This window comes from Marmota flaviventris, chromosome 3, assembly GCF_047511675.1.
Source record: "Marmota flaviventris isolate mMarFla1 chromosome 3, mMarFla1.hap1, whole genome shotgun sequence".
NCBI classification, from domain to species: domain Eukaryota; kingdom Metazoa; phylum Chordata; class Mammalia; order Rodentia; family Sciuridae; genus Marmota; species Marmota flaviventris.
In genome coordinates this window covers 47,165,065-47,453,422 of record NC_092500.1, presented here as the reverse complement: position 1 = coordinate 47,453,422, position 288,358 = coordinate 47,165,065, and the positions used below count along the sequence as shown (strand labels likewise).

At 35.1% G+C, this 288,358-nt stretch overlaps 2 protein-coding genes and 2 pseudogenes across 6 annotated transcripts; all 4 read left to right on the top strand.

Annotated features, from left to right (window-relative positions):
* The first annotated feature begins 107,036 nt into the window (after positions 1 to 107,036).
* On the top strand, positions 107,037 to 207,873 carry Cnot2 (CCR4-NOT transcription complex subunit 2). Of its 5 annotated transcripts, XM_027923461.3 has the most exons (17): positions 107,044 to 107,115; positions 141,429 to 141,571; positions 155,098 to 155,155; positions 164,590 to 164,712; positions 175,327 to 175,393; positions 185,496 to 185,643; positions 186,378 to 186,560; positions 188,847 to 188,926; positions 191,477 to 191,602; positions 193,348 to 193,472; positions 194,390 to 194,510; positions 194,598 to 194,754; positions 197,875 to 197,936; positions 198,026 to 198,075; positions 199,872 to 199,972; positions 201,329 to 201,473; positions 206,731 to 207,873. In XM_027923461.3, the coding sequence occupies exons 3-17, from the start codon at positions 155,135 to 155,137 to the stop codon at positions 206,815 to 206,817; spliced, it is 1,596 nt and encodes a 531-aa protein (XP_027779262.1). In that variant the 5' UTR covers positions 107,044 to 107,115; positions 141,429 to 141,571; positions 155,098 to 155,134; the 3' UTR covers positions 206,818 to 207,873. The 5 variants fall into 5 exon arrangements, with proteins under 5 accessions (XP_071465782.1, XP_071465785.1, XP_027779262.1 ...); XM_071609681.1 differs by lacking the exon at positions 155,098 to 155,155 and having other exon boundaries at positions 107,037 to 107,115; positions 141,499 to 141,571; XM_027923430.3 differs by lacking the exon at positions 155,098 to 155,155.
* Positions 134,903 to 135,866, top strand: LOC114086042 (large ribosomal subunit protein uL10 pseudogene; annotated as a pseudogene).
* An 11,952-nt stretch (positions 207,874 to 219,825) lies between the features above and the next one.
* On the top strand, positions 219,826 to 279,747 carry Kcnmb4 (potassium calcium-activated channel subfamily M regulatory beta subunit 4). The gene is made up of 3 exons (XM_027923326.2): positions 219,826 to 220,223; positions 248,928 to 249,055; positions 279,215 to 279,747. The coding sequence occupies exons 1-3, from the start codon at positions 219,888 to 219,890 to the stop codon at positions 279,381 to 279,383; spliced, it is 633 nt and encodes a 210-aa protein (XP_027779127.1). The 5' UTR covers positions 219,826 to 219,887; the 3' UTR covers positions 279,384 to 279,747.
* On the top strand, positions 248,394 to 248,677 carry LOC114088341 (reactive oxygen species modulator 1 pseudogene; annotated as a pseudogene).
* Positions 279,748 to 288,358: the final 8,611 nt, after the last annotated feature.

Genomic DNA, 288,358 nt, shown 5'->3' with positions numbered 1-288,358 from the left:
GTACTTTATCGTGCATTACATTTAAATGTCATCTCTTGTTAGACTCCTTCCTTGACTATCTCCTTTGCCCCAGATATTCTCTATCAGAGTTCTCTGTTTCTTTTCCATAACTTTCACAACTCACAATTATTTATTTATCTTATCTGTCTTGCTCATGGGACTGGAAGCTCCAGGAAGCAAGAGTAATGTATACCTTACTCTGTTATACCATTATATATCCAGAACCTAGTGCTTGGTAGACATTTAGTAAATATTTGACAATAAACAAATCTAAGCCCCATATAGGACAAAATAGTCTACATAAAAGAAGAGGACCTCTCATAGAAAATGTGGAAACCACCATTTTTTTCCTTCAGCTTTTACCACTCAAGGAATTGACAAGATTTATTTGCATAAGTGCTGTTAATTTTCCTTGTGCTATGTACAATAGGTATATTTTAATGATGCTTCTAAATACTGTGTAATTACTAAATATTATGTAGAACTGTTCTTATTGTATCACACAACTAAAATAAGTGAAACTGATTTTATATAACTTGTGAGCATTCTTAAATAGAAGATATTTAATATATAAAATATTCTCTCTTTTTTTTTTATACTGGAGATTGAACTCAAGGGCACTTAACCACTGAGCCACATCCCCAGCCCTTTTTGTATTTTATTTAGAGACAAAGTCTCACTGACCTGCTTAGGACCTTGCTAAATTGCTGAGGCTGGCTTTGAACTCGCAATCCTCTTACCTCAGCCTCCCTAGTGGTTGGGATTACAGGTGTGCACCACAGGACCTGGAAATATATAAGATATTCTTAAATATAATATAAATTCAAATATGGCCACTTATAAATTTTATAATATATGTTACAAATTTAAATATATCTTATAAATTTAAAATATCTTATCAATTTAAGAATTCTTTTTTTTAGAGAGAGAGAATTTTTTAATATATATATATATCTTTTTAGTTTTCAGTGGACACAACATCTTTATTTTATTTTTATGTGGTGCCGAGGATCGAACCCAGTGCCCCGCGCATGCCAGGCAAGTGCGCTACCATTTGAGCCACATCCCCAGCCCAAGAATTCTTAATGTAATATAAATATAAATATGACCACTTCTTAGTAATTTATTATGATTTTCTTCCAAAGGAATGACATATTAGATTCCTAGATATTTAAATTGTAAGTGTCCATAATCTCTATTTTTCACTCAGAATTTAGATGTCCTTCTCTGCATTTCATTTAACAAAACCCAAGCCTTCAGCAACTCAAAAAAAGCATATCAATATAGAAAGTCTGTATGTGCTCATTTGAAATACTCACTATGGTTAATGTACTGGGTGTGGTGCTGAAAGAGCTTAGTTTTGCAAGACATATACTTAGTCAAATGACATCCACAGAATTACTTCATAAATCCACAAATCTGATAACATCTGCTCTTTTCTCTATTCTTATTAAATCTTCTGGGAATTCCAGTTCATTTTATCAGAATTAAAACTAAATAGACAATCTCTTCTCATCATTTCTCTCCTAATGAGAATGTTCTTTTTTTGTTTCTGCATCTTAATTGTGTTAAGTAGCCAAACCCAGGGGCTCAAAATCAAATGTAAGGTCAAATCAATGGAAAAGAAAAGCAGAGTCTCAAGGTAAAGAGTCTTATCTGCATTGCCCCAAGTTCTGTTTTCATGATGGAAAACTCAGAATGAACTCTTCAAAGGTAAGCACATTTGAGAGCAAATCATAGGGATTCAAACAGATACAAACCTAAATGCATCTGGTTTGTCTGTTTATTTCCTAAAGTACTTGTACTACTAAAACTACATGAAGGAACGGTTTCACACTGTTGTTTCATTTAGTTACTTTTTGTGTTTGTCCTGCTAGTTTTCCATTTTAAAAGTTAAAACAAAAAGAGAAAAAGCACTCCAATGTAAAATCATTTCAGTGATAATTCCTGCCTTAAAAGTTACACATAAGTTACAAGAACACATAAGGCAGATGATGCAGAAAAAGCTTTTTTATGTGAAGATTTTCAGGCTTGGGCTGGGGATGTGGCTCAAGCGGTAGCGCGCTCGCCTGGCATGCATGAGGCCCGGGTTCGATCCTCACCACCACATACAAAGATGTTGTGTCCTCCGAAAACTGAAAAATAAATATTAAAAATTCTCTCTCTCTCTCTCTCTCTTAAAAAAATATTTAAAAAAAAAGATTTTCAGGCTTAGGGATATGATTTGAATGAATCTCCAGTGATTCTGTTGATAAAGTATTAGAAATATACAAAGCCTTAAAAATAAACATTAGTCACTATGTGATCCAGGCCTAAAAGAATTGAATCTTAAGAAAATCATGTAGCAGATATAAAATCAATACCCTTAAAGTCCATTCAAAATCATTTTGCTTCGTCAGATTAATCTGCATTATGAAACAAAGAGGATCCAGTATAAATTGAAAGCTCTGGATAGAGAAAATCAAAGAGATTTGAATTTTAGGCCATAGTCTATTATTGCCAAGAAACTGTAACCTTCTTACTCCGGGTTTCAATTTTTTTCTGTAATTTGAAGGCATTAAATTAGCTCATACTAAGTATCCTACTAGCTGTAATGATCTGGACAGCAGTTTTCTCAGTGAACATCATAATGTTCAGAGGATGCTACTCACCTTAATTACAAAAATGCCTTAATGGGTATTCTCCTTCTCATCAAATGCTACTTTCAAAATGAGCTCCTATTTGTTAGGAATTGAGGGCACAATACACTGATTTTTGTCTTCTTCACAGTTTTATTTAGGCATGGCCACTAACTCTTCTTTCCCTTTATATGTTGCAATACATATTGGCTTTGGGATCAGGAAAACATAGCTGAAATGTTGCTTTACCAGTATCTAGTTTATGACCACCTTGAGCAAGTCCACACTGCCCAGGCCTAATTTGACCCTTTTCCTACTGTGTCCCAATGGGCATGTTTGATGTATTAAAATAATCTTAGAGTTTTAGTTTATGAGGCAGCAACTTTGATGCTGCAGACTCAGAGGAGGGCTAATAATTCAATTATTTTCAGCAAAACAGACAAAAAAAAAGACAAAAATACAAAATAGCCATTAAATCTCTCTGAGATTCAGTTTCCTCATCAGTGAGATAAACAGATTAATAGTATCTATTTCATAGAGTTTTGTGACGATGACATATAAAAAGGCTTTGGTATGGTGCCTGCCACCTAGTAAATGTTCAGGTATTATTATTGACGATCTCTTCCTGTCTTGATGTATGCTATGGATTTATGTGGTTAGAAGAACTTTGGACCTCTATTTGAAGGTAAGCAGAGGCTGGGTAGTAAAGTGAATTCAAGGGAATAAGTGCCAAATTTGAGTTTCTAAAAGAAAATCTGCAGACAATAATTTTGTCATGCTTCTGTTTGGCAAATTGATGACCAAATGTGCTTTCACAATTAGGAATTTCTGAGTGAAGTTAAAGAAATCCCAAATTTGGATTATTTCATTAAAAATCATCTTCTGAAAATTAATATAAATACATCAAAATGTTTATAGTGACTATCTCTGGGTGGCAAGAGTATAAGTCAAATATATTTGCTCCTTTATATACAGTCAGCTCTCCATATTCAGGAGTTCCTTATCCATGCATTCAAGCATTTATAGTTCAAAAATATTTTTAAAAATTGTATCTTTATTGAACATGTAAACTTGGTTATTCTTGTCATTATTCCTTACACAATATAGTATAACAAGTATATGTACTGTGCATAGCATTTGTATTTATTAGGTATTATAAGTAATTTAGAAATGCTATAAAAATGAATGGGAGAATGTGTATAGGTTATATACAAATACTATGCAATTTTATATAAGGAACTTGAACATCTTCAGATTTGGGTATCCCTGAGGATTCTTGGAACCCTGCAGATACTGCAAGATGGCTGTATCATTCATGTATTTCCAAAAAGTGTTAACTTTATAATCAGAAAATGTCATAAATTATAACTGTTCCGAGGAAAGAACACATATATATTTTTGGATCTATTTTGGAATTTCTTAAGTTCTTCAGTAGCTGATTAGTATTTGCATTTTTATTATTTTTTTGCTGTTAGTAATATAATTATTTATTAATAATTAATAATATAATTATTTAGCCCACTTCTAAGTTTGCAGAAGTTGCTGTCTCAAAGACTGAAATTCTATCATTTCAATATACCAAACATGCCCACTGGGACAGAGCAGAAAGATTCAAGTTAGGGGTGAGGAGTGAGAGGAGTCAAAGGAAACAAGATTATTTTTTTTTTAAATTATACATTTACTTTCTTATATAGACACATACATATATAAATAAACTCACATACACATACATATACACACTGTCCCCATCTCATTTCCTGTTGCTTTTTATACTGCATAAGGTTTGATTATTGCTAATGACACGCAGCTGTGCCAATTCCTTGGGCTCTTTACCCATGTTTGCCTTTCTCAGATCTAATTTCTCTTGCCATTTAGTCTTTCAAAATGAGACCATTCCAACAGACCTTGATCTAGCATATGGTTGGCAAATATCCAAAGAGTACAGACTGCATAGCCAGATTATTCAGATACCACAGATGTGGCCTCTGCTTAAATGACCTTAAATGGACCCCTGAGTCCAGAGGTTGAAGGCATGCTAAGAGACCAAATTATAAGTCAGAGTTAATGGGAAAGTACATTAGCCTCCAATTTATTCCTCTGGGAATAGTCATATGTTCAGAATTATTAGAGACTTCTAAGAAACGCTAGCCTTATGAATGTCTTTTTAGAGACAGAAGAGAATTTCAAAACTGTATAGTTGAACCACATTATTTTTCACATGTGAAAAAAATAGAGCCAGAGACACTAAGTATTTCACAGGAACCATTACATCTTTGGATATCTTAAATCTGAGGTGAGCCTGGTTGTAAGCAACAGGAGTTGTCCTGGCTAATCTAAGAAAAAAAAATGTGCTGGAAAACTAGTGGGTGCTCACAGAGTTCAGTTATCAGAAGGGATGAAAACAAAGCAGGTTCTGTAGCCTCAGGAATAGGAACTGTTCAACATTTTGACAGCCATCCTGGAAAAAAAGGAGCCAACTTTCATTTTACCCTTATTCCGGCATCTTTACCTTTAAGAATCAAAGAACCAGGAAGAAAGAGAAAGGTTAACTGACCTTGGGTCATCTGTCCACTCCTAGACCAGTAGGGTGCATTTATTTAAATGTATCATATTTAATTCACTCTGTGTTTGGCTTCTTTTAGTGGGGGAAGGTAGCATGCCTATTTTGTCTCCTTATATCACCGATGTCTAGTATGAAAACTGGCATATAGTAAGAGCTCAATAAATACTGGTTGAATGGATGTGTTTGGTGTTATCATTCAAATATTCATTATCTCGCGTATTTTTAAACTTTTATATTTCTTTCTAAAGTACAGTTTTCATTTTTAGTCTGTTTGCTAATTCCTTTAGTTTTTTACACAAAGGAAGGTACACAATCAAATAATTTCAGGGTGCCATTTTAAAAGTCATTTTGTTGTAGTTGTTTGCTACTATGCTGATGCTGCTAGGTGGGGGAACCTACTTTGAGAACCACTCTTATGGTGGATGCTGTTGGTGACTCGCCCAGATCCTCTTTATGGGGATCAGAGGTTCACAGCTGCCTTTGTTACAGAGAATTGCCTCCTCCCCTTACAGTTTGCCTCTCACCACGCCTTCCAGGGCACCCAGAACAAATAACTGACTAGCATAGAGAATCAAGTCAGCCCCTTGGCTCAATGTAAGATTAGTTCACTGGCAAAACTTGTGGGTAAGAATTTCCTAGTGGAATCAGGTACTGAGTCTGAAGCTAAGACCACATCATTGCTTAGCTTTTCCCTCTACCCTACATGTTCTCTATCCCACTGTCATTCTTTTTCCCCTGAAACAACTTTCTCAATAAAGGACTTGAACAAGAATCCCCTTCTCACAGCCAGGTGTGGTGGTGCATGTCTGTAATCCCAGCAGCTCGGAAGGCTGAGGCAGGAGAATAGTGAGTTCAAAGCCAGCCTCAGCAACTTAAAGAGGCCCTAACCAACTTAGGTAAGACCCTGTCTCAAAAAAATAAAAAGGACTGGGAATGTGGCTCAATAGTTAAGCACCTCTGGGTTCAATCTCTGATACCAAAAAAAAAAAGAATCCCCCTCTCAGGCTCAGGCTCTGCTTTTAGGGAATCCAATATAAGGTATATAAGAGTATAGGAAGACACAGAATAATGTGCATTAATATTTCTAATATCAATGTTTGATAAAAAGTGATCAGAGTCTGAGCCAGAAAATAACATTCTTTTTATAAACTTTTATCCTTATTTTCAATACACTATCTACTTCTCCAGAATAACTTTTCAACATAAAGCATAATTACAGGAATAATTCTGAAGCATGGTTTTTAGAGTCTTTGGAGACTGAGCTGAGTTTGAACCCCATGTTTAACATTTACTAGCTGTGTATTCATTGATGATGAGCTATGTCCTCATTGAAAAAATAGAATGATAAAACCTTCCTTGCTGGAATTTTTGAGCATTACATTTATTCTAGGCAAAATATGCAGACCCAAAGTATATTGATCATCAATGGTGTGCTGGAGCCAGCTCCTGGCAGTTCCCAAAAGCTCTTTCCAACTCCATGCCCAGTGATACTGTGCTGATTTCTTGAAATTGGCTACAGACAAAGTATTTCCATTATAAAAATGTATCAAATACTACAAATCAGGACTCCCTAAATAGCCCAGACCATTTACTACCACACCACTGTCTCAGTCTATAATTCTAGACCAGATGTTTCTTTTTGCTTTATATTCACATTGCCTTGTAAAGTTCTTCTGAATCTCATAAAAATTTAAAAATCAGTGTGTCCCCAACTAAACTAATTGCCTCCACCTCTATGTCTTCAATTCTGTTGGTGAAATAGCATCCTCTCCCATATGCAAATTAAAAGCCTAGGATTGGGCTGGGGATGTGGCTCAAACGGTAGCGCATTTGCCTGGCATGCGTGCGGCCCAGGTTCGATCCTCAGCACCACATACAAAGATGTTGTGTCCACCGAAGACTAAAAAATAAATATTAAAAATTCTCTCTCAAAAAAAAAAAAAAAAGCCTAGGGTTATTCCTTTACTATAACAAACCAATCTAAAACTAAAGCTAAAACCCTGGGAAGTTTACGTTGTGATAGTTTTTCCATCTAGATTCAAACTCAAATCCTTTTTTCAAGTATATTCTAGAATGCATCTGATTATTCCCCTTGAAATTCATCCCCCACATCATCTCCAGGTTTAGCTTTATGAAAAGTGAATCTGACTTTGCTATTCCTCTGCCTAAAAGTCTCTGAGATTCTACATTTGTCTACAGGATAAAATCCATAACCTTGTCATCCCAGATCCATTGTCATCTTGCTTTAGACTGTCTTTTCATCTTTATGACTTATCAGTTCCAGGTAACATTTTAGTCATTGACTACACACACTATTGTCTAATGCTTTGGGAATTATTTTTCTTCAGTATGTAGTAATAACCACATGTAGTAAGCAAATAAAATAAACTATGAATACTCATTCTATTTTTAAATAAAGTATATTAAAATAATTAAATATATAACAAAATATATCAAAGCTATTAATTATACTCAATTCTGAAATGCATTTTATTGTATATAGAAACTAAAATGCATTTCAGAATTGAGTATAATTCCAATAAGTGTCACTATTACAAATCTGAGTACATTACAAAAGTAGAAACAAATTCTTACTAGCCTTACATGCACATTTTTTTTTTTTTGCAATGTGATTTTAAAGCTCCTCCCAGTAAGTGGTGGTATTTGTTTCCCTACCCCTTGAAGTTAGGGTTGGTACACCTCACTTTGGCCAATGAGACAGTAAGTAGCAAGCAAGAATCAAGCAAAGGCTGGAAAATGCTGATGCATTTAGGACATCCTCTCTGGCTGATCTTAGGAACTCTGTAACCACCAATATGTGAACTAGCCTAGATTAATGCTGGATAATGAAAGTCATGTGGTCAAGTTCAGCCTTGCTGCCCCACCTGACATCTAGCCAACCACCAGACATGCTGTGGGGCTTTTCTACACCTTTCAGCCCGATCCAAACCACCTACTGACCCTAGCGGTCAACTGAGCCAGCCTACATCAGAAGAAATCCTAGCAACCCACAAAGTCATAAGAAATAATAAATATTATTTTAAGTCACTAAATTCCAGAAGATTTGTTATGGAGCTAAAGCTGATTTCTGAATACTGCTATCTTTTCCCTATAAAAGCCATCTTTATGTCTCATCAAAACATAAAGTGGCAGATGGGAATAGTACCAGAAATTTACTAATGTAATCCATTTTAAATAATAAAAATAAATTACTCCATGTGTAAAATAATGTAAAATCCACTGATAAATGAAAAAGGAATTACATATACATGGATTTCTAATCAATAAACACCAACAGTCACAAATACTGTATTATCTGTCATTTATCAAATATTTAAGTGGTTTTTTCCATAACAAGCACAAAGTTAGGTCCTTTTACATACAAATATAAATATATTACTTAATATAAAGATCTATTTCCTAGATGAAATATGCATCTAAACAGATAAATGATTCTTAAAATAATTACTAATTATGTTTCATTATAAAATAAAAAACAATGATTTTAGAAAAATTTAAATAAAATAGGAAATTTATCATCCAGAGGTCAGTAAATTAATCATACATATATTAATTCTTTTAGTCCTTTTTTTATGCATTTATACATTTTAATGAGATTATTCATGTATACTATTTTATAATCTCCTACTGTCAATATCTCCTCATGTCAGTAAGTATTAGTCTAAAAAATCATTTTCAAGAATACATAGTACCCCATTATATAAGTGTATACAATTTTATTTATATAATAAATTGTTTATTATTGGATGCTAATTTTTTCCAGTTTTTCTTTCTTATTATGGTTGCTACAACAAGCCTATGCAACTAAAGTCATGTGCCCATACATGGTTATTTGCCTGGGACAGATTTGTAAGGTGAATTTGGTGAGTGAAAGCAGTAAATTTATTTTTAAATGGGGTCTTGCTATGTTGCCCAGACTGGCCTTGAACTCTGGGACTTAAGAGATCCTCCTGCCTCAGCCTCCCAAGTGGCTGGTATTACAGACATGCATCACTGTACCCAGCTCTATCTGTGAGTACTTTTAAAACTTTTGATAACTATTGCCAAATTATGAGTATGTCCATTTCACCAAACCTTGGCCAATAATGACTGCAATTAAAGTATATATACATATATAATATAATATATATATATAATACATGTTATATGTATAAATATCATATATGTTATATGTATATATAAAAAATTTTAAAACATTTTAAATCAATTTGATAAAAAATGGTATCACAGCAAAGTTGCATTTCTATGCTTACCAGAACTTTCAACAGTTCATATACTGATTATGCATATTTTTTGTATGAAATGTCTGCTCATGTATTTTACCCATTTTTATATGGAGTTTTTCTTTACTGTTGATTTTGCTACAGATCTTTGAAAATGAAGGACATGAATTCTATGTCATATACATTACAAATATTTTTGCAAATTTTTAAATCTTTAATAGGTAATTTATAATATAATTTTATTTTTAAATAGAAATAATGATATTAGAGAACACAAAATATAAGATAAATTATTTCCATCAACAATATTTCCATAAAATAACTATGATATGACAGATTGGCAAAGTCAACGTAACTGAGGCTCCACAATCAGTCATGAAAATAGCCAGAATAAACTATGCTATATTAACCATGCTCTGGTTCCCTGTCTGTTCCCATAGCACAGCCATGGCTTATAGGCAGGTCTATGTTTATATCACTTAATTGTCATGACATACAATAGTAAACAGAAAATAATGTAATGCTAAAATAACAACACTGGAACCTAAACAGGACACATTTCTGAAAATCATCCTAGTGCTGTACAAATTTTTTGCTGTTTTAAAAATGGAATGAACACCCTCAAATCACAGTATTTCTCATTCTCAAATTGCTATTTGATAATTGTCATAACATCAAAGACCATAGCTAAGGATCAAAAAGTAAGAACTGCAACCATCTTAGTGTTACCGCTGTTGACTGGTGACCAGTCCTTACTTCCCCAATGTTGAAGTATAACACCAGAGAAGCACGCCGAGGCAAGTGGAAAATAGAAGTTTATTAAAGGACAGCAGAAAAGACTTCTTCCAGAGGAAGAAGGGGACCCAAGAGATGGAATCCGTGGAAGTGCGGTTGTTTCCCCTTTTTATAGTTCTTTCGGTGATGGAATGTAGGTGGGAAGGCCCGAAAGGTTGGGACACAGGTGAGCCAAAGAAGTAATCTGGGCACTTCCGAGTCAGCATCTTCAAGTTTGCTGTTCATTAACACTTCTTTGGGATGGACTTTGGCCTTGGGCTTTTTCCTGGACTTCATTAACGTTCCAGGAGAGTTGCTCGACTTTTCCGGGAATTCATTCTCAACATGGCCTCCATTTAGATTTCACTCGATATTAGACCCGATTTACCTAACTACACTGACTACCTAACTTTAAATCTGGCTTCATTAGCTTACACATAAATTCAAGCTCATCCCAATTTTCATTAATCTTCCATCTCTCTTATATATCATATTAAAGAAGCCACAGTGATAAATGTCTTAGGCATCTAGTTATGAAACTCTGAGGAAAAGCCAAGGTTTCTTTGTGGACTTCATTTATTTTGTAAAAATGATTGTGTTAGTTGTAGACATTATTATTCTCCTTTATATAAAGTTCTGTAAGAAATAAAAGAACAATCCAAAAAAAAAAAAGGAAAAATTCAAGAATTAAAAGGGTCACTGTTTGCTCAAAGAGACCTTAAGTCTCACCCTTGGGCTTTTCTGGCAATAGTTCACTCTTGCTTCTGCCATCACAAAGAGTTATACCATACATAATAGTCCAGCCAGTCTGATCAGCTCTTCTCTAAAGATTCCAGGTTTGCACATGCAGTTCCTCTCTTACCACAGTTTTTGCTCTTCGGCACAAATAACTACTTTGCAAAGTTCCTGTTGCTGCTCTTTTTATAATACCTTTGTAGAAGACCTCTACTTCTGCACTTACCATGTCATAATAATTTGTTAAATTTTTTTTTGTCCCAGGCTAAGGACATTTATCTTTATAATCTTAATATCTAGTAAAATGTCTGGTACAATGTAAGTGCTGACTAAATATTTTTCTGTTTTTTTATGCCTTATCTCCTTGCAAAAAGAATTGAATATGTCTTACAGCAATATACACAGTGTGATGGGATTTAAAAAAAGAAAAAAGCAAAGGGGAAAATGTTTAATTTAAAATTTAAATTGAACAAGACACCGTGGCATGAATCTGTAATCCCAGTAACTTAAGAGGCTGAAGCAGGAGGATCACAAGTTCAAGGCCAGGTTGAGAAACTTAGTGAGATCCTGTCTCATATTCAAAAATAAAAATAGGTCTGAGGACATAGTTCAATAGTAAAGCACCCTGTGTTCAATCCTCAAAACTGCAAAAGAAAAAAATAATTAATAGGCTGAGTAACAACAGATCTGAAAAAAATAATTAATGTTAAAAAATTGGGGGATTTCATACTATTCTAATTTGAAAAAAAAAATTAAGGAAAAAATTAAGAATTCCAAAAATATTTTAAGCCTGTATGACTTATGTGAAATATAAAAAGTTTGTTTAAACATCAAATGAAGTAAATTCTTTGATTATTGTAAATGTTTGTTCTGTGTTTGAGCCACTGGTATCCATTTTTGCTATTTACACTTAAGCTTCAGCATTTTAATTAAGTGGTTATATTGTTGAATTATATGTCTATAATACCAAAAAACTATTTTCTATACCCATGAACAAAGGTCAGCATAAAGGTAGCCCTCGCCAGAAGTAGGGAAGTAGACACATTTTGTCCTGATATTCCCTCTTTCATATCATGGACTCTCCCAGGCCATCAGTAAATGAGCACAAATAATTTTCTAAGAGACAACTTAAAACAAAAGAAATTAAAAGCAAATACCAAAGAAAAAAACAGATAATTATATGAGAAAAACTGATAGGTAGCAGACAGATATGAGTGGTGGAATAATTCTATGAATTGGACTACTGTGCTGACCCCCAACATGCTTTCTTTTAGAAATCAATTTACCTGAGGTCACTCTGGCCCTGTACTGGTTTGAGTCAATAGGATATGCTACATTCCTCAACAAATTACCTATTATTTGCAGGAGAAATGCAGGCCCAAAGACTCCTCTTTGCATAGAAAAAGAACATGTTACCCTGGAGTGGGGACTTTTGTGACCTTTATACAGACCAGATTCCAGGACTTAAGAAGACAACAAATAATTAGAAGCAAAACCCCCTAAACCATAAAATCTGTCAGAAAAAGTTCCAATTAGAACTGGTCAGCATGGGCCAGAATGACCCAGAGTTGCCTTTAGATATTTGGCATGTCATTATAATAGTAAAATATCCCCTTCATGGGGTAATACCATGCATAGCAGGGACTTGAAAGTCAATGCAATCCTGCTGTCAGTCAAAAGTTGTAAGGTGGACTTGAGAAGGGTTCTCTTGAAACTTGCCTGGGCTCTCCAATGAAACTGGAGGGCAGGAGGGGCACACTGTCCTCTCCTCTCTGAGAGGACCCACTCTCTACTTTTCTACCCTGGGAGTGTCCCTCTTACCCTTTCTTTTGTCTTCTAATAAACTCTTGCTTACAACTATGTGCAGCTCACTTGAAATTCTTCAGGGAAGACTGAAGTGGTCTGAGAACCCCACGATTGCTTCAGCTCCATAGGCAGATCTTGATATGTAACAAGCATCAGAGAGGCTACCACAATTGAAGGTAAAACTAAGTACTGACTGTCCTGGTTCATGACAAAAAAAGAAAGGCAGATTGGGGCATATTAACCCTATAAGATAATTAAAGAAAATATAAGGCCATAAAAATAAACACTTCAGAGCTCTGAGAATTTACCTCTTCGTAAAATTGGTGATATTTTCCTTAGGGAAAAGAAAAGCTTCAGAGATGCTTTCCTTTGTCTATTTCTTATGTCAGTTTAATTTCCCCTGTCAGATTCACACACTTTCCATATTTTTTTATAGCTGTTTGTACTTCATCTTTGCCTGGATTACTCCTTACTGACCCTAAGGTATTAATTGCTTGCAGTAAACCTTTCTTCACCTATTTTCCTCCCTGGTTGTTCACCAAAGTGCTAGGGTGTACCTCCATACTGTTCTAACATTTACAGATACTAAAAGGAGAAGTAGTTTATGAACCAACAGGGGAAATTTGACTATTCAAATCACAGCAATAATCTTATCTACAGATAAAATAATATTTTATAAAATGCAAACATAATACTTTGCCCAATCTTCTATTTTAACTCAGAAAAAGAAAGAAGATGGAATTCTATCTAGTGTAAGGACATGGCATGTGGATCTTAAAGGAAACCACCTGAGTACATCTGGGTTCACAGTGACCTTTGGGATGAGGAATTAGTCATCTGATCAGTGGGAAACTAACTTTCATGGACCATATTTTCTATAGACAGAGAAGTCTTGTTAAAGGCCAGTGTTCATGCATAGCATGCCATCATGGCCTTACTTCTACTTCCCATATCCATATTTTCTGATAAGAAAGGTAAAGCTTGGTCCTTTGCCCACATGTGGAAGGAGGTTTGTCCTTTGTTTTCTTTTCAACTGCAATAGCACGATGTATTAAAAGCTTTCTTGTATTCAAGATAAAATTTTGTTTCTTTATTTTCTAAATTAAGGTAGTTGTTTATGGATGAAGTAACATTTTAAAAACCATAAATATTAAATATGCTAATATATTTTGCTTTATCATTTAATTATAAGGTTGTCTTTTATTATGAGAACGCATTGTTCACTATTGCTTTATTTTATTTTTTTAAATAACCAGATTTTCTTTCTTTTCTTTTTTTTTTTTAGAGAGAGAGAGAGAGAGAGAATTTTTAAAATATTTATTGATTTATTTTTTAGTTTTTAGCGGACTCAACATCTTTGTTTGTATGTGGTGCTGAGGATCGAACCCGGGCCACACGCATGCCAGGCGAGCGCACTACTGCTTGAGCCACATCCCCAGCCCCTCACTATTGCTTTAAAAGTCTACGAGTTCTCATGGTAAAAGACTGAATTAAGGGGAAAAGGAGACTTATACACTTTTTCCAGAACCTTAATGTTATCTCTTGTGCTGTAAAAATTGGATACTAAACTCCCACAAAAGTAAAATCTTCCTTCACTTGTAAACAAATATTTGTTGTATTTTTGAAAAATAAAGAATGCAGTTAACCAAAAATAATATTATTGCAGCTTCTTACTTTGATTACTACAAAAAATACAAAAGTGATTTATATTTTTTAGCTTATGTCACTTCCTCCCTAAGAGTCTTTTGAAACCAGAAATTGTATCTTTCTCATTTCTATCTCTAGTGCCAATCCCTGCATATTAAGTGTTTTCTGGATGAGTGGGTGGATAGATGGATGGATGGATGGATGAATAGGATAGATAGAATAGATGGACAGGATAGATAGATAGATGAAGAGAATAAATGGGATATTTGAATAGGTGTATGGTTTAAGGAAGAAATGGAAAATGAGTGGAGTAGACAGATGGATATCTAGAATGATTAGTTAGAATGGATAAATAAATTGCTGGAATTAATGGGTAGCTGAAGAATTCAGAAGCTTGATTCAGGTGAGTCAAGGTATGGTATATAGATACTACAATGTGTTAATGTGTTAGTTAACATATATTTACTACTCACCTCTAGATGCTGAAAATGTAATGGGTGGTGAAGTTCACAGTGGTACAGGGAATACAGATAAAAAAGATAAAAGTAATAATACAATGTAATAAGTACTAGGATGGAGGTTTCAAGTCTCATGGCATCATAGAAGAATAGAAAGGACATTTTTTTTTTAATGTAGTAATCAATCTGGGTCTTGGCAAAGGTAATATTTAACAGTGTGACTTGAAATGTTACATGAGGAAATCATATGTAGAACTGTATGGGTTCATTAGAAAGAGCTTAGTTAGGTTGGCAAAAGTAGAAGAGAAAAGGTAATTCCAGGAAAATGTGCCAAAGTACAGATATAAAATTGCATATTATGGTCAAGAAATGGCAAATTATTTGGTTGGCTTGAACTTACAGCAAAAGAACCCACAGAGTCATTTATTTTGACATTTCAGTTTTATTTAACTCTTAGAGTTTATCACAATGTATTTCCAATTCCTGCCACACAGCTTGCCTTTTTACTTATCCTATATTCCTTAGCTCTATATTGACTTCTTAATGAGTGGATGTTATCAATAGCCACTATAAGCAAGATATGGTTAGCGATACCAATGTTCATATCTGGTTTATAGTTAAAGGTAAAAGGTCTTGATGAAAGACTTGGAACCATTTAAATTCTGAGTAGAATACTAGAAGTAGATACTGCTATAGAATCAATCTTGAAGTATTTCCCTAAGATTTTATATATATAAAAATATATATATATATATTAAACTTTCTTTCTTTATTTATTTATTATGTGGTGCTGAGGATCAAACCCAAAGCCTTGCAGGTACGAGGCAAGCGTTCTCCTGCTGAGCCATAACCCCAGCCCCAAGATTATATATTTTATCAAATCTACTCAAGTTAAAATATTTAGCATAGGGGCTGTAGCTTAGTAGTAGAGCTCTTGCCTCGCATGTGTGAGGCACTGGGTTCCATCCTCAGCATCACATAAAAATAAACAAATAAAATAAACATATTTTTAAAAATTAAAAAAAATATTTAGTATGAAAATAAGGTATCAAATCATGCCTAGGAAAATAAGAAGAAACTATAAGAAATAAGGATTGACTGCCAAAATATATCTCATTTAATCTTTATAACTTTAAAAGATAGATACTCTTACCTTTATAATGAAAAACTAAACTTTAGAGAGATTCAACAGTTTTCACACATTTGCTGATCTAATCATTGGTAGAAATGGGACTCAAATCCAGTCTATCTGCTTTCAAACCTCTTAATGAAAATGCTCTAATACTACTTAAATTCAGAAGCTCAGATAATTATGTGAAAAGATTTACTTGAGAGGGATGGGGTAAAAGAACTTGATTTGGACTAGCAAATCTAAAAAAAAAAAAAGATCACCATATTAGGAACAATTTATATTTTAATTTTGCAAAGAAGTATATAAAATTGCACTATAGAATATATAGTTTAGTAATATAAAACTGTTAGGAATTTTATACAGCTATTCTGCTTTTTTTTATGTCAATAGTGTTAATGATGAAAAGCAGGCCCAAGGAGAGTGGAAAGAAATATATTGATATTCAGGAAAAAATGTTCTGTGTTTTTAAAAACATCTTTTTTTTAAAAAGTAAACAGTACTATAGCAAAAATCCTGTACTTATATGAATAGATGCTTTGTTCTTATTGTTGCTAATACAGGATGAATATCCCTTTACCCAAAATGCTTAGACCCAGAAGCTTTTAGAACTACAGTTTTTTTGGTTTTTTTTTTTCAGATTTTGGAATGTTTGATTATATAATAATAAGACATCAGGAGAATGGAACCCAAGCTTACATGTGAAATTCACTTACATTTCATATACACCTTACACACATACACTGAAGGTAATTTTATACAGTATTTTTAGTGTGTCTTAACTATAATCCGTATCACATGAAGTCAGGTATGGAATGTTCCGTTGCAGCATCACATTGGTGTTCAAAAAGTTTCTGATTTTGGAACGTTTCATGTTTTGTATTTTTGGATTAGGGATGCTCAATTTACATTTTCTTTAGTATCCATTAGTATTTTTTCAACTATAGCTATTTTTGAGACAAAATATTAAAGGTAGAAAAAAAAGTGTATTCCAAAGGATCACTGTGTAGCGGGGTTTAGTGGAAATTAGATCGAGAGATCCTAAAAGGAAAGTAAAACGTGGTTAAAAATAGAGTTAGGCTGGGAGCAGTGGCACATACCTGTAATCCCAGCAATTTGGGAAGGAGGCTGAGGTAGGAGTGAAAGAATAAAAGAAATTGAAGTTAAAATGTAAAGGACCAGGTTTTGTAAAGTGTCCAAGCTGCACTCAGAGCCTGAAATTCCTGTGGCAGTTAAAACAATTCCCGGAACTGCCTGTTAGATGTGTGTTGAAATCTTCCCCTGACCACCTAGTTACTAAATAACCCCTTCCCAGAAATCGTGCAGCTCAGCACGTATACATCTCAGGGCTTCAACCAATCAGTTTAAATATATACCTATCTTAGTACTGACCAATCACCCCCGCCCGACCTGTTGCCACCAGTGAATGTGCTAATTGTGTTTTAGAGTTGTTATTTGATTTTCCCGCGGTGTGTGATGATTTGCTAAAGGAGGCTATGATGTATGTAAGGCCCCTGCCCTCTCTAAAGAATGTATATAAACTCTGCTCAAGTTGTTCTCGGGGCTCTTGGTTCTCTGCTCTTCTGAAGTGAGCTCTGAGCCCCAGCATGCTGGACCCCCAATAAACCCTTTGCTGTTGCATGAGACGGTCTCTTGGTGGTCTTTTCCTCCGACCCTCGCCCGACCTTTTCAGGAGGACTGAAAGTTTGTGGCCAGCTTGGGCAATTTAGTGTGGTCCTCTGTCAAAATAAAAAATAAAAAGGGCTAGGGATATAGCTCAATGGTAGAGCACCCCTGGGTTCAATCCCCAGTACTGCAAATTTTAAAAAATAATAATAAAACAGAGTCAGGGGGGAAAAAAAACACCCCAAAACTAAAACTTTGTATTTAGTCTCTGGGGAAAAGGGAGAGAAAAGAGCAACCAAATTATGTCTCCTGTTAATAAAAGGGGTTCAAAAGGAAGAGAATGTGGAGGGACAAAAATTTGCCTTGTCACTAACCAAGATGAATAGCTTTCTTACACATTACTGATAATATTTTCTTACACATTACTGATAACATGTTGTTACAAATGATTTCTAATTTGGTCTTGAGGTCTCTTCCTGCAAAGTGTCTTTAATTCTAGCCCTGCTCTGTGAGGGCCCCAGGAGAGCTGATTGAGGGTGTTTACAGTGTACTTTTCAGGGGATTCTTCTTAATCCTGGTGGATGACCTAATGCCTAAGTATCTACATATGAATAGGTGTCTCTCTCACAGGAAACTTATTCATACAAACATGATATATGTGTGGCTCTTGTCTGATCTAATCTATTTTATTCCTACCAAGATAGTCACTCTCTAGGACAACTCCTAGGAAAGAAGTCGGGTTCCAATGTGTTGGTCAGGTGAGACACACAGGAGGCAGTACAACAAAACACAGGAAATAACAGAAAAGGTTTTATTACCTACAAATCTTAGAAGTCAGCATGCTTTGCAGGGCCTATAGGGAGTCATCTAGGATCTGCACACTGTACCAGTGGGTGGAAAATGAGAGAGACAAAGGAACTTGTGGGACTAGAAATTTATTGGAGTCCAGAATGTCACTCAAGCAAGTTCCATAGGGAATTCTAATGATAGATTAAAAGCAAGAAGACATGAGTTCTGCGGGGTCACACTGACTGTGGAGCAGCCACTGTGACATATCTATACAGTCCATACAAGGTGTCGGGATCAGTGAGCTGAGTCAAGTAGCTTGTATCTAGCTGTCTTATAGGGAGGTGTCCATCAGGACACCATTGTTATAATTAATCTGGATTAACCTTAGCAAGAAACTGGGAGAGGGCCTGGGGTTATAGCTCAGCAGTAGAGCGCTTGCCTCAAACATGTGAGGCACTGGGTTCAATCCTCAGCACCACATAAAAATAAATTAAGTAAGGATATTGTGTCCATCTTTTAAAAAGAAAGAAAGAAATTGGGAGAATATACAACTTTGCAGTTGGAGTTGGTCTGTCAGAGCATGATCCCTGCTCTATGTATGCCTTGTCCAGTCACCTGCCAACTGCCACCTTGGACCTCTGGATGGCTATACTACTAAATACCCTTAACTGTCCATACTCCGCCTGATCAAGAACAAGAACTTTGGGTCGCTTCCCCCCAGCTTCACCTACTCTTAGCAGGAAGCAGCTTGGAGATGTTATCATCTATTTTTCCATAAAAATGGGATGTAGAAATTGACAGTGGGGAATGTATCAGTGGTCCACTTTAGGCTTTGAATACAGCCCTTGCTGCTCTGTCACTGTGACTTATTTTTAAAATGGGCACATTTCTTTCTCTTTCTCTCTGCCTCCCCCTCCATAATCTTTGCTTCCATAATCTTGGGAAACAGGATTACCTTTCTTCCCCATCCTAGGCAGAGTTACCTGTTCTTGAGCACACACCCACCAAAGGTGCAAAGTAATTCAGACTTGGATGGCACCAAAAGATCTGACTATCTCCTGAATTAATAAGTGAATTACAGACAACAGGTGGAATGTAGCCTTTGAATCCCCTCTTTAAAAAACTCCTAATAAGCAGAATCACAGTCTCTGGGACAAGAGTCCCCTATGTTAGGAAAGGAAAGGAAAGGAAAGAGGGAGGGAGGGAGGGAGGAAGGAAGGAAGGAAGGAAGGAAGAAAAGGAGGGAGGGAGGAAGGAAGGAAGAAAGGAAGGAAGGAAGAAAAAAGAGAAAAAGAACTGGGAAAAAGTAGAGAACCAGAAATTGTGTTCAGCCTGGCTAAGTTGTGCGTCTAGTATGAGAAAGTCCAACTTATATTCAGAATGCATGCTGAGGAAACACAAAAAATAAAGTAATTAAATTACATATGTTAAATTAAAGTAATTCATTACATATGTTTAAAATTAGTATAAATAAATATCACATTTACAGTAGCAATAAGAACCATAAAATTTTGAAGTTAAATAAATAAGAGCAAAACTTAACATAAAAAATTAGAGCTTCACATATACGAAAATTACCCAACAAATTGAGACATATCATATTCCTAGATACACAGACTCAATATTTTTAATAGTATTTTTTAGTTGTAGTTGGACACAATATCTTTAATTAATTAATTAATTAATTTTTATGTCGTGCTGAGGATCAAACCCAGGGCCTCGCCCATTCTAGGTGAGCACTCTACTGCTGAGCCACAACCCCAGCCCCCACACAGACTCAATATTATAAAGCAAAGCAATTCTGATTCAAATCCCCTTTTTGTTTGGCAGGGGAGAGGTGTTTTGCTTTGCTTTTGTGGTCCTCAGAATAGAACTTGTGCCCTTACATATGCTAGACAAGTGCTCCATTACTGGACTATATCCTAGCTCCAGAGCTTTTTAAAAATAGATCTTGGGCTGGGGATGTGGCTCAAGCGGTAGCGTGCTCGCCTGGCATGCGTGCGGCCCGGGTTCGATCCTCAGCACCACATACAAAGATGTTGTGTCCGCCGAAAGCTAAAAAAAATAAATATTAAAAAATAAAATAAAATGTAAAAAAAAATAGATCTTGATCAGCTTATTCTAAAAATTACATAGAATAAAAAATTATATTTATTCTACTAGAAATCAAAGCATATTGTACAACTGGAATAAACAGTATGATATTAATTAGCCTAGAACTAAACAAATAGATGAAGGAAAAGAATAAAGTATAGGGAAACAATTCTAAAGAACATTTCTACAATTCTACAGAATTCCTCAGAAGTTCCCCAGTAGACTGAGCCTCAGTCATCTTCAGCAGCAACCCATTTATTAACACACCCTTTATTGGCTTTCCTCCCTTTTCCATTTCACTTTGTCTACTCTTCTTCTATTTCCTAGGATTATCTCCCAATTAGAATACCTATATGCAAGTTGTTTTCTCAGTCTTCTTTTGGGAGAACCCAAAATAAAACAATTAATTTAATGCTCTAAATGCTTCTGTATAATAGTAAAGATTCATAGTGATAATATATGTATACATATGTATATAGTACTTGTGTCATTCAAATAATATATTTAAAATTATTAGTTTGACCAAATCAAACCTGTGAATTTGGAATATCATTTTATGGTATGTTTATTTTACTAAGGGAAGTCTTTGTAAATAGTATTCAGTGTCTTCATACTTTTTCAAATTTCTCAAAATTTAGACTATAGAGTTCTACAAACTCTAAGACTTATTAACTCATTTTATGATTACACTTTTGCATTTGTGGAGTTTTTTTTTTTCCTTGCTAATAATTTAGTGGTTATTTTCTTTTTACAACACACAAACTTCAAATCACTGCTGATCATCTGGCACTCATATATTTTATCTCTTATTTTATTTAAATTAACATAATAATTGTATATACTTATGGGATAAAGTGATATATATACACACACACACACACACACACACACATACATATATACACACACAATGCAGGCTGACCAAATCAGGATAATTAGCATTTCTGTCTCTTTATCATTTCTTTATGTGTGGAGACTTTGAGCTCCTCTAGTTCTTCAGAAAATATATGATAGGTTCACAGTAATCTTTGCTAACAAATAGTCAAAGTTTGACTGGCTACCTACTGTTCTGCAGAATACCAGAACTTCCTCCTATCTAACTGTATATCAACCACCTTCTATCTCCCTCTCACTCCCCTTTCTAGCCTCTAGTAATCACTATTCTATTCTTTTCTACTTTAACTGTTTAGCTTCCACATAGGAAAGAGAATATGTTGTATTTGCCCTGTCTGGCTTATATTGCTTAACATAATGTCCTCCAGTTCCATCCATTTCACCACAAATGATAGGATTTCATTATTTTTTAATGTCTGAATAATATTCATTGTGTATATTTGCCACATTTTCTTTATCCATTCATTTATCAATGTACATCTAGAGTGATTCCATAGCTTGGCTACTGTGAATAGAGCTGCAATAAACATGGGGATTCAAAATTTTGAATTCATTTTCTTTAGATACATATACCTAGAAGTGGGAACCCTTTAACATATAGAAATTAATACTATGGAATCATACAAAAAGATTCTTGAAATAAAATTTTAGATTTAAAAATCTACCATTTATAAATCTGCACTTAATGGAATTTATCTGTCCCACATATAAAAATACTTGAAGGTTTATGTACTATGATACTATAACTAAAGGATGTTTAGAAACATTATCTCTGAAGAACATGTGAGTGTGTTAGTCACCAAAAATAATATAGGGAAGTGTACAGATCTGGAAATGTGATCTAGGGAATGACAGAAGAATGGCATCAACAATTGAAGTCAGGAAATCCCATTTATTTTTACTCTAAACTGAAACCTGTTCTTCAAACAGGAAACAGGAAGTTTAGTGCCTAGGCTAAAAGGAAACACAACCTTAGAAGCAGAAAGAGGGTGGTCTAAGAGAGATGTGACACCGTGTAGAAAAGCTGTAATTAAAAATCAAACAATAAAGATATTGCCTAGACAATAGAGAAAATCATTTGAGAGACTACTGTAATTCACATATAAGTGCCATTACTCAGATAAACCACACAAATCTCCAGTGGGTCAGCAAATGGGTAGTTTTTACTACATATGATGATGGTGGGAGAATGGGAAACGTATATCAATTAAATGATACACAGCATAACTGTAGAGTGGTGGGATTATGAGTAAGATGAAGGGAGACTTGTCAGAAACTGATTTCTCATGAAACCCCATATATCCTTATAAAATTACCATAGTGACCCTTCCAAAGAGAGAACTTACCTAAAATGAGCTATTATTGTAGGCATCCTCTGTAAATGAAGAGGAATTATGCAGCCTGAATCTGTTCAGTAGGAAAAAGAAATAAATCTTTCCAGGGCAACGGAAAATCATAAATACATCATAATCAAATTATAAATATGTAAATGAAAAATCGTAAACCAATGTCTTCATAGCCTTCTAAGTCTTTGTGGGAAGGAAAAAAAATTAAGACCAGAGCTACATGGTAGATAGAATTATATATGATCCCTTCATTAATATGTTCCATTGTTCTCAATTATATCTTCATAATGTTCCAAAACAACATTGTCATTTTGATTACTATAAGCAGGTATTTAAACACCAGGAATTGATTAGGTGAATAATAGTCAAGGTTCTGGTACTCAAGACACCAGATACCCATACTGGGTGAGTAGCACACAATTTAGATCATGTGCTAAAAAAAAGGCAAATGCTTCAAAATAGTGAGAAAGGACTCTGAATCCATCTGCTCCCACTTAGCAATATCATATGCCTGTTAGGTCAGAACAATAAATGGAGAATTCTCTATCAGAGAGTAGAACCAGTCTTTTAATTCTGCTGATATATATTATCAGTGACATAATTTGTAAATGAGTGTAAATGTAGTAAGTATATTCTAGCACTTTTCAGGAGACCTCTTAAAGAATCATTTAGTTAGCAATTTCAAGAACAGAGCAAGAGTTCATAAAGCCCAAAAGGAAGACAAAAAGACTCAAAAGTCTGAAGGTTGGTGCTGGCTTTAGCTGGGCCTCTATTTCCATGTAGTCTGTCATCCTCAAGGAGACTAACTGGGACTTATTCACATGGTGATGGCAGCATTCCAAGAGGACAAAAGCAAAAACTTCAAAGGCTTCCTAATGCCTGGGTTTAGAAGTCCCACAATGTTGTTTCCACTTTATGAAGTAACAAGAAGTAACAAGGTTAGCTCACATTTAAAGATGTGGAGAAAGAATTTCATCACTTGATGAGAGAAGTTGCAAAGAAACACTTGTACACGAATGGGAGAAATATCATAACTGTCACTGTAAACAGTCTACCATAGCTAGAGAAATGCCTTTCTCTAGGAGCTTGGACTGACACTAGAAAGGCCATAGGAGGCCTCCACACAAGAAGCCACCCATTTTATTTACAGTGGGATCTTAGAATTGAGCTTCACCACTGAGTGCTTGAATACTAAAGGAGTTAAGGGAAACATTTACCAAGACAAATTGAAACTCTTTTCTTTCACCAAAATATGACCAATTCTGAAACAATCTAGGACTAGAAAATAGGACAACTGGAGGATATGGACAATAGCCCCAGGGAGGGAACTTCCCTTACTGTTCCCCCACTTGCCCTCTTGCCCTGCCCCAAATTAACCCCACTACCAAAACTCCTCTGGTAACCTGCCCAAAGGCCTGCCCAAAGGCCTGCCCAAAGTGGCTTACTCCTCCCATGACCTGGCTCTGCTATAACCCTATAAAACCCAGACCCTCGTGGTGGCCCACCACCAATTTCCTGCAAAGGTGTGCCCCTCTGGTGCTGAATAAAGCATTGCTGGTCCATGAGGTCTGCCTCCATTTTCTTTTTCGTTTTGTATTCTCTTTCATGTGCTTTCAACAACCATTTTAACAATCAAATCATTTCCCAAATGTTCACTTTGTCCAAAATGCTTCTCTGCCTGATCTTCAAAGAGCTGACTTTGTGTGTGTGTGTGTGTGTGTGTGTGTGTGTGTCACTGGTATTGAACCCAGGGTCTCACACATGCTAAGTAAGTAATCTACCACTAAGCTATATCTCCAGCCCTATTTCAAATAGCTGTCTTCTTCATAGTACTTGAGGATAAGCTCAAATTTTGCTTCCTTGGAGGAAACCTCTGACCACCCAAATTAAAGTTAATCTCCCTCATTTCACATCACATTTTTCTTTGTAACACTATTATTACCTGAAATTACTTTTTGTCTACTTGTTTGTGACCTATTTCCATCACTAGCACACAAGCTCCATGAGATTTGATATTCTACTCATTTGTTTAGTATAATAATATCAGCTAATGATTAGTGCTTGAAAAAGTAGCAAGGCAAGGACAAGATTTTGTTAATTACTTTTCTACTAATATTCCAGGTTTGGCTTCAGTCTTAACCTCTATCATAAAGCCCCAAGCAGATGACAGCAACTCTTTCCTGGGCTTGGAGCTTACCATGCATTTCCTGTACAAACATGTCAGCTTGGAACTTCACATTATGTTACAGATTAAAGTGTTTGGAATGCATCTAATTTACCTCAACCTCCTTCGCTTGCAAAACAGAAAGTATTCACCTCACTTACTATGTGAATTAAAGAAGATTCTGTGTGTAAAATTCCTACTAAAGTACCTAGTATCGGACAGGTACTAAATACATGGTAGATTCTGTGATTATTGTCCACAATTCAGTTGTAAATAATTGGGCTTACACATATCTCAAGCCCAATAAATATTCCATTAATTTTGCTTTAAGTTACCAACTCACTTCTTTTTCTCTAAATGATTTTCTAAATCCTTATATTATCCTAGAAAATATCAGATCATTGCTAATTACAATTTTCCAAACTTCAAACCAGAAGTTTCAAACAACCCTACTGGCATTCAGCATCAGGATATCACAGGGAACTTTTATCTTTCACTGTTTTATCTTTCACTGTTGGTGTTCTTATTTGCTGAGCAGCCTGTCAATTTTCTTAAACTTCTGACATTCTAGCTACTCCCTCTCCCTTCTCCACAAAATGACAGGCCCTCCTTCACTTATCTTGCTCATCCAGGTGGTGATCTCCTGACTTTCTTTATTACAATTCCACATTATAGCAATGGGTAGAGCTGCTCTTAGTAATGACACTTTTTAGACTATCGTGCTTCAGCTATTCTAGCATATTCCTTTTATTAATGTTATTGTAATGATTTCTAGTCACATTTTATAGTCACAGCATGAAATCCTTTTCATTAAGCTAAATTTACATTAATGTAACAGCTGAAGCATTCTGAATCTGAAAAGCCTGCTGTGTTTGTCCTAGGAGGGTGTTTTCCCTAGATACCGGAACATTAGTTTGCTCAAATCTTAGGCTCCTTCTCAACCTCCTGTTCAAATACTTCCTGTTTATCCTTGTTGATATGTTAGATGCCATCTCACAGGTGAGGAAAGAATGTGACATGTACTTACCATTCTTACCGTCAATTGGCCCCATCCAGATCCCTAGAGCACCATCTTGGACTTATTGGTCACTTCACTGCATTTCTATCTTTTCTTTTTCTTTTTACACTTCTAAACTATTTTCCAATAATTTATTTATTTATTTTACTTTATCCCCATGAGGAGGCAAATAAACCATTAGGTTCAATGATGTCATAATTAGCATAACTCGCTGACATAAACTGCTAATGGCAGGTTTGATATAACAAGCCAAGATATCTTGATTCCCTCCATGGGGCTCAACAAATTCCTTCAGGGAAAGATATAAGACCTTATTGTCTATGTCACAGGAAAACACATTAACTTAAGAAAAATGGGATGTTACCAAAACATTTTTTTTTCTCTTGGGAAAGAAGATTACTAAATCCAATATAGGGATTTTTAAGAATATGTGAGATAATATATTGTGACAGTTAATAAGAGATCCTTATCAATCATCAAAATCTAAATTAACATCTTAATGAAAAATATGTTCTGCCTTGAAATTTTGGGGTATTTTTATAGATTATACAAAAGGCATTTCAAACCTTTTGGATATTTTCATAGATGGCTACACAAAAGGGTTTAAAAACTCAAGAGTAAAAAACCATATTATTGGTCCCCATGAGACAGAATTCATTCATTTTAGTAAAATACAGAGATGAGAAGTAGTGTCTAAATTTTTTTTTCTCTTTATTATTTATTTTATTTTTTGTAGTGCTGGGGATTGAACCCAGGTACTAGAGATGAACCTAGCTCACACATGCTAGACAAGTATTCTACCACTGAGCTACTCCCCAGCCTTTTTTAATTTTATTTTTAAATTTTGAGACAAGGTCTAACTAAGTTGCCAACACTGGCCTTGGATTTGCAACTCTCCTGCCTCAGCTCCCTTAGTAGCTGGAATTATAGGTATGTACCACAGCACTCAGGCTAAGTTTTCTTCTAGCTTAGATAGTAGTATTTTGTCTAATGTCCATATTTTTTATAAGAAAAAATATTTTTTAATGATATTCTCTGCGGGGGGAAAAGAAGGCCAATTGTCCTGTTGAGCACTTTATTGGGTTTAGATAGGCCAAGATGTGGCTTAGGCTGAATTTGGCAGTTGGGGACATAGAATGCTAAATTACTTAGTCACTAAAGAGTGGGAAGAATTAAAGTTTTGTCCCTTAGAGGACAAAAAGTGAGAAGAATAAAAAAAAGTAAAGGAATCCAGTTGAGTTATTTTGTGTTACTGTGATATGATATGAATCCCTTTATATTACCAATCTTCAGCAAAGTTCTCTCTACAAAGATAGGGCTCTATGAATATTTGTTTGTTTGTTTGTTTTTGTGGTGCTGGGGATTGAACCCAGGGCCTTGTGTATGGGAGGTAAGCACTCTACCAATTGAGCTATATCCCCAGCCCCTGTGAATATTTTTAATAGCCATTAGGGGAAAAAAGTAAAATGCACAATTGGTTTAACATGATATAAAACATGGGCAATGTGAACAGGATGGTGCATGGTCTTTATAAGTTAGACTACATAAATGGAAGCAGGAATCCAGCATCAGAACTATGTGATCACAACCCTCAGGGAACTCACATAAATCTTAAGAAAGAGTTTGAATATCAGTATTACATAGGATCATTGTGGGTTAAATCAACCTCATACACGTTTTAGGTGGCCTCAGAGAACAAAAGTAATATCTCATTTACACAAGTTATGTTTGAGCAGTTTTACTAAAGAAAAAAAATAATGAATATTATAATCTAAAACTTAAATTGAGTTTGAAAATAATCAGATCAGACACATAAGAAATTGTCAATATAGCTTTCACCCATCTTCTTTGTCTTTTGTTAATCACTGAAGATAAATAACTTGGAAAAAATTTTAAAATATGCCCAAGAAAATTAAAAAATACTAAGCAATTGGGCACATTAATGGATAATTTTATAAGTTGAATCTGAATCTTCAATGTTCCCTTCCCATCCTTTTAATTGTCCTGGGTATATTTCTATTTCCAGTTCTTACAACTGTTTTCAAATCTTTACTGTCTTCAAATTCCCTTCTTTGCTTCCCCACTACCTACTCTAACTTTCTGCAGATGACTTAGTTTCTTCTTGAAACTAGAAACTTAAATTCAATAGACATTATTTCCCTAAACTTCTTGCCCACCATTAAAAATATACCTTCATCTATCATCTACAAAAATCTAATTTAATCTCAGGATGAGATTTCTAACCCTTCTATCTGTGTCATTGACCCCAAACCTTCTCACCTCTTTAAGACCTTCTTAGTGTCTCTCTTGTACCATGTGAAACTTTCCTTTTCTATTAGTAGCATGTTTTTAGACTATAATTTCTCTCATTTAAAAAATAAACTTTAACCCACATTCCTCATAACACTGCCCATTACTTTACTTCCTCTTACAGAGTTCTTTTAAGCACAGTTTACAATTTTTTTTTGTTTTTAGTTTCTCACATCACACTTATTCTCAATTCAATTAAACAAACATTTCTTTAGCAACTGCTGTGCATCACTATGAAATGTGCAATCATTGCAAAATTCTTCCGCCCAGGCCTTTCCATTGAAATTGTACTAGGAGATTACTGCAGATTTTATAATTTTCAAATATAAGAGATATATTTTGATCCTTATGATTCTTTAACTCTCTGAAGCATCTGATGATTTTGTTCACTCTTGCCTTCTTGAAATTCTCTATTCTATTGTAATATGAAACAGTTCATTCCCTTCTTTTACTCTTTTGAAGTTCCTTCTTTATATTTTCTTATTGGAAAAGTCTTCAGAGAAGACAGTAATGAAAATTACTATAGTTGAAATTATTATGCCAAACTTTCCCTAGGCAAAAAGTGATAGGACCCCAATATTTATAGTCTATCGGGGACAGAAGCTTAAATTCCAGCCAATATTTCTCTATTTTGAAAGTTTTTTGAGAGCAAATTCTTCAGTGTCTTCACTACATTATTCCTAGAACTGAGAAGAATTTTGAGCACAGAATGGGTAGTCAATAAATATTTTTATAACAGCTTTATTGAGAAATAATTCACATTCATTTATTTTATTCTTTTAAAATATACAAATCATTCTTAGTATTCACAGAATTGTGCAACCATCACCATTATATAATTTTCTAACATTTTTATTACCTTAAAAAGAAACTCTTCACCCATTAGCAATCACATTCTGTTCTCTCCCTCTCCCAAGCCCCTGGAAACCACTAAATTATTTTCTATCTCTATGAGGTTACCTGTTCTGGATATTTTATATAAATAAAATCATATAATATGTGTCTCTTTGTTGTCTGGCTTCTTTTAACTAGCATAATATTTTCAAGGTTCATCCATGTTGTAATATGTATCAGTTCTTCAGTCTTTATGGCTGAATAATATTTCATTAAATGAATTAGTGAATATTTGAGTTGTTTCTACTTTAGGGTTATTATGAAAATGCTAATGTGGACAATCATCTTTTTCATTGCTGTGACCAAATGCCTGATAAGAACAATTTAGAGGAGGAAAAGTTTATTTTGGCTCATGGTTTCGGAGGTTTAGTCCACAGTAAGCTGACTCTATGGCTCTGACCCTGAGGTGAGGCAGAACATCATGGCAGAAGGACATGGAAGAGGGAAGCAACTCACGATATGGCAACCGTGAAGCAGAGAGAGAGAGAGTTCTGCTCACCAGGGAAAAAATATAAACCCCAAAGGCACACTTCCAGTGACTTACTTTCTCTAGCCACACTTTACCTGCCTACAGAAAGTACTCAATTAATTCATATCAGTGGATTAAGTCACTGATCAGGGGATAATTCACATAACCTAGTAATTTCATCTCTGAAAATCCTTTCATTGTCTCACACAAGATTTTGTGTGACACCTCCTGTTTAAAGCGTAACTTTTCACTTCTAGCCCTGCAAAGCTCATTCCCATCTCACAATGCAAAATATATTTAACATATTTATAAGAGTGTCTATATTCTTAACATTTCCAGCATTACCCAAAAGTCCAAGTCCAACATCTCATCTAAAATTCAAGGCAAACTCTTAGCTGAGAGTAAGATCAAAAGCATATTATGAATATCCCACATATAATAGTACAGAGTAAATATTTCCTTTCCAAAATATTAGGTATCCCAAAAGCTCACGTGTGAGACAATGCAAGAAATTTTAGAGGTGAAATTATTGGGTTACAAGAGCCTTGACCTAATCAGTGCATTAATCCCCTTATAGGGATTAACTGGGTGGTAACTATAGGTAGGTAGGGTGAGGCTGGAGGAAGTAGGTCCCTGGGGCCATGCTTTTGGAGTGTATATTTTGTCCTTGTTGAGTGGAGCACTCTCTCTGCTTCCTGGTACAATGTCCTGAGCTGCTTTCCTCTGCCACACTCTTCCACCATGATGTTCTGCCTCACTTTGAGACATGAAGAATGGAGCTGTCTGTGAACTGAGACCTCTGAAATCATGAGCTCCAAAATAAATTCTTCTAATTGTTCTTGTCAGATCTTTTGGTCATCACAATGAAAAAACTGATAAAAACAGGGGCATAGAAAGAGACTGAAATCAGCTGGGCAAATAAGTCTACAGATCCATGTCCAACATCTGGGGCCTAGGGCATCATGAGTTCTTTATGAAGGGCTGTGTATCCCTGCCCACATGGTATCGCTGATTGTTTTTCTTTTGGCTTGTTTCTGTTTGATTTCTGCATCTTCATCTTCTCATATCTTCATGTATTACCTTACCAGAGGCTGCCTGCAGGAACTACGACCCTGCTACACTTTGCTTGGTTTCCCAAGCCTTCCTTTGACATCTCAGTGGAAGGCTCCATGACTCCATAATCCCAGCATCCTGCATTTCTGCAGAACCAGCACCATGTGGTTGACCCTAAGGTCTGTCGCCATCTTGAGCCAAGCCTCCTGGGACCAAAGCTGCAGTAGCCTCTGAGTAACTGGGTGACTGAGCACACTGAGTCAACGTCCTACAACACCCTGTGCAAGCAGAGTACCCTCATGTTTTTTTCTCAAAGGAATTTTTACTTTTATACCCTTGAGCTTTTGATGTATGTGGTCTTGCCAATTCCTGAGATGCCCTCAAGCCATGTTTCCTATGTCTCTTTGTAAAGGCTTTCGAATCTCTTTAGGGATTGCTAGATAAAAATGGTTTTGTCACCTAGCTGTTCACTCACTCCAATTTGATATACTTTAAGAACAATACTTCTTTAACAATCACAACTTCCTTAGTTCCAGTTTTATTCACAATTTCCTGGGCAAACTGCAAATTTTACAAATCTTTCTGCTGTAAAGGTCGGGCGAACGTCGGAGGAAAAGACCACCAAGAGACTGTCTCATGCAACAGCAAAGGGTTTATTGGGGGTCCAGGATGCTGGGGCTCAGTGCTCACTTCAGAGGAGCAAAGAACAAAGAGCCCCGGGAACAACATAAGCAGAGCTTATATACATTCTTTGGAGGGGGCAGGGACTTTACATACATCATAGCATCCTTTAGCAAATCATCACATACAGCGGGAAAATCAAATAACAACTCTAAAACATGATTAGCACATTCACTGGCGGGAACAGGTCGGGTGGGGGTGATTGGTCAGTACTAAGATGGGTATATATTTAAACTGATTGGTTTAAGCCCTGAGGTGTGTACGTGCGGGACTGCACGGTTTCTGAGGAAAGGGGGTTGTTCTCATTGAGCAACTAGGTGGTCAGGGGAGATTTCGACACACATCTAATGGGCAGTTCTGGGAATTGTTTTATGCTTTCACAATTTTCAGGTCCCAGGAGAACAAAACTTAATCTTACTTCAGAAATGTGTAACTTAACAGAACTAGAAGAAAGACTTTAGGCTCATTCAGCCATAGAACAGGTAATTTCAGGCTGCCATTCGCCTGCGGCTTGCAGACAAATTACTCAGGCTCAGTGCTAAATAACCCGCGGAAACTGCTTCTTGGAGCCTGCTCCTTTCAGAACATACACCAAGCACGGAGCGGCCGAATTCCGGCTCCCGGAACTGCTCTGGCTCAGGGATAAAGAACCCGCGGAAACTGCTTCTCGGTCCGGGTCCTGCTGAATATTGTGGAGGTAAATACCAACCGAGCCTTCATAGGCAGTGGCAACAGGACTGAGACGGGGCTTGTGAGGGCTGGTCAGGACTCACCCGTTGCTTTGGTCACCCAGTAAAGGGAACGAAATGCTGCCATTCACATGGGATACCAACATGGCAGAGATCTGATGTCATCAGAAAGCGGCGGAGGAGAGAATTTCATTGATACCAGCGGCGACAGAAACAGTTGGTCTCCTGGTAAAGAAAGTGAGTCACAAACACCCGAGTCACTCTCACTTTGTCATCAAGCCAGAGGGGCAGAGCAGAGCCACCGCCGCGCCCGGAACAGGCCCAGCGGCCTGCTGGCGTGACCCCAATTGGAGTAGGGGCAGAGCAGAGCCGCCACCCGCGCCCGCAAGGTAGGCAGACCTGCGACAGACCGGCGGATCAGGCCCAGCGGCCTGCCAGTGTGGTACACACGTCACCCCAACTGGAGTAGGGGCAGAGCAGAGCCTTCGCCCGCGCCCGGATCAGGCCCAGCGGCCCGCCGGCGTGGTAGTCACGTAACACCAATTGGAGTAGGGGCAGAGCAGAGCCGCCACCCATGCCCACAAGGTAGGCAGACCTGCGACTGACCGGCAGAACAGGCCCAGAGGTCCGCGGGCGTGGTAGGAGGGGCAGGGCAGAGCCGCCGCCCACACCTGCAAGGTAGGCAGACCTGGGACAGACCGGCGGATCAGGCCCAGCGGCCTGCCGGAGTGGAACACACGTCACCCCAATTGGAGTAGGGGCAGAGCAGAGCCACCACCCGCGCCCGGAACAGGCCTAGCAACCTGCCGGCATGGTAGTCACGACACCCCAATTGGAGTAGGGGCAGAGCAGAGCCGCCACCCGCACTCGAAAGGTAGGCAGACCTGCGACCGACCAGCGGGACAGGCCCAGTGGCCTGCCGGTGCGACAGACACGTCACCCTATTTGGAGTAGGGGCAGAGCAGAGCCGCCGCCCCTGCCCGCAAGGTAGGCAGACCTGCGACCAACCGGTGGAACAGGCCCAGTGGCCGGCCGGGGTGGTAGGCATGTCACCCCAAATGGAGTAGGAGCAGAGCAGAGCCTTTGCCCGCGCCGGGAACAGGCCCAGCGGTCCACAGGCGTGGTAGACAAGTCACACCAATTGGAGGAGGGGCAGAGCAGAGCCGCCGCCCGCGCCTGCAAGGTAGGTAGACCTGCAACTGACAGGCGGATCAGGCCCGGTGGCCTGCCAGCGTGGTACACATGTCACCCCAATTGGAGTAGGGGCAGAGCAGAGCCGCCGCCCGCGCCTGCAAGGTAGGCAGACCTGCGACCGACTGGCAGAACAGGCCCAGGGGTCCGCGGGCGTGGTAGACACATCACACCAATTGGAGGAGGGGCAGAGCAGAGCCGCCGCCCGCGCCTGCAAGGTAGGCAGACCGCCGCCCGACCCTGCAAGGGAGACTTTTCAACTATACAAGAGCAATATAAATATATAGGGGAAAAAAATTTTCAAAAACACAACAGATTCACCAAGCAGAAAGAAATGCAAGCAGTATGAAAAGATAAGGAAAGAAAGGACCACAAGCAATGCAGGTCAACTCAACTTTAGAAGAGGTAACAGCTGCAGCAGATAGAATGTCAGATAAAGAATTCAGGATATACATGCTTCAGATGATCTGGAGTCTCAAGGAAGACATTAGACAGCAAAATCAGACAATGAAAGATCACTTCGACAATGAATTACACAAACAAATCCAGGAAGCAAAAGATCAACTATACAGGGAGATAGAGGTTATAAAAAACAAACAAACAGAAATCCTAGAAATGCAGGAAACAATAAACCAACTTAAAAACTCAATTGAGAATACTACCAGCAGAGTAGAACACTTAGAAGATAGAACATCAGACAATGAAGACAAAGTATTTCAACTGGAAAAGAACATAGACAGCTCAGCAAGACTGTTAAGAAACCATGAGCAGAACATCCAAGAAATATGGGATAACATCAAGAGACCAAACTTAAGAGTCATTGGGATATAGGAAGGTATAGAGCTCCAAACCAAAGGAATGAGCAATCTATTCAATGAAATAATATGAGAAAACTTCCCAGACTTGAAGAATGAGACAGAATCCCAAATCCTAGAAGCCTACAGGACGCCGAATGTGCAAAATCATAAGAGATCCACACCTAGACACATTATAATGAAGATGCCCAACATACAGAATAAGGAGAGAATTTTAAAAGCTACAAGAGAAAGGAAGCAGATTACATTTAGGGGTAAGCCAATCAGGATAACAGCTGATCTTTCAACACAGACTCTGAAAGCTAGAAGATCCTGGAATAACATATTTCAAACACTGAAAGAAAATGGGTTCCAAACAAGAATTGTGTATCCAGCAAAATTAAGCTTCAGGATGGAAGATGAAATTAAAACCTTCCACGATAAACAGAAGTTAAAAGAATTTGCAGCTAGAAAACCATCTCTTCAAAACATCCTTGGCAAAACATTACAGGAAGAGGAAATGGAAAATAACAATGAAAACCAACAGTGGGAGGTAGGACAGTAAAGGGGGGGGAAATAATCAAAGAGGAAAACAAACCATGTTTAGTAACATAAATAAACAAATATGGCTGGAAGAACAACGCATATCTCAATAATGACCCTAAATGTTAATGGCTTAAACTCACCAATTAAGAAACACAGGCTAGTAGAATGGATCACAAAACAAGACCCAACAATATGCTGCCTACAGGAGACGCATTTGATAGGAAAAGACATACATAGGCTGAAGGTGAAAGGTTGGGAAAAATCATATCACTCATATGGACTTCGGAAACAAGCAGGAGTGTCCATACTCATATCAAATAAAATAGATTTCAAGCCAAAGTTAATCAAAAGGGATAAAGAGGGACACTACATACTGCTCATGGAACCATACACCAACAAGACATAACAATCATAAATATATATGCCCCAAACAATGGTGCAGCTATGTTCATCAAACAAACTCTTCTCAAGTTCAAGAGTCTAATAGACCACCATACAATAATCATGGGAGACTTCAACACACCTCTATCACCACTGGACAGATCTTCCAAACAAAAGTTGAATAAGGAAACTATAGAACTCAATAACACAATTAATAACCTAGACTTAATTGACATATATAGAATATACCACCCAACATCAAGCAGTTACACTTTTTTCTCAGCAGCACATGGATCCTTCTCAGAAATAGATCATATATTATGTCACAGGGCAACTCTTAGACAATATAAAGGAGTAGAGATAATACCATGCATCTTATCTGATCATAATGGAATGAAACGATAAAAGAAGGAAGGAAAAATCATGCATCACTTGGAGAATGAACAATAGGTTGCTGAATGATCAATGGGTTATAGAAGACATCAAGGAGGAAATTAAAAAATTCTTAGAGATTAATGAAAACACAGACACAACATATCGGAATCTATGGGACACATTGAAAGCAGTTCTAAGAGGAAAATTCATTGCTTGGAGTTCATTCCTTAAAAAAAGAAAAAACCAACAAATAAATGATCTCATACTTCATCTCAAAATCCTAGAAAAAGAAGAGCAAAACAACAGCAAAAGAAGTAGAAGGCAAGAAATAATTAAAATCAGAGCTGAAATTAATGAAATCGAAACAAAAGAAACAATTGAAAAAATTGACAAAACTAAAAGTTGGTTCTTTGAAAAAATAAATAAAATCGACAGACCCTTAGCCATGCTAATGAAGAGAAGAAGAGAGAGAACTCAAATTACTAGCATACGGGATGAAAAAGGCAATATCACAACAGACACTTCAGAAATACAGAAGATAATCAGAAATTATTTTGAATCCTTATACTCCAATAAATTAGAAGATAGTGAAGGCATTGATAAATTTCTTAAGTCATATGATCTGCCCAGATTGAGTCAGGAGGATATAGACAACCTAAACAGACCAATATCAATTGAGGAAATAGAAGAAACCATAAAAAGACTACCAACTAAGAAAAGCCCAGGACCGGATGGGTATACAGCAGAGTTTTACAAAACCTTTAAAGAGGAACTAATACCAATACTTTTCAAGCTACTTCAGGAAATAGAAAAAGAGGGAGAACTTCCAAATTCATTCTACGAGGCCAACATCACCCTGATAACTAAACCAGACAAAGACACTTCAAAGAAAGAAAACTAGAGACCAATATCTCTAATGAACCTAGATGCAAAAATCCTCAATAAAATTCTGGCGAATCGGATACAAAAACATATCAAAAAAAATTGTGCACCATGATCAAGTAGGATTCATCCCTGGGATGCAAGGCTGGTTCAATATACGGAAATCAATAAATGTTATTCACCACATCAATAGACTTAAAAATAAGAACCATATGATCATCTCGATAGATGCGGAAAAAGCATTCGACAAAGTACAGCATCCCTTTATGTTCAAAACTCTAGAAAAACTAGGGATAACAGGAACATACCTCAATATTGTAAAAGCAATCTATGCTAAGCCTCAGGCTAGCATCATTCTGAATGGAGAAAAACTGAAGGCATTCCCTCTAAAATCTGGAACAAGACAGGGATGCCCTCTCTCACCACTTCTGTTCAACATAGTTCTCGAAACACTGGCCAGAGCAATTAGACAGACGAAAGAAATTAAAGGCATAAAAATAGGAAAAGAAGAACTTAAATTATCACTATTTGCAGGTGACATGATTCTATACCTAGCAGACCCAAAGGGGTCTACAAAGAAACTATTAGAGCTAATAAATGAATTCAGCAAAGTGGCAGGATATAAAATCAACACGCATAAATCAAAGGCATTCCTGTATATCAGCGACAAATCCTCTGAAATGGAAATGAGGACAACCACTCCATTCACAATATCCTCAAAAACAATAAAATACTTGGGAATCAACCTAACAAAAGAGGTGAAAGACTTATACAATGAAAACTACAGAACCCTAAAGAGAGAAATAGAAGAAGATCTTAGAAGATGGAAAAATATACCCTGTTCATGGATAGGCAGAACTAACATCATCAAAATGGCGATATTACCAAAAGTTCTCTATAGGTTTAATGCAATGCCAATCAAAATCCCAACGGCATTTCTTGTAGAAATAGAGAAAGCAATCATGAAATTCATATGGAAAAATAAAAGACCCAAAATAGCAAAAACAATGCTAAGCAGGAAGTGTGAATCAGGCGGTATAGCGATACCAGACTTCAAACTATACTACAGAGCAATAGTAACAAAAACAGCATGGTACTGGTACCAAAACAGGCGGGTGGACCAATGGTACAGAATAGAGGACACAGAAACGAATCCACAAAAGTACAACTATCTTATGTTTGATAAAGGGGCTAAAAGCATGCAATGGAAGAAGGATAGTATCTTCAACAAATGGTGCTGGGAAAACTGGAAATCTATATGCAACAAAATGAAACTGAATCCCTTTCTCTCGCCATGCACAAAAGTTAATTCAAAATGGATCAAGGAGCTTGATATCAAATCAGAGACACGCCGTCTGATAGAAGAAAAAGTTGGCTATGATCTACATACTGTGGGGTCGGGCTCCAAATTCATCAATAGGACACCCATAGCACAAAAGTTAATAACTAGAATCAACAAATGGGACTTACTCAAACTAAAACGTTTTTTCTCAGCAAAAGAAACAATAAGAGAGGTAAATAGGGAGCCTACATCCTGGGAACAAATCTTTACTCCTCACACTTCAGATAGAGCCCTAATATCCAGAGTGTACAAAGAACTCAAAAAATTAGACAATAAGATAACAAATAACCCAATCAACAAATGGGCCAAGGACCTGAACAGACACTTCTCAGAGGAGGACATACAATCAATCAACAAGTACATGAAAAAATGCTCACCATCTCTAGCAGTCAGAGAAATGCAAATCAAAACCACCCTAAGATACCATCTCACTCCAGTAAGATTGGCAGCCATTATGAAGTCAAACAACAACAAGTGCTGGCGAGGATGTGGGGAAAAGGGTACACCTGTACATTGCTGGTGGGACTGCAAATTGGTGCAGCCAATTTGGAAAGCAGTATGGAGATTTCTTGGAAAGCTGGGAATGGAACCACCATTTGACCCAGCTATTCCCCCTCTGGGTCTATTCCCTAAAGACCTAAAAAGAGCATGCTACAGGGACACTGCTACATCGATGTTCATAGCAGCACAATTCACAATAGCAAGACTGTGGAACCAACCTAGATGCCCTTCAATAGATGAATGGATAAAAAAAAATGTGGCATTTATACACAATGGAGTATTACTCTGCATTAAAAAATGACAAAATCATAGAATTTGCAGGGCAATGGATGGCATTAGAGCAGATTATGCTAAGTGAAGCTAGCCAATCCCTAAAAAACAAATGCCAAATGTCTTCTTTGATATAAGGAGAGTAACTAAGAACAGAGTAGGGATGAAGAGCATGAGAAGAAGATTAACATTAAACAGGGATGAGAGGTGGGAGGGAAAGGTAGAGAGAAGGGAAATTGCATGGAAATGGAAGGAGACCCTCAGGGTTATACAAAATTACATACAAGAGGAAGTGAGGGGAAAGGGAACAATAATACAAGGGGGAGAAATGAATGACAGTAGAGGGGGTAGAGAGATAAGAGGGGACGGGAGTGGAGGGGAGGGGGGATAGTAGAGGATAGGAAAGGCAGCAGAATACAACAGACACTAGTATGGCAACATGTAAATCAATGGATGTGTAACTGATGTGATTCTGCAATCTGTATACGGGGTAAAAATGGGAGTTCATAACCCACTTGAATCAAAGTATGAAATATGATATATCAAGAACTATGTAATGTTTTGAACAACCAACAATAAAAAATTAAAAAAAAAAAAGAAAGACTTTATAGAATCAAGTTTTATCCTTTACATTTTAGCTTCTTCAACCTTTCACTGCTTCTGATTATCATAATAAACTTGGTGAAAAGCCACTAACTATAGCCATGCCACTGCCTGAATGCTATGCTGGTTTAAAATTTCCTCCACCAGATTGATTATTAGCACTTCAGCTTTAAATTCAGCCTCACAAAAATTCTCAGGATATGAACAAAATGTAGACAAATTCTTTGCCAGAATGTAACAAGAATGGCCTATTGTCCAATTTCCAATAAAGTCCTCCTTCTCTGAAACCTCATGAGCCCAGTCATTACGGTCTACTGTCCTGCTCTTCTAAGCTCCCACCATAATTTCCCAATAAGCTCACTTATGACATTCTGAAGCTTTTTCATCTTGTGTCTCTAAACTTTTCATTTTCCCCCCCTGCAAACAAGCTTCAAAGACATAGTCAGTAAACAAAACAAAACAAAAAAAAACAAACAAACATGTTTTATTGTAGCTGGAAGGTACCAGAAAATTTTAATCTTTTGAAAAGTCTTACATATTTGTTCATCAATAATGTTGTTTATATTGTTTTTTAATTAGCTATACATATTCTTGCTTATGAAACCATTTTGTTTTTGGAAGTTCTTAACCCCTATATAGCTAGTTTAGAAACTTTTTTTTTTTTCTTGAGATCCAGCCCAGGGTTCCACACAGGGAAGAAAAGAGTTTTATCACTGAGACACATGTCCAGCTCAGAACTTTTTTTTTAATCATCTTGCTTTCCTAATTGGTTTGTTGCTTAAAAGAATGAATTGATATATAATACATCAGAGCTATTCCAAGTCTATAGAAAAATTATAATAGAAAAGTTTAGACTGCCTACTATCCACTGCCCCATCTGACAGTAATCTTATTTCCATTTTGAGAATAACTTCTAACTCTATTACAAAAGTCCTGTGAGACTGACATGCCTTTGATGATTATCCCTGTATCCCAAACTAGACACGTTGGAAACTCTTTGCCTGGAATACAATTTTTTAAAAGTGTTTCACCCTTTTTATTGTAAAATAAAACACAGACATAGAAAATCACATAAGACAAATATATGGTTTAGCGAATAATTATAAGGCAAACACCCCTATAACCCTTACCCACATTAAGAAAAAGAATTTTTTCAGCCCTTCAGTAGGCTTCAATTTGCTCATTTCCAAAGACTATTCCCTCCTTACAAAAATAATAATCATACTAAGTAATTTTTTTTTCTAACAAAGACAATATTAACCATAGAGGGCTGGGGTTATGGCTCAGTGGTAGAGTGCTTGCCTAGCATGTGTGAGGCACTGGGTTTGATCCTCAGCACCACATAAAAATAAATAAATAAATAGAATAAAGAATTTTTTTAAAGATTAATTCCTTCAAAATAATAATAACCATAGACTATGTATATTGGTATTTTAGGATTTGGAGGGACAGCTTATATTCTAATTCTGTCATAAATGCTCTTCAGATAGTTTTATTACCTAGTACCCCTGGTACTTTCTTTCTAGAATTTTGGGTATTTGAATCTTGAGTAGACTAATAAAATGTTTTGAAAACAGTTGAAATTTATTCACATCAGTGAAGATTTCCTAACTTAAATTTCACCAATAAAACTTTTTTTTTTTTAGTTGCTCAAAACATTACAATGATCTTGACATATCATACATTTGGTTCAAATGGGGTATGAATTCTTATTTTTCCACGAGTACAGATTGTAGTATAAAACTTTATTATAGCTGGGCACGGTGGCACATACCTGTAATCCCAGCAGCTTGGGAGGCTGAGACAAAAGGATTGTGAGTTCAAAGCCAATCTCAGCAACAGTGAGGTGCTAAGCAACTCAGTGAAACCCTGTCTCTAAATAAAATACAAAATAAGGCTGGGGATGTGGCTTGGTAGTAAAATGCCCCTGAGATCAATCCCCAGTACCAAAAAAAGAAAAAAAAAAAACTTTATTATATTTCTTATTTATTGATATCCAGAGCTGCCTTAGTTCTCAATGACCCTTTGACAAATACTGTTTTTACTTAAGTTAGCCAGAGTTAGTTTCTTTGGTTTTAAAACAAAGAAACAAACTGCAATGGAAATTTAAAGTCAGTAGTGAAATTTATAGTTTCAGTTCCAACTTTGGAAGTTATTGCTAACATTCTTTTAACAAGAACAATTTGGACAAATTTAAAAATCAGTAACTTTTTTTGGACTCAGCAGAGAACTAACACTTTGGAGTAAATCACTACCCTACAATCTGGAAAGATACATATTTCCAAAGAAATAGAGCAACGAATATCTACCTACTTGGAGTAGAAACCACTGGATACATAAAAGAGTAAGAATACTTTAAAATGTAAATTTTGATAAATTGCTAGAGACTCGAGTATGGACTAATGTGAGAGTGAGAAACTTTAGGAGATGAAGTCTTAGGAGGCCCCCATACTTTCATGTGCTTTCTCTCTAGAAGTCCTACCAAGTTCTTATGGTGATCATCCTAGAAAAATTCCCTCTTGGTTCTGGCAGTGAAAGATAAAAAGTAATATTGCAAACCACATCGATACCTTGCTCCATAACAAATTTATTCTCCTGGAAAAGTCTTTGCCAGAGCATAATTCTTATAACATATTCCAGTTAGGAAAAGAAAATTCCTGCTCACTATAGTCTTCTGTCTCATATAAAGGCAGGGAGGGAGGAAAAGTCAATACAAAATAAGAGCTGGAAAATAGATTGAGAATACTGCAGCCAAAAAGAGTAGGGAAGATGGGATAAAGGCTATATCAGTGAAGAAAAGGCAGAAACCTGTGAAGGCCATAGACCTAAGATATGATCTATAAAATCCTGAGACTCAATCAGAAGATTATATGCTTCTCCTCCTCTACACCCTATATCCATCTAAACCAGAAATGTTCTAGTATAATAGCAGTGGTTTATAGCTGTTACAAGACAGACTCTTTTGGACATTCTCTTGTCCTCAAAAGTGGAGGTAAAAGAAAAAAAGTAAAACAAAACAAAACAAGAACACTAGAGAAATTTAAAGCCACTGATAGCTATTTAAAAAAATCTTTACAAAGCATGCCTACTAGCAAGATTAACATTCATTCTCTCACTAAAGGCCCATTGCTTAATACAATATGTTAGTTTTTAACATGAAATTACCAGGCATACTAAAAAAGCAGGAAAACACACAATCTTGAAAGATAAAGTAATCTTCAGAAATAGATTCAGATATGTCACAGATGTTGAAATTATAAGATAGGGGGTTTAAATATATGTTAAGAGTTCGAGTATACCAAGAAACAAATGCAAGATTTTCTGGAATATAAGCAGAAAGATGGAAAATTGCAGAAATAATTGAAAGGAAATGCTAGAAATAAAATTAGAGAAATAGGAATAAAGAATGCCTTCAGTGGATTCCACTGGCTTAGATTTAATATGGCTAAGGAAAGATTAGGCGAATTGGTAGATAACTCTATAGAAGCTTTTCAATTTGAAATGCAAAGAGGCAAAGAGTAAAAAGAAAGAAAAAAGAGCTTCCAAGAATTGAGGAACAAAAGCAAAAGGTTTAGCTATGTACAGATGTAATACAAAAGGAGGAAAAAGAAAACAGACCAGGAAAAATATATGAAGTAATAACAGCCAATAATTTTCCTCAATTAATGACAGACACTAACCCAGAGATCCAGGAAACTCCAAGAATACCAACAGTATAAATAAAATAACAAAAGGTACCTACAACTAGGCACATATTCAAATTTTATAAAACTTAAGATGAGAAAATCTTGAAAGAAGCCAGGGAAAAAACACACCACCTCATTTATGCTGTAAAATGGATAAAAATTATAGCAAACTTCTCAATAGAAAGCACACAAGTAGTGAGTAGGGATGTAACTCAGTTATAGAGCACTTGCCTAGTAAGCCCTTGGGTTCGATATCTGACAGAGAGAAAGAAAGGAGGGGAGAGGGAGGAAGAAAGAAGGAGGAGGAGAGAAGGAGGAAGAGGAAGAGGAGGAGGAGGAGGAGGAAGGAAGGAGAAAGGAAAGAAAACATGCAAGCGAGAAAAGAATCATGTAACATAAGTGTTGGAAGACAATAGCCAAATTATGGAATCGACCCAGAAGGTTATCAACAGATAATTGGATCAATAAAATGTGGTCTATATACACAATGAAGCTCTACTTGGCCATGAAGAAGAATGAAATAATGGAATTTGCTGGTAAATGGATAGAAATGGAGAAAATCATACTAAGTGAAATAAGCCAGACTCAGAAAATCAAGGGTTGAATATTTTCTCTCATGTGTGGAATCTAGATCAAAATGAGGAAAAGAGGGGATCAGATATCACAAAAATATAGGGAAAATCAATGGAGTATAAGAAGGAGAATAAGGAGGAGGAAGGAAGGGAAAGGGAAAGAAATACGGTATGAATTTAACAACATAATGTTATTTAAAGGTATCAAAGGGAATTTCACTTTATGTATATGTAGAAAGTACCAATCAAAAATAAATAAATAAAGGAGAAAGGAAGATCAGCAGAGTATAGGAAGGAGAAGAGAAAAGGGTGGGGAGAAGAAGTGGGCAAGAACAGGGATTGAAATCAAATTCCTTACATTTATGATTCTGTCAAAATGAACACAAATATTATGCACAATTATAATTCTCTAATTTTATTTTTTCATTTTTTAAAAATACTTTTTAGTTGTAGAAGGACACAATACCTTTATTTATTTATTTTATGTAGTGCTGAGGATCAAACCCAGTGCCTCAAACATGCTAGTAGGAAAGTGCTCTACCACTGAGCCATATCTCCAGCCCTTAATTTTTTTTCTAATTTTTTAAAAAAATCAACTTAGAATTCTATATTCACTGAAATTATCCTCCAAAAGTCAAAAAGGAATGAACATATCAGTAGTATGGGAAATATGGTAGACAGATCCTAAAGCTTTCCCTCCAAAGCCTCCTATAATTTCAGGCAAAAGGTGAACTAGTAAAAAATAAATTAGACTCTGTTGATAACAAAATAGATGTTCTGCCTCAGTATTGGCTCTGGATAGATGTTAAAAAAAAAATCTCCTAGCCCAAAATTATGACAACCATCTGAACTTTAGAAGAATTTGGAGCCTAAATCTACATTAACAGAATATTGAAATTTAAATGGAATTGCATGTGTTGTATTTCTGGGCCCTTGGAAGAAGACAATACAAACTCTCCCTAGAAGAACAAACTCTTATGCTAGACACAAGGAATTCCTACAGTTAATTTCCAAGTATTATTTAATAATAATTCTAAACTCACAAACACAAAAGAAAATAAATTATCAAATGCAAGAGTAAACCAACAGAACAGATGTTGACACACTTCAGATACTGGATATATAGATAAAAGTCTTTTTAAAACTATGTTTAATATGTTTTCAGAAATATACATTGTGAGCAATGAGAAAATATAATATTGTGAGCAATAAGAAAAAGACAACCAAAACTAATCAGGAAAATTTTAAAATTAATCATACTGAACTTTTAAAAGTGAAAATGTAATAAATACAATTTAAAACTCAACCAAGTGTTAAAATTATATATAGCTGATTATAATTAATAAATGGATTATGAAACTGAAAAAGTATTCAGATTTTAGCTTAAAGTAAGTGTGAAACACTAAAGATAAATTTAGAGACATAAATAAGAAGGACTAATTAAGAGTTCCAAGAAGAGGTAATTTAAATAAGGACAAACAATATTTGGGGGAAAAAAATCAAGGCTAAGAATGTTCTAAAGCTTATGAAAGACATCTTTTGTTACATTTAAGAAGCCCAATAAATCCCAAATAGTAAAAATAAAACAAATCCTCACCTAGACATGTAAAGCAGAACAATAAAGACAAGAAGAAAATCTTAAAAGCAAATAGAAAGAAAAGTTATATTGCCCACAGGGGAGACACAAACATATAGCTAATTTCTTGGTAACAGAAATGGGAGTCAGATGGTAGTGCAATAATACACAATTGAGAGATCTTCTGAGATGGAAAACATAATAAAGATATTAGAAGAAGGAGAGGGAGAAGGAAGGAGAGTAAGAGGGGGGGAAAGGGAAGGAAGGAAAATAAAATCCTAAATAGAGAGAATTTATCACCCAAGACCTTCATAGAGGGAACACAAAAAGAATGTTTCAAGAGTAAGTCAAGTGATTCTAGTTGGATGTGCTGAGATGCACTTCTCAAGAAGGAATATTGGAACTTTACTGAAACAGACACTAATGGTGACACATGCTTAGAACCCCAATGACTTGGAAGGCTAAGGCAGAAGGATCACAAGTTTGAGGTCAGCCTCAGCAACTCAAGAAGTTCTAGCTAAATTAGCAAGATCCTGTCTCAAAATAAAAAAAATGGCTAGGGATATGGGAATGTAAGTAAAGCACCCTGGTACCCAGTACCATGCACCCCTCCCCACAAAACAAAACAAAACAGGAAACTAATGATTCTCTGGACTGTATATAATGAAAACTGTATTTATTTCTTTCAAACATAGTTTTAGATTTACATATATTTGATTTTCCCATCAGGTTTAAAAGCTTCTGTCAATAAGAATTTGATAGACATGTACAAATTAAAATTTAAAGTTAAGAATATCACTAACTAGGTGAATATAGTAGAAGAATATTGTATATTTCTGTCATCCAAGAGACTTGCTTTTGGCTAACGAGTACATTTCTAGGACAGCTTGCTCTATGTGAATCAGAAAGCAGAGCAAAGAAGCAGTCAGATCAGCAGGAAGAACAAATGTTGCAAATGAAAGAAAACATAGACAGATGGTTGAATCTGTGGTAATCACACTGAACCATTGTGAAGGATGTTAGTTTGGAGCATATACGTAGGGAAATGAGGGGAAATTATTAAATATTTGCAATTGTATTTCCTGATAGTCTCTGCAAAAAGACTATTAATTTACCTACATGATGTTACCTTGGAGAAAATGAAAATTTGACATTTCTGTCAAAACACATCTTAGTTTCATACTTCCAGAGAAAGGGTCTTCACAGAACTATTCATCCTCACTTCTTTTTTTTATAAAAAGGATTTTACATTGGTTTAAAGGTGGTAAATATTTTAAAAAATTTGCTTACTATAAAGTCTGGTTGCACGTCCTCATTATTTTAATTGATACTAGATGTACTTCAACAATTACTATAACAAATGTGACAACTTTGCTGGTCAGTGGCCATATTGTGAAGAACTCAATAGTTTTTCCCCATCATACCCTACATTTAAAAATAACTTATCTTTTTTCAACATCTTCCCCAGGAATATTTGACCTCCAGAGCAAAATTATTGTTCTTAGCTACATTTATTTCATTTGTATATCAAGAAAACGCAATATAATCTAATTTACACTATAGTATTTTTCATTGGTATCCCTTCAAGGGTTGCATTTTAAAAAGAGTTTCTTTCTAACCAAAATGAAACATTAATTGTTAGAATATCCATCCAAGTTGGCTAATTTCTAAACATCTATTATATCAAGGTCGCATATCAACTCATTTAGGAAAAAGAAGTATTTTGGGGATAAATGGCTATTCATTTGGGGAGAGGAATGAAATGAAACCCCAACCTCAGATCATTGACATAATAATAAAAGACTTGAGATTAATTGTCATAAAGTTAAAAATAAAGGCATAAAAATTTCAAAAAATATAGTAGGAAATATTTTTATTATTCATCATCCTAAGCCTTTCTTAGTATGAAACAAAACTAAGTAAAATGAAGAAAAATGAACGTTTCATTTTAAACCCCAAAGTTTCATCTGAATAAGAATCACAGTTAACTGTAACCCACCTTTAGAGATTCTGATTCAGTAAGTTGGGGCAGACTCCATGAATGTACATTTCTAACAAGCTCACTGATGATGCCAATGCCACTGTTGTGGAGAGTAGAACTAAAGAGTTAGGAACAACTGAGTAGAAGATACCTGTTGTGGTTTAGATATGAGTTGTTCCCCAATAGCCCATGTGTGAGACAATGCAAGAGGTGAAATTATTAAATTATTAGAGATACAAACTAATCAGTGGACTAATCCATTGATATGGATTAACTGGGTGGTAAATATAGGCAAGGAGGGTATGACTAGAAGAAATAAGTCACTGGATGCATCCCTTTGGGGTTTATATTTTGTCCCTGGTGAATGAAAAACTTTTTTAATGTGTGTCTAAGATAGAAACTCACTTTTAAATTATGTGAAAAAAAATATGAATAAAACAATTTTTAACACAACACTAACCATCTGTATAGATTGCATGGGAGTGAAAAGAACCCAAGAGTTGGAAAACTAGGATCATGTCTAATATGATCCTGTGCTATAAGCCAGCTCTGCAATCTTGGAAAAGTCATCAAATCTGGATTTCAGTTTCCTCATATGTAAAATTTGGATGTTGGGCCAAGTTATTCTCAAATGTTCTTTCTGACTTAACATTTTTATGGGTTAGAGACATAATACATACTATAGAAGTATACAGCAACAAAAATACTCCAAGTGATACGGAGATTATTATTACTATTTAGGAAACTATATTATAAAGACTTTTATTATTTTTTATTATTATTATTATTATTTGGTAGTTCTGGAAATTGAACCCAGGGCCTTGTGTGTGCAAGGCAAGCACTCTACCAACTGAGCTATATCCCCAACCCCAAGACTTTTATTATTTTTAACTAACTTTTTCACATATAACATGCCACTTTTTCCCCATTGCCTATTATTACACTTAGTAAAACAATTAATTCAACCTAGGAAGAAATAAAGATGAAAGAGTTAAGATGGATTTATACTCAATGGCAGAGATTATATCACTACTATTTTGCCAAAACATCATTTGCTAAATTGTATCTAAGAAGATAATCAAAGATCCCACCCTTGAGTTGTTGTGAATTATTTTCCTAATAGTGATGATGAGATGAGCAGTTTTTATCCTTCTACTAGACCCATACCTCTTTGTACAAGAAAAATGCCTTTTTGCAAGATGTCTGCCCTTAGCTAATTTAAGGGGCAGTATGTCATAAGTTCAAGCAAACCAAAGTAATTTTTTAGAGTGGTGGTTAAGCTCCCTAGTGACTCCTCATTACTAAAAGTTTCTACTCTGATTATGCTGGAGGCCTAAAATAATTGTGCTGTCAATTATCAATCATGAATACTAAACAAGGAAAGATTTGAGGAATGAGAATTGATATAAATCCAAGGGACTTTATATTAGATTTCAGAATGCACTGTTTATATAGAACTTTCAATTTGCCTTCATAATGATATTTTCTTTAGAATAATCAGTTTTTATTACTTGAGTCAACAGAGATAATTGGCAACAAAAAACTCAGTTACCCATTATTATAGATGTATTACCAAGAATATGCTATTTTTTAAAAGTAAATATATTCATATACATGTGACTTTGACCTCCTGCCTTTTAAGGAACTTTTTTCCCAGATGGAAATCAGAAGCTATAGTAATCTCGTGTTGAAACAAAAGGTGAATAAGATGAATTCTAAAATGAAATGAGGTCAAAACCCTGTGCAATGACTTTATATATAGTTTAAAAAGGACTGAGAATTCACCGATTGGAAGCATCTTAGAGAAGCAGCCACCTTCTATTCAGGAATAAATAGAATGGAAGCTTTTTGAGTTATTTGCTATTTATTCCTAGGTGGTTGTATTCATGTTTTGTTCTTGTAGAATGGATGTTCTTAGTTAACACTGAGATTAATCTAATTATCTGTGCTAATTGAGAAGCTGTACAAAACAGTTTCTTCTCTTAAACCCTAAATATGCCTCACCTCTCCAGGTAAAATATGAACATGTTATCAGGAGTTAGACTCTTCTTGTCTACACTGCCAGAAACACTGAGAAATTCAGGGAAGGTAAACAAGAAGATCAACATCAAGGAGAAAAATCACTGGTGGGCTAGTGGAATCTTGCAACTACCCTGCAATTACAGTATCTATGCATAAGGGCTGGAAAATACATTTTAAGAGAATTGTTTGTAAATGGGAGGTATCAGCTCTGTGTTCTTACAGAAAAAAACTCTATCATTCAAAATCATGTAAAAGATATTTGTAATAGAAGAGGTAACCTGTGCAATGAGGAAAAACAATACTAATTCATATTTGTACAGTGTTCACAATGCTTTAAAAATGATTTTATTCATCATATAATCCTATGAGGGAGATAAAGTAAGTAAAAGCCCAATTTTATACAAAGTAAAAAAGATTTAAATGGAGTACCAGAAATGGTATAGCTAGTACATGGTGGGAAGAAAGGGAGTTTCTTGCATTCAAGAAACTATAATAATAACTACCACTTAATGAATATTCACTATGTTGCAGTCATTATGTCATACATTTTTAAGGATATTACTGCATCTATTAAAATAATATTATTTCTTAAAGACCACAGATGAATGTGTACTAACATGAGGGAGATAAAGAATAGGATAATTTCTTACAAAAATAATTTAATTCAGCAAAATAATTTAAGTTAGAAAATGATAACCATTATTTGTTGAAAGCAACTATTTACTGGACACTGTAATAAGCATTTAATCTAGATTTTTATCTTATTCTCACAACCATCTTGTTATGGGAATTATTTACTTCATTTTACATATGAAAATATGAGGCAAGGAGGGGTTAAGTGACTTATCCAAGATCACACAGCTGGTAAGTGATCAGACATTCTGCTATATGTCATGTGATAACAAATATCTGGCTACATTTGAGTTTTTCTCATAATTATTCTTTATCTGGCATGTAAATTCACCTGTCATAGACTTAACTACATAAGTCATATTTTAACTAATTTATTTGTATTCCCCATGATTTTTTCCATGATTTTTAATATGGACATCCCTTTCCCTACCCTTGGATTAAAACTTAGGGAGGCAGGCCCCACATTTTTTCTGGCCACCCTTTCATAAAGTCCTATATTCACATTTGGCCACAAATACAGTCTGAACACAGTAATGATAAGTGTCCAATAGTAGACAATAATAAAAATTCCAAAATTGTTTTAATGTTAAAATCTTCCTCTCACAACAAGGGCCTGCTGAAGTCTAGACATAATCAAGTTGGGAATGAGTACAGTCCTTCCTTTCCCTGCTCTTCTTCCCTTAGTATATTAACTATGGTTCCTGATTTTTCTGTTTCCACCAGAGTAAAAGTTCGGATTGAAGGAGAGAAGAGGTAAAAAGAATGAGAAAGTTCTTGCATGACTCTCTTTGTTGAAAGATGGCTTACAACAACCTGCTGAAACAGATTGCTTCTAAAGCTAGCTATAATATTCTCCCCTCATCCCATTGCTCTTTTGTAATGTGACTTTTCTACTCCTTCCATCAAGATTTGGAGTCTATTTTCTTCCTTTTAAAACTGGGATGATCCAATAAAATGCAGCAAAAGTGATGCTGTGTGACTTTCAGGTCTATACCTTAAAAAGATCTTGTAGCTTCTTTTTAGTTGTTGTCTTTTTAAATTTTTGCTCCCCTACCCCGCCACTTTTGGAGTCCAGAGTCTTCATTTAAATAAGTCCAATTACCAACTGGAGAGAGAGACTCAACCAGATCAGGTGTTCTAGCCATTTCACTTGAGGCCCAGATATAAAAATGAAGACATTTTAGATCCTCCTCCAACACAGAGCAGAAACATCCCAGCCAATACAATAGAAATAAGCCAGTCGTGCACCTGCCCAAATTGCAGACTCATGAGCAAATAAATTATTGCTTTGTTTTACCTTATGATTTGGAGTGATGTATGGGCTGTTTGTTTGTTTGTTTTAGCTATAACTGAAACAAAGACTTTGGTTTACAGTAAACACTCATGTGTTTCATATTCCAACATATTCTGGGAGTGTGAATTTCTCTCCTTCACTCAGCTGCTATAGTTATCAATGCATCTTGAAGATTTTTGCAGGGGCTAAGGGTGTAGCTCAGTGGTAAAGTGTGTGCTTAGCATGCATTAGGCCCTGGGTTTCAATCCTCAGCAGTGAAAACAAAAAAAACCCCAGCATTCCAATAAAGTTAAACATGAACTTAACATATTGTCCCAGAAATACCACTCCTACCCTAAAAGAAATGAAAATATATTTACACAAAGACCTGTATGCAAATGCTTAAAACAGCTTTATTCATAACTACCCAAAATTGGAGCAATCTGTCTTGGTCCATTTTCTATTGCTAAAACAGAATTATACAGACTAAGAGTTTGGAAAGTTCAAGATCAAGGAGCCATGTCTGATGAGAGCCTTCTAGCTTCTTGGGATTCTGGTCACACCTTTTATTCTCCTTGCTCCTTCAGCTTTGGGAGTAGCAACAGCTTCCCATTGTTGCTAATCTCTTGAGTGTCTCAGAATCTCGGTTGGTTTCTCCAACATTATCCATATCTCTGTAAGCAATCCACATACTCTTTATTTGAACCACTTGAGTTAAATTTTGTTTCTTTCTTGGATCATGATTGAGAAAACAAGTTTTTTAAAGTCCTTTGAATCTCAATAGAGCTCTTGTGTGCACATGTGCGTTCTCTCTCTCTCTCTCTCATTATATATGGGGAGTCAAGAATCATTTGAATTGTTCCCCTGTATGCAGTGGGTCATTTTCCTAAATCTTCTTTCAATATTTTCTCTTCACCTTTGTTTTTCAACAATCTGACTATTTGACTGGATATTTTTGTTTGTTTGTTTGTTTTGTTTTTCGTTTTTATATTTTGCTTGAGGCTTTCTGAAATTCTTGATGCTGTAACATTTCTTACTTTCTTTCACCAAATTAAGGAAAACTGCCACCATTATTATCTTGCTCTTCCCCTGATTCTAGGATTCCAAGTACACAATAGATCTTTTGATATTGTTCCTCACACCCTTGCAGCTATGGTCATTTTTCTAACATTTTCTCCTATTCTTCAGGTTATATAATTTCTGTTAATCTATCTTTTAATTAATTTGTTATTTATTCTATTTACTCATTCTGTGCTAATCACATTAAATGAATCTTTTTATCTCACATATTTCATTTTTTAGTCCTATAAATTTCATTTTTATAGTTCCCTATTCTTCTGCTGAGATTCCTTGTCTTTTCATTCCTTTTGAGCATATTTTTCTTTATGTCTTTTTAACATATTTGTAATAGCTGATTTAAAGTCCCTGTCTGCTATTTCTAACATTTGGGTTTTCTTGGAGGTCATGCTTCACTAACTGTATTTTCTCTTTAAAACTGTTTTCGTCCTCAAGTTATTATGGATCATACTTTGGACATTGTAAATGGTTAAAGCCATGTAGGAGTGACTCTCAGGCATAAACTATAGTTATAGAGAAATACTTTCACCAGTAGAAAGTTTCACTAGGCATGAAAGAGACAAAGAAGAAAATCTGGTCTCTCTCTCCTACTATCTCCCTCTCCACCATATGCTTCCCACTGGCAGAATTCAACCAAGAAGCCCCTGGCAAGAAAGCACAGGAAATAGAGGTTATAGGAGAAAACTCCTGAAAGGACACAGGTATAAAAAGGTGAATGGATTTGGCAAACTATAAATAAATAACCAGTCTGCTTATATAAAATAAATTTGCCAGATTTTGCAAACAAAAATATAGGATGCCCTGTTAAATATGAATTTCAGGTTTAAGATTTTCTTTTAGTGTAAGTATGCCAATTATTCATTTTTTACATTAAATTCAATTTTATCTGGCAACTTGGTTTAGATCACTAAGAGAACACTACTTTTTTAAGTATTTATTTTTAGTTAAAACAATATCTTTATTTTAATGTGATGCTGAGGATCGAACCCAGTGCCTCATGCATGGTAGGCGGGCACTCTACCTCTGAGCCACAACCCCAGCCCAAGAACACTACTTTTAATCCAAGTCTATAGCCAACTTTAAGTAGTCTTTGTTTTATTATCCCAGAACTTTTTGTTTCTTTTTTTAAAAATTTTTTTAGTTTTCGGCGGACAAAACATCTTTTGTTTGTATGTGGTGCTGAGGATTGAACCTGGGCTGCACCCATGCCAGGCGAGCGCGCTACCGCTTGAGCCACATCCCCAGCCCCTTGTTTCTATTTTCTTTTTTCACTTTATGTTGCTACAACTGAATGCCACAGACTGGGTAATTTATGGAGAAAGGTAATTTATTCTTACAGTTCTGGAGGCTGGGAAGTTCAAGGTTGAGGGGTAACATCTAGTGAGAGCCTTCTTTCTGGTGGGAGCTCTACAGAATCCCAAGATAGTGAGATAGTGCAGGGCATCACATGGCAAGTCAGCATAAGCTTGCTAGACAAAACTTGCACTTATAACAAAGCTACGCCTACTCTTGCCCATTAACTCATTAATCTGTTAATCCATTAATCCACAGATGGGTAATCTATTCACAAGGACTCTGCTTCCCAAAGGTCCCATCTCTCAAATACCATTACATTTTTGACTCAGGAATTTGGAGAACACATTCAAATCATAACACATAATTACCTTGAACAACCATTTCCCTAACCGAACTTAAGGTTTCTTAAAGAGAAAGAACATATCTTATTCATCTATGTATCTGATTATTTTCCATCTCTTCCAACCCTATATTTTTGCATGATCTTGTACATAGTAAGTGTTCAATACTTTTGTTGAGCATGAGGGAGTCCTTTATGAATATTTCATTGCATCTAATTTTTTGTTACATGTTTCTGTAAGATACAGCTAAAGTCACATAATGATTTAGAGGAAAGTCTAATGTCAGGTCAATTGTTATAGGTATTCAGACTCCGTTTTATGCCTTTACTTTTCTTTTCATCCTTTCCTCTCAGACTTCCATAATGAGCATACAGCATAACTATTATCCAGAAATCTTGCTTCACAGATTTCATGAAGTTTCTGTGAATAAATGACTGAGCATTGGGTCAACACAGCCTACACTGGAAAATCCAAGCTTTTAAAATGTATTTTGATCTTCATTAAATATTTAGGGGGAAAAAAAAAACCCTGCTCCTTGCTCTAGTATAACAGACCAAAAAAGGCTTCCAAATCTGAGAGAGATAAGACCACAGTCCTGAGAAGAACAGTTGACTTTCTTATGGATCTTTTAAAATCCTGCTGTTTTCTCTTTAATTCTGGAGCAAGTTATCAATAGATCTGTTCTTTCTGGATGATTTGCAGGACTCCTGTATTTATTATTAATGAGTTTTCTGTGTGTGGGTATAAACACCAAAGTTAATGCACAATAATTTTCAAGTAGTTAAATCATTGTCACTTATTTTACCTCTTTATGAAACTTTGAACCTTTCTCTAATGAGTTTTGCAATAATGTTAAAAAGCCAAAATCCCTCAAATCTGAAAAATAAGAGATGAAACAACCTGCTGCTTTCACAGCTCCTAGAATTATGTACTTAAACACTTGATTTTTATCTGTATTGTGTAAATATTTTTTAAATGGGACTATTACTTTTTATTACTCAGGTCATCATATGCTAGTTCATCAGTCTCATAAAAATTATTTTGTGGTCTATCTTCCTTAAAATGTGAAGAGATTTGCCTAAATAATATGTGATAATTGAAGCTTCTCAGACCATAATAATCTCTAATCAGTGTCTCTGAGTGAAAGAAAACCTTGGGTTTAGACTCTGATATTTCAAAGGCTTCCACATGACTCTTCTACATGACCTTCTCAGTTATGAAAGTACCTAATATCTTTAAGAGTAAACTATGCTATAAGCACTTTGCATTTGGTATTTAATTCACTTTTTAAACAACCCTAGGAAAGAGGTATGATCATTACCATTTTACAGTTAAGGACACAGAGGTTTAGAGGAGATATGTAACTGGTTTAAGATCACACAGCTATTGAGAGGCAAGAATCAAATCTAGGCCTACTAGAGAGGCCTACACCAAGCAAGTGTTCATAACTTTTACACCTCTAATTCTCTAACTTCTTTGACCTTAAGTTCCAGCAGTTAAAAAAAAAAAAAAAAAAGTTATGGAGCAAATTGTATTCCATGCATGTGTGATTATATCAAAATGACCCCCACTATTATATGCTGCTAGATTGTAAGTATGTACAAATAATAATTGAAAATTTTAAAATGTTGGTATACACGTTCTATTAGACTGACATTATGTAGACTATAGAACACGTAAAATTTGCAATTTTAAGAAGATAAGGAAAAATAAATAAAAAGAGAAGCATCAGTAGTGTCTTCACAAGTCCTATGGGTTTTTTGCATATGCCATTGGTGTTGAATGCTCACTCTAGATAATGTTGCTCTAAATTCGATTGTCCAAAAAAATTGTTCAACTTTTTAATGAAAATACTATTCTCAGCTTTTGCCAAATCTAGATACACTATGTATTATTCAGTGGTCTCCAGAGGAACAGAAACAATAGAATATATATGACAATTCCCAGAACATCATAATGAACATTGCTTTGATCATGAAAACTGAGCGGCAGAAAGCCACCATGATTTCATTAAGATTCCACTTCATTGTAGCCATTCAAGGGTTCCAGGCAAACCTCCTTTCTACAAAGCTGTATTGGGAGTGGGCACATGCACCAGACGTACGGCCTGTGCTTTTTCCAAGGTTACAATTATGAGCTATCTTTTTTATATCTGTAACTCCTGGGAAGTAAACTCTTTGCCAACAAAACCAATCACTTTAATTCTTCAAGTCGATGAGGTATAATCTACTAAAGTTTTGTTGGTATGTGTATATATATAATATTGCATGATTTTATTTTTTATTTCTGGAAGTGTGTTCCTTCAAACTTTTTTTTTTTTTTGGTACCAGAGCTTGAATGCAGGGGTGCTTAACCACTAAGTCACATTACCACCTCTTTTTAAATTTTTTATTTTAAGACAGGGTCTTGCTAAATTGCTTAGGGCCTCACTAAGTCACTGAGACTGACTTTGAACTAGCAATCCTCCTGCCTCAGCCTCCAGAGCCACTAGGATTACAGGCATGTGCCACCGTGCCTGGCTCTTTAGACTTTTTGACATTCTTATAATGGCACTTGCAACACAAACACCGATGCATGTGATTTATAACATCAATTAATTAGATAAATAATTTACTTTATTATTCAGAATAGATGTAATAGATATTTACTCATTTTCATTTACACTCTGACCCCTTCCTCAAAGAATTTAGATGGTAACATAAAAATTTTAGTATCTACAATGTGAAAACTTAGAGCCAACAGTTTTTACATTGTGCTAGGTTCTAAGTAATCTTCGTTAATCATGGTAAATACAAACAGTGGTAGATAATAAGTTAAGCTATGTTTAGCTATATGTGGTTGTATTTTGAAGTTCTATCACTCTACTTTTAAAAAGCAAACTTAGTGTACTAAAGAATTAAATGTTGACAAGCAATTTAATCAACAACATAAATTAAATTGATAAATATATGATGAAGATATGGCTTAGCATTTTTCACTGTGGAAATAGATTTTTAAGTTGAAACACTGTTAGCTACCTTAGTAGCTACCTAATTATACAAGGATGGAATATAATTTGCTCTAACTCAGTTTGCAGTAATAAAAAAAATTTTACATTTGTTCTACATTTAAATTTTTTTTTCATGTCACAACATATATTGATGTACCTGTTCCATACTATGAAGGTATATTATTTAACTCCTGATGGTTATTCCTGTCATCTCTCTCTCTCCCTCAGCCACTCTCTGTTGTTGTTGTTGGCACTGGGAATTGAATATATATGAATATATTCAATATATATGAAGATCTATCTATCTATCTATCTATCTATCTATATCTATATCTATCTATATCTATCTATCTATATATATATATATATATATATATATATATATATATATATATAATTTATCAATGAGGTACATCCCCAGTCCTTTTATTTTATTTGTTCTTTTTAGTTACACATGACAGAGAATATATTTTGACATCACACATACATGGAATATAACTTCCCATTCTTGTGGTTGTACATGATGTGGAGTTATACTGGTCCTGTATTCATATATGAACATAGGAAAGTTATGTCTGATTCATTCTACTCTATTTCCCATTCCCATCACTCCTCCCTTCCCCCCATTTCCCCACGTCCAATTTGGATAATATTCATTCCCTGCCCCCTGCCATCTATTGTGAGTTGGTATCCCCCATCAGAGAGAACATTTGACCTTTGTTTTTGGGGATTGGTTTATTTCACTTAGCATGATAGTCTCCAGTTCCATCCATTTACTGGCAAATGCCATAATTTCATTCTTCTTTATGGCTGAGTAATATTCCATTGTGTATATATATGTACCACATTTTCTTTATCCATTTCTTTATTCATCTGTTGAAGGGCACCTAGGTTGGTTCCATATTTTAGCTATTGTGAATAGAGCTGCTATAAACATTGATGTGGCTGTCACTGTAGTGTGCTGATTTTAAGTCCTTTGGGTACATGCTGAGGAGTGTGATAACTGGGTCAAATTGTGGTGCCATTCCAAGTTTTCTGAGGAATCTCCATACTGCTTTCCAGAGTGGCTGCACCACTTTGCAGACCCACCAGCAATGTATGAGTGTACCTTTTCCCTCACATCTTCACCAACATTTATTGTTACTTGTATTCTTGAGAATTGCCATTTTGACTGAAGTGAGATGAAATCTCAATATAATTTTAATTTGCAATTCTCTAATTGCTAGTGATGTTGAACATCACATATTTGTTGACCATTCCTATTTCTTCATTAGGGGGTTAATTTTAATAGCAGCTGGAAATACTAATTGTGTAAAAGAGCAGTCATGGGGCCAAATAGAGGCTACCTGAAAAATTTAGCTCTCTGTTCCATGCATAAATTTCATCAATTCCCAAATTTCCCAGAGTAACACACAATCTTAGTTTTCCACATTTTCTATGTAAACCTTGTCTTCTTTCAATCAAATTTCTTTCCCAGGCCCTTCATATGTAGAAATTTGGGAGTTACCACTAGCAATTTGCAAGTTGCAAAGAGATTCAAGTATGTCAACCTCAGTCCAAATCTCTATATGTTACTGAACTTGTTTTTAAAGAGTAACTAAAAGAATGAAAGCACTTTGGAGTTAAAGAAAAATGAAAATTCTACTAACTTAGTTGTACTAGGAGTGGATAATATTTATTAAAATGTTTGATATAAACCAAAAAAAAGCCCAAGTGGGGAGAGATATGAACTTAACATAGATCCAAAAATTATCATTGAAATAGGCCTAAAAGCAGTGTTGTCACTGCTTTTTAAATAGGAATATATGTTCATGTTTGAGTTGTCTCAAGTTTTTTTTGGTTTTGGTACAGGGAGGGGATTGAACTCAGGAGCACTTGACCACTAAGCTACATCCCAAGCCCATTTTTGTATTTTATTAGAGATAGGTTCTCACTGAGTTGCTTAGCACCTCACTGTTGCTGAGGCTGGCTTTGAACTCACCATCCTCCTATCTCAGCCTCTGGAGCCACGGGAGTTACAGGAGTGCACCACTGTGTAGGTTTGCCTCAAGGTTTTAATGTTCATGGCCTATATTTCTTTCCATTCTACTCACTTTTGATGGTAGGTGGGGGGTGGCGGTGTTAGTATTGTCATAATTGGAACTATACCTACATACTATTTGCAACCAAGATATGAGCATTTGGAGCCAGACATGGTGGCTCAGTAATTGAGTGCCCAAGTTCAATCTCTGGTACCCAGAAAAAGAAAAAGAAAGAAAAAAAATCTGATCATTTGGGTTTGGGGATTTAGCTTAGTGGCAGAGTACTTGCCTAGGGCACACAAGGCCCTGAGTTTGGTCCTCGGTCCCGGAAAAAAAAAAAAAAGAAAGAAAAAAAAGCAAGGAAGACCTGATTATTTAACAAAAGTTTCACAATTATATCTAATTATATTCTAGAATCTCCACTAGATACTTTAACCATTTCCTCAATCTCGACTTGTCCAAAATTAAACTCATGGTATCTTCCTTAAACCTACCACTCCTCTTCTAATTATTTAATCACTGGCACCACATTTATCTGATCACCCATGTTAGAAGCTTTGAATCTTTTCTCTCTCTTACTTTCTACATTCAATCAACTATCAAGTTCTGTCAATCTAACTTTACTTTTAAAATCCTTAACCGTGAAGGCCCTCATTTTTGCTCACTTGAAACAATGATCTACTAACTGGTCTCTCTACTATCAATTTTGTCACCATACAGTTGTCTCCTACACTATTTCCAGAGACTTTTGAGATGCTACCAGTGTATTCTGAAACTCAAATTGTCCTTGTTAATTATCTGTTTAAAATTCTTAATGGGTTCCCTAGATATTTCTGCACTACTTCCCAAAATGTGCTTCTCTGTTTGAAGATCATAATACACATTCACATATTTAAGTTTCCACAAAATTCCACTGTAAAGAAATCTTGTTAAGATCATGTTTTCTGAACATTGTTTTAAACATTTTCTTCCACTCCTCTGGCCCTCTCTATTCTCCAATACCACTGAAGCTCTGCTTCTCACTTGTTGAACCCCCAAGCTACTTCTTCCTTCTGTCTTCTTCAAGACTTGTTTCAAAAGTCATTTCCTGTTCACAACTTTCCTAACCCCTCCTATGTGCTTCCATAGCAGCCAGTACTTGCTTTGCCACATTGTCACTCAATGTAACTTATCTAATGAATTTCTTTTCCCACTAAACTTCTTGAAGGCAGTGGTTATATTTAATCACCTTTGTATTCCCTACATAAGCACATGCTATAATTTGAATCATTATATTTCCTCAGTATTCCTAAATTGAAATCTAATTTCCAATGCAACAGTTTTAAAACTTGGGCCATTGGGGAGATAATTAGGTCATGAGGGCTCTGCCTTCATGAATGGGATTTAGTGTCCTTATAAAAAGAGGTTTGAGGGCTGGGCTGGTGGTGCATAACTGTAATCCAAGCAATTAGGGAGGCTGAAGTAGGAGAATTTCAAGTTTAAGTTCAGCCTGTGCAATTTAGCAAGACCCTGTCTTTAAAAAAATAAAAAATTAAAAAATAAAAAATAAACGGCTGAGAATGCAGCATCCCTGGGTTCAATTCCCCAGTACAAAAAACAAAAACAAAAAAAGGCTTGCAGGAACATGTTTGCCCCTCTGTCTTAATGAGAAGGCATAGTCTTTGGAAGAGAAAGTGAGCCCTTACCAGATACTAAATTTGCTGGTGACTTGATCTGGGACTTCCTAGCTTCTATAACTGTAAGTAATAAATTTGTGGTATTTATCAATTACCCAATCTATGGTACTTTTGTTATAGTAGCCCAAATGTACTGGGACTGAAACGTATTTAGCTTTCAGTAAGAGCTGAAAAGAAGCAAATAGTGCCTGGCCTATGTATCAGGTACCAATAAATAAACTCCATTAAATATTAGTTGAATCAGAAACAGGTTTTCGTCAACCATACCTATGTATCTGAAGGTCTTTGAATACAGAAATCTACCCTTCTAATGGTGGCTTTGTATCCTTAACCACCTCTGTGCTCTTACAGACACTGGTATTCTGGCAGTGTATCTCACACATGATAATGTTGTTCTATAAATCTGAACAATGTGGCATTTCATTGAGTTTTCTTTTAAGCTAAATCTTTCAAATGTACAGAACTAAGTAAGCAAAGGGAAGAGGCTGTGGTTAAAGATTCTTGGCTTTGTTCGCCAAAGGATATAGTGAAGTAAATTAATGCTGACACAGTGCCCTCTGTCAAAACAGCCTGCTGGTCTAACAAAATGATCACAAGCAGCATATGTGCTGGTTAGGGAAGAGCAGAGCATTCCAGATGGCTATATTTCATTTGATTTTTGAACAGTCAGATTTTTAGAAGAAAGAAGGAAAAAAAAAATCTGTATCCAGGTCATTCCTGACTCTTCTCCTGGGAGATATCTAAAGTTGTTTTTTTAAGCACCCACGAATCCTGACTGATACTGACTACGTCATTGTAAAGCTAAGCATCCCCTTAAAACTAGAGGCTAGGTGGATATCTACTAAAAATTATGCTAAAGTACCTTTCCCCGCTTCTTTCAATTCTGTTTCCTTTTATTACATATCATGTATAATTTCTATTATGCTTTTTCAGAGCAATTCTACCCTTACTTAGCTTTAACTTAATGTGAATCTATATATTTGGATCCTTTAATATTTCTGGGTAAGTCAGTCTTTAAATATCTCTTCCACTCTTTAATACAACAGAAATAGAGATTATCTGCTGAAAAGTATACTTCAATTACTTTATCCAGTTATGCAGGGAGGGGCCGTTTCTTTTTCTATAGTATGTGATTTCTGAATTGTTTATTTCATAGCAATCACACATGCTGAATTTCATCAGGTCATTATTTATACAGTGGAGAACAGACTTCTTTGAAAGAATTTTAACCCTACAAATTCCAAAATTATAAAAATAAAAAAAAGTCAATTAAACAAACAAAAAGAATAGCCCTGGCCCCAGTCCCCTGGCATCAAGAGTATTCATAGTATTATAGATGGAATCTCTACTGACTCCCTAGCTACAGTTAGTAGCTACAGTAAGGCTGCTTTTTTCCAGACCAACAAATTAGTTAGGATTTATTAAGGCAAAAATTCTGTTTCTTTGTTTTTCCAATGAAGCAACAGAGAAAAGCATAATATACAACAGAGGAAAGAAATACCAATTTCCTTCTTTTCCCCCCTCTCTCTCTTTTTTTAGAGAGAGAGAGAGAGAGAGAGAGAGAGAGAGAGAGAGAGAGAATTTTTTTTTTAATATTTATTTTTTAGTTTTTGGCGGACACACATCTTTGTTTGTATGTGGTGCTGAGGCTCCAACCGGGGCTGCACGTATGCCAGGCGAGCGCGCTACCGCTTGAGCCACATCCCTAGCTCCTCCCCTTTCTAATTCCTCCTTTTTTCCCTTTGATTTAAATGGTATTCTAAGGATACTACCTGCACATTCACAATTCTTTTAATACGTAGCCCATCCCTTTACTTGTTACTATGATATTGTCTCAAATACCACACTCAAAATATTTATATTTCCAATATAATAAGAGAAATCTTTCTATTCATGAACTTTGAAATGAAAAATTTTATGTAAATGTATATAAGTACATAGTTGTATCTTGTTTTTTGGGGTAGTCTCCATCCAAAATTATAATCTTGTATCATTGTGCAAACTATACTAACCTCCTTTATGTTTTTCCTCATCATTTTCTATATCTAGAATTTCTGGAACCAATTTCTATTCAAAACTTGCTTTTGAAATGTACTCCTACTGCATTCTTCTTGGCATATATATCTAAACTTGTATTTACTTTCTTTTATTTCTCTGTTTTCAGTCACAATGACAATGCCCCCAATTTAGGTCACCAAAGGACTTCATTATCTTGCTCCTTGCCTTCCCTGAGTCTAGATAAGGAACAAAATGTCCATTTAAGTAAACATGACCTTATTCTGACTCCTATGGCACTCAATCAGGCATCTTAATACAACAGATTCATTCTTATTCTTTATCTATGACTAAAAAGTATTGTTCAAATCAGATGAAGCCAGATTTCAAATGATATATACCATCTTATGTTTTTAAAATCTCATGAGCCAAATACACACACACACACACACACACATACGTGTGTGTGTACATGAGATATATATGAGATATTTATATATCATATTTTTAAAAAAATATTATTTTAGTTTTTTTTAGCCCTATATCCTTTCTTTTGTTCAACAATTTTAAGGGAAAAAATTATTTAGTATAGTTGATATACTAAATAATTTTTAGTACCACTCTCTAGAAAAGAAAACATAGCTTAGAATTCTATTACACCTAAGGTTCACACATTTTTTTCCTTGGTATTTTATGTTAGACTCAAAGGACTCCTACCTCCCTCTCTCCCTTCTTCCCTCCTTCCTTCCCTTCTTTTTCTTTTTGCCTTGGTTTGTTCCATGTTGTACTTAGTACCTCAACTCGATGCCACTTGATTTTGAGGGTAATCCATTAGATTAGCAGTTAAGAAGCTTGGTTCTAATCCTAGTTCTGCTATAACTAGGTATATTTTTTTGTTAAGTCAAATTGTCAAGACTTGACCTCTTTCATCTATACAATGAAAAAGTTAGATTTATTACATTTCTATGTGTTCTATCTTTTTGAGTGTTTTAAAACTTCCTTCCTTTAGACTGGTTCTAAGGGAAGATTGAACATGGGCTACCAAAGCAAATCAATTTAAAAACCTCTAAAGAGTCTATATACCACAAAACATACACATTTCTCTGCTTTCTCCCTTGTTTGAATACAGTTATCTCATACTAGGCAAAGATACCATAATATGCATTGGAGATAGCCTCTTCAACAAATGGTACTGGGAAAATTGAAAATCCATATGTAGCAGAATAAAATTTAATCCCTATCTCTCATTCTGGATCTCAAAGTGGATCAAGGCCCTAGGCATTAGACCAGAGACCCTGTGCCTACTAGAAGAACATGTAGGCCCAACACTCCATCATGTCCACCTAGGAACTTACTTCCTTCAACAAGACTTCTAAAGTGCAAGATTTAAAAATAAAAAATCAATAAATGGGACTGTGTCCATTTAAATTTCATCTCTTAATGTGTTGTTTGCTTGTGTAACAGCTAAGGAAGAAGAGGCATAATCTCTTCCTGAATATGATTTACTCCTTTACTGAGGATTAACTTAAGTGACTCTGAAATTTGAAGGTGTGAAGGACAAAATAATAAATATATCTTGCATAAGTAAAGAACTCTCTAAACTTCATTATCTAAATGAAACTTTTCTACCTAAATGAAGGGACATGCAGAAAAAAAAAATTGGAGTAATTGGCCTGACAAGTGATGCTTAAAGAGTATAGTTTTAATAGCAACTAACTGGGTCCATTGATTCATTCATTCTCATTTGATGTGCTCTTTCTTTTTCTCTCATTTCCATTTGCCTAACAACTCCACAAAGTTCCAAGTACCTTTGACCTACCAATAAACTTTCTGAGATACCCCAACACAAAATTCTCACTAGAATTGCCTTTCTCAAGTCAATTGTAACCCTACTTTTTACCCAAGCTGCAAAAATTTTCATCAGAATTTCCTGACTCTAAATACAGGAACCTATGCTTATGTGTCAATAAATGCTATCTTCCTAGATAAAATAAGGTAGGTTTCATAGAAAGAGAGAGGAAGATCTTTCATTTCTTTTGTTGATTCCCAAGTATTTTATTTGTTTTTTATTTTTTTAGGCTATTGAGAATGGGGTAGTATTCCTCATTTCCCTTTCTGAGGATTTGTCGCTGATATACAGAAATGCCTTTGATTTATGGGTGTTGATTTTATATCCTGCTACTTTACTGAATTCATTTACTAGTTCTAGAAGTTTTCTGGTGGAACTTTTAGGGTCTTCCAGGTGTAGAATCATATCATCAGCAAATAGTGCCAATTTGAGTTCTTCTTTTCCTGTATGTATCTCTTTAATTTCTTTTGTCTAATTGCTCAGGCCAGTGTTTAAATTACAGAACCCTAAAGAAAGAAACCAAAGAAGACCTTAGAAGATAGAAAAAATCTACCTTGCTCTTGGATAGGCAGAATTAATATTATCAAAATGACCATACCTCCAAAAGCACTATACAGAATTTAATGCAATTGCAATCAAAATTCTAATGACATTCCTCACAGAAATAGGAAAAGCAATCATGAAATTCATCTGGAAAAATAAAAGACCCAGAATAGCTAAAGCAATCCTTAGCAGGAAGAATGAAGTAGGCGGCATCACTATCAGACCTTAAAGTATACTACAGAGCAATAGTAACAAAAACAGCATGGTATTGGCACCAAAACAGACTGGTAGACCAATGGTACAGAATAGAGGACACAGAGACTAACCCACAAAACTATAATTATCTTATATTAGACAAAGGTGCCAAGAACATGCATTAGAGAAAAGATAGCCTCTTCAACAAATGGTGCTGGGAAAACTGGAAATCCATATGCAACAAAATGAGATTAAACCCCTTTCTGTCACCATGCACAAAACTCAACTCAAAATGGATCAAGGATTTAGGAATAAAACTAGAGACCCTGCGTCTAATAGAAGAAAAAGTAGGCCCTAATCTCCAACATGTGGGATTAGGCCCCAACTTCCTTAATAAGACTCCTGTGGCACAAGAATTAAAATCAACAATCAATAAATGGTATGGACTAAAAAGTTTCTTCTCAGCAAAAGGAACAATCTGTGAGGTGATTAGAGAGCCTACATGCCTACATCTTGGGAGCAAATCTTTACCCCTCACACATCAGAGTACTAATCACTAGGGTATATAAAGAACTCAAAAAGCTAGACACATACAAAAAACAAATAACCTAATCAATAAATGGGCCAAGGACCTGAACAGACACTTCTCAGAAGATGATGTACAATCAATCAACAAACACATGAAAAAAATGTTCATCATCACTAGCAATTAGAGAAATGCAAATCAAAACCACTCTAAGATTTCATCTCACTCCAGTCAGAATGGCAGCTATTATGCATACAAACATAATAAGTGTTGGCAAGGATGTGGGGGAAAGGACACACTCATACACTGCTGGTGAGACTGCAAATTGGTGCAGTCAATATGGAAAGCAGTATGGAGATTCCTTGGAAAATTGGGAATGGAACCACCATCTGACCCAGCTATCCCTTTCCTCGGTCTATACCCAAAGGACTTAAAAACAGCATGCTACAGGGACACAGTCACATCAATGTTTATAGCAGCAATTCACAATAGCTAAATTGTGGAACCAACCTAGATGCCCTTCAATAGATGAATGGATTAAAAAAATGTGGCATATATACACAATGGAATATTACTCAGCAATAAAAGAGAATAAAATCATGGCATTTGCAGGTAAATGGATGGAGTTAGAGAAGATTATGCTAAATGAAGTTAGCCAATCCCAAAAACCCAAATGCCGAATATTTTCTTTGATATAAGGAGGCTGATTCATAGTGGGATAGGGAGAGGGAGCATGGGAGGAATAAACAAATTCTAGATAGGGCAGAGGGGTGGGAGAGGAAGGGAAGGGACATGGGATTAGAAATGATGGTGGAATGTGATGGACATTATTATCCAAAGTACGTGTTTGAACACATGAATTGGTGTGAGTATACTATGTATACAACCAGAGATATGAAAAATTGAGCTCTATATATGTAATAAGAATTATAATGCATTTTGCTGTTATATATAGATTAAAAGAAAGAAAGAAAGAGGGAGGGAGGAAGAGCTTTAAACAAAATAAGTTGCTTTATAGGAACGTTGAGAACTAAGGCAGCCAATGAGAGATACTTTGAGGCACTTTAGGACCTGTAGCAATCTTTTTTTTTTTTTAATTTACTTATTTATTCTAATTTGTTATACATGACAGCAGAATGCACTTCAATTCATAGTACACATATAGGGCACAATTTTTCATGTCTCTGTACACAAAGTAGAGTCACCATTTGTGTCTTCATACATGTACTTAGGGTAATGATATCCATTTCAGTCCACAATCTTTCCTACCCTAATTCCCCCTCCCTTTTTGCCCTATTTAAAGTTCCTCCATTCCTCCCATGCTCCCCACTCCCACCCCCATTATGGATCAACATCCACATCTCAGAGATAATATTTGGTCTTTGGTGTTTTGGGATTGGCTAACTTCATTTAGCATGATATTCTCTAACTCCATTCATTTACCTGAAAATGCCATGATTTTATTCTCTTTTAATGCTATGTAATATTCTATTGTGAATATATACCACATTTTCTTTATCCATTCCTCTATTGAAGGGCATGTAGGTTGATTCTACAATTTAGCTATTGTGACCTGTATCTATCTTTAAACTACAACAGAAAAGAAAGGAAGAACTGCTAACAGTATAGGCTAACTAATTTGACTAATATGTAAATTCATAGACTTCTTATCAAAATTTGCCTTCTTACATTTTGTTTTCTAAACTTGTCAAACTTGCCAGGCATGAAAGTAGTAGTTCAAGCTACTCAGGAGACTGAGATAGGATTGCTTGAGCCTAAGGGTTCAAGACCAGTCTACACAATATGGTGAGATTCCCATCCCCCCCAAAAAACAAAAAACTTGTAAGGCTGGGGTTGTAGGTCAGTGATAGGGCACTTGACTAGCACCTGTGGGGCACTAGGTTCAATCTTCAGCACCACATAAATATAAATAAATAAAATAAAGGTATTGTGTCCACCTAAAACTAAAAAAAAGAAAAAAATTTAAAAAGAATAAAATTATGGCATTTATAGGTAAATGGATGGAATTAGAGAATATCATGCCAAGCGAAGTAAGCCAATCCCCCCCAACCAAAGGCCAAATGTTTTCTCTGATAAGTGGATGCTGATCTGTAATGGGCAGGGGGCAAAGGAAGAAGGGAAGAACTTTGGATTGAGCAGAGGGGAGGGAGGGGAGGAATGAGAAGGGAGGAGTTTAAGTGGGGGAAGATGGTAGAATGATATGGACATTATTGCCCCGATGTATGGGTATGAATTCATGAGTTGTGCTCCATTTGTGTAAAAAAATAAAATTAAAATTATTGAAATAAAAAAATTTAAAAATTGTCAAACCAAAGACATATATTGGGGTTGGGGATGTGGCTCAAGCAGTAGCGTGCTCGCTTGGCATGCACGCGCACTGGGTTTGATCCTCAGCACCACATACAAATAAAGATGTTGTGTCTGCCGAAAACTAAAAAAAATTTTTTAAAAAAGACATATATTATCATTCATTAAAGTTGGTAAATATATTTATGACAATTATTTATTCTTATCATTATAACTATATTCAAAGATATTGACCAGATATTGACTCCTCTAACCTTAAATTCTTCCTCATTGCATTTTTTCTGATTAGAAAGAACATATGTTTGTATACAACTTTAGAAAATACAAAAAAAAAGTATAAATAAGCAAGAGATAGTAAATTAAGTGAATAATTTAACTAGTTGAAGAAAATCAAAATAATACCTAGAAGTGTTTCTTTTTAGTCCTTTTCCTTAAAATCTATAATAATTATATGTGTGTGCATATGGTTCAGCTAATCAATATCCTAAAAACAAACATGCTTATGCAACCTATGTGTGTAAATGTGGGAGGCCATCCTCTCACGTGATTTGAGTTACCTCCCTGGCTGGGTGAGAGGCGCTTAGACACAGCTGTGTCAGAGCTATTCCCCACCCTTTTCCAGGTGTGAGGGCTTGTCCATGCAGAGGCGTGCCTGGCCACTGCCCTGAAGACCCAATCGTCGCCCCTGACCTTGGGATGTTGCCCCCCTTAACCTTCATTGGATGGGATTTTCCCTTGAATTTTTTGTTCTCCAATAAAAGCCCACTCCCTGGTGAGTTCTCTCTCTCTCACTAGTCTCTTATGTAAACCTCACCACCGCATTAGGTGGCTGAAGGCGGGAGCCAGGAGAAGCCATCCTGGAGCTGGTATTAAAGGTAATAAGAGTCTTTCTTGTCTCTTTAATTTAAAACTCCCTAGCAATGACTCATGAATCGAACCTTCTTTCATGAAGCCAGCACTGGTCTCGTGGCAGATGTAACCTAGATTATGTAGTGATTTTCTTGTTCTAAAACATTTGTATTATTTCACAATTTTAATTATAAGAAACACTGAACAAACCATGATGCTAAAAAGAAGCCTATTCCCATCTCTATGCTGTGAAATCCCTATAAATACAATGATTGGGTAAAAAATTCAAATATTTTATGAGCCTTGGTTGTATATGAACTTATACTTGAATAGTGCAAGTAGTAAATATGTTAGTGATTTATAAAAGATAATCAATATATATTTTTCTTTTCTTTCCTTATTGAAAATAATGACTGTTAAAAATATGATGCTATACTATAGGGACACAGCCACATCAATGTTTATTGCAGCACAATTCACAATAGCAAAACCATGGAATCAACCTAGATGCCCTTCAGCAGATGAATGGATAAACAAAATGTGGTACATATATACAATGGAATATTATTCAGCAATAAAATAGAATAAAATCATTGCATTTGCAGATAAATGGTTGGAGTTGGAAGATATAATGCTAAGTGAAGTTAGCCAATCCCAAAAAACCAACTGCCAAATGTTTGCTCTGATAAAAGGAGACTGATTCATAGTGGGGTTGGGAGGGGGAGCAAAAGAGGATTAGATAAACTCTTGATAGGGCAAAGGGGTGGGAGGGGAAGGGAGGGGACATGGGGGTAGGAAAGACAGTGGAATGAGATGGACATCATTACCCTAAGTACATCTATGAAGACACAAATGGTGTGAATATACTTTGTATAAAACCAGAGATATGAAAAATTGTGCTCTATAAGTATAATATGGACTTTAATACACTCTGCTGTCATATATAACAAATTAGAATAAAAACAGGATGCTATTAATGGATTTATAACAATATAGATTTAATTTATATGACAATAGTACTAAGTACAAGGGGTAAATTAAATTATACTATTGCAAATTTTCTTTATCTGGAGTAATTAAAAATAATCTAAGTATATTGGGATAAACCAAAGATCCATTTTGTAAATCCTAGAGAAAGTAAAAAATAATGAAATGTAGCTAGGAAGTAAATAGAGGCATTAAAATGGAATATTAAAAAAATATTTGATAAACATAAGAGAAGGAAAGAAATAAGGAAAATAAGCAAAAAAACAATGAGACAATAGAAAATAAACAGCAAAATGGCATACCTAAATACAACTATATCAATAATTATATTAAATGGAAATGCACGAAACACTCCAATCAGAAAAAAGAGACTATACAACCAAATAAAAAAGCAGCACCCAACTACATGATGCCTATATGAGATATATTTTAAATACCAACACAAATAGAATGAAAATTTAAAAGATGGAAAAGACACTGAACACAAACAGTAAACACAAGAGATTGCTATATTGATATTAGACAAAATACACCTCAAGGAAAGAAGTATTACTAGAGACAAAGAGGGAGGCTTCACAATGATAAAGGATCAGTATGTATTATGAAGAGATGATTTTAATGAATACATATGTAATCCATGATGAATGGTGGCTCCCCAGTGAAAACTCCATTTTAGGGAAAGAGGAGCATGAATTTTGGGTAGACAGCTAGCCTTTTCTGCCTCAAACAGATTATTCACTCTCCCTCTAAAATAGGGTAATGCTTTACAGGATTGTGCTAAGGATTAAATGAATGCCTGTGGTAGGCACTTAATCATGTAGGTTGATGTTGATATTGTTATTATCATCTTGTTGAAAACTTTACTTATGAGCAAAAGCTTAGTTAAGATAAATTTGCCTCTCTTTACAGGAAGAATTCTTAAAGAAGGGGTAAAGCAAGCAAGTACAATGCCTACCCCAAAATTATTTAAGGATCAGAGACATGGGAGTGGAACTTGACTCCAAGAGAGGAAAAAAATATTATAAATAGTTGTGGAGATGAAGTTTAAAGGGAATTCAGATCTGGGAAGAGATGAGAAAGCACTTGTATCATGAAAAGATTAAAGTTTCTGTGTGGTGTGAAATATTGCTTTCTCCCCCATCTGTATACATATATGTATGACCAGACAATGAAGAAAATTTGATGATACTTCAGCACAGGTCAATGCCCCTTTCAAGACCATCACCCAGGATGATTCATTCTTTTATTCAACAAATATTCACTGTTATTGACTGTGCTCAGCTGGCTGAAATTCTCTCTGTTCCTTTCACCATTGCATACTTAGTCTCTAGCTTAGAGTGATACATGAGCTTAATTGTTACAATGGACCCTTGATACATACATTTGGTATTTCTGATTGGAGTTCAGAATTTAGAATAAAGCTTTAAAAAACTTGAGAAAAATATCTTATTATTAATTGAATCTTTAAGTTAGTAAAATAAATCATTTCCCACAATGCTCCTAACAACCAGTATGTGTTTTATATGAAATAATTGTTCGTTTTCCAGCTTTATTGAAGTATAATTGAAAAATAAAAATTACATATATTTATGGTGCACAACATGACATTTTGATATACATATATGGAATAATTACTAAAATCAAGTTAATAACATATCTAATACCTCACATAGCTACTTTCGTGTATTTGGTAACAACACTCATGATCTTGTTTTCTCAGAATATTATTAATGACAGTCACTGTGCTGTACATTAGATCTCTAGAATTTATTCATCCTGTATAACTGCCACTTTGTGCCCTTTGATCAACATATTCTCATTCACTCCATTCCCTAACTCCTGGCAACTATTATTCTACTCTCTACTCCTGTTGAGTTCAATTTTTTAGATTTTATAAGTGAGATCATACAGCATTTGTCTTTCTCTCTGGCTCATTTCACTTAGTATAATGTCCTTAGTTTCATCTATGTTGTTCCAAATAACAGGATTTACTTTTCTTAGAAGGAATATAATGAATATATATTCTATATCCATTATATATATATATGGATATCCATTCTGTATCCATATATATATATATATATATATATATATATATATATATATATGGATATCTCCATATATATATGTATATGCACATACAATACATCACATTTCCAAATTCATCTATTGATGGACACTTATTACTGACTCCATAATTTGACTTAATATGATTAATGCTACAATGAACATATATAGAAGTGTAGATATATTTTGGATACATTGATTTCATTTTCTTTGGATTTTGCCCAGAAGTAGGATTGATAGATCCTATGATAGTTCTGCTTTTAGTTTTCTGGAACTGCCATAATGTTTTCCATAATGGCTATACCTTGTTACAGTCTCAGCAATAGTTTACATGGGTTTCCCATCCCTACATCTTGGCCAGAAGTTGTCATCTATTATCTATTTTTTGTTGGTGGTTGTTCCTTTTAGATGTACATGATAATAGTGTATTTTGACATATTATACATACATGGAGCACAACTTATTCTAATTAGGATTCCATTCTTGTAGAGTTACACTGGTAGTGTATTCATATGTGATAGAAAAGTTATGTCCAATTCATTGTACTGTTTATCACCTTTTTGATAATAGCCATTGTAACAGGTATGAGAAGATACTTCCTTGTGGTTTTAACTTGCATGTCCCTGAAGATTAATGGTATTGAACATTTTTTTCACACACTTTTTGGGCATTTTTATTGTATGTCTTCTTTTGAGAAATGTGTGTTTAGTTCCTTTGTCTACTTTTTTTTTTCTTCTAGCACTAGGGGTTGAACTCAGGGGCACTTAACCACTGAGCCACATTTCCACCCTTTTTTATTTTTTACTTTGAGACAAGGTTTTACTAGTTGCTTCGGGCATCACTTAGTTGCTGAGGCTGGCCCCAAACTGTGATTCCCTTGCCTCAGCCTCCTGAGTTGCTGGGGTTACAGGTGTGGGATACCACACTGCTGGGAGCCATTAGCCAAGTAGGTATGACAATTTCCTTGCCAGCGTACCCCATGTTGCAGTGACATTGAATGTAGGTGACCTTGTTCAAGGACCAAGGCGGATTAGGGCGTTCCCGGTTTAGGTTCCAGGTTTAAGGTTTAAGATTATTCCTGCTGGGAATAGGGCGTATCCTGCTGCCTGAGTTCCCCTTGAGTTCTCATGGGATTCAGACAGTATATTTTGGAGATAGAAGCCCAGTGGAGGTGGATTTGGGCAGAGAACGTGGATTTGGGCAGAGAACGTGGATTTCCCCAGAACGTGATTGTAGACGGCTGGTGTGAGTTCGGGAATAAAGAGTTGCTGTTTGAATCTACAAGCTGTGTGGTGGCTCGTGATTGTGTGCCCAGCCAGACTGCGGCATTTGTGCCCAGCCAGACTGCGGCATTTGGCGGCTCGTACGGGGAACTTCTGAAGCTTGGAGGTAAGTGAAATTGCTCGCCCCTGAGGAAGAGCGAAAGAATGGGTGACCAACTCAAAAAACAATGTGTTATTGTTTTGATATATCTTGTTTTTGTTTCAAGCTGCCTATCCCTAGAAATTTCTCAGGCAAACTGGAAAAAATGGTTGACTAAAGGTTTGAAGTTTGTCGGCCCTGAGGAAGAGAAAATTGATACAACGATTTTTTATTCCGTTTTTGTTTCATTCAGTTTCGGTTTTGTTTTGTGTTATCTTATTGGGTTGCGTTATCTTTATAGTAGATTAGAAATTAGTAAAAAACAAACCGAAAAGATGTTAAGTAAATTGTTAGAGGTTCAGACCATAGAGAAAGACATTTTAGATCAAGCAAAAGAGAAGGTCTCTCGAGCTAGTCAGATGGAAGAAGAAAATTTAAAGGAAAAGGGGTTGTTAGGAAAAAGGCCACAACAGGAGGCTGTTACTAACTCCGTTTTATCACAAGAGGGCGTAATTCAACCAACAGCCCCACTGATGGAGACAGCTGAGTGGCCCTCAAACACTGTAGTTGATAAATGGGATCCTGAGACAGGACCTCAAAGATTAGCATGCCCTGTACTTGAACAGGCAGGAGGGCAGTGAATTCACCGTGCTTTAGATTTTAAAACAGTGAAGCAGTTAAAGGAGGCTGTAACAACCTATGGCCCCCAAGCTCCCTTCAAGGTAAGCATGGTCGAGTCCATTACTAACTTGGACATGACACCAGCAGATTGGGCTAGCATGTGTAAATCTGTACTAAATGGAGGACAATATTTGTTATGGAAGGTTGCCAATGAGGAATTTTGCACGGAGACAGCTAGGCGAAATGCAGCAGCCGGTTACCCTCAAAGAAATCTAGATATGTTGTTAGGAAAAGGACCTTTTGAGGGTCAACGGCAACAAATTGAATATGATCCTGCTATATATGCACAAATTGCTGCAGACGCAGTTAGGGCATGGAAGACTTTACAAGGACATGGAGATTTACAAGGTCAGCTATCTAAGGTAATACAGAGAGCTAATGAACCTTACGCTGACTTTGTAGATAGGCTAATTCAAACGGCTGCCAAAATTTTTGGGGATACAGAACAAGCAATGCCATTAATAAAACAACTGGCTTATGACCAAGCAAATCGTTGCTGCAGAGAGGTTATTAGACCATGGAGACATGAAGATTTAAACACATATATTAAATTATGTAGAGATATTAATGAACAAGGGCAAGTCTTGGCAGCTGCAGTACAACAGGCTTTAGATGCCAGGCCAAAAACATGCTATGATTGTGAACAAACAGGACATTTTAAAAGGAATTGCCCCATAGGAGGAGGGTTTAACAAAAGTAGGTATCAAAGGAATAGAATACCGGGTATTTGCCCACGATGCCGTAGAGGGAGACATTGGGCTAATGAATGCCGTTCTCAAACCACCATTGAGGGTACTCCTTTATCAAAAAACGGACAAAGACCAGGTATTTATCCACGATATCGTGGAGAAAGGCATCAGGCTCCATTGCCAAAAAACGGACAGGGGGGCCCAATGCTCCGGGGCCCACAACCACAAATATACGGGGCAGTGGAGGATCCCAGCAACACCATCAGGGTAGTGCCCAGGACACATTGTCCATTAAATCCCTCATCAGACAAACCCGAGGGAGCGCAGGGTTGGACATCTGTGCCTCTGCCAGAGCAGTATTAACTCCAGAGATGGGAGTTCAAATCATTCCCACAGGAGTAAAAGGACCTCTTCCCCAAGGAACAGTAGGCTTATTATTGGGACGTAGTTCATCTATATTAAAAGGACTTATGATAAGTCCTGGGGTAATTGATCCCGATTATGTAGGTGAAATAAAAATTATAGCTAGTTCTCCAAGAGGTATATCAGTAATTTCACCTGGAGATAGAATAGCACAGTTGTTAATAATACCCAGCCTACATAATAAATTTCCTAGTCATAGTGTAGAAAGAGGTTCCAGGGGATTAGGCTCCACAGGTGTAGATTGGGCTATGTTGTCTTTAAATTTAGATTTTCGCCCAATGCTAAAACTAAATATTCAAGGTCATGAGTTTAATGGGCTACTGGACACAGGAGCTGACCTTAGCATCATATCTCGTCAAGAATGGCCAAAACATTGGCCATTACAACAAGCCACTCAAACGCTTCGAGGCCTAGGAGTGGCGACTAATCCCCATAGAAGTTCTATGATATTAGATTGGAAGGATCCTGAAGGATGTGAAGGAACTATACAGCCATATGTATTGGATCATCTTCCTATAAATTTATGGGGACGAGATGTCCTAGATCAATTAGGTTTGACGTTAACAAATAACATCAATCCTAATGCGCCCACTACTAGGGCTAGACAAGGCTTTAGGAAAGAAAAAAGATTAGGAAAACAAGGGCAAGGTATAGCAGCACCAGTACAAATAGATCAAGGAACAGACAGACATGGGTTGGATTTTCAGAAAGGGCCACTGAGACAATCAAAATTACTTGGAAATCAGAAAGACCAGTGTGGGTTCCTCAGTGGCCCCTGACTAAAGAAAAGACACAAGTAGCCCATGATCTGGTCAAACAACAATTAGCAGAAGGACATATACAACCTTCCATATCTCCCCATAATACTCCCATTTTTGTCATCAAAAAGAAATCTGGTAAATGGAGATTATTGCAAGATTTAAGAGCCATTAATAATGAGATGGTTATTATGGGACCTGCTCAATCAGGGATTCCTCAATTGTCTGCTTTGCCAAAAACCTGGCATGTTTTAGCTATAGATATTAAAGATTGTTTTTTTTCAATTCCAATTCATCCCGAGGATAGTCCACGTTTTGCATTTACTATCCCTGCATTAAATCATGAAGGTCCTGATCAGAGATATGAATGGAAAGTACTCCCTCAAGGGATGGCTAACAGTCCAACTATGTGTCAAATATATGTTAACAAAGCAATCCAGCCACTTAGAAATCAAAATCCTGAACTACAAATATTTCACTATATGGATGACGTATTATTGGCACATAAAGATAAAAACATATTGCTGGAATGTTATGCCACACTTACAAACTTATTAAAAAATTATAATCTAGAGATAGCAATAGATAAAGTACAATTAAATTTTCCAATTAATTATTTAGGAGTTCTATTATCCTCAACCATGGTCCGTCCACCAAAAATTCAAATACGAGTAGATCAACACAAATCACTTAACGACTTTCAAAAGTTATTGGGAGACATAAATTGGATAAGGCCTTATCTAGGTATACCAACAGGAGAATTGGGACCTTTATTTGATATTCTAAAAGGTCCATCAGATCCAAATTCACCCCGCATGTTAACTCCTAAAGCAAGAAAGGCATTAAAAATTATTGAAACATATATGGAAAATATGCATTTGGATAGAATTGATATAAGTTTGCCTTTATTATTTATTGTACTACCAACAAAAAATATTCCTACAGGAGTATTTTGGCAAGAAGGTCCATTATTGTGGATACATTTATCTTATTCTCCTAACACTATTCTTACTAGGTATCCTGAGGCTGTAGGACAATTAATACTCAAAGGAATAAAAGCAGCGAAGGGAGTGTTTGGAATTTCTCCCAATAAAATTATTACTCCATATACTATGGATCAAATTGATGAGTTAGCTAATGAGTTAAATACTTGGGCAATAATCATGTGTAAATCTAATATTTCATTTGATAATCATTTACCATCTAATCCTTTGTTGTCTTTTTGGTCTAAGCATCCTGTAGTTTTTCCTAAAATGACAAGAAAAACACCTATCATGAATGCTCCAAATATATTCACTGATGGGTCAAATAATGGTACAGCAGCAGTAGTTACCCCTGATCAAACTTTTACATTTTTAGTACCCAAATAATCAGCTCAAAAGGTAGAGCTTAATGCAGTTTTACAAGCTTTTTTGATGTTTAAAGATTCTGTATTTAATTTATTTTCTGATAGTCAGTATGTAGTTAATGCTATAGTATCTCTTGAAGATGCTGGTAGGATTTCCCCTTCTTCTACTGTTTTCTCTTTGTTTTCCACTATACAAAGTCTAATCTGGGACAGAAAAGATCCATTCTTTATAGGACATATTAGGGCACATACAGGATTGCCTGGAGCCCTTAGTTTAGGCAATGATTTAGCAGATAAAACTACACATGACATACATATTTTCTCTACATTTGAAGAAGCTACAAATTTTCATAAAAGGTTTCATGTTAATGCTAATACTTTATAAAGGCGTTTTAAAATAACTAAGGAACAAGCCAGACATATAATAAAACAATGTCAAAATTGTGTGACATTTTTACCACAAGTTAATCTTGGAGTCAATCCTAGAGGACTGATACCTAACCATATTTGGCAGATGGACGTCACACACTTGCCAGAATTTGGAAAATTAAAATATTTACACGTTACAGTCGATACTTCTTCCGGATTTTTGATGGGCTCCCTTCATGCCGGAGAAAAAACTAAAGATGTTATAGCTCATTGCTTACAAAATTTTGCCACTGTGGGTGTTCCTAAACAGTTAAAAACCGATAATGGTCCTGGCTATACCTCTACCTCTTTTAAACAATTTTGCTCATCATTTGGTATTACTCATATAACAGGAATCCCATACAATCCACAGGGACAAGGCATAGTTGAAAGAGCTCATCAAACTATTAAAACATACTTATTAAAGCAAAAAGAGGGAATTGGAAAGGGGTATATATCCCCCAAAGATAAACTTAAAATAACGCTTTTTACTCTAAACTTTTTAAATTTGGATTCATCAGGACTTAGTGCTGCGGAAAGGCACATGTATCCAAAAAATGTACATAAGCCTAAAGTACTTTGGAAAGATATTCTAACGGGACAATGGAAAGGTCCTGACCCAGTGATTGTCTGGAGTCGGGGCTCTGTTTTGTGTTTTTCCACAGGGAGAACAGCAGCCGATTTGGATTCCAGAGAGATTAACTAAAACAATTTCTACAGATCGAAAAGAAGATGATTTGACTCAAATCCATAACAGCTGATATCCAGAACTCCAGCTTGGCCATTCTTACATCTGCGACAGTGATTAACCAGGATGCTTTTTTCAATAGCTATTTTATTATTGCATTTTTCCACATCATAAGGTTCTATTTTTATTTTTTGAGCTCATACAAACCTAGGTTAATGTTTTTCTGATCAGTTTTATTTTTTGACTGTGGAGTTTTTAAACATTGCAATGGAGATTTCACCCAGGTAAAGCTACAAGGCCTTTACTATTTTCTTATGTGTTGTATGTTTGTGTACACTCTTGTGTTTTGTGTTGTATGTCTGTATGTGCATATGTCCATATTTCTTATATGAGGAGCGCTCATGAAAAAATGGATCCGAATTATTATTATTATTTTTTATTCACGTGATTTAAATGGTTTAATTTAAATTAGGTAAACAGCTGTTAAGGATTGTTTTTAAAGGTGGTTAACAGATCTGTTTGTTTACTAGTTTAAATTAGGTAAAAGGCTGTTAAGGATTGTTTTTAAAGTAGGTTAACAGATCTGTTTGTTTACTTTCACCTTTCCTTTTCATTATATTTAATAATTCTTTTCAGGATAATGTCTCTTTAGCATCATTGCCAGAATTCCTATCTCCATCCCAGTGCCGGTGAAGAACTCAACAAGTAATGCTCAATCAAAGAGTCAACTTACTTTGGGAGGAAACGGATTTTGGGAGGAAATGGACATATTGATAGATTCCTCTGCTTTGAACTGCTTGCAGAACTTGCCTGGACTATGTAACTATCGTTTGGTGCAGCGAATTGTGGTAATGCTGGCATATCTTTGCTGATGGTGTCACTAGTGATGCAATTTTTCCTTGCCAGCGCACCCCATGTTAATTGTGGTAGTGCTGACATATCTTTGCTGATGGTGTCACTAGTGATGCAATTTTTATTTCCTTGCCAGCACACCCCATGTTAATTGTGGTAGTGCTGACATATCTTTGCTGATGGTGTCACCAGTGATGCAATTTTTCCGAAGGAGCCGTCAATTGGCTTGGTGTCTTGGCATTTCTGTATCCTCCTCCCTTCTGCTAGTGATGGTCTAAAATTTGGGGGCCAATGGTTTATTCTGGACCGGTAGTCAGTGACGGGTATGATCCAATTGCAGTGGTATCAACCTAAGACAGGAGGCTGACGCCTAAAGGTCAGTTTTCCGATGACGGGTAAGAACCATATGTTGAATTGGACAACCTACCAGGCACGGTCCTTAAGCCACATTAACCTCACTCCCCCACTGGCACCAAGGCCAAATTTGGGGGCCAACAGAGGTGAGGCAAAGAACCTCACCCCCCCACTGGTGCATAGACCTATCCACAAGTATGGCTGTATGCTGGACCGGTAGTCAGTGACGGGTATGATTCAATTGCAGTGGTATCAACCTAAGACAGGAGGCTGACGCCTAAAGGTCAGTTTTCCAATGACGGGTAAGAACCATATGTTGAATTGGACAACCTACCAGGCACGGTCCTTAAGCCACATTGCTTGTTGTTTAATTAATCAGAAGGGGGGAGATGCTGGGAGCCATTAGCCAAGTAGGTATGACAATTTCCTTGCCAGCGTACCCCATGTTGCAGTGACATTGAATGTAGGTGACCTTGTTCAAGGACCAAGGCGGATTAGGGCGTTCCCGGTTTAGGTTCCAGGTTTAAGGTTTAAGATTATTCCTGCTGGGAATAGGGCGTATCCTGCTGCCTGAGTTCCCCTTGAGTTCTCATGGGATTCAGACAGTATATTTTGGAGATAGAAGCCCAGTGGAGGTGGATTTGGGCAGAGAACGTGGATTTGGGCAGAGAACATGGATTTCCCCAGAACGTGATTGTAGACGGCTGGTGTGAGTTCGGGAATAAAGAGTTGCTGTTTGAATCTACAAGCTGTGTGGTGGCTCGTGATTGTGTGCCCAGCCAGACTGTGGCACCACACCTAGTCTTTTGTCTATTTTTAGAGGGATGGGGTACCAGGAATTGAACCCAGGGGCACTCAAACACTGAGCCACATTCCCAGCTCTATTTTGTATTTTATTTAGAGATAAGGTCTCACTGAATTGCTTAGTGCCTTGCTGTTGCTGAGGCGGGCTTTGAACCTGTGATCCTCCCGACTAAGCCTCCCCAGCAGCTGGGATTACAATCATTCACCACTTTGCCCAGCCATTTTGCCTATTTTTAAATTGGACCATTTTCTTACTATTGAGATGTTTGAGTTCCTGATATAGTTTAGATATAAATCCCTTTCCAGATTTATAGTATGTAAACAATACTTTCTTTTCATTTCTCTTAATCTCCCTCTACAGACTTGGGGAAGTTTCCTGTGATTCTTTTTTAAACAAGTTTTTTTTTTTCCCTTTATTTTCCCACTTCCTCTGTGGGAACTCTCAAAATGCAAATGTTGAGTAACATGTTGGTGGTGTTCCATAAGTCCTGTAGGCTTTTTTCATTCCCTTCATTCTTTGTTATTTTCTTTTGCCTTTACCTGAGTAATTTAAAATGACCTGTCTTCAGTGTAACTGGATCTTTCTGCTGCTTGATCAAATCTGCTGTTGTACCCATATATGAAAAATTTTCAGTTCAGGCATTGTCTTATTCAGCTCCAGGATTTTTTTTTTTTTTAATGGCTTCTATCCCATTGTTGAACTTCTCATTTTGTTCATGTATTATTTTTCCTAATACTGTTTAGCTGTCTCTCTGTGTTCTGTTGTATCTCACTTATGTTCCTGGAGATGATTATTTTGAACTTTTCATCAGGTAGTTTATAGATCTAACTTTTTGTAGGGTGGTTGCTGGCACTTATTTGCTCTTTTGGTGGGGTCATGTTTTCCAACTAGCCATGATCCATGTGACTTTGTATTGGTGTCTGCCCATCCGAAGAAGTAGGTCCTTCTTCCAGTCTTTAGATACTGGCTTTGGCAAGAAAACTCCTTCACCAGACAGTCTAGATATTCTGGGTGGGTCTTCTAGTAAGGTCTGTTGGCAATCATGGTACTAAAGTCCTCAAGTAGGTTGGACTGGTATCTGGGTTCACTTAGATTGGCCACGTGCATGGATCTATGGCCAGGCATGTAACTCTGGTCTATAGGGTGGACTTAAATTTGGGTCTGTGGAGGCCAACCTGATGCTAGTCCATTGGGGTGGGCCTGTTTATTGATGCTACATGGTGAGGCCTAGAGCCAAAATCTATAGGGGCCAGTCTAAAAGACTAAGGTCCACCACAGCCAACCTGGCACTGAGAAAGGCTTGTTACCTGGGTGCTAGGTGGTAGGCCTGGAGCCCAAGTCTAAAGGAGAAGGTCTTGGCCTTGGGTACATGGGGTTAAGCCTGAAGCTTAGGTTGGTGGCATAGGCCTGGAATCTGAGTCTGTTTGATCCTAGGGCTACAGGGACTGGCCTGGTGCTAAGGTAGGTCTGTAACCTGTGTCCACAGGGGCTAGTCTAAAGGGGCCAGGCTGGCACTGGGATGGACTTGGAGCCTGTGTCCATGTGGATTAACCTAGTCCCTGAGGCAGTGAAGGATAGGCTGGTCCTGGGCTGGGTCTGGAGCTTAGAGTTGCAGAGACCAACCTAGGGTCTAGAGTCACAGGGTCTTGCCTGGCACTGCGGTTCCTGGGGTGGGTCTGGTGCTTGAGTTCTTGGGAAATTCACATGCTTAATTCACTTTCTTTTCCCATACAGAGTGTATGTCCCTGCAAGTTGTACTACCTAGGCTTATGGGAGGAGTGACACCATGTTTTATCCCATTTTTTTACTATAACAAAATATCCGAGATTGAGTGATTTAATAGTACTGGAGACTGGAAACTCTAAAATCAAAGTATCAGCAGATTTAGTTGTCTGGTTAGTGCTGTTCTCTGCTTCCTAAATGGCACATTGTTGATGGGAAGAAACATTATGTACTCACCTGGAAGAAGACAGAAGGGCAAGCAAGCTGAACACTGCCTGAGGCCTCTTTTTATGAGGGCCTTAATCCCATTCATGAGGGTAGGAGCCCTTATAACCTAATCACTTTTTAAAGTCTTCATCTCTTAATGCCATCACTTTAGATATTTTTAACACCTGAATTTTGGAGGAAACACATTCAAGTATTGTAAAACTGTACTTTCTTTTTCAATGCAACTTTTCTTATTTCTGTGCTACATTCAATTCTGTAATCTCTGACCTAAATTCTTTTGCTCTTATGAAAGTGTTTTGGAATTTGGATACTTGTTCAAATTGATGTTTCTGTGAGGAGACAAATGCTGTAAACTCCTCTTCTACCATCATGTTGATCACCCTTCAAAAATTTAATTGTTTTAATCTCCCAACATAATTTTGATTTTCATTTTCATGTATGACTTACTTTACCAGTAGGTGGCACTCCAAAGTAAAGCTGAGCATAATATTATTACCTTTTCCTCCTCCTACCCAACTCCCCTCAGAAAGTTTTTCATTGATAACAGCTTAATAAGAAAGTGGTAATCAGTAAGAAAAGTATTTCACATTTTTCCTTGTAATAAATTCTTCATACTCTTACTTGGCAATTAGATAGTTCTTGTTACAGAAGAATCCCTAAGTAAATTCATATATGCCACAGAAGAAATTCTAAGGAAGGAGATAAAAGTAAAAATATTATGTCTGGCTTTCCAACAAATTTAGAACTGAGGAGAGGTGAAATGTAAAAACAAGATCAAAGGAAATGGGAAATCAAATTGCTACTATATATTTTCAAATCCACTCATTTAGAGATCTGACAAATTTGAACTGAGTGATTGGCAGCCTAGGTTATTATATTAGAAGTTCTCAAAAACAATTTTCCTAAGGCTTCTTATTGCATCAGAGGTCAGAATATTCAACTTTACACATAGCCATTATTGTACTAGCTGGATTTTTTTAAAATTAGGGATTGAACCCAGGGTACTCTATCACTGTACTACATTCCCCAACTCCCCCCACCTTTTTAAAAAATTTTGAGACAGGTCCCCCTACATTGTAGAGGCTGGCCTCGAATTTATGATCCTCCTGCTTTAGCCTCCTGAGTTACTAGGATTACAGGCATGCACCACTGGGCCTAGCTTGTACTAGATGTTTTATGGAAGATATATATACACACACACACACACACACACACACAGAGAGAGAGAGAGAGAGAGAGAGAGAGAGAGAGAGAGAGAAAGTTAGATTCCACAATTCTACAGATAAGATTATATTAATTAACAAGAAGATTTTTAAAAAGAAGAAAAAAGACTGTATTATGTGGGATATCAGCAAAGGGGCACATTGTAAGCCTATAGGAAGAATAAATGGTTTAGGAGTAGTGTTAGTAGATCTGTTATTTAAGAGTATAGGATCTTGAAGCCAGATTACCTGAATTTGAACCTAGGCTCTGCTACTTACCAGGTGTATGACCCTGTCCAATTTCTGTAGTCTGTAGATGACAAGAAAAAATATTAATATTTACTTTGTGTGTATTTTGCAAAGGAGGAGTTTGTAGTGAGGGAAAAACAACTTAATTTTAGAACTAGTCATTTTAAATATCTGTAGAATATTTACCACTGACATGAAATAACACCAGTGAGATTACTTTCTAGTGAGATTTTATTATAACTAGGTCATTTTCATTATTTAATTGTCTATGTAAAGGTCATATACTTAGAGAAAGCCTTCTTTACCTATAAAAAGTAGTGTATTTATTTCCTAGCACTGCTTTAACAAATTAACACAGACTGGGTGCTTTAAACAATGTAAATTTACTTTCTCACAGTTCTAGAGCCTAAAAACCCCAAACTAAGGTATTGGCAAGGCCATGGTTTCTCCAAAGTCTCTAGGGAAAAATCTTTTCTTTCCTCTTCTAGCTTCTGGTGGTTGTTGGCAATTCTTGGTGTTCCTTGGCTTGTGGATGCTTCACTCCAATCTCTGCCTCCATTTCACATGGTTTTCTCTTCTATGAATCTGTACCTCTATTTCTCTTTTCATAAGGATACCAGTCAATTGATTAGGGGTTACTCTAATCCAATATTACTGTATCTTAATTTATTACATCTACAAAGACCCTGTTTCCAATATAGTTATATTCTGAGATTCTAGATGGATGTGAATCTGGGGGAGACATTTTCAACCCAATACAATAAAGTGTTGCTAATAAGTCTAACATGCCATAACCATTCTTTATCAAAAACAGATGTTTTCTTAATAGCACAAATTTACTTTTTCCCACTTGTCATTTGTCTCTCTCAACTAGATTTTAGGTTTCATGAAGGAAGGAACCAGTACAGTGCCTGGTATTTAGTTGAAGTTGTAAAAACATTTGATGGAATGAATTAATTGATTTTGACTGGGAGAAATGTGGCAAGTTAATTCAGTATAAAATAAAACATGAAAGTTATTGCTTCAGAAACTTTTCTACCACTTTCAAATCTCATTTTTATAGTGACTAGTAAATAAGCAAAATAAATCAGTTGAATTATAAAAAGTAAGTCAATCAACAGTGTTCAGGATACAACACAGCCTTTTAAATAACATTCTGAATCATGGAATTTATAAGTATTCCTTCAGAGGTTAAACAGGGAATTGAAGAGGGAATTGGGTAAGAAATAAACAAAAGCTACATACACCTCCCTATCTCCTACCTATACCCCACTTCAAAAATACTAATTTGTTTTATGTAATTTTTCTTGGGAAAACACAGCTTTTTAAAGTTTGAAAATCCCTGCTCTATAGACAAGAAGAAAACAGGTCATTAGATTATTTTTTCTTTTAAGTATTTTGTCTAAGTGGTATTCACTTAAAGCTGAAACAAATAATTACTGTTTGGCATTGTCATCATGGTAAGGAGAGCTAATTTGAATCTTAACGCTCATTCAATGTTAGTTTTTTTTTTTTTAAGCAATCATTTCAGTTGGTTGACTTTTAAATTTTTAATTTCTAAAAACTACTTTCAGTCAATATTACAGTTCTGTCAATTTGTCTTAATGTTTAGACACCAACCACATAGCAGTATGGTATCATTTTTAAAAGCATGGGTTTGGAGGTCATATAAAATGGGTTTGAAATTATCTTGGTGATTTTGTTTGTAAGTCACTTCTCAGTATCCTTATCTGTAGCGATAATAATATCTATTTCATAGTATTAATATAAAAATTATATGTACAAATTATGTAAAATCACTTCATACATAGTACCAAATAAATGTTGATTTCTTCCCCTCAAATAGTATATTCAATATTTTTCAAGGATATATTATGGCTCTTTTCCTAATCAACTTACTCATGTTGAAAAATATAGTATTTTCTTATTACATAGTGAAGTTTAAAGTTTGCTGATATTAATGCCTAATTAAAAGTTATTTAAAATCAATAAATGACTAAAGGCCTTTCTAAAAATCTAATTCAAAGAGATTAAATAATAGATGACTTATACAACGCTATATTGCCCATCTTTATTTATGCATGACTTTTTGAAACTGGCATAAATCTGAAGAATGGGCATAATGCCCTATAAACAGATGGGTATGAGAGCTCAGGTGCCAGAAGTCCAACATGACCAAAGTTCATGTAGAATGTTAAAATAGTAACAGTTCTTGCAATTGGTTTTCTGTTCCTACTAATAACTATGTTTATCAGAAATAGAAAACAAATCCTGAAATATATGAATGTTTATTCAATATCCAGAAGGAATTTATAAATGTTTTTATATTAAAATATTTTTGGTATCCTTTAAAATCTACCAGTATGCATCAGATGTAGATAATCTGTTCTTTTTATGGTTATAGTAAAAAAATAAAAATTCTGAGTTGTCAATTTACAGTCATAGTTCCACTGCATGTTTCTTCTTTCTAGTTGAACTTCTGTCATTTCTAAACTTAAAAATGTTAATTACTTAGTTAATAACTAAGTAATGTAGTAATTATATTGCAAAAATATAGCAATGCAAATAGTAATTTTAGTGGTACTTATATTAGAGAAAACTGGAAGATGTGTAGATAGTCAATAATAGAAAATTGCTTAAATAAATTGTTCTATATAGAATGGTTAAATTATGCTTCATCCAAACAATGCCATGTAGTCACTAATACTATATTTCAGGAGTATGAGAAATTGTCATGATATATAAATATAGTAGGTAGCAAAATGATATAATTATATATCTATATACACACATGAACAAACACACATGTACATACACATACATACATATACACACACAATAAGAAGGAATGAAAGCTGGGCATGGTGGTGCACACCCATAATCCTAGGTACTTGGGATACTGAGGCAGGAGGATCACAAGTTAGAGGCCAGCCTGGGCAACTTAGCAAGACACTATCTCAAAATAAAATAAAATAAAATAAAAAGAATAAGAAGGACTGGGGATGTAGTTTAGTGCTTGCCTAGCATGTTTGAGGCCTAGGCTCAACACCTAGTAGAAATAAAAAAAAAAAAATTAAAGAACGAGAGTCGGTTTTTTTCACTTATATTTTTCAAAAAAAAGTACCATGAAAATATAGATCACAAATGATTGTAAAATAATATTTCAAACAATGATAAACTAAATAAATTTTGGAGCTCTTTATTCTTTATCCAGAAACTACTTGCTTCTCACCATCTTTGTTATACCTGTGGTCCAAGTCATTATCTCCTTTCACTTGGAATATTGTTATAGCATCTTACCTGGTCTTCCTGCTTCTCTATTTCTTTTTTTTTCTTTTTGAGAGAGAGAGAGAGAGACAGAGAGAATTTTAATATTTATTTTTTAGTTTTTGGCGGACACAACATCCTTGTTGTATGTGGTGCTGAGGATCAAACCTGGGCCGCATGCATGCCAGGCGAGCGCGCTACCGCTTGAGCCACATCCCCAGCCCTGCTTCTGTATTTCTTATCTCACTTGGGTCAGATCCTCTTAGCAAAACAGGTCATGTCACTCCTCTACTCCAAGTCTTCCAATGGCTTATCTCAGAGTTAAAAGTCAGTTACCAAAATAGTCAACATACCTTATATACAATCAGAGATATGATAAATTGTGGATAAAGGTGTATTAAGAATTATAATGCAAAAATAAATAAATAAATAATAGCTTACATTGATTTATGACCAAGATTCTGTACCCTTCTCTGCACTGTCACCTCATCATTTTTCCCACCTTGTCTGCTTAGACAATTTGCTCACTCCTTTCCAGGCCTTGAACACAACAGACCTCGGCATTTGCAGTTCCCTCTGCCTGGAATGCACTCATCAGATATTCAACGCTAATACTCTTTTTTCTCCAGTTCTCTAGTTGCTCATTATTTCAGAGAGGACTTTCCTTTCAGCCTATCTAATATTGCAATCTACCATACCCTCATCTCTACCCAGACTCCCTACTCATTCTCTGCTTTATTTTTTCCTGGCTTTTCCTATTGCCTGCCTCAAAAGGAAGGGATTAGGGTAGGTTTTGCTAACTTAAGTATCTGTCCCATAGATTACATGATGAGGATAGTATGGGATTTCATTCAATAATATTCAGTTTCTCAAAGCTAACAGCAAGTTTCAAAACTCAAGAGAGCAACTTAGGTGACCTGAACTTAAGTTTTGTATCATTTGTTTTACAAAAAAATTGTCACAGTGATAATTATAATTCCTATATATCAATTTCAGCCATTAGTTAATTAGATGGTAAACCTAAAAATTCCTACTCAGAAATTAAAAAGAAATTTTGTGTTAGGTTGGCTTTCTTAACTGTTACAAAGTTTGTAAGGAGGAAAGGCTTATTGATCTGTTATAATAGATTGGATTGAAATGTTCTTGGTCAATTCTGCTTTCTATATTATGAATATATGCAAACTAAACAACTTTAACTAGGCACATTGCAATTTAACTGTTGTACATTTTAGGTTCTAAAGTCATAAGATTGTCTGACAAATGTAAAATGTAGTGCTATTTTCCTAGCTGTCTAATGATTACTTTTTTAATGTAATAATGCTCATTAACAACATTATTTATTTATTTATTTTTGTGGTGCTAAAGATTGAACCCAGGGCCTTGTGCATTCGAGGCAAGCACTCTTATCAACTGAGCTATATCCCCAACCCTGTCTAATGATTACTAATGATCAGGTCAACAGAGTGACTACTTGGATAACACTAGGGTTCCTTTACTAAAGCACAATTTTTTACTAATGAGGCCAAAGAAGGTTTGACTATGACAAATTCAAACTGATGTCATTTACTTATAGAAAATAAAACCTAATGCTGCTTATAAAAATCTCATTCTTTTAACAGAACTTAAAGGGGGGGATTTTTTTCTTCTTAGGAAATCTGAAATTTTTTAGACTAATAAAAAAAATAGGGTTTAACAAATACAAATTTCTGGATTTTTAATATAGTATACATTTTAATTTTGAATATGTAAAAATATGCTAATAATAACTCTTTATAATATCAAATGCTTTCCAAATAAAACTTTAATAAATATAGGTACTCTTAGAGTTCTTACAGGAGACAAAATTAGAAGTTCTGTTAGGCACAGTCATAGGCCTCTAGGATTTTTATTGTTATCTTGCACTTCTTATATTTTGGAGCCTGCTTCATGAGCATGCAACCTGTGTGATCACATAGGGCTCTGTGCTTCATTGTACTGGATTGTCAGATTAATCACTTGATATGCTTTTTAAAGTAGGGATCACTTGATTTTGAAAAGATCATGTTCAGAACAAGTGAATTTCCAGAACAAGGGAATATGTCTAGATAGCAAAAAATTCAGGGAAGCTATAGCTCAGTATGAACTGCTCAAAATTTCTACATTTATAGTTGTGAACTGAAGTTCACATGAAGCTCCAGCTCTGCCCTAAGTCCACAGACAAAGCATAACTTTGAGTTTACAAGTATAGTGGAAAAATTACTTCTTGAAAAAAATTATCATGCTAACTCATAAGGACTGGTTCTTATGGTTACAGTTACCACCCAGAACAGTAGTCCTTTCAAATTACTACAGTGAATAGATTAATACGCTGGTTAGGTTACATCTCTCATAATTTAATCACTTTACTTCCTGCATTTACACAGGGCCTTTTGAGGGACATCTCATAGCTAAACCATAACAAATTTCTTGTTAGTTGAAGTATACGAAGTGTTTAAAAAATATTTATTAGCTTTTTAGTAAAAAATACTAAATCTAAAGTTATAAAAAGTTACCTATTATTGAACACTGACCCAAAAATTAACACAGAAAGCAATTTGAAAAAAGAAAATACAGTTATATCTAAATGGCTAGTTGTGATTAGTTAATTTTTAAAATTATCATACCTTAAAAACATAATGGTTAGAAGATTTTACTTAAGTCTGCAGAATAACAAATATAATATGTGGATTAACAAGAGTTGTCTAGAATAGTCAAAGCAATTTTAAGCCAATAAAGCAATGCTGGAGGCATCACAATACCTGACTTCAAATTATACTGTAGAACTTCAAAACAAAAATTGCATAGTATTGGTGTAAACGGTACAGAATAGAAGACACAAAGACAAACCCACACATCTATAATCATCTGATCCTTCACAAAGGTGTCAAAAATCTACACTGGAAAAAAAGGGAGGCTTTTTAACAAATGGTACTGGGAAAACTGGTTATCCATATGTAGAAGAACAAAACCAGACCCTTATCTCTCTCACCCTGCACAAAAATCAACTCAAAATGGATCAGAAACTATGCAACTCCTAGAAGAAAACATAGGGTCAACATTCAGCTTTTAGGCACAGACAATGATTTTTAAATAGGATCCCTAAAGCTCATGAAATTATGCCAAGTGTTAATAAATGTAATGGCATCAAATTAAAAAGCTTCTGCACAGGGCTGGGGATGTGGCTCAAGCGGTAACGCGCTCACCTGGCATGCGTGGGGCGCTGGGTTTGATCCTCAGCACCATATAAAAATAAAAAATAAAGATGTTGTGTCCACCGAAAACTGAAAAATAAATATTTAAAAAATTCTCTCTCTCTCTTAAAAAAAAAAAAAGGCTTCTGCACAGCAAAGGAAACAATTAGGAATGTGAGGAGAGAACCTACAGAATGGGAGAAAATCTTTGCTAATTATTCTTCTGATGGAGGATTAATATCTAGAACATATAAAGAGCTCAAAAAAAACTTTACACCAAAAAATCAAATAACCTAATTAATACATGGACAAATGAATTAAACAGAAACTTCTCAAATAAGAAATACAAATAACCCACAAATGGGTGAACAGAGTTCAATGTCATTAGCAATTAGGGAAATGCAAATCAAAACTACATTGAGATTTCTTCTCACACCAGTCAGAATGGCAGTCATCAAGAACACAAATAATAATAAATGCTGGAGAAAATGTGGAGACAAGGAACACTTTTACACTGTTGGTGGGACTGTAAATTAGCACAGCCACTATGCAAATCAGAATGGAGATAGCTGTCTTTAAACAAATTTGTAATAAAGTTATCAATGTCTAGAAGACAGAATAAAGCCAAGGCAAGATAAAAATGTCAAAATTATTCTAATTTTATAGAATGAATAGAAGTTCACTTTTCTAACTATTCACACCAATAAAACATCAAGCTTGTTACTCTTGTACTCAATTTATAATATGAAGCAAGTAATCTACCATTTTCTCCAATATTAAATTATTTATTTAGTTTTCTAAACATAACGTTAAAAACATCATTACTTTTTAACAAGAAAGGATATAGTATAGTTGCTATGTGACCTACAAATGCCAGTATGTAAATATACATGTATTTCTAACAATAAGGTTATTTTAAGTGCCTTTTAAAATATTTTTTCATAATATCAGATGATAAAAATTTAAAATCACATACAGCAGCTATTTTCCTAATAAATAAAAAATAATATCCACAACTTCCTGTAGGTAATATACAATTATAATGTATTGTATTTATTTTTATTAGCTAGGAATAATTAGGAAAAAAGTAAAAGTGTATGCATATATATATATATATATATATATATATATATATATATATATATATATATATATACATACACACCCATGTATGTCAATAAGAGCTGTTCCCTCAGAGGAGCACTTGGTATACCTGTAAAGATGTTCAAGTGTTTGTTTGGGTCTCACTGAGGCTTACCCTACTTGCCTATTTACCAGCAAAACTTATCCTTTTCCTAGCCTCCTTTCTTTCTGTTGTACTTTTCAATCCTTACAGTATAAATTACCTTCTAACAGTATATAGTTTATTTATTAGACTATTTAGTATCTGTAATTTCCTGTTGGAATTTGTTGTCTCCACACTGTCAGAGATCTTCATCTATTTAATTTACTGTTATATTGCAAGAGCCTAGAATAAAGCCTGGAATATAGCACTCTAAGATCTGTTAGATTAAAACAGAAAAGATCAGAAGCATCAAATAGTTTTTAGAAGATGTATGTGTGTGCATGTGTGTATCAACATGCACTTGATATAACATCAGTTCCTACAGATGTTTTGCTCAACTGTAACCTCAGAAATGTCTTCACTGACCACTTCATTTAAAAGCCTCTCATCTCCTTGTCACTCTCTTTATCTTGCTTCATTTTCCTTCACACTTCTTTTCATTGCATAATATCATATTCATTCATTCATTCTTTCTTTCTTTATAGTTTATTATCTATCTCCTCCACAAAAGGGACCCCATCTGCCTTTCTTATTGCTCTATTTTCCTATGTGTGGATAAGTACCTGACAAATGGTAAATATTTGTTAGCATGAATACACTGGGAATTTGCATGCATTAATGTTGTTCTTCATATAAAATAATGACTCAATTGTTTGTCTTCAGACCTGAAGTTGGAAAGCAATCACATGTATTGTTCCCTCACCAATTAAACAACAAAAAACAGTTCTTCAGGTTTCACACCATATTAAGTAAGATAGTTTAAAGGGTTAATTAGATATATGCAAGATATTATTGCAACAAATGTTAATAAAACTCAATATTCATCTCAATGATTAAATATTAAGTTTTAGATTTACTCTTTGCTCTTTTATAATTGAAACTATATTACTTTTATTTTATTAGATGTATAAACACTAACTTGAAATGCTGAGATTTTTGTCTGACTTAACTTTAGCAAGGCCAATGCTAAAAGTAAAGTGGCAATTCAGGCTCTTTTGCTTTTTAATCCTACTCTCATGTTTAAAATCCCAGCTGGGTGACAATATCCAAACTGATTGATATTGCTGCCTGTGGGTAACAATATCAGGATTCAGTGATACAGCTTCCTATCTTAGTAATGGGTGGCAAATGCAAAAAGGAGCAGAATTTTTAAGAATATCATTCTGTAAAGAATGTTTCTTACCTGGTTGTTTCATCTGGGCTCCAGAATGTCAGCAAAAGGATCAGTTGTACATGGACTTTTAAAATATTTGCAAAGATGTTTAAATTGCAGAATTTCATAAAGTTTGAAAAATAAATTGATAATGATTGAAAACATACTTTGAAATGAACTATATAACTTAAATGAACTATATAGCATGAATGTTTTAAAGTATTTCTGCCTAGTTTATGAAAACATTTCAGCATGTTGGGAGTTTAAACAAAAAAAGCTTTTTTAATTTTTATTTTTTTCCCTTCCCCTATCCCTAACAATACCAGGTAGAATTTCCCTTTATTCCCTGAGTGGTGGCTCTCTTAATGGTATCTTACATAGAATCTATAATCTTCAGCCAATTTTAAGTCCTTAGAACAGTCACAATTTAAAATTAAAGCATCAGTCTTGTTAAACTTTAAATTTCAGACTAGCTTAATTTGAAGCTCTTCTCACCATCCCCCACCCAGCTACTACCCGCCATGCAGGGAGAGCTCTAGTGACTTTGAACCTGTGTGGGAGAAATCTGTTTTAGACATCTGCTTCTTCTTTCAGTGCTCTTGGTTTGTGGCAGAAGAAAGGGAGAGAGAAAGGGGAAAATGTTTATCCTTAAATGGGTGAGGATGCAATTCTTATTAATCAGATATTGATAATTTTCATAAGACCTTGTCCAAAAGCTACATCTCCAATGAGGTTTCTTTCAAGGAGCCTGCAGAGTTTCTGATTACCAGTTTCCTGATGGTGCCCATCTGGATCAAGCTTACCCCTTTCATTCCTCCTGATGTGATCAGCCCTTAACTGACAAATGGTTCGATCCTCCTATCTTCCCTGTTGTTCTTACCACCCATTGCAATCTTCATTATTCTTGCCACACTAAATAATGTGTGTGGAGTCCACTGTCCTGCTGTCCTGTCTCTTAGTCTATCATCTCTTTCCAATTACTTTTCCTCTACTCAGAGAACTTCAGAAGTTCTCCTGCCAAGTCAGCATCCTACAGAGAAAAGAAATGTCTTCCCTTCTTTCAGTAATCTCAATCTTTAAAATTGATTCTCCCAAATACCCCTATTCCAACTACATATTGGAAGAACCCTTGTCCACAAACACCATTTCCCTAAAAGGCCTCCTTTGTATCTCTCAGGCCTTTTTTGTTTTTAACGAAGGGTGGGTGGATGTGAATGCTGTTGATTGCGACACTACTTTTTTTTTAATACTATGGGGTTATTCAAAGTTATTTTAACTTAGGACGGGGAACCCCACCTCCAGAGTACTTACCAGTAGCTCATGGCACTAACGCACTGAGAAACCGAGAAACCTAATTTGGGTCTCTTTCTTCTTTTGTAGTTTTTGTTTCTACGAGAGAACTCTGCAGATTTCATATAAAGTTCTTCAATTTAATTTAAAAGGTGTAGTAAATATGTATGCTATTTGTTTATTCAAAATAAAGATTTTCTCTTCCATTACTAAAGAGGGTATTTTTGTTTTTTTAATTTGATTCCCCACACTTTTAGCAAGAATAAACTAGGATAAGGCTACCAAACAGGTCTGCCCTACAATTTAGAAGTTCTGTTTTATGATTTCTTCTTGTGCTTTATTATCAAAGTTTCTTCTCAGGGGCATCTGTGAGTTTGTCAGTGATCAATTAACTATCTCTTTGGATTTTGCCATTCAGTGGTTCTACTTACGTATGTGGGTTGTTATGGTTTAAATATGGTTTCAGTGATTCCCCCAGGGGTTCATATGTCAGAAGCTTAATTCTCAGTGTTGTAATGCTGGGAGGTGGTACCTTTAAGAAGCAGAGCATAGTTGGAAGTTGTTAGGTCATTGGGGATGCTGCCTTTGGAAAGGATTAATTAAGTTGTGGGATACCAGTCAGTTTCTGCATGAGTAAGTTGTTACAAAAGAGCAAGACTGGCTCCTCTCTGTTCTTTGGCTATGTAAACTCTTCCACATACATTACCACCATTGAACCCTCACAAGAACTAGGCAGAGGCCTGTGCCATGCTCTTGTTGGACTTCCATCCTTGTGAGCTAAATAAACCTCTTTTCTTCACAAATCATCCAGTCTCCAGATTTTATTATAGCAATAGAAAACGGACTAATACATGGGTTATACTTATGAAGAACTCCTTCTTAATTGTAGGATATTTCATTAAAAAGAATAGAGAAGTTTTGGGTATTATATTCCTCCAGGACCATCTTTATCACTCATAGAAACTAACCTTACTGTTATTAATGAAATACAAATGTTTTATGAATACAGTGCTTACCTCTATTCTAGGCAGTTGTTTTTAAAACCCCTTAATTGATTATGACTATAGGTTTTACTTCATATAGAGTGGGATATTACATTAAAAATGGAATGTTGAGAATTAGGTACAAATATTTGGTAGCTATCTTCTTATAAACAACATCTTTTTAAAAATTGACGTGTCTTTTAAAACCCTGTAAATAATTATGAAGGAAAAACCTTCATGTAAGCTAAGTAAGTTAACATTTATTTTAAAAAATTTAAAGTGTTATTATTATGGCAGCAAAATAAATCAAGATCACTAGGACAACTATAAAATGTAATAATTTTCTACCTTATTTATTTTTTATTTTTGGTATTGGAGATTGAACCCAGGGGTGCTTTACCATAGAGCTAAATCCCTAGCCCTTTTTTATTTTGTGAAAAGGTATAGCCAAGTTCCTGAGGCTGGCCTTGAATTTGCCATCCTCCACTTCAGCCTTCTGATTTTAGAGATTATAGGTGTGCACCACTGTGCCTGGCACTTAATTTATTTTTTTTATCTCAACAGAAAATATATAACTCAGCCAGCACATTTATGTTTCTGTTACTATTTATTTAATGGCCAGTTATGTAGCCTATTTCTTGTATTTCCTATTTTGGATGCCTCATTAGAATTATTATACTTTTTATTTAAAATCCTTAAATTACATGTAGTCTTATATAAAATCGCTGTCATCATCATGATCGTCATAACAATTATTTATTGAATGTTTGGTTCAATCTACACATTTATATATGCTCTCTGACAAAATTTTTACAATTCTAAAAGGTACATTAATATTTCTAATGCACAATTTTCAGATAGAAAAACTGAGATTGGAGAGGTTATTCAGTTTGCTCAAAGGTATGTTTTAGTTGGATAAAAGGGTATGTAGGTTTTAGTTGGATAAAATTCCAGGTCTTAGTTATTAAAAACCCTCAAATTCTTAAGCTTTGCTTCTCAAATCCCTAGTGATCCACTTTAATATTTGTGACTTCTCACAAAAACTTCAGTTTTATACTTTCATTTAAAAACCATCTAACAATGAACATAACTACATTTGGATCATAAAGAAAATGATTATATAAATAATCAATATCACTTGATTTGGATGTCCATATTTTTGTGTTTATGACAGTCAGAGCCAAGCTATACATTTTAAATTGTCTTGGGCCATAGAATAAACAAATGAATAAACAAAGAATAATCAAATGAATGATGTGTACATACTAGATAAAGACCAAATACTGTAATTGCTTGTTACTGGAATAAAGGTTTCAAAAAATTACAATAGAAAACTGGTGGGAAAAATGAGTAATTACATGATGATTTAAGTATCCCAAATTCAAATAAACCTATGCTGTCTTAACTTCTAATAATGATTTAGGCTCAGCAAAACAATATTATTTTTTATATCAAAATTAATTGTTATTAGTTTTAAATATTTTAATTTTATTCCTAATTTTTTGAAAAATATAGTTAAAAATAGTTACCTCTGTCTACCTCATTTTCTATTTGTACATATTAGAGTAACTTTATAATAAATTTAATGTAACACTTTAGGTATCCACAACAATATTTTTTAGTATTTATTTTTTAGGTGTAGTTGGACACAATGCCTTCATTTTATTTATTTATTTTTATGTGGTGCTGAGGATCGAACCCAGGGCCTCACATGTGCTAGGAGAGCATTCTACCCGTGAGCTACATCCCCAGCCCCTCCACAACAATTCTTAAAAGGTGTTCTTATGTTGCTGAACATTGAGAAACAGCAATATATAGTATGTAAAGCTAGTATATAATGAGAACTCAATAGTAAAGTTAAATCAGAATTTTAATCATCTATCTGGGTTCCCCATAGTTATTCATTTGACCGACTTTTAACTCTTTTAAACTTGTTGGACGTATTCTGTGACCAGGCTATTTCAGAATTACTTTTTTCACCATTGTAACTGTACTGAATTTACACTGGAGAGTTTTAATGGTTTCTTTGATATTTTTTTTTCCTTATTAGGGATCCTTTGGAGAATCCTATGAAATCTATGGAGACTCTCTCCAGAAGAATGAAGATATAAAAATATTTCATATATTTCAAAAGAAAATGGACTAGGTTTTGGAATTAGAAGATCTGGATTCCAATCCTATCATTTTTTAATCTATGTAATCTAAAGCAAATTCTCTTAAAGTCTCTGTTTCCTCATCTGTGAAATGAAAATACCACCTATCTGAAATAAATGTTCTACAGATTGTCATACAGTGACATCATGTAATTATGGCACTTGCAAATTAGTAGCTGCCAAACTAAGTGCTATAGCAAACTAGGTGCTAACAATATTAACCTCTTATTTTATCTCTAATTAGTATTGTTACAGTTTGTGTGTGTGTGTGTGTGTGTGCGCGTGCGAGCATGCTTAGTTTGCTACACCACTTCTTAGTTTCCAAAGATCTTACATTCTTTTCATTAACTTATTTATTTGGGTGTTTCTTTCAGGCTACCTATTTTTTACAGATGATAGTACCCATAGAAGCATTGAGGGTAACAGCATCTTTAATGTTCAGTTCAGAATATTAAATGAGTTTTAATATTGATATAATTCCAAAGGTGATGAGTAATAACAGAAATTCGGTATATGTACAAGTACTTGAAAGGGAAAATATGGCTCACAAGTTTAAGCTGGAGAAGATCTGCTTACATACACGTGACTACAAGAAAATGGGGAATTATACTACTGTATCCACATCATATAGTTTTCTTGAGACCTAAATGACAATGTGGAAAGATATCTTATATAAACATGTTTTTCCAAATCCCTTGGAACTTCCTGGGAGATAGGAGAATCTTTTGTTCTAATGAGGTTACTCTTGGTGGTCTTCTGAATATCTTCAGAATGGGGACTGGTTGCTACAGGAAACAGCCAAGTGAGTGGAGGATTGAAACTTTCATCGCCCCCCACTCCACAGCTCTGGGGAATAGAAGGTGCTGAAGGTTGAGTTGATCAATGGCTAATGATCTAATCAATCATGTTTATATTCTGAAGTTCCCATAAAACTTAAAAGGAGTTGTATGAGACACTAACAAATTAATCAAAATGGAGGAGGGGGTCATGGGAATACGGATTTATAGTTCATCAGTCAGAAGGGTAGGTGACAACCTACTACTTGCAACTGATATCTGAAGTAGGGAGTAGTTTTGTGGGACTGAGTTCTCACTTGTGAGATTTGATACTATAGTGTCAGGATTGAATCAGAGGATATCCAACTGGTGTTGGCTGAATAACTGATTTCTTGGTGTGTGGGGAAATAAACCCCAAGTATCTGTTGTCAGAAATGTGTTGAGTGGTGTGAGAATAGGGAAAAGCACACTGTTTTTCCCTTCTCTCAGAGATAAAATTAAATGCCTGGCATATATCTGCAATCACATTTGAATAGTGAATGACAAATAAATACTGAGTAGGAACAGAACTTTATATTTAAGTGTGGAAACATTCTATTATTTTCAAAATTGGCTGTATTAAAAGGGCTGGGATTGTGGCTCAGCAGTAAAGTGCTCGCCTAGCACTTGTGAGGCCCTGGGTTCAATCCTCAGCACCACACAAAAATAAATAAATAAAATGAAGGAATTGTGTCCAACTACAACTTAAAAATAAATATCTTTAAAAAATTGGTTGTATTAAAAACATATTCTTATATTTATATCCAGAATACTATTCAGAAAGGATAGAGAAAATTTACAAAGAGTACAGAAAAAGAACTATGAAAATAATGCAAAGCTTTGAAAACTCATAATTAAAGACAGATCTTTATACAACAAACTCTAAAGAGCCATACAAATTCTTTTTATTTTTTTAAATAATCATTTTGGTATTTCAAGCATCAAACATTGCTTGAAATATGTAAGCAAGAATAATAATGTTTTGTGTTTGACATAAGGTCACTATAGGCATCATAATGAAATTTCACAAAAGGCTAAGTTTTCACAAAAATTTTCAGCAATATATAAAATATATATATAAAATATAAATATAAAAAATATATATATAAAATATAAAATGCTTTTTATAAGTAAACAGTAACCTCAATCTGTACACAAGATTTGGACCCATAAAATGAATGTGTACAATGCAACGTGTCCCCTGTCTGAAATGATGGCATCATTAGAGATGCTGGCCATTTCTTGCCATAAAGTCTCTCATTTTAGAATGGTGAATATGTGTCAAAGTACATTATGACCTAGGTTTTAAAATACATTATTTTAGATCTTATGGTTTCATGATTCTATGCAATTTCTAAAAATGTGCATAGAAACTAAGCCTGTGTTCCAATATAGTTTTATTGAATTTGTCACATATTGGGAAGGCAAGCTAAAGGCTTTCTGTCCTTTATCTTTTGAATGATTTCAGAGTTGAACACTAGTCTCCTTAATCTGTCACTGACTTTTCTTAAACTTTAACAACTGGAGGCATTCTGGTAATTTAGTGAAACATTTGCCTTACTGCACAGACTTGTGATCATAACTGTTTAGTTTGTTTAAATGAAACTGGTATCATCTGTGTCCTCTAAAAGTTTCCAATGCGGGTTTTGAGAACACATTTAACTCCTCATGTCTTAACAGTGGTTTCCTTTTTGAAACAAACTGCTCTTCAATTATTATCCAAGCTTTTGATTTCAAAAGCTGTTTCTGATGTGAACTAAACAAATGTGTGTAATTTTCTGTGCCAGACTTTTAACTTTGTTTTCCAGTCCTGTAATATAAGATACATGGTTAGAGAAAATAATGTGTTAGGGGTTCTATTTAACCCTTTCAGAAGTTAACTTTATCCCTTTTTATTAACTCCTCTTCATGATACATGTTTGCAAACACATCTGGACCAACAGATGTAGGTTATATGCTCATTTTTAGCTTATTTCTTGTACTTTTCAGCATGCTCTATACATTCAGTCCTTAGGGATTTATTTCACTGTGTGCTATAAGGTTGATCTGCAGTAGAAAATTGAGTAAGCTTATATAATAATTTTATAGAAGATATTTGCTCAATTCTATTTCATCCATAAAAAATCTTAAATGTGAACAGTTTCAAAGAATACATAAAAATAAAATGTAAAGCCAAAAAAGTAATGTGAAAGATTAAAAAAAAAAAAGTTATGAAAGGCCAGGCGTGGTGGTGAACACCTATAATCAGAGGCTTGGGAGGTGGAGGCCAGAGGATCGAGGGTTCAAAGCCAGTGTCAGGAACTTAGCGAGGCCCTGAGCAACTTAGTGAGACCCTGTCTCTAAATAAAAAATTAAAAAGGGCCTGGTGATGTGGCTCAGTGGTTAAGCGTCCTTGGGTTCAATCCCTGGTATCAAAAAAAAAAAAAAAAAAAAAGTCACTCAAAGCAAAAATTAATAGAATGAGATTATCTTGAAGTAGAGAATATTTAGGTTGTCTCTTCAAACCCAAGATTTTCTTTGGATTGCATTTACTTCAAAATCATCATTTCATTTGTAATAAATGTAGTTTTGCTTTAAGTTCCTTATTTTAAAAAGTAGGTTAATATTCAGCATTTTAATGACCTTCATTAAGGCCATTAGTATTCAAGAGGAGTAAATAATTCTTTCATTGATCTATGTATATGTAAGTTATCTCATTCCTGTAATTTCAGTATTTAATCCCTTTTAAACAGATTTCAGTTAATTTTTCATTGCTAGCAAAAATGTATTAGTTGGTTATTTGTGAGTTTCAAATTTATTTAGTGTTACGTGCTCTTATTATAATAACTTTTGGGAGGTAATTTTATTTTTTCTTAAAAAATGAAATATATCTTACATAGAATAAATGGTGTTTTGACTGAAAAAACATTTTAGCCAAGTATTTAAACATTCAGCAAAAATGAAATAGTTGAGAAAGGTAAAAAGTATTTCATTGATTCTACTGCATGAGTGGGGGATATATTTTATTGTATGAAATAGGGTTAAAAGGATAAAACTTATGACATTAATTCTGAGATGATTTTTAGATAATTTAATTATCTTGGCAAGATAAGAAGTCGTGTTAGATGATAAAAGTGGATATAATATGTAGTCAGGTAGTACAAACTATTCTAACTTGATCTCCCCCCACCCTTTTGGTGCTAATTAAACATCAGGAATGGTTTGAATAGCAGTAATTTGTTTAAAACCATCCATATTGACTCCTCTGCCTGGCATTTAAAACACTCTAAAATCTTGCCACCCTAGTCAACACAAATTCCACCAGCCCCAAGTTTAGTTTGTGGCTCATAGTCATTTCTGCCTCTCTGTTATAGGCTGAATTGTGCTCCCTGCCTCCCAAATTCATGTTAATGTCCTAATCCTCAGTACTTCAAAATGTGACTGTATTTGTGCTTGTAGAAATAATTAAGGTAAATGGAGTCATATGGGTGAGCCCTAATTCAATAACTGGTATTCTTATGTTCCTTCCTTTTATTTACATCTATTTGAACTACTTGTTATTCAACATGAAAGTCAATTTAGCCACTTGAAGCTATCCCTGTCTTCTCTCCACTTCCTTCTTCTGAACTAGCAGAAAATTTACAGTCTGTAACATAGATCTTAGCATTTACTATTACATAAGTAGACATAAAAATTTAATGAGTAATTATATAGGTAAAAAAGTATAAAAAACAGTGTTAGCTTGCATTGAGCACAAGTGTTTTCTATTTCTGTTGCTACTACTGGTGTTTCCAATTTTTTTCTGACTAAATCATTTTACCTCATGGAAAGGAGTTTGTACTTTTATCCTTTGGGTGATAAGGCATCATTATAAGAATTTTATGCAGTAGATACTCCTAAGACATGAACAGTAGGAATCTAAATCTGATGGTAGTCTGGCAGACTAGAAAGATAAAATTCAATGCATTAAGTCCAGTTTAAAACAACCTCTTTTGAAAGTTCAGATGGAGCCCAGTATGGTGGTGCATGCCTATAATTCCAGCAGATCCAGGCTGAGGCAAGAGAATCGAAAGTTCAAAGCCAGCTTCATCAACTTAGCGAGGGCCTAAGCAACTTAGAACCTGTCTCGACCCCCCCCCCCCAAAAAAAAAAACCAAAACACTAAAAAAGGGGTAGGGATGTAGCTCAGGGGGTTAAGTCCTCCTAGAATCAATCCCCAGTACAAAAAAAAAAAAAAAAAAAAGGTTCAGATGGAGGTTTATGAGTATATAATAAAGAGAATGGTTGTAGGAAAAAAGAAGGAAGGATGGATTTTAGAAGATAAAATATATGGGAATTGGTTTAGTTGGGGGCATATGGAAAAGGTTTTAGGCTTGACAACTGTGTATGTAGTACTAGTCCCAGAAACACATACGTGTTTCTTAAAACAGAAAAGCAGCCTTTTACTTAGTATTATACAAATTTTATTGTATGAAAATTTTAAAACTATGAGAATGGGGAAGATTTCTAAATTACTTGGGCAATGTTGATATAAAATACCTTGTGTATATTGTTAGGCCTTCTTTATGAGACAAAGATTTAAAATTTAAAATATTTTACAACTTTTTCTTTACACTTCACCATTTATTGTATCAGTAAAATTTTCTCCATATTATTTTTAATGGTTGAGAATCATTCATTGTAGGTATGTTTCCTAATCTAGTTAACTAATAAACAATGGAATAAAGCACACTCTTGCAATCAAATTACTACACACATCCTTATTTCCCTCATTTCCCCCCCCTGGTGCTGGGCACTGAACCTAGGGCTTCACACTTGCCAGGTAAACACTCTATACCAAGTCTCATCCCCAGGCTGTCCTTATTTTCTATGATATATTTCTAGAAAAGGAATTACTGGGTCAAACATACACTCAAGACTTTTGACATATCCTGCCAAAATGTACTCTAGAAGTATCCTGCCAGTTTATACTCTCCCAAATATTGCTTCTGTGAACTTTTGTCAGTACTATCAAGATAAAATTACTTCTTAAAATAACAGTTGAAGATTAAATTAGTAACACATTTTTGTCATTCTTAAGTTTGACTTACTATTATTTTTTAGGTACTGGGGATTGAACCCAGGGGTGCTTTACCATTGAGCTACATCCCCAAACCCTTTTATTTTCTATTTTGAGAGTCTCACTAAGTTGCTTAGGCTGTCTTTGAACTTGTAATTCTGTCTTGGCTTCCCAAGACACTGTGATTATAGGCATGTACCACTGCACTGGCACTATTAAACTTTTTTTCACTCAAAGCTGAAGATTCTTATATTTTATATAGACAAAAAAATTCAAGTTTGGTGAAATACAAAATAAATCAGACTATTTAGAGAGACTTTCCACCCTAAATGTATTGCTAGTCTTTTGATTTGCTAGTATGCTTCACCAATTAAGCTTTGTTTTTCCTTTCTTTCTCTAATAACCTTATAGGTTTCCCAGAAAAAGATAATACATCTTCATTATCAAGGGCTGGAAACTAGGGATATCCCATTAGTTTAGCACTGTTTTTTTCTAGCTAGTATTTTACAAATTGTCTAATTATCCCTATAGAAGTTTGTATGATAGAGAATAAATGGGAAGACAGCTACCCTTAGATACATTGGCCGACGAAGGCCTGTCAGAGATGATGTGTGAGTAAAGACCTGAAGGAAAAGAATGAGTCAGCCACAGAGAAGACTGAAAAATTACATATCAGGCAGAAAGACAATAAATAGCAAGCGCAAAGACTCTAAAATGGAGTTATCAGTTTAGTACGAGGCCCCAATTAAGGGCTTTAATGAGATAAAAGGTTACTTTCTTTCCATATCAAAACTTGAAGGTAAGGAATTTAAGGCTAGAATAGTGTTTTTATCCATAAACTCAGAAGGATCCTGATTTCCACCAGTTTAAGGATTTGCCAATCCCTAGGGTAAGAGTACTTGCAAATGGTCTGAATTCAAATTAGAATTTCAGGCCATCTCATTCCAGGGTACAAAATACAGAAAAAGCAGCAAAGGATTGAAGGGTGTACCAGGTGCCATTTAAGAATAATTCTTCAAGGGTGTCACATGATATATCTGCTAATATTACACTGGCCATCACTATTACTACAAGGAAGGCTGGAAAATATAGTCTTTATTCTAGGCAGTCATGTATCCATGTTTATCACTACAAAAAAAATGGAGGAAAGTTTAGAGACAACTAACATATCTCTGCTACAGACTAGAAAAAGCCTGGCACATGACAGAAATAGAGAAGCAATTAGATGGGTGAGAACTAGATAAAGTTGGAGAATAGGCAGTGGCCAGAGTATACCATCTTGAAGGTCATGGTAAGGGATTTGGGTTTTATTATGTGTGCATAGAGAAGCTATTTTAAGTTTTAAGTATGGAAGGAACATAACATAAAAATTTGAAATGATGGTTCTGGCTGGTATTATGTTTGAAGGGGGAAATTTTCTTGAGAAAGCAGGGAAAAATAGGAGTAAATGATGAGTATGCGGCTATGATCCAATAAAAAATGATGGTGTCTTAGTGGCAGCACTGAAGGTGGTAAATGGCTGAATTCAGAATATAATTATAAGGCAAGTTTACGGTACTGGTTGATGAGTTGGATGTAGAATGTGAGAAATCAAACAAATTCTTAATTTTAAGCACAAACAACCTGATGAATGGTTGTACTATTTATTGAAATCAGAGACTAAGAAAGAAGATTTAGGGGATGAGCAAGGGGATTCAGATGTTCTGTATGAGACCCATCAAATTTGGGAAGCCTGATCTTTTTATCCATTGCCATGGCAAAATTGCTATTTATAGCCACATCTTTTTAAAAATGGGAGGCATGCTGTTTTTATATACAAAGTCATTCTTCCCTTAACAAGCTATTTTTTTTTTCTCAATTCAAGTCAGTAATTTTTCTGTTAAATCTTTTCTGTAAAGATTTAACACACATGGGGGCTGGGGCTAGGGCTTAACAGTAGAGCATTTGCTAGCACGTGTGAGGCACTAGGTTTGATCCTCAGCACCACATAAAAATAAATAAATAAAAATGTAAAACAAACATACATACATACATATGCCCAATAGTATGGACTGTTTCTCAAGTAAGAAAATCTATCAACTACTCCCCACTCCCCAAAAAATCCCTCAAACTACCAAATGGGCAAATAAAGGTGGACTTTTTGATGCAATAATTTTAAAAATGCACCATTTATTTTTTACTAAAATATCAGTCATATAAGCCCTTAACAAAGCTAGCTCATTTAATGCTGAGAACATTCTTTGAGGCAGTTATTAAAACTGATTTGGCATATGGCATAGGAGTTAAAAAATTTGTTCAACAAGGCTTTTAGTGGATTCATCCTAAACAAACAGTGCTCTCAAAAAAGCAATAGCGTCAGGGTATTTTTTCCCTAACATTTCCATAAATATTATGAAAGTATCTGTTGTTCTGTCTCTTCCAACAACAATCCACATAATTAAAACTTTCAAATCAGACTTGTCTCCTTTGGAAGTGATTTTTCTAATTTTACCAATGGTCATACTATTTAAAATCTGTGCTTTTAAGTAAATATAGAGATGGTAAGGATAAGGTCCATTTCTTGGACTTAATCAAGTGGGCCTATATATAAATCAAATTAATAGATTAAAATGGTAAATAATGGGGCTTGGGTTGTGGCTCAGCAGCAGAGGACTTGCCTAGCATGTGTGAGGTCCTGGGTTTGATCCTCAGCACCACATATAAATAAAAAAGGTATTGTGTCCATCTACAACTAAAAAAAATTATATATATATATATATATATATATATATATATATATATATATATATATATATATATATATATATAAATAAATAAAAAACCAAAAAGGTAAATAATATTTAATGTTACTATATACATGTAAGTATCCCACTTTTTTTTAAAACATATTTATTTATTTATTTATTATTTTTTTTTAGTTATTGGCAGACACAACATCTTTGTTGGTATGTGGTGCTGAGGATCGAACCCGGGCCGCACGCATGCCAGACGAGCGTGCTACCACTTGAGCCACATCCCCAGCCCCAAGTATCCCACTTTTAATCACTCCATTTCATGGCTTCAAATCACTAGTAATTACATTTTCAAATTATTAATAGCTAGATTAGGTGTTCAATAAAGCATATTCATATGTACGCGTACTCACATATATATATTATGTGTATACAGAGGCAGTCTTTTAATACACAGCCTTAAGAAGAAGAGAAAGCAGAAGCAGCAGTAAGAAGAAAGGGTTGGGGGAGGATTTTTTCCTGAAATAAAAACCACAGTGAAGCAGAAAGTTTAATGAAAGGAACGATAAGAGAACATTTTCTACTGGTTACACCAACACCATTTGGAGTTAAATTTATACATCTGCTGGTATATCAAAAAACCTTGTATTCAAAAACATGATAAGGTTATCTTTGATTTCAGAATATGCTATTTTTCATGCTATTTCCTGATTTTGCCTTCAATGACAAATTTAAATTGGATTATAGTGATATTTTGGGGAGAAAATGATTTTATAAAAGAAACCACCAAGAAAAGCAGAAATTTTGTTTACTTCAAATTAACTGTGCTTTACATTAATAAACTCTATTAAATAGAGAACATTTTTTTACATTATGAAACTACACAATTTCAAAACACATACAGAGGCTTTCTTTCTTTTTTTTTTAGTATTTCATTTATTTATTTTTATGTGGTGCTGAGGCTGGAACCCAGCGCCTTGCAAGTGCTAGGCGAGCGCTCTACCGCTGAGCCACAACCGCAGCCCCTACAGAGGCTTTCTTTTAAACCCAAAATGCACAATAATTCTAAAAACTGAATTTATGGATACAAAGGAATAAAGGGAGACTACTGTATTGCAAAAAAAAAGGTTTAATTTCACTTTCAGAGACAACTACTTTTCTGGAAAGCAGATGTCACTCCCTAAAGTTTCCACTAAAGCCATCATCATTTCAAAAGGTCTTGGTGATGACCCAGATGGTTACCCAGGCTTATAAGGACAATGGGGAGTGGCAGCTAAATAAAGTGCCATAATCCTAATTGGCTTGAGTAAATTCATACACCAGTGCTTTAAAAACCAGCTCTGCATTTTTACTTTATACCACCGGTTTGAAAAAAAAAAGACGGAGGAGTGATTAGACACCAATGGTTTCGGCAGAAGACAACTCACTTCTCAGGAACTGACGGTGACGGGCTGTCGGTATCTGGAGGTGAGTGCACGACCACCGGAGGCTGAGGGGCTAGGGAAGGAAACGGGACGGCCATCAGATTTGCTCCAAGAGGTGCGAGGGCGCCGGTCTCGAAGCGGACGTGGGGTGGGGGCGGGGAACAGCACACAAACACAAACACAAACAAGCTCAGCGTCCCCCAGGTGGGCGGACCGACGCCACCTCACCATTCCCCGCCCCTGGACCCCGCGGCCCCCCTCGGACCCAAGGCCGGAACCCAGTGCGAAGCAACCTGGCTTTAGGAGCAAGGCAGCTGCCGCAGAGGCTCCGCTCACTGTAACGGCCGCGGAGCGACAAGCCTTTCAGTCAGTAGGTAGGAGACACCGTAGAGTCTCGATGTGGGCGGTGGGGGAGTGAAGCATTTCTCCTCTTCCTCTCACAAGCGCGCGGGAAGCAGCTTACCCACCCCCAACCCTGTCGCAGCTCCCACCTTCCGCCGCCGCCGCCTTGAGGGAAGTCGGAGCGACGGGGGTCACGGCGGGGGTCAGAGGGTAAAGGTCTTGCTCCCAGCAGCCTCCGCGGTGGATACGTCGCCATCTTGGATCCGCGGGACAAGAAAATTCATGCGGTGAGTTTTTGGCAAATTTTCGGAAGTCTGGCAGCGGGGCGCGCGGCGGGGGCGGCGGATTCGGGGCCCCCGCAAGGCGGGGGAATGCCTCGGGGCCGGCCCTGTCGCACTCGGGGTCCGCGGGTAGCGTCCCGGCCCGCCGCTTCCCGTTGCTTTTGTCTCGGCTCCAATCGAGAGAGGGAGAGCGGAGCGGGCGGGGAGGGGGGGTGGCGGCGGTGGAGGGAGGGAGGGGGTGTGTATGGGGGGTGGTGGACGGGACGTAAAGCGTCGCTGTACTCGGGCCGCTGCAGCGCCGGCTCCAGATCCTAGGCCCAGTCCTGTCCGCGGGCGGCCGGGCTTTTCCCGGACTCCACTCCCCCGGGCTCCCGCCAGCGCGGAGGAGCGGCTGCCGCCGCGCTGCTTCCTGGGGTGAAAAGAGAAGGTGGCAGCGCCGGCAGCCGAGGAGCCCCGGCCCGCTTTGGTCGGCTTTGCCACCTTCCCAGCAGCTGCTGGTCCCTGGTTCTTCACATTCTCTCAATTCACGCACATCATCCTCCACTTGTGTGTTTTTGTTTGTGTATGTAAGTGTAAGATGGGGGACACTGGTTAACGGGCCTCAGGAGCTTCCAGGCCCTGGGCTACCGAAGGCCGTGCATGGTGGAGGCAGGAGGAGTGCAACTGTGATGCTGCTTCTGCCACCGCACCCGGAGGTTGAAGCTTCCGTGGTGTAGTAGAGACCGAGTCCTGACGGTCCTGGGGAGGCGGAGGAACCCGAGACGCTGTTTTTGTTTGTGAAGTTGCAAGCCCTAATGTTTTTACTTCCGCCGGGGCCTCTCCACTTTTTGCTTTTAGGTCTTAAACTTTAAAGTTTCATGGAAGAAATGAATCGGATTAAGAGAAGCCCTTCCTAATTCTTAGTTGAGGTTCTGTTGTATGTCTAGAAAAAGCTTCTGACTCTTGGTAACTATGGCCCTTAGCGAAAACGAATAAGTTTTCTTTTGTAAAAGCATTTTTAAAATTTGCATTTATTCTGGGCGCTGTGAGTACGCTATCGTCCCCACAAAAGTCTTACATACGGGTACCACTGACTTCGGAAGGCACCTTAACATCAACTTCCTGCTAGTCCTAGTAGGCAGCTTCACTTTTCAACATCCAAAGACCACAAGTGCACCATATTTTCTTTCATTTTCGTAAAACTCTTGGTCAGAGGATCTTACTCCTTTATTTATTGTCTGGACAGTTCTTAATAATTAAGTACTCTGATAACATTTTTGGCATAATAGTTGAAAGTACTGTACTGATCACATGGAAAGCCATACTTGAATTTAAATGTTAAAAGTGGAACACATTTCCTGTCATGCTTGATAGTAAGAATTTTTAGAGCTCAAGAATCATAGGTGCCATTGTCCATTTGCTTGAAATAACATAAGTGGAGATTATTAATAAAGAATGGACTGGGGGGCATAGAAATTTAAAAGTATCTATTTACATACCCAGCTTTACATTGAGTTTGTGAATACTAGGTATATTTGACAGTAGTTCTTTGCCAAATGTCAGTAAGTTGATATCTTACAATTTGGGGAGGTAACTTTATCCCAGGTTTAAAGGGCTTATTAAGAATCTCAGTAGACTGAAATGATTAAATGTACATTCAAATGCATGTCCATCTACATTCAGGTCTTGTTTCATTGAAATGTTTCTTAAATGAACTAGAAGACCGAGATCCTTAGTAAACCCTGTATATTACATTACTCTTTGGTTTGTAGTTGTTTTGTAATATTAAATCTAAAGGAAAAGAAATACAAAATAAACTGAAAAAAGAAAAAAATTCCTCTAAAATTCCTTCTACTCTATCCACTTCTTTTCTTGACTTTGCAAGACCTCACTTAATTTAAAATAGTACTTCCCCCCTTTTATCTAAAGATTTGGATTGTAGGGCTTCCTGCTAATACCTTGAGTGGAAAAATGAGGGCAAAGTGCATGTTTGAATGATTTATACCATCTTCATTTGAGAAGTACCTGATCTTAAATATAAAATAAAGAATTCCAAATGATATACCTCCCTAAAAGAACTAATTTTTTTTTTTTTTTTGGTTTATTATTTTGGATGTTTAATTTACTTTTTGATTTTTCAGAGGTGCTTTATAGTTAAAACGTGAAAGTTCTCTTTATTCAAAAATTAGTAAGTACTTCAGATTTATGAGTAGATTTCGTTGGGAATAGTTCCAACCCAGTACTTTTGGTTTTTGTCTCTTTAGTAGATACTGGTGTTAAAAGTACTTAAACTATGAAAAATACCACTAAAGAATTTTTCACATTCCACGAGAAGTTATAGTTGGCTTTATAAAATTGTCTGATAATGCGGAAGAGTTTTAAAAAGTACTTCATATGTAAATATTGTGAGTAGACATTCATAAGCTAGTAAATGTAATTTTAGTTTACAATTTAATTTTTTGCCCTTTAAAAGAGATGTTCAGTGATAATAATATTTTTTTAACTAAAGTTTTTGTTAAGATCACATATTTAAAAATAAAGTCTGGATCTTATATGCTTCTTTAAATAAACATTTGAGGACAACTTAATGTGAATAGTGATACAGTCTGTGGAAAAGATACTTTCAAATATTTACAGTTTTATTTGTTACCTGGGCCCCTAGTGGACTTACTAAAACAAAGAAGCAGAAGAAGTTACCAGATAGAGCAGTTTTGGGGGCAGAGTTAATCTGAGTTCTACTGTAATGTTTGAATAGAATTACATACAGTATTTATCAAGATATCTAGTACTATGATAGGAGTCATTCTGGTCCTTGAGACAGGTGATTGTTCTTCCTTATCAAGGATGATTTCTACCTATAATATTTAAAGGAATTAAATTATGACATATACTAGATGTGTTGAAAAGAGCTTTGCTAAAATTGATGTTGTAGACAATTTGTCTTTGTAAAAAAAAAAAAAGTAGAAGAAAAATTAACTTTTACCTGAGCTTTATTTATTAAGCCCCTTTTCAATTTAAGTAATATATAATTTTTCTTGGTTTTCTGTTTGTCATGGTTTGATTTCTACTTTAGCTCATCACAAATCATGCTGATAAGGCATATTCATTTATATACTATTAAGACTGACCTGGAAATGAAATTCTTACTATTTTCTGACAGCTTGTTTTCTGAACTTTAGATGCAAATCTCTTGGCATGTCACTTAGGGGATATGCTGCATTATGAAATAAGAAAATGCTAAGAGCTCATAGCTTATACAAGAGGAAATGCACAACAGTGAGTTATGTAGGAAAAATTTTCTTTCCTGGACACTCTTTAATATTTTGTCTGTTCTTAGACTCAGGATCTAAGTTCATTTATATATAGTTAGGTATTTCATTTATATTTGCCATTTACTCTGAAATTTCCTTTTTCTTTTCATTCGTGTGTGTGTGTGTGTGTGTGTGTGTGTGTGTATGTGTGTATGCATTTGTGTTGGGGGTTAACTGTCACTTCTGTTGCTTCATAAACTTATTTAAAATTCTTCTCTGATATCACTTTGTTCATGAAATTTTTCTTGACTCCCAGAATTCTCATGCTATGTTGCATTTTATTCTTCAGACTTCCATTATCATATGTGTCACATTGTTTTGTAATTGGCTGTCTCTCCTTACCTTCCAGTGAAACATCCACTGGACTGTGAGCATCTGAGGGGTAGGGCTCTGTTTTGTTTGTATTTGAATTTCTGGTGCTTTCTATACTGCATAATACTTGGTAGGTTCTCCATAAACATGTCTTAACTGGAACTGTTTTGCCAGATTGTCTTTTGACACTTAATACTGACAGAGTGTTCATTTTCCAAGCCACAAACCAGAAGCAACAAGTTTGAAAAGATGGGGAGAAAGATGTCCTGTATTCCTTTACTGTCTTGAATCCTTTCTTATATTTGCTTATTTATCTATGATAAAATAAGTGGCTAGCTTCTTACAGAAATGTGTAGTCTGTATGGAACTAAGAAAATAATGTTAGGAATTGAGTGATTAAGGTCCTGTTTTGCTTTTGACTGTATTTCTTGCAGTATTTTATATGGCTACAATCATTAGTTGAAGAAGATACTTTGTATTTGTATTTATAAGGTAATACATATTTACCCCTAAATGGGGAGTTCCTGTTAGATTTGGGCTTTCTGAAGTTAAGATTCTGTGCCCCTCCCCCCTTTCCTGCTAATACCTGGTCCAATACTTAGTGCAAAGTAGAAGTTCTCAGTTTGAAAACCATTGTTCTTATGAAATTGGGTGAGAAGGTTTCATGTATACTTATCAGAGATGCAAGATACAAAAAGTTCTGAAAACTGATCTTTTTTTGTTTGTTTTTTAAACATGGTAAATTTCAATTGGAATTATTTCTCTTAACTTAATTAGTATTATATTATCCCTCTTACTGTAGTTTTCAAGCAGCTTAATATAGATATGTTAGTGTGTTTGATTACAGTTGCTGCCTAGACCACTTGGAGGATGTGATGCTATATGTGATATACTTTTTTACTTTTCTTTCTAAAATCTTAAAGATTATAATTTTGAGAAATTTCTGGCCATAAGGGTTTGGATAAGAGATTGTGAGCCACCTTTTGTTTGTTTTAGAGTTGTAGATATCAAAACAGGATAAATGACTTATTTAGTTGAGATGCTAATGTTTGGCTTATAATTTTAGAAATCTTTTCTTATATATTACTTGCCTATATATTTTCCAGGGACTTTTTGAATGACAATGTGTTTTTAAAAAGAGAATTTGATCTGGTACTCAGGCTACTAATCCTTTCTCTGCTTTTTCTGAATGGAAACTAAGTGTCTTATGGGAAACTAAATCTTCATTTAGTAACTAAAATAAGCAAGAGAAAAGTACTGTGGCCTGGCAATTTAGGTAGCAATAAAATGACTTGATTTTTGTCCAAACATATTGATACACCATTTTCCCACTTATATATTCAGAAGTAAAAACAACTCCATTGTGAGTCAGCATCTGGACAAAATGTAATGATTGATTATGTAAGATGGTATATTTGGTAGAGGAACATTTATTGGGTTTTATGACGTATCTGACAGGAATGTACTTTTGTGTTACTTTTACATTGTAAGGTATAGTGCTTATCCTGCTTATAAATTTCATAGTTTTCTGTTTGTAAGAGTCTTTCATATATAAGTAAAATAATAATATTCATTAAGTTTACCATACCAATTCAAAAGATCTGGATTCCTTTGGCCTTACTGTGGTTAGTATTTTAAAAATGCTTTACAGCTTGCAAAGTACTTCCAAATACATTATTTCAATTTTATATGGTTGTGGTTTTGATGTTAACTTTTAAAATAAATTTAACATTAACAATTACAAAGAATAGTCAGGATATTTAGATCAGTATAAAAATTAGAAGTTGGGAATTATGAAGGCCGTTTTCACCTAACTCAAAAGTCGACTTTATTTATTTTAGTACCCTCTATAGAGAAAATGATAAGATTAAGTTAGTGTAAGTGGAAGGTTTGCTTTTTGAAACTTGATCATCTTGCAGATAATTGGTAGAGAAATTTGAAAGAGAAGTAGCAGTAGGAAAGTTGTTTCAAACATGATTCTTAACAATACCCAACAGCTGTTCATTTTTAAAAAAATTCTAAACATTCATTTAGAAACACTCAAAACTTAGAAGAATACTATGAGAATAGGTAATAATACATTATATGATGTCGATGCCACATTTTGCATATTTCCTTATTGCACAGTTATTCTGTGAGGCAATCATGTGCTTAAGTAGATATGCCTTGAGCTTTCCCTTGATTTAGTAGTACACAAAATAGTACTTTTGGGATGTAGTTTTTGTGCTTTCTGCATGAGTGAGCATGTCTGGACAGAAAAATAAGCGTCATAAAACGTTCTAATGTGTGCAGTTTTATGAGAAATTCTAGGTGTATTCTTAGACATGTCAGCCTAAACTTTGAGGTCTACAGCAAAACCAATTAACCAGGCAGTAGAGCTAGCAATCTCAAAGTGTTTTAAAATTTAATCTATAATGCACTTTTGTGTATGTGTGTGAATCACATGTCCCAAAATATATGTATATATTTAAAACAATTGTAATCATATGCTTCTGGGATTTTGTGAAGCACATATTTGTGAATTGCTGGATTCAGTGATCTCTATAAAGTTACTGTCAACCCTAAAATTCTCTGTTTTTTTATATTAATTTTTTAATTTATATATGATAGTGGAGTGCATTACAATTCTTATTACACATAGAGAGCACAAATTTTTCATATCTCCGGTTGTATACAAAGTATATTCACACCAGTTCATGTCTTCATACTTGTACTTTGGATGATACTGTTCATCACATTCCACCATTATTTCTAACCCCATGTCCCTTCCCTTCCCCTCCCACCCCTCTGCCCTATCTAGAGTTAGTCTATTCCTCCCGTGCTCCCACTCCCTATCCCACTATGAACAGCCTCCTTATATCAAAGAAAATAGGCATTTGGGTTTTTGGGATTGGCTAACTTCACTTAGCATTATCTTCTCTAACTCTATTCATTTACCTGCAAATGCCATGATTTTATTCTCTTTTATTGCTGAGTAATATTCCGTTGTGTATATATGCCACATTTTTTTTTAATCCATTCATCTATGAAGGGCATCTAGGTTGGTTCCACAATTTAGCTATTGTGAATTGTGCTGCTATAAACATTGATGCGGCTGTGTCCCTGTAGCATGCTGTTTTTAAGTCCCTGGGTATAGACGGAGGAGAGAGATAGCTGGGTCAAATGGTGGTTTCATTCCCAATTTTCCAAGGAATCTCCATACTGCTTTCCACATTGACGGCACCAATTTGCAGTCCCACCAGCAGTGTATGAGTGTACCTTTTTCCCCCACATCCTTGCCAACACTTATTGTTGTTTGTATTCATAATAGCTGCCGTTCTGACTGGAGTGAGATGAAATCTTAGAGTAGTTTTGAAATTCTGTGTTTTTAAAATATTTATAAGACTTCTTTCTGCAGATGCAAGATTTGTAGAATTTACTTGATGTTGATTTGGATAGAAATTGTTTTAAACTTTAGGTTCTACTGGTTAGATATTAGCACTCTAGATGTTTTCAACTAAATCCTTTAGTGTTTGGGTGTTCTGTGTTAGAAATTATTTTTAGATTCTGTAAATATGATGGTGGTCAATAGAAGTTTTCATCTTCATCAAACTAATATTCTGTTGGGAAGTAAATACTTTTAGGTAGTCATAACCAATGAAGAAAATAAAGGTGGTTAAAGGTAACAGCAGTTGACTGGTTTTGAAGAACAGATTATTTTAAATAGAATGTTGAGAGAAGACTGCTGTGAAGGGGTCATTTGAGCAGAAACCAAAAAAGGAGAAAGCCATGCAAAAATCTTAGAGTGAATGGTTTACCAGGCAGAAGAAGTAGAAGGCTCTGAAGTAGGATCAAGTTTTGTGGTTTTGAAGATACCAAGATATTTTATAAACATTTGCTTAGTGCTTTCTGCATGAATGGGGTAAACACTGAAGTGAGGGAAGAGACAAATAAGATGTAATCCATTTAACTGCTGAAAATTTTGTGGTGGATCCTATAGTTACCCATGTCATTGTCTTTTTTATTTTTTTTTTTTTTGAATACTGGGGATCCAACCCAGAGCTTCAGTTGTTGGAGGCAAGAGCTCTACCATTAGCCTTTAATAAATTTTATCGGGAGCTCAAGGAAGAAGGAATTATTTTTCATTAAGTGAGCTTAAAAGTGTTTTCTAGCTCTGATGGAATTCAGGGTTTGTATACATTAGTGGAAAATGACATAAGAGAACAAATTTAAAATTTTCATCAATTTGTGTTTCCCTAAAATAATGAATGGTTTTAGGAATTTTTAGTTTTACAGTTTTAAATACTTCTTAGAAATCAGTTCATATTGTTTTTTATGTTTAATCAGATTACCTTGTATAGTTCAATAAATGTTAACTACGAGCTGTGCACCATTATACGTGTCCTCCATATTTCTCAAGCTTTTAAGTTTTGGTGGTGCATGCTGTAGAAATGCACTAGACTAGAGCAATCTTATTTTAAGTAATTAATGAATTGGTTCCAGGAGATAGTGCTTGAACTAGATTTCAAGTTTACTACATGGAAGCGGTAGGTCATCAGCAGTGTATTTGTCGGGAGAATATGCTGGATTTAGAAAATGGCAAGGTAATTCTTCATCAATCTTGATGGGGTTCTGGGATCTCATAGTTGAAGGAGTAAAATAGCTGCAGTATGAGAGATCTTTATTTTACGTTGGCTTTTTAGAGTACTACCAGTTTTTTAAATGGCTTTTTTAAAAACAGTAGTGATCAGATTTGTGCTTCAGAGGAAATTTTTATAATTACAAGCTTGATGGTGTATTATATGCCACAAAGTTTTAAAGAATTGTTTTGTCTCCCATTAGACAAATAAATATTTTGTATTCATAGATTTTTTATTCTTGTTTAATTATAACTTCAAAACTCTGTAATGTGTACCATCTGGAAAACTTGTTTGTGATACATATATACTAATGCCAATAGTTGGAAGTTTTGACATTAATAGATGAAATTTGATATGTAAGTTTTGAGGCAGGGGGCCGGGGTTATGGCTCAGTGGTAGAGCGCTCTCGCACATGCAAGGCTCTGGGTTCAATCCTCAGCACCACATATAAGTAAATAAAATGAAGTTATTAAAAAAAAAGTTTTGAGGCAGGCAAAATTTGAATGTTGTTATTTGACATAATTTGTAGGAATGATATTTAACATTACTTGGATAAATCAGAGTAATGCCAACAAAATCTATAGTGAAAAAAAATCACTCATAGAAGCTGATACTCTTATGTTCTTAGACATGCCTTTTTCCCCAATTCTGTGATACATGTGTTTTTAGATAAAAATATTATACCCAACAGTTATGCATTGATGTTAGATTGCCAGCATTGTTTAATTCTGACGTGCAGAAACACCCTAGATGAATGTTCTGGATAAAAAGAATTGATTCCCTATGAATGTAGTTTGAATTATTACTTTGATAGTATGCATTATATACCATTTTATAATGGCAAAAGTTAATGTTTTTACCATGGTGATTTGGAGCTACTCACGTTGTCTACTGGTCTATTTAGTTCATTTTTGGCTGAATAAAATAGAACTGATTATAACTATCTCCTATTAAACACAGTTAAATTGTGCTGAAATTTTACATAATTTTGCCTAAAAGTCTGAACAGCTAGCCAACCTGAATTTAAATCACTGTTTTGCTTTTTATTAGCTGTGTGACTTATCCTCCCTAAACTTCAGCTTTCTTGTTTGAAAAATGTGGATAAATAAAAATATTTACTTCAGAGTTGACATATAAGGACTAAAGGTTCATTTTGTTTTGTTTTTGTTTTTTGGAGTGGGAAATGTTACATTAAAGAAAAGCTTCTGAGGCATTTGAGAACTAGCTACTGTTTGATGCACTGTGCTCTATTATGTATCAAATTTGTAAATGTAAACAAGACTACAGTCTTGCTTTTCCAGTCTAGACATGCTTTTCCTACCAGAAATTTTGTTTAAATGGTGTCTGTGACGTATTATGTGTAGTATTTGGATAATAAATCTTAGCATTGCTCTACCTGTAGCACTTGGCACAGAATAGGGGACATTATAGATTATAGGCATATAATAATTTGTTAAATGATATCTAATTGATCTGCCATTTACAGCCTGAATAATGTGGAGTTATTTGTAGTAATTTTCTTAGTGCCTGTTTTCATTTATTTTTCTTTTGTACTGGAGATTGAATGCAGGGGCACTTTACCAGTGTGTCCCCAGTTCTTTTGATTTTGAGACAGGGTCTTGCTAAGTTGCTAAGGCTAGCCTAGAACTTGCGACTCTCTTGCCTCAGCCTACTGAGTCTCTGGGATTATAGGCATGTGCCACTGCACCTGACTCTCTCTCTATTTTCTTTGCCTTAAAATGAATAAAATATTTTTTCTTGGATGTGTTTAATGTGTTAAATTTTGATTCTGTAAAACTCATAACAGTATGTTTTTAACAGTGTTGGTTCTTACCCTTTTCTTTGATTTGAGCAAATATTTCCAAAATTCTGGAAATTTAGAGGAAATACTTGACATAGTACCTAAAAAAAAGTGTATTTTAAAATATTTTTAATTTTAATTTGTTATATATGACAACAGAATGCATTACAATTCATATTACACATATGGAGCACAATTTTTCCTATCTCTGGTTGTACACAAAGTAGAGTACTTAGGTAATGATGACCATCAAGTTCTACCTTCTTTCCTACCTGTATGTCCCCTACCCTCCCTTCCCTCCCCTTTTCCCTTTGCCCTATCTAGAATTAATTTAATATTCCTCCTGCCCTTGCACGCAGCATATTATGGATCAGCATCCTTAAATCAGAGAAATCATTTGGCATTTGTTTTTTGGGTATTGGCTAAATTTCACTTATTTTTTGAAAGTTGAAAAAGTCTGCCATCTATTACCTTTGAAAGTATGCTGATTTTTAATGGAGAAATAACATTTTGTGAACATTCCACATGGATCCAGAAGATGGAATCTAGTCTGGGCCTTAGAAACTTTTAGTTATGTGCTTAAACAAATCAATTAATATTGAAGAACTTTGTCTTTTAAAAAATAATTTATACCTCCCAGAGTAGCTGATGACAATTAAAGATAATTAAAAGCAAAGTATTTGGCTAACTGTAAAGCATGTTGAAAGGGTTTTAGTAGCTATTTCTGATTACTGGTTGTAACTAGTTAAGATGAATCTAGTTAAATATGTGATATTATCTTGTGATGATGTTACATTCATGAGATTTCTCCTTTATGCAGTTTAGTTTAATGAAATATCTGGCTTATTAGACTTTAGGACAGGGGAATTGAGAGATTATTGGAGTGGGCAAAAAACATTCTATGTTCATCATAGCAGGCCATTTAATATAGTACTTGATAATTTTGCATGCTGAAGTCCTGAGTCTTTCTGTTTGCAATTATATATAGTAGGAAGCCTGCTTCATACAGTTCATTCATAGATAAGGGTGAAGATCATGGATATTTTGGGGGTTATTTTTATTATTTCTTGTAACTATTTGCATTTGCATACTTTATCATGGTTAGTCAATTATATTTTTTGTAAGTAGGCTTGTCTTTTAAAAATTCATTTGTAACTGAACATAGAGAACATCAGTGTAATAGTTTGAAACTCCTGTATATTCTTTGCATATATAATGTTTGAAAAACTTAAGTCTCCCCCTCCCCCCCTTAAATCTGTAAGCTCTCTTATTTGAGGACTGAGCCTTTTTTGAGGGGTGTACTGGGGATTGAACTCGGGCACGCAACCACTGAGCCACATTCCTAGCCCTTTTTAGTATTTTATTTAGAGAGAGGGGCTCACTGAGTTGCTTAGTGACTCACTGTTTTTGAGGCTGGCTTTGAACTCATGATCCTCTTGCCTCACCCTCCTGAGCCACTGGGGTTATAGTTGTGCACCACAGAGTCTGGCTAGTGATGAGTCTTTTGAAGCATTAAAAGTAAATACCATATAAGGAAAGCAGAATAGCACTAAGTAGCTGCAATAGCAAAGTGAGGAAAGTGAATCAGACTAATGAATGTAGAAAATGATGGCTGTGCATTGAAGGAAAAGCACAGCTTATACTGTCATTCTTGTAAAACCTAGTTATTTTAAGTGCTTATTGTGTTTGCTGATTGATTATTTAACCTTGCAGTTATAAAAAGCTACTTTCAAGTAAAATACTTTTTTTGTTCTAATAACATTAAAACTCTATAGTAACTCACTCTGCCACCTCAGAGTAGAGCCTCATTTTTTTTCATAGTAACCAAGGCAGATAATTAAAAATCAAACGATTCATCTAAAATTTATTTATATAAAAACCTACAGGGCTGGGGTTGTAGCTCAGTGGTAGAGCACTCTCCTAGCACATGGGAGGCACTGGGTTCTATCCTCAGCACCACGTAAAAATAAATAAATAAAGGTATTGTCCCATCTATAACTAAAAAAAAAAAATTTAAAAACTACAGATTCTTGACAAAATATGCCTGTTCATAATTAATAATTTAATAAACTTAATGATTTAAATTTAATAATAATTTTATAATTATTGTCAGGCAAAACAGCGTGCTTAGGCATCTTATTCAGTTATGTCCATATGTGTATTATTCTAAGAAAAAGATAAATTAGCACATTTTGGAAATTAGAGTAACTAGAGAGTTTATTCTTCAGAATAGTCTATATCCCAAGGTAAAATATTGATAAGGCCTTTCTTTGTAATTGTATATGCCAGCATTGGACAAATAATATCTGTGCTAAAATATCAAGACATAACAAAGGTATATGTTTGCTTTTCTGTTAGCTTTAACAGTATTTCAGAAATGATTTATCTTTATTTCTGATTTATCAGTTGTCTCAAGAAAAAATGATTTAAGTTTCTTGATTTCTAAAACCTTATTCAAATTGATAATTTGAAAAGTTTTTATACACTGGGGCATCTTCAACCCAGGGAATTCTGAAGTGAAGTTTTTTTTTTTTAAGGGAAGACTCTTGTACAGAAATGACTAGTATTATAACTTAGCTATTTTAGTATTTTGGATTCCTCTCTGTGTGTGTATGTATATATATATATACACATATATTTGCTTATGTAGCAGCATGCTAAAGAAGCACTACTGTTAATATATTGGTTTTAAAATTTTTAATATGATGTAAAAAATGTGAGGGAATTGCTATGGTAAAAAGTAATAGTTATGGCATGCGTTTAATATAAGAAGGGTAGTAAGTAAAAATTAGGAAAAAAAGAAAAATTACTTCCAAGCCTGCAACCTCGAAAACTGTTAGCTAGGACAAACATTATTTGTCACTTTGTGTGTGTGCGCGCACATATCTTGTCTGTTTCTATTTGTAAGTACTACAGCCTCTTTGTTTTGCTTCCTGATTATTAAATAAAACATGGTGTGGAAACTTAGAAAATGAAGGAAAGTATAAAAAAGAGGAGGGAAAAGCTATCTAGAGACATCTATCGTTTACATTTTTGTAATAGAGAAATTGAGATATACTCATTTGTAATATTTACCCAAAACAAAACTCTTAATGGCCAAAGCATAACTGATTTAATGATTTCTTATTGTTGAATATTTCATTTTATTTTTATTTTCAGTTTCATAAATAGCACTCTGATGAACATTTGGCTGAATTTTAGTTTGTATGTTTGAATTTTTTTAAAGAAAGCATTCCTGTAAGTTTAATGTAATTTTGATGTATATGAATTCTGAAGTTAAGTAGCTCCAATGCTTAACAAATTTTTGTGTCCTTAGTCAAATTACTTTTCAAGCTTTAATGCCCTCTCTTATAAGAGTAAACATAATAATGGTACTTACTTCATGGGTTAGAAGGAGTAAATGACAATATTTACAGCATTTAGCATAACCTATGTACTGTAGGACCCATCTCAGAGAAGGCTTTCCCTAACTAACATTAAGTAAATCCTGTTCTCCATAGCATCTAAGGTTGAATATCCTTTATTCAGAATTCTGGGAAGTAGAAGTGTTTGAGATTTTTGGAGTTTTTTTTTTTTTCATTTTGGAATATTTATATAGACTTTACCAATTGAGTATCCCCAACCTGAGCAATATGGAATCTAAAGTGCTTAAATTTGAACTTTTTTGAATGTTATGTTGGCACTCAAAAAAGTTCTGTATATGATTATTTCAGATTTTGGATTTTTATATTAGAGATGATTAACTTGTACTGTAATTAGTCATTTAAAAGTTTGTCTTGCATTCTACCACTGGGTCATGAGTGGGGACTAAAGTAATGTTGTTTACTGATGTGTATTTGAAACCTCACACAGCCTGACAAATGACTATTTATTAAATATGAAAAGCTGTTTTTCAAAGTTTTTAATAGTTTATTAGACCAAAGCTGTGCTGATTTATATCCTTATTCTGTGAATTTTCTGTTTTTCACTCTGTTGTCAGTGATACTTAATATAGTTGTGTACAAACATTGTTCTATATTTTAAAGGTATAAATGATATTTTTAAAAATGTGAGTTTTTTAAATTTTTCTAAAGATTGAACTCTTTGTATTGTGTGATGACTTATATTTTATGTGTCTTCTGTTTATTTTCTTCATTCTCACTGATAAGAATAGAGTTAAAACTAATATGGGTTATATAATTCTGTCTGGTCCCTTGACAGGCATCATCCATACTTCGTGGTGTGGGGGAGGAGTAAATATGAGATGAAATTAATACAAACACAGTTCTTTTTCCACAATTGATCACCAAGTGGTTTAAACAGGATAAACTTAATGTAGGAATTTAAGAGAATTTTCGACTACTTTATTGTATCAACACAAAATGTAGTGAAGATAGGAAGTGTTAAAATTAGATTGTACTTTCATTTAAGCTTATGCTGTTTGGAGGGCTTGAAAATCTGAAAATAGTAATTTGCTCTGTGGGGTAGGCAAAGTGTGTACTGCATTAGATACTTTGTGTTACTAATTTATTTGTTCATTAGACAGATACTTGACTCTTATATGCCAGGCCCTGTTGTAGAGAATACAACAATATATTAAAAAAATAAAATAAAATAAAAACAAACATTGGTATGGCAGAAGGTAGTAAGGATGTGGAGAAAAAGACTAGGAGTATGTATTACATATGGGATGCAGATTTACATAGACTGGTCAGAAAAGTTCTTCCTCGGAAGGTGAATGGGTGAGCAATCCTGTGCATAATAGAAGAAAAGGATTTCAGGAAATGACAACAAAGAGCAAATACCCTGGAGAGGTAGTCTTGGTGTTTTATGATTGAAAAATTGCAAGGAAGTTTGTGTGGCTGCAGTGTAGCAGGAAAGAGAGACAATGGTAGATGGTTACAGAAAAGGTGGGGGACCAGGGCAAATGAGGAAAAAACATTGCTGAACCACCATAAAGACTAACTTTTACTTGGGATAAAATGATCTCATAGATCCTTTTTACATGTTATATAAAATTAGCTGAATTCTTTTCATTTTACAGTTGAATAGAGGTTCTGTTGGGTAACAAGTATGGAAACTTCTCTACTTAGAATGAGTTAAATATCTCAAGTTGAAAGTGCATTTAATACACAACCTACTTTAACAACATGGTTTACCAACACAATATTTTATACATTGCTGTGCTTCCCTGCTGCCACTCAGTACGTTGAAACAATATTGTATCACATGCTCCTAGCTCGGGAAAAGATCAAAATTCAAAGTTTGAATCATATTTTCTACTGAATGTAGATAGCTTTGGTACCATCATGATATAAAAAAAATCTTTCTGTGGAACTAGCTCTTTAAGTTGGGAAGCAAGATATAATGCAGTTAGATTATAACAGTCCATATGTGATGTAAATTCTTTGCAGAGAAATTAGTAAATAAACTTTAGATGGCTGAATTAAATATAAGTACTAAGAGGATCAAGCAATTTGGACCAAGAAAGCTAGTGCTGCTACTGATTTCTGCCAAACGTTATAATTTTTTAAAGTAAGTTAATATGCTACTTAAAAGTTTTAGGAAGACTTTTTTTTTTTAAAGTTGTCGAGGGACCTTTGTTTTATTCTTTATTAATATTGGAGTCTGAGAATCGAACCTAGTGTCTCATATTTATGAGGCAAGCACTCTTCTACTGAGCCATGACCCCAGCCTTAGAAAGACTTCTTTAAATTTAAATGTATCTCTTGTTAATAGAGTTTCTCAGGACAGGGTCCATTATTTTCCATTTTAATGCCCATAGGAACTACTGTCATTTTTATATTTATTATATTTTAATAAATATAAAGATGTTTTTACAGTATTACAAGTCACCTACTTAAGTGTCCTTTTCTGTGAGTTTTGACAAATTTACACACTTGTATGACCATTACTGATTCAGATTCAGAATATTCCCATCACCTCTGAAGTTTCATTGATGATGGTGGTCATCGTGATTGTCCAAGCAACCACTGACTGACTGTTTTTTGTTTTTTTTTTAAGAGAGTCAACCAAATGGAAATGTAGAGAGTGTATTTTGTCTGATTTCTTTTGCTACATAATTTTAAAATTAGTATTGCATGTAACATTCATTCACTTCTTTTGGATAGTGTTTTTTTTTTTTTGTCTAGTATTTTACTAACTGGTACCTGAAATGTTTATGGGATGAATGCGTTGGTACTGTAATATTCTTAGTTTTTATGAGGAAGATGCTACAACTTTTTCTAAGTTTTGTATGCTGCTAGGCTTAAATTTGTGTATAGATTATCTGACGGATATGTTAATAATGAAAAATGTGCAATGTTTAAAAGTGTAATATGTTTGTTCACACTGTCCCTTCCCCTGTTGATTTATCTTGGAACTCTTTGTTTAACATGAATTGAATGTAAATGTGAAGATTTATTTCTGGATTCTCAATTCTGTGTAACTGATGTGTTTATTCTTATGCCAGTATGATTATAGACTGCAAGTTTGAAAATAGAAAACGATAATCCTCCTACGACCTTTTTCTTTTTTCAACATTGTTTGGATTAGTCTGTGTCCCTCTAATTTCCATTTGAGTTTTAGGATTATCTTGTTGATTTCTGCAAAGAGGCCAGGTGAAATTCTGATAGGGATTGTGTTCAATCAGTAGTTTAGTGTTGAGTATACTGCCATCTTAAAGTGTTCTGATCTATGAAACTTGGATAGCTTTGTATTTATATAAAATTTATATATAAATTTATATAGCTCTTTAATTTCTTTCCAGAAATGCTTTGTAGTTTTCAGAGTAGAAATTATATACTTCTTTTGTTAAACTTATGCTTAAGTGTTTAAATCTCTTTGGTGGTTTGGAAATAGAATTGTTTTCTTAATTTAGTTTTTGGATTGTTGCTTGGAGATGCAATTAATTCTAGCATATTGATTTTTTACCCTGTAATCTTCCTGAACTTTTTCATTTACATATTGCAAAATTTGTTGCTATATTGTCATTATAGAATCTAAACTATTATTAAACTGCTGTAAAATCTAGACAATTTAGTGTCTTCCTTAGGATTTTCTACGTATGTGATCACCTCATCTGTAGTTAGATAGTTTTACTTCTTGTTCAGTCTAGATGTTTTCTATTTTATTTTCTTGCCTAATTATTCTAGTTAGAATCTTCAATACAGTGTCGAATAGAAGTGATAAGAGTGAACAGTCTTATCTTTCCTGATCTTAGAAGGAAAGTATCCAACCTTTCACCATTAATTACGATGTTACTTTAAAAAAAAAGCCTTTTTATAAAATATCTTTTATCAGTTTGAAAAAGTTTCCTTCTGTTTTGCTGTTTTTATCATAAAGGCATGTTGGAGTTTTTCAAATACTTTTTCTGCATAATTCAAGATGTGAATTTTGTCTTATGAATGTAGTATATTGCATTTTTGATTTTTGTATATTGAACAACTTTTATATTCCTGGGATAAATCTTATGTAGATAAAATGTGTAATCCCTTTTATGTGTTGCTGAATATGATTAGCATTTTGTTGGGGATTTTTATGTCTAATTCCATAAGAGATTCCATAAGAGATATTGGTCTTTGTGATGTGATTAGATTTGTGATGTCTTTGTTGTTATCTAGTTAAAAATGCTCTCAGAGATTGAATTAGGAAGTATTCCAGGTATTTCGGTGTTTTGGAACAGTTTACAAACTAGTGATAACTAATTTCTTTTTTTAACTGTTTAGTAGAATTCATCAAGGCCTGGCCTGGGCTTTTTTTTTTTTTTTTTTTTTTTGTAATTTGTCTTTTTCAACAGTAAACTTAAAATTTTTTTCTCTTTTGCTATTCTGTTCCCATTTTACCTACTCTTGCTTTCATTTTACCTACTCCTGTTCTCATCTTTATTATCTCCTCATTGCTTTTGGTTTAGTTTGTTCATCTTTTTCTAGTTACTTAAGGTAGAAGTTTAGATAATTAATTCTTTTAATGTAGGCATTTACTACTGTAACTATCCCTCCAAACTTTGCTTTCAATGTATTACATAAGGTTTGGGTATATTTTTTTTCAAGTTCATTCCTAAACTAGAAATTTATTGTGTGTGTGTATGTGTTTTTAACCCTGTGGCTATTTAGAAGGATGATTTTTATTTATCTATGACAACGGAATGCATGACAATTCATATTACACATATAGAGCACAGATTTTTCATATCTCTGGTTGTATACACAGTATATTCACACCAATTTGTATCTTCATACATGTACTTTGGATAATGATGTCCATCACATTTCATCATCATTTCTAACCCATGCCCTCTCCCTTCCCCTCCTACCCACCCTCTGCCCTATCTCCTATTTCTATTTTCATTCCCTTGTCTTTGGGGAACTTGCTGTTATTCTGGAAAATGTTCCATTAGCTGTTGAAGAATGTGTTTTGCTGTTCATTGGCTAGTCTATAAACATCTGTCAGATCTTGTTGTTTCATAGTGCTTTCAATTATCTGTTGGCTTGTTGATCTGTTTAGTTGTTGTACTTCCCCATCTTGTGGGGGGCGGGGGGAGCATTGAGCCTGCCTGGCATGCCAGGCAAGCATTCTACCACAGAGCTGTATCCAACACCTTTTCATTTTATTTTGGTATAGGGTCTTGGTATAGGGTCTTGCCAAGGCTGGCCTTAAACTTGAGATTCTCCAGCCTCAGCTTCCAGAGTTACTAGGATCACAACTTGCAGTATCACCTGGCCACAACTGTTATTGAAATGGATTATTATTAAAATCTCACAACCACATTTTTTTTTTTTTTTTAAAGTACAGGGAATTGAATCCAGGGCACTTTGCCCCTGAGCTACATGCCTAGTTCTTCTTCTTCTTCTTTTTATTTTTTCTTTTTTTGAGACAGTGTCTTGTTAAATTACCCAGGCTGCGTGAGCCTCCCTAGACCTGGGATTATAGGTATGCTATACTGAGCCCCAATCTCCCAACTACTACTGTTGAATTGGCTCTTTTTCTTTTCAGTTCTGTGAGTTGATTTGATGAATGTTTATTTAATCTGGTAATAATAGAGTCCCTCCAGCTTTCTTATGGTTTTTTTTCATGATATACATTTTTCTGTGCTTTTATTTTTCTATTTTCATTTTAAAAGATATATACTTTGGTCAGCATTTTTCTTTTTTCAGTCTGACATTCTCTACAATTCTGTAGAGAATTGTTTACATTTAGGGTTTACATTTAGAGTTGTATAAATTGAATAGATGTCTGTCATTTTGTTGCATTTTTATGTATCTCTTTTTAGGTTCTGAACTTTATTTATTACTTTCTTTTATATCAAGTGGTTTTTATACTGTAACAGTTAAATTCTTTTAGTGATACTCCCATAGTATTATTTTGTATTACTTTCTTACTTGGTGCCCTAGGGTCCATCTTAACCTTATTAGAATCTACTTTGAAATTGTACTAACAACTCCAGTCAGATTAAAAGAAAAAAATCTTTTATAAAACTATTTTTTTTATCCAGTTTGGTTCTACAGTTAGGCAGCTATATATTACAAACCCAACAATGAATTAGTATTGTTATTGCTTTACACAATTTCATGTTATTTAAAGGAATTGAGAAAATAAAGGAGAGCAAATATGTATTTATAGAATTTGTGATATTAACTTTCTTTTCTGGTTCAGATAAACAGTATGTTTGTAAGATCTGCTAGCTATTGATTCTCTGTGTCAATAAACTGTGACTCTACTTGACAAAATTGACTCATTATTAAAATTCCAATGAAGAAAATCATAGAGAAAATTACTGAAGGAGGAAAAAAACAGTTCTTGAAAGATTGTTCTAAAGAAATACAGTAAATAAAATATTTAATAAACTGAGTTTAATTTGTCTTTTGAAAGATAGTTGCACAGGATATAAAATTCTTCCTGGATGATGTTTTTTTTCCTTTGAACACTTTTTAAAAAATCTTTTTTTTTTTTTTAGTTATACATGACAGCAGAATGCAATTCACAGTACACAAATGGAGCACAATTTTTCATTTCTTTGATTGTACACAAACTAGAGTCACACCATTCATGTCGTCATACATATACTTAGGGTAATGCTGTCCATCTCATTCCACCATCTTTCCTATCCCCATGGCCCCTCCCTTCTACTCCCTCCCCTTTGCCCTGTCCAAAGTTCCTCCATTCTTCCCATGCCCCTTCTTTTGAATATTTATAATATATTACCCCACAGTTTTCTGGTCATCATTGACGAGAAATCAGTTGTTAATCTTACTGTGTCCCTTGTGTATGACATGTCATTTTTATTGCTTTCAAGAGTTTTTCTTTGTCATTAGCTTTCAACATATTTTCCTGTGATGTTTCTGGGCATGAATCCTTCTTGGAGTTAGTTTGAGTTATTTGGATATTAAGATCTTCTTAAAGATAATTTGTTATATGAGATATAGTCATTGTATCTTCCTTTATTTTTAAAGCATGGTTTTCTTAAATTAGTAAACATACTTATAATGACTGCTTCAAAGTCTTCATTAAGTCTGACATCTAGGTCTTCATACAGGTAGTTTCTATTGCCTGCTTCTTTTCTCCTTTGTATTACTCTATTTCTTTGTATGTCATAATTTGTGTGTGTCAGGGAACTGAGCATTTTATATAATACATTGAAGCATCTCTGGACACTGATTCCCTCCTGAAGTTTTTTGTTTGCTTGTTTAGAACATTGCTTGTTTAAAATGTTTGAAACAGTTTAATGAAATTTTATATCCCCTGTGGTGTATGAAATACCTGATGTGCCACATCAGAGGGTGCAGCTTTGGACATGGGCATATTTATCTTGGAATGATTTTAGTGATTTTAACAGGGCTCTCTATGTCCTTTCACTTGTATCTCTATTAAGCTCTCTGCTACTGTTGGTATTATCCCTAGGTGTTCCTCTCCAGTAATATTTCTGTTGATTGGTCTATTGTTTTGGGTCATAAATTGTTTCACAATCTGATTGAAATAAATTTTGTGCCCTTTGAGAGTAGATGTGTATATATATATTATATACAAGATATGTAATAAATATTATAATATATTGTGATTATATAATTGTATCACATTAATGTGTTACATATTGCATATATAACATATTAACATTATATCTATTTATATGCCAGTCTTTAATGTTTATTCTGAACCTAAAAGGGTTCTTCTTAGCTTCCTAGCTGTCTCTTAACCTAGTTCTCTTAGTAAACTAGCTGACTTGTGGTTTAGCTTTTTGTTTCCTTTTCCTTTTAGTCATTTATCACCATATTCACATTTTTGAGATTGCTCTTAGGTTTGAACTTCGCTATACTCTGTTCGGATAAAGTCATTTCTTTGAGGAGAGTTTCAGAATCTCTGCTTTTAATGTTCTTCTCTGAAGCAGAATCTCTGAGCCTCTGCCCTGGGTAAGGTAGTAACCTCTGGAGTGTGGGCCTTGCTTTCTTTTGTGTGGAACCTCCATTATATTATGCATCATATGGAGATGGGTTGAAGGCAAATGGGGCATCAGTTATTCTAGGCCTTTCATGTTTAGAGTAGAGCCTGTGTTTAAAGGCTGGTGAAGGAAGGTAGGGGAAGGATATAAGAAATTCTGTTGTTCTTCCTGTCTTGGGGGGTGGGAGAGTACCATAACCCTTAAAAGGGAAGTGAAAAGAAAGTGTCCGCTTTCTCCATCTATCCTGAGTAGAGCTTCCATTATGTTAGCTCGTGGTAGTAGGGAGAAAGCAGTGTGGCTTATGTACCATAGGTTCTTATTATTCTTATTGAGATTCAGTAGATTGTCTTAAATAATTTTTTATTTAGTGTATTTCTAAAGCACAACCTCTTAAGAACTGTTTTTCCCCCTCCTCCAGTAGTTTTCTCTTTGTTTTTTTTTTTCATTGAATTTTTAATAGTGAATCAACTTTGTCTTGCCTTGAACAAATCTTACTTGTTCATAGGACACTTTCGTGAATTTGATAAACAGATATTTTGTTGAAGATATTTGCTTATATGTTCAACAGAAATATCAGTCTTTTAGGGTTTTCATTGTTGTAATGTCTTTGGTTTGGGTGTCAGGCTAATGCTAGCCTTATAAAAGTGAATTAAGAATATTCCCTCATTCTATTTTCTGGAAGACATTGTATCTTCTTTAAATATATTACTTATTAAATATTTGTTAGAATTCCCTGATGAAACTACTTGGGACTAGACGTTTTTCAGCAGGTTCAGTTGTTAAGTAGATATGACAGCCCCCCCCCCCCCTTTTCTGAGTAAGTTTTGGTAGTGTGAAGTTTTTAAGGAATAGGTCCATTTCATCTTATTTGTACAGAGTTTTTCTGGTAATACTTTATTATCCTTTTATTGCCTGTAGTTCTGTAGTCTTATATTTTCTCTGTTATTCTCAATATTGATAGTTTCTGACTTGTCAGTTTGCCTAAGAGATGCATTGATTTTTTTTTTTTTTTTTTTAAGAACTAGATTTTTTTTTTTTTTTCTTCCCGGCCTCCCTCCCCCTTTCTGGTGATAATGATTTTTTGCCCTCTTTGTTATTTTCTTTGCTGTGGTCTGTTTTGCCCTTCTTTTTCAAAGTGTAAGCTTAAATGGTTGACTTAAGATCTTTTCAAAGATGAACACTTAAAATTATAAATTTTTCCTTGGGCATTGCTTTAGCATCATTCCACAATTTTTGTTTTATATTTATTTTTGATTAGTTTAAATATTTTACAATTTGCAGTGATTCCATGGTATATGAATTATTTTAGAGAACATTTTTTATATAAATTTGTTCTTTTATTTAGATTTATTGTTAAAAATGACCTAAGTTGTGATTCACTTTGGCAAATGTTTTATTTTCCCTTTTAAAGAATTTTGAAGCTATTATTATTGTTATGGTGTTCTATGAATGTCAGATCTAGTTTGTTCATGGTCATCTATTTTTCTGTACCTTTGCTGACTTTTATTAACTTGGTCTATTGTGACTTTTAATTTCAAAAGAGTATTGAAATTTTCAAGTGTATTGATGGATTTGTCAGTTTCTCCTTTCTGGTTTACCAGATTTTGATACATTTATTTTGAAGCTCTGTTTTTTAGGCCCATTTTGGAGTATCTTCTTGGTGAATTGTCCTTTTTATCATTATTTAATATTTTCTTCATCTGAGGTGCTTTTTCTTTTATCGTCCTGAAGTGTACTTATTCACCTATTAATGTGACCACACTAGCTTTCCTTTATATTTGTTTTTCAAGGATATGTTTTTCGAAGTCTGTTTATTAGCCTATTATTATATTTAAAGTGTGTTGCATGTAGTTAACATACTGTTTTTTAAAAGCCACTTTGACAGTGTCCTTTTTAATATAATTTAATATAATGATTATATATAATATAATTATGATATTTAATACAATTGTTAATTATATATAATACCATTATTGATAAATTTGGATTTAGGTAAAAAGTGTAATATATAAATTTTCTATTGCCTTTGCTTTTTTTGACTTTGATTCTTTCCTGCCATCATTAGTTGTCATCGGTGTTGGCGGCCTCCTCCTCCACCTCCTCCTTTTTTTACTGGACTATTTTTAGTTTTTCATTAAAATTCATCTATTTGATTTTTAGTATGTTTCTTTGGCTGATTTTTTTTTTTTTTTTTAGAGATTGTTTAAGGAATTACATGCTTAACTTTTCAGAATTGCTTATTGCATTACTTGCTTAGGTCTGCTGTAATAAATTGCCCCAAACTGGATGACTTAAAAATAACAAAAATTGATTCACAGTTTTGAAGCATAGAAACCTGGAATAAAGGTGTCTCCAGGACCATACTTCCTTTAAAGACTTTAGGGAAGAATTTTTCCTTGCCTCTTTCTTGCAGCTTCTAGTGGTTGCCGCCGTCTTTGGCATTCCTTGGCTTAAATTCTGCATCTCTGGTTTTGGACTCCATCTTTACGTAGTCTCCTGTCCCTTTCTGGATTCAAATCTCTCTCCTTTCTTTTATAAAGGCACCGATGGATTTAGGGCTCCAAAATCCAGTATGACCTTGTCTTTGATTGCAAAGTTACCCTGTTGCCAAATAAGGTTGCATTCAGAGGTCCTGGGAGTTAAGTCTTAGATTCTCTTTGGGTATACAGCTCATCCCGCTGTTCTTTTATTAGTTCAAGTGGAATGTGAAAACCTTGTCATCATGCAGTTCCTTTTACTTCTCTTTATGTTCTAATTGTGATCTGCATATTTCAAATACTACTACAAATATTTCAAATACTACTCCAAATACATGGTAGGGTAATTTTTGCTTTAACTATCATGCCTATTCTTAAAAAAGAGGAAAACAGTAGTCTACCACAGGGATTGGCAGGGAAACTCTCTGGAAGCCAAATCCAGCCTGCTTTTATAAATAAAGTTTTATTGGAATGCATCCCATTTATGGTACTTATGTAAGGTCTGTGGTTGCTTTTGCACTACAGCACAGAATTGATTAATTATAACAGAGCCTGGCCTAAAGCCTAAAATATTTACTGTCTGGCTGATCCATTACAACATAGTTTGCCAACTCTTATTCTATATATTTGCCATTTTTGTTGTTTTTCTTTAATTCATGAAATTCTAAGTTTCCTACTAGGATTATTAACCTTTTGTCCAAATAACCTGTTTTGTTTAATACATCTGTTTATGATGAATTATGTTTGTTAATCTGAAAATGTCTTTATATCAGCTTAATTTTTGAAGGATACCTTTGTTCTATATAGTGTTCTGGCAGCTACCCTCACTAGAATGGTTTACTAACTCTCCCTTTTGCTACAGTCCCCTCTACTTTCTGTTGATACTGATTGCCACTTGATATTTACTATTGAGCCTGTATGATTGTATTTCTTATTACAGCATCAAGAACAAAGTAAAAATTTCACTCCACTTTTGTCTCTATACTGAGAAAATAGACCAAGAAATGTGTGTTCAAGAAAAGTATTAGCATTCAGAATATTTCAGCATACTCACTATGCAAAAAGGGTCTTATCTCTGTTTTCTGACTAGTCTTTAAACATCAGAGTTGACATCTCATGCTGTATATAGCATTATTTTCAAAATGCTTTTTAACATATTAAGCCATTGTGTTTTGTTTTTTTTTCAAATCAGCTTTTTCTTATATCTTTTATTTCTTTCCCAGATAACTTTTGAGATGAATTTTCACACTGATTTGCTGGGTTTTTTTTTTTTTTTTTTGTACTGGGGATTGAACTCAGGGGCTCAGGGGGCACTCAACCCCTGAGCCACATCCCCAGCCCTATTTTGTATTTTATTTAGAGACAGGGTCTCACCGAGTTGCTTAGTGCCTCGCTTTTGCTGAGGCTGGCTTTGAATTCTCAGTCCTCCTGCCTCAGCCTCCCAAGATGGTGGGATTACAGATGTGTGCCTGCTCTGACTTGCTTTTTTTTTTTTTTTTTCAGCCAAGTCACATTAAAGTTGGTGTACCCCTAGATTTGGAGCTAGAGATCCTATATTCTGTTTTCCCTGGCTCTGTCTCTGGTTGTTTATGCAAGAGCTTTTATAGGGCACTCCTACCAAATTATAATATCTTTAAAACAAGGTATTTCAACCAAACTCTGAGGTTTATTTCGGCTCTTAGAAGGCTGTGTGTCTACATAGCTCTCTGCCAACAACATAATCTATGCATTGTTACTTTAATCCAGAGGTTCTTAACTTTTTTGTTCCAGGAACTTTTATGGCTCTTGGAAGCATCTGCAACTTTTCTCTGGATGATATTTTATAGATGCAAAACTAAATATATATGCTTATGTAGACCCTGATTATATTGGAATAGAGTTTTTAAAATATTGATTGAATAAACAAACTCAGTGCCATGCATATTAACACAATATAGTGGAAGGTAGTAATTTTTAGACTATTAATGAGTATAAATGATAACTTGAGATTTGCAGTAACTAAAAGGATTATGAAAATATATATGGTTTCAAGTAGTAACAAGTATCACAGATGCTACTACCTAATATCACTAGGGCTTATTGCCTGCATTTTTAATAAGGAAATATTAAATTTCAGAGGGTTAGTAAAATAAAGATGAAGTTTCTCCCCTCCCCCCCCTTCATAAATTAGTTACTGGTAAGGGGTAGGGCAACTGTATTGGATTAGATTGATCATTTACTCTTGAATCGTGGGAAAAGTTGACTATATGAACAACCATGATAGTTACAAAGTAAAAGGGCTCTTCAAGGAATCAATCAGGAGTATCTGCTGTAGTGAGACAACTATTAAAAAACTGGAAAACATTTGTGAAAGTTTATAATGATTGTACTATTTAAGCATCTTTAAACAAAATTGAAACAGGAAATATTAAGTGGTATGGTTTACACAAAAAAACGTGTAATTAGGTTATTTTGCCTAAACTCTAAAAGCCTGGCAATACATCAGAATATCAGGGAAATAAATTTACATTTATGTCTTTAAAATATTTTAAATGATTTGCAGTAACTAAAATTAACCTTTGATTGCTAGTTGTCTTATCATCAGACAAGATGCTTCTACTGTAGTCCTTTTAAAGAATGATTTTTTGTAAATTGATGGTTAATGAAGAATTTATATTCTTGTGGTTTATTTATTCAGTAAAATGTATCTGTTATGTCTCATGATTTTAGGTACTTGAGATAACAGTGGAAAATATAATAGACAAGTTTCCTTTGTTTAAGGGACTTAGCATTCTAAGGGGGAAGAGACAGGAAACAACAAATGAGACCAAAATTCGGAAAGTTGAGTGTTCAGTGAAGGCTTCTCTGAAGACAATTAGGCAGAAATGTTAATGTCAAGAAGCCCACTAGACATTAAAGATTTGGGGTTAGATCATTGGAATGTAGCAACAAAGGTAAAGGCTCTAAGTTGAGAACTGACTTGATGTGTGGAACAAAGCTAGTATGGCTAGGACTTAATAATACAAGGATAAGATAGCCTAACTTTTTTCTTCCTATCATTATAATTACTACTTTGCCTAAATCCCTAATCCTCTTGCCTTTCATGCTGTTAGATTATCTGTGCTTAAACCCACCTCTGCCTACACTGTTCCTGTACCCCTGTGGCTACCTGTGGCTGGAAAGCACCAATGTTGAGTAGTGGGTCTTTGTACTACTTGGTGGTTCTACTTACTGTATTTCTCCTAATCTTTTTACTCTCTCACTTTTTTAGAAGACTATTCATACCTTTTCCTCTCTCCTTAAATTTCTTATATATATGAAAAAATTAATTGATCATACAGAGGTTAATAAGTTTAAGTTAATTTAAGTTTCATTCAACAGGAAGACTATAGAAACACCCCCCATCTTTTTAAAAAAAATTTTTTTAAAGTTGTAGATAGACACAGTACCTTTATTTTATTTATTTCTTTTTATGTGGTGCTGAGGATCCAACCCAGTGCCTCACACGTCAAAGGCAAATGCTCTACCACTGAGCTACAACCCCAGCCTCCCCATCTTAACACCATTTTCTTTAAAACCTAAAGGAATGGCCTTTTAATTTTTAAGTGTGTGATTCAGAAATTATTGAAATTTTGTCATTTAAGCTCAGTAGTACTTCCCTTACTATACTTCATTTAGGACTTTAAGCCTTGGTGGTAGAAATCTGTCTTAAAATGCTAGACCATTTTAGACAGATCTATGTATCAGATGTCCAGAATTCCTGAAATATTTGTGAGAGAACTATATACATATACTAGAAGTAGTATTTCAAGAAGACTTCCATGACAGTCTCTTGCCAGGTGTCTTTGGGAGCGTGACATCATCTTTAAACACTATGTGATAATCCCTAATGAACTGCTGTGATGCCCAGGCAAGAAAGGGCAACCTGGAAGTTCAGCCACTTCCTTAAGATTATTTAGCTTTTGAATGACTATGCAAATGCTTCATTGTGGGAGCAGTTGTGCTCCATGCAGATGCAGCAGATCCAGAGGGAAGACTATGGTGCTGATGGGCAGGAACACCATGATGTGCAAGGACATCTGAAAAACAACCCAGCTCTGGAGAAACAATTGCCTCATATCCAGGGGAATGTGAGCTTTGTGTTCACCTAGGAGGACCTCACTGAGATCAGGGACATACTGTTGGCCAGGTTTCAGCTGCTGCCCATTGCTGGTGCCATTGCACCTTGTGAAGTCACTGTGCCAGCTCAGAACAGTGGTCTGGAGCCCAAGAAGACTTTCTTCTTCCAGGCTTTAGGCATCACTACTAAAATCTGCAGGGGCACCATTGAAATCGTGAGTAATGTGTAACTGATAAAGACTAGAGACAAAGTTGGAGCCAGTGAAGCTACCCTGCTGAATGTACTTCTCCTGTGGGTGAATCCAGTAGATGTTTGACAATGGCAGCATCTACAGTCCTGAAGTGCTTGACATCACAGTGGAGACTCTGCATTCTTGCTTCCTGGAGGGTGACTGCAGTGTTGCTATTGTCTGTCTGCAGATTGATATTCCAACTATTGGATAATGCCTCATTCTGTCATCAGTGGGTGTAAGTGGGTCCTGGCTTTGTGGAAACTGAATATACCTTCTCACTTGCTGAGAAGATCAAGGCCACCTTAGCTGATCCATCTGCATTCATGGCTGTTGCCCACATTGGCTGCCACCACCCCTGTTAATCCTGCTGCTGCTGTGGCCCCAGACATGGGTGAAGCAGAGGAAGAGTTGGATGAGGATATGGGATTTCATTTCTTTGACCAATTTAGTCAGCTTTGTATGCAAAAAAAAAAGGAAATAAATAAATAAATAAAGACTTGTTTCTCTTAAAAGAAGAAAGCCGCTATCATTACAGAAAATTAACAGTCACAAAATTAAGTTAATAAAACATTAAATTATGACTAAGTTGATTTTAGGGAATATTGTTGATTATATTTTATTTTTCTTTGTAAATGTAGGCAGCTTCTCATTTTGTGTGTTAATTGTAATCCTTTGAAAACAGTATTATTTAAAATATTCAGAATAAAGTTTAAGTTAATGTGACGATATTCTAAGACCAAATATGATATGAAACTGAAATTCTTAAGTTTATTTATTTTTGTCTGCCCTTGGTATGCACCATTAGTCATCAGTAGAGTTCTGAAAACATTCATTCATTCCATCAAAGTAAAAATTCGTTTATAGGAACAAGAATACAGTTTTGTGATTATAATTTATTTACAAGAAAAAGTTACTTGACATAATTTCAGAATTTGAGAAACTCTCAGCTTTTAAAAATAATGGCAAAGTGCATTTACTTCAAGTTTTATTGAGCTTCTGTGAAATTTGTCACATCTTGTAGTTCTAATTAATAGCCAGCCTGGAACATAATATCCTATTTATAAAAAAAGAAAAGAAGAAAAACTGTTTTAACCTGACTAAATTCAAATTTAACTTAAAGCTGAGTGTATAATGACTACCAAATTACAGATGTTTTAGATGCCATTTCCAACCTCCAAAATATTTGGACATTGTTTTAAATACTATTGAGCAGTGAAGTGGGAGAAAAAAGGAAACATGGAAAAAATTAATTGTAATTATCCACTTTTCTGAATAAAGACATGGAATGTTTAAAATAGAAAATTTTGGAGCTGTAGGCATTTAAAAAATTCCATCTAAAACACTATTTTTTATCTTTGAAAACACGCCTGAGGAAAGAAATTGATCAGTTGTTGCTTTTTTTTTTTTTTTTTTTTTTTGCCTTTTCTGGACTCATTAGTGGTCTTTTTTCATCCTGATTCTTTCCAAATTAAGATTGGCATATGTGAATGAATTCGTAGTTGATTCTTTTTTATTGTTGAATTATATTCTGTCATATACTCTATCCATTTACCTATTGAAGAACGTTGTTAGTATAGATGTTCTTCTATGGGTTTTGATGTGATCATGGTTTATATTGTAAAGTTTATACTGCTGAACTGTATTCTACAGTGACTGTACTTGTTTTCATTTTTGAAAGCTGAGTTTTAGAATTCTTTGTTGATAATTTTTCTTTCTGTATTTTAAAAATTTTCATCCATAGTACCCTGATTTGAACTGTTTCTGATGTCATCCCTACACTTGTGGGCTTTAAGATTCTTTCTCTTTTTTTGGAGGGGGCTGTACTGGGCTGTGAACCTTGGGCCTCTCATATGCTAGGCAAGTGCTCTACTACTAAACTACTTCCCCCAGTCCTTTTTAATTTTGAGATAAGATCTTGCTCTTTTATCTGTGCTGGCCTTAAACTTGGAATCCTGCCTCATCTTCCTGAATAATTTGGATTATAGGCATATGCTATCATACCTGGCTGAGGTTCTCCTCTTTATTGCTGTTTTTTTAGTAATTTTCCTCTATAGTGTTATGATTGTTCCCCTTGGAGGTTGTGAGTTTGTAGTATTGTTCTAAACAAATATGATTGTTGTTTTTTATCTTTTTCATTCTTCCTTGGATAGTAGTTACACGAATGCTAGACCCTTGAAAAGATGCTATTTGATACCATTCCAAAGTTCATAGTTCACTTTTCCACAGTTCTTTTTTTCTTTCTAATTATTTTTCCCATCATTTAATTTTGGATTTTTTTCTACTGCTGTATCTTCAAGTTCATTAAGCTTTTTTGTATTATTGAATTTCCTGTTAATCCTAGTCAGTGTGTTTTTCTTTATGTTTGAATTTTTATGTCTAGAAGATAAGTCTCAGCCTTTAAAAATATATTTTTAATTTTCAAGTAAGTATAAAACTCATAAAGATGTTTCATATGCCCATAACTTTTCCTAAAGGTGTTATCTTATATAACTATAGTGCATTATTGAAACTAGTGGTTGATTGGCACAAAATAATCAGGCTTTAGATCTGTCTCAGATTTTACCAGTTTTTGTATGTACCCACGGTTTTTAATGTATTTCTCTTTCATATTAGGCTATTTTATCACATGTCACATAACACCATCAAAACCAAGATACAGAACTTTTCTATTACCATCAAGAAATTCCCTTGTGTAGCCAATTGGGGTCTTTTAAGTGTTTGGAATATATTTTTAATACCTTGTTTACATTTTTTGTCTACTAATTCTATTATCTGTGATGATTTATTTCCTTTTATTGTATTTCACTTTGTTAAAGGTTGTATTTCCTCATTTTGATTGAGTGCCACATACTTAATTTTACATTCTTTTATGCTAAAGTGTGTTGAATTATTTTCTGTATAATTGGGCTTTGTTTTGAGGTATAGCCATGTTACTTAGAATCAGTATGATCTTTTTAGAGGTTGGTTTTAAGCTTTGTTAGTGCCAGTCCAGAGCATCTTTTGGTCTAAAGCTTATTTGATTTTATTGCTGAGGCATTCACTACCTTCTGAACTGTACTTGGTACCCCATGTTAATAAGTCCTTCTAGTCTGGTTGATGCTAACATGAACTCAGAATTGTTTTGACTATTCCTCTTCAGAGGCCTTTTCTCTAGACTCAATAGTTTTTTCACACACACGCTTAAATCATTACTCTGCTTAAACCTTAAGGTAGAAATAAAACTTCCTTTTGTCCATTTGCTCTACAGATTCTAGATGCTTTGGTGTCTCCCAAACTGTAAATATTTTTTAGACCATTGGTTTAATTCTGTGAGAACATTAGGTTCTCACTGAGTTCCACTTTCCCCTTTTAGTATCCTCAAAACTAGAGGCAATGAACTGGCAGCAGATAGAGCTCACTTTATGTTCTTTTTCTTGATGCTCTTTGTCTTAAGATGACTGTTGTTTAAATGTCTTAAAAAAATTGTTTCTTGTGTTTTTGTGTAGTTTTCTGGTTATTTAAGTTGGAGTAAATGTATTTGTTTACTGTCATGTAAGACATTCCTACCTTATAGAAAATTTATTTGTAGTTTGGTAAATCTGTAGTTGTCCTTTCTGACTTTTTTAATATTTGTAGGGCTTTGGAGGAAAGTAGTGTATAAATCTTAATATATACACATATTTTTTCTCATGCTTGTTGCTTTTTACATATTCTCTTTTTAACAATGCTCACATCCTCTTGCATTTATTGTGCATTATCACATTCCAAATATGAAGATTATGAACACAGTGTAATACCAAACATTTTTATTTAATACAATATACTGAAGATAGAGGTGACAAATGTTAGTTTTTTACGTTACTTGGAAGAAGTAAATGTATACTCTTTTTGTATACTAAAAGGAGATCATGATGTTTAGTTTAATATAGATTCCTATATTGGTAAGCATATATGTTGGCTATGGATTAAAACCCTAGGCCATGAAATATTTGAAATTATCCCAAAAGGAGGAAGCAAACAGTGAACAAGGTTTTCCTTCATACTAAAGTCTGTGGTTGGGGCTGGGGTTGTGACTCAATGGTAGAGAGCTTACCTAGCATGCTTGAGGCACTGGGTTCAATCCCCAGGGCCACATAAAAAACAAAAACAAACAAACAAACACAAACAAATAAAGTAAAGGTATTGTGTCCATCTATAACTAAAAAAAATTTAAAAATTAAAAAAAATCTGTTCTCCCAATTGAAGCTTTTTCTTTTATCTGGTAAATTTACAGATTAAATATTAATTTTATTGTTAATATATATTTAGCATCAAAGGATTCAATTCTAATATTTTCTGTACAATTAGGTTGTATTGTTAAAGGTGTGTATGGCATTAAGATTATTAAAATTATTTTGCTTGAGTTTTGATTTTAGATTTTCAAATTTACTAATATTCTGAAATTATGATATTAAAATTATTTAAAAAGGAATAATGTTTAGATGATAATGCTTTTCTCTTTTTGAAACAACTTAAGTTGGAGCCAAATGTCTGTGTCACTTAACAATTCTTGGACATACAGTTTGGTAGTTTTTTTCCTTGCTAAATGATAAAGGATTTGCGTTTTTATTGCAAATATACTTAGGGTTGAGAAACCTTTCCACCTTACTGTATTTGAGAGATAGACTCAATTTTTAAGGTACATATGAATTTAGTAACAAATAATTAACAGTATTGCCACATAGTAAGGTATCCTCAAATATTTCATCCTAATGTATATAATGTAAGATGGTAAAAAAATGAGTAAAAATACAGCTTCCACTGACTTTATAATCAAACATATAAAATGGAGCCAGAAGATAGGTAATCATCACCTGAATTCTTTTAAATATTGAATCTAATAATATTAGTTTTTTAATGATTTGTTTTCCTTAAAAATAGTTATTCCCTTCTTAGCAGATTGGTTTTTAGAGGTAATTGTGTGTGTGTGTGTGTGTGTGTGTGTGTGTGTGTCTCTCTCTCTCTCTCTGTCTCTTTCTCTGTGTTGGTTTTACTAATACTGGTTCATTCTCCTTTTGAATTATAAATTAAGATGATTTTATTATCCCCTTCTAAAGTGTATTTCATATGATAATAAATAATTCTTCTAAATTTGAATATAAATATTAATCATTAGCAACATTATTGGTTCATTTGGTATAAATACTACTTAGGGTAATTGTTTTACTTAAATTTAGTTGTAAGACATTTGTCTTGATAATGTGTCTATATAAATTTTTTTGTAGACACCATCTTTGACTCTTTCAATGTTTGATTTTCAATATACATTTTTGTGGTAGCGTTTCTGATGACTACCATCTCTGCTTCACTGATTTTTGTACCTGACGTGCACAGTGCCTAGTTACTTTGGATTTATTTATCTCTGTCTAGGTTAAGAAATGAGTCCCATTATTGTTTTTGCCAATGTGAAAAAAGTGAATTCTGTTGGAGTATGCATGAAATAGGAATACTGAAGGACCAAGGCATCATAAGATTTGGGATTTGTTGTTTTTCAGTGGAGTAAAATTTAACAGAATATTGAATTAGGTTTGCATCTATCAATCATCCTAAAATATATAATGTATTTCCATTTTATGGCATAGGAATAAGCCTCATGAGTGGCATGAATCAATAGCTATATAACTTATATTTCTGTATTACCTAAATTACGTAAGCTTTGGGGAGAATATATAGTTACGTGGCTGAATCTAAATTGAATATTTCTGAGAGTAACCAGAGAATACTTAAAAGAAAAAAATATATTAGGTGAGGAGTGAGCTTTTTTTACCCACTTAATTTTTTATTTACTTTTAATTTTCTTTTTGATAATGATATTTGGGAACACTTATAATTAAAGAAAGTAGGAGTAGCAGGAGAGAGTTTTTCATATTTAATAATTTCTGTCTCAAAGTATGTATGCCAATTTTAACGCTAAATGTTTAAGAGGAAAGATAGAGTATAAGATAATGACTTTTTATTTTCTTTCTCATGTTTTTGTGTATCATATTGGATAGTTTTGCTACTGTTCAAATATTTTCATGTTAGTAATTTTGATGGCTTTTGGATAATTCCACTCTAGAGGGAGAACTGGTGGGCGGTCCTTCCTGTGACACGACCCTTGAGTGACAGTTCTATTTGATTGCCTCCAGTACTGTGAGGAAAGGACAAGACTCTATGGTGAGGACTGATGGACATACATTATCTGAGAAAAGAAACTACCAGGTAAGACCATTCTTTCTTTTCCATTTTTAAAAAAATATTTGTCATATAGCATTAAACTGTTTTGGTGTGTTATATTTAATTGGAACTAATAAATTCCAAGGAATACACCTTAATTTGGAAAATTTGATTACAATTTTAAAGGTATGTATTGGATTTGACAGTTGTAATAGTTGGGAACATTTTTCTAAATAAAGCATGTTCATAATGTACTTTTTTTTAGTGTCAAATTTTTCTGATATTTTAAAACAGATTATCTGATACATAATTTATGACTTTGTAGCTGGACTCAGGTAATAATTAATGAAACAAAGTGTTGATTGCCTTTACACATATCACTGAGAGACTAAAACCTAAGCCCTGGTTATATTTTGCAAAATAGACTCGTAAAAAATACAGACAGAATTTAATAGAATGTGAAAGAAACAGAAATGAGACACCTAGGGTATTTAAAGATCCAAATTCTATTAAATTTGTAGTAGTTGGCTGTTTTTACAATGCTAGAGTCTTGTTTCTCGTTTAATAGGTTGGTTAATAATATCCATCCCTTATATAGTATGTAGGAATGCCAAAAAGATATTTGAAATGTAACATTCCTATTTCTTTTTGAGCTTTTAAAAAAGGGTGAATATTAGTACTGTGATGTTGCTCAGTGGTAGAGCACTTGCCTAGCATGAGTCAAGCCCTGGGTTCAATCTCCAGCACTGTAAAGAAAAAAGAAGGTGAATTTTAAAGATAATGCTATTAAACAGTGATTTTTGTAAACCAAACATTTGACTTTAGTTTTTTAAGGGAAAGTTGCTTTATTCATTTGATAGTGACTCTTTATTAAATCATGTAATAATCTAGAATAGAAAATAGTTTAAAGCTCAAATAGGAAAAATACATTTCTAAGGCTTTTTGCACAGACACATGTCAACCTTTTTCTCTCACCCCACTAGTTTCATTCCCTCTAGTTTGTCAAAGGTAACTAGTGTGATAACAGCAGCTTTGGTTCATTACTCATTTATCTACCAGTCAATTGTTTTAGTGCAGTTAATCCTTTTTCCCCTGAAATTGGGAAAGTGAACAGTGGAGAAAAATGAAACTTTTGAGTTTTTCACAGTGTGTATTAGCAAAGAGCCTTTGATTATGAGTTTTGGTTTGGGCACTATCCCTGATAAAAGATAAGTTCATATTTAATCTTTTTAGAGTTTGGTCTAACTTGATTTGTGAAGTTTCTTACCAGATCTTTATGATTTTAATAAGCCAGAATAAGCTGGAGCTATGTTGAATCATTTCTTCCTGTAACCATTTTTTCTGATTTGTTCTATAGACTTGACCAATATAGACTTTATTGATTATTTGTACTTGGTGTATCTCTTTCTGCCTTATAACCACTTCCAATAAGCTTGACTCATAGAGTTTGATTGATCATATTTCTTGGGCCTTTACATCTTTTGGTAGGTTCTGCTAAATTATTTTAAGAATATTGAAATTGTAGGTTATGTGGCATTTCAGTGCTCACTATTCAGTTTGTAAAGTGTGAGTAGAGAATATTTGTTGTAATTGTACAGTTAATTTGCCTCATGGAACCATATTCACATAGAATTCCAAAATTTCTACTTAAGAAAGGAGTAAAACAGAATTGTGCTTTACATGTGAAGAGATTTGCTTATTCTTAGCTCATGCTGCACTAAAAATATCCTGTTATTCCAGTCACCTTATTCACGAATAATAATAGGTTTTTGAGCTTACCTGGAAAATACAGTCTTAGTTAGGGTTTTGCTGGCTAAAATTTTTTTCCTTTTTTCTTTTGTTGTTATATATTGATGCTTAACAAACCTGTTGAAATATCCTTGGAAACAGTTGTTTAACGTTGGCATTATAAAATTGTTTTATTTTTAAAGCTTCCTCTGAAAAAAACATGTATAGAAATATGGTTTCCTGTCTAGTTTAAGAGCATATGGGAGAGTCAAAGGAATATTAAGTAAATTACTAAAATAACACTTATATTCATGCTGGTAACTTATTTTGTATATTCTGAGATGAAACTCATTTAGGTTTTTAAAAATTTCTGTTAAAGAAATTTTATTATTTTTCATGGGTAAAATTGAATTTCTTTATCCATATTTATTACTATTTTAATTTCTCTTTGAGGGCTTTTGCTTTTGGAAGGTTCTTGATTCAAGCATCCTGATAATATACTAGTATTCCACAGTTTAATAAGCATAGTATTTCTCCAGTTTTCATTTCTTATGGACTTGATTAAAGCCTTAGGAATTTAGTTTAGAAAGGTGCATTTTTTTAGCTGTGTGCTGAAAGTGATTTTCAGGGGCTGGGATTGTGGCTCAGCTGTAGAGCGCTTGCCTAGCATATGCAAGGCTCTGGGTTCGATCCTCAGCACCACATAAAAATAAATAAACAAAATTAAAGTATTGTGTACAACTATAACTAAAAAATAAATTTTTTTTTTTTTAAAGTGATTTTCAGATCGGCCTTGGTTAAACCATTGATTTTTATGGTGGTATCTACTTTGTATAGCTTCTTTTTCACCATAAACATAAGCCCAGTTTGGCATTCAGAGTTTAAATACAGTAAAGTTTATTTACTCATATTGATTTGTGTATTAGTTCAGGTCAGACAATTTATTTAAATGGTTCACAGTTCATTCATTTTGGAAGAATTATCAAACTTTCTTCGTGGAAATGTAATGTCAGTTTTTTTATAAAAATTTTCTTACCTTCCTCTAATTTACACTTATTTTACCTGAGATAGGAGCGTACACAGATTTACATCATCTTAATTACCAATTTAATTTACCAATGACTTTTCCTTTTTTATTTAAGCTTCTAAACATTACACATAGTCTTTCTACATTCTGAGCTACCATATGGTTTTTACCTTTCCAGTGCCTCTTCTCTTATTCCTTATAGTAGACTTTTCTATTTAGTAACACAAAGATGCTTTTAGTGTCCTGCTGTCACTTTATACTTTCAAGGCTTTACTTATATTGGTTCCTTTTATTTAAAATGCATCTGTTACCTTTCTTCACAAGTCAAGAATTGTTTTGAATTTTTCTAGAAGCTGTGCTACCATTGGTGTAGTGCTTATGCTTTCTTTCATAGATTTTCTGCATACTTGTAGTTTACTGTTTACCATAATACAGTGTACTCACCTATCTGTTTGTTTGTTCTTGTTTTCCTGTAGACCTGTGTTTTCTAATACTGTGGGCATTAGTCACAAATGGCTACTTAAATTTACGTTCGTATTTAAATATTAAAATTCTATTTTTGTCAGTCATATAAGCCTCATTTCAAATGTTCAAAAGCTATATGCTGCTAATGGCTACCATATTTGAAGAGTGCAAATTAGAATGTTTCTATTACTGCAGAAAATTTCATTAGACAATGCTTCAGTTTCAAACTTCTTGAACACTAAAACTGTACCTATTTAGTATTGCCAGTACCTAACATGGTACGTACTATAAAGATAAGGATTCAGTGCCTATTAAATAAAAACAGTGAAACAACGGAAATGAGGAAGTACGGAAATATGGTAGGTAGCCTACTACTGATATTTCCAAGATTTTTAGATGTTACTCTGAATGGAACTTTTCAATATGAGCTAATTTCCTCTTTTAATTTTTTAAATCACCTAAGTAATAGATACTCATTGCAAAAATGTTGACAGAAATATTAAAATATAGGGCTGGGCTTGTGGCTCATTGGTAGAGTGCTTGCCTGGCACACATGAGGCATTAGGTTTGATCCTCAGCACCACATAAAAATAAAGAAAGAAAATAAAAGTATTGTGTCCATCTACAACTAAAAAATATATTTAATTAAAAAGTATTAAAATATCTTTTTTTAAATACTGAAAAAAAGAATTGTGATTAAAAAAAATACAGTGTGGAAGTTAACCTTCACAACTTTACTCTTTACAGTTTGGAGTATATATTATCTGATCCTTGCTAGTAAATATTTAAATGAGATGTGATTTGTTATCTTTGCTTTTAACAAATATGTATTTTGCAGCTTGTTCATTATACTTACAGATATATTTCCATGCCCCATTTCTTTCCTTGCCTTCTTGTCTAGAAGTTGTCATTAGTTTGAATTTTGTGTTCTATTATTCTTAATTTTATATTATTAGATATGTGTGTTTCCATGTCTATAGGTGCATCCTCCTTTATGTGTGATTATTTTTTGGGAAGTGGTACCCTATATTCCATTGTTTTGAATAGGAAAATTAATAATGATTTTCCAGCCACACAAAATCCTGAACAGTTTCCCTGATATCATTTTAACACTCAACGTATATGACAGTTCACCAAGGATTTCTGCATAATATAAAGCATTTAAGACACAAGTTACCTAATTATTTAACACATACAAATGTGTAGTAGAATGTTTCTATTTAATATGTGAGAGTGTTATGTTATCTCATATACATTAACATTTGTTGTCTTATACCACAAAAAATGGAAGTGTAGTCAGGTGTGGTGCATACTCTCCTATGTATTCCTGGCCTGTAATCCCAGGGAATCAGAAGACCCAGGCAGAAGAATTACAAACTCAAGGCCAGTGTCAGGAATTTAGCGAGAACTTTTAGCTCAGTAATAGAGCACCCCTGGATTCAATCCCCAGTACCCCCATCCCCCAAAAAAGTAAGTAAGTGTAAATAAACAATGAAGTATTCCTTTTCATTTTTTGTAGGTTACTTATGGGAAGGTTTTGTCTCTCAGCAGTTCAGGATGCATGTTATAACTGATACTGTCTTAGAATCATAGTTTTGTGGCATAGTTAACATGAATTTTCTGTGGATACTTTCTAGTATGAGTAAAAACATTAAAGCTTTTTAGAATGTGTGCATGGTATACTAAAGATAAATAATTTTAATAAAATAAACAAGGAGAATATTTTATAAATGAATTCTTAATGGTTGAGGGTTTGTTAGGGTAATCTGGTACCCAGAGAAGAAAGTTGGAGGTTTTAGTCATTGCTGCTATTTGGTATTGGAAAAGGTGAACAATAGTGAGCTGATGAAGAAATAGTTTAGAAAATAAGTACCTGATTCAGTGAACTGGTTCACAGTTTTCTCTGCTCCTGAAATTCTTAAAAACAAATGACTTCACTTAATGTCTCTAGCCAGAAATACTGTAAAGGATTAAAATGTATGACTTCATGTTTTGCTCACTTATAGTAATGCAGGTGCTATAAGGAGGTTGGTCTTATTACATTACATTTTTAAATGTGATGCTTCTGTTCATGTCATGATCATGTTAGTAGCAGCGTAAGTCATTTGACTTAATAAGCTAAATATTTTTTAAATAAAATTTTAGATTTTATTTGGCATTCCTGGCTCCTCTTTTTCCAGTTTTTCTGGCCAATCAAGAATTATCAAGTTAAATGAATCCCCGGTTCCCCATTGTTTGGTTCATTGCTGCATGATGCCTTTCTTCAAATGTGTTATATGTTATGGCACTTTCTTCCTTATCTTCTGAAATCATCAAATGAATTGACTTTTTTTCCCCTCTGAAAAGCAAATTTCAAGACACTTGGTTTATGACACCTTTAGTGTCTTGGTAATTTTTTATACTTTCTCTAGACTGAAAGTAATTTTGCTGAGTATTTAAAACCAACTCACTTATGGTAATAGTTTGATAGCATCATTGTGTGCTCATTGTGGTGCTTTTTGGGAGAATTTAGGCTGTAGACTTTCTATGTGAAGTATTGTTTTCTTTCAGAAAAATAATTTACATGCAGTTAATTTGTTTCAATTATGAACATAAAGTATATGTCATTAAATTGAAAGTTAACATATTAGTACAAATATTTCTGTGAACCAGAGAAAATGTAGAAGTAAGAACTCTTTTTACACAGTCATTGGCCTTGCTTGTATTCTGGGATGATAGCACTTAAGGTGACAATTTAGATGTTGTTGTTAATTTTTTAAATGCCCACTAAAAATAGAACAAGTTGAAAGCAAACCAAAAGTCGTTGAACATGTTTGAAATAAAATCGATGACACAGAATCCCCAGGAACCTAAAAATATAAGCAGATGAGAACTAATAAAAAGACCCATATTTATCAGTTTTTCTGGATTAAAAAAAAAAAAAAAAAGTAAAGGGAAGCCTTGAGATGTCCAATAGACCTAAGGACTGGGAGCACCCAAAGTAATCAGTAGGTATCTACTGATTAGCCACTTTGAAATTGGGATAGATTTTGCCAAGTTCATTAGGTAAAGAGTGTAAAGGGCCCATGGAAAGGCTAGAATGACTGGAGCGGCCTAGCTGCCTGAACTCTTAAGAGTGATCTACCAGTGTTCCCTCCTTAGGAGAATAATCATGTAGAGAAGGACATGCACATCAGAGACATTGGAAGGAGAAGGGCCAGATAAAAATGGGAAAAGGGAACAGAGCCCAAAAAAAGTCTCAGAAATCAAGCCTTCGTGTTTTCAAAACTACATGAAAGCAACAGAAGAGAGAACTTTATGAAGTTAGAGAAATTATATGAAACAAAGCCATAATTTAAAATTTCAAGAGCATTAAATCCACAAGACTTCTTCTAGGAATGTGTTTGGGGATATTCATATTGATCTGATACTTGAAAATATCAGAATTTAAATTTGTGTGTTTGAGACATTTTTTTCCTATAGCAATTAAGTAAACAAAGGTGTTTTCCTAAAAGATTTTTCATTTTACCTTTCATATTTAAATTTAATCTATCTGAAATTGATTTTTGCATGTGGTGTAAGATAAGAATCCATTTTTCCCCCCTATACCTAGAAATCCAATTATGAGCATCATGTATTGATTGTTCTACCTTCCTTGACTAATCAGCAGCGGTGCTAGCTTCCTAACTCTTTTATAAACTCTGTTTCTTTATATTCATGGGTTTGTTCTTCTATCTCTGTTCTGTTACTTTGATGTATTAGTCTATGCCTATACCAATCACAGCTCTTAAACTATAATCCTTTGTTAAATATTGATATCTGTCTCTGTCAATCCTCATCTACATGAATGTCTTGACTTTTCTTGACCTTTTGCTCTATGACACATTTAGAATAGACTTGAAAAAAAACTACCCTCCAGGAAAAAACGGATTGTTTATATGTGAAATTGCACTGACTTTATTTTTATTGGAGATGAATTTATAAGTTCATGATATTCTTTCTATTCATGAATTCATATACTGAGATCATCTATATTTTATCTCAAATTTTTATATTTTTAATGGTAAATTTTCATTCATTTTTGTTGCCCTTTTTTTGGTTAGTAAAAGGTATTTTTTAAGATTATATTTTACACGTGTTCCTGTTAAATTGTAACGCAAGTTACTTTCTAAATTGAATTTTGTAACCATCTGTGTTGCTTAACTTTTTTATTTTTATAATTTATGGAATTTTTGGATGCTTTCATGGAAATAAATATATCATTTGAAAATGACAGTTTCTGAACTTCCTTTGTAATTTTTACGACTTGCATTCCTTTTCTGAATTCATTAGTACCTCTATAAAATTTTGAAAACTGGTCTGGGGTTGTGACTCAGTGGTAGAGCGCTTGCCTAGCGTGTGCGAGGCCCTGGATTCTATCCTCAGTACCATATAAAAATAATTAAAATAAAGGTATGTGTCTAATTACAGCTAAAAAATAAATATTTTTTAAAAAAATGTTGAAAATGGTTAATAGTAATATTTCTCTTATTGTCTTACGAAGAAACTTTAAGTTGTCACCACTAAATATGTTTGATATAGAATTTTTCTGTAAATATATCTTATTAGGGTAAAGAAATTGTTCATAATGCTACATTTATATATATATAAATGTACACACACATATATATATGAGTGTGTATGTGTGTGTGTGTGTGTATGTGTATGTGTATGTGTATTTCCCCACCCCACCCCCGCTGCAGAACTTTTTTTATTTTTAAAATTGTTTACTGTGTGGCCTTTCCCCTTTTGTGATCAGTCTTGGTAGAGATTGATCAGCTTTGGTAGTAATCAAATTTTAGCTTCATGTAGTTATTTTTAAATTTTATTTTTGTTTAGTATTTATCAGTGCTCTTTAATGCTTTCCTTTTGTATAGGGTTTGTTTTACTGCTCTTTAATCCTAAGTGTTTAATTTTCCAAACTGAAATCAAGTTTCCTTTGCCTTTCTGTTGCTGGTTTCTCATGTAATCTCATAATGATTAGAGAATGTGGTTAGTAAAATACCAGTCATTTGTTCATATAATTAAAATGTCTAGGTGCTGAATTTCATTTCCTTCCTTCTAGGTTCAGCAATATATTTGAAAATAAAAATGTAATCTCTATAGTGATTTTTTTCATTACTGTATCCCTATCTGAGAATAATTAGCTGACATTCAGCAAATATTTGTTGGTTGGATAAATCAGTATTTTGTGGGGCATTTTAAATTGTTCTTGAACATTTTAATAATCTAATGTGTTACCAAAAAACATTATATATATATATATATATATATATATATATATATATATATATATATATATAATTTTTGGGTCTCAGCTGAAATTTCATGTCTAAGGGAAATATTTTCTGCTTAGTTCTCTGTTTACATATTCCTCATTGTAATTTTACAGGCTGTGATGGTGTTATTTCTGCTCTTTATTGTTATCTATAATTAAATAGATTTGATGGTTCTTTTTCTTCTCTTCCTTTCTCTCCTTTCTCTCCTTTCCTTCCTTCCTTCCTTCCTTCCTTCCTTCCTTCCTTCCTTCCTTCCCTCCCTCCCTCCCTCCCTTACTCTGCCTACTTTCTTTCCTCACTTCCCTTTCTTTTTCCTTCCTTCCCTTCTTTATGGTATCATTTCCTTTCTAGCTAATGTACTAAAAAATTTTTCTAACTCATTTCTAGTGATAAATTCTTTTAGGTTTTGTGTGTCTGAAAAAGTATTTCTTTATCTCCATTTACAAGAATATTTTTTCTGCATAAGTAATTCAAAATTGGTCATTATTCCTTTGGAACTTTAAAGATGTGCTCCAATGTCTCCTGACTTATTTCTAACAAAAAAATCTGTTGTTATTTTATCTTTAGTCTTCTGTACATAATGAGTCATTTTCTCTGACTACTATTAAGATTTGCTTTAAAATTTTTAAGTTTAAAATTTTTTAAATGCGATACTTTTTTTTGATGTGTGATTTTGATTGTGATGTGTCTTGGTATAATTTTTTCATGACTCTAGTGTGGGGTTTTTGAAATTGTGACTTTATAATTTTTATCAAATTTGAAGACTTTTATAGTTCTTTATTTCTTTGAATATTTTTTCTGTATTGGCTGTCCTTTGGGGATTCCAATTACACATTAGACAGCCCTGAGGTTGTTCCCCATCTTACTGTCATTGTGTTCATTTTCCCTCTATTTTTTTTTTTTTTTGGCGGGGGGTGGTTGGATTCTGGGTATTGAACTCAGGGGCACTCAACCACTGAGCCACATCCCCAGCTCTATTTTGTTTTTTATTTAGAGATAGGATCTCACTGAATTGCTTAACACCTTTGCCATTGCTGAGACTGGCTTTGAACTTGTGATCCTCCTGCCTCAGCCTTCTGAGCTGCTGGATTACCGGCGTGCACCACCACACCTGGCTTCTCTACATGTTTTATTTAGGGTAGTCTTTTTTTTTCCTTTGGCGGTGTGAGATTGAACCCAGGGCCTTGTGCATGTAAGGCAGGCACTCAACCAACTGAACTGTATCCCCAGCCCTAGTGTAGTCTTTTATTATGCTTTCAAGTTCACTAAGCTGTTTTCAGGATGCCAGTCTACTTTTGTATATGAAATGTAATTAAAACTTTTGTTGTTATCTGTGTCATTTCTATCACTAAAGACTATGCCTGTTTCTCTTGATTTTTGGGTTTTTGTTATTTTTTTCCTAACTATTAGCTGTTATATTTTATTACTTCTTTGTATGCTTGGTTATTTTTGCTTGGGTACCAGTCCTTGGTAATTTTATTCTATTGGTTGTTTATGTTTTGTACTGTTGTTACAGTTCTTTAGATTTCATTGAGTTGTAGTTAAGAAACTTAGAAAGCATTTGATTCTTTTGGGACTTCCTTTTTAAAAAACTTTTATTAAATAGAACCACAGTAGTTTTTAGTTTAGGACTAATTTTCCTCCAGATATGGACCTAGTACTTTTCTAAGTACTTTATCCAGTACCCAGTGAATTATGTTTTTCTACTTTAGTTGGTAGTAACTTTAACTAATTTTCAGCCCTGTGTTAACTTGTATGATTGATTCCTCTGTTCTTTTGAGTCGGTTCTTTTGCCAGCTTGAGATAATTCTCTCATAATGCATGTACTAAGCAGTACTGGCTCAAGACTCCAGAAACCCTCTCCAAATCTCTAGAGTGCTTTGTCTGTAATTCTATTCTAATTCTCTAGCCGGCTTACTCTAGCTGCCTTCAACTACCCTGACTCTCAGCTCCACTTCTTCAATTTATAGAAGTTTTTGTGCTCCACCTACCCAGGCTTTTTCTCCCTTCATTGCAGCCTGAAAACTCTTTCAGTCTCTAAACAGTCTGTCTGAAAACCAGGGTTTAGTAATCTTTGTTCCCTTTTGGGGGAAGGGTGTTCTACTCTTACTCTTAGTTAGAAGTGGAAGCTACTTTGTTTTATAAAATTTTAAGGTGAGAATCACATTCCAATATAGAGAAAAAGCTTTTGTTCAGTATTCAGTCAAGGTTTGGATATTTTCTGTTGTTTATGTAATATACAAAAATATCAGACCTGATCTTAGCACCAAAGGTCATTTGGAAAGAAATAGAAAACAGTATAGATCATTAAATAAAGTTCGAATTATAATAGAGACATTACAGCCCTGATTTCATTTGGAATAAAGCAAAAAATTATACCATTTACTTTGAATTTCCTCCTTCTAAGATTTCCTCAAATCTACAGGCCTATAAATTCAGTGGCCAAAACATTGGACCATATCACTTGAATCCCCTCCTTCAAAATTCCCTCAGATTTGTAGGCCTGCCTGTAAATTCAGTGGTCATTCATCATCTCATCTAAGGTAATAATTTTATTAATTAATATTTCTTATTTAAAAAATCTGTTATACAGCATAGAATAGGATATTACCTATTATTTAATCTGGCTCAGTAAATTGAACACAGTATAGTAAAATGCTAATGAAAATAGGAAAGTATGTTTTCAAGGGTATAAAAAGGTAAGGAAATTGCTAGGAGAGAGCCTTGTGGCTTATGATAGTTTAAATCCTTTATGTCAGGATAAATGTACTATGGTAAAGCTAGGAAAATGTGGTTGTTAGTCAAGACCCCTGAGTTCGAGTCATTGTTCTCACCTTCTGACCTACCACTTTGGGCCAGTTATAGACAATCTTTGAAAAGCTGTGTTTTTAATTAAGAGAATGAGATTGTTTAAAGATGATTTATTTACTTTCGGAAAATATTTCAGTTAAAAAATATAGAAGGAATAAGGAAAATAGAAAATCACCGTTAGAATACCGTAGTAATAGGTGTTGCAAGCAATATCCATGGATGAGTGTTATAATTAGGGGGCAAAAATTTAACGACAGATAGACTGCATGCTCTCAGAGTACTTCTTCAAAACATTATTTTAAAAGAGAAAAAAATAGCAATGTTGAGAAAATTAGCAAATGTATCACCTTAACCAACATCCAGGTAACATTACCTGTAACAAGAAATGTTAATATCATGTGCTCACGTATTGGAGTCTATTGATTTTATATGATGCATGTAAGAAGGGCATGCCTGTGTGGTGACGTGCCATTAAAAATGGATAACTTCAGTCTTGTTATGGGAAAACATCAGACAAATCACAATTGGGGGACATTCTACAATGTATTTGACATGACCTCGATGTTGTGAAAGACAAGGAAGTACTTGAGTAAAAAGTCTCAGGTTGGAGAGGACAAAGGAAATGACACTAAATATAAGTGGTCGGTGAAAGGGCTAATTTTAAATAGACGGGGAAATATAGACAGGGAAATTCTTACTGAGATGATTCCCTTGATACCTGAAGTGAGTGAGATAGAGTAGAAAGCCATATGGGTATATGTCTAGGGAAAGAATACTTCTAGAGGATACAGCAAATACAGAGACCTGGAGACAGGAATATACCCCCGTGTTTGATGATCAACAAGAAAACCAGTGTGGTTGGAGTACTGTAAGAGAAGGGGAGAATTAGAGGTAACAAAGGGTAAGGTCAGTAAGGTCTTTGAGACATTGGTAATGGTGCAGTAAGCCATTGTAAGTGTGTTTTTGCCTCTGTTTCCTTTTATTTGTGATGTTTCACTATTCTGAACATCAAATGGATAAAGTATGTAAAAGTCTAAAGTGTAATATTTAGCATCTAGCACTTTTGGTAGTAGATGCTCAATAAATGTTTTTGAGAATTGATTTATATGGTAAGATGTTTAGACATGTTTTAAAAGAAAGTCCCATGTTTCCTTGCTGAAAATACTTTTCAATTTTGACTGCTTCGTATACATAACCAGGATTCTGGTACACCAGTGTATTTTTAAAATGTAAACATTTTAAAATAATATGTCACTTTCGATAATATCTATTTATGCTATTGAGTTGATATTGTCTTGAAATAAGCATCTATTAGTTTTAGTATTTATAATAGAATTTGTTTTTCTATGAATCAAAATATTTACTTTTTATATTATTAAACAAGGTTTATGTTTTTATAACTGATTAGGATTGGGGGATGTAGCTCAGTGGTAGAACACCTTTTTAGTGGGTATAAGGCCCTGGATTTGATCCCCATCACTGCCACAGAGAGTGATGGAGAATAACTTGGATATTTCATTCAAATCCTATATTCAGATTTTAAAAACCTTTCTTTGAATTTTTTTATCATTTAGTTTGATTCAAATGCCCCTCTATCGAATGGTCTTTATTTGTTTTTATCAGTGTAGAGCACTTAAGAAATTAATTTCTTCCCAATAAATATACTTCATAAAAAGTTATCTATTTTTTTAAAAGTTCACTTGTCCGTTTTTAGAAAACATATCCTATGTGGTCGCTTTTTGCTGGATGATGGTGTTAAAATGTATGCAAATCTTAAATTTAATGTTGAGTACTTAGGAGAACAAGAGACTATTTAAAGAGTGGATAGGCAGAATAATTGAACAGTTGTCTTAATACGTTTTCATGATGGCCAGGTAAGCCTATCCTTGCGTTTTGAAAAAGTGTGCAAGTTTATAGAGAGAGCCACCTTTAAAAAAAATTTTTTTTATTAGTACTTTGAATTGGTCTGCAAGGTGATATCGGGGTTGGGTAATAATGAGAAGTGAACAGGGAGTCATAATGTTGAAACTGGACATTCAGATCTTTATAGCATGATTTCCTTATTTTTCAAAGAGCAGAAGAATCCCATCGTTTATCATGTTCTGGTTGGACTCCTTTCTTATCGTTTGCTGGAGTTTGAACTTCAGAGCTATGGTGTCAACCCTGCTGTAATATCTCAGGGGAGCTCCTAGTGTGGGGCTGGTGCCATGGCTCACCCTCCAACCTTTCCTTCTTCACTTCAGCCTCCAGCTCTGAGCTTTCCAATCCCCAGAGTAGCAAATGTTGAAAGAAGTTGCACAGGTAAGTATGTGGCGGGAAAAGCTGGGGGAAACAATGCTACTGTTATCAATATTTGAGGGTGGATATCGGGCCATTTTACCAGTGAGCCAATCTTGTTAGTTTAGAAATAATAATGTATTTTAAAAATTTTTCTTCATAAAACTGTCTCATAAATTATTATATAAAAATCTAGTGCTGCAAGAAATAGTTTTAATTTTTGTTAATATGCAATAGGAAAAAAACTTACACTGAGTAAACCATTAATACTATAATACAGAAAAAGATTGTTAGATTTAAAAAACAAAAAGAGTATAACAGAACCAGAAAACTCATGTTCCAGAAAAGAAGCTAAGAAAATTAACTAGGAAAAGCATAAATCCATAGATTACAATTCTGTCTTATAAAATGAGGTCCTGGAAGGTGGCATTTTATTTTCCTTCTACTAGCTTTAAACATGCTGTGTTTTTTCCAGAGGTATTAGGTGACTGTGTTTTAAAATCTCTACAGGAATAGATATTTCAGACATCTTTTTTTTTTTTTTTAAGTTTTGACAAGATAACTGGGGCATGTCTACCAATCTCTAGGCTTGAAGTTATCAAAACTTAGTATAGATGCAGTGAAGACACAGACGGTACAGTGAATACCCGTTGAATGAGAGAATACATTTACCAAATCCTCTGTTTATGTGAGAGAGACAGAGAGAAAAGGTGGGGAGGGTGCCAACGCTCTGGAATTTATTGATTTCTACCTGTACAAAAAATACTAGCATTACAGATTTTTTTCCCTGAAGTCATGATTTTTAAAAATAATTTTATGGTAATATAGACTGGGTCTTCACTACCTTACTTATTGTTACTATATTTGAGGCTCTTGCTTCTCAGAAAGCTTTTAAAATTGAGTTTTTTAGCTCTCCCAGATCCAGTCCATGTAATTTATATTCATAGTCCATGTAATTTATATTCATGCTTTGTAGATTTTGTTCATACAAGAAGACATTTGGAATTGAACACAAATAAAACAGATTGTTAATATGGCCTGTGATTACTAAGATTTCTTCAGAGTGTATGAGATTGGAACACCAAGTATCTAGCATTTAGAGTTTAGAAACAGGACCTCAAAAGATAGAATTCTCAATAGTTCCGTGTTTCTAACTCTTTAAATTGTGGCATTTTAAATTTTACTGACAGCCTTGTAGAAATATATAACCCTCAGCAAAGTGGACTGTAGATCCATTTTTTAAATCTATATTCTAAATCTCTCTTCTTTCCTTTTTTTTTTTTTAAGACTGATCCTTCTTTTAAAGATTGATTTAAAAAATGTACATCATTAGAATATTTCCTTTATGCTTAGAGGATTTGTTTATATTTTAAACTTACAGAGTTGTCTACTGTTACATGTCCTTCCACTTGGGTTTTATAATTTTGCATTCTAATATATATAAGAAGAAAATACTACATTAATTTTAGTCTCTAGTATTAGTTTTCAACTCTTATTTCTGTTTTATTATAAATACTAGTTATAGTTGATTATTTAGTTGGTATATGATTATGTATTTTTTTCCCCCTGTGGATTAGCACTTTTTGGTGTTTATAACTTTGTTAAAATGGTGCACTTACCTTTTAAAGCTTATATGTTGGTGATTCAAATTTCATTCTGAATAAGTCTTACTGGTTTGGAGAAACCACAAAATCTGTATTTTCAAGTTGAAGCATGTGTTAACAAACCTTCCAGATCAAAATCAGATTGATAGGGAGCACTTATAGAATTTTGGTAACACTGTTCAGAGGATTTGTGAATTTTGGGGGTGCATATTAAGGGATATGATGTACATAGTTTTAAGGAGTATCATTTGAGCAAACAGTTTCAGACATCAGATTGCAGTTTTTGTATTAGCAAGAGTGATGTCTCTTATCTTTCTGTCTCCCTCGCCCTCTCCTATCTCTTTGACACAGGCCACCGTGTTTTCTTGGATGAGCCTTCCAGAAATGTATAAAATATTTCTGTAACCCTTGGAGAGGACTCTACCAGGATACTTACCTACTCTCCAAAGTAATGATTGTGTTTTTCCAAAGTCATGTTTCCTGTATGTCTACCTGTTAACTGCTTTCTGTTATTATTCAAGATGGCTTTTATTGCTTATTTATTGGGCATTCTGCATTTTCTCTAACTTTGGCATGCATTACTTTTATTTGTTTTTATGTTATTTGATTTTGTGAATTAAAAAATTCTATATTTAAAATTTCTCTTAGCATCTTAATACTTTTCTTGGTCCATTCTAAGCAGTCATGAAATATTCATTATATATTTATCATATTAGAAATATCAGACTCCACAATATTCTGGAACCAGGAAGACTTTTGAGTAATATCCTTCTTTGTGAAAAGAGAGAAATCATTTGTTCTTTTTCTAAAAATTTCCATGTGTTTAAGATCTTTGTTCTCTAAGAAGCTAGATTTTTTTTTTCAGTGCTATTTGTTGCCCTTTTTCTCCTTTTCTTGAATCCATTTCCTTCCTTCTGTCCTTCTGTCCTTCCTTTCTTTTTTTTAAGTTTTTTAAAGGAAGAATTATTTAAATACCGTGAATCAGAATAGGCAGCTCAAAATTCTACTACAAAGTGTTAAAAATTCCTACAATTTTCAGGTTGAATATAAGATTTGATATAGGCATATTCTAGTTCGATACAATTTGGGCAATGATGAAAATACTAGTTAGATATTATGGCTCCTCATGAGTAGTTTGAAATGTTAATGTTATTACCTCTTGGTAAAGTTAGGTAAATATTATTACATTGCTGTGATTTTTAATTAGTTTCTGCTTACTTTGTAGACAAGAGAAAACTTATGCAGGTATAATAAGAAAGTATTGATACTGAATATAGAATTGGAAGGGACAGTAAAAAGTTAAATTCTATAGTAGCAATCAAAATAAGTTACTAAAATATTTCTATTTGGAGAACAGAACTTTTTCCCCTTCTTCTCAGGCCAAGTATAACTTGCAGTTGGCACTCTATCCTTTATAATGCAAAGTGAGTGCAAACTCTTGTAGCTTGAAGGGAAAATTTGGTGCCTCTGAAGAAGTGGAAAGATATTTTCACTGTTGTAAGAAAATTGGTTTTATGATGCGACTCCTTTTAGCAATAAAACCCCTTCCTACATTAGAGAGAGAATCCACAAGAAAAAGTTATTATTAGGGATATGTTCTCTTTTCCAGATGTATCTAGTTTCTAGATGTATCTAACATATTTAATAATAAAATATTCACATTAATAGCTTTATAACAAAATTTAGAATTTTCTTATAATCATCCTAATTCTAGTGGAGAATTAAATTATGCTCACTATATTTAGAAAGTACTTAAAAGTGTTTAGTTCTTTTAGAATGTGAAAATAGGATATATGTAATTTTTATTTCCACTTACTTGCAGCCTTCCTGACTTTTTTTTTTTTGTTTGGAGATGCCAGGACTCGAACCCAGGGCTTCACACATGCTAAGCATGTGCTCTACCACCAAGCTAAACCTCACTCAGTCCAATAATTACTTTTTAGTTGATGGAATAGTACTCTTTCTTTTAAACATAATTTTATTATAAAATAGATAGTCTTATAGAGACTGGCTTTTGTCTTACATGCCTGTAGTGAATCAACCAGACCATTCTCTTTATTATTTGTCTTATTGACAAACATACAAATACTTGATTGTGGCATACCCTACTTACTATCATTCACCACAAAACAAATGTTAATTAATTTATGTATATATTATCAGATACATAAAATCTTGGGCAAGTTACCTAACTTATCCGGTCCTTAGTTTTCTCTGCTACAAAACAGATATAATAGTTCTTCTTACCTCATAGCATTAGGATAATTACATGAATAAATTTAAAGCACTTGGAATATTGCCTGGCATATGGGCAATAAAGTAATTTTTATTGTATAATTACAGTTGTGATAAAGTATTCTCAATGACTATGTAAAACAGGAGTTCTGACTTAGTGTACAAGTTTCAAAAAGAATGAGAGAAAGAGCATTTGAAGTAGAAGCATCACTGGATGCAAAAGCCCTGAGGTGAAAAAGAACTTGTGTTCCAGTAACTAAGCGTGTTCCAAAAGATTAGTGGTTTCAGGGACCTGTGAAGAGAGATATCAGAGTGAGTATAAGGTTTGTTGATTTGGGAAAGCTATTGGGCAATTTTGATCAGAAGATCCATGAAGATAAGAAAATTTTACTTAAAAACAAAACAAAACAACACTTTAGATGATGTGAGAGAGTAGATGTAAGAGGAATAAATAATAGATTAATAAAGACCTATTTACCCCTGTATCAAAATAAAAAATAGAAAGGGCTTGGGGTGTGACTCAGTGGTTGAACAGCCCTGGGTTTAATTCCTGGTACCAAAACACACACACACACACACACACAAGACCTATTTGTAGACTGTTGGCATGGCAAGTAAATGACAAATAGAGAAAGATACAGATAATTTAATTGAATATTTAGAATTTTATCAACTTGGGTTAATTGTTGAAGATTATAAAGGTTGCAATAAAGGGTTAATAGAAGTCTGTTTGTCATCTAGTTTTTTGTAACTGACTTCCTTGTCTGCCCTCTTAGCATTGAGATTTTGCCTACTTTTCTTCTACATGCCTTTGTGTTGGCCTTATTCAAAGTTTTGGTGTTTCGTGGACTTTCTATCACTTCTGAGTCCTTGCATATGTTTTCTCTTTTACCAAAGTTTGCTCCCTCCTCCCACTTCACACTTTTTTTTTTTTTAAATCAACCAAGGGTTTGTCCCAACCTTATTTCTTTTTATAATACAACCTTTCTGTTTTCCTCAGAGTTAAATGTTCCCTTAATTTGAGTTCTCAAAGCACTGATAGAAATTTTTTCATTGTAATTGGTTGTTTATGGGTTTGTCTCCTGCCTAGCTTGTACTTGTTCGAGACTAGGCCTGTTATTTAGCCTTTGTCTTTATCAACACAAATTTTCACAAAATCTCTGTAGTAAACTCACAATGTTTATTGAAATATGAAAGGACATTAGTCAAGAGTTTAAAAAATACTAGTCCAGAACTAAAACTAAAATGAAGATAGGAAGAATGACAAAAACAGACAAATGTGAAATCTATGAAAAAAGAATTCTACTTGGTAGATAAACAGAACAAAGTCACTCTGCAAATTAGACTTAAGTGTTTCTGACAGTTTACTAAATTAGACTTTCTAAGTAGGAAAGCTTAGCAGCACTTTAAAGTATGCTGCTAAAACCTTGAGTTTAGACTGGGGAGTTAGAAAACACCCTAAATTTGCCATTAAGAAAGAACTCTTCTGCCTCGGGATGGGTTTCCAGGGAATAGGATTTCATGCTTCACCCAACATTTGATAGTGTTTCAGATAACAAAATTTCAGAGAAAGTTTCTCTCCAGAGGCCTTGCTGAAGAATATTTATTTTAAAATACTGCCCTTTTTGGATGTAGTCTGAGTCTGTCTTTATATATTCATGTATATATTTTCAAGTTACATTTATAAAGTGTCCTAGTTTTATATCTCTAACAATTTAAAAAGCTCCAGGCTTTTCTTCTCATTTCTTCTTTTCTTGTATCAGTGTCCACTCTTTACATGTCTTTTCTGAAATTGTTGATTAGATTATCTAAAGTTTGGTGCTTGGCAGTTTTTTTTCCCTGTTATTATTCTAGTTTACTGCATTTGGCTTTGAAATACTATTTTTAAATGTTAAGAATACCATAATTTAGGAATTCATAACTAGTCCAAACTAAATAACTAGGGGGGAGCATACTGGGAAAATTCAGCCAATTTAGTGCTTTCATTTCGCTCTCCCACATAATTCTCTCTCCACCACTTTCAGAGGCCAGCTCTTTTTGTGGAGTCAGGCTGGTAGAGAGGATTAGTATAAGCTATCTTTCTGTGTGCTTTAGAATATGCTGCTTAGTTCTTGTAGAATCAGGGTTTGGAAGATAAAATGTCTTGATTAAAGATTTAAAATCTGTGTTCAAAAAAGGTTTAGGAGAGATTGCTTTTGGTATATACATTTACCATTCTTTCTTGGTACAATCTCGATTTTTGCTGCTTCTTGTCCTTATAATATGGTGTGAGAGTTAAGAGAAGGTTGTCAGTTAACAAGGTTACACCTATAAGCCCTTGATAAGTCATTTGTTCGAAATTGACAAATTGTGCATAGAAACAATTCTAAAATGTTTTATATCTAGTTGAAGAGAAAGTATGAAGTATAAAGTATTTAATTATTAGAAAATATAAATTATTTAATTTTAACTAAATTTTTTGGTGGGGTGGGGGGCGTGTACTGGGAATTGAACTCAGGGGCACATGGCTACTGAGGCACATTCCCCAGCTCTGCTTTGTGTGTGTGTGTGTGTGTGTATGTGTGTGTGTGTGTGTGTATATATATATATATATATTTTTTTTTTTTTTTTTTTTTTTTTTAATTTAGGGATAGGATCTCACTGAGCTCCTTAGCAGCCTCGATTTTGCCGAGACTGACTTTGAGCTCTCAATCCTCCTTCCTCAGCCTCCCAAGCCACTGGGATTTTACTCAAGTGTATTGGCTTAGTTTTAACCAGTTCTAAAATCTCCATTTAACACATCAACTTTAATGTATAGCCAGTAATTCAATGTAGTATTGACATATTCCCTTTGAAATCAGTAGAATTTGATTTCTAAGTACCAAACTTTATTCTTTTTCAAGAGGAAAATGTGAATACCATACCTTTTTATTTGCCACATTTGGTCATTTAAATTGGCTCTTCTTCTAAAGTATATCCTTTACCTAGCCACTTCTTACCACTTCTACTGCTGCCTCTATAATATAAGTCATCTTCATCCTCCTAGCCCATTTTCCTGCTTATAGTCTTTTCCCTCCTTAGTCCATTCCTCATGGTGTAAATAGAGTCATTTTTTAAAAACATACTCCCAATTATGTCAGTTTTAAAAATACAGCCTCCAGATATCTCTTCTTATTTCTTGTCTTACACAGTAAAATCCAAAGTTCCCCAGACCTGCAAGGAACTAAACGATCTGGTTCTTAACCTGTATCTCTGACTTAATTTCCTACCATTCACCATTACTAAATTCATGCTGTTTGAGTCATATACTAAGGGTCTTGCTGTTACCTTCTGAACTGAATATTCTTCCTACAGGTATTTTCCTTGTAGTTCCTTTAGTTCTCTGCTTGTTTTCTTTCCAGTTCCACCATCCCTGGCTGTTGTAAAATATTTTCCTATTCTTTTCCAAAAAAATCATCTATGTAAAGGACAGCTCTTTAAAATTAAGTAAATTATAACTTTATGAAAACTTGTCACTTTTATTTTTTTTCTTCTAATTTTGCCATAGATCAGAAATCTTTGTCTTATCCCAGAACCCATCCCTGGTCTGAACCTCACATTTGGGAAGCATTCTATTCTTATCTCTCATTTTGCTGAAGAAATATAAAAATAATCGTCATTCTCACTGATACGTAAATTCTGTATTGAAGCACACAAAACAGAAATGAGTTTCTGCATTTTCCCTCTCTATTTCCCTCCTTTCTTCCTCTCCTACTTTTTTTCCTTCTCTCCTGCCTCCTCACAGTGCTTAAAAAGTCCAATATTACTGAAAGAGGAACATTTCTGAATTTTCCTTTGAGACATTGCATTTTACACAATTTTAAGCATAAAGTTTTTCATTCTATATAGTTACTTTCAATTTTGGCATTCTAAGAGTCTATAATTGTTTTTAATAGTAAAGTTATGCAGATGTTGTCAAAAGAAGAATATACTTTGTATCCATTTGAACTAATTTATGTGTGTAAAATTTGATGAGATATGCTCTAGTATTCACCTACAATTTTATTGTATTATGTATATTTTATGCCATTTTCCCATGTGTGTTCTTTCTTAGAATTAGAGCTCAGGAGTAAAGGTCCTGTAAAGAGAATCAAATGTATTCTTGGTGTTTGCAAATCAAACTCTTAAAATTTCATGTATGTTGAGTCTTAATTTGTAAACTATAGCATTATTTTTTGTTTTTGCTATGTTTCTTTTTTGAATTAAACTCACTAAAGAGCCCTTTTTGCGCCACCTCCCAACCCCCAGTGCTTAGGAGGTTTAATAGCCATGTGGGATTCTAGTTTGGAATGATCTTCAGAATTATATATCATGAGAGTCACCAGAGTCCTCTGCCCAATTATTAAGTACCTATGTTCTAATGAATTAATAGATTCTTTAAAATATCTATATTTCACACCTAAAAAGATTAACAGTCCCCAGATGTATAGCAGAGTAATGGTTAAATTGTCCTTAGACTGCTATTCATCTGTACCCCAGTAGCTTTTTCTGAGACACCATTAGGAAGGATTCCTACAAATTTAATAGAGGACTTGAAATGTAAAGAAATTATTTAATAGCATGGATGATTTCACCAAAGTTGCACATAAAATTTGGTCTTTAGCCTGTAGAATGTCAGTTCACCATGTCTACTGGTAAATAATAGTGACTAGAGTGTTTCATTTTGAAATAAGACAAAGGAATTTTTGCTTGTGTCTTATTTGCAATTGAAGAAGATACTCTTATCCATAATGAGTGTTTAAGACATACCAAATTTGAGGTGAGATTCCCTTCAAATTTGTACTTTTGAAAAGATATAGTCACCTTTTATTCAAGTCTTTACAATTTTTCTTCATCACTAGCATTTCAGCTTCTTACTCTGAATTTCAAAGTACTATCAGGGAGAAGACATATTGACCTGAAAATAATTTACTTAAGTTGGTTGATAGTTTTGGAAACTTTATAGAGGTCACCTTAAAAATAACCAAATAAATAAAAATTAGCACGGATTTTAGTAATTTTGGTGTGGACTCAAAATTGCTAGTGTTGGATATGGTAATGATTTAAAAAAAACAAGAATAAACAGTAAAAAAGATAAAAATTTATACCAGTATGATGAAGGAAAAATTGCCTGCTTATGGGCGGGTACTTGTGACTCAAGATAAAATTCTAGTGTATCACTACATGCTGATTCAAAAAATGCTATCTCAAATTTTGATTGTAAGGAAAGATAATATGCTCTGGAAGACATAATTTTAGAAGTAGATAGTAACAAGACACTAATGTTAAAAGATGCATGTGAAGATTGTGAGTGATGGAATTTAAACTTTTAAAAAGAATCTATGGGAAATTATATTTGGGGTTATTTTTCAAGAGTGATATTAAATTCCTTAAAAGTAAGCAGAACTCTTGCATGAGACAGGCTTTAAGATTCATCTTTTACATTGGGGACTTAAAACTAAATGTCTAATGCTGTGTTGTTATAGTCAGATTTTATCATGAGCCCATTTAGCCCTTAGTTGTTCTACTTCAGAATCTCAATAGTATTCTCTTAATTTGGAAGGTAAAGCTGTGGACACTTTTCAAAATACTATTCTTGATAAAAGTAATATTTTTGTTTAGGTGACAAACAGCATGTTTGGTGCTTCAAGAAAGAAGTTTGTAGAGGGGGTCGACAGTGACTACCATGACGAAAACATGTACTACAGCCAGTCTTCTATGTTCCCACATCGGTCAGAAAAAGATGTAAGTTCATTGTTTGCATGTATTTACTCACCAGTGTCTGTTTCTGGGTTCCTGCAAAGCAACATGTAAACTGCGGGGTTCTGTGTGGTTGAGTGTTAGGCACAGTGCTAGGCTTTGGAGATACAAAGACAAGTAACTTTGATTCTAACCCGGAAACATATTGCCCTATGGTTCTTACCTTGGGACATGATAGTAGTGTGGTAGGAAGTACTCAAGGACTTAGTGTTAACGTTGTATGTATGACTTTTAGATCATCTGTTTTTTTGTTTAACATGGGAAGTAACTTTTGTATTAAAACTAATGGACACATGGAGAACAGATTTGCATAGATTTGAAGATAAAATGGCAAGCATAAAATGGACAATTTTCTGGCTTTAGGCTTATACCTTAAATAGAGTATTTTTTTCTCTCTTCATCCTTGGGGATAAAAATGTTTGACACACTGCATTCAGGATATAGTAGATGAGATAGAGACATAATCCCATTACGGGGTTTAGAATACAGTGAAATCATAATTAGCAAATGGGTAAAATTTTTAAAAATAAAATTTTGAATTATATTAAGTCATTTTAAGTTATAATTTATACCTATGTCATACTAGTTGCAGTTGTCTTATACTTTTTACCTATCCAATCCTTTTCCTCTTTCAAAACTTTACATATTTGATGTTCCTAATATTCTTTCTATGTGACAGTCTCCTCTATTAAACTAATGAGATTTTTACTAGTTTAAAGCACTTATAATGTTCTACGATTTGTAACAGTGATGCTCATTTTCTTTAAAATCTATTACTAGTAAATAACTATCATTTTAGAATTTCACAAATTAGCTTGACCTAGGTTTCAGATAGGATTTTAGTTTTTTGTTGTTGTTGTTTTTAATTCTGTTTTTTTAAATTGTCATTTTGGAAACTGATCAATTGCTTTATTAGGACTCTTTTCAAATTATGTGTTTGGTGGCTTGGTTAATAATTAGTGTGCACTTTAATAGCTTATGGAAGAATGTCATCTAATATTCTGTTTGCTGTTTTCTTACTCTAGTTATTTATTATTTGATATAAATTATATTTGAATTATTATTTACACATATGTCTATGTTTAAATGTTGACTTTGTAGATTAAAATTGGGGATGTATATTTGATAGTATTGCAGAAACTGTAAAGCTATGACTTGTGTATTATTGTGATGGTTTAGTGAGATTTAAGTTTGATAGAAAAATGGTAGTAAAATTCTATAGATTAAAAAGCATTTATTTTAAATTAGGAAGATATGAAGCTTTCAAACAGAAATCTAAAATAGAGCATGTGTAGAAGGTAAATTTCAGAGAAATGCCTGTCTTCTAGAAAGCAGAAACACTGCATTTGTGTGAGTTCTAAAATCAGAATTAGTACATGCACTCACATTTATACTCAAATATTTTGGTTATCATTTCAATCATGTTGATTTTCACAGAAGTTACTCATCCTGGTTTACTCTATGAAACTTGATTTTTAACCTTATTAATAAGGTACTATGACATACCAATTAACAACTTGGATTCTAAAGCAATACACACGTGTTTGATTCCTGATTGCCTGTTAACAAGAATTTCTTCAAGCATCAGTTTCTTCATCTATAAAGTGGTGATAACAACATAGTAGCTACCTCATAAATTGCTGCTGATACTGTTACTTTTTTTCTTATTGATAAAGACAGGGAAACTACAAATTTGTGAAAGTACAGATGAGAAGAATAAAATTAAAATTACTCATTCTTACCAGGAATAATTTCTAGAATTTTGATTTTATACTTCAAATATCTTCATTAAAAATTTTATAGTTTTTAAAATTTCTAGAACATACTGACATTTTCCACCAGAAATTTTGTACTTATTTTTACTCTCATTACCACTGTTCATTCCTTTAATACAACTATTACCTTTTATTTGCTAATAGAGAAAATAAGTTTATTGTTTTAATGTAGATTAATGTCACTAATTTTACGCACAAACACACATGAACACATGGTTGTCTTTTTCTTATAGTTATTGGCCATTTATATTTCTTTGTGTGGGTTATCTATCATTTCCTTTTTTGCTGTTGATAATGAGTCTTGTTATTACTTTCCACATATTAGGGTTAATAACCTCTTGTCATTTGATACAAAAATATTTTTCTGTATTTTTCACCTTTAATTTAGTTTATGGTATTTATAATATTCAGATATTTTTCATTTGATTTCAACGTGATCTCTCAATCTTTTTTGCTCATTTTCTTCTTTTAAATTAAAGTTTTGTTTTAACAAATACATGGATAAAATCAGATTAAACGTGTCTCCTCAGATATTTCTGTTTCTTTATGGGATCATAGGATTTTCTAAAACTGTTTCTGTTTTCAAAATATTTAGAAAGACCTTTACTAATAGCTTTTTCTAGTAATTTAAAAAAATTCTTCACCTATGGCTTATTTCCATTAGAAATATATTTTGGTTTAAGAAAAATATTTTGGTTTAAGGACTGGTATTGTAAGGTTTCAAACATTTTTTCCCTAGTGAAGTTATCCAGTTGTCTCACCACTATTTATGCTTTATATCATGGGACAGAAAACTTTACTTACAGTACCACATAGAAACTAGGCTTTGTGAATTAAGGGAAAAAATCAAAGGTATTATATAATCATTTATATTGTAAAACCCATTCTTAGTTTATACATCCTACAAAAACTGTCCGTGTACTGATTTGGCTCACAGGTAGTAATTTGTCCACTCCTGAACCTTTCACTTATGACTAATTAAAATATTCCCTTTAATATATTAGTGTCTTATGTGTTCTTGGGTCTTTTTTAAACCCTTGGTCTATTTATCATACTGATTCCATGTCAGAGCTACTATTCCAATTGCTGTAGCTTCAGCTTTAAAGACTATTTTAACATATTAGGTAAAGTCTTATACATCCCTTTTTTTCCATAAAAATGTTTTTGACTACTACACATAAATGCCAATGTTTACCTTCCTTAGAAGGATCTCTCCTTTTAATCCTATTCTTTTTGGCTTTTAAAAAGTAGGCTTTGGGGCTCAATTGGTAGAGTGCTTGCCTCTTGTGCACAAGGCTCTGGGTTCAATCCACAGCACCACCAAAGGAAAAAAAAAATAGGCTTTTATAGTTGCCATTTTCATTGCATCTTTCAGATTGACTTTTACTAATCTGTAAAAAATATTTATTTCATAATCAACTACCTTACAAAACTCTTACTAGTTTTTTTTTTTTTTAAGCTATTGGAAATGTGGGACTCAGAAGTCCCTACTATATAAGTTTCTATCTCAGCTTCATGATTTACTGGCTATGTTTAGTAGCGAAAGTTACTCGATTTCTGTTTTATCTGTTTTCTCATTTCTACAATCGGAACAATAGTAGGTGACTCATGGGTTGTTGTAAGGACTGAATGGATAATTATATGTAAAACTTTAAGATGAAGAAATAATTAATATTGCTCTTAATATGATTATTAATAACATTTCATTTGATTCTGTTTGATTTTCTAGGTAAAGTATCTGCAAATAATGATTATTTTCATTCTTTATAAAAGCTTATAAAGAAAAATATTTTAACATACCAAATAAATTGGACAGTTTTATTATTTTTTCTTTTTGTAAGTAAAAAGTATTTTTAATTGTAATTTAAAAAAAAAAAAACTGCTTAGTGGTTGAGTGAATCTTCAAGCCAGTTTAATGAGATGTTAATAATATACTTTATGTGTGAAGTTTTTGAACGGGCTGAAGCAGTGGTTTGAGTTAATATTTCTTTAAGTAGAACTCATTCAATAAATATCTTATTCTGATGTCTGCAGAAGTGATTAAAATCAGTTTCTTAATGTCATTGAACTATATACACTTAAAAATGTTTAATAGTTAAAAATCAAAATTTCTGATTTACCCTGTTCATATAGCATAAAAGCTAACTATTGCTGCTTCATCTGTATGACTGTAGAGGCATTTAGGAAAGTATTCTCTCTGATATTGTGTGCTAGTTAAATTGGTAAGTAATTTTTTTAGAGCTCCTCCTTTGATAATAAAGACCTTTTATGAGGTGCCTGTACATTTATGTGACTTTATATATAGAATGCTCTATTTGATATTTTGAAATATAAAAGTGATGTTATACATAATACAGTTGTTGTTACAATAGTTTAACCAGATTAAGTTAATCATAGGCATATATGAGCATATTTTCCTTGTTATAGTTATTGTCTTTTTGGAATCTTTATAAAAATAAAATCCAACCAACTTGTAGAATTTTAAAAATATATATATTTGCAATTTTACTGCTTACACATTTTTTCTAGTTTATGAATCTTTGTAAAATGTTACACATTTCGATGATTCTTAAGCATAAGCATTTGAGAAGCACAAACTTGTGGGAATCTCTTTTGTTTTAATGTATGGTGAAAAGACAAATGAGATGTGACACATATTCCTTACTTTTAAAAAGCTCTTAAAACTAGAAGGAGTAGACTGTGTACTAATTCTGCCAAATCATTTTTGAATTCATACCTAGCTTTCATTGTTAACCTATAACAGTTATAACAACAAAGGTTTCTCTCATGCCAATTATAATGAATAGTTTGTTAAAATCTAGTATAAAATCTAGTATAAGCATACCTTTTGTCACTCATTATCATCATCCTCATGATTAGTGTTTGTGTATAGGAGTTAGGCTGATTAAATCTTTACCTATAGGTGATCTTCTTGTCAACTTATTTTCCCCCAGAATTTCCTGAGGCTTTTTCTTTCATTATATCCAACTCCTTACTAGAATTATCATACCCAAGAAGCCTTCCCTTGACTTCCCTTTTCATAGATGGCATTGTATATACTATAATCACTATCCTCTAAATTCTTTTTGCATTAAAAAAAAAATCAGAGCAGGGTCTAGGCGTGTAGCTCAGTAAGCACTTACCTAGCAGGCTCAAGGCCCAAGGCCCTGGGTTCAAACTCGTGTGTGTGTGTGTGTGTGTGTGTGTGTGTGTGTGAGAGAGAGAGAGAGAGAGAGAGAGAGAGAGAGAGAGAGAAAGAGAGACAGACACAGGGAGAGATAAGATACATCAAGTATCACTACCTGAAAGTACATGTTTATTGTCCTGTTTACTAAATTTTAAGCTTACCAGTGACAGAGACTTCAATTACTGCCATGTACTTAGAATCTATAATATTTAGGAAATAGGAGACTCTCAGTGTTAAAGAGAAGAAGGGAATGGATAATGAAAAGTAGCAGTTACCATTTGCAGATGGGATTATGAAAAAATCTCAAAAATCATCTTGTAAACTTTTAAAAGAAAGTATGATTTACTTGTAAATGTCAGATTTTTATATGGCAATGATGATCTCATAAAAATTAAGTGTAATTAATAGCCAGCATTTTTTAGAGTATGCTCGAAAAAAATTGGAATTAAATATTAAATTATTTGAGGGGAACTTCCAAAACCCATTAAATTCATTGACATTCACATACTCTTTAGACTCATTATTTTAAAGATAAAACCCTGATAAAATATATGCAATCAGTGTAGATACAATTTCAGTGTATCTACAAAGGAATCACACACAAAAAAAGCTCAGTTGTGTGTGTTGTCATCCTCATCATTCTCATCATCTAAACAGTAAGCATTATCTATGATATGAGTTGAGTGTGCTTTATCCAGAGTGCTTCAGATTAGAAAAGTTTCAGATTTCAAATTAACTTGCCTAGACTTTGGTTAAATATCCCTAGTTCAGATGCATGAAATCTGTAATGATTCAAAATTCAAAATCTTTGAGGGTATTTTTGTTTGTTTGTTTGTTTTTGGAAATTTGACATAATAACACTAAGTCTATACTAGTGAGGATTTCTTTTCAAAAAAATTTTTTTGAAGTGAAAGACTAAGCCAGCATTTTTGAGAGAACATTGAGGTGACTACTTTGGAAGTGTAATTAATAGACTTTGTTAAAAATAATGCATTTTAAATGCCTTTACAATGTAAATATTTAAACCAATTATTTGTCTTTCCATAAAACTGTACTTTGGTTCTAGCCTGGAATTCAGGCAATACAATAAAAAGATGTTCATAAGCATATTTTTTTAGTAAAAATGTTTAGTATTAATTGTTTAATACTAAGGAATTAATTACATTGATGATTTCACTATTTTTACAAATATTCTTTATATGTAAACATAGAAGTATTTTAAGGAAAATTTCTTGAACTAGTAAACTCATTTTATTATATCTAATTCATAAGCTGTCAGGTTCTGTACCTTAGTATTTTTTTTCCTGCCTCTAACCCTCTCTTGCTCCTTTCTTCTTTTTGATGTGTTATCTTCTCAGTCTTTCTTTCTATGCCTGTGTGCTAGATTTCATTTTTTAAATGATCCTATTTTAAAAATGTTTGAAGTCTAGACAGGTGTGTAGTAAGTGACGCATGCCTGTAATCCCAGCGGTTTGGGAGGCTGAGACAGGAGATTCATGAGTTCAAAGCCAGCCTCAGCAAAAAGCAAGGCGCTAAATAACTCAGTGAGACTTTGTCTCTAAGTAAAATACAAAATTGAGCTGGGGATGTGGCTCAGTGGTTGAGTGTCCCTGAGTTCAGTCCCCAGTACCAAAAAAAAAAAAAAAAAAAACCAGTTTGAATTCTTTCTAGATGTAGGATTCTGTATGCATACACCCTTGTTTTGTTTCTTTGTGTGAGTATGTGTGTTTGTGTGTGTGTGTAAATAAGATGTAGTTAAAAAAAAAAATCATGTTTTTTATGGAGTGACAACATAATTATAGGAATTTGTTATCACCATACATTTAACTGTATCATACAATGAATTTTTAAAAGATTATTTGAAAAATTATTTCATTTTTAAATTTTTTGTTGTCAGGGAATTTTATTTAACAAAATTTTGTTGTGATTTGAAGCCCAAAGGATATAATTTCTTGACCAAATTTATTTAGTGTTTTTTAAAATAGGTTTTATGGTTGGATGTAAATTTGTCAGAGAGAGGGAGTAATTTTTGAGAAGTGATCACTGTTAGGAAGACTACGGGAGGTAGAAGACTTAATACTTTGTTGCTATGGAGATCTGGTAGGAACCAAATTTGCCTGTTACTAAGTTTTTACAATTTTTAAACAAAAATTGAAACTATTTGGTCATGAATGTCAGAGTTCTATCTATTAATAATGCAAATAATTTTTAAATGTAATTCTGTTTTATTGATTTCCTATGTTAAAAGATAAAGGAGTTCTTTGGATCAGGAAAATAAGTAATTAGAATCACATTATATTAGTTCTTTTTGTTTCTCGGTTTTTATTATTTTCATTGCAGTGTATATTATAGATTTCTTGAGAGTTATGGAAGATGTATAATTATTATGATAGTTTTAGACTGAGAACACAATAACAACTTGTTGGTTTCATCATTCTAGTGATTATGTGACATTTACTCTTCTGTTTACCTTTAGCTTCTCTTAAAAAAACACAAGTTCTGCATCTTCTTTTATCTGAAATTTGTGAAGTAAACTTCTTAGTTTAGCTCCTTGGCAAAAAGCTATATAAATTTAGGGTGTTACTTAATAAATTTCCCAGTCTGATGCCCCTCTGTCTGAGAAACAATGTCTTGCACTGAGAGGAAGATTAGATTATTAGCAGCTGCTGTTACAATTATTGAGCACTTACAGTGTGCTGTATCTTATCTCATTTAATCTATACTCAATTCTATGAGATTGGTAGTGTTATTTCATCTTATAGGAAGGAAACTGAGCTTCAGCTGTTTCATAGGTTAAGTGGCAGAACTAGGATTCAAACCCCAACTCCAACTCTAACTCTGGGCTTTCTCTGTTTATGCTGCATTAGCTATTGTAATGTCTCTTGTCCTAAGGTTTTGTATTTTTGTCAGAAATGCACCTTTTATCATTAAATTTCAACATTTAAAAATAAATATAATTTTTCTGATGTCTGTTAACAGTAATCATTGCTCTGTCAGAGTACATTTCTTGTGCATTTTTGTTGCTTTCATCAATAGCATTCCTGTTCTGTTCACATTCTTTGATTCCTCCATTTTTAGCACTGATTTATTTCATGAAATAAACTTTCAGCATCTAAAAATATATACTATTAGGAATAGATTTTATGATTTTGCATTTTTGACACATTATAAGGCACTAATTTTAACATCTATATAGCTAATCATCACTTATTCTATGTGGAAGTGTTGAAGGTTATAAACTCTTTAAACTACTTTCATATTCCTGGAATGTACTGTTTATAAACCTTCATGTAGTAGAATAAAGAAAATGATATTTAATATTATGCACTACAGTAAATGGGTCACCCTACTACTCTTGATCTCAAGTAACTGAACCACAACTACTCTACCTTCATGTTGCGCCTTACTCCTTACCTCTGTCCTTCCATGCCGAGAGGGCTGATCTCTTGGCACACTTTTAACACATTTGTGCATCTGTAACCTTCATGAGAAAGTAGACTAAATGTTCTTTAAAGTTTAAGTATTCAGTAGGCATAAACTTTTGAAAACAGTAATGTTTTAAGTTGTTCATTTGAAAATGTTCACTTTATGTCATGCATTTTCACCATTGTATATGAAACCTAATAGCTGATAATGATAACAAAGGCATAATTTTTAAGCATTTTATATGTATCTTTTTCCTGTGTCACCAACTAAAGCTTTGCTATATATTATGTGTCTCCTTTGAATCTTGTTCTTGCATTTGGAAGTGAATCTTTAACATGCTTAATATTTCTAGTTAATATTATGATAATAATTATAACACCTAAGAATAATTTGATCTCACATATTTTGATCTATTTGGTTATTAAAAATATATAGTTTGCATGATAGTGTAATTGTCTAGATTGTACAGCCTCTGGATTTGAGAAGAAATATTTATAAGGTTTGATACTTTAATAGAAAATTGATTCCTGTATTATAAATAGTGCTGTTTTTGGAATGGTATGTAATTCAGCCCTGCCCCTGGAAAGTCTGATGTGCATTACCAGTTTACAACTACTATTGCATAAAAAGTTTTGTGAGCTAATCTAGAATAATTAAAACAGCTTAAGTATTTTGATATGAAAATAACATGAACTGTGTATTATAAACTTCATTGTTTAAATGGGTTTTCTTAACTGTGGTCAATGTCATCATAATTTTCCTTCCCTGGAAACCACAGCACAGCAGTCCCTGTAGATAGTTCTCTCTTTTTTTTGAGTCTCCTCTCACCACCTTTTTAGGATGTAAAGTACCATTAATTCTGCTGTCTGAATATTTTGTTTGTAGTCCTACTCTGCTGTTCTAGTTTGATATCTCACTGTTTCCATTTCTGTTTCTGTTCTAGGATTTATCTTCCCAAAGTTCATTTTGATCATGTAATTTCCTTGCTTAATATTATTTTTCTCTTTATTGTCATCCTTAGTAACCATCTTTGTATAACATTTATGAGGACTGTTTGCACTCTGATCCCAATTTTCTTGTATTTTTCCCATTCTTATATTCCCCATTTGGATGAGCTTTGTCTCCTTTTCTAATTATCCTGTTATCCAGCCACCACTATTTCTTATTGTTTTCTCACTGACCTTATTCTCACTGCATATCCTTGGCCTGGTAGGCCCCTCATCTATACCCTCATCAAATGTTATCCCCTATAGAGTTTTACTGATATATCACTCTTGTGCAGAATTACCTTCTCCAGTGATTCTTTATACTTCTTGATAGCATTGCCACACATGCCTTAGAATATAATTTGTATAACTCATTCTTTTTCCCCACTGGATTATAAACCTTTTGATGGCATAGCCCATACCTTATTTAATGAAAGTGTTTTGATGGTTGTCTAATATGAAACAGGAAATACATAAACACACTTACATATGTACATTTTTATTTACTCAGCTTAAGTATCTATATATAGTATTACTACATTGCTGTGTCTGTGAAGAAATGTAAAGATGAATGTTTCATATGCTATACCTTCATTTATATTCTACTAGGAAAAAAAGATATTGGTGCAATAAATGCATTGTATAAGTACCATGAAAGTCATATCATTTACCAATAAATTATATAAATCATATACCATGTCTTTTTGTATGCTTTTTACTTGTTTCTTTGCTCTTGTATCTTCTCTCCACTTTTAAGACTTCATGTGTAGTTGTTCAGTTTTTCTCCCAATTTGATACACATAATTTAATTGTATGTAAAAACCAGGGAGTATTCTTACAACATAGAAAACTTTTCTATTTAGAATTTGTTTAATATTATCTAGGAATCAAGTCATCTCACTTATAAATTTATAAAACTGATTTTTTTTGAGATGTTATCCTTGTGTTTTTGTTAGATATGTTAGCTTTTTTTTTTTAAGGGAAGCAGTAATGCTGTTTTAGGTTAGTATAATTTTTAGAAAATTTGTATTAAAAATTATTTCCAGTTGCTGTTTGATTTATCTAGTTATTATCTCTTAAGAAACATGATTACATATTTATGTTTTGAAGAATGAGAAATGTGCGTTAGACTGATTTTTATGGTGTGATATACAAGATTTGTAAAATATAAATGCAATGCTTTGTGCTCTTTCTTTATGCTCTAATGTAATTAATTTGTTTCTAGATGCTGGCATCACCATCTACATCAGGTCAGCTGTCTCAGTTTGGGGCAAGTTTATACGGGCAACAAAGTAAGAATTTTGTATTTATTCTGGGATACTTTATTTAAAGAGAAAAATAAATAACTACTACATAAAAAACAATGGATGCTGCCCTTTGGGGTTTATTGTAGGGCTTAGCAGGAAAAATTCTTAATTTTCAGAATTTTCTTTATTTTACTATATAGTAAAACCTCATTATTTCAGGCCTCATTCTAAATTGGTTATTACTTATGTATAGCATAGATTGAAATTTATTTTGATATCTTTTGTATCTAGATGTTCCTTTGTAAAGTATTGTTGAAATTTTGGGTAAACAAAAGTAGATATTCTATTTTTCAATTAGAGGAAGTTAAAAGATTTTTTCTTTTCTTTTCTTTTTTTTTTTTTTTTTTTTTGGTTTGGTTGGTTTGATAAGATTGTTTCATTTGTGTTTTTCGGCCTGTCATTGTAAACCTATTTCTTAGCAGCAGTGTATGATTTTTTTTGTTTGTTTGTTTTGGTTTAGCAGTGTTTCTTCTTTTGCTTTAGATCTCTCTGGTTATAGAATCTAGATTTTTTGACTCACATTTTTTTCATTATATAAGATTCTTCTTTTTAGAAGTATTTAATACTTTAAAAGCGCTTAGCATAGTGCCTGGCGCATAGTAAGTGCTCAATAAATGCTAGCTATTACTATCACAAAATTTTTATAAAACTCCAAATTATAAAATATCTTCATATTTTTGCAAATCAAGTTTTTAGAATGTTACATAGTAATAAGATTTTATCATCTCTAGTATCAAAGATCTGTTGATTTCTCATTTCTGTTAATAGCATCTCTGTTAATGAAAGGGGGAGGGAGTTAAAAGTGTTATAAATTCTCATCAAAGATCATAGAATAATTGAGTAACTGGAGTAGACATCTAGTGACTACTTTAACCCACTTCAGATAAAAATTAATTGTTTAATTTGGAGCTCTTCTGGTATAATGGGAAGCAACATTTTGATTGGTATCAGAATAGCTCATTATATCACTTTGCCCTTCACATTGATTTTAGTTTAGTAGAAGGATAAAACTTATTTTGTATACAAGGGTTATTTCCATCTATTTTTCTATCTTTTGTGTCTTTCCTCTTTTGCTCTGAAACACAATTTTGCTAGTACAGGAGTAGTAAATAAAATTTATTAATTCTTTATATGTATTTTAGCAGTTTTCCTGTAATTAAACAAAAACATTTACAAAACTTTTTATTACGTAAAAAACATGTGGCTTATTTATCCACAAATGTTTAGCCTAGGTGTTGAGGAAATATTATTAGCAAGTAATGTGTTGTTTTTAGCCTGTGCTTTTACCCTTCTTGTAAGGCTTACACTAGAAATATGTAGCTATTTTAAAACTATATTTTATTTAGAACAACTGCGAAGACCTAATTTTTCTTTTGAAAGTCCAGGGTTTATCATTGCAGAAAGTAGACATAGAATGGAGAAAAATTTATAAGTGAGAAGCTGAGGTGATTTTATAAAGGATAATGGCAGTGATCAGCTGTCTGGATTTTTAAAAATCTAAGTTTTTTTTTTAATGTATAGATGTGTAATTATAATTGGGCTAAGGTATAGGATAGATTTGGTTTGAAATACAGTAATATCATTGGTATGATGGACATTGACATTCAAATTTAAGTTATCATTGTGTTTCTTGCCTAATAATATACAGAGAATAATTAGTGAACAAATTTATTTTTCTTACAAAATGTGTTTTAAAAGAAACCATATATGATAGGTATTCTCTGTTGGACTGTAATTATATTGAATGGCTATATTCTTATAATATCTGTGAAGCAATTTGAATACATAGTTTACTTTTTTAAACTGACATTTCAGGTATTAACCTACTGAAAAATTGAACCTTAGATTAATAGGAACTGAACTGTTTTGATTCAGGATACAGTTATTTTCCAGGCTACACCTTTAGAAGCTGTAACTAGTGAAAAAATGATAGCATGGGTTGCCAGTTTCTTTTAGGTTCAGAGACTCTAGAGAGCCAAATGGATCATATAACTGGCAGGTAATAGGAACACCCACATCGTCAGACAGGAGAACACAAGCTACCATGTGGGACTTGGAGGTCAGAGTTTTAATAGTTTTAACTAAGTCAGAATGGTAAAATTTGGAGGATGGAGAGATTGGAACGTAAGTGGGATAGATTAGAAATGTAACTCTCAGGGCAACTTATTGTATTTGTACATTGAGGTTGGTATAACTCAAAGCTCTTTTTCTCAACTGCCATTGAATTCCATCATTAACTCTATTCATATTGGCAAAGTTCAATAGGGATTTGTGCCATTCAAATATGAGGTCTGCTAGTAATCTGTTGTTCTTGATATTAGAATAATTAAGAGGTGGGAGAAGTGGAAAAGAAAGAACACCCTCTCTAGAACTAAGACTTATAATAAATTTAAAACAAGAAAGTGAGTTCCTTTTGGAATGGGTATACAACTATTGAAGCCTACATTTTGCCAGATTTGAGTAGAAGGATTGTGTAACACATTAGGTACACTGAAAATACTGGTTTGTACAATCTTAGATCCTAGTGGGTATGATTGTATCCAAATGTGTAAGTGACTTAGCATCCAAGGGTTTGTGTACCAGGTGATAACTGTAGAAACCAGTAAACATAGTGTTAAGTTGCATAATGTTCTCTACTTGTCTTCTTTGAGTTTATACATAAGATTTGAGCTCTGCCTTATAGACCCCTGTGCTCTCCAAACTGTCTACTAGATTAGAATGAATAGGGGACAAGGAATTCATTTCTCCTGAATGTTAATTAAGTACATTGAAATTGTAGTGGTTTAGTTGATGTTTTCTTATTTATGAATAGGATTTAGAACAGTGTAGGAATAGAGAAAAAGGAAACTACCATTTATTGAACGCTTCCTTATGTGTGTATTGTCTTATAGTCACCCGAGTTAACTAGCTATCTAGATGAATTCATTATCTGCATTTGTATCTGAATCCTGAAAAGGACCCAGACCTTTAATAGTTGTGAGAAGAAATACATCTTTCCTTCTGGAATCTGGACTCTTGGGTTGGGAATGGTGGCATCATTTCATGCTTCCAACAGACATCCTTTTGACCTTTCTTTTTTTTAAGAACTCCTTTGTGAAGGCTCCTTGCTTTATGGAGAACTAGAGCACAAGTGGAGTGGCTCAAAAGTGATGCTGCTAACAATGTAAAATAAATAAAAGACAATTTTTGGTTGCTTTAGGACTTTGTAGGACACTTTAACAGACATTTAATACTTAGTAATTTGTATTGAATGCTCTGGGAAGCCTTGCTTTCAAGTACATGTTATAGTAAGGAGGTATGACATGTATATATAAAATATTTAATAACAGCCTTTCAGGCTAGGACAGTATTTTAAAGTTTGGGGTGAAAAGCACAGTAAGCTACAATGTTAGAGGAAAACTCCAAAACAGGCAGGAATTGAGTTTGACAGATACTTACTGAGTCCTATTATACTGCAAATGGGTATAGAAGAGACCACTCTTTCACACCATCACTGTACAGTGTACGTACAGCTGTGGTGTTACTGCATTTACTTTTGCATGTCTTTGTTGCCTTCCTGTCCTTTGTACTTTGTACATGACAGGCACTCAGTAAATATTTGTTGAATGCATGATGAGCGATACATGGTTTCCACATATAATCTTAAAAGTATAGGTACATAGATGGTTTCACTATAGAATGGAATAAGAAGTTAGGAGTTTTCTGGATATTTCAAAGGCAGGAGTAATCATCTGTCTTTGACAATGATCAAGAAAGGATTTACACATGAGGTCATGTTTGAAATTGACTTTGAGGAGACTCTAATTGTTTTAGCAGTGGGAACAATATCCGTAGCAGGGGATAGATTTTGGAATGGTCCACTTTGTGAAGGCAAGGGAAACCTAGTAGGCTGTTAAATTGATTTCAACCAAGAAGTACAATCTTCACTTTTCTGTGAGATTCATCTCAAGATCTTTGCTACTTTCCAAATTCAAGAGCATGGCTATAGTGTAAAAAGTTTTGCCACATAAAACATTTATTTTCTGTTGAAAACTGTCATTCCACTACATGATACCATTTTATCTTCACCATAGGAACACTTGTTGACTTTCTTTCCAGAGGTTTGTTTTACCAAAATAAAACCACAGAAACAGAGCTAATATTTATTGGTTATTTAATGTGTATCAAATGCAAATTTAAGTGCTATAGGTTAATTTATTAAATTTTCATAGTTCCTTGACAGGTTAAGGAACCGGCCCAAAGTTATATAGATAATAAGCAGTAGAGCTAGAATTGCATTACTTTTAAAGTAACTCTATGAATATGAGTTGAGAACAGCAAATTCTTTGAAACCTGTAAGCTATATACTGCTTCCTGACTATCAAGATCCTAGAAGGCCATTTGTACATAGTAGAAATTACTAGTGTTAAATCCACAGATGCCAACAGCCTACTGAACCTTCTACTGAAGATAGTGTGATAGGATTTTTTCGTTAATCATGTATTATTGAATAACTACTCTGAGTATGATATTATTCTAAGAACTCACCAGGAATATGGCAAATAACAAAGTTCCTGTTTTCATAGTGCTTACGTTTTAATGGAGACAGATGATAAACACGCAGGCAACTAATTGTGTTACTCTGGTAGTAAATACCATAACAACTAAGTCAGGTTTATGGGGTAAGTGGATAGAAGTAATTTGTTGCATTCAAATGCATCTCTGAGAAGGTACTATTTGAATGGAAACCTGAAAGTTGGGGATGGGTAGTCCTTGGAACAATTTAGATGAGAACTTTTCAGATATAGGCAACAGCAAACATGATAATTCTAAGAATATAAAAATGTCCAGGCATGGTGGTGCACACCTGTAATCCCAGCAACTCAGGAGTCTGAGATAGGAGGATTACAAATTCAAAGCCAGCCTCATCAATTTAGCAAGGCCCTAATCAACTTAGCAATATCCTATCTCAAAGTAAAAAATATAAAGGAAAAGTACTGGGAATGTGGCTCAGTGATTAAGACCTCTTGGGTTCAGTCCCTGGTACCAAAACAAAAAGGAATGTAAGACTGAATTTAATGTGTAAAGGAAGAGTGAGAGGGCCAGTGTAATGAATTAAGAGAAAAATCAATGAATTAACAGGTTTCAGATCATAGAAAGTCTTATAAATGTTTGGTAAAGAATTTGGATTTTTCTAAGTTTAATGGCAAAGATTTTAATATGCAGTTTCATTCTTAATATCTCTTTTCTGTACAGAAAGTGTGCTTAATGGGGAAGAAACAGGCTGCTACTGTACTACAGTAATCTGGGCAAGAAGGGGTAACTTGGACTAGGAATAGAGGTGTTGAGAATTGGTCAAACTTGAGATATTTTGAGGATCAAGCATAATTTCTGTAGTTTGAGACCTGAATTACTTTGTAAGTGTGTTTAAATTTATAAGGGAAATTTAGATTGAGAGGAAGTGCAGAATATACTTGTAAGATTGCTGTTTCACGGGTAAAGATTCTGTAGAACGGTAAAACCTTTTTTATTATTTAATTAAACAACAATCTCCTGTAGGAACCCTCTTCTGATCTGACCCACTCTATCCCTGAATCTGAGTTAGCAGTCCCTCCTGCATGTACTCAAACCCACTGAACAAAATAAACACCTGAGTAATAGCACTTATATATTTATTTTTAAATAGGCCTTTGTATCTCTGCAGAACAAGAGAAGGGAAAGTAATCTTTGTGGGAAAATGATAATGAATGGTAAAGGTATAGGGACAGTATTGAAGAGGAGAACTAGGCAAAGGAGAAAGATTATAAATCAAATCTGTAGTATGTAAATAGCAGAATGTTAAGATTAAAGAAAAAATATTTTGGTTCTGAGAGAATTTTAACTGTGATTGGACTTAATTGTATGGAATAATTGTTTTCAACCATGGCCGCACTTAGAAACACTTGAGGAGTTTTTTAAAATCTTACTGCCCATGAATTATCCAGACTCCAACCAAATCATAATTTTGTAGAGATGGGACCTAGACATGGAAATTCCTGGGTAATGGAAAAATTAGCAAGTGCTATAAAAAGTGGAAAGTGATATTGATTGTAAAAGGGCATTGAAATACAAGTCAAAAAACTGAGCATTCTTTTTATACCTTATTGCTTGGGCAAGTAACTTAATGCCTGGTTTGAGTTCATCATCTGTAATTTGGTTGTTTGTACTCTGAAGTCTATTTTATTACTGAATCCATTGAATTTAATGAAGGAAATTACAAAATTGAAATACTTTTATGGAGAAGATTAATCAGCTAAGTGCAGGAGAGGTTGGAGTTAAGAAGACATTGAGAGAAAGCACCATTTTGGGGTTGGTGGCCTTTTTTAATGTGAGTGTAACACTGAGTTTCTATAGGAAGCTTGATACTTTGAGAATGGAAAAGGGGACACTTTACCCTTTCTTTTTTCAGGATTCCGTCTCCCTCCCCCCAAAAAGATTCAGGAGCGTTCATTTAAGTAAAAATCTTGAGGGATTTGGTTGCTATGATTGAATTGTTTTTATTGTAACTTGTATTATTAATATTGTTTATCTCTAGCAAAAGATTGAATTCAGGATGGCACATCTTGCCATAAGTATAAAAAGATACACTATTAATCAGTTGTTACAACAAAAATAATTCATTAGGTCATATTCTTTAGGGTTTCTGAAAAATGACCAATAAGAAATTTAATTAATTCTTTGCTTAGCACCTGGCCAAATAAGAGGTAGGAATCTACTTGGATATGTTCCTATAGTCCTTTAAGAGAAAAAGATCAATGTAGTATTATAACCATTTAAATGATTTTTTGTTTTTTCTTTTATTCCTTATCATAAATTAAAAATGGAGAGGATAAATACCTTTCCTGTAGGTTGTTAAAAAGAAGGACAAGAGGACTGAGGATGTTGCTCAGTGGTTAAGTACCCCTGGGTTCAATCCCTGGTACCAAAAAAAAAAAAAAAAAAAGAAGGAGGAGGAAAAGAAATGAAGTAGTAGTATGTAGTATGTTTGGTTATGAAGTGCTCCATAAATTTTTATTTTGCTGTCCTCCCACTTACTCATGTATGATCATGGGTGTGTGTGTGTGTTTTCTGTTGTAGTTGTGGTTTTTTTTTTTTTTTTTTTTTGGCGGTATCAATGTTTCTTTATTTATTTATTTTTTTTTAGTTTTCGGCAGACACAACATCTTTGTATGTGGTGCTGAGGATCCAACCCGGGTCGCACCCATGCCAGGCGAGCGCCCTACCGCTTGAGCCACATCCCCAGCCCTGTTGTAGTTGTTTTAACCTACAGTCTAATCTCTTTAATTCTTTTTTTTTAATCTTTTGTTAGGTCTGTATTCTTGGGCTAATATTTTGGAAGTGATTTTGTGTTAATTATTCTAGTAAAAGATGAAATTTCCCCCTACTTTCAGCCTATCCACTGCTGATAGTTTGACTCGGGTAACTCATTAAATTAATGACTTAGTATATTTTATTGCCTAAATATAAATCATTGTATGTTCATTATTCGGTGCTATTAATACTTTATTGTACAACACAATTTTAAGTTAAGTTTAAAATAACCCCATTACTAAATATTCAGGAATTAATGATCCAGTTTGTAATGATCTTTTTATATCTAGTTCAATAAAACTAAACTAAGACCTTTGAAATTTATCTATTAACTTTTTATGAAGAACATGAATTTTGAGGTCTGAAATGAAACAATAATATTTATTTTCTTTATTTCATAGTCTTCCTTCCCTCTTAGCACTATGAATTAATTCAAGCATGCCAATTCTTAATTAAATTGTGTATTTTCCTTTTTCAGAAGTATCTTTGCTAATATCGATAATCTCTAAAATATTTCTGAAATTATAAATTTTTATTATACAGCATTGAATGTGTGTAAACAGAGTTAAAGAGGATGAATCTCCATGAGTCATTTGTAGGGTTTCTTTATGTTAAAAAGGGTCCAAACATTTACTAGATTTTTGGAAAGTGTTTTAATGATGAGTGGGTAGAAAAGAGTGAAAAGGGAAAGGAAAACTTGAAAAAATGGGCAGGTATTAAAATGAGAAAGCAAATGAAGGGAAGATATCAAGAGATGGAAATTTGGAACAAGTTTTGAGGTAGAATAAGTAGATCAGTGTTAAATTAGAGTTGTCTTCAGCACTCAATAGTGTTGCCATTTAAAGAACACTGGGTGTTAAGAGATCTAATTTCTTGTCCTGGTTCTTTGTGTCACCTTGGGGAGGTCAGTTAACTTATCTGAGCCTCAGATTCCGAATCTGTAATATGTCAACATTGTACTAGGGTCATTTCTGGATGTAAAATGGTGTATTTTTTTAGAGAACATTAACTATGGGAAACATCCTCCTATAGGAAATTTGCAGCTATGGCTGACTACAGGACAGCCTGTTTGGGGAATAGGGATTTCAGGTCCCTTAGGTAGGAGCCTTTTCTTTCTATTTCACTGCTATATCACCTGAAGCTAATGCAGTAGGCACTCAGAAATGAATGTTTGAATGAGTGATGGGAAAATGTGATTTTGGTTATCTGTTATGGGAGCACCTAGGGGGCCTGGAGGAAAACTGATATGCTTGAGGAGAGAGGGAAATGACCAATTTCTTTTGAAGAGAAGATCTTAAGTTAGCTGATTTTTTAATCTCTTGTACTTCCTTATTTTATCCCATATTCAGAGAAAGTGGCTATAGCTAATGGGATCCTCATGTTCACAAAATTTAAGAGTAAACAAAATAAATGCAGTGACCAAGTCAGTTCCCTTTATGTGACTGGGAAAGTGACACATTGTCATGCCAATAAATTTTATAAAGATGTTTGAAAGAAAATATTCATGGTATATACAGAACTGTATTTATTTGGAGGTCATAGTTTTTAAAATCTTCAGGTCTTTGGAAGTTTTAGATCCAAATTAGACCAGTAAGGTGTGTGTGTGGGTGGGTGGGGGATGTCTAGCACTAACATCACCTACTTACTAATTAGCTCTTCCTCTGTCTTATTACTTTCACTTAACTTCCAACTTACAATACATTTAGTTGATCAATGTGCCATTCCTCAGCAGACTAGAAACAGAAAACATTAAAAATATGGGTAAGGATGATGAAGGAAAGGAAACATTTTCAGGCAGAATGACAACACAAATGACAGCTGTACATCTTTACTTTGAGGAATAAAAGGGTAAAAAATAAACATATACATATAACATTAGCTATCCATGATAATTACTCTGTATCATTAAGAAAATAACTTACAATTTCATGTTATCTGAAAAAGTCAATAAATGTCAATACATTTTTAAAACAAATTTGTCCAAATTGGTTAATTTTTTAAAAAAATATATTTTATATCTCAATGGTAAAACCCTTACTAATCTTAAAAATAACATATATGGAACATAACCATCCCTACATCTGACCCGAGGAGGACTTAGATGAACAAAATCATTATACTTCGAAATCTTTTTAAATGTCTTAAATTTTTTGTTGCTATGTCTTTATCAGGTTTTTTTTTTAAACAGTTGGCATTTTATGTTGGGTTTGTAACAATTGTAATACTGAGAGATGTATAATAGTAAAGAAATTTCTCAAATACATTTTAAAAGGATCATATAAAAATTAAACCTACTTCTGCAAAGGGGGGGTGGATGTCTTTCTGTGTACATCAGTTGTGAATTTAAACAGAAACACACAAGATTGCAAAATTTCTTAAAGGTATATTTGTCTGTACAAATTTTGCAAATTTGCCTTTAATAAATTTGAAAACTATTCATTCATAATATTGTAGCATTCTGTTGCTTCTAGGCTTTTTGGCTAAGATCAAGCATAGTATAATATTGTAACATAATCATTGACAGACATAGTTTATTGTAAGATAGAAATATGAAAATGATATTCATTCAAAATGAGATTTCAGACTAGAATTTTTTGTTAAAATCACAGTCCATTTGGAGTAAATTGAATATATCCATTTAAAATTTGCATATTACATTAGGTCATTTTAAAATGTTTTAAATTGCCAGCTCCAGAAGATGGATAACAATTTCATTCCTGATGGCAATGAATTTCCTTCTTCTGAATTTTTTTATTAGGTGCACTAGGCCTTCCAATGAGGGGAATGAGCAACAATACCCCTCAGTTAAATCGCAGCTTATCACAAGGCACTCAGTTACCGAGCCACGTCACGCCAACAACAGGGGTACCAACAATGTCACTTCACACGCCTCCATCTCCAAGCAGGTATTTATTGGTGGACCAGAATATTTCTCCAAAAAAAAAAATGTATCTTTGTAGAGCAAGCAAGCTTTTAATTTTTTAACAAGGTGATGATTGAATTTCTGGTTCAGTGCCTTTCACCAAGAAAACAAAAATACCTAGGCGCATTTTATTTCATTGCCGATTGATTAGTGCAAGATGTTTTTATTTTATAGCTAGCATACTAGTTGTCCAGTGGGTGAATATCAAGGGTTAATCTCTTCCTGGGGAGCTTTTTCAAAAGTCATATCTCTCTTCCTCAAAGATGTACAATTTAAAATGACTCCCCAGATAATTCTGATCCTTGCTCTCTCACCACACATTTATTACTTTAGTGTGAGTAAAAGAAAAGGAGGATGTAGATTATGCAGATTATGCATATTAGTATGAAGAGGATAGAATGACAGGAATTTGGAGTAAAATTATTCTAAATATATGTGAAATACATTTAATTTTTATCCTAGTCACACCAGTAGTTCTCTCATTTTAGATGTCACCTATTTAGTTCCACTATAATTTGCCCGTTTTTAAATTGGTTTGTTTACTTTAATTTTTCTTTTTAAAAAACTAGAATGACTAAAATAAAGGATTTAATAAAATGTAGGAATACAGTTTGAAAGTATATTTGAGATTCTAGGATTATACCAATTGATTATTTATAGATAATTTTAATGAGTGATTGTAGAGAGCTTATTTAGTATAATGGACTTCTTTTTCAGGGGTATTTTGCCTATGAATCCTAGGAATATGATGAACCACTCCCAGGTTGGTCAGGGCATTGGAATTCCTAGCAGGACAAATAGCATGAGCAGTTCAGGGTTAGGTAGCCCCAACAGAAGCTCGCCAAGCATAATATGTATGCCAAAGCAGCAGCCTTCTCGACAGCCTTTTACTGTGAACAGGTAAGATGTTTATTGATACTGTGTATAATTGTCTTTTTGGGTATCTTCAGATTTTCCTTTTCATATTCAATGCTTTGTTCTTGAGTCTTGGCTTCTGTCTCATAAGTGTGTTTCATCATATATTTATGAGCAAAGATTCTGTTACATATCACAATTGTAAAACTAAAGATACATTCTTTTGAATTAAGTTTGATTTTAGAAAGCTCATTAAATCTTTTTGTTGTTGTTGTTGTTGCTGCTAGAAAAGGATTGTTCTTGGGTTGCCACCAGGCAAATTTTTATTGATATGTCCTACCTTTATTAATTGAGGTTGGTCACCTGTGTGGTAAGAGTTCCAGATTGGTGAATAGGACTAGAGACATGTTTGACTATTACTGCTTTGCTTTGGTTAAATATATTCTCAGTGAAATTCATTTTGTACTTTGGAGGCTTATTGACCAAAGACTTGTAAGGTTATGTGAAGAGTATTTAAAAATAGTATTGTGTTTAGGGATTCGAAACAAAAACATAAAGTTGTGTTTTTTCACTCCTTTTTGCATTGTCCATTTGCATATACTGTGCAAATGAGAACTATTTTGTTAGTATTTTCAAGCTGTTTGGGTAATTTATATGAGTTATATCTAAAATATAAGACTTGAAAAACATCATTTAAGCTTGATTGCACACACACTTTTTTTTTAAATGGGGGATTGTGGGAGTGCTGTAGGACCTTGAGCTAAGTATTATCATTATGCCCATTAATTTGCTTTCTTCTTTCTAGTACTTGTAGTATCTGGATTAAAATAGGTTATTAGTACATTTCCTGTTTGTTCTTCATCCCATAAGCTCCAGTTCTTTTATGTAGATTCATAGTATTTCTTTTATAATTTTATTGCTCTTTAATTTTTAAAAAAATTATGTGTCAAGGGTCATCAAAATTCTCATCTGATAGCTTCCTTACCATATAATATTTCTTAGGCTTTATCACATCTTTCTGCATTCTTGTAATATTGTTCATTGAATGTATGAATTTTTGCCTTTCCATATATTTTCATTTTGTTTTTTTAAAAAAATACTGTTATAAGTTGTCAATGTAAAGTGAATCTCTAAGTCCCTGCTTATTTTTATTATTGATAAGTTGTATTTATTATAAAATGTTCTCATCTTTGAACACTTACTCCATGTTTGAGGGTACCTATATCATCAGCAGTTCTAACATGTTAAACAAATATTTTCATTGATTTACCTGCTCTTCTTTAGAGTGCTGTTTCTCTAGCTGCATATTTTATCAATAGTTGTTTGGCCGTAGTTTTACAGATTTAGGAGGGAAAAAACTCAGCTTAAAACAAGTTAAGCCTGCTCAACATTGATATACTAACTGTCTTTTGTCAGATCATTATTTGATGTCAAAGGTATATAATTTCATTATAGAATCTGCATTAATAATTCTTGTTGACATTCTTAATTTGCCTTGCCCTGAGTTCAGCTTTGTTCTTTTTTTTTTCTTTCTTTCTTTTTTTTTTTTTTTTGCTTTTTTTTTTTTTTTTTTTGCTTTTTCTTGTCATGCTTAGGCTTGTGCATAACAAGTAGGTGGATAGAGGCATTTGTAATTATTTACAAAATACCAGTCATACATTAATTTGGAATTGGTACTATGGAGAGATATTCTTTCCATTAAATAGATGAAAAGTAAACTATTAGATAAAAATGATGTGTTTTAGAACACTCAATTCAGTTTTTAAAAAGCATCATTTAATTCAGGTCAAGTAAACATTTGTTGAGTGCCTGTTATATCTTAATAAACACTAAAGGGCAGAGGATGCAAGGATGAATATGACATGGACTCTATCCATGAGTTTATATTTTGGTTGGGAGGATATATTATGATAAGTATTAATAAGTTTCACCAGTAAAGGAAGTAAAGTAAAACAAGTTTTCAGGAAGAATAGTCTTAAACCTACCTGCATATTTTTGAGATTAGGAATACTTTTAGTGTCCAGTAAATTGGCTCACGAGGGACATAAAATGGTACCCTTTAGCCTCTGTTTTCTTGAAGTTTCATTCATAAATTGTTTGTTTTTTTAAATTAATCTGTTTAAGATGTTTTAGTTCTCTCTTGTTCATGAAAAGACTTTTAGAGAAGCTTTTAAATAAAAATAAAGATTAAACTCAAGAAGATAAAATCAGTATTGATTTTGAAGCATATTGTTGTTTGTATGAGGAGACCAAAAGTATACACTTTTGTTTTTCTTCATCTCAAAGTTAGTATTCTTACTGTATATCTAAAATTATTTTCTATGTACCCAGTATGTCTGGATTTGGAATGAACAGGAATCAGGCATTTGGAATGAATAACTCCTTATCAAGTAACATTTTTAATGGAACAGGTAAGCTTATTCTGGAGCTAGTACCCTATAAAAAATACAGTAGATTTCTGAAATATAAAGCAATTCAACATACTGGTCTTTAAATATTGTAGAATTTCTTATTGTGTTAAGTGGTAGAATTTAATTTAGTGAGAAATTATTAGGAATAGGCTTTAATAAATGGTAGAGAGATATAGTTAAAGACTTTTTTTTTAACTTGGCATGGTAATACCAAGTGATTTGTATTATAACATCAGGATTATTTCCTTGACACAGTGGAAGAGCCTAAACATTAATTTAGTCTATATTTATGCCTCAGAATTCTTTTTACTTCACAAAACTTTTTCTGTCCTCAGCCCTGTCACTAGGAAAACAATAATCTAGACTAGTTTGGGTGGTATGATATTCTGATTATAGAGATACAGAAAACCTTTCCGATTATATGGAGCGCTTACCATTCTTTTCTTAATACTAATTTTGGTGTTTAACCCTTTTGAATTTTTCGCCCAGTTGTATGTACATAATTCAAAAATTTAGTTGCATGAAGAACCAATTCTCATTTTGACAAAAAGTTCCTGTAGTCTGTTGGTTTATTTCTTTTATCAACTGCTTCAGCCAGAAGCAAATAGGGAGCAGCGTTGCTATTTTGCTTTAGGTTTTACTCTCTTCACCCTTGCCTCCAGACCCTTTCCTGAGAAAGGAAATAAAGGATGTTGTTATGATTATTGGAGCAAAATTGGGCTGGATTTCTGGGAGAGAAATACTTGTAAAGGAGGAAGTAGGTGAAAGAAAAGGAGGAAGTAGGTGAAAGAACAATAGTGAAATGGTGTATATATTGGAAGCATGAGAGAAAATTTAATAAGGAAATGTTATTGGTGGCTATGGGCTTTTAATTTAAAAAATTTTAATGTATGCTCAGCAGCATAGGTTGACCATGATTAAATCATTTGAAAAAAATTCCAAATTCAGCATTGGTATGTGGTGGTTTTGTGTTCAAGGTGTTAAAATACTACAAAGTACTATATCTCAGTGTTTCTAAAATGTACATATTTTTATATTATAATTATCTGTGAAATTAGGCTGCATGCCACAGTTCAGTCAGGTTTTTCCACAAATGGAACATAAAGTAACAGTGTATCTGACAGTGTCATCTTAGATTCTGAATTATGGTTCTGTACACTGCTATAAAATTTTAGAATTCTTTTTAAAATTCTCTTTTAACTGAGTGTTTTTAATGTGGGAAAATTATTTTCAAGTTTTTCCCTAAAAATACAAATTTGGGAGTTTATTAACTTTTTAGGTTAAAATATATTCTCAAATAATGGCAATTTTGAATTGCATCTTGTAAGTCCTAAAGTCATATTAAAAGTTAACATATATCCAAAGTTTGTAATTATTGTGTAATCAGATAATTTAAGATATTATTTTATAAGTGGAAACAATATGTAATTTTAAAATTTCTATTGTCTTGTTCACATAATAGTATATTTAGTTGAAAATTTATAAACTAATTTTTAAATGATGGGGGTATGAATCATTTATCTTTACCCTTGTAGTTTTAAATTATCACCTGTGTTAATGGAGTATTTTTTTTTCTTTAAACAAAATAATCGAAGGTAATAGTTGAGATTCCTTTAATTACAAAATTCAGGGAAAAATGAGAATGAATTTGATAATAGCAAAAATTTGAAAATAGTTATAAAGCAAAAAAATGAAATAAAAATTAAAGCGGTAGCATAGGGTGAATTGGAGGTGTAGAAAATTAGGTTCTTCAAAAATTAAAATAAAGGTTGTAAGAATACTAAAAGTTGAAAAAAATCAAGAGATGATTACTGTAGGCAAAGTAGAAAAGTTGGGTTAAATTTTAATTTTAAAGGAAGCAGACTGGCTTAAATGAGTAAAAATAAATTTCATATATTTAGTATATATTTATTGAGCGCCTACTGTGTAATAGGTAATACAAACTTCTGAGGTCGATCTGTTTCCTAGTAACTCCCCAGACATGGGAATCCTACTTATACCTCTGTCCCCAGAATAAACAGACACACACACACACACACACACACACACACGCATATTTGTATATGAAACCAGTAGGTTACAGGGAAGAAGTCCTCAGGTGTTCTTCACTGTCCCCCAGTCTCTTTCTAGCCATTTGGAGGTAATTTTATTGTCACATATGTGTGTAACTGAAGCTCCCAAGCATTCCACATAAAACCTCCACCAAATACAATGAAGATATCATTTACAACAATCTCCCTCTTGTTAGCTAATAAGCTGTAAATTTAGGTTGCCATCTTCCAGCGGGGGGAATAATATACAGTCTCACTCCATATTCTCTTAGGTTTCCAGGATTTGGGGTTTTAATACACTGGTTGCATATTGTTTTCCTCAGTTGTTCATGAAATCATTCCACAAGTATCTTTTGAGCACCTCCATATAACCTAATACAGTGCTCTGCATTATTTAGGAACAAGGCACTATTGTCTCAATTTATATTGTGATTGGGTTTTACAATCTTGGTTTAAATGTTTGTGGAACCAATAAATATTATTCTTTCTTATTATTTAGATGGAAGTGAAAATGTGACAGGATTGGACCTTTCAGATTTTCCAGCATTAGCAGACCGAAACAGAAGGGAAGGAAGTGGTAACCCAACTCCATTAATAAACCCTTTGGCTGGAAGAGCTCCATATGGTAATTAAGCTTTTTTATGATGGCCAATGCAAACTTTCTTTTGCATGTACACATATGTACGTATACATGTGTGTGTGTTGGAAAACACAAATACATATATATTTGTGTTTTCCAATCAGGTTAGTATAATTTCGTCAGAATTCACACAGAAGAATTTCTGTGTCTTTCAGAATATGTAAACTGTAAAACTGTACAGAAACCCAAAAGGAAGTCCTTATTGTTATTCAAAAGTTATTTTCTGCTGATATCTCTGCATTCACCTAAGTGGCTATGTGGTCTGCCTTTTAAAACTTGCCTTAATTGATCCCACATTTTTTCAAAAGCGTATATTCCTAGTTATTAAAAATGAATGTCTATACATTGAAGATGTTTCTTTAAACCAAGGTTTCTTGACATTCACACTACTGACATTGGACTCAATAATGCTTTGTAGACAGGGGATTTGGATGTGCTATCCTGTTTGTATAGAATGTTTAGCAGCATTCCTGCCTTAAGCCCACAAGCTGCCCCCACAATCATTGTTGTTTCCAGACATTGGCAAATGTCCCCTGGGAGAAAAAATAACCCCTACTGAGAACCACTGTTCAGGGAATATATAATAGTTTATGTAGACTCTTGATCATCATTAATACCCTTCATCATCCTTTTTCACTGTGCTAATAGATAAAGGATTTGGCTAATAAAAGTTAAATAAAAATAAAGGGAGGGAAGCATGCAACAACAGTATAGCAGTTTTGGCGTGAAAATTCTGTGATGGCGGTATACCCATATTCTGCCACATAGTTGGTTCCTTTTGGGAAGACTCCTAATAGAGACAAAGAGCAAAACAATGCATTTAGAAAAGGGATCAGTTCATCAGTTATTCTAAAGTAGAACTAATAATATTTTTCCCATTATCAACCAAGAACAATTTCTGTGTCTTTCAGAATATGTAAAAAAGGCAAAGTTTTATTGTTCATATTCTAAAGTTTCTAAATTAATCTTCCAAAAATTGATCTGTCCGGGAAGTTGAGTACCTAGCTGCTTAGTTCTCAGTTGAGACTCTAATGTTTTTAACCTTTCCTCATAGGTCCATTTTTTCATCCCTTTAATCATTCCCGTTGCTCTTCTTGGACCATCTCTAGTTTCTCCATATTGTTCTTGAATTGTGGAGCCCCAAACTGCATATTGTTCTCCAATAAGGGCCCGACTAATGCCATGTATAGTGGGAGGATTATTTCCCAGATCTTGCATGTTTTACATCTATAACATGGAATCCAAGAAAATCTGAAATAATATGGAGTTGTTTTATAATTGATTGCAATTTGCTCACTCTGTAAGTTACTTTCAAGTAGAATACTTCCATGTTCTTTTAAAATTTATTTTGTTCATTTTTTATTTGAAAGTTAACTAGTATTTATAATATTTAGCCAAATATTTAAAGCACGTTTTTAAACAAAAAATTTTAATAATCCTTACCAATATCATATCAAATCATATTTTTAAGAACCTATGTATGGCATTAGATTAGAATTACAGGATTACCCACTAATTTCCCTTGCATTACTTTGTGTGTTGAATTCTTAATCAGTACACCAAAATTTAGTTCTTCATTGCTGTCCTGATTACTAGTTTTTTGAAGTATGCTTTCATAACATTAAAAAAATCTTGTGGTATATTATGATGAGGAAAGTTAACTTTTTATAGCATGTAGCAAAATATAATGAATATCAATTGCAATTCTCTGGATTATTTTTATTACATAGTTGGAATGGTAACAAAACCAGCAAATGAGCAATCCCAGGACTTCTCAATACACAATGAAGATTTTCCAGCATTACCTGGTTCCAGCTATAAAGATCCAACATCAAGTAATGATGACAGTAAATCTGTAAGTAACTGAGAATTGTATATGTGAGTGATATAGTTTTCTTCCCTTCAGATTTATATTAACAGTTACTTACTAAATACTTTTACGAAACTGTTTATCTTGAATATCTGTAATAACCTAACTTCTGAAGAATGCAGTAAAGCTTTATAACTTAGAAGATAGCCTATTTTTTTCCTATTTCATATAGGTATGCAAATTTCTGTTGAACTTCTCAGAGTTAATTTAGACTTTTATTGTAGTCCCTGTCAGCTGGATCCCATGAAGTTTGATAATATAGCCTTCTAAGGAGCTGTGTTTTTCTTGAGTAAGTTTTCTCCTTGAAGAATCTTTATACACATTTTTATACCTGTGTTGATTCAGCCAACTCAGCTTCTTTCTGCCTTAACAAATGTATTTATTTGTTCCACATTTCACTGAAAATAGCCTTTTGTATGTGTGACGGGAGTTTGTATATTATTAAAATCAATAATAAAAAAGATGATTGGGTAAGAATTCTAATAAGTTTAACTTTTTTAAAGTCCGTGTTTCTAGCTAGTCTTAGAGGTTGCTTTGGTGATATTTTAGGTAATGTACTATTTAGTTCTTCTAAGTGAAAATATCGAAGAGTGTAACTAATAGTGTATCTCAAAGCAGAAGCCCGAGAGGGGTTTTTCTCATTGATTTAAGATCCAACATAGTTAAGAATATTTTCCCTGGATTTCTTGTCCATTAAATCTTTAAATGTGGATGATATGGGATTTGTTCATATAACATGGGACAATTATGGAAACAGAATTTTCATGTAGAACTTGAAAAGCAGGTAAAAATGTACTACCAATTTAAATATGGTAAAGAATGAATAGTAAGGGATTAATATACTGACGTGAATGTATGTACTTAAAGCATTTTAATGTCACATTTAATTTTTTTCATGCTAGAATTTGAATACATCTGGCAAGCCAACTTCAAGTACAGATGGACCCAAATTCCCTGGAGATAAAAGTTCAACAACACAAAATAATAATCAGCAGAAAAAAGGGATCCAGGTGTTACCTGATGGTGGGACTCTATAAATATGTCAAAGATATTATAAAATGCATTTTCTTTACTTTTTCCTCACAAATAAAAATGACTTTTCTTATCCAGGTCGGGTTACTAACATTCCTCAAGGAATGGTGACGGACCAATTTGGAATGATTGGCCTGTTAACATTTATCAGGGCAGCAGAGACAGACCCAGGAATGGTACATCTTGCTTTAGGAAGTGACTTAACAACATTAGGCCTCAATCTGAACTCTCCTGAGTAAGTTTGTTTCTTTCTTTTTTCACATTTGTGTATAATATTTCTACTATTTAATCTTAAACTTGTAGCTTTTTATCGTATCACCAATTATATCTTTTGCTGACATTCATTGTTACTGTTACCTGCTTACTTTTTGGGTTATTCGTGTCATATTAGTACCTGATTCATCGTCATCTGTATTATTATTCCTCTTATAATTGGGTCCACTATTATAGATGTATATGTGATCCTTTAAAAAAATCCTGAAATCTTGGTTCCTTGAACGTCTTTTTTCCAAAAACTTTGTTTTCTCATACTTCAGCCACACCTTACGTTATCCTTTTGATCTGTCATTGCTAATAATTACAGTCTTTGCATCATTTTAAGTGATGCTGTTATGCTTTGACCATTACTTCTGTTTTCTATCTGTCTCCCTCTAGTATTATAACTCTTATAATCATTTGGGACCTTTTTTTTTTTTTTAATGTATTTTTTTGGTTGTTGATGGACCTTTATTTTGTTTATTTGTTTATATGCGATGTTGAGAATCAAACCCAGTTGTGTCACACTTGCCAGGCAAGCACTCTACCACTAAGCAACAACCCCAGCCTACTCCTTTGGGACCTTTAATCCATTGATTCTTATACATTTTCACCGTTCCTTGGTATACCTGTCCATCTTTCCCTTTTGTGAACTCATTTCCTTCTCATTGATTAAATGCTGTGGTCAGTCATAATTGTTCATTTACATATACCCTTGACTTCTTTGCCCCTCTTTCACTTTCTAACACTTGCATGTAACTACAGCCTGGTCGTTTTTCTGCCTGTTCTATTCCTGAGTGTGCTGCTGAACTCAGAGTAAAGTCATACAACTTTACTGCCTTTCATTATGGCCAAACCTCAAAAGCAGATCCTTAATTTTGCCAGATCTACTTATACCTGAGATGCCTAGTCTATTCTTTTTTCTTTTCTAAACAACTATGTTACATTTCTGCAAACCCCTAATACCTTCTCTCCCTGTCCTTACTCTCAGATGATGACCTTGCTTTTTATGTGTACTTTTCTAAGAAGGAGGGTGGATCAATCAAAAAAGAACATGGGGCCAGGCGCAGTGGCCCATGCCTGTAATCCGTGGCTCAGGAGGCGGAGGCAGGAGTTTTGTGAGTTCAAAGCCAGCCTTAGCAAAAGCAAGGCACTAAGTAACTCGGTGAGATTCTATCACTCAATAAAATACAAAGTAGGACTGGGGATGTGGCTCAGTAGTTGAGTGCCCCTGAGTTCAATCCCTGGTACCAAAAAAAAGAGAACATGGGCACTTTCTACTGCCATCTGCAACTACTTTATTCTTATCTTTTACTGTTTTACTTTCTACTCTAACACTCTCTTGAAAATTCAAGGATATGACAGTTTTCACACTTAATTATTTCCATTAGCATTCAAATATACTACTACTTCTCCCGTTTTAAAAAAGAAATCTTGTCTTGGTCCAGCCTCCTTCTTTGTTGAGTTTATGTCCTATTTCTTTATTCTCTTCAAAGCAAAACTGTTCAGAATAATCGCCTGTTTCTCCAATTTGTCCATCAGGATTTTGTCCCCACCATTTCACTAAAACTGTACTTATGAAGGTCACCAAATAGCCTCCAATATTAGTAAATTCAGTGGTTTCTTCTAGAATTTCTTTCTCCTTGAATTGGAAGACACAATTCTTATCTAATTTCACTGGTTGATTCTTTTTATTTATTTATTTTTTATTTTTTGCTGATACCTCCTTCTCTTTTGACCTTTTTGTGTTCTTCTTTTATCTATTTACTCTCTTAGAGACCAGTTTCATGGTTTTAAATACCATATATATTGAGGAACCCTCTCCAGCTTCTCTCCTGGACTTGAGATTTCCAGATTCAATTAAATATTATTGAGATGATCTTGCTCAGATTTAGTGCATCTGTAGCCTTCCTAATCTTGGTTTATACTTCCAGAAGCTTAATATCATCTTTAACTTCCCTTTTTCTTTTGTACCCTATATCTAGTCTTTTTCCAAAATATATACATAATTTGTGATCAGATTATGTATATATTTAAACTGCTACTAGTCTGATTTGAATCAACATCCATCCTCTATTGTCTGGCTGTTCTGTTAACCAATTATCAGGTATTCCCAATTCTTTAGTTTCTAAATATTGTAGCAGCCAGGACAATCCTTTTAAGTTATTTTATTAAGTTAAGTTATTATTTTAAGTTATTCCTTTACTCAGTACCCATTAAGGATTTGTGGTTTCATTATAATTAACCCCTCCCCCCCCTAATTTTTATAGCCCTACAACATCTTGCCTAGTCATTTCGTCTCCCCAAACCCTACCTCAAAAGCTTTTTCGTTTGTTCACTGTGTTCCATCTTCACTGGCATTCTTGCTATACCTAAGATTTCAATCATGTTCCTGCCTTAGTTGATCTAAGAAGAGTCTAACTAGAACAGTTTCTACCTGGTAGTTAATATGATTATCTCCTTCAGTCTTTGTCCAGATCTGACCTTCTCAATGGTACCTAAACTGACCACCCTATTTAATTATGCAATCATTTCTCTTCCCCTAACATGGGTTATTTATATATTATCCTAAATTTTTTTACATCTCTAATCTTTCACACTTAATCAGAAAGTAAATTTTATATAGTCAGTAATCTTTGTTTTGTTTACTTATATATCCCAAGCACCTAAAGCAGTGCCAGACATATAATAGGTACTAAGTAAATATTTGGTGAATTTGAAATTTGCTCTTACTATTGTGGGAGGTTCATATAAATGGGAAAGTAATTTAACTTGAAGGCATAATATTGATGAATTTAAAGCATTCTTAGTTGAAGTCACTTAAAAATAGGAAATTTGAATCATACTTTTTTAAAATATTGTGATAACTTTTTTATATTATTACAGGAATACTGAAAGAAGCAATCCCACTGTATTTTTCATATGTATAGATATATGTTTCAGTTTTCTGCTGTGTAAGTCATAGTAAACCCAAGAAATTAGAAGTAAAGATGGTCATTTTATATTTGAGGTCTGTTTTTCCTAGTTTTTGTGAAATTAGATTAGAAATTTGTTTTTCTACTTTGGATTTCAAAGTGGTTTTTTTTCCCCCCTTATTCAGAAATCTCTACCCCAAATTTGCATCACCCTGGGCATCTTCACCTTGTCGACCTCAAGACATAGGTAGGAGAAGCTGTTTATGTTGAGAACTTTTTGAAAGATATTTATAACTGAGAATCAGTTAATAAGGCTTTTTTCATTCTATTATCCAGACTTCCATGTTCCATCTGAGTACTTAACGAACATTCACATTAGGGATAAGGTGAGTGTAGTTTATTATTCTACTCAGTCAGCATGAATTTTATCTATTTTTCAGGTGCCGATTTTCAGTTTAGACAGCATAATATTTTTAAAATAATTAACAGTGGTCTTGGGGATATGCTTTTGTATCTTCATTCAACTTATATGACAGTTTTACTTCTATTTTTGTTTATGATCTTAATATTTTGATAAAGTCCTAGATTGTAGTTTAAAAGTAAAACAATGTTAGGACTGGTAAAATATTTCTCACAGTTATTAAAAGGATGTAACCATAACCACATTCAGTGGGAATAAACTTGTGGAAAATTTGATAAATTTTCTTCTGATATTTTTACTTTATGCCTTACCCATGAGAAAGAGTTTTTCTTAAAAATAGTACATAGGTGCAGTTTTTTAATGGAACAACTGTACATCTTTTAAAATTATTTATGACCTTGGCTTTTTTTTCTTTTACTTTGTTTTAATTACCTACAGTTCTAATTATAAAGTAATTATTAACAGATTACAGTTTTTATCTGTTTCTTTCACTGTAAGAAAGAAAATGGTAGAGTTCATTTCCATTAGAAAAAAATTCAAATGAAAAAAAATGAAATCTAAATTTTTGAAATTGTGAAAAGATGACTTAATGGAAGTGTGTGTGTGTGTGTGTGTGTGTGTGAGAGAGAGAGAGAGAGAAAGAGAGAGAGAGTGTGTGTGTGTGTGTCTGTATTTAAATGACAGCATTCTGATTATGTACCACACAGTTGTATGGTCAAATGGATATTGATGTTGTGGACAGGCAGATAAAGAGAGAAATATATCCCAAAATGTCTTTTAAGTGTCTGAATACATGGAAAACAAGAATTATGATAACAGGGAGTGCTGGTATTTTTCATTTGTGGATTTTGTGATATTCTGTCATCTCTACTATAGAACTCTTTTGCTCCAGTTTACATATTGGTTGCAGAACATTTCCTTAGACCAGTTTGAGAAATGCTGAAAATCGGTTGCATTTGGTAACCGCCACCTGAACAGGGGTCACATGAATGGGGAGAAAAATAACATTCAAGAATGTGTGACAGCCAAGTAAACACTTAGGTGTAAAACATCAGATAAACAGACACATTTTTTGTTATTGTTGTTTTGGGGTGCCTTTAAGGTTTATTTTAATTTGAAAATTTGAGACTGTTGAACTCACTTATAGTTTGGTGACTGGTTATTTTCTACCTTGTGAAGAGAAATATAGTCATTCTTCAGTCACTTAAATCATAATTCTGTATTCCCATCTGAAAACAGAACCAAGTGATTTGTGAATCACTGTCAGGTATAGATTCAGTCTACACTTATTATAAGCCTTCTGTATACATGATTCTTTCATAAACCCTCACTCATTTAATTTCATTTACTTTTTAGTAACTTTCGTAGGTGTCTTTTTCCACATTTTGCAACCGAAGCTCATAGATGTTAAATAACTTGAATGTGGTCATAGAATTAGGACTTGTATTTAAGTTCTAGATCTTTGAGCACAATATTCTTGTGTTATTGCCACATTGGATATTAATAAATCCATGTAGTGAGATGATAATATTTGGTTTCACTTGGAAATTTTTATTTAGCTTTTTCCCATTGATATTATCAAATAGAAGTAACAGACATAATTGTTGTCATTTGAGTAAACCAGTTACCTGCTATGAAATGATAAGTTTCTGTGTATCTTAAGATCTTTGTTCTTTTTCTTTTTTTTTAACGTCAGTGATAGCAATTATATGTTAAGATTTTAGATTTATTTAACATTTCAGAATAATTTTTCTTTTCTAGCTGGCTGCAATAAAACTTGGTCGATATGGAGAAGACCTTCTCTTCTATCTCTATTACATGAATGGAGGAGACGTATTACAACTTTTAGCTGCAGTAGAGCTGTATGTTGAAAGTTTTTTAATCACTTTTTTATTATAGTGAATCTTGACTATTCCGAAAACTTTTTAAAATGATAATGCCATAGTTGAGTAAAAATCTTTATCAATAAATTTATTTTTACATTTAATAAAATACCTTTAGATTGAAATTATATAATTACCGTGGCTTCATAATCGTATACATAAAAAGAATTTCACAATTAAATAATGCCAAATTTATAAGAAAACAATCAACTTGACTCAGATTTGGTGAATCATTTTGTTAAATGTATGAATTATAAGGTATGCCTGTGGTTCTTTTTAGTCCTTATGGAACCACATATATTAATTAGAAACCAAATTTCATCAACCAATAAACATTTGTTGATTATTATATAGGCAAGGCACTGTGCCTATTTGTTGTGCGTTTTGAAGTGCTATAAAATAAGGTCCATATTATCCTAGTATTATCATAAGGACCACATTATTATAGTTTTTCTAATTATGTTTTTATAAATGGCCTTGAATCCAATACTTCAAAATGTATTTAAAATGACTGTGTTGATAATGAATTGTATAAGTTTTTATTTCAATTGAGAGAAATTTCCCATTTTCCCTCATTTTTATAAAATAGGAATTATCATTTGTTCCTTTAATTTGTTCATAAGTAAATTGACTCATCCATCTATAATTAGCCATTGTTGTCTTTATGTCTAAAAACTACCTCATTGTGTTGGAAGGAAAGTGTTTATTTACATGAAGTCTTTAATGTCCCTTTTGGAGGACATTAACTAATTCTGATTATTCCACAATTTTTAAGTTGTATAAATCCTCACTAGTTTTTGCATGAACTCTAATAAGATTTTGAGAATTTAGGATTGATAATATTTGAGTTAAAAAAATAAAGTAATACAATCATTAAATTTTTCAAAATGGATATTGTTTTCAACATAGTTATAAAATTACATCAATTTAAAAGTTTAATTCAATAATAAACATCTCAATTTCTGTTGAGTGTTCAGAAGAGCAAGTCAGGAATGAAGTTTCTAGAACATGTTGAATCTTTATTTGGTCTGCCCAAGTTTTTATTACTCATTGGACTTTTGACATCTCATTTGTTTGCATAAAAAATTAACTTTCGTTAAATAAAGGTATGGGATTTAGTAATAAATTTGCTTTCTGGATAAATTTAAAAATTATTTTTCTATATTCCATTAGTGTTGTATTTAGTAACAATAAAGACTCAGAAGCCTTGTAAGAAGAATCCATATTTATGTATATTTTTGTGTGTAATTTTTTCTGAGAAAGGTTTTTCAAAATATAGGAAATGTTTGATGTGAGCCACAGGAAATAATTACCCTTTTCTTTTAAAATTTGAAGTTTTAATCGTGATTGGAGATACCACAAAGAAGAACGAGTATGGATTACCAGAGCACCAGGCATGGAACCAACAATGAAAACCAATACATACGAGAGGGGAACATATTACTTCTTTGACTGTCTTAACTGGAGGAAAGTAGCTAAGGTATATTTTTTTCAACGTGCAACTGTGTAAATCTAGACTTTAAAAAAGAAGTGTGCTTTTTATTCTGTTTATGTGTACCAATATGTCCATTCCAATAATGTGCCAGATCTACCCACATCATTTTTTTCTCTACGTGCTTGACTTGATTTTACCTCTAGGACAATGTAAAAAGAGTTAATTTCACTATAATAGGTAAACTTGGGAAGAGATTTGTAAATTTGCACAAGACTTTATAACATTTGAAATTTTTTTTTGTCTAATGAATTGTAAAATAAAGATACCCTTTTACAGGACAAGTCATGTATTTTCATGTTATTGTTACTGTAAGCAAGGATGAGATTTCCCTAAAAGGAGTACATAAAAGGCTTTTTATACTTGCACTCATTATGGTAAAGATACATGAATGTTTATTTGCAAATCATTTAAAGGAAGAAAATTGCAAGGATTAACCATTACTACTTCGGTGACAACTATGCTAAATATGAGGGGGAAATGGGCTGTGCGGAAAAGTTGATTGTTTTATTTTGGTTTTGCAACTTTTGCCTCACGAAAATGCCCTTATAACTGTCCCATGTGCAAAATTTCCATCAGTGTAAACATATATTTCACATGTGTCCACTACCTTGTGTGTACTTAAGTCTACTCAGTTAAGAATATAGCCTGTATTATCCAATTTCACCAGTTATTTTCCTGAATTGGTTTTCTATTAATGATTCTTAGGATTGTAAACTCAGTAGTTAAATTTACTTAAAACCAATAAAATTTAAACAAACAATGCTCACAATCAGTTCTTTGGATAATGTTTTAGCTATTAGTTTTGAGTTGGTTTGTGGTTTTGAATCAGCTTTAGTAAACTGATAACTTACATTTTAAGAAAACAGTTTAAAATGCTTAACAGATATATATATATATAACAAAAAAGTTTGATATCTCAAGATTTCATGTAGAACTTGGATCAAAAAAAGAAGTGACCCCAACACAAAACACCAAAATAAAAAACATACAGCAGGCTAAACCTTATTTTTATTGTTCTTTTCAGATTTCTTTACTTCTCAAATCAAGTCCATATACTAAATGAGTTAAATATTAAAGTTAATATGAATATCTTGGTTTCCAAAAGAATGTATGATTTAACATTTTGGATGGAAATAATTGTGCAAATTAAAAAATAATACATGGGACATTATGTGTTTTACCTATTTAAGAAGTATGTTATCTCAGAAAGCCATAGCCTACATGTCATGTATTTTGTTTGTTTTTGAGGGGGTGGGTACCAGGGATTGAACCCCAGGGTGCTTAACCACTGAGCCACATCACCAGCCCATATTATTTTTTACTTTTGAGACAGGGTCTCACTAGGTTGCTTATAGCCTCACTGAGTTGCTGAGGCTGATTTTTGAACCTGCAATCCTTCTGCCTCAATCTCCTGAGTCGCTGGGATTGTAGGCGTGCACTACCACACCTGGCCATGTCATGTATTTTAATTTAACTTTTATTCATGCTTTATCCTTGTGCAAGTTTCCTTTCTATGCCTATTTCTTCTTTTGTAAAATGTAGATGTTGCTTTCCTCTAGGCTGTCATGAAGATTAAATGCAATTTAACACACAGACATGCATACATATATATCATGAGTATAGTCATCGTATTTGATACATGGTAGTAGTTGTGGCAGTTTTGTTGCTATTATTTTTATCATCACTGTGATAGCTTACTACTTCATTCTTTCAAACATGGAAAAATTGTAACTGATTGTTTTTAAGTCACTGGTTCTCAAACTTTAGCTGACTTTTCAGAATACAGATTACTAAGCCATACGTGGACTGTTTCTGATCTAGTAAGTCTAGGTGGTCTGAGAATTTGCATTTCTGACAAGCTCCCAAGTTATGCCAGATATGACACTGGTCCTGCTCCACACTTAATTCCGAATTAAGGGATACTATGGGGGAGAGGGTGTTTTGGGAGGGGAAAATATTCTACTTGTAAATAATTGAAGTTTTTTGCTCAGTATCATTGTAAATTTCAAGCCTATATATGCAAAAAGGAATAAATGTTTGCAATATACAGCTGTGTAGTTGTAGTTAAATTTTAGTTAGACATGTATCAGGAAAATAACTTTTGTGAGAAATTTAGTTTTCCATAATTAAGTTCTCCCTGTAAAGCTAAATATTCAGAAATAACTTAAACATTAATATAGAGCCCTTTTAACTTTCCAACAAAAGTAATTCATCATTCAGATAAATGTTAAAGAAAATTATATCTAAAATATATATTAAGTATATATAATAATACATACAGTATATATAGTTAAAACTAATTTTGACTTATTTTATCTGATATCCTTTTTAGTTGAGCTTTTGTCTTTACTTTTAAAAATTTTAGCTGTTAAGTGGGAAAGTAAGATTTGAGAAATATTATTCTTCTCTAAGAAATCTCAAGTTAACAATTTGTTGGCCACTTGCATGATGATATCACCCTATATAATTTTGCTAGAATTACTCGTCTCACTAATTTCATATTGTGATAATTCAAATAGCGTATACATAATCTTAATGAACACATTTTTAAAACAATTTTAAAAGAATTTCTTCCACAGTGAATTTTTAGGTGATGCGGCCTCTCTTTCTCAGTTAAAGACTTGAAAATTTGAGAAATTCTTTTAGTCCAGTCATCTTTAGATCTAATAGGATTTGTTACACTAAGGATTTTTTTTTATCATTGCTTGATATACATGTGGGTTTTTTTCATTAATTTTGCTGATACATATTAGTACATTTTATATTTTCATAATATATGCTTTTCTTCAAAATTATTACTCATAATTATATTTAAGATAGTTTGCTACTTCCTAAAATTTAAATTAATATGGATTTATTAAGTAATAGAAAGCCAAAATTTTGTGAGAATTTTTGGAAACATTCATACAGTATAAGTCTCTATATAATTAGATCACTGGTAACATTGTCTTTGCAATAATTACTTATTTGGTTCCTTTGAATCCAGTGTGTAATTTCATTTCTGCTTGAATTAAATAACCTTTTGAGAGTATATAACCTTATTTTATTACTGGGAAAACCAAGTCATTAAAAAGTTACTTAAAAAGCAAATATTCTGTTCCTAAAGCAAATGAATAAAGGTTTTTTTGTTTGTTTGTTTGTTTGTTTTGTTTATCAGATGTTAATTACACTCTTGCTAGGAGTTTTGCACTATTGCAAGCATTAGGTAATAATGTACAGACAAATTTCTTGCTCCTACGAAATGTTCAAAGATGTGCATGTATGTAGTTATATGTATACATTTTACAAACATGTAAGAGATCTTACAACTTAAGATTTGTGAACCAAAGCAATGTGTTTAAGCTTTATATATTTTTAAAAGGAGAAAATACATAGAAGACTAAATATGACCTGTATAATATCCATTGAATACTATTAAATAATTAAATATTTTTAATTATTAAAATATTTATGCTCCCTAGGTTTAAACTAATCTTTTTCTAGAATGTTGGGGTAAAAATGTATGTAGACTAATAAAACTAGCCTGGTTTAAATTCTAATAATAATTCATTGTAGGTCATCCGTGTGAATGAAATTTTAGTTTATGTAACTTAAAATTTTATGCATTTTTATACATTTTGAAAACTAATATGCCAGTTTTAATTTGAAAAGAATGATTTTAAAAAATGATTTTTTAAATTACTAATTTGGATAATCAACTTCAGTCAAACAATAAAAATCTTTTAGTTCCTAGGTAGGGGTAGGGAAGAGCGAAAGGCAGCTACCATAGTTCATTAGGCAGATACTGTGGCTGTGGTAGTTTTGGTGTTTGTTAGTTTTTACTGTTAAGCAAATAACCTTCATACTATGAATCATCTGAAAAGAACCTTTTTAAAAAGCCAGAGTCACAACAGTGTTCTTACTTTATAAACTAATATCATGAAATAATTTTTTTCAAAATTACTTTTGGATTGGATATATTTGAAGTAAATCTGTTTTGGAACTTGGGCTAAACATATTTTAAAAAATGTGTTACACTAGAAAAGACAAAAGCTTTGGTGTCACATGGGTCTGGATCCTAATCCTAGGAGTTCCACTTATATGCCTTGGGTAAGTTACATGTGAACTTCGTTTCCTCAGGTGCAAAGTGAAAATAATATCTACTGTTGAGTTTAATATAAAAATTTGGGATAAAATTAGCCATGTCTCTAGTTTTGGCACATACTAGGCTTTTAATAATTATAGCTTTGGCACATACTAGGCTTTTAATAAGTGTAAGTGGTTTGTCTATAGTTGTAATATACTTTAAATACGTGATTCTATATCTGAAATTTTGATTACATGACTTCAGTTTTCATTTTAATAATGGAAACATTCATTATGAAATCAGTTTGAAACTAGACACAGGTAAAATATGTTAACGCATGGTTGCAAATGTCACTAGTTTAATCTTTAATATATAATTCATATTGAGAGAATCTTTATATGGAAATATGTAGTGATAGTCTGTGCTAATTAAATTCAGGTTATAGTATTAGTAATTTTAGAGTGTCTGTTTTTTGCAGCTGCAGAGGTGTTTGTTGTTTTTCCCCTCAGTATACATAGTTATATTTGCATTTCTGTTCTTTAAGCATGGAGGAAAGGAGTCTGAAAAAATTACCATTCTTAAATTTTAAAACTCATGGAGTTTTGAAAGTTTGCTTAAAATGAACAATCTAATTTAATTATCGGATATGCCTGCAGCAAAAGTACTGTCTTGCTTTGGCAGTTTGGGGTTTTGAGTTTGTGAAATGGGAAGTTCTGGAGTGTGAGTTTTAAGGTCACTGTCTTCCTCAGATTTTTATGAAGTTAGAAGAATTTTACTTGTTTAAAATAAAGCATGATAAAGACAAATAGGAAAAATCTTCATTTTGAACTTTTTCATGAGCAAAAAGTAAATTTTTAGGTTTTTGTACTTTTGAGAGTATGAAATGGTCTTTTTTTTAAATACACTATAATCTTCAGTGCTTTGCATTAAATGTTTAGTGATTTTTCTCCTTTTAAGTACAAATTTATAACATTTTACTAAATGTTCATGAATAGTCTCAACTTAGATGCAGAAAGTCTACAATTTTGTACTTATAAAATAGAATCACATTTTTCTTTGTATTTCCATTCTTCTGTAGTTATTTTAATTGGTTCATATGGTAAAATGTATTCTGATAAAATTTTGAGATCAAAAAGATGAAATCATTTATTTCATGATTTTTTTTTTTTTTGGTAGGAGTTCCATCTGGAATATGATAAATTAGAAGAACGGCCTCATCTGCCATCCACCTTCAACTACAACCCTGCTCAACAAGCCTTCTAAAAAGACTTCCCTTTTCTTGGGGTATGGCTGTCTCAGCACAATACTCAACATAACTGCAGAACTGATGTGGCTCAGGCACCCTGGTTGTAATTCCTTGAGGATCTGGCAATTGGCTTACGTAAAGGGTCACCATTTGAGGTCCTGCCTTACTAATTATGTGCTGCCCAACAACTAAATTTGTAATTTGTTTTTCTCTAGTTTGAGCAGGGTCTGAATTTTTTCATTTATTTTCATTTTTGCCAGCAGACAGACTTGGGTCTGTAAAGACAAGCAAGTACACTGACAGAAGTTTACCATTTAGTTTCTTATATGTAAAAAAGAAAACCCACAAAAGACTCAACAAAATTAGACCACAAAATTTGCTTTGTTCATTGTAGCACTATTGGTAATAAAATAACAAATGTTTGTGCATTTTTATGTGAAGATCCTTCTCGTATTTCATTTGGAAAGATGAGCAAGGTCTGCTTCCTTCATTTTACTTCCCCTTCTGTTTTTGAAAGGCAGTTTCGCCAAGCTTAATGCAAGAATATCTGACTGTTTAAAAGAATGATATTGCCACAATCTCTGGATGGTCTCCAGGGTTGTGTTATTACTGAGCTTCATCTTTCCAGAATGAGCAAAACACTGTCCAGTCTTTGTTACGATTTTGTAATAAATGTGTACATTTTTTTTAAATTTTTGGACATCACATGAATAAAGGTATGTATGTACGAATGTGTATATATTATATATATGACATCTATTTTGGAAAATGTTTGCCCTGCTGTACCTCATTTTTAGGAGGTGTGCATGGATGCAATATATGAAAATGGGACATTCTGGAACTGCTGGTCAGGGGACTTTGTCGCCCTGTGCACTAAAGGGCCAGATTTTCAGCAGCCAAGGACATCCATACCCAAGTGAATGTGATGGGACTTAAAAGAAGTGAACTGAGACAATTCACTCTGGCTGTTTGAACAGCAGCGTTTCATAGGAAGAGAAAAAAAGATCAATCTTGTATTTTCTGACCACATAAAGGCTTCTTCTCTTTGTAATAAAGTAGAAAAGCTCTCCTCACTGCAGTGTTGACTTTGATTTTAAATTGTGAAATTATTTCTTCAACATGAAAATTAGAGGGAAAACAAGTTTTGCAAATATCAAACTGAATGGTATGACTGAATTTAAAGTGTCTTTTGCAGCTTTCAACAAATAATTTAATAGAACCATAGCAAACCATTTTACTTGTAGATTAAAAATGTAGACAAAAAGATTAACTGGAGAAAACTTTTAAAAGTGGATTATGGCAGCATACGGAATATTCTCGGGGCCCAATGGGAACACTTTTTCTCTGAGGAATTTGATAGAGTTTTGAGATCTATCTTATGAAGTAATGCACAAATTAAGGTAAGACAAAAAGCAAGGTGGGGTAGACTTTACCTTCAGTTTGCTGGCCTGGATATTTCATTTTTATGGGTTGATGAATTCTTTTCTCATATAAATACTATATTTAAAAATGTTTAAAGACTGAAGCTACCAAAGCAGAACTATAGTAGAAAAAAGCCAGTGAGTTTTAAATTTTTAAATTTTTCATTTTTAACCTATTTTTCTATAAGAGTGAACGTTTATTGACATTTACCAAATCATTGTTTGAAAATTAAACATTTATGACATTGATGTGTTTTTGTATCAGGAATGAAAAATGACTTAAAATTTACCTTTTTCTATGTATTTTGAGATATTAGAAACTGACAAAAATATCAGGATTTTTTACTTTTCAGAATTAAACCAAAGCATCTCCTCAGTAGGAAAGATGGCAGTTAGGTTATCATAACTATTGTGCAAAAATAAAATAAAATAAAACCCTACCATAGTTGACATAAACCAGAATCAAATGCTACAAAGCAGTTTCCTTAAAGATTACATCTTTTCATAATAATTTGTTTTGTAAAATGTACCTTTTACAACATAACCATAAAAAATAAATAGGAAGAAAAACACAGTTAATGGGAGGGAATCTTTATTCTGATGAATGAAAACATAAAGTCTCAGCTGAAACATGATCATGATTGGGACTATATGACTCATAATGAAGACAGCTCGTATCAAGTGATTTGTTGTGTTTTTCCTTCTTTTTTAACTGCCGTAGACATTAAGTGTACACTTTCCAGTTTTCTGGGGTTTTTTATATCCTGGATTATCAAAATTTTTATAACTTGTTGATATTAGAAGTTACCTATTGAGTTCAAATACACATTTAAAAATTATACTTAAAATCTTTAAAATATTATATTAAACTAATACAACACTCAATTCTTTGTACATGTACAGGATTTGACTTAAACTTACTAAATTTATGATTTTTCTTAGGTTTAATTCTGTTCATATTCCCCTGTATAGCTAGTTGAATACATTTGTACACTGTTACATAAATTTTGAGATGAAACTATAATTGGCTTTCTGGAAACAAAAGCTCTATTTAGTTGTAAAAGGAAGTCCTTTAATCTATTTGGTATTTCTTGAAGTGGTACTATAATTTATATGGTTGAATTTCATTTGCTGGGGGTTTTCATTGCACAAATAGTTTTCCTCAGATAAAATGAATTTTAATTTATAACAAAGTTTATTTAAGTTCTTACAGTATTTATAATAAAGCCAACCATTTAACTGGTCTTTTATTTTTTTGCCACTGAAATCGGGACCCAGCAGGTGCTTGATTAATATTTGTTCACTGAGTGGTTTAATTTGATATTTCAATTTGAAAATAAAATGTACAAATTAAAACATTGGGCTTTGAAATAATTTACTTTTACTATAATTTCATTTTCGCAAGAATATTTTTAAGCATCAACTAATTTTCAAAATTTTTCAAATGTTCCTCTCTACAGTAGAATCGATTCTTCCTCTGAATCCTCTTTCATTCACAAACCATATATCTTCCATTCTGTTATATCCATTATCCATAATATATAAGGCATCTGAGCATGGCTCTGAATCACTTATTTCATTTAACTTAGATTTGCATTAATAATAACATCAATTTTGCAAAAACAGTTGCTGAAAACCTAAAAGTGTGTGTAGAAACAGATGTATTAAGTGTTTTTCTTAACCATGTTTTGTCTATGTAGTTTATAAAGAAGAAGCAGAAATACATACTAACTAGATTCCATTAGCAGTCTCTGCAGGGTCAGGGTGTACTCAGTGGTAGAGCACTTGCCTACCATTCTTGAGTCCCTTGTGGTTCCATTCTTAATGTTGGGGATTTAAAAAAAAAAAAAAAAAAAAAAGTCTGTGGAGAATGAGATAAGCCAGATGTTTGTCGAGCTGTCTTTACTTTCTAAAAGCTAGATCCCAATGACATGTCCCAACTTTTCTTGCCCACTGGCATTACCTGTGAATTAGATCATATCATGAATAGAGGACACATCTGGGATGAAGTGCATAAATGCATCAACAGTCAAAATTGGGATCTAAAGCTAACCCAAAAGCATGGTGTATTACGTTTAATCAAGTAGGGTATAGTGAATCAGAATAATGATATAGCTTTGATGTGAAAATAAAAATGGAGGGTGTTAGCTATAACATGGCTTAACATTGTTTATATGTAAATTAAGATCAATTGTGATTCTGTTACTAAAAATAATGAGTGTAATCTTCAGCTATATTAAGAAAAATGCACTGCTGAAAACAACATGGGGATCCTGCTGTCTTAAAAATACACATCTGAAATGTCAGGTCAAGTATGAATGCTGTGTTTTAAGAGCTGTCACATTAGCCAAAGGGGAAGGAGTTGTGGCGTGCTTCCTAGCTACCAAGCAATATACTGAATGTTTAATTATTGTGTCCTGTTCAAAGAATAGCTTGATAAGGTAGGTGGGTGTTAGTATCTCCATTTTACAAAATTTAAAGTGTTACCCACCAAAAAGGAATTAGGGATACTTGTCATTAGAGAATAAACTTTGGAGACCTAGTATTTGTCTTTTCAAGAACTGTCAGTGAAAGACATATTAATTTGTGTGATGAAAGAGTAGAAAAAGGACCAATAAGAGATTTCAATGCAAATATTTAAAAGTAACATGTAATTTTGTGGGGGGTAGGGGAGGTTGAACCCAGGAGGTCTCACACATGCTTGGTAAGCACTCTACTACTGAGCTGTATCCACAGCCCCATAATAAGATTTTGAAATTAGCTGCTGTGCAAGGCACCGGACTCAACTTTTATAAAACAACCAAAGAGAGACTGGCTGAAGAGTGTTCTTACCTAAGGTAAGAAGTTGAACTGAATGATTTTGTTTCTGTGGTTAACTGAAAAAGTTAAGGAAGTGAGATAATTATTGTATTTCAGCAAACCTAATTGCCAACAATTTCAACAATTATCAATTTATGTTCCACTAAGGAAGAAAAGGTTGCTTAAACTATAATAAGCCACCAGTTTCAAAATGCATTCCAGTTATTTTTTTAAATGTTTCATGAGGAGAATGTGCATTTTAGTATTGATGAGATGTAGAGCATGAAGAAGAGACAAAGGGCAGCTAAGGGGGATATACATGATAACTGTCTGGTAATATATGAAGAACTTATTAAGGAGAGAAGCATGTCTTAAAACCAAAAAGTGGAACTTCAGAGATTACGGTTCTGTATTAAGGTGCTGTCCCACTGCACTACCTGCTTCATGAAGTAAGGATTCTGTCAGTAACACTGCTTCAGCAGAAACTGGGAAACTCAGAATTGTTACTGACATGACTGTTGATTAGTAAAAGTTGGATTTGATAAATTCCAGGCCTCTCTCCAGCTCTTTTCAGCTCTTGACAGGTTGATACTCTTGATCTGAAGCTGGGGACTAATGTCAGGGCAAAAAAGTTTACACTTAATTTTGGCAGTTCTGGGGATTGAATTTAGGAGCATTCTACCACTGAACTACATCCCCATCCCTTTTTATTTTATTTTGAGGCAGGGTTTCACTAAGTTGCCCAGGCTGACCAACTGGTGATACTCCTCTGCCTCAGCCTCCCAAGTAGCTGGGATTCCAAATGTGCACCACAGTACCTATTTAAAAGTGTATACCTAAAGCACATTTTTTTTTCTGTGAGTCATGGGTATGGTTTACTTAAAATCACTGCCTTATATTTGGAAAGAAATTTAAAAATTAAAAGCTTTAGTCAATTTTAATTTTCCCCCCATTTTTGATATTAGGAACAGGAATATGAAAAAATACTAAAATATGTGTATATGTTCACCAGTGTTGTTCAGTTGCATATTTTAGTTCTGTATTCAAAGGAAGCAATAGTTTTTGTTAAATTTTAAGGTAAATGTTTAGCCTGAAATGTTCAGTGTATTAGTGTGCAACTTGCTGTTTTCTGCTGTGACAGTGATCATATAAATTAGATTGAGCAATATTTGTATTATTTTTAAAATTTGATCATAAATGTGGCTTATAAAAGGCTCAATTCGGACTGCAATAACTATAGGAATTCAATCAAAAGTATCTTCTAATTAGATAATTCTCAAGTTAGTGTACTGAGAATTACCTAGGGAAATATATTTGTTTTGTTTTATTTGTTTCTTTTTTCTTTTTCCAGGGCTAAGGACCAAATTTGCACGTGCTAGGCCAGCATCTTGCCACTGAGCTAAATCCCTAAACCCACTGGGGAATATATAAATGTCCTTTTTAGTACCCACCTTCAAACACTGATTTTCAAATGTCTAGAAAGAGGCCAGAGACATGTAGGCTAGCAAATATCACAGATCATTTCTGAAGTTACTGAGCTATCAATCACGATTAAAATTCACTCTGTCTACTATAAAAGTACTAACTAGAATAAAAGCTTAAAAGGTTTTGGTGAAATCTCACCAAGTTAATGTGGGATAATTCCTGTGTTCATTTGCTTTTTTCCTAAAATATCTAGTGTTCTAACAGACCATGTTATTACAGTAGTATTTATTAGCAGAGCAAGAGGAAAGCTAGATCCATTCTAAAATAACAAGTGTTTTACCTCAGCTATATTTCTGGGAATATTGTTACCGTATCTAAGATACCTACGTAGGTTTGTATGCATAGAAACTGCTAACGGCAATTGCATACAGTATCAATATACTCATTAATTGAATTTGTCCAGTTGTGAACATTGTGACTTGACAATATTTTAATGCTTAAGAACTCTATTCATAGGGCTCTGTAAAAAGCTTATCATTTCCATGTCTTATCAATTTTCTGTCCATTTAAATGGCTTTTTGAAAATGTCGTGAAACTCAAAATGGTCAGAATTGTCATAATTTCCTATACTGAAAACCTAAATTATTACATAAATAATATATGATCACAAGTTGACACACTAAAGTACTTTTAGCTAACTTATGTTTTATATAGTAAAACCAACTTTTCATTCCTCACAAGATTTATCTTATTAAATCTAGAATGTTCAAACTGTGTTCTAATCTATTTCTAAGGCCTGATTTGCACCTGCATTACACAAATATGTTTTGACATATTGTCAGGTGAAATGAGTCTGACTTTATCCCTGAAGTGTTAATTCCTTTAAACTACATTTGAGGGTACTAGCTGAGGAAAACAAATTGAATTCTTCAGGATGAATTACAGCAGATCTTAATTTGCATAAGCATTTCTTTAAATGTAATGCTTTGGTAATTTGCATTGGGGGCCTAAGTGACATTTTGACCTCATAATTTAATTACAGTAAAGTTCTTTTTTCTTTCAGGCTAATCTATTCTCTAGTGCATGCTTAAGATACTTTTTATAACAACACATAAGAGTTCTTCAAACATTTTTGGAAGAAGTGCCTCAAATTTCAAGGGTGATATACTGTCCATAAATGACTGCATCTGCTTGATTCTTTTTTAGACTCAGGTCTCAGTACTCATAAACTTATAATAGAAACTTTTAAACATTTTTCAAAATTTATATATTTCAATAAGAAAACATTACATGAGGGAATGGCATAAATAGTTCCAGCTTCTTGTGTATAAAAATAAAGATTTGGGGCAGCCAGAATGTTTCAAAGCTACCTTTAAATCTGTTACATACTGAACATTTATTTTAAGATGTAGTTTTAATTACCATATGTAACAGTGCATGAAAAATGGGCTGCCTTTGAGTCGTTAAATATTTCCCCTCTTAAGATTTTTTTTTTATTTTGAATGTTTTAAGTAACTGTCTTCAAATGATTAGTATTCGTCAAGTATAAAGTAAGTTATCTATTACATAAAACTTACACCTCAATTTTTCAAAATGAAAGTTTTATTACTCTACTGAGAAAAACTATTTCTAGATTTCCCTTTTTATCAAAAGTTTTCCATTTTTTTCCAGTTCATTCTAAATAATGTAGATGTAACATTTGAATATTAACATAGTTGACTTGCAAAACTATTTGGAATACAAATTCTTGCTAACAGAGATAAGTCAAAATCATTTCTCTGGCTTCTCTCTACATTTGCAGTGACATGTGATGTGATTTTGATGGTGAATCTCAAAACCATTGTCCTGGAAGTGAGGGTAAGTCAGATAACGGAAAAAAAAAAAAGTGCAGACTTTCATTTCAGTGCTAAGAAGGGTGTCATTTACAACTCTGAATTGTCCATTTTCTTAGCATTTGGGGAGTAAGGATTAGTTTCCTAAACCCTCTGGAGAAAATACTGCAAAAACAAGATTAGCATAAGAAACAAAGCCTAAGAGGCACAAAATCACTATCTTCTTCACACATCTGAAATGGAGTCATTTGTAAAGCTTTATCCTATAAAACACCAGAGGGCAGAACTAGGTACCATACATGGATGTTATGGCAAGGCAGATCTAAAATATACAATAAGAAAGAACCTAATAATTTTTTAAAGGTCCCCAAAAAGGTAGCATTAAGAGTTCAAGGTTTTGGAAGTATCCAAGCAAAGGCAAGAAACACTTTTATAAGTGATTTTAAGTGATTTCCTGCATTAAAAGGATAGGATATCCTTCTACCCTAAAATCATTTAATGACTTGTTTTATTAACATCTAGTTTTTCCTTATGTATATCTTCAAATTTTAGCTTGAATTTCTTAAGCCACTAGAAACCTAAATACATCTCTGTCCCACATAAAACAGTACTACTTACTTGCTTTGCATCTGAAAAAGCTACTTTCAACATAAATGTGTTTCAGAGTAAAATTAAATGGGGACTAGATTATTAGGTCCATCATTATCTACTGTTCCCTTCATAGGTTTCACAGTAGGACTTTTGATCAACCCTAACTATCCTTGAATGTAAGTGTATACATACACTTGAAATCCATTTGGAAATGTTTCTTTCATTACCAAATACAGAAATTTCTTATGGGTAGCACAGCATAGTAGGAAAAGAATGTGTCTCAATCTACTGCCCTGTCAATATGTGTGCAGCCTTGAAAAAGTTAATCTTTTGAGTTTTGTTCCTCATAAAACAAATTAAGGCATTTGTGAATAACTTAGTTTATGTCAGTTATTCAGTAGATGTTGGCCAATTTCTCCAAGACACTGATATTTATTGTGGGGAAGATGATTTCCACTTATCTTGGGATATTTTAATTTGGCTAGGTGCTGTTTCTTACATAGCAATTCTTAAGTTTTTAAGACCATGGCAAGAACAAAATAAACCTAGAATTAAATCCTAGAATGTTCAAACTGTGTTCTAATCCAACCTTTTCACTTCAAGAAGAGGAAACATCAATTATTTACCTTGCCTCAAATGAATTACTATTCAAGTTGTGAGCCAAACCTTTCCGTGTCTAGCTAGTTCCAAAGCTGACTGCACATAAACATTCACTTCAATTATCACAAAAGACCAACAGTGAGAATTTAGCACTACCAGTGTGATACTACAAACTTAAGTATCTGTTTTTTGCTTTACTCAGTTGCAAACAAAGACTGAGTGCAAACAAATCTGAACTTGTAAAAATATACCAAATACTATTTCAAACAAAATGCAAAGACTTAAGGAGCTTCCTGGCTTATTTTCAATAAGGTGATATTTAAGATCCTTTCCTGTTCTAATATGCTCTCATTGTAAATATCTAGAAATAGTAATGTTCTCAGTATAATCATATTCTCAATATAATAGGAAAAGTTTAGGGCCAGTAAAAGATACAGGTAGAAAAAAGCAGTGGCCACAGAAGAAATTTATTCCGAATCCTAAATTCTGTGGCTAATTACAAATATTTATGGAAAGAAAGTTAATTTCTTGATAATAGCAAGTTGGAAATCAGTACAATGGTAAAGTTAAAATCAAACAAAAAATAATTTTCTATAATTACATCTACTGGATCAGAAAGAAATTTTTCCTAGATGGTTTTCTTTTGGATCACTCTACTTTCATTATGTTTATTTTTACCTAATTATTCCAGGTGCAAAGGTCTAAAATCTATCTAGAATATGAATTTTAATGAAAAACAGGTGATGGTAAAATACTCATCTCCTTGCCAGTGTATTTTAGCAATTCAAGTGTTTAGTAGCAGTGTGTCATCCAAAATCTTCACAATTTGCCAGTTTTTTGAAAGTGTATTTTCTCAACGTGTTAAATTCCCTTCCATTCCTAGCATAAAAAATCCTTCCTTATGCCGATTCTTTTTTAAAATGTATGTTTAGTTGTTGACAGACCTTTATTTATGTATTTATATGCAGTGCTGAGAATTGAACCCAGTGCCTCACACATGCTAGGCAAGTGCTTTGCCACTGAGCTACAACTCCCAGCCCCTTATGCTGATTCTTTTTAGGATTTAACAAAATGGTATATATATTAAGTACAAGATTGAATTCTTTAACTTAAGTGATGGAACTTTTAAAAGAATATTGATCATGAGAACAAACATCATAAAATAACAATGACTAATATCCTTGTTTAGATAAGTTTTATTTTCCTTTAAAGTTTCTTAAGATTGTCCATGATTCCCCTGGGGGGGGGGGGCGGGGGGCGCACTGGCTGCAGACAATGACACACATTAAATAAGTGGATCTGGTTCTGAGTATTACATTTCTTATCTTAGTTTCCGTAGGCAGAACACTATCCAGAGAAGACTAGCTTTCCTGTGCTGCCTCTCCTCTGCAAGAACAGAAGATGCTAAAAGACCTCAGAACTTCTGAGGTTCTGACAATTCTTACTACCATTCTGATGACCTGTTTTCTGAAACTGAACAGAAGATATATCCAATCTTCCCAGGGAATGCTAATGTAGTTTTACCTCAAGAAAAGGAAATAATAGCAAACATTTGAAGTATTTCCTTTAGGATAAAAATATAAATTAATCTGTGAAGTCTTCTGATATCTTTTGACTCTCAGTAAGAAAGACATGAAGATAAAGGAAGACAAGCAAGCTAATTCAATATGAAACAAAATTAAATGTTTAAATAACAGAAGACTGGATGACAACAGTTTCTTCAATTATTTTGAGAATGTAAGCAAAGAAACGGACTAAATGGAAAACTAAATGGATTTAAAAAGATGTAAAGAATTTAAGTTAAGGTCTGGGGTTATGGCTCAGCAGTAGAATGCTCGACTAGCACGTGTAAGGCCCTGAGTTCGATCCTCAGCACCACATAAAAATAAATAAAATAAAGGTATTGTGTCCAACTACAAATAAAAAATAAAATATTTTTTTAAAAAACTAAAAGTAATGTGTCCAACTACAATATATATATATATATATATATATATATATATATATATATATATATATATATATATATATAAAATTTAGGTTAAGACAAAAATTTATGATATTGTTCCATATACTTAGAAGACCATCTTCAGTTCTGAGGGACAGGTTTCATTCATAGAACACTTTAAGCTCTGGATTCAGTGAAAATTGAATCATATTCATGATTATTATTGGCCCCTCCCATTCCGGTGGTTTTTTATAAACATTATTATGAATCAATTTTGCCTCAAGATTCAATCCCTCAGCATAATTGCTCACTGCTGTCACAGGTCTATATAGGGGAGGCTGCAGCTTTCTTGAAAAGATTACAATAATCTGCAAAGGAAGAAGATTCAGAGTGAAGATTTGTTAGGTCAGGTCAAGTTGTTTCAACCATTAGACTAACTTTTCCTTTCAATTAATATAATTCTCACAATCGTCTTTATGCCAACAGAAAAGGAATAGTATAATTCCTAGATAAAAGATGAAAAATAAAAAAATCTCTCCAAAAATTTGAATGATATATTAAAGAACATAGCCTTTTCTGGATACGCAAGGTTTCCAAACCTTGCATTTTCTTTATTTTGAAAAACACATAGCATACTTGCCTTCCTTACCCATTGCTTGGAAATACTTGTTACCTATCACATAAAGGAATGTGGTACTTCAGAAAAACGTATCAGAACTGCAGTCAAAAGTAGAATTTTAAATCCAAGAAAGAGTTCTTTGATTCCGTGTTTGATATTCACCAGGAACATAATTCAGTTTGATTAAGAGTTTATTCATTTGGGACTTGCAAACTAAGAAAAAGATGTATATTATGAAAACTGAATATTCCAATTTTATTCTTCAAAAAGAAGCCGTTCGAAATAGTGCTCAAGTTTGATTTTATGATAGAAATGCGGTTTGGAAAGATAGTTTACAAAATAAAGGTCACGAAAGGAATAGAAGCTGAAGGATGGAGGGAGCGGGAAGAACTAAGAGAGCCGACAGCTCTAGAAAGGGTACCTGTCCCAAAGTGGGTCTGCACGCCGCTGTCGCCTTACACAGCGCTCCTGGTAATCTCATCTACAAATCTCGGGGTGGGCCCCAGGTGCAAGACTCCTAAGGAGGGAAACCACATAAAGGATTCTGTTCTCCTGATGGGAAAAGTGGTCTCTACAGGCTGCAAGCCTCTCCACCTGTTTCCTTTGGTTCCTTCTCAGTCAACTCCAGCTAGGGTCCACTCGGCTGCCCAAGACCTAAGTTTGCCGCGAGGTCCACTGCGGACCTAGGCAGCAAGTTTCCTGATGTTGCCAGTCGAGGAATCCTGCCCCCACGCGCTTTGCCTCTACAGCAAACTCCGCCCTACTCAGCCTATCTTGCTCGGATCCTGCCATCCTCTGGGCCGGGCTGGGGCGCAAAACTGGGCCCTTGTTAAGGCGGTTAGGAGGGAGGGCGGGCACCCGCGGCAGGACCGTTAGTGCGCTCGCCCCTGCGGCGTGGGCGCGGCTGGGTCACACCTCCCATAGCGGCGCGCGGCGTGGATACCTGCGGGGGCCTCCCGGGGCGTACCCCAACTCACGCCGGTCGCCGGTGGACTTCCATCTCCGTCCACTCGGCTTGGCCGCGCGGCTGTCCTCCCTCCCTCATCGCCTCCCGTGGGCCTCCCCAGAACACCGCTACTTGGCAGCTGGCTCACTGTCCCGGCAAACTGACCAATCCTTTTTGGAGTTCAAGATTCCCGCCGCTCCACTTGCACTACGTCGGTCCCCTCTTTTCTTTTTTTTCCCTTTAACTTTCACCTGGGTTAGGCTATGCTGAACCTAAACTTTCATCTAGGATGTCTTTCCCAGGGGATTTGGAGAGGATTCGGAAAGCAAGTAGCCGCTGTCCCGGGTGTACGCCTACAGGCGACGCCCCGGGCGGGGCGGGGCGGAGCAGGAGGGCCTGGGTCGGCGGCGGGCGGGGCGGAGCAGCTCCCTTACGGGGAGCCCCCGGGCTCGTCCTAGCCCGGCCGCTCCTACACTAGTACAGCTGCCAGCGAGTCCGCGGAAAAGCGGCCGGCGGGCGATGGAGACTGGGAGACTCACGGCGAGAGGAGGCGGGGTTGGGGAGGCGCGGAGAGCGCGGGGGCGGAGGCTGGCAGGGGGCGCTGGAGGCTGGAGCGGTCCGTGCGCTCCCTGCGCCCGAGGGTACTGGAGGCTCTGAAGCGGCTGCCGCACCGGGGCCGGGCGGCGGCTGGGCCGGGGCGGGGGGCGCTGCCGCCGCCGGGGGCGTCGCCGGCCTCGGCCCCTTTGTTCTCGCGCGCTCCCCCTCGCCGCCCACTCCCCTGCTGTCGCGCGGCGGCGGCGGCGGCGGTGGTGGCGGCGGCGGCTCCTCCCGCCCGAGGCAGTCGGGCTCGGCGCCGGGGGCGGGAGGGGGCGGGGGGAGCGCGCCAGCCGCCGAGAGTGGGGGGCGATGGCGAAGCTCCGGGTGGCTTACGAGTACACGGAAGCCGAGGACAAGAGCATCCGGCTCGGCTTGTTTCTCATTATCTCCGGCGTCGTGTCGCTCTTCATCTTTGGCTTCTGCTGGCTCAGTCCCGCGCTGCAGGATCTGCAAGCCACGGCCGCCAACTGCACGGTGCTGTCGGTGCAGCAGATCAGCGAGGTGTTCGAGTGCACCTTCACCTGTGGCGCCGACTGCAGGGGCACCTCGCAATACCCCTGCGTCCAGGTCTACGTGAACAACTCGGAATCCAACTCCAGGGCGCTACTGCACAGTGACGAGCATCAGCTCCTTACCAACCCCAAGGTAAGGACGTCCGCCCCTGGCGCCCAGGGGCTCCAGCGAAGAATGCCTTGCTCCTGCGGAGCCCTGGAGATTTGGAGACAGCGTAGGGTTAGACCCGTGCGGAGTAGTTCGGAATGGGTTCCGGTTGCTAGGAGGAGACAGGCATCGAAAGCTGTACTCAAACCCAGAGTGAGTTCATCAGGGAGCCCCAGGGATCAGGTCCTTCCGGTGGGTTTGTGCAAGTGACAATCAGTCGTGCCCCCCCAAAATCTCTTTATACACCTATCTTGTCTGGCCTCAGATTTTGAGGCCCAGACGCAGCCGGGTCTGGCGCTTACAGGACGGGATTTGGAGAAACGCAAGCAGCAGAGAAAGTTAACTTTTCCTTCCATGAAAGCCCTTGGGCAGCGAGGATCCACCTACGGTCAGCGACGGTCCGAGCTGCAGCAAAAACTTAGATGTAATGACTTTTTGTTAGGAGGTCGATGGGGGGGGGGGTCTCTTAGCCCCTCGAAAGATGTTAAGAGAGATCCTTTCTTTTACCACTAAACAGACCTTTTAAACCTGTCGTCTAAAGATAAACGTGAAATTCTACGTAGGTCCATTTTGGAGGGTCCTGTGGGATGCTAGTGACTCTGTGTATCTAGGGACAATCAGGAGCGGTCTGTAGAACAGTACAACTTACTGAAAATAGAAAACCCTCAGTGAAATATATATACCAAACAGTCCTTTCCTGACAACTTTCGATGTCACAAGCATAAAAGAAAAGAAAATCTGGTTAGGACTCTCGGGCTGGAGAGCTGAGGAGACTCAGAAAACTGTTCCCAGTGGAGAAAAATACTTATAAAAAGCAGTGAACTAATTGAGCTTCCTAGTGCATCTGCTTCTGCAGGAAGGGTTTTGTTTCTTCCTTTGGTCTTTCCTATTATCTTTGTTGCTTAACTATCAAAGTAAGGGTGTGTGTGTGTGTTTTTAAAAGTTACTGACACTTTTTCTCTTTGTGAGGGCCCTGCCTGAACACCAAGCAGGAAAGCAGTCCAAAAGAAAATGAACTATGTGTTCACAGGATAACTTTGTATTAAATGTGGCAAATTGCATTTATATTTGTCTCCCAAAAAATTCTGAATTAATATTTTAAAGTATTTAAAACAAACTTACTATTGCTGTGTAGTAAAATTCATGATCTTTTCTTCAAAACAGGAAATCCTTGAATATGAGAAAAGAAAAATAATTACATTTTAGAAGTAAGACTCTTCTTAGAAAAATGCTCATGCTAACAAATTAATATTCATTTGCCTTAAAATGAAGATAATACAAAGAAATTAAGAAATATAGGAGTAAGAACATAGAATGCAGAATTTAGAATATGATGTTCAAGCTCATGAAGAAGTGAAAATTTCTCAAAGACATGTTATAAATTAGTCTGCTTAATGCTTAGTTATGTTTAAAAAGAAATATGAGGGTTTTAAAAACTATTTTTTCATTATCAAACCGTAATATAAAAAAAAGGGTGCCAAGGAGTAGTAATGATTTAGAAATTATATGATAGTTTATCATTTAGTTTTTACAGTTGGTAAAACATTGCTAATTACTTGAAGACTGTGGTTTAGTCACTAATAAATTAATTATATGTATGTACATGTATGTGTATATACATGTACGTATATCTATCTATATCTATATCTATCTATCTATCTATCTATCTATATATCAGTAAATGATTAGTATCTAACCACGACATTGACAAATTAGAATTTGCTACAGGAAGGCTGCTTCACAATTTCCAGGCAATTATTCAGGATCTGGCAGAAAAGGTAAATTGAAATCATTAGGACATTGATTTTTAAATCACTGGAAAGCAATCACAATTGTTTTATGTAATACCAAGATATTTCTCTCTGTGTCTGTTTCTCTCTCCCCTCCCCCCCCCCTCTCTCAAATAATCTGGTATTTTCCAGTATCAGTTCGGAACTCAGCAATAGTTATTTTAAAGAAGTACCTGAACAAAATCACATCTTATGAAGGGAAGTATTCAGGAAATGACAGAACAGGAAGATGATATATTTATGTTACAAAAAGTGAACAACATCTCTATCAACTTAGGCCAGGTTTCCTCAGTCAAACCAATATTTCTCTCTTTATCCAGATGACAGGGTGTTGTGGCACATATAGGACATAAATTTGCTTTTCAACATCACCTTTTTATTTTTGATCAATTAAATACTCAATTTGGAAATTTTTGTAAGCAATTTGTGTTGAAAAAATTCAGTGCAACTACAATATTGTGGGAGTCAAGTACATGAGCGGATTGTTTACCCAGTGTCCTTGCAATTAGATAGTGTCCCCTGCCCATGCAGTTGCACCTTGGCCCTCTAGACCTTTTCTTGCCTTCCCTTACTTACCTCTTTAATGGAGGTTTAATTTTCCCACCCATTCCTTTCATTCAATAGATCCCAGCCACCTTCCACCTTCTCTTCACATCCCACCACCACAGGAAACCACTTAGGAAATCTCTTAGAAAAATAGAACAAGCACTTTTTCTTCTCCCTTGAATTTGCTGCATTAATCACAATAAAAGACAGGACAGGGAAAGAAGTTTACAAATGTATAACTTCATAAGCCATAAACTACTAAAGATGTTGATTTTTGATTAATAATTTCTTTAAAATTAAGTTCTCTTCAGTTTACTTACATTTTTCTTCAAGTCCTTATTCTCTAAAGCAGTCACTGTATCTATCATGTAACGTAGTATTCAAGGCAAGTAATTATCCACGAGAGATGACATGTTCTGAGGATTAACCATAGTGAAATCTAAATTTGGGGTTCACTTTCTCTTACTACTCTCCCCATCCCTCCCCTGTCCCTGTCACACCACTGTCTCTTTGTAACTCAGGGGTTAAGTGTGCCAAGACCTTGGGTTCTCAACTATGGTTGCACAGTGGAATTATCTGGGAACTTTAAAAAGAAATTCTTATGCTCGGGTCCAACGCTCAGAGATTTCAACCTTCAGAGATGTCTTGGGTGGGGCCTGGGTATTGGTGTTTTTATTCAGAGTTCTTCTCGTGATTCTAATAGGTAGATAAGAAATGAAAAGCACTGTTTTGGACAGTGACCTCATCTACTGTTTAAGAAAAACAACAAAAGGACTCATGTAATTGATATTTGTGTTTTCGGGATAAAAGATCTTGTTGACACTACTGAAGACAGGAGGTTGATATAAAAAGAGAAACCCAAGGAAATTCTTAAGGGAAGGAAGAGAATAATTTAAAATTAGGTGGAAATGATCATTTAAAATTAGTTTAAGTGAAATGAACTCATGCAATTCCAGACGTTTGGATTTGCATCAATATATACATTGGATGGCAAAGAAAAGATGAATTTTTTAACCTCATTCTTTTTTTTTTTTCTTTTTTCTTTTTTTGTGGTGATGGGTGCTATATTCTTATATGTGGTGCTGTATTCTTATATGAGGGATAAGAGAGAGCTGGTGATTAGAGACCACATGTTTAATTTTGTTTTGATTTTTTTTTCTTCCACTGATGATAAAAACCTAGAAACAAAGGATAAGTCTGTTTCTAAGAAACTGGTACTCTACAAGTGACAGAAATACATTGGAGAGGAAAACTTAGGTGGGAATGAAAAAGGCTTTGGGCTTTAAGTACCATCCCCTGATGCTGTAGGTACCAGCTACATAAGCTGTAAGCACTGTGGCTTCTATGGCTTCTTGGAATTCTTCAGGTCCACATTGGTGCACCCATCCCCAGCACACAATTAGACAGTGTGGGCTGCTGGAGTTCATTTGTGGACTCCTTTTTTTGTAACATATGTTTAATTTGTTACAGTTTGTGCTCTACAGAGTCCATCTCTCCTCTCAAAACTACTTAGTAAAAGGCTCTGCAGGGTTGTGACTTCTCTGTATTAGTAATACAGTCTTTATTTCTACATGAAGAAGTGGCTTTCCTTGTTTTTTTTTTTTTCTTCTAGTGAGTATAATGAATAATATTTGGTGTAAACTTAAAATTCAGTTGATCAAATAATTTTTCTTTATCTATTATGATCAAAGAACCAAGAAAGAAACCAGAGGTCATACAAAAATGAGTATTTAACAAAATAGTGTCTACTCTGTGACATGTGTGCTTCTAGGATCTGAGTCTAGAACAGATTGAAATGAAGTCGGTGGCCACATGGAACTTACATTTTCGTGCAGGGTAACAGACAAGAAGTTAATTTATAATGTTATGAAATGATAGATGGGTAAAGAAAATTCAGGCAGGGTAAGGGAATAGACAGTGATGGGAGAAGCAAAGGGCTGCTCTCTGGGGACAGGATGCTCCAAGACCACCGGCCTGATGATATCTGCACAGACACCCAGAGAAGGTGAGGCATATGAAGAATCTGAAAGGAGATAAAGCATCAAATCTCATGGCTATCTGGGGAAAGAGCATTCCACAGGCTGAGCAAACAGTAAGTGCAAAGGCCCTGAGACAAGTGGCTACCAGGTCTGGGTGAGAAACAGTGAGGACAGCGCTGAGGTTGGATCACAGTGAGCGGGGCAAAGAACAGAGGCAGATGATTAAGGTCCCCAGAACAAGACAACTTTGGGTTTTATTCTAAATTTGATGGTGAGCACCTGACCTTGAGCAGGGCTGAGATCAGACTCAGACTTTGTAAAGATGTAAATGATTCCTTTGGTTGATGAGTTAAAAATGCAAAGTATGTGCACACATACTCACTGTGAAGAGCAGGAGGGACAAAGGCAAGTTCAGAAACAGGGTTCAATAGAACAGATAAAAGATGGTGGTGGCTGAGATCCATGGATAACTTTGGTAAAATTCACCGATAGGTTGAATATGAGAACTGAGGGAAAGAGAAGTCAAGTATGACTCCAAAATTTGTGGCAAGCACAGCTGGATGAATGGAGGGGACGGTCCTTTTGTTAGTTGGAGGAAACTAGAGGAGAAGTGGGTTTGGAGGAGTGTCGGTGAGAATCAAGGTTTCTGTTTCACATCTGCCCACGGGATGTACACATGAGGAAGCCCTTCAAGGAGATTATTATCTAGCAGAGGAGGTAAGAACATAGGTAACTATCAGAGGAGGCAGAATGTCCAGTTCCACAGGGAGGCCCCAGCAATATGGTTTGATCATTGAGAAGGAAAAGGAGAAAACTTCATAAAGAAACATTTTCCATGAGTCTTGCTGAGGAAATTTTTATGTTGGTGCTGAGGAAAGGTAAGGAGGAATGACGAGAATATCAAGTAAGAGAAAATGCTGGAAGCAAGGCCAAGAGCTGTGTGGTATGGGATGTGTTGGGGGGTCCCCAGGTAGACTGGCATGCCCCAAACACACGCTCCATAGAAATCTTGGGGGAAAAGCAGGAGATTAAACTAGGGCCAGTAGTGTAAAGGTCCTTTACAGGCAGGACAAGTTTGATGGACACTAAGGGGCCTTGACAGGAAGAATAATGTACCCCTTCTCAAAGATGTTCACATCCTAATCCTTAAAACCTGCAAATATCTTCTGTTTCATAGCAGAGGAGAATTAAGGTTGCAGATGGAGTTAATGCTACAAATCAGGGAGATTGTCCTGATTTATGCACACAGGCCCACTATAATCACAAGGGGTTCAATGTGGAAGACACGGGCAGAAGGGGAGGTCAGAGGAATGCAATTAGAAAGACTCAACTAGCCATTGCTAGTAGCTTTCAGCCAAGGAGTATAGGCAACCTCTTTTTACAAGGAAGTGGGAATAGGCAAAAAAAAATAAATTCTCCCCTAGGCCTCCAGAAAAGAATGCAGCCTAGATGGAGTCTTGATTTTAGCCCAGCGGGATCCACTCTGGACTTCTGACCTCTAAAATTCTAAGAGTAAATTTGTAGGTTGGTTTTATTTGTTTGTTTAAATCCAAGGGTGCTTGACCACTGAGCCACATCTCCAGCCCTTTTTATTTTTTTTATTTTGAGACATGGTCCTGATAAGTTGCTTAGGGCCTCACAAAGTTGCTGAGACTGTCTTTGAACTTGCAATCCCTCCCGCCTCAGCCTCCCAAACCACTAGGATTCCAGGAGTGCACAACTGTGCATGCCCAGCTCTTCTGTTCTTTTAAAATAACAGTGATATAATTGCAAATCATTAAATTAATTACATGGATTTTGAAAATTTTTGCAAATAAATGAATTTGAATAAATTCACTTTATGTATTTTATTTGCTTTCTTAAGTAGCAGAATCCAGCAAATTAGGTCTCTAGAAGCTCTGGATACTGAAGCACATGCAAAGAAATATCTCGACTTATATATCATCTAATTGGTATATAAGATCAAATGAAGTTTGAAACCTTATCCAATGTCCGGTTTACTAATTCTAACTTAACCATATTACAACAGCATGTGTTGATGTTCTGTTTCATTGGAGAAAGCTAAATTCTAGAAAGTAGAATTTTAATCCTTTTTTCTTTGTAATAAAGTTATTATGTAGTTATTTTTGTCAGAACAACTTTATTTTAAAATAGATTTAAAGAACTGAAAACCAGACGATAATACTTGTGAGAGCTAAATTCTCAGTTCTATTATAATTACCTTTTATTTTCTCTATTTCAAGGATAAAAATGGGAATAAAATTTATCATTATTTTCCTAAGACCTGCTTCTATTCGAGTCTTTTATTTCTATCAATAGTACATCATTCCCTCCTATTAATACTTATTTTTTTAACTTTCCTTGACATTTAGTCAAGACAGTTATCTTTTGCTTTGATTATTACAATGCCTCTTCACTGTCCTTGTATTTAATATATTTCTTCTTCTATATTGGTGGTTCTCAAAGTATTATCAGTGCGCTAGCAGCACCAGCATCACCCCTAGAATTCCTGTCCCACCTGTGACCAACTGAAGAAATTCCACCCACATTCTGAGTTGAAGTTTGAGAATTTGCAGAGTTAAAAAAAATTAAAAAGTAAATAAACCAAGCACTAAGGGGGGGGGGATTAATATAAACAAACAATCCTAAATAAGACAACAAAAGAGAGAAGAAAGAATTTAGGCAGATGGAACAAGTAAAAAAAAATGTTATTAGATTTAGACCTAAAGATATAAGTAATTATATTAAATATAAATGGACTAACTCCTCTAATTAAAATACAGAGATTGGTAGACTTGAAAAATCAAACCCAAGTATATTTGGTTCAAGAATACCAACCAAAAAATGGCAATGGATGTATGTAGCTATTCTTCCAAAGAAGGTGTATAAATGACCAAAAAGCACATGAAAATATGTTCAACATAATTAGTTAAAACAAAAACACAATGAGATATCATTTCAAACCCAACAGAATGGCTATTTTTTAAAGACAATAAGAAGTATTGTTGAAAGTGTATAAATCACACATTACTTGCAAGAATAAATACAGCCACAGTGGAAAACAATTTGCCAGTTTCTCAAAAACCTAAACATAGAATTAACATATAACCCAGCAACTCCAGCAACTCCATTCCTAGGTGTACTCTGCAGAGAAATGAAAATAGATATCCACACAAAAACTTGAACGTGACTCTTTGTAACATTACAACCCAAGCATCTGTCAACTGATGAATGGATAAATAAAATTTGCTATATCAATACAACAGAAAATTATTTGGCTATAAAAAGGAATGAAGTTTAATACTTTCTACAATATGGATGCACCTTGAAAACACACCAAGTATAAGAAGCCAGACACAGAAGACTACACATTTTATAATTCCATGGGCATAAAATGTTGAGAATATGGAAATTGATAGACTGAAAGTAGACTTGTGGTTGCTTAGAGCTGGGGAGTATAGGATAATTGTATTTGACAGCTAAAAGATACAGAGTATCTTTGATGTGATGAAAATACTCTAAAATTGATATTGGTGATGGTTGCACACCTTTGTGAATCTCCTAAAAACCTTTAAATTGTATGTATAATTAAATGGTTGAGTTGATGGCATGTGAATTATATTTCAATAATTCAAAATTATATTTCAATAATTCAAAATAATTCCCAAAAATAATAACAGGAGATTTGCTCTACAAATTTTGGCATTTTAAATAATTTCTTAAGAGATGTTTTTTTTAATATTTAATTTTTAAATTTGTTCTTTTTAGTTATAAATGACAGTAGAATGTGTTTTGACATATTATACATATATGGAATATACCTTCCCATTCTTGTGCTTGTACATGATGTTAAGTTACATCGGTCGTGTATTCTAATATGAATATAGGAAAGTTAGGTCTAATTTATTCTAGTGTCTTTCTCATTCCCATCCTCCCTCCCTTCCCTTCATTTCTATTTGTCTAATCCAGTGAACTTCTGTTCTTTCCTTCCATCCCTTATTGTGTGTTAGCTTCCACATGTCAGATAGAACATTTGGTCTTTGGTTTTTTGGGATTGGCTTATTTCACTTAATGCAATACTCTCCAATTCCATCTATTTACTGGAAAAATGCCATGATTTAATTCTTTTTTATGGCTGAGTAATATTCCTCTGTGTGTGTATACTACATTTGTATGTGTGTACATACAAATGTATACTACATATGTATGTGTGTGTGTGTGTATACACACACACTTCATTTGTGTGTGTGTGTATATATATGTATACACACATACTACATTTTCTTTGTCCATTCATCTGTTGAAGGGCACTAGGTTGGTTCCATAATTTAGTTATTTTGAATTGAGCTGCTATAAACATCGAGGTGACCATGTCACTGTAGTATGCTGATTTTAAGTCCTTTGGGTATATTCTGAGGAGTGGCATAACTGGGTCAACTGTTGGTTCCATTCCATGTTTTATGAGAAATCTCCATACTACTTTCCCTAGTGGTTGTACTACTTTGTAGTCCCACAAGCAATGTATGAGTACCTTTCTCCCCACATCCTCGCCAACATTTATTAATTGTATTTTTGTTAATTGTCATTCTGACTGGAGTGAGGTGAAATCTCAGCATGATCTAATTTGTATTTCTCTAATTGCTGGAGATGTTGAGCATTTCTTCATGTAGTTGTTGACTGATTTTACTTCTGTGAAGTGTCTGTTCAGTTTCTTTACCCATATATTGATGGGGTTGTTCATTTTTTTGGTGTTAAGTGTTTTGAGTTCTTTATATTTTCTGGAGTTTAATGCTCTATCTGAGGTGCAGATGGCAAAAATTTCTCTCTGCTTACATTCTTGATTGTTTCCTTTGCTGTGAAGAAGCTTTCTACTTTGATATCATCCCATTTATTGATTCTTGATTTTACTTCTTGTGCTTTAGGAGTTTTATTGAGGAATTTGGTTCCTAAGACAATATGATGGAAATTTGGACCTACTTTTTCTTCTAGTAGGTGCAGGGTCTCTGGTGTAATGCCTGGGTCCTTTGAGTTGAGTTTTGTGCAGGGTGAGAGATAGGGGTTTAATTTCATGTTGTTACATATGGATTTCCAGCTTCATTTGTTGAAGAGGCTATCTTTTCTCCAATATGTTTATGGCACCTTTGTGTTGTATGAGATAACTGTATTTATGTGGATTTGTCTCTGTGTCTTCTATTTTGTTCCATTGGTCTTTGTGTCTGTTTTTGTGTCAATACCATGCTGTTTTTGTTCCTATCACTGTATAGTATAATTTAGGGTCTGATATTGTGATGCTTCCTGCTTCACTTTTCTTGCTGAGGATTGATTTGGCTATTCTGGGCCTCTTGTTTTTCCAAATGAATGTAATGACTTATTTTTCTATTTCTAGGAAGAGTGTCATTGGAATTTTAATAGGGATTGCATTAAAACTGTGTAGAGTGTTTGGTTGTCAAACACAATATTTGACAGTATTTATTCTGCCTGTCCGAGAACATCAGAGATCTTTCCATCTTCTAAGGTCTTCTTCGGTTTCTTTCTTTAGTGTTCTGTAGTTTTTATTGTAGAGGTCTTTCACCTCTTTTGTTAGGTCATTCCCCCATTTTATTTTGGAAACTATTATCAATGGGATAGTTTTCCTAATTTCTCTTTCAGTTGATTCATCACTGTTGTATAGGAACACAATTGATTTATGGGTGTTAATTTTATATCCTGCTACTTTGCTGACTTCATTTATGAGTTCTAGAACTTTTCTGGTAGAGTTTTTGGGTCTTCTAAATATAGAATCATGTCATTATCAAATAGGTAAAGTTTAAATTCTTCTTTTCCTATCAGTATCCCATTAATTTCTTTCTTCTAATTGCTCTGGCTATAGTTTCAAGGGCAATGTTGACTAGAAGTGGTGAAAGAAGGCATCCTTGGCTTCTACTAGTTTTTAGAGGGAATGCTTTCATTTTTTTCCCATTTAGAATGATGTTGGTTTAGGTTTTTAAATGTTGAGGTATGTTCCTATTATCCCTAGTTTTTCTAGTGTTTTGAACATGAATGGATGCTGAATTTTGTCAAATGCTTTCACTGCATTTATTGGGATAATCAGGTGATTCTTGTCTTTAAGTCTGTTGATGTGATGAATTATTTTTATTGTTTTCTGTATGTTGAACCAACCCTGCATCCTTGGGGTGAACCCCATTTGATCATGGTGAACTATTGTTTTAATATGTTTTTGTATGTGATTTGCAAAAATTTTAAGGATTTTTGTATATATCTTCATCAGGGATATCGATCTGAAGTTTTCTTTCCTTGATGTGTCTTTGTCTGGTTTTGGTATCAGGGTGAGAGTAGCTTCATCAAATGAGTTTGGAAGGGTTCCCTCTATTTTTTCTATTTCATGTAATAATTTTCTATTTCATGTATTAATTTGAGGAGGGTTGTTGTTCGTTCTACTTTGAAGGCCTGGTAGAACTCCGCCAAAAATGTGTCTGGTCCTGGGCTTTTCTTTGTTGGTAGGCTTTTGAAGGCATCTTCAATTTCATTGCTTGGCCTGATTCAATTTGGGTAAGTCACATGTGTCTAAAAATTGACAATGTCTTTATGTTTAAATTTTCTATGTCCTGTTTCAATTCAGGTAATCATACATCTCTAGAAATTTGTCAATGCCTCCAAGATTTTCTATTTTATTAAGAGTATAAATTTTCAAAGTAATTTCTGATTTTCTTCTGTAGTTCAGTAGTGTCTGTTGTGATGTTTTTTTTTCATCACAAATCTTAGTGATTTGAATTTTTCTCTTCATTAGTTTAGCTAAGGGTTTATCAATTTTATTTATTTTTTCAAAGAACTGTCTTTTTGTTTAATTGATTTTTTTTGAATTTTTTGTTTCAATTGCATTGATTTTGGCTCTCATTTCAATTATTTCCTGTCTTCTACTGCTTTTTGGTATTGATTTGTTCTTCTTTTTCTAGGGCTTTATGATACAATGTTAGGTTAATTATTTATTTATTTCTGTTCTTTCAAGGAATGAGCTCAATGCAATGAAATTTTCTCTTAGGACTCCTTTATAGTGTCCCAGAGATCTGGGGATTGAACGCAGGGCCTTATACATGTGAGGCAAGCACTCTACCAATGGAGCTATATCTCCAGCTCCAACCTCTAAGTATTTTTTAAATTTCATCCCTGATTTCTTCTATTATCCATTTGTTATTCACTAGCATACTTTTTAGTCTCCAATTGTTAGAGTACCTTCTATTTTTTATTTTATCATTCATTTCTAATTTTATTCCATTGTGATCTGTAGAATGCAAGGTTCGTTCCCTCCCCCCCCCCCCTCATTGGCTAAGAGTTGCTTTGTGGACTAAGGTATGGTTTATTTTAAAGAAGGATCCATGTGCTGCTTAGAAGAAAGAGTATGCAGTCATTGATGGATGAAATATTCTGTGTATGTCTGTTCACTCTGAATTGTCAATTATATTTTTTAGATCTATTGCCTCTTTATTTATTTTTCCTTTGGAGGATCTATCCAGTGGTGAGAGAGGTGTGTTAGAGTCATCCAGTGTTATTGTGTTGTCATCATTTGATTCTTGAAATTGAGAAGGGTTTATTTGATGTATGTAGATACTCCAATGTTTGGGGCATAAATATTTATGATTGCTAGGCCTTGTTGATGTGTAATTCCCCTAAGCAGTATGAAATGTCCTTCTTTATCCCTTCAGATTAACTTTGGCTTGATTTCCACTTTATCTGATATGAGGATAGAAATCCCTGCATGTTTACGAGATCCATGTGGATGATATGTTTTTACCTATTATTTACTTGAAATCTGTGGATGTCTTTGCCTATGAGGTGAGTCTCTTGGAGATAGCATATTGTTGGGTCTTGTTTTTCAATCCAATCTGCAAGTCTATGTCTTTTTTTTTTTTTTTTTTTTTTTTTGCAAGTCTATGTCTTGATTGATGAGTTTAGGCCATTTACATTCAATGTTATTATCGAGAAATAATTTTTATTCTCTGTCATTTCGACTTATTTCTGGTTTTTACTTTGAATTAGTTTCTCCCTTGATTGATTATTCTTCTAGTGTAGTTCCTCCCCTTGCTGATTTTCACTTTTATTTTTCATTTCTTCTTCATGAAATATTTTATTGAGAATGTTTTATGGTGCAGGCTTTCTAGTTGTGAATTCCTTTAGCTTTTTTCATGGAAGGTTTATATTTCATCAACAATTCTGAACTTTTATTTGCTGGGTATAGTACTGGCTGGCAAACATTTTCTTTCAGAGCTTGGTATATGTTATTCCAAGACCTCTGAGCTTTGAGGGTCTTGGTTGAGAGATCAACTGAGATCTAGATTGGTTTCCTTATAAATGTTACCTGTCATTTTTCTCTGTCATCCTTTAAAATTCTATCCTTATTTTGTATGTTAGGTATTTTCATAATAATATGCTTTGGTTGTGGATCTGTTGTAATTTTGAATATTTGGGATCCTCAAGTGTCCTGAAGTTGATTTTGCATTTCATTCTTTAGGTTTGGGAAATTTTCTGATATTATTTCATTGAAAAGATTGTACATTATTTTGGTTTGTATCTCAAAACCATCCTCTATCTTGATAAATCTTGTATTTGGTCTTTTCATGTTATCCCATATTTCTTGGAAGTTCTATTTACAGTTAACATCTTTTCTCCACTGTCAACTTTGTTTTCATTGCCTGAAACTCTGCCTTCTAAGTTGTTTAGTCTGTTGGTTATGCTTTCTTTCTTTCTTTCTTTTTTTTTTTTTAAAGAATGATTTTTTTTAAGTAGTTGATGGACCTTTATTTATTTATATGTGGTGCTGAAATTTGAACCCAGGGCCTCACACATGCCAGGCAAGCATTCTACCACTGACCCACAACCCCAGCCCCACTGTTGGTGATGCTTTCCATTGCACTTTTAATTTGGTTTATTGATTCCTTCACTTCTTTGATTTCTGCTTGATATTTTTTCAGAATCTCTCTTTGTTGAAATGATCTTTCACTTCCTGTATTTTCTCTCTGATTTCACTCCTTACATTGTCCTTTACCTCAAAGATCAGTTTAACTATATACATCCTTAAATCTTTCTTTGACAATTCTTCCATTGTTGTGTCAGTGGATACTATAATTGATGCATCTTGGTTTATTTAAGGCCATTTGTTCCCTTGATTTCCCATGATGTTTGTGTGTCTACCAATCTAATGGTATAGATCTGAGGCAGCAGAGTTTCTGCCCTGTGGATTTGTAGTGTCCCTGAAGATTTCCAGTACCTCACCATTTAGGGGGGCATAAATAATAACAACAACCCATGCAAACAGTATACAGCAGAAAATCAAATAGTTTCTGCCATGGCATCTACAATGATAAATTGTCACAATAAAAAGAAATGATATGATCAGTTATTGCTCACAGTAAAAATAGTTAAGTTTGCAAAAGGGTTAACAATTTTGAATGGTGGATTGGATGAGAACAGGTATGATGTAGGATCTGATCATTATGATGTAGGAGGAGAGAAGATAGAAGTAATTAAAGGAAGAGTGAAAGAAAGAACGATAGAGATTGGCTTGCTGAGAAGCTCCCTGTCTGCTTTCTTGATTTTTCATGCCATGAAGAAGCCAGGAAAGCAACCTTCTCTGTTGCACCATCTTGAAACTCCCAGAGATTTCTTATCCAGTAAATGATGTTACAACTCCCTATTATTTTGAAAAAAAAATTAAATATTAATTTTGAAAATAAAAGTTGTTTGGAAAGAATTATTATTTAAAAATTATTTTGAAAAATAGTTAAATAAAAGTATGCATTTAATTACAATTAAAATTACAGTTTTGATGAAATGACATTTTAAAAGTATAAAGACAGATTTACGGAAGTATAAATAAAGTTTCGGTAAATACTTAGATAACTTTTTTTTTTCCCATACCAAGGATTGAACTCAGGGGCACTTAACCACTGAGCCACATCCCCGGCCCCATTTTGTATTTTATTTAGAGACAGGGTCTCTCACTGAGTTGCTTAGAGTCTCGCTTTTGCTGAGGCTAGCTTTGAACTTGTGATCCTCCTGACTCAGCTTAGATAACTTTTTTGGGGTGGGCAAAGCCTTTCTAAACATGACACTCAAGGTGTCAGCAGGACTATGTGTCCCTGAATATTCTAGAAACACATCTTTGTTTCTTACTAGCTGAAGGTTGCCTGCATTCCTTGGCATTCCTTGGCTTGCAGCTGCATCAGTCCAGTTTCTGCCTCTGTCTTCCCATGGCTCTCTTCTCTACATGTCTCTGTTTCTTCTTCTACTCTTATAATAAAGACACCAGTCAGTAGACTTAGGACCCATCCCAATGCACTGTGGGCCTCAACTACTTATATCTGAAAAGATCTTATTTTCAAATAAGATCACATTCCAAGGTTCCAGGTGGACATGGATTTGAGGGTGGTCACTGTTCTCTGCATGCGTATGCTGTGTGCCTCAGTAATACTACATCTGGCAGTATATCATAAGGGAAAAAAATTACAGAAAGATATAATTGTTGAAAGATATAAATATATTAGTTGCAGCATCACATTTCACATGCAAAACATCTGAAACAACCTAAATATCTAATAAGGTACTATTATTATTATTATAATGTGTGTACTATAAATGTATATTATATCTACTATTAAATAGATACACATTATATGAATGATGAAATATTATGCATAGAATTTATGGAAGAAATACATGTTTTACAATAAAAGGATTTTTGTTAGTGATGAAAAAGTAGATTACAAAACAGTGTGATTCCATATTTGAAAAATAAAAATGTTTGTTTTTACGTATGTATACACCCTCCCCCCACCCCCGCCCCCCCCCCACACACAGATTTTCTCTCTTTCTTTGTAACTTCTTCCGTTATGTGTGATTTTTAGCTACATTATTCTTGGATAAATAATAGTAACAGGGCTTCAGTTGAAAAATGCAAGAGGATGTGAGATTTGGTTTGGGGGTTCATGTAAATTTAAAATTTGTATATGGAAGCAGACAATATACAAAGGAAAGATAAATGACAAGATGAAAAACACACACCATTGATTTTATTTTTGATTACCTGTAGCTTCTAAATTTTCTCCAATAAAGATAGCTTATTTTTGTGGTGAGAGAAAACCCAGAAGCATTACTTTAAGTGCTCTGTGAAAGACTAAATAATGCAACTGGGCTCTTGATGTCTCTGACTTTCTCCATTCCATACTCTTCATAACTGGTGGAAAATGCCTACTTGTACAAATCATTACAGGTCACATTACTCAAAAGGATCTGTAGTCATTAATTGGGCAGTTCTTTATTGAGCACCTGCCACAGGCAAGCTCTGCTCTGAGTTCTAAGAATGCAGTCAGCATGAGCATAACCCCCTGCTGGGTTGGAGCTTGCTCCTGGTACCATCTTTGGAAGGCATCACACAGTGCTGTGGTGGGTGCATTTGCTGCTTAGTTTTAAGGTATCTGCCTCCCCATCCCTGGAGCTTGCTTCCATTCAGCTTTATCTCCCATACTCTTCGGATGTACTGAAAGTTTTCTTGTGACTCATATCAAACACCTTGCCCTTCAGCGTTTCTCAATTAATGTTTATTTGATTTTGCAGAGCAGCTATTACAGAAAAGTAACAACACAAATTTATGGTATTAAAATTTTGCAGGACTTCGAAATTCCCATTGGAGATGTGCTGAGCATCTTCAAGTACTGCAGAATTGTCTTTGTTTTCAGAAAGATGAATTCAGATGTGAATTCTCAGCAGGTTGTTACCAAGGAAGTCTTCTTTAAAAACACAAAATCAGAAACTAGAATGAGGAAATAACTACAAATACAGGAAAAGTTAAAATAATTTCAAGTGAATAATCAATTCTATGCTAATAAGTTTGAAAACCTAGGTGAGATGGTGATTCTCTAGAATAATTCAAACTTCCAAAATAAAACAATCCCATAGAGACTACTCACCATAGAGGAAATAGAGAAAGTTCTCAAGGAACCATAATTGTAAATGTTTCCAGGTCAATTGTGTGAAAATAGGGAACTTAACCCTACTTTAAACTATGCCAGATAACATAGAAATGGTAAAACTTCCCTATTCTTTTATAATTTTAGGATTACATTAAAATAAAAACTCATTATAATATATGAAAATTACCAGATAGTGTCTCTTAATAATATTTTACTTAATGTCCTACATGAAATAATAATAGTAATCTTGGTGTTAGAACTACCAGAAGTTTTAAACTTTAATTTTGTTTATTTATATTTTCTAAAACATTTTTCCAGAGTCACATACCTCATCCTATAAGCCTGAGCCCACACGGTAGTAGTGGTGGTTTTGTTTCAGTGATTACAATGTCTGCAGATAATGGTTCTGCCATCGAAGCAGGTCTAATTGTATTAATTTTCACAGATTGATTTCATAAAAATTACATATTGCTAGGTAGGAAATGTAGCTAACACACCAGAAATTAAATCAAGATAAACAAATGAGGGGGTGGGCATTGTGTGACCAAGATTTAATTTCCTCACTATATTCTTTACCATCAGAGAGAAAATGACTAAAATGGTCAGAGATCATTGATGGTCCCTTCACAGGAAAGAAACGACTTAAAAACAAAAATGAAAGCAAGAAGCCTGTGGTTTACCCATCAGAAAGTTTCTTGGTAGCAAGTTTTGTTTGTTTTTGTTTTTTTAAGAATGGGGAAAGATGGTCTGTAAAGCCCTGGTATACAGTCTCTTTGGAACACTACAATTGTAATTTATGAAGATGTACACTCTTTCATTCTATTCTTAAACATGTATGCCTAGATGCCTGTGAAAATGAGTTTGTTTCTTCTTTGTAATTGCTTACAAAAAAAAAAAAACCTAGTAAAAGTTTTAATGTTTTTCATTTGAGGACCAATTAATAAATTTAGTACAGCTATGCAGGGGTCTTCAAAGAAAAATGAGCTGGATCTCCCCATGCAGATAAGAAAGCGAATGGTATGTTAGCAAATGAAAGAACAAAGAGCAAGACCCAGGAGAGTGCTCACCTTCATGTTAAAACACAGTGTAGAAAGTGCCAGGAGGAATCACAAGTGGCTGCTAAGCACCACTGCGTGGGGACGAGGGTCACTGAGGGGAGGCATTTCATCTCATATAACAGTTTCCACTGTTTGCATCTTTACCTGGTATATCCATTATGCTTTCTTGTATTTGGTTTCCTCATCTACAATATGAAGATTATGATACCTGTCTTCCTGGGTTATGAAGATTGTGAGGTAATATGTGGAAAGCATTCAGAATAGTGCTTCACACTTTGATGAACAATGGCTAATGTTATTTGAAACATAGTTTAAAAAACCAGATAGTACTGCAGCTTTATTTGGGGGCGAGTGTAGGATACCTCTTCCCCATGCCCTTTTGCTACCTAGAGACAACTGCTTTTGCCTGTTTTATTTATTATTATTATTATTTTTGCTATTATTCATGTTTTTAAACAACAGTTTCCCGGATGTGGACATTTTAGATACTGTTGAAGTTGCCTATGACAGAACGTGAGGATTTAGTTTCCTTACACCATCCCATTCTACCCTATTTTTTTTAAGAAGTTTTTTTAAATTGATTTTTTAAAAAATAAATGACAGCGGAATGTATTACAATTCTTGTTACACATGGAGAGCACAGTTTTTCATATCTGGTTGTATATAAAGTATGTTCACACCAATTCGTGTCTTCATACGTGTACTTTGGATAATGATGTCTCCATTCCACCCTATTTTTATTTCCTTCATCCTTTAAGTATAATTCTATTACAATGATTGGCTGAATTAATATTGAGTATTTAACTTATTTTTAACAACGTAATGTCCCGTTCATTTCTGTAACTTCCCTGGAGCTCATAATCATCCTTTAAAATTTTTTCTTACTTTGCTATGTACCTTTCTCTTAATTTTCCAAAATTCCCCCACATTAAAAAATTATATAAAATCCCTCTGTCTTATAGTTATTCACAACAGGTAATCTTTTTTTCCACATTTTTTTCCCCTCTCAATTTCTTGAGACATCTTCTCTGGAACGTTTCAGCCTGCTGCCCAAATTGAACTGGATGCACCTGAGACCTATTGCATCTCTCCTGTGTCTGGTATCCTGCCTTCTTGACTCCAAACCTTCCTCTTTCTTGGTTTATTCCTTTGGGCTCTTTGTTTATTTTTGGAATCCTTCCTGAGAAAGGGTGTATGTATATATAATTTGTAAATCTTAGTGTCAACCAGTTATGATTCCAAGACTTTAACACATGCTAAGTTATTTAATAAAAACACAGTTCATTGTTTGTTAGCCAGCCCTCATAAACAACATCATTGTTCTTAACAGAAATAAATAATCAGATGTTCTGTCCAAAATTATGCTCACTGAATGCAAAATTGTTTCACCCATCAAAACTGATCATAGGTTTTACTTATTCCCTAGCACGCTGCAGAGTCATCTGGGAGTATACATATACATATAAAGAAAAACAGGCCTATATTAAAATTGCAGCTGGGGAAGGTGGTAGTACAGAAAGAGAAGTTGAGTTGAGCCATTTGCTTTAGACACTTACTTGCCTGCAAGACCTGCTTCTGATCTGTAAATCCCAACTTCATGGTCAGACATTCAGATCCTCCTGGGACAAAACAGTGGTTTCTCAAAAGTAGAATAGTCATTTGCCAAAGAAAGGATAGGTCTGCTTTATACCATCGGGGCTCTCTGTAGGCTCCATATTTCTCCTGATCTGTTGCAGACCTCTTGTAAACTGTATGAGGCATTGGACTATAGAGCTGAATTGTGACTTCTTCCTTCTCTATAGCCTGGAGCAGGTTTTCCTGGCAAGGTTGTGGGTTACTCAGTAAATAGGTTGGAGTAGCAGTCCCAAATGTTGATATGTGTTTCCTCCAAAATATAGAGAGCCAGAAAGCATTGTGTCTCTTTCTTAGTTTTCAGGAGTGAATGATAACAGCAATTTGCTTTTCATGTTGGAGGAATTTCCAGAAATTCCCTAAACCAGTAGACCCTCAAAAGAGTTACTGAGGGGTCGGTCAGTCCCTGAATTTCCACTCTCTGGCACATCAGTGCTTTACCAAGGAATCTAGGACACTTTGTACTCCCTGCTTTCCAGGCCCAATCAGCATGATATCATCATTTTACAGACAAAGTGATGTTCTGTGGGATTGTGCAGGGGTCAAGGTCCCTGCAGACTAGAGCATAACAGAGAGAACTGATGCAATCTCAAATAAGACAGTAAAGTTCACACCATTTCTGCTAGGTGAAAGCAAACTGCCTCTGTACTTTTTGTCCACAAAGATGGAGAAAATAGTATTTGCCAGATCAATAGCCATAGAATAATACCACACATAGTTTATTTGGTCCAGTAGAGACTGAGTTTGAAACAGTAGATGAAATTGGAGTCACTACTGATTCATTTAACAATACAGTCATTCTCCAAGACTTGTCTGCCTTCTTCAAGAGTCAAATATGCTAGTTTAATAAGGGTGAGATAGACTCTAACCTCTGTGACTTCCCCTAGGGATACAGAATTGGCTTATTCATTTTCTATTTTGGGAAGAAGTGGGTACTTTCAGAGTTACCCACCATAATATCCTTTACTCCATGAGTAAGAGGGTCAAAATGTGAGTTAGGGCAGTTGCATGTATAATCATTCTCTTCATGTACATATGTACAGCATCTGTCCATTCAAGGTCTGTAGGAACAACCACAGGAAAGTCCATGGACTTACTGGGCCTATCATGAAATTGGAGTCTTAGTTTTCTTAGTTTTCAGGAGTGAATGATAACATGGCACCAACTTAGGCCAAAATCCCATTTTCCTCTGTCTCCTTGAGCACAGCTCTGAGCACAGTCATACAGAGTCCCTAGGGACTGGAGTTAGTACAGAACCGGTGTCCAATAATACTTTAAATGTCTGCCCTTTCCCCGCTGCACAGTTACTCTGGTAAATGTCAGTATGTTCCACTGAAAAAAGTTAGACCATGTTCAGTGGGCCCTACTTAATGTTCTGCCACAGAAAGAAGAGTCTTTCTTCAGAGATAAGCAGCCACCCCCCACCCCACCCCTGCCTTCATTCAAGGCTATCTGGGCCTGGGATTCCAAGAGGTATAAAGTGTGAGTCCTGCCTTACATCTCTTATATCACATTGACTTGTAAGACTTCTCTTCAACAAAACTCAAGGTTTTTTGTTTTTGTTTTCAGATATATCAAAGAGAACCTCAGAAGGTCTCCACCTATTTTAGTCCTCAGTGTCCCATAATCCATTAACCACTATGAAAAGTCCCTGTGGATCAAATTGTTTTTATTATGTTCATGAATTCTGTGGGTCAGGAATTTAGGCAGAGCACAAGAAGATAGTCTATCCCTGTTCCATGATCTGAGGTTCCAGTTGGAAGACGTGAAGGCCGGAGGCTGCAATCATTTGCAGGCTCTTTTATGCACATAATCAGTCAGTTAATGCTGGATATTGGCTGGGGACCTCAGTTCCTCTCCATATAGGTCTCCCTATGTGATCTCTCTGCATGGATTAGTTTGGGCTTCCTCACAGAAGAGCATTTGGTTCCAGGAACAAGCATTCCCAAGAGAAGAGATGAAAGCAGAAGCTTTGTCACTTTCTGTGATTGAGCCGTGGAAGTCACACTGCATGCATCATTTCTGCTATAATCACAACCTTATCTATGCTGTAGGGAAGAGAAGATAGACCCCCACCTCTCAGTAGAGGAGTGCCAACATCAAGTTGTACGAGTGCATAGGACAGAATGTTTATTGGCACAGCAATCTTTAGAAAACACATCCTGCTACAAATAGAAGCCCCGTTTTTTCTTTTTTTAAATCAATGCATCTTTCCATCCTGATGCTAGGAAACTTATCATGGATAGGGTTTCTTGGTTCCCTTCATGCAGAACAAGTTTTTACTTCATTATTATGCTCTATATAGTCATAAAGAGTACTGACCATCTCCATAAGGATTTTTTAAATTTCATTTTGGTGCTGGGGATTGAGCCTAGTGGTTCACACATGATAAGCACACACTTTGCCACTGAGACACACCCTAAGCTCTTCCTCAAGGACTTAGAATTGGAAGCATAAGCTACTGAACAAATTTTTGCATGTCTTGTCATGCTTATTATAAATAATAACTACTGAGCTTCATCCAGATTAAAATTCTTGTTTTGGTCTGATTGCTTCTATTTAGATTCAGCCTCTATTTTTGGCAAAGACAGTGTGTTTTTATTTTCTAATTCTAAAGCTAAATGAACTCTTCCCTTGAAGGTGGAATGTCATTCTCAGTTTTAATAATATCACCAATTTTAGCAGTCTGCCTGAATTAAAAAGTTATATGAATATTATTAAATTACCAAAAAAAAAAAGTAGCTGTGGCATCTATACGCTTGGTGGGTGAGTGGGCATACTATCTGGAGGGGAGTGAACAACTCGTCACAGAAGCATTTAAGGAGAGAGGAGCAGTTCTTTAGGGAGTAGCAGGCCAGGTCATTTGGTCGTTTTCCAATACCATCTCCCATGCCCCTTCTTCAAGCACATTAGATGACTCAGTCTTTCTGGAACATCCACACGCAGTCTTTGCACATTGTGTTTCTTCTTGGAATGTCACCTTCCCAACCCATTCTCTGACGAGCAAATTCCTGTTCAACCTTAATGACAAAAATCAAAAGTCAGCCTTCTCTCATCCCCCCACAGCTAAAATATTCCCATCCTCTCTTTTAGTCACAAAGCCCTTTGTGGATATGCTACCATTACTATAGCGTATGTTCTTGGGGAGGTGCAGAGGGAGAAGGGAGTGAGTAATAGCTAATCTTTGTATCTTATCTAGTTCTCACCAACCAAGAATGGTTTGTTGCGTAAATTATCAATTCTAAAAATCTGTCATTCTGAGGCAAGAGCTGTTAAAAATGCAGATTCCCCATCTTAATGAATCAGACTACCAGGAGGGTGGATCTTTTTGACAAGCAAGCCAAGTGTTCTGTGGAACATACTTTGACAAACATTGTCTTAGGCTGGGTACCACCGTAAGAGCTCATTTTAGCTTTGGTTCTTAGCCTTGCTTTTCACATTTTCTGAGCCATTTATTTGACCTTTAGAGTCTTCTATAACATCATCTTCATTTAGCTTTTTCAGATATGGATATGCATTCTAGAACCACCTGCCCTAGAATTTAATTTTTTAGCTGACGTATAATTTCGTATGTGTTTCTTCAATTAACCTACATTCATAAGGACTCTGTGTGGGTGCGTGCATGTGCATGACATTTGAAACATTGTGGAGTATATAAATGGCTCAGTTATACTTTTTATTCCACAGAGCTTTTCTGATTATATGTTTATGTCATCAAAAATATCATTAGAATTACAAATCATAACTGAAAGTGTTATTACAGGATTTCAAAAAAAGGGAGGGATTATGATATAAAATATGATTAAACCTGTGTTCCAGTAGATAATATGTTAAGAATTCATTTTCTAACTAAATTTATTTGGAAAGTATTTAATCAGCAAAACCCACTTTAGTATTACGTCTTTCATTATGTCCTCCCTAAGTGAAATCAAGAAAAAACACTGGAGAAAAAATTTCTCCATTTCTATTTCTTAGATAATACTTCACATAGAATCCAAGCCCCAATATTTAGTTAAATAGACCACATGTTTTAAGCAATAATTTTTTTAAAATGACTCAGAAAAAGAAGAAAGTGAATTCTGCCTACTCTGCCCACATGATAAAAACACAGTCCTCAAGATACTCAAGACAAAGAACCCACTCAAGAAAGGTTCTCGTAAAAATGTAAATGCATTGTGGTGGGCCGGAAAAGAATGCTGTAATAAACATTGATAAAACCTAAAATAAGATAATGGAAAAATAAGTAATAACACAATCAAACATTCCACATTGAGTTATTATAGTGTCTTAATAAACCTAGTGGAGGTTTTTATGTTAAATTTGGAATATATTGCTCAGTTCCATCAATTTTGTTCATGAATGCAAAAAAAAATCAAAAAAGATTTTTTTCCCTACAGAAGGAAGAAGTCATATATTTTCTTTCATATGTGGAAATTAGAGAGGAAAAAAGGAAAAGAAAGGTGAGGGGGCAGGGACTGATGAAAATTGAAGGGAGATTAGTAGAAGAAAGGAACAGGGGTGGGGAGGGAGAAGAGAAGGGAAAGGGGAAATAATGGGGATGATATTGGCCAAATATTATTATTATATTGTGTGTGTATGAATATGTAACATCAAATCCCACCATTATGTACAACTATAATTCACCAATAAAAATGTGGGAAAATTTTTTCTAGAAGATAGGCATTAAACAACTATATTTTATTGCATGCTGCTTTTTTGGTATGTGTGCTTCTAGAGATCCAACCCAGGGGCTCTTTACCCCTGAACAACTCCCTAATCCTTTATTTATTTATTTATTTTAGACAAAGTCTGCCTAAGTTGCTAAGGCTGTCCTCAAACTTGCAATCTTCCTTCCTCAGCATCCTGAGTTGCTGGGATTATAAACATGTGCCACTGTACCTAGTTTCTCCTGATTTTTTTAAAAAAAGTGATCTCATCCAAGTTCTGGCTGCAAACAACACAGGTTCTTCTGAAGGTTTTTTTTTTGTGTGTGTGTGTGTTAATGGTATTAGAAGTGGGGAAATGCTTTGCAAATGAAAAAATGATACATATCAGAATTGTGTGAAGTTGTTTCTCCAAGGGAATATTGTCCTCCGTGAGCACAGGCACTGTGTCTGCAGATTCACCTAAATGAAGTTACATCCATAGCGCCAAAATCCAAACTTGAAGACAGAGGCAGGAGCAAACACAGTGCATTTTTCTTGGAACTGATCAGGAAAATGAAAGGCTGCACAGAAACAGTATGCTGGTTCTCCAGATGAGGCATGCAGAGGGCAGGGCATCTCCCAGATCAGGGAACTCCAAAAGAGAGAAATGGGAAGCTCTACAGACAGAAATGTGGAAGGTAGTGTGGAACAGTGTCAAGAACACTCTGCAGTCTGAGCCCCAGATTGTTTGCCATGGTGATCTTGGGAATGTTTTCTTAAATCTCTCTGTCTTGACGTTTCCTCATCTATGCAGAGGGCATGATTATAATATTTGTTTATTTGGGTTAATGAGATGCTTGACACAAAGTCAGTGTATGTTAATCATTATGATGAAGTAGTGATGATGATAATGATATGATGTAGATTATTATTTGCCCCCCCCCCCCGCACCAAAGGAGGGATATATTCATGGTGGAGCTCTTACAGAGAATGGAAAACCATCACACTTGAATGACCTAGAAAGAAGTCTGTGGTTGATTTTCCCAGTTTTGCTTCTCTAGAACACTGCTTTGAATTTTCATTTCTAATGTATTTAAAATTCTTACCATCTATAATGATCTATTGCGTAGAATTGAGAAGGGACATAGGGAAGATCTGCAATAGGCCTCACAGAAAATTTAAGGACAAATCAATTGGAGAAAAAAGATTTGAGAAAATATAACATTAATGATTCTTAAGAACACAAAATTTAGTCTTGAAATTTTTCCTTTCAAGACAGTGTTTTACAAAGTTTTTAGAGTGTTACATGATATTTAACTTACGATATTCTTTGAAAAGAATGCAATCCAGAATACTTAATTTTAAGTATAAGTTTTAAGGATACTTAATTTTATTGTCAAGTTATTTTCTGCAATGTAAAAAAAAAAAAGGTCTTTGCTCTCAGAATCTATCCACACTAGCTCTAAATTTCCTAAAGCCAAGAAATATATATATTTTGTTTCACATGAAACTATATATATTGATCACTTGAAAGCTCAACATATCTAATACAAAACTTTCCACACTCAGTGAAAGTTTTTGTCTGATTGTTTTCAGAAACATGCATGCGGTCAAATCTTAGAATTGGCATTTTGTAGACACATTTCTTTTAAAACAATTTTTCCCCCCAAAACCTGAATAGTAAAGAATTCAAATTGAGTTATCTTTCAAAAATTTTAAATATACTTTAATTACTTTTGGTTGTTAATTATCATTTTTTGAAATACTGAGTCTACCTCTTGTGTCAGGGATAACCATTGCTAAAAGGGCTTTGATGAATTTTGGGACATTTATACCCCACAGTTTCTTCCTTCAAAACTGAAAATTTCTCCTTCCTAGAAATACCACAATAAATGGGCACTTATTCTTGCTTTATAAACTAATTGACTGTGTATAGAAAGAAATTATTTTAATAGAAAGGAAATATCCAACACATTGTATAAAGTTAAGCAATTGGAAAATCACGATCCTCTTATGGATGTTTTTCTAATGCAAAGTCCAGACCTCCAGGGAGGGACCTCCCACACTGATCTCCTTTGCTGGCTGGAGTCTGGGGGCTTCATCAGGGTTCCCAGCCCCTCCCCAGTGGGCAGGATCTCTTCTGGGAAAATCACTGCAATAGTGTTTGTAGTCCTGTCTTCTGTTGGGTTCTCTCTTGATGTGTCTCCAATAATGTAGTCATTGAAATGTAGTGCTAGAAATTATTTTGGAGATTTTACAGGTTAGAAAAAATGAAATCCAGAAAAGAGGAGACATTTGTCCAAAGCCCAACACCTAATGAATCACAGGACTAAATCCTTTAGTTTCCTTTGCTTCTAAGCCTAAGTGCAGCATTGGAAGAACTCAAAATCTGTCTCACAGCTTTATATTACTGCTAGTAATAAAAGTGACACTATATGTGCACAGTAGTCCAGTCATTAAAATAGTATTTGTATAACATGTTGTAAATTTGTTTTATATAATAGAAAACAACCAAATATATTAAAAATTTAAGCACACTGTTTGTATATTTTTAAGGTATTTACTGAAAATAGCTTTATCATCTTGAATAAAAAATGTACAGAAGACCTTTATTAAATCAACAAACATTTTTGAAACTGCATCATTTCTAGAAGGTCCTCAGTGTGAAGACAGAAAAGAAAAACAGCAGTCCTTTGCTCTCAACCTGCCAGCTCCCAGGGGAGGCTGACAGGCAGTGTGAGACTGTGGTTCTGACTGTGATATCATGAGATGTGCATCATGGGGTAGCACAGGGGAAGAGCACCTAATAGGCAGCAAAAAGAAAAGGTCCCCCAAAGAGGTGACACTAGACCTGACTCCAAAGAAAGGGATGAAAGAAAAGGGACATTGAAAGGAGATAAAAGTTTGTGCCAGGCAGGTAAATGTCACAGCATGTGGCAGATTTGTGGCTTCTGTCTAGCTGTATCCCAGGATTAAATGAAGATGTAACCAGACAGGGGCCAGATCATAGTTTTGTACATAGTGCTCAAATTTTTGAATTTCACCAGAAATAATGGGAAGGCATTGCAAAATGATTTGCTATAAGTAAAAGAATGTAACTCAAATTGTATTCTAAAGCTAATGCTTTGTCTTGTTTTGTGTTTCTGCTTCTTGATATCAGACACCTTGGTAAAACATCTGTGAGTAGAATGTGATAAAATCACTGGGATCTATTTCTAGTTGTAGACCTGACAGAAATCTCAATTTCCTCATCTATAGAATGGAGATCATTAGAGGGCTGTTGTAAGAAATACGTTGAGTGCTGGGCTTGGTGGTACATGCCTGTAATCCTAGTGGCTCTGGAGGCTGAGGCAGGAGGATTGCAAGTTCAAGGTCAGCCTCAACAATTTAGCTAGGCTCTAAGCAACTTAATGAAACCCTGTCTCAAAAAAAAAAGCCAGGTGCAGTGGTCATGCCTCTCATTCCAGAGGTTCGGGAGGCTGAGGCAGGAAGATTGCAAGTTCAAAGCCAACCTCAGCAACAGTGAGTCACTAAGCAACTCAGTGAGACCCTGTCTGTATTTAAAAAAATACAAAATAGGGCTGGCGATGTGGCTCAGTGGTCAAGTGCCCCTGAATTCAATCTCCAGTGCCAAAATAAACAAATAAACAAATTAATTAATTAATTAAATGGCAGAATATTTACACAAATACTTTTAAAAAAAATCAATAAAGGGCTGGGGATGTGCTCAGTGATAAAGCATCCTCAGTGCCAAAAAAGAAAAGAAAAAAAATGTACACGAGTTCTGTCCCATTCAGTACTCATTACAGTCTCTGGCATATTGTAAATAATAAATATAAGCTGGAATCATCTTCATCTTTATAAAAGTCTGAATTGGAGAAAATGGCCTAGGATGTTTAGGGCTCATTTTAACAACTGGAGTTAAAATCAGTTTTTCAGTGGTGCTGAATCTGTATTGTTTAGGGTAATTGAGCCCCCTGAAGAGATTTACTCTGTCAGCGGCATGGCTAGGAAAAAACATCAGTTAGCAAAATACATTGATTATATGCTTGAAGGAAGTTTTCTGCTGATTTCATTGCCTAAGAGAATGTAAGAAAAGAAAACTTAAGTTTCAGTGATTGAGAAGTAGGATCTGGAGAAGATCTAGGCATGAGCTTGATTTAATAGTTAAAAGTGGAAGAGAAAAATGCCAAGGTCCACAGATAGGAATTGATGATAAAAATGAACTTTCCCCCACTCCCTCTGTTGACTGGCAGGCTCCCCAGAAGAGAAGATATATTATGCTTTTAATTTGTCATTGGATTGTAATTCCTTGTTTATGAAATGTCCTTATATCCTAATGGCTAAAGGTATTTTAGTTACTGGAGGGTTTTTTTATTTCTTTTTTTTTTTTTTTTGCCATTGTACCAAATTGGAAATTTGAAATATAGTGAAGCAATTTCAATTTGGTTGTATTTAAAAATTAGGTTTAAATTAGATTTAACATCTGCACAGTGCCATCTCCCTGTAAAAATGGACCAGGAGCCAAGGCCACAAGCAAGATGCCAATTGCTGTGGGTCCTTGTGGATAGTCCCAATCCAACTACTTTGACCATATTAAGATGGTAAGAGTATGATGGCTAGGGCTCTCTTTGGCAATTTTTCCTGTCTCATGATTAGAACACCTGAGCAGGAGCTGATGGGTAGCATTGTGAAAACCCTAATGCCTAGTGGTGACACCGTTGGCACATTTGTGGCCATCAAGATGGGCATTCGAGGGGCTGAGGCTGTAGCTCAGTGGCAGAGTGCTTGCCTAGCACGTGTGAGGCACTGGGTTCGATCCTGAACACCACATAAAAATAGACAAATAAAATAAAGGCATTTGGTCCATCTACAACTACAAAAAAAAAAAAAAAGATGGGCATTCAGTGCTAACCAGGGCAGTAGTTGCCCTGGTTATGCTTTCCTATCAATCTGTGCTTTCCTATCAGTCTCAAGCCATGCACTATAATCAAAGAACATCTTTGAAGAAAAATGGAGTATATTTTAATATTCTATAGAATAATAGCTGTACTTTCTGTGTTCTATTTTGTTAGTGCTCCTATATTCCTCCCTGTAAGAGAGAAAATCAGAAGAACTTGGAAAGTGTCATGAATTGGCAACAGTACTGGAAAGATGAGATTGGTTCCCAGCCATTTACTTGCTATTTTAACCAATATCAAAGGTAAGTCAGTATTTACTTGTGGATATTGATGTTGTCTGTAGCCTGCGTAATTTATTACACTGGCAAATCACATATTGTGCCCACTTGACAAAATATGCACCTTGGAAGTAGACTCTCTCTAGCTGTAGTCTTCATTCTTTCTAGCATATGGAGACCCCTTCATGCTCTATAGGATAGGAGAATCTGCAGAAAAGAAACAGAGAGAACTTGTATAATAGAACTTACCCTCTGGAGATACCGAAAAGTGCAGCAGTGCCTTGTATAGGACCACTGTATGCTACAAGTGTGCTCTGAGATTACAGATTAAAGCACATAAGCTAAACAGTGTGCAGATTTATCAGCATTTCAGATTGCACAGACTCTTAAACTTTCCTTTTCCTTTATATTCTGATGAAGTGTCAATAGAATGAGTTCACACCATTAAAACTTTACTTGACTTACAAAACTTCACCAAGATTTTATCTCACTCCAGTTAGAATGGCAGTCATTAACAATATAAAAAATAATGAATGCTGGTAAGAATACACTGTTGGTGGGATTGGAAATTAGTACAGTCACTGTGGAGATCAGTTTGGAGGTTACTCAAGAGATTAGGCATAGAACCACCTTATGACCCATTCCTCAGTATTTATCCTAAAGAATAAAGTCAGCATACTAAAGCTGTGCATACATACCCATGTTTATAGCAGCACAATGCGCAATAGCCAAGTTATGGAACCAGCCTAGGTGTCCCTCAAAAAAGTAGATAGAGAAAATGTGGTATATATATATATATAGAGATAGATAGATAGATAGATAGATAGATAGATATAGATATATACACAATGGAGTTTTAGTTAGCCATAAAGAATTATAAAAATTGTGACATTTTCAGGAAAGTGAATGGAACCAAAGATCATGCTAAGTGAAATAAACCAGACTCTAAAAAGTTCCTAGGTTTTCTTTCATATAAAGGGACCTCATGAAAATAGAAGAGATACCAGTAGGGTAGCAGAAAGTGACCAGAGGAGGGAAGAGGGGAGGGAAAGGGGAGGTATGAGGGAATGAAAGAGATGAATTTGTGCTAGGTGCATATATAAATATATCACAGTTAACCCAACTATTAAGTATAATTATAACACACCAATAAAAGTTTTTGAAAACTTTACTTGCTTTAGAAGGCACTCAAATTTTGCCATACAGATCAAATCAAGATGATTCCTTGGACTACAGTACTTCAGTATTCTCCCAGATTAATCATAGTAATTTATGTTTCAAACATTTATTTAATATTTAAAACTCCTTTTCTGTACATCTCCACTTGGGCGTACTCCAGTTACTTCCAACCTTCTCTTCCTCCCATGATCTCTCCTTTAGTGATTGGTGCCATCATTCCTTTGTTTACCTATCCCAGAAAACTCTGGTACCTAATTTATTTCCTCCTTTACACTCTTTAACCTGTATTCACCATCATGTGGATTTTACAAACTTCTGTGATGACTTTTCTGTGCCTTCTTGCCACCACTGCCTTAGTTCAGTTCCCCATTATTTCTCAACCCTGCTAATGCAGCAGTGATGTCATAGTTCTTACTACTCTAGATTCACTGGGCTCATACTCAGTCCTGTGATGGTGGAAATAGCCGCATGGTTCAAGATGGCCTTTCCCTCACGGCCCAGCAGGTGGCACTGGGTATCGAGGGGCCACCTCTGTTCTCCACCTGTCCTGTCATGCTTCAGTGGGCTAAACTACCTTCCTCATGGTAGCATGGTAGCCTCTAGGCAGCATTCAGGAGAGGCAGGCCTCAGCTCTGGAATTAGAATAAACATAACTTCGTTATGTATTCTGTTGGTCAAACCAAGTCACAAAGCCAGCCAGATGCATGGCATATTGACAGATGACTCCTCCTGTTAGGAAGAGCTGCAAAGGATTTGTGGCCATATTTAATCCACCACAGCAAAATCTGACCCAGTCTACCACCCCCCAGCCTTATCTCCCTGCTTAAACGCTTTGCAGTAGCTTTCTGAACTATACAGTTTCAAGAATATCTCATACTTTCATACCCGTGTCTTTTAATTTGCTGCTTTTGCCTCTCAACTGCCTTGCTGAGGACTCCTGTCAGATATCACCTTCTCTGGACTACACTCCTTTCCTTGATCCCCAACTTTGGTTTAGTTGCATATCAGTTGAGATGCCATCTGCTACAGGTAAAGAGTGTATTCGTATTCGAAATAGTATAAACAATTAGAAAATTACCTTCATACATGAAGGAATGCACAGGTAGACTGACAACAGGGTTGTCTGATGCACTGACTGACAATTGCATCAACCAGAACCCATCTCCTTTCTGGATTTCAGTTCTGCCTTTGTGGTTACAGTATGACTTCTACAGTTCCAGATATTACAGCCAGACACAGCATTGTCCAGAAGCAGAAACAGTATATTTTTCCTGGCATATTTTCCTTGGGAGTAGGAAACCTTTTTCCAACTTTGCACAGTCAGCCTCCCACTCTGTATCCTTGTTCAGAGTGAGTTTCCTTTGCCTACCTAAACTAATCACAAAAAGAACAATCAGAATCTACCCCTGAGTGGAGGGTGGGACATTGTCTCCTAAGTCACATGGAGAAAGGAAGGACAACCCCAAGTGCCAGCTACCAGATGAGTCTCTCATGTCCCATAGTCTCCTGTGTACAACTCTATCCCAGAGGTTTGCAACACTCACTTGACATAACTGCTCCAGAGCAGCTTTAAAAACACACACACACACACACCACTGGCCAATTAAATCAGCATCTTTTGTAGTTAACAAAGGCATTAGCATTTTTAAAAGAATTCAGCTAGGCACAATGGTGCACACCTGTAATCTCTGGTTTGGGAGGTTGAGGTAAGAGGATTGCAAATTTAATGCCAGCCTGGGCAATTTAGCAAGACCCTGTCTCAAAATAAAAATTAAAAAGAATTGGAGAAAGAGCTCAGTGGTAGAGGCCCTTGGGTTTAATTTGCAGTACTGAGAAAACAATTCAGTCCTGGGAATTCCGACATATGATCAGGATTTAGAGCACTGCTCTGCCCTTTCACCTGTTACCCTTTAATGGAATCGTATGTGTATCTATCTCCCTAACCACACTATACACTTGTTAAGGGTATGGGTCAATCATTCTTTGTGGTTGTTTCCTTAATGCTTACACAGTGCCTGGCTCTCAAAATAAATATTTGGTGAATAAATGAATGCGATGTACCAAGTTAATAAGGGAGGGTTCTTTGCTTCCAAGGAATTTGTATTCATTGGTGAAAACAGGTGCTTATGCAAAAATAAATACGATTTCCCCTCCTAGAAGTAAAAGAGATCTGAGCACAGTGGTGCATGCCTGTAATCCCAGTGGCTCAGGAGCCTGAGGCAGGAGGATCGTGAGTTCAAAGCCAGCTTCAGCAATTTAGTAACACTCAGTGTCTAAATAAAATATAAAAAGGGCTGGGATGTGACTTGGTGGTTAAGCACCCTGGGGTTCAATCCCTGGTGGTACCAAAAATATAGAAATAAGGGAAGATCTTGGGCTGGAGTTGTGGCTCAGTGGTGGAGCACTTGCCTAGCATGTGTGAGGTACTGGGTTCAATCCTCAGCACCACATAAAAATAAAAAACAAATAAAATAAAGGCATTCTGTCCATGTACAACTACAAAATTAAAAAAAAAAAAATAAGGGAAGATCTTGAGAATGGGATGACTACAATAAAGAAAGCAAGGCTTAACTAGGTATCTTAGATATGTATGTTATATGCTAAGCAGTGGGGAGTTTTTATCAGGAAAGGTAGCTTGGGGTTAGATTTCTAAAGTCATTAATGCCTTTAAGAGACAGTCTTTTAAATATAGGCAATAAAAATGCATGCAGAGTTTTTTACTTTTAATCAAAGACTGACATGATTTAGGAAGTAACTGGTATAGCTGAATGAGCATTAGACGGGAAATATGTGTTAAGGCAGGCAGGAAGGAGAATACTGATGTGAGAAAAATGACATTTTTGAGTGGCTACCACATGCCAGCCATTGTGAATGACATTTTATTGAGATCATGAAATTTCTTACACTAGTTCTAGGTGCTAGTCCCACTCAACAGATGAGGAAACCAAGCTTTAAAGAAGTTAAATAACTTACCCAAAGCACACAGCTATTAAGTTAAAACAAACAAACAAACCTGGAATTCAATTAGTCTGATATTCAGAGTTCCTTTAATTAACCATCTACTAGTCCTGATGAGGGCCTAACTGAGTAGTGGAGATGGAAGTAATGAACAGGGATTGTTCTATAAAAAGACATTTTAAAGTTTAATGACAGTGTAAGTGATGAGGCAAAGGAAGGTGTCAAATTTGACTGAATGTGAGAAAAGGATAGTCCAGCTCTGGAAATATGCTGAATTAGAGGGACTCGTAAGATATCCAGAAGATGCTTTGGTTCAGAAGCAAGAGATCAGGGGAGAGAGAAGGGAAATTGCATGGAAATGGAAGGAGACCCTCATTGTTATACAAAATTACATATAAGAGGAAGTGAGGGGAAAGGGAAAAAAAAACAAGGGGGAAAAATGAATTACAGTAGATGGGGTAGAGAGAGAAGAGGGGAGGGGAGGGGAGGGGGGATAGTAGAGGATAGGAAAGGCAGCAGAACACATCAGACACTAGTATGGCAATATGTAAAACAGTGGATGTGTAACTGATGTGATTCTGCAATCTGTATACGGGGTAAAAATGGGAGTTCATAACCCACTTGAATCAAATGTATGAAATATGATATGTCAAGAACTATGTAATGTTTTGAACAACCAATAATAAAAATTAAAAAAAAAAAAAGAAGCAAGAGATCAGGAACAGTGCTGTGCAGATTTGGGAATCATTGGCACACAAGCTGCAGTTGAAACAGAGAGAAAAAATGCATGTTGGGAACTCGCAGAGAAGAGAAATGTTGACGGAATTATATGTAACTTACAAGCAGAGGAGATGGAGGAAGAGTGGCCCACAGGTGAGAGGAAGCTAGAAGAAAATGCTGTCTTGAAAGGAGCGTGTATTAAGGAGAAGGAAGTAATCAAGAAGAATGCTGAGAAGTCATTGCTTTTGACAATTAGCAGTCTGTAGTGGTCTTGTAAAAACACTCAGTGGAATGAAAAGGCAATCTGCAGAGTGGAAAAAAATGTTTGCAAAGCATACGTCTGATAAGGGTTTAATATCCCAAAATGTGTAAAAACCCGTACAACTCTATAAAGTAAAACAAACAAACAACCTAATTTTAAAATGGGCTAAGTACTTAAATCATCTCTCCAAAATAGACATAGAAATGGCTGATGGATATATAATCCATTGCTCAGTATTGTTAATCATCAAGAGAAATGCAGATCAAACCCATAATGAGATATCACCTCACATGTCAGGATGGCTATTGTGAAAAGAAAAACAAGACGAATGTTGGCAAGGATGTGGAGAAATTGTAACCCTTGCATACTGTTGGTGGGTGTACAAAATGGTGCAGCTATTATGGGAGAAAGTGTGAAGATTCCTCAAAAAATTAAAAGATCTGCCATATGATCCAGCAGTCCCACTTCTGAGTGTTGACTTCAGGATTAATACTTGAAATTGGGATTGTGAAGAGATATTAGTATTTCTAAGTTCATTGCAGCAATATTCACACTGGCCAAGATGTGAAAACAACTTAAATGTCCATGGACAGATGAATGGATAAAGATATGGTATTTTCCAAGCATTGTGGCACACACCTGTAATTCCCAGCTACTCAGGAGGCTGAGGCAGGAAGATTGCTCCAGCTTAGGAGTTCAGTTCCAGCCTGAGTAACATAGCAAGACCCCATCTCAAAAACAAACGAAGAATATGGTATATCCATATGATGGCATACTATGCAACCTTTAAAAAGAAGGAAAGTCTGCATTTGTGACAGCATAGATGAACGTTGAAATAAGCCAGTCACAGAGAGAAAAATATTCTATGATTCCACATACATGAAGAATCTGAAACTGTCAAGGTCATGTACTGAAAGAGTGGTTACTAGTGACTGAGGAAATGGGAAGTCACTAATCAGAAGTCATGAAGTTTCCTTCAAGTAAGATGAATAAGCTCTGGAGACTCGCTGTACCACATTGTACCTATAGTCAACAGCAATGGATTGCACACTTAAAATTTTGAGAAGGTAGATCTCATGTTAAAAGTATTCTGACCACAATAAAGTGAAATTTCCCATTACTAGAAAAATAGTGGAGATGAGCAGGAATGGACACAGAGAAATGAACCTGTTACAAACTAAAACTGCTCAGTAAGAGAGAAAAATTGAATGTATATAGTAAACAAGGCAAAAGTGGAACGTGCCCTGAAGAAAATGAAATAGGACCGAATAAAAAGGTTAAGACGTAGGGAGGACTTTTGTGTGAGGTGGAAGCCCAGCAACGTAGCCCATCACTATCAGAGTCAGGTGCTTCACCAAAGCTTCCCGCCCAGACCAGGAGCTGGTTTCAGAATGCATGTGACTTGAACTTGCATTGGAGGCAAACTGGGCACCTTCTCCTGCCCCCTGTCCTGACTAGCAGGGGATGCCCACCCTCTGCACTTGGTACCAAGTTTTGTAAAAGCTGCATCCCCTGACAGAGCTATCTTCCATGAGGCTGGAATTCTGAATATCTTCAATACCAATCAGGAAGGACCATTCCTTTAGAACTTTCTAAAAAGAGCTAAACACATATTATTTGCTGAAAGGAAACATTTTTGCTATTCTCACAACACTTCTGGCTCCAAGTGTGTGTGGTTTTTCCCACTCTAAGCAGTTCTTGAATTCTCTTCGGACACCTCTGGTATCCTTCATTTCAATTCAATTCTAACACTCCTAGAATTACCATCAGAATCTAGAAATTAAAGAGCTCAGTCCCACAAGGCCATCCCCCTTCAGACACCAGTCTCATATCCCGAGGTCCCATTTGACCAACCTGCACAAAGTCAGAGGTTCTCAATAACCTTTCTAGCTTTCAATAATTTGCTAGAGGGTCTCACAGAACTCAGGACATGCTTTACATACTATGGCAGTTTGTTGTAAAGATCCAACCCAGGAAAAGCCAGCTGGAAGATATACACTGGGCAAGACACCCTCTCCAAGCCTCAGCTGCCCCAGAACCTTGATGGTTTGGGTCTCTGAACCCTGTTGTTTGGAGTTTTTAACGGAGGTTCCATTTCACAAGTGTGCTTGAGTAACTCATGGCCCATTAGTGATTCAGTCAGTCTCTGGTCCCTTGCCCTCTCTGGAGCAGGTGGTATGGAAAGTGCCAACCTTTAATTACCTGGAACCTCTGGTAACCTGCCCCAATCCTCCAACACACACTTCATTAGCACAGACTCAGGTGAAGCTGAAAGAGACTTACTATGAACAGCAGAAGAGGCTCCACTCACCCCTAGTAACCAGGAAATTACAAGGGTTTTAGAAGATCCACCAGGAACCAGGGACTGAGACCAAATAAGATCCCTGATTATGTCACCGTACACCTCTTCTGTTAATTTTAGTGCTGCAGATTTAAGCCCGTCATACTTCCGTCACAACGGATATACATTTTCTCTCCATCATCTCCCTGTCCCATTCCCAAACCCTGGGGGTGTAGATAGAAGTGGGGGTGGTCTATCACAGCCTGGCAGCACTGGAGACATGATTTTTAAGTGACTTGGGGAAGCAGGAGTTTGGAGTTTGGCTCTTTCATCGTGACATATGCGAGAGGAAACAACAGTGCTGTTAGGAGGTGTGAAGATGGCAGCTCCCTGGTGCCATCTACTCTAAGTACACTTTTTACTACTGCTAAATAGGAAACTAAAATAGACTTACTGTATTGACTCCCAGATGCTCCTGATCAGATGAACTTTATATTTAAAGTAACCTTTCAGTTTCACGCAAACTCAGGAAATTAGGGAGAATGGTTATCAAGAAGCTTCCATTTTCAAGAAAAAATATGTTATTTTAAAAAATCTAAGGCAAAGATGATGGATTCTTAGCTTTCCTCTGTGTCAGCCTTGTGGAGGCAAACTGTATTCAGGAGTGGAATCTGCCGTGTCCAGAGCAACCACCAGCAGCCACGCCTGCTCAGTCACCATGTGGTCAGCTGGCACTGCTTCCCACCAAGGGCCGTGTCCATTCATAGTGGTCTTCTTCTGTTATCTTTAGTCGTCTTCCTCCCTTAACGTCAGGGCTCATAATCTCCTTCCATTAGATTTTTTTTTTTTTTTTTTTTTACACTTTATAGAACTAAGTTCGTACTTCTGCTCCCTTTATCTCTTTCTTTTTTTTTTTTTTTTCTTAGCCTTTTCCTGGTGTTATGGTTTAGATATGAGGTGTCCTGCAAAAGCTCGTGTGTGAGACAATGCAAGAACTTTAAGGACTGGAATGATTCGATGATGAGACCTGTAGCTTAAGTGATGGATTAATCCATTTGAATGGATTAACTAGGTGGCAACTGTAGGCAGGTAGGGTGTGGCTAGAGGAAGTAGACCACTGAGGGTGTGCCTTGGAGGTTTATGTTTGGTCCTTGGTGAGCAGAGCTCTCTCTCTCTTTGCTTCCTGGTGGCTATCTTCTGAGCTATTTCTGTCTGCCACGCCCTTCTGCCATGATGTTCTACCTCACCTCAAGTCTCAGAGCTGTGGAGGCGGCCAGCCATGGACCCAACCTCTGAAATGGTGAGCCAAAATAAACTTCTTTTCTAAAATCGTTCTTGTCAGGTATTTTGGTCACAGCGATGAAAAGCTGACTGAAACACCTGTCTTGTCTTTTCTTAGTAAAAGCCAGCAAAGCCCCTTAACAAGCATGCTTTGATATCCTCATTCCATTGTCAGATAGCTTCTCTGTACAGGTAGTATCAATTTGGTTCCTTGAAAAGGGAACATTTTCCCTGGAAATGCTTATTCATTCCTCTTCAGATCTAAAGGCGAGGAGTTATCGGTCTTTAGTTTTTGAACTTTTCCTCTTACGCAGAGTGGGATATTTTTCTGTACAAGTCTACTTTTTGATGCTTTGTTTTGTACATCTGAGTTTATAATAGTTCATGAAGAATACAAAGCAGGCTTATATAAACACACACTCATGAAATGAACAAATCTGGCCACACCACCTGAGTAATCTCTTGAATTCACACCTCCACCACTGCTGTGGTTTAGGCCACCATCTGGGTTGTTGAAATGATCCTCAGTTGTTCTTTCAGCCTGGGTCTTTATCTCTTCCTTCATCCATAGTACACTAGGTTTTGTTTTCACTTTATATGAACCTCTGTTGGATCTTGTCATCAGTCTTGGTTGGTTTTTTTCTGCCTTCTTATTGTCCGTAGGATAAAGGCCAGACTCTTCCAATTCCAACTTCAACTTCTGCTATTGGATTGTGACCCAGTCATGGGGGATAAAAAAAACAACAAACAAACAAACAAACAACAACAAAAAAAAAAAAACAGCAGCAAAAACAACCACCTCTGCCACAGACACTGGCCCTGCCTTGGTGGAGCATGTAGTATATATATAGTCACAACACTGTAATGACAAAGCTGGCAGTACTGCAAAGGAGGAGCTGAGGGTACTGTTCTGAGCCATTGTAACATCATGGGAAATTTCAAAGACCTGAGTAAATGATAGTTAGGTCCAGATGAGAGGATGTTCTAGAGTCAGTTAGGTAAAAGTGAGGGGAAGAATATTTCAGAACAGAGCATCAGCTATACAAAGGTTCTGAGGCCACAGAGAGGTTGGTGAGTTTTAGGAACAGGAAGAAGAGCTGTGAGAGAGAACGTGGTGTTGACACGGGAGGGAGAAGTAGCCAAGGTTTGTATGGATCTTAAATGCAGTGAGCAGCCATGGCTGGGTTTTATGTAGGGGAGCAGTAGCCTGATCCAATCTCAGTGTTTGAACTTTCTCACTGCCAGCTCCAGTCACCTCAGGTTACCGTTTCCCACGTACCTTGATACCTTTGTCACTCCCCCCTCTCTTGGGGACACCTTCACCTCTTTCACTTCTAGAAATCAGCAGAGCACAGTGGTTTTAGAAAGAACCCTGGAGCCAGCCTTTTTCTCATGGTGTGGTCTTGGAAATGTTACATTAGCCTATCTGCCTCAGTGTCTCTTGTAGAGGGGGGGCACATACTAAGGTTACTGTGAGGATATGGATAAGAAGGCACATATTTAATCCACAGTGGCTCCCCTGAAAGTGTTTTCTACCACTATCGGTGTTTTTACTACTATTAAAATTCACCTCAAGCCAGGCGCAGTGGCGCACACCTGTGATCCCAGCAACTCAGGAGGCTGATGGCAGGAGGATGGTGAGTTCAAAGCCAGCCTCAGCAAAAGCAAGGTGCTAAGCCACTCAGTGAGACCTTATCTCTAAATAAAATACAAAAAAAAAAAAAAAAAAAAAATAGGGTTGGGGATGTGGCTCAGTGGTCAAGTGCCCTTGAGTTATCCCTGGTACAAAAACCAAACAAGCAAAAATTCACCTCAAATATCACCATGGAAACTTCTCTCACATTTGCAGGTATTACTAAGTACTTCCTCTTCTGTGGGCCCACACTGCCATGGTTGCTTTTATCACACTGCTATGGAATTAATAGAAAATGTACTTACAGATTATGAATTCCTTGAACCACTGTGTGATATCAGGCACTGGGTTTACATTTTTCCTCTACTCCTGAGTAATTGTAAGACTGGGATAAATTGTCCACTTTCTCTGTCTTGGTTTCTTCACCTACAAAATGAGGGTAACATTACCTATCTTGAGGGTTTTATGTTTTCTTTTTGTTTTGATAAGGATCACCTCTGCGCAATGGTGCATACCTAGTAAAAGTGTGTTTTTCTTCCTTTGCCTTATAAATTTCTAACAACTAAGAAACAGTGAACTAATCAGTGAACAACCTGGTTATTCTCTGATTGGAGACTTAGGTAGCACATGAATAAATAATTGGTATTTTATTAATGAATAAAGTGATAGATTGCATAAAAATTAGAAAGAGATTCTGTTGTAAAAATAAAATAAATATGTTTTACTGGTGACCCTGAATAAGATGTATCTTAAGTTATTCATGCATGGTGTGTTTAGCCTGCAGTATATATTTTGAAATCAAATTTCCCCTTAGCATTTTAAAGAAAAATGAACCTAATGGCCTGAGCTCAAATTGAGTGGAGTGCGCTACACAGCACAGTTTGAAAGTCATTAAAATAGAAAATTAAAAGCAATCACTTGTAAAAGGACTGCTCACTTATAGGGCTTAGTTTTCTTATCTATAAAATTTAATAGACTGATAGTTTAAATGATCTCTAAAATTCCTTTGAACTCTCAAATCCTATGGTTTAATGATTCTCTAATTCTGAAGATTTGTACAATTACAATGATTAAGATGCTAAATAAAACCCTAATGGTGCAAGAGAGAGAAAAATCAGTAAAGAACTAAATGGTTAACAGTCTGGAGCAGACAGTCCTCCTACCTCAACAGTAATGGAGTTTCATAACGATGACACTGAGTCATCAAAAAAGGTTAAATTTGGTTCAATAGACCCTCCTTAAAAGGCAAGGAAATGTGTAATGCATTTTAGAAAGATTTTTACCCATTGTATTTAAAATATTTTCATTAGTTTTTATTCAACTTAAAAAAAGTGAAACTTCAGTTATTTTGAAAATTCACATATGTGAATGCTTCTCCACGAAACAAAAAATACCATTTTAGAAGATCTTCTTGTCACACAGTAGATTATCACTTTCTTTCATGGTGTTATCCTTTTCAGTTTCCTAGATTTCTCCCATAAAAATGCCACCACTTTAGTCATTCACTCTCTTGTTTATTCAGCAAGCTTTATTAGCCAACAGGCATCAGTGGTCAGTGATGGGAAGACGTTGCCTCTTCCTCAAGGAATTCACTGTGTCAATAAGTGACTGCAGCCGGGATGTTAGAGATACCTGCGTGCACACACAGTATAGTGCCTGGATCCGCTTGAAAGAGTAGGAAGTGGGCAGAGAAAAGCCTTCACAGAGGAAAAGGTTGAGTTGAATTTTAAAGAATGAATAGGAATTTTCCAGATAATGCTAGAGAAAGGGATCTTGGGGGGAAATAGTAGCATGTACAAGCATTAAGATTGGAAATATCTTAGGAAACTGGAGCCTTGTATACTTGGAGGAAGAGAGATGATGCACTGGAAGAGACTGAGTGAGATAACACTGCACCTTCACGCCATGCTAAAGGGTTTAGGCTTCTGTGTGGTGGAGTGACAGTCATGTGGATATTTTAGAAAGACCAGTCAGGTGGCAATGTGGAAAACAGACTGGATTATAAACCCAAATTGGAGAAACAATGAGCAATTTGGAGATTATTGCACCCATCTAGACAGAGGATGAAAAGAGCTTGAGCAGAGCCAGAATTAGGGAAGGAAGCAAAGGAGGAAGTGACTCAAGACTTGAAATGGAATCTACAGATTTCACGATGGACATGATGCATGACATGGCAGGGATGTTCAAGCATAAAAGAGGATAGAAGAGGGTGACTTCTGCCTTATCTTCTGAACAACTCGGTTGAAGGCAGTGTCAATGGGAGAGGGAAGAGGTTCTGGGATAACCTTTGCTTTCCTAATATAAGTACTACACCTCCTGCTTCCACTGTCCTGGCAGGAAAGATGTTGGCTGATGCAGGAGGGCTAAAGCTACTATACAACCGTGTTAGTTATCTTTTCATTGCTGTGACCAAAATACCTGACAAGAACAACTTACAAGAGAAAAAGTTTACTTTGGGCTCATAGTTTGAGAGATTTAGTCCATGTTCTAGGCCCAAAATGAGGCAGAATATCCTGGTGGAATGACATGACAGGAGCTCTACTCAGCTCATGGTAGTCAAAGAGCAAAGAAAAAGGGGAAGGGGCCACAAGGAGGATGCACCCTTACAGGACACGCCCCCAGTGACCACCTCCTCCGGCCATGCTCAGTTAGTTACTACCTAGTTAGGTCCATTCAAACTAGGATGGATTGATTAGGTTACAGCTCTCATAATCTAATAATTTCATCTCTGAATATTTCTACATGAACCTTGGAGATTTGAGGAGACACTTCATATCCAAACCATAACACAACTCTTAAGGTGAGAAGCAGGAGGACAAATGTCCACATGTTGGTAGAGCAGAAAGAGCCAGGTGCAGTGGTGTACACCTGTAATTGCAGCTACTCAGCAGCCTGAGGCAGGAGAATTGCACAACTTCAAGCCTAGCCTCAACAACTTAGCAAGACCCTGTGTAAAATAAAATTAAATAAAATGGGCTGGGGATGCAGCAGCTCAGTGATGGAGTTCTGTCCTAGCATGTGTGAAGCCCTGGGTTCAATCCCCAGCACCACAAAAAAACTGAGCAGAGTAGTAATAAGGAGTCGCCTCCTGGCATTAGGAGTTGCTGACCCTGCCCTGGCCTGCCTACCTCAAGATTTCTTGTACTTTGAGACAATAGTTATGCTTAGATATGTGCACCCAAGTGTGCACATGTGTATATTTATACTCAGGTGCACTTTTATACAATGTAGTGAAAAGGAATTGGTCAACTGTAGTCTATTTTTACAATGTTTTTGCATTGTAAAAACAGATTTAGCTCTGAAAACAGATGAAGCTCTAAAAACATGTTTCTTTTAATATGTTTATATGTTGGATTTAATTGTACCATTGGCTTCTAAGGTTGTTTTTGGTTTTGTTTTCAGGTTTTTGTTTTGTGTGTGTGTGTGTGTGTGTGATGCTGAGGATTGAACTCAGGGGCACTCTTCAAATGTGCTGCATCCTCAGTCCTTTTTATTTTTTATTTTGAGAAAGGGCCTAAGTTGCTGAGGCTGGTTTCAAACTTGTAATCCTCCTGCCTCAGCCTTGCAAGTCGCTAGAATTACAGGTGTGTATCACCATACCTGGCTTTTTTTTCCCCCAGTTCTTTGTAGGGCAAATTACTGAAAAAAACAATAACAACAAAACTTCATCTTTACTTGTGGACCACTTAGGATACAAATTCTAAGAAATAATGTACATATAAAGAAGAACCTGAATTTTGAATTCCTTACATAGGAAAATTTTGATGACTTCTGAGTGAATTACCAAATAATATGTTTAATATTTGGAAAAGCCTTAATTACTTATTGTTTTCTGTTTACCCTGAAAAGTATTATAATCTATCACTAGAGAAGAGATGATTCTGTAGTTATTTTTAAAAGGAACATATTGGCTTTCTCTTTAGACATTGAGTTCAATGACATATCCTGAGTCTTAAAAAACAAAACAGTGAATCTGCAATCTTATCCAAATTGAGTCTTTTCCATGTACGTTTGTGTCTGGTTCCATATTAAGAGAGATTACATCAGATTTGAAGGCTGTGTTTGGTCTCCAAATCTGTACTTTTTAAAAAGCAGCATTTGCTAGGCTTCTCATAGGATGCTATGGAATATGTTTGAAATTCATTCCAGCACCCTTTCTCAGTCTGACATCCAAACACCATACATTACTGAAAATGTGAATTTAAGGGTCTGTTTTCTGATGGTTAATCAAAGTGGTTTCATGCTTGCAAATTGATCTTCTAACAGCTTTTATCCTCATCATAATAAAGTTAAGAATTTGGTGTTATCAAATCACTTTTCATTTAAGATATTTTACACAGCCTTCAAACAAAGCCCCTAGGGATTTTGGGAGGAAAAATACATGAACTGTAGGACAAGTAGGTCACAGAGAGCAGCCCCATCAGATGGTGGAATGCAGGGCAGGGCTGTGCGTCAGGAGACTTTAGTTCTATGCATAGCTCTCCCTGTGACTCAGTGAATGACCTTGAGCTACTTATTGAAGGGCTCTTGCCTCAGTTTCATCTGAGATAAAATGGGGCCAGAAGGAGCCTGGGACACACGTGGAAGGTACTGTGGAGTTTATACTCACATTGTCAAATCTGGGAGGCCCTTTTTAGTCCTTTACTCCAACTCCAAATGACTCCGCACCACATCATTTTCTGGAAAATGTTTTCTCCTTGACCTGAACGACTCTGGTGACAATGGACACCACCTCTTGGAAAAGCCCATCCCATCTTCAAACACTTTTAGTTGTCGAGAAATTTGTGTTGGGAAATATCTAAAATAGGGAAATCCCTAGAAAAAAAAAAGTAGATTTGAGGTCATCTGAGACTGGGGTAGAGGGAAGCAGGGAATCCCGGGTACAATGATAGCAGAGTTTCTGTTTGGTGCTATGAAAAAGTTCTAGAAATAGTGATGGTGGTGGCACATCTATTGAACCTAATGCCTCTAAATGGTATACATACATATCAGTGAATTTTATGTATTCTATTCATTTTGACAATTATAAAAAGACCATTTTTTAAAATTAATGTATTTAATGCTATGATCTCACAGTGAAGGCAGATCGTGTTGTTTGAGGTGGACAGCCAAAGCAACAAAGGCTCTAAGGTCACAGGCCAGAGAGGAGCAGGGCCAGGATCTGAACCCGAGTCCTGGACTGCAGACTGTGGGTGTCACTAGATCCACACTGCCATCACTGTGGAATCAGATTCCCTCTCATGATGATGCTCTTCTTACTTGTGTGTCCTGAGCTGGCCTGTGCAGAGGAAGGCAGAAGCACATTTCTACCACCATTGTTCTCTCTAGAGACTAAAACAGAATCAGTGAGACCTGTTGGTTTCTTTGGCAGCTGTAACCACTGCTGATTCATGCAGAGCTGATAATCCATTAAATTTACTCTCCCCACATCGGTTCGATACATACACTTCTCTTAAAGCAAGCTCCCCCATTCCAAAACTTGTGAAATGTGTTTTCTGGATCTCAATGCAAGAATTTTGAATTTATCCCTCTGTAAATACAAGATATTGTTTTTGACTGATTGTTTCAGTCTCATGATCATTTTGAGTCTTGATTCTGATACCCATCACAATAACTCCAAATAAGTTATTCCATCCTAATACTGTCCTAATAGGAACTCAGAATAGTTTAATTCCCTCATTCAAAGATGCTGGAAAAGACTGGTATATAGAGACCTCATTTATTCTGCCTTACCCAATACTAGTCAATGCCTGTACATCATGCCAGAAACTATATGAGTGCTCTATACCTATTAACTCACTGAATCTGCACAACAGTCCCACAAGGCATTGTTATCATAATCATCATCTTATACCTGGGGGAACTGAAGCACTGAGCAGCTAAGCAGCTTGGCCAAATTATATAGCTGGCAAGTGACGGAGCCAGAATTCAAACCTCTTTTTTTTTTTTTAAGTTGACACTTATAATTGTACATATTTATGGGGTAGAGCATGATAATTCACTGTATGCATATAATGTATAATGATTAAACCAAGGAAATTAGCATTTCCATCTCCTTATACCTTTAACATTTCTTAGTATTTGGACCCTATAAATTGCTCTCTTCAAGTTCTTCGTGAAATATGTACTAGGTCATTGTGAATTGCAGTCACCCTACTACAGTCACCCTACTCTAAGTTATTAGTCCTCCTTTTCCTCCTCTCTACTTGTATTTTGGTACCTATTACCCAGTGTCACTCTCTCCTCTTACTAGCCTCTAGAATTTACTGTTTGGCTCTTTATCTTTTTTGAGATCAAACCCAAACCTCTTTATTCAGCTTCTAGAATCCATGCTCTTAACCCTTAGCAATAATGCAGCCAACATCAGCCAGTCCATATTGGACTAGGATAACAGAAGGAGCTCTATTAAATTTAATCAACGAGGTTGCTACTATAACTTGTTTTAATTTAAAATTTTATTTTACTAAACAAGTTTATTGGTGCATTATAATCATACATATTCATGGAATTCATTGTTACCTATTCACAGGTACACACAACTGGTGGTGAAACAATCTGAATTGCCACACAAAACATTCGTGCCTTTCTTTGTGCTGTATCTTCTATCAAGAAATTCTTGGTCCATTTTTTCCCCCCAAACTCTACATTCTTGTTGTTCTTTCTATCTGTTCACAGGATACTGCCTTTCTATTTTCCCAGATAAACTTAAATACTTCTTCTCTTTCATTACCCCTGCACTGTGTACCAGTGTCCATTATGTTTTGAAGTAGATTTCAGCATAAGTGGATGGCAAGCATTCACAGAGCACCTCAAGTGGGTCAAGCTGATGGTGGGAGCATACACAGAAGAGTGTTCCTGCCCTTAGGCTTATAGCTTACTAGAGAGCACCAAAACTAAGGATGTCCCTGGTGCCTACCTCTCTGTAGGTATTTTTCAAATGGTGAATGACTGAATAGAAGAGAACCAAGTACCAAGAAAGTCCTTGAAAGCACCCTATCTTTGTGCTTTGGATCAAGAGAGACCTAATTTCAACTACAATGGCTATTTGCTTGGTAAAATTGCAAAATCACCAGCCTTCACCTATGAATGTCAGTCAGCTTAGGCTTCATTGTGCAGCCTGAAAATATCGGAAGCTTGTAACAAGGAAAGTTCATTTTCTGTACATGTCTGTCTTGGGTGATACACAACTTTGCTCCATGTAATTATCACTGCAGGATTCTGGATGAAGGGATATTATTGCCAGTCTCATGGCAAAAGAAAACATATTCCCTATGAATACCATTGCCTATAATGCTTACTGATTTTTAAAACACTTACGACGTTTAGTCCACCAATTAGACAACTAATTATAATTTGATAGTTATTTGAATATTGAGTATCATGTGCTACCAGGATCAAGTTAAAGCTTCTGGAACATCTAAGAGAGACTTGGATGGATTGATGATGGTCTTTTTAATTACTCAAGTTTTAAAATGCTATTATTCAACAGTAAGTCTCTGTTTTAATTGTTACACATATTTCTCAGTAGTACTTTTGTTCTCCAAGCATACTTATAAACAATTTATCATTTAGAAAAAGATATTCAAAATTAATTGAGCTAATTTTATCATGGAGAAGTATTTCAATATCTGTTCCATGCATTTTAACAGATTACAACAAAACTGAACGTAAAGCTGTTATTTATGTATTCTTTACTATGTAATTTAGAGGTTAGGATGAATGATTCATTTCTAGCCTTAATAGAAATGCTAGCCTATTTCTGTCTTCCTACATGTAGTAGCAAAGTATCTATGCTCTGCTAATTATTTAATTAAATAACGGGTACACAATTCATTGTAACAAAATGGCTTTTTAACAACCGGGGAAACTTCTCGAATGACAGTATGATTACAGGGGCAATCTTTCCTTCAAGTTTTCAGAATAAACAAAAGACACTCAATTGACTTGCCCCCACCCAGTATGTATTTTTCAGATCTTTTCTCCAGAGCTGCCAAAATTGTGACACAATACTGATGGAGGGGAAGATAAAAGAAATTGTGGAAGCTGATTTTTCTTCATGGAGAATCTAATTACAGGGAATTGGACATAACCTAATCAGACATTAGCAGTAATTTATTGAGAGCAACTTTTGGAATAAATTACTATGGAACTTCCAGTGACAGTTGTTGTGCACACAGTGGGGTTGTCTGAGTTCAAGATAGATTTTAAAAACTAAGCCGGGAGGAAAGCAGAAATGATAAAAAGAATAGTAAATATGATCACTTGCTCTTGGAAATTGTCTGAAAATAGTTGGCAACAGTCTATAAAAACACAAGCAAATATGCATGATTGTTTATGCAAATACATAAATAGGCATTTGCAATTTCAATCAAATATATGTGGCCTTTGGGGGAAAAAAAATCTGCCTGAAGTCCAAGATCCTGTCTCCCGCCCACAAATTTGCTTCACTCTGCCACAGATTTCCATTTGCTGCTTTGAAGCCTTTTCCTATCCCACTAACATTTATTGGGCTTGCACTTTGAGCTTAGCAGGGTGTGATGCTCTTCTAGGTGTGGGAAGCCCTAGAAAACATACAGGCTCTGCAGAGACAGGCAGACCTGCCATGACTATGGTGCTTTGTGGGGACATTTGAGCCACAGGTGACGCTGTGAGCCCACGTTGATCTGCCCTTACTTCAGTTTCACTATTGAAGAAGCCTTTGCCATCTTGATTTTATATTAAAAAAAAAAAATCACAGAGAAGAAAATGTTTCTTGACCTCCTTTTAAATGCCATATTTCAACTGCACGCAATATGCCCAGTATTGTTCAGAGGGTAAGATGATAACAGTGACATTTGAGGGGATTCCTTACCCACCTCATTTCCTTGAGAACCCAAATTCTGAAGCTCTTGCCAGCCTTCCCAAGTCCCCAATGGAATCCCTGCTCATGTGCATATTTTGGGTGCATCAGTATGTTTTTCATTTTCTCCCTGGAAACGGTTTCTCACACCCACACTGCAAGAGTGCGATCTGTGATTCTGTCGCCTGCTCGTTTTCCGTGTCCTCCTTGCCTGGAGCGAGGGCTGAGAACATGATTCAGCTTAGGGAAGTGATACAAAAACGTGGCTGTTAAAGATTTTTGTAAAAGCATCTTGCTATGTGTCTCGTGTAACCTGTGACTTCACCTGACACCAGCAGGTTTGAACAGTACACTCTGAGATGTGGGCTAGACCTAGAAGACGCATGCTTTTAGGCCCTTGGATGTCACCTTATTTAATTTCAAAGAGGGGTTCTACACTGGACTTTGCTCAGTGATTGAGCCGGTTTATTTGGGAACATAATGGCTCGCCTTTAAAACTTCCCTACTTCTAGCTAAAATCTGATTTAATAATACTGTATTGAGAAAAGCCATTGTATGGGAGAACGTAGGCTGTTAAAGAATAGAATGGGTTGTACAGAGAAATTGCAAAACTGTGTTTTTATAAAATAAAAGTGTAAGGATCAGAAATTGACAGTACTAAAACAGCATGATGAACTCAAACTCCTCTTCTTACCTCCAAGCTTTCCTGTGTGGAAATTTTACCTGTTTTACACCAGATTTTTTAAGAAAGACTTGAAGGATATTGAATGAAAAACATGGAACATCAAAAACATAATATAGCATAGGATTGTGGTTAAATTTAAAATGGGATTTAGAGTAACTAGTGATGTTATATCTTGTGAGATCGGAGGAAAGAATGAAGAACATGGATGTGTTTAACAAAGAATAGGGTTGAAAAGGAGATAGCAAAGATGTATCACAGAGAAAAAGAAAATCCTATATTAAATAGGGAGGCATTTTCTTAGGGAGGATTGGAATAGAGGATTGTGTTAGGATGTTGAAGTTTCATTAATGGTGTGTTTAGCAACAGCTGGTAGTGGTGTCAGTAGTGGTGTTGTAGTTAAGTAAAGGTTAAATGTAGGAAAATGGTGTGGATTAAGGAAAGAGAAGTATTTCACCCTGTGTGTGATATTTGGGCAGTCATCTTTTGAATTTAAATGCCTGTGTCTTAAAAAGGCAAAGGATGAAAAAAGTTAATATTTTTGTTATAAGTTGGAGTGGGATACTAGAAAAGAAGTTTATTCCATAGGATTTAAAACAAATGTTTCTGTTGATGATTTCTTAATGACTAATTGCACAAAGGGGTAGAAAAACTGTGTTACTGAGGAACTGGTTCTGATATAGAGAAGCAGCTGAGGGTAGTGTGGCTATCTGAATAATAGCCTCCAAACATGTCTACATTGTCATGCTACAGACTTCAGTTATCTTTCCTTGTTACCTTGAAGGTAAAAAAGGACTTTGCAGATATAATTTAAAAATGGATCTTGAGAGGGGGAAATTACCTTGGATTATTTGGGTGCATCCTAATTGTAATCACAGTGCTCTTAAGAGGAAGGGGAGCCGGGCGTGGTGGTGCTCGCCTGTAATCCCAGTGGCTTGGGAGGCTGAGGCATGAGGATTACAAGTTCAAAGCCAGCCTCAGCAACTTAGTGAGGCCCTAAGCAAAATAGCAAGACCCTGTCTAAAAATAAAAAAAATAAAAAGGGCTGGGGATGTAGCTCAGTGGTTAAGTGCCCCTGGGTTCAATTTCTGGTACAAATTTAAAAAAGGAAGGGAGAATCTGAGACAGTAGCAGGGGCTGCACTGACAAAAGCTGGAGGGTGGAGTGATGCCAGGAATTCCACCACCCTCTAGAAGTGGAACAAGCAATGAAACATTCTCACAGAGAGCCTCCAGAGGGAATGAAGCCCTGCCAACATCTTTTTAGCCCAGTGAAACAGATTTCAGACTTCTGACCTCTAGAACTGTAGGAGAGTAAGCTTGTGTTGGTTTAAGCTGCTGAATTTGTTCCAGTAGCAATAGGAAGTAAATACAGGTAGTCATCTGCAGATAGTGCTGTCATTGACTTTTACAATGAACATCTGCCAACTCTTCTTCAACTCTGAGCTTTGCAAATGCCACAGATTGCCACAGATTCTGTTTCTGTGCTGTTATGTTCTGTGGGTTGACAAAATCAGTTTTCCAAGGTCGTGAAACTTCAATGTGGACTAGATTTGAGGTCATCTATGCTGCAGAGGGTTTTGTAGAAAAACCCTTTCCACATAAATACCCTCATTCAATCTTTTTAATAAGGGCTTTATTTTCTTAAAAATGAGGAAACTCCAAGGTTTTTATTTATTTTTTTTTAAATACAATTCTTCTAAAACATTCATGGTTTGTTTTATGCAACTAAGGTTCTGAACCAATCAGACTTTTGTGTGCATGTGTATGGTGGAGGGCAGGGGGCAAGGAAGAAGATAGGGAGCCAGGGTTTTTCTTTCCTTCAAATGACCAGTATTTCCACCAAATTATTATATAATCCGTTTTTCCACACTGGTTTGAAATGGTATTGGATTTTGACTTTAAAGCTGGCACTACAAAGTAAGTACCTGAGTGGAGAACTATTATAAGAAAAATTTATGTCTCAGTTGAAATGCATTCTGCTGTCATGTATAACTAATTAGAACAAATTTTTTTAAAAAGAAAAACCTATGTCTCAAATAGGAGAATGTAGATATCTTCTTTTCTCCAGTTTATTTCTGCTTAAAATTTAAGTTTAAGCATTTTGGCCAGAAAACACTTACAGTTTTCTGTGAAATAAATAACTTACTTGGTAACTCAGAGAAACCACAGGCCGAATTACTGTGAAGAACAGGAATACTCTTCTTAAGAAAAACCCACAGGAATTTCTGGAACGAAACTGTGATCTAGTTTACAAAATGGTGTGCCTCTGATGAAATCAGGGAGCTGAGAGTCCTGCCCCCCAGCAGGAGATGCCTCTAAGTGACACAGGTCATTCTTTCAGAGCAGCTGGTAGACAGTGTAGAATGTGAATGTAATGCAGGGATTACCCTTAATAGGTCTCTGATCTCAGGGTTTTAAGAATCAGGTTGGGAAAGTGGACAGATGTACAAAAATAATTACCACACAGTGTGAATAGAACCTTAAAAGAAGAGTTTTACTCAGCTGTGACAGTTTCCCAGGCCTCTTTAGAAGACATGGTTGAGACAGTTACTTGTGTGTGCTGCATCTGTAGGGGACAGTCATCTTAATCAGTAGGGGTCACTTACCAAGCCCAACACCTAATAATGTAGTATTGTTAAATGATGGTTATAGAGTAAATTTAGATTATAACTAAGAGTCCAGGGTTATTGGATTATTTTATTTATTTATTTATTTATTTTTGCTTATCTCTGAGATGCATACCTTAGAGTTGAAAGTGATCGTTGGCTTGTGAAAGCTATTCTGTTGATTAATTTTGCTCCCTGTACAGGACTGGAATGCTAACTGTTAGGGACACAGGAAGCTCAGGGGGTATGAAGACTTCTATACCAAAATGAATTTTCATTTCTTTGGGGCCATGAAACTCTGCATGACTGCCTTATATGCCAGAAGTTGCTTCCATTAGTTGGATAAGGGAAACTCCTAGAAGGCATCTCTTAGCATCTGTTAAATCTCAGGTATCTTCAGTTAAAGTATTTATGACAACTGGGGTTCCAAGTGGATCCTCAACATAAAGAGTATTGTAAAGGATCTTGAGTTCTGGTCTCTGTATTCGCACTGCTTTTAGATTAGTTGTTCAACTGCCTTCCTGTAGTCCCACAGGAGAAAGCATACATTTTCTTCTCTTGGAAAGGTCTTAGGATTGTTTCCAACAGCAATTAGACATAGTGACTAATTACTCTTAATAAATTATACCAAAACCAAACTCACTTTTGGGGGAAGTGTGGGGGGTGCAGGAGATCAGACCCAATTCTTTGTGTGTGCCAGGCATATACTTTACCACTGAACCATGCTCCTAGCCCCAATATATTTATCAGCCAATCTTTATTATTTGAAAAAAATTTTTGAAATAAATTTTTTGTAATTAATTATATATGACAGTGGAATGCATTTATGCACTTTGATATACATAGATGGGATATAATTTCTCATTTTTCTGAGTGTATATGTTGCAGAATTATATTGGCCATGTAGTCATACATATACATACAATAATAATGTCTGTTTCATTCTACTATCTTTCCTATCCCCATATCCCCTCCCCTTCCCTCCTGTCACTTCCTTCTACCTAATCTAAGGTAACGCTATTCTTCCCTAGCACCCCCGCCTTTGAAATATTTTAGAAGTCATCAATCAATAGAACACATCAGGTATTTTCAGGGGGTGTGTTTTAATTCAGGCTCCTTCTAGAAAGCCCATAGCATGTAATCTTGCTGAGAAACAATACATATTGCAATACACTGCTATAGTTTGGGTTTGAATGTCCTTCAAAGGCCTATGTGTTAAAAGCTTGGTCCCATGGTTGGCACTACTGGGAGGTATATTTGAGAGGTAAGGCCTAATGGGAGATCCACAGACCATTGGGGGTGTGCCCTTGAAGGGAATGGTGGGATCACTACCTCTTCTCTTTTGCTTCCTGGTCATGAGGTGAGCAGTTTTTCTCTGTCACATGCTTCCGCCATTGTATGCTGTCTTGCCACAGGCCCAAAGTAAGGGGGTCAACTGACTGTGAAATAAAACCACTAAAACTATCCAGAAAACACCTTTTCTTTTTATAAGTTAATTGTCTCAGATAGTTTGTTAATAGTGGCAAAAAGCTGATTAACACCCATCAAGGTTTTCTTGATTGAATATCAATTGCCAGTAATATCTCACTAAAAATCTATGTCATGGTCACTTCTCTCCAGAGAACTAGAAAATCTATGTCATGGTCACTTCTCTCCAGAACTAGACTGAACAAGGTGCAGTAGCGCATGTCTATAATCCCAGCAGCTCAAGAGGGTGAGATAGGAGGATCGTGAGTTCAAAGTCAGCCTCAGCAACAGCAAGGCCCTAAGCAACTCAGTGAGACCCTGTCTTGAAATAAAATACAAAAAAGGGCTGTGGATGTGGCTTGCACCCACCCACCTACCCAAAAATACTAGGCTGATGCATTTGATGTAAAAGCACTATTTAAATCAGTTGTTCCCAGATATGAATTAGCATAGCCTGAAAAACTGTTTGAAACTTGAGTCTGATTTAGTAGATCTAGGGCCTTGGAATCCATATTATGAAAACTCAAATGATCTCATCCTTAGACAGCTTTGTAAAACTGCTATTCAAGGTCTTTTAAATGTAATGTAGCAGTTACTTTACCTAAAAATGCCCTCAAAAAGTTAAGCCCAAGCAAAAAGTTTGTTCTGACAAAGTGTCATGTTTCCTTTTCTTGTATAATGACAGTTGGGTAACTCATCATGCACCCCCCCCCCCCATCTTGAGTTCCAGAAGGTTCAGAAATAAGTTTCACTTATACTTAATGCAGTATCTGTTCTTAGCCTGGGTTTTTACTATTTTGCTCATCCTAATTACATTGTACTTGCTCTTTACTGTCAGATTAAGAATTTTATCATATTCAAATCCTTTGATTTGCGTGTTGCAGTAGCACATGCATATACATATGCCTGCTTTAAGAAGGGTTTAGTGAGTCCCCTAAAGATTGAGAGGATTGAGGCTGGGGGTGCAGCTCAGTAGGAAAGCACATGCTTAACATGTGCAAGGCTCTAGGTTCAATCCCAGGACTGATTAACTAACTAAATAAATGAGGATTTAGCAAGATAAATTAGAAGTGTGTGAGAATAAAAAAATAGGCAAGGCAATAGGAGTGTGGTTGGCATCCGAATGTCATTTTATCTGCAATCCCAGCTACTACAGCAACTGAGGCAGGAGGACTGCAAAGTCAAGGCCAGCTTGGGCAACACAGTGAAACCCTACCTCAAAACAAAAACAAAAACTTTTGGTTTTACTGTTATCTATTTCAGATTCTTTTTGAAAGTAGGTCATGTTATAAATAATAAGATTTAAAGCAGGCCTAGATAGCACCCGTTCAAAGGCTTGGAGAATGAAATCATCACATTTTTGGTGTCCTTTGGCTGTACTACCATGCCAGAGGCCTGGCATATGGAACTGAAGTTATGCCTGCAGAATCATTTTGATTGAAATAATGATGAAGCATTTTCAGACTTTAAAGTCAAAAGGCATAAGTGCAAATTCCTATAATGATGTAGAACATTATTTTTTTGTAGAAATGTGAGAAAAACTTGACAACTAAAAAATTCCCATGGTTTATAATATACCTGATATGTAAATGTAGCTACATAAATGTAGATACTCGTATAAATGCCTGTTTTAAGAAGGATTTAGGATGGGTGTGGTGGTGCATGCCTGTAATCCAAACAGCTAGGGAGGCTGAGGCAGGAGGATCACAAGTTCAAAGCCAGCCTCAGTTACTTAGTGAGGCCCTAAGCAACTTGGCAAGACCCTGTCTCAAAATGAAATGGGCTGGGGATGTGGCTCAATCGTTAATCACCCCTGGATTCAATCCCCAGTACCTAAATAAATAAATAAATAAATAAGGGTATAGTGAGTTCCCTAAATATTGAGAGGATTGGGGCTGGAGTGCAACTCAGTGACAAAGCACATGCTTAATGTGTGCAAGGCCCTGGGTTCAATACCCAGCACCAAACAAATAAGAGAGAGAGAGAGAGGATTTAGCATGAGAAATTAGAAATGTGTAAGAAAAAAAAAAAAAGGCAAAGCAATAGGCATGTGGTTGGCATAAGAATGCCATGTCATCTTGCTAGATGGGCCCAAATCTCAACTTTCTAGCAGCCTACATGAAAAGAAAAATTCTCTGCTCAGAGAAGCGAGAAGTACTTGTGATAACAAATCTAGAAAGATTTCTATTTCCTGTACGCTCTCATGGAGAAAGCACTTTGAAGTGGGTCATCTTGTCTCTCGGTACAGTTTCTATTGTGCAATACTAGTAAAGTGTAGTGCAGGTCATATTTTTGTATGAACTGGATAAGTTAAGAAATTTCCTGTCCCATATGCTGGAGGGTAGGGGCAAGGGAAGAAGAAGGGATCACTTTCACTGTTAGCCAAAGGAATAAGCATCATGGAATGGAAGGACTACCATTTGGTGAGACAGTTTAAAGGAATAGGTTTTCTGTATTTAGGGTGACATACACCAAATCTTTGTCTTTTTATCTCAATTGACTAGTGTTACTGCTAGTTTATGGGATATCTTTCTATCCCTTAAAACAAACGTTTCTCCTTGGCAAATTTAGCATCATGGTCTCCCCCCTAACCCCTGTCCTGAACCTGCCCCTCCCTTTCATCTCTAAAAACCCAGGGCCTTGCACATGCTAGACAAGCACTCTGCCAACTAAGCTATGTCCCCAGCCCTTCAGCTCTCCTCTTTCTTATCCTGTGGTTCCTTTATGTAGTGCATATTCTACCTAAAAGTATGTAGAGGCCATGAAAATTACCTGGGCAGGAGTGTCAATTAGGCAGCTTCGGAAATAGCCAGCTAAGTAGCTTCATGGTTCACATTACATTTTTTAGCTATTAAAACATTATACTGTGCTTCTTAAACTCAAGTACATATAGAATCACCCCAAAATTTCTCCAAAGTATAGATTTCTGGACCCTACAACCTCAGGTTCTAATATTGTAAATCAAGTGTTGAAACCTAGGAAACAAATTCCATAGATGAATCTAATTTGAGAAAAGCTGGCTTAAAGGCTAATAGTACAGGTTTAAAAATTAAGCAGAGTTTCAAATCATTGTCATTATGTTAAATTATATAATCTTGGGCAAAAGTGATTGTCCTTTGCCTCAGTTTCTTCACTTGTAAAGCAAAAATTAAAAAATTTTTCAAGCACAGGGTCATTTTAAGCATCAAATAAAATGAAACAGGATAGCTACAGTACTTGGCAGGTAGTAAGCATCAATAAATGCCAGTTATCAGAAAAACAAACAAAAATGCTTAGTGTTATTATCATCACATTATACTTTGAAAGCTGGACTTAGGATAGTGCCAGCCCTTTGGCATGTTTTTCTAACATTACTACAGCATTTCTTCTTCTCTTATATCTGAGCCTCCCTCTTCCCAGGGTTTAAAGTGTTCTCCATTAGAGTTCCTGCACACTCTTGCTTGCATTTTTGAAGTCCTTATACACAGAATAGCCGTCCTTTTTTGCCTTGGGTCTACATTCTTGAAAGTTCCTCTTCATTCTTACCATATAATTGTGGAAACTGAATTCAAAGCCCAAATCCCTTTACAAATAATTTCCAGCTACACAATCCGAAAGCTGCCCGCCTGATAAAATTGGAGGATCCTGAGGCATGAAATAGAAAGAGACATGAATTATTTTTTTTAAATGGGTACATTTATATTTAATATGCCCATCTCAACAGAAAGCTTTTGAAGCAATTGCAAATTCAACCTGGTTCACTCAAAGTAAAAAAAAACATGGTTAAAACATTTAAGATGTTTTAAAAAGATTGCCCAAAGGGTTCTTGAAGGAGGTAGAATTCCAAGAAGTTTCTAAATAAAACAAATATCTGGGTCTAGGATTTTCCAGTTTTTGTTTTGTCTCTTCCTCTCCCTCTTTACTCACTTTCTTTTCCAGGACATGATCTTCAGACTGTGTTTCAGAGAATATGTATATGATTCCAACTACTCTCATCTGGCCTGTTTTTCTGGCTTAGTGTACAATATTGTGGTAGAGGCTTCAACATCAGTAATAATGACTGTAGAAGGAATGCCAAAAAGATCCTCACTGACACAATTTAATAGAAAATTAGCTGTAAAAACACATTTACTTATAAAAACGATACACACATTCACTAAAATAGTGTTAAAAATCAAAGCCCTCCATCCTCCTCCTCCCTTTTTTCTTTTTACTTTTTCTTCTTCTTTTTAATGCTATTATAGTTTTTAAGTGTACCGTTCAGTGGTATTAAATGCACTTACATCTTACCCTTTTGGATGAAGAATCTAGGTCTCATCTTTGTACCAGTAGATTCCGGAGGAGTAGAATAATTCTTCCTAGAAAGAAAGATGCTCTGGAGAAGGAGCTTTAATCATTCCTTGCACACTACTTAGGTAGAGTTACCTGACAGCTGTGGGTACCTGTACCTGTGGGAAGAATCATGGCAGTGTTAGAGGTGCAGATTTCAAAGACTCTGAAAAGTGGCTCTGACTATCCTGTGCCCTGTTTTTGGACCCTGACCTCTACTGTGTCAGAACCCAGCAAAAAGTTTCTTTAAAGTTTGCCTAGAATATAAGAATGCAGGGCTGGGGTTGTGGCTCAGCAGTGGAGCACTCGTGTAGCATGTGCAAGACCCTGGGTTCAATCCTCAGCAGCACATAAAAATAAATAAATAAAATAAAGGTATTGTATCCAACTACAACTAAAAAATAAAAATATTTTTAACATTTTTTAAAAAAGAAAATAAGAATGCAATATGGGCGGTTCATCATTAGTGGCAAGCAGTTGTTTAGCAACAGCTGTGTAGAATAACAGGCAACAGCAAAATCACAGTCCTTCTGACCTTACTGGGAAAAAAGGACATGTGCATTGACATGTACACATAAATCAAAATTCTTGATGACAATATATTGCTACAGGAGTTCAGAAGTTGGAGTAATTTCTACAAGTTGCAATCATTTTTATCTAATTATTGCACACAATGTAAATTTTAATTGAAATAAAATGTCTCATGTTATATGCAGAATTTGAAATTATGTACCCAAAGGGAAAAAAGGTGCAAGAATTAGGTAATGTCAAAGCCAGTTTGTACAACTGTTTCTGTTATAGCCACATGACAATTTCACTATAGGTAAAAGAGAAATACCCGATGGCCTTTATCAATCTGGTAGGAAAATAGGTTCTGAATTATGAGAGCTATGACTAATGAGTACTCCTTAGGAATGCACTTCTCTGTTAAATGCACTGCCCTTGTGGTCTGAAGCCTTTGATGTTCTTGAAGGCAATTGCACTAATTATTCTACATTATTTTCTTCTTTTTCTGGTGGAAGCATAATGACTCTAGTATAACAGAACAAATCTTCCTGTGGATGAAATGGAAATATCTTGTAAAATATAAATATCATTTATGAAATCTGAATTCCCAGGATCTCGACAAAAATGAGAGACCAAAGTTCATGGCGTATATCTTCTCTTCACTTCCTATCAATGAGATCAATGCAGAAATTGAAAATAGAGCCCCACATTGATAAGACAGAAATCTAAATATATCACTAAGACTTTGAAAGATTTTCAAGAAAGTGGTCAGAGCTGGGGAGGTAGGTCAATGGTAGAGCACTTGCCTAGTGTGCACAAGTCCCTGGGTTTAATTCCGAGAATCACAAGCTGGAGGGACATCAGTAGTTCGGAATTATGGCTCATCCCACCCAGGAGCATGCAAAAGTGCAATCAGTTCAACTGTTGTCTGCTTATTAATGAAATCCTGGTTCACATAGTGGAGCTAAGTTGACCTGAGGGCTAAACCCTATGTCATTCTAACTGATTCAAACAGTGATTTTAACTGACATTTTTTTTTCTGAATTAAGATCACTGGGGTCCCATCTGAGTGTTGAAGTTTGTCAGGGAATGCTCACCCATCAGTAATTTTTAGATGGATTCAAACCCCTTGATCGGTGGAGGATGAATGAGAAAGTGGAATCCATTAGGCAACTTATAATGGAGGAAAATAGCAGAAGTGATTGCTGCACTTTTGACAGACTGCAGCATGTAAATTATATTATAAATGATGTGCAAATTTGCACCAATTACTTGATTCAAGAGCTCCCAGGTTTGAAGCACAAAGTACTGTATTTGTAGTCAGAGCAAGGTCTTCACCTTAAGGATGATTATTCCTGTGGGAAGGAGATCCACTTGGGCCCCAGAGTGTAAGAGTTTTCAATGCAATGCCAAGGCAGTTGACTGCTTTTTCCTTTCCTCTTCTCCACTGTCTTGCAGACCAGATGACGTGCTCCTGCATCGTACGCATGATGAGATTGTCCTCCTGCACTGCTTCCTCTGGCCCCTAGTGACATTTGTGGTGGGCGTTCTCATTGTGGTTCTAACCATCTGTGCCAAGAGCCTGGCAGTCAAGGCAGAAGCCATGAAGAAGCGCAAGTTCTCTTAAATGGGATAGCCTTATGGGAAGCAAAGCACAGAAGCTGCACGCCTGGGCACATGTCCACCTGCAGAGCCCGTGTTTCCTGGAGCAGGAGATGGAAGGGGCAGAGACAGGTCTCCGAGAGCCTCCTCCCTCAGTGGCAGCAGAAACAGGCACAACTGGAAGACTTGGAACCTCATAGCTTATATTCCATGTGTCGTAGCAATGGCTAAAGGGTCAAGCTCTTAGCTATATGGAGTAACTATTTCAGAAAACCCTATAAGAAGTTGATTTTCTTTGGAAAGTAACAGTATATTATTTGTATAGTGTAGTATACAAACCATTATGATTTATGCTACTTAAGAATATTAAAATAAGAGTGGTCTGTGTACTTTTCTATTTCCTTTTTTTTTAATGCTTAGAATACCAGGGGTTTAAAAAAAAAAAAAAAAAAAGGTTTTCTGCTTTTCATTTGACTCTGCTAGATTTAACTTTTACTTGATAACAAGGATTCCTGCAGAAGCCTTGATTATACTGTATAACCTTCAGTTTCCTCAATTAAAGAGTGTCTTTTGATTCCTCCTTGAAGAATGAATTATGCACTGGTAATTCCAGTTATTTCTGTGTCTCCATGTCCTCTACCACCTGCCTTGGCCTCACCCATTATTTTTTACTTCTTAAGAGAGTGAGACGATTCTGAAGAAGGCCTGTCCACACTCTAAGAGCACAGGGCTCCTTGATTGATCCATCCATGTTATTTCTGATGAATATTTTTTTAATCTCTGTGCACTACAATATACATGATGTGAAGGACACTCTTCAGCTTATAATTAAAAGCTGTTTTCTGTTTTTTATATTTTAGGTCAGAAAACAATGCAAAGTCAGTTCAGAGCATTTTTTCTTTTCTTTGTCCTTGCTTTGATGTTCTGGAAGTAATACAGCGAGATTGCCACAGTTTCATTTACTTAGACAAATCTGGAGATGTAACCCAGCTCCCACCACTGCTGCTGGGCTTTCTGTGCCTTGATCAAAAGGTCATCAGGGAGACCATACTTCTTTGCACCTGTTCATAAACTCAGATTCCAAATACCAATCACAGGTCTCAGTAAATATCAAAATTATATTCATTTACCATGTAGAACCAAACCTTTGTTTAAATGAAATGTAGATTTTTTTTAACGGAGGAACCACTGACAATAGTTCTTTCTGCTTCCTTTGCATATTCTACAGACATGTTTCTATTAGGAGAAAGGCAACTTGGAATGTAAGGACAAGTTCCCCTCAATTATTCCCATAGGATTCAAAAAAAGATCTGAATTATTGGGAATGATGATTTCCTGAATTTTGGTCCATAAACCAATGTTTATTTTACAATGTAAATTTTTGAGAGCATTATAATTCTCTATGAAAGAATGTTGGATGAGTCTGATCACTTTTTTTTTCCTAATTCAAGCGTTACAGGTTTCACTGTGAAAAAGACCTTGAACACACTATTTATGACATCCTTTGAAGTAGCTACAGTGCCTTGACTTCAATCCCAGTTTTCTGTTGCCGTGTCCCTGTTGTCTTAGCAACACAGTGACTATTCTGAAGCAAGTAACATGAAACTGGGAATCAGAGAAAATCATCATCTTTGCATTGCATGGGTAGGGAGATGAAGTCTACTCTCTTCATATTATCTTTATCCAAGAGTCCATGATTACTTGATGACAGAGAGTAGATAAAATTTAACAGTGCATGGACATATGTTTATCTTGAGAAAAGGAAAGTTGATATATATCAATCTGAGTTTTCATTTGTCAGTTTGATACTCATGGTTTATATTAACTAAATGCTTCCACTTAGGTTCAAAGAGCATGTACAACTGTATTGTATGGTTGATTTTTTGGGCAAGAGAAGAACACTGAATCCAGGAGGTCTTATGTAGTTTTAGGGTCTGACTTGCTTATAGCCATTTAAATTTGAGGCTCCTTATTTATACTTAAAAAAGGTTATAAAAGGCAAAGAAGCTTAACTTCTTAATATTTTCATTCTCTTTTTGTATATATCAGAAAATGGACCAAGCTGCTATAACAAAGAGGCTACAAAATGGGATGGCTCATGTAAGATAGAAGTTTACTTCTTCCTCATATGGCATATCCAGAAGTAGTGGATGAGTTGAGAGTCGGTAGGCCAAGTCTCTTTCACATGGTAATCAAGGGATCCAGGATTCACCTACCTGTTCTTCTCATTACCAAGGGAGTTGTTCATTCCATGGTCAACAGGTCTCAGAGAAATGCATCTACTTTATAATATGGGGAAAAAAAAGGAAGTTGGGAGAAGGTATTTCTTTTTAAGGAAGTTTCATGCATCACTTGTGCCCAAATATGTTCTTCTTTACTTATTACCTAGCTCACCCTAGCTTCAAGGAAGGCCAGGGTATGTTTCCAGCTAGACATGTACCCTAATATACTTCAGGGGGAGTATTTCTAAAAGGAAAAAAGGAGAGAATGAATATAAAATAAAAGACAAGAAAGATGGTCAGCAGTCAGTGGCCCACATCACAATGAAAATCTGCTGAGCAGGCATGGCAAAGATTCCTCGCCCTGCCAGAAGGTCAAGTTCTCCTTGGCTGAACTGCAGATCTGCTCTCTGGGAGAAACTCCCTCGTCTATTGGCCTCTGTGGCCCCTTAATTTGAACTCTAGAAATGTTTTGCTAATCAACTCCCATGGTCACATCTGAAACTTTTGAGGGGTCTTACGGCTTTAGCAGCTCCCTTTCTGCTGGTGCAGACTTACAGACCTAGATTACCTTAGGGAATTAAACAACAGGCCCTTACAGGCCAGGATTATAGCTCACCAGACTGTCAAAAGACTTCAACTCCTTTTTTGATGTTGCTAACTGCTTCAAGCTTCACCATTTCTCTTTCCCTCTGTGCTTCGCATCTGGGCAAGCCTGTGGAAGCCTGGGTGCCACCTCCTTTGGGCCCAGCAGGAAGTTCAAATTACCCAAACCCTGGCCTGCTTGCAGGAACCTTCACCCCAGCCTCAGACTCCAAGAACAATAATAAAAGCCAAGCCAGTTCTGGACCCACTTGGGGAGTCTGCTGTGTCTCCCTGGAAAGTCTCTGTATATGAATAATAAACCTTTCATACCCTTTTGGTGTGTGTGTGATATTAATGGTTCTCAACTTCTGAACTGAATTCCTAACCCCTGACTCTGAATTTTGGGAAGTGGCGGCAACGAGGTTTCATCTGGTATTTTAAGGCTGATTATAACATTGATATAATTTCATCAGAAATGGTTTTCTGATCTGTTCACTCTCAGTTATTTCATGTGAAAGTAACTATAGCCAGAGCTATTTTGATTATAGTTAACAAGCCAACACTCGCTGTACCTGGCCTATACCTCTGTACCTCAATTGGATAGCAGCCACTTTGAAGCCTCTTGGACAACGAGTTTAGGTGGAACAAAATACTTTTCATCTCATTTTTTTTTTCCTGCTAAGCTGACTCCCATTATCTGGCCAGTAATAGTTGATGGAAGACTTTCAAGAAAAACTCTGAATGATAACCACATTTTCTGCTGTTTGGAGTACCAGAGATGTTGAACCTCGGGGCAGAGACACAGCTTCTGCAAAAAGCTGTGTTACCTACTTGTAAACCATTTTTATTTTTAATTTTTTTGTCTCATTCAACTATTTTGCATAGTACCACTGTGGTTTGTCCACCAGAGATTCATACACTGGAGGCTTGATCTCCAATGTGAGATACTGTTGAGTTAGTAGAACCTTTAACAGGAGAGCTCACGGGATCACAGTCCTCAGAAGGACTTCATGCAGGTCTAATGGGGCTGGAGTAATTCCCACAAGAGTGTTTGCCACTTTTGCATGTTCCCCCACCACTGTGATGCCATCAGCCATGAGGCCCTCACCAGAGCTGAGGAGCCATGCTTTGGAGCTAAATAAACTGTGAGCTAAAAAAACAACAACAAAACAACAACAACAAAAAAACCAACTTCTTTACTTTATACCTTACCCAACCTTGAGTATTTTGTTATAGCTATACAAAACAGTCTAGACCAATACCTTACTAAAACAGCAGATACTAATCACCACTCTGTTTTTTTCTAACCACTTTTCTCACAGTTAGTGTGCCTTCCCAGCTGTTACTGGTAACACTTTTACCTAATAGTTTGTTAAAACATAACAAAGGGTCTCTAGTTTTCCATCCTGCAATGTCTCTTTCCTCATTGCCTGCTGCCCTTCCGTAGCCACACAGTTTTGATTTTTATTGTTGTTATGATAGCACTTTTCCATTTCTAGGTGTTAAACAGAAGAATCACATAACAAAATAGCAAAAGACTGGGTGACCTGAAGAACAGAAATTTATTTTCTCACAGTTCTGGAGGCTAGAAGTCCAAGATCAGATATCAGCAGTTGGAGTTTCTCCTGAGGCCTCTCTTGGCTTGCAGCTGGCCGCCTTCTCACTGTGTTCTCCTATGGGACACTACTGGTATATCTTCATTCCTCTAAGAACATCAGTCCTGTGGGATTAGGGAATTGCCCTTATGACCTAATTTAACCTTAATTACTTTCTAAAAATTTTCTAAAAAATAATGTTGAAGTATTTTAAAATTTTTATTTATTTATTTATTTATCTATTTTTTAGTTGGTGCTGAGAATCAACCCAGTGCCTCACACATGCTAGGCAAGTGCTCAACCACTGAGGCACCCCAGCCCCCTTAATTACTTCTTTTTTTAAAAATGTGTATTTTTTAGTTGTAGGTGGACACAGTACCTTTATTTTATTTTTATGTGGTGCTGAGGATTGAACCCAGTGCCTCACATGTGCCAGGTAAGTGTTCAACTACTGAGCCCCAGCCCCCTTAATTACTTCTTTAAAGGCCATTGAAGGGCCAAATCTCCAAATACAGCTTCACTTGGGTTGGGGCTTCAACCTATGAACTTTGGGGGTACAAAATTTAGTCTGTAACATTTTCGTACCAAATTCAAAACTGTAAGGGTATAGGTCAAGCCACTGTTAACAGAGATACCCAGACCAGAGTAGTTCACCTATAGCGTTTTCTCTCCTGTAGCCAGCCAGAAATAATCCATGGAGATGTCCAGGGACTTGTCTTCCTTCTCCTTGTTTTCCTGCCCTCCCCTAGGATGTCCTTGTCAGGACAGGCAGCTAAGAAGGGGGACATAAAGAAAGAAAGGTTAGGCATACACATTTCAAGAAAGGGAGACAGAAGTTGTATATTTCAGTTCTTTATACATCCCTTTGGTGAGAAATGGGCCTCTTGCTGAGCAGTGGTGTCTTCTAAAGATTGGGACATGGGTTCTACTAGTCAAACAAAGAGAAGAAGGATGAGTGAGGAGAAAAATGATCAGTTCCATACTATATTCCTCTAGTGAACCCTATACACATGGACATAAATAAATTGTTGAGTGTGAGAAGAGAATTGGTCCTGAAAAGAATGATTGCTTTTTGAAATTGAGATAATTTTTTCCATTATTTCATGTTCCTAAAATTAAAGTTTAATTAAATAAGCTTGATTTAATCACTGTTATGATTAAAATTGAATTAACCACAATTTTCTTAAAAACCAGTAAGAGAGCGAGAAGACAGAGAAATTTTGTTCTTCTGCTAGTCGTAAGAAATTTCAGAATGGTAAGGGGACAGGGTGCTTTAGGTAGAATGTTTCATAGAAGTGATTTTAAAGACAGCCAATAGAGTTTGGAATACTAAATGTGTATAGCAGAATCTGTGTGCTTCTTTAATCAAAATAAGAATTTCTATCTTTTTTAATGCATTGCAGTTGTAAGAAAATATTGTATTTCCTAGAGTGTAGAAATTTTTAGAATTATAGGAAATTTTTAGAATTGCCAGGTGCAGTGGTTCATGCTTATAATCCCAATGACTCTGGAAGCTGAGTCAGGAGGATCAGAGTTCAAAGCCAGCCTCAGTGAGTAAGTGAGGCCTTGAGCAACTTAGAGAGACCCTGTCTCAAAATAAAAAGGGCTGGGATGTGGTTCAGTGGTAAAGCACCTCTGTGTTCAATCCCTCATACAGAAAGAAAGAAAGGAAGGAAGGAAGGAAGGAAGGGAGGGAGGGAGGGAGGAAGGAAGGAGGAAAGAAAGAAAGAAAGAAGGAAGGAAGGAAGGAAATAGAAAGAAGAATAGGGTTTCATAAAAGAGAACAGAGATATTCTATTAGGATAAATATGACTTCATGTGAGGAATTATCTAAATAAAAGAGAAACCAAAGAGGGAATCTGAAGTCAAACGGCTTGAGTTTGAATCCAGCTTTTCCATCTTCCTGGCTTTATGATCTTGGGCAAGTTAATTAATTTCTACAGTTCTCTCAACTATAAAGTGAGGCTGATACTGGTAGCATATCACTGGGGAAGGATTAAATGAAACAATACTGGAGATATGCTAAGCACACAGTGTCAGATCCACAAATACAGTGATGATGATAATGATGGTGGTGATCATGATGTTGACGGTCATCATGATGGTGTTGCTATAGCATTATTTCAGTAAAAAACAAAAGATGGTCTCAAAACCAATTTTTCCAATCTGTTTTCATTATTCAGATACTTCTTACTTAATCACTACCAGTCCAAGATAAGACCAATACTGGGCATTTCCTTTTGTGAAACTCTATCCCTGGTTTGTTTTTATTTCCAAAACTCTGATAACTCAAAAAAAAAAAAAAAAAAAAGTCTCTACAGTCCAGATTCTTCTGAAATCTCAATTTTATTCCATCTTAATACATTGCTGTTTTGAAATTTTCCACATCACAGACTTAGCAATTTCCAACGTTATTAAAAGATGTCTCTTCTTTTTGATGAGAAGCAATTACTGGGATTCTTTCTTTTCTCAGAGATGAAATCCACAGAACATGCTCCTCTTTGTCCATCTTTGTACAAATGGAATTGAAAATGGCTGGGGTACTTTTGCATGATTAATACATTCTCTAAAAAGATGCAACAATTCTATATTCTGAAGTTTGGAATGTATAAAATATTTTCTGTGTCTCATTAGCAAGTCTCTGACCCAGGGTAACTTTTACAAAGGCTTTTTTTCCTCTGTGCTTCCCAAACGACAACTAATGAGGCTGATGAATGTCACCATGTGAGCTCTACACATATATGACAAGTGGAAAAAAGATCCAATTAAGGCCTGAACTTCCAAATGACATCTAGAAGCAATGAGAAATTCAAACAAGACCACCCTGAGTCTTTCAAGGAATTGGAGCTGTTTGAAGTTCGAGAAAAATGCTTTTAGTCATGTGAAAGTCAGTGATGTTAAAGGTCAGATGTGAAACTCCCTCCCAGAGTTCTAGCATTCATGGTAGTGGAGATGTATACAGAGTTAATGAGATAAAATCAAGAGAAGAAAGACACATGTTGATGTCAGGAGATGTGCCTGGCTAAATGCCAGATCTTGTTCATAGCAAGTAAAGGGATCCAATCCTTCAAAGTCATTGCCAAAGGCACTGCACACAACACTCTGCACCATGAATCTAATTGTTGCCACCATGCCCAATCCTACAAGTGTCTGTAATTAACAGAACAGTGCAGGGGTCGCCTTTGGACATTTGTCCCATTTAGCAGACAGCAGTTATTGAGCTTGCATCTCTGCTTCAAGTTTAGGATGGCTGGGTGGGTGCAGCCAACTGTAGGAGGCCATTTGTTCCCCATTACAAAGTAACAAAGGGAAGATTCCTGGTAGAAATGTGACAATGATTTCTGAGCCTGGGGCTGGGATGGGAGCAGTGCTTAGTTATAATCTCAGACCCGACCCACCCACCCCCGCAATAGCCCAGACATTTGCTCTTCTACGTAAAACCAGGGCCTGAAATCAAACTTGATCATCATGGCAGTGGAGGCGGGGGGCTCTAGAACAGACAGACCTGGAGAAAGTGAGGAAGGAGTTCTTGATTGGCAGATGCTTATGTGTTCCTCAGATTGTCCTCCTGTAGGCACATAGCTGTCTCTTCTTCTCACTGTGGGCTACAGAATATAGACAAAGAAACCTTCACTGACTCATTGTGGAGTGCATAGTAATATCTAGGTAGAGTATTACCCAATTAATACTAGATGTATTTCTTCTCTGAAGATTTTCTCTGAGTGGTCTCATCCATGTCCTGGTTTTACCTGTCATCTCAGGTGTGATTCCTAGGTTGATTATTGCCTGCTGTTTTAGTCAGCTTTTTCACTGCTGTGACCAAAAGACTTGATAAGAACAATTCTAGAGGAGGAAAAGCTTATTTGGGGACTCACAGTTTCAGAGGTCTCAGGTCATAGAAAGTTGGCTCCATTACTTTGGGCCCAAGGTAAGGCAGAGCATCATGGCAGAAGAGGAGAGGAGAGGAAAGCCACCCAGGACATGGCACCAGGAAGCACAGAGAGACAAAGAACTCCCCTTACCATGGATAAAATATAAACTCCAACAGAATGACTCCATTGACCCATTTCCTCCAGCTACACACTATCTGCCTACAGTTACCACCCAGTTAATAACTATTAGGACATTGATGCATTGATTAGGTTAAGGCTCTCATAACATAATCATCTCACCCCTAAACTTTTCTCACCCCTAAACTTTTTTGCATTTCTCACACATGGGGGATACTTCATATCTAAACCATAACTCTTGCTTTTTCATATTCTAAGCTCTGGATGTATATGGCAATATCTCTGTTGCATTCTTAGTTCTCTGTCTCAAGCTTATTGATAGACAGACAATGATTGACAATAAAAAATGGGACAACATATATAGAAAATAAGCACTTAACCTGCCGCAGATAACTTTTTCTTCTGAAAAGTTAGTGAAATATGTCAAATCATATAAAAACCTTTTCTTTACATTTCAACATTTGTGTCACCCATTCACATGTACTCTTATTCTTGGGGCTTGGGGTCTCCATGGCTTGAACTTGTCTTCTCATATATGCACAGCTTGTTCTTCTCATCTATCAATCTGAGCTTAAATATTGACTCTTCCTA

Coding starts and splice junctions, on each gene's coding strand:
- Cnot2 (XM_071609681.1), top strand. Junction 185,644..186,377: donor ACGCCTCCATCTCCAAGCAG/GTATTTATTGGT, acceptor CTTCTTTTTCAG/GGGTATTTTGCCTATGAATC. Junction 197,937..198,025: donor TTGTCGACCTCAAGACATAG/GTAGGAGAAGCT, acceptor TCTATTATCCAG/ACTTCCATGTTCCATCTGAG.
- Kcnmb4 (XM_027923326.2), top strand. CDS start 219,888: ATGGCGAAGCTCCGGGTGGCTTACGAGTACACGGAAGCCGAGGACAAG. Junction 220,224..248,927: donor AGCTCCTTACCAACCCCAAG/GTAAGGACGTCC, acceptor CTATTTTGTTAG/TGCTCCTATATTCCTCCCTG. Junction 249,056..279,214: donor TATTTTAACCAATATCAAAG/GTAAGTCAGTAT, acceptor ACTGTCTTGCAG/ACCAGATGACGTGCTCCTGC.